Below are 288,358 nucleotides of genomic sequence, written 5' to 3'. Positions count from 1 at the left end.
AGGGGGTTGGACTAAATGACCTTCAAGGTGCCTTCCAACCAGTCTGATTCTATGCTCTTGCATGAATAAAGCCTCTGAACTCTAGAAATTGTAATTGATCATTTCAATCTCACTCACCCAAGCTGCAAGCTCTCCTAACAGGTATTGCCCTTACTGTGAAGTAATTTTTGGAAAGCCATAACAGTTTGTATGACAGTGCTTTATAAAGTACAACTGGGGCCTTAGATTGGTTTCATGTTGATGCCAGTGGCATGCCGATGGAGGCAGATGTATGAACATCCCAAGTGAAAAACCATGGTGAATTGTAACGGCCAGTTTTTATTTTGAAAAATTCAGACACTATTTCACAGTGTTTCCTGCCTTTCACTTGGCACACTTGTTGTAGCCATTTCATTAGGCTCACCCAGTTTCTTTGTCTTTTATCACACTCAAGGGAAAACAGAGGTTTATGTAACTCCAGACCTGCCAATCTGGAAAAATGCCCAGTGGTATTTCTTTCCTAGTAGCTAAAGTTTCCAACAAAGAAAAAAGGGAACTCAAGGTTGTAAAAAGGTAGGATTTCACTTCAGAATCCAGTTCCTAAATCTGCAGGAGAATAAGGTTTCTTTTGTAGTTTTATATTCCATCCTTTATTATATATGTGCTGCCGAAGCGAGCACTTCCATCCTTTATTATAGATTATCTTTCACATTTTTGGATTAGATCTTATACAATGAGACCTGCAGCAAGATTTAACAACATGGGAGTCCTTCTGTTCACTTTGCCATCCATTAATGGCAAAGTGAACATATACAGGCAGAAAATTGGGGTATAGATTTTTAAATCCTTATATACATTTTGGTCAACATAACCAATAAGATGATTTTTTCTTCTATTATAACTGCCTCTCAGATAGTTAACCTAAGAGAGGAAGAGGAGGTTGTAGCAACAATAATTTTGACCAAAGACATTTGTATCAATCGATGTTTAGGGATCTATCCATCTGTTTGGTTCACCTTTTCAGTTGTATAGTGTGTTTTTACTTAAGTTTTAAACTGCTGTAGATTAACCCAAAAATCATTAAACTCATTTCCTTGTTGTTGTTTTCAAAAAAAAACTTTATCCGATGAGGATATCAATTTTCTCCTGCTGACAACACAATCAGCTACTTGCTTGTCCAGCATGACTTGTAAATGAAATATTATTCTTTTCCTGTTTGCTTTTTCTTTCACACTTCAGATTCCTCTCAAAGGTCAAAACAGCGATTTCTACTTCGTTGTTCTCTGTTCAGCTTCTACAAAAGCTTCTCTCAAGATCCATGGAATGGGGAATATAAATCAAATTATGTTTCTCCACTTATAGCTAGATTACATAATTTATTTGAAATGTCACCAACATTTGCCAATTGTTTTAACTATCATTTCACTTTACAGTGGTACCTCGGGTTACAGACGCTTCAGGTTACAGACTCCGCTAACCCAGAAATAGTACCTCGGGTTAAGAACTTTGCTTCAGGATGAGAACAGAAATCACAAGGCAGCAGCGCGGCGGCAGCAGGAGGCCCCATTAGCTAAAGTCGTGCTTCAGGTTAAGGACAGTTTCAGGTTAAGAACGGACCTCCGGAATGAATTAAGTTCTTAACCCGAGGTACCCCTGTATTTGGAATCCGTATCAATTTGATAAAGAGAAGAAACTGGGGTGTGGGGTCCTTTGGAACTTATTCATGTATTAAACCTAGAAAAGTTTGTCCTTGATGCCAATGTGCTCAAGTAGCCTTTTGTTGGCAGTGTTGACTGGGGAGGAAGGAGAGAGAGATATCAAAGTTTTCTTTGCTGATTTCCTAACCAAGGCTTTGGGTGCACATCAACACTGGCATATGGATGAAGATCTGCAAGTCATTCTCCTTCATGTACATGGTTCCTTTGCAACAAACGGGTATGACAGGTAGCTACACGTTTTGAGGACAGGATCACACTTCAAAACGACCTTGACAGATTAGAGAACTGGGCAAAAACAAACAAGATGAATTTTAACAGGGAGAAATGTAAAGTATTACACTTGGGCAAAAAAAATGAGAGGCACAAATACAAGATGGGTGACACCTGGCTTGAGAGCAGTACATGTGAAAAGGATCTAGGAGTCTTGGTTGACCACAAACTTGACATGAGCCAACAGTGTGACGCGGCAGCTAAAAAAGCCAATGCAATTCTGGGCTGCATCAATAGGAGTATAGCATCTAGATCAAGGGAAGTAATAGTGCCACTGTATTCTGCTCTGGTCAGACCACACCTGGAGTACTGTGTCCAGTTCTGGGCACCACAATTCAAGAAGGACACTGACAAACTGGAACGTGTCCAGAGGAGGGCAACCAAAATGGTCAAAGGCCTGGAAACGATGCCTTATGAGGAACGGCTAAGGGAGCTGGGCATGTTTAGCCTGGAGAAGAGGAGGTTAAGGGGTGATATGATAGCCATGTTCAAATATATAAAAGGATGTCACATAGAGGAGGGAGAAAGGTTGTTTTCTGCTGCTCCAGAGAAGCGGACACGTAGCAATGGATCCAAACTACAAGAAAGAAGATTCCACCTAAACATTAGGAAGAACTTCCTGACAGTAAGAGCTGTTTGACAGTGGAATTTGCTGCCAAGGAGTGTGGTGGAGTCTCCTACTTTGGAGGTCTTTAAGCAGAGGCTTGACAACCATATGTCAGGAGTGCTCTGATGGTGTTTCCTGCTTGGCAGGGGGTTGGACTCGATGGCCCTTGTGGTCTCTTCCAACTCTATGATTCTATGATTCTATGATTCTACACACCAAGGGGCTTACAATCTAAAGACAGCAGAAGACATGGCCAGGTGTAGTAGACAGGGGAAGTGTAAGTGTTTACTATTTAAATTACACATACTTTAACTTAGCTACAATGGGAGGAACTCAACACAGCTTTGCGCAGATCACTCCAACAGCACAAGCATGATAGAACCAACTGCCCTCTCCCCCCACATCCATTATTCTCCTTACCCCCCTACCCTGAACCAATTAGGTGGGTGCAAGGGGGCACATGGGGTGGGGAGAGGGGAAAGATGATGGGAGAGAGACCCATTGCATTAACAGGAGTCCCTCTGTGGGATTCTGCTGGCAGGACCTGAATAAGATACAGTGGTACCTCCGGTTATGAACTCAATTGGTTCTGGGGGTCCATTCTTAACTGGAAACTGCTCATAACATGAGGCGTGCTTTCGTTAATGGTGCCTCCCGCTGCTGCCATGCTGCCGGAGCTCGACTTCCGCTCACATCCGAGGGCAAAGTTAGCGGAGTGCATAACCCAAAGCATTCATAAGGGGGTGGTATGTAACACAAGGTGCCACTGTATAGGGTGCCTGGGGGCATCAGGGGAGACACTCTGCATGTTGTCACCTTTCCTTGTACATTTCCTGCATATAGTCTGTACATGCACTCATTGTACTTCTAATCCCTTGCTGGATTGTTTTTACAGAGTTTTGTGGAATTTCTGGCAGTTTAAGAGTTAACGTTTATATACAGCAACTTAACTGACTTGTTTTTACGAAAGAGTTTTACTTATTTTATTAAGAAATTATCAGAGCAATCTTGTACATGACTAGTCAAAAGTAAACCCATCAAGTTAAATGAGCCTACTCCTCAGTAAGCCAGTATACAATTACAAAATTTAATCTTCTACACTAAAAGTGCCGTTCTTTGGCTTCCGGTTCCGGTTCCAGTTCCCCTTAATGGAGGCAGCTCCCACGACAGCAGGAGATCATTGGCAAAGGAAAAACAAGGTTGATTGAGGGTAATTATCCTTGCAAGACGGCTTCACTCACAGATCTTCTCGGTACCTTGCTCTTGCTCCAGCATGGAATGTGGGAGGCAGGGAGGGACTGAGTGCAAAAGCACTTTGCCTTCTGAAAAGCCTCCGGTGTCACCATTAAGCAGCAGAGGTTCTCCTGTTATTTAGAGCTTAATTTGCCTGAAGTACAGGCGTGTGCTAGAAGATATGAGATCATAAACTGCGGAACTGAACCAGCTGCAAGGTTGTTAAGGTTTGAACTTGAGAGAAGACTTCATTCGGTGCAAAAGACTGTGTGGGGGAGGGGTGCCTATCGTTTTTTAAAGTTTTCTTCTCTACATTTATGATTTGGCAACCCTCCTTTGAATGTTAGTTTAAATCATATATGTACAAGTGAGAATGGATGAAACTGGATTATAGATATGGAATATAATATACGGAACTGTGTGTGTATAAATACCATTCTATTGTCAAAATATTTTTTTGTTTCTAGGATATCATGCATGAGATAATTTCTCTTTCACACAAACATACCCACAGAGATGTACAGAAATCACAGGTCTTTAATAATCCTTGTATCATATGAGTTTTAAGGCATCAAATAAATATCCTGGAACTCTCCAGAGACCATTACCCATTTTGCTCCTTAATGCTCATCAAAACCAGTGACTTTACATTTCGTAGTACAGGTAGACTTTTAAAGACATTTATGCATCCTTTATAATATTGTCTGCTTCCACTTTGGTCCTTAATGAAATAAAAGTTCAATTCACATTATACCCACAGAATACAGAAAGAGAAAACACTGTCCCCCTGACTTAACGTCTGAAGGATCTTGAAGAACTGAAGTTGCACACATATTGCAATTGTACAGGTTTAGATAATCAGCCTCTTATTTCCCTTCCTATAATGCTATATACCCAGGTTTCTGACAAGCCTGGAACAATTATACTACACTGGGCAACATGATGGAAGGTTTGGATTGTTTGAGTACAGAGATGACATAGCTACTGGGCTCAGGGCCATGCTGGTGGTCCCACCTGCAGGTGTCCATCATTGGCACAGGGTCTACATCAAGAATGCCTCTGCTCCTTATGCATAGCCTCCTTCAAGAAAGGCAATCCATGCAAACTGGATGGTGGAGTCTGGCGGTGGAGTCAGAAGCATGCCTAATGCTGAAGGGGGCAGGCTCTACACAGTCCTAATTCTGGTACTCAGGTGAAGGATGCTATTGTCACTTAAGAAATCTCAACTATGGCTTGATTGTGTCAGTGTCCATGTGAGTTTGAACACCCTGAAGATTTGATGGAGGCTGATAACCTTACTTGTTCAGGTTTAGTGATAATTTTCTTACTACAAAATCCTTGGGAACATCAAAAGACAGACAAAATGTAACCAGTATCAGCCCAATTTTCAGAGTGGGCATTTGTGCAACAGGTTAAAAGATTAATTTCAGGATTCAGAAATATGTAGCTACACATCCAAGAAATGGGAGATAATTGCCTTAAAAAAATATTTTAGAAATGTCTCGGTTCTTTTGTTTTTCTTAATACAGAGATTTGTGGTAATTTTACAATTCTTTGGTGAGGCATAAATCAGTAACACAACCATAATCACCAGAACTTATTGCCTTGGCTGTCCAGCACTTATGTAAAGCATACCTCTATTGCCAGACAGACGAACTCAGGACCCTGGAATTACTACATGTAAATATTTGAAAACAATACTATTGGTTAAAATATCACAACTAAAAAAATCTAAAGGCAGGGGCTGTTATTTGATGTCTAGTTTCCAAGCCCTTCAATTATTATCTGAACATATAAAATGATTTCTCCAAGCATTTTTTCTCTAAAAAGAAAAGGGCGATTCTTGAGATTCTAAGAGCAGCATTTAGGTCTACACAAAATTTTCTGAGCGGCTAAAATGTTGCCATCTTGACTCAATTTGTGCAAACCTGCTCTGGGTTAAAGGGGGTGAAGAGATAACATACTATCAGTAGAATTCTAAATACAAACAGTATACCTGCTATATCTTTTCTTCATGGCTGGTATGGATTAGGTCTGTTGCTGCACTGCTTTCCTAACACAACAATCAGTTGAAGCCTTGAGTAACTTCTACAGTGAGTGCTGAGCCTCATATACAAAAAAGCATCTCATATATACTTAAGACTCACAGCTGAAAGTTAAGGTCAGGTTACTGTAGCCAAGAGGCCCAAACTGGTAAAACTGATTATAACTGCATACAGCAACATGGGTTCAGACTGTACTTGTGTGACATCAACATTATTTCATACATTCATTACTAAAAAGGCATTTTAAAGCACTATTTTTTACATATACAGTATCTAGAAAGAAGCCAAGTAGTTATGATTCCATTGTTTGCATCTTCCTGAAGTTTTCCACTGTGTCAGATTTCCAATAGGTTTCTTTCATCTAAACAGAACAGAACACATATAACTATATATAGAAGTACCAAACGATCTAAGATGGGGTTATGTTATTAATTATTATATTATTCTGTATTTTGTGCTGTTATCTTGTATTTTTATCACTCTGAAATCTACAGGTGAAGGACAGCATAAAAATTTAAATACTGGTTAATGCCCATCACTTTTTAAATCTGTAGTATCACCAGCCACGGTTATGCAGTCATGGTATTCCTGCCCAGAATTTTGGTGTGATACACTAAGATGAGTGGTCTATCACCATCTATGCCCCTTGTTCCTGCAGTCTTAAGCAAGCGCCAGAGCCAGAAGCATTATCAGAACTTTGGTTGGCCACAATGCATGTCAGTTTGATAGGTCTGAAGCTGTGTAGGCCTCCAGTAAGAGGACAATTCACCAGCCCCACAGCAGCAGTGCTCTTGCACAGCCCCCATTCATTTCGATGCAAAGTTTCTTTGGTAGCTACCTGAGCCTCATGGTGACTTCTCTTAAAACTTCCTGTTTCTAGGACATACCATAAACAAACTTTTGCAATAAGATAGTATCAATCCTTCCCCTTCCCTTCTTTGAAAGCATTTTCTACTCATTTCAGTGAAGGTGGGTGAAGCTGTACATTTGGGAATTGCAAGGCGGCCCTGAAACAAGACAGCAGTACTTATTACTCAATTTCGTGATAGCCCCCAAAGCTTTCAAGTGGACTTTGAACTTACCGCCCTTCCACAAGGAACTTAAACCTTTCTTTGCCTGGTACTATTTTCCACACCATTGCTGTCTTCGGTTTTCCTGTACAGAAGAAGTGACATTAACGTAAGCCTGTAAACATTGTGAATCATTGTTTTACCTATGTTTGGAGCTGCCCTTTTCTCTGGATAGACTTTTCTGTTGTCACCTTTCATGTGGGTAACCTTCGCTAACAACCAGAGAAGAGCACGCCGCCCCAGAAGAACACCATAACAAGGGGAGGACCAACCTGCTTCCACCCATCGGCCAGTGAATGTACAGCTCCCATGTTTGTTTTCCTCTTCCCCTCTCTATTTGTTCATTAGTTTTTTGAAACACATCTATTAGGGAGCATGAGCTTGCAGTCAGTTCCTTTTTTTAATATTATTTTTTATTGATTTTTACAAATAATTTCCAAAAATCATATAACATATTTTCTTATCTTATACAATATTTTGGACTTCCATCAACTGCATCTGAAAATTTTTCAATCTTTATCACTTAATCTACATTTCTTAATTTCTCTATTACTTTTAATTATCCTTAACTAATAGCTCTCTTCATAATCTTCTCTGCAATATTTTGCATAATCCTCCTTACAAAACTTCTTGCAGTCCTACAAGCGTAATCTGTTTGTTACAATTGCTTTTCAAATAATTCAAATATTTACTCCAGTCCTCTGAGAATCTCTGGTCCCGAAGGTTTCAGATCCTTCCTGTCATCTTATCTAATTCTGCAGAGCTTGCAGTTAATTCTATATACCAATTGTGCTGTATGAAGAAGTTCTTGTCAGGAAAAAGAGACTAGCTTAGTAGCATGTAGGGAACCTCTGGCCTTCCAGATGTTGCCAAGCTACAACTTCTATCATCCTTGGCCATTGGCTATGCTTGCTAGGACTTATGGGAGTTATAGTACCATCTAGGAGAAAACACACCCAATGTAGTTATCTTCCCCTGGTATCCACAACTAAAATTATCAGCTAGGAAGTGATGGGATGCTGTACTGGTGACTCTGGGAGGCCACTAGATGGACAAATAATCTGAGCAGATATAAGTCACCTTCCTATGTTCTGTCTCCACTGTTGAAGGCACTCTGCCTTTGAACATTGGTTGTTGAGAATTACAGGTGGGGAGAATTCTGCTGCACTTAAGTTCTGCTTTGTGGGCTTCCCATGGGCATCTAGAGACAACTATGAGAGCAGAGTGCTGAACTAAATAGACCTTTGGCATGATCCAGGACAGCCTTTCTTATGTACAGACTTTTTGCCTGGGAATTTGAGAGCGACTGTCATGGTGGGGTGGGAGTGAGGGACTAAATCATTTGGAATTCCTACATTTAATTACAAACTGGCATCAATTAAGAACAGAACTTTTATCTTCTTGAAAATGCCACTATTAATAGGTGCAATCCAACACTTACCGAGCTCAATAGCCAAGGCTGCTTAAATTTTCATCACACACTATTTAAGCATTCATATAAAAACGCAGAATAAAATCGCTACTTACAGGGTCTCCGTCTGTTCAAATTCTTTTTCAACTTCTTCTGTGAGACAAAGAAAATCCAGTGATTATTTCACATATCCATCGTTGCATTAACAGGAGCATAAGAACAGGTGTGCCATGTTAAATCAGCAGGCCAGTGCATTAAGGTCTAAGTGGTTCTCACTGGCACAATGTAAACACACTGGGAGTCACAGCCACAGCTGAGGCAGAGCAAAACTTACTGATCATTCAGCAATTACCGAATGCTAATTATTTTGTCCACTTTGGAAAATGCCCAAATATGCACAAGGTGAATCTTACAAATAGAGGAAGATAATATTTGCCTACATAATGCCGTGACTTATCTAAAGTGGGAAAATACATCCTCTAATAGGGGTCCCCACCTTAATAAAATATTGAGAGGGCAGGTAAGCCCTGCTCCACATAATCGATCACATGATATGGCACTCACACACCATTTGAATGGCAATGCCCATCAACTGGGAGGGAGGACAAGCGAAAGGACCTTGGCCCCTAGGAGTTGGCTCCTATGTCCTCTAAACACTAGAAAATACCATCTAATTTGATTTATGTCATTTCTTTCTCTAGGGCAAGCTTGGCTAACCTGCGGCCCCTTTTCAGATCATCTTACATTGCAGATTACTGGTTAATCCAGCCTTTCCCAATGTGGTGTCTTCCAGAGGTTTTATACTACAAGTCCCATTATCTCCAGTCAGCATGGCCTATCATCAGTGATGATGGAAGCTGTGGTCCAGTAACATCTGTTTGGCACCACGTTGGGGTATACTGGGTTTTACTGAAGAATTATAGCGAACCCTAGAAATCCAATTTGTGTAGTGTAGGCGTGTGTGGCAAAAGTGTGCTCCTCCTATATCTTACCAACTTGAAATTCTTTCTTTTTGGTGCACGCTTCATAGGCAAAAATAACAGCAACAAAAAGGACAACTTCAGCGGCTATTGCAAGAAATGGCTTGAGGGGTGTCATATAGGTGAGAACTTTGAGAGACACTTCGCCTTTTCTTGCACCTAGAGGAAACACGGCTTCACACGAGTAAACCCTAGTATCTTCCTCAGAGAGACCCATGATCTTCAGCTTTGTCATGTTGGCATGTTCTTGGGTAATGATGTACTTTTCTGGCATCAGAGTAGTATTAATAGCCACCTGGTGCAAAAACAAGTTCACAAGCTTTAGTAGGGTGACACAAAATGGACTCATGTTAGCATTGGAAGCTCAGAATGTAGGAATTCAAATATGGGGATGGAATACTCCTAACAGGGAAACTAAATATGCAATGGAAAAGCAGAAAGGGAAAAGGAAATGCTGCAATTCACAAGTACTTGATTGACAGCCTAGTTTGGGCCAGGGGTTTGAATGCAAGCTTATGTTTTCCTTGGGCAAATGTTCTTCTACCCAGGACACAGTCTACTACTTAGTCCACAAACTTAAACTTTGGGGACTAGAGTCTAGTAAAGGTGGTAGGCAGTGCTTTTTTTCTGGAGGTACTCAAGGGTTTGCAGTACCAACACCATTTTTCCCTCTAGAAGAAAAGCACTAGTGGTAGGAATCTGTTAAGGTACCTCAATAAACCTACAATGCCCAAAGTTCTTTAGGGCAGGGTTCTCAGAAACTTCCTATCCCCAGGACAGAGCACTGAAATATAGGGCAGCCCACCAGTCACAAATTGGCAGCATAAACAGTTTCCCATTACCAGCATCACATGATTTCTATTCACCAATCAAAGGATCACAGCAATCTTAATAGATGGAACCCAATGACATTATCCTGAACCAATCAAAATCTTTTCGCTCTTCAGATCATGCAATATCATGTGAGTACATATAATCATTTTTCAGTGTATTTCTTTACTGAGACTTTGACTCATTTCCCTATTCATTAAATGTCTCCCAATATCCTCTTTCATCTGTCTACAAAACAATTCAAGATTAATCACAATTGCCATGCCTAGTCAGCCCTCTTTTCATGCATACATTGGCCACGATAGATTTTATTCTTTTCAGTGCTCTGTACAGTAAAAGGTAAGCAGCCATAGGCATTTTCAGTTAAGCTAGGTCATAGGCTCAAAAGAAAATGGAATCCTCAAAATAATATGGCTTTATGAAAGTATTTTCTGCATCATGAGTATCCCTGTGTCCAACGTTTATCCCATTTCTAGACTGCATTTGAAGAGAGCTTTCTATAAAAGTACTGAATGACGTATGTGTGTGTCCTTTATCAAGCAGAACTTCACCTGTTCGCTTCCATTCTTTGTATACCAAACCCAGGAAGATGGGTTATATTGGTGGGTTTCACTGCCAACCAAACACGCCAGGACCACAAAATCACCTACGTAACTGATTATGCGCTCAGATTTTCCATGCGGTTCAGGCACTAAGGAAAAAAACAAAACACACTTGTGATACTTCAGGCAGCATTTTTGTAAAGACCACTTGTGAAAGGATGCATCCAAGGATCTACAACACATATAACTCCATACCCTCCAACATTTCTCTGATGAAAATAGGGATGTCCTAAGATAAAGCGGGACATTCTGGGATCAAATCAGAAACTGGGATGGCTTCTGTAAATCCAGAACTGTCCCTGGAAAATAGGGACACTTGGAGGATCTGCTACTTCCTTATCTTTGCTATTGTTACAGAAGGGGCATCTGCCAATCCTAGACCATGCTAATTTCTCCCAGGTGGATGTATGAACCAGAGCAAGGAAAAGATAACCGGCCTCAAAAGAGCCAAATACAAGCAATCCATTCAATGTCCTTCCTGCATTTCCTTTCTTCGTGTAAATAGGGGGTTCAGCCAACTGAGAAGCAGAGCGCTGTTAAAACATCTTGCTTTAATCTCTCCGATAAATTTGAGCTCAGCATATAAAACACGAAACCAAATGTATCTGATTAGCATCGCTGCTTCTCAGTCTAATTAATGTTCGTCAGCAGAGCGTGATCTCTTTTGTCATGCTGCTCTGTTTTAATGAAAGTTTTCCTTCTTAGATAGCACACACTGTTTTGCTGCTCAGAATAAGCGATGACGACTGGGTCTGCGGAGGCGTCAGGCAAAAGGGGGCGGGGTGGGGAGGAGAGTGAACATGACATGGACACAGCCATCCCATTGTGTTTTGAAATGGTGCCTTACTGGGGCAGCACAAAGCTTTCAACAGCCATATGCATTACTTCAACTATGAGGCTCACAATTAACTTTTCTTCTGTCTCTGCCTCCTCTGCTCCCATTCCATGTTTTAAAACAGCCTCTACATTCCCGATATGTTCAAGGTTGTTGTTTTTTAAAGAAGTTTGCCTCCACTGATTTTAAAATAAGAAATGAAATACACAGAGCATGTATCCTCCACATTTTAAACTCACTAAAATCAAAGCACCGTCTTGACTACAGAATACATACATTCCAAGAGTTTAAAGCCAAAATCTGGGACGCCATCTTCCCAGATGCCATCTTCCCATTTTTTTATCATGACAGCATGGCAGCCATTTTGGTTGTCATAATTTCACACCACAATTCCCCGCCCCCAAAGTGCTATTTTTCAATTACAGTGCCACCAAATGCATGTTTTTTGACCCCACGCAAGATCACGCCCCCCCCCCAAGCACTTTTGTGCTGCAAAATTGGACAAGATCCCAGCAACCAAAATGGCTGCCGGTCTGTGGCAATAAAAAGCAAGATGTCCCAGTTTATCTGGAACACTTGTAGCCCATGCAGAATACGGTACCATTTATATCTGTTGCCCAGATTCAACACACATTTGAGAACAAGTACAGTTTTATTGCAAAAAAGGGTGATATATTTTTAAAAGTAAAATTAATTAAGCTCAACATCTGCAACCATGTACATGTCTGGCTGGCTGCCACATGACTATAAAATGATTTTATCTTGGTTTTTTAAAGGAAGCTTGTTTGCCATTCTCTGGGCAATCATTTGGAAGGGAAAAGCAGGCTGTGGAGTCCTCAACTTTGGCCCTGAGCTCCAATGTATTTTGCAAGTTAGCTGAAGCTAAATGGGATACCAATGGAAACCATATAAAAAGCCAGTTTCAATTCACTTGATAATAAAAGACTCACCAGCAGAATCCTATACATATCTACTCAGAAGACACATTGAATACAATGGAACCTACCTCCCAATGAGGCATGTCTAAAATTACAGCCTAAGGCTGCAGTTGACTACAGTAGACCTCTGAGGAAGCATGCATAGGATAGGGAAATGCATTTCATCCTCATGATACAAACAAAGCTTCCACAATAAGAATGATGAACAAAGATTGGGCTTTCTACTCTCTCCCCTGATCACTTTTCTCATTGCAGAGCCTCTGAAGTGTAGGTGGGTTCCCATGCAGCAAGATACAGTGATAACAGCAAGAACCTTTGTTGAGCTAACAGAACTGGACAATAGGGGCAAAGCAACTCCTTATATACATTTCTAGAGGCCTGGGCCACTCCCACTCTCTCCGTGATTGGCTGTCTAAACTCCCAAGCTGCGAATCGTAACTCAGAGTTTAAGGGTCGATGGCCCAAATCCTGAATTGTTCTGTGATTGGATATCATGTATCAAATCAGAACACAGGGGCTCAGAATTCTTAGTCCAGACTCAAGCTCAGGCACACACAGACTAATGAATACAGAACAGTCTCCATGACTCACAGGTAGTCAAAATGGTGCCCTTCAGAGTTTTTGGACTATAACTCCTTCAACCAAAGCTAGTGTGGCCAGGAATTATGAAAACTGTAGTCCAGCAGATCTGGAGCACACCATGATAGCTACCCCAGTTCCACATGAAGTGGCCATATCTGCCAGCACCATGTAAACTGGTTTCTTCTCGGAATGACCAGAGACTTTGCTACATTCGTCACAATATGTTTTGAATGCATTATAAACATCCACACCAATTGGTGCCAGAGAGCAAAAAGGAGTTTATATGGATTGTTACATAGGCTCCCCCCCCCTTTTGTTGTAACAATTTAACTTCTGGCTTATTTATCGCTTTTGAACCTGTGTCTAGATCCACCCCAACAAATGAAGGGTGCATTATTGGATATTATCTAGTTCAGAAATTGCCTTGGTGCTACAGCAGCATTGGAAAAAATATTTCAAAAAACAGTATTACTGAAACCCAATGAATGGGTGTCCTTTGGTCACAAGTTAAATGCAAAACTTGACTCTGCAATAATGAAATTTTAATCCTGTGAAACAGCTGCTTTTTAAGATGGTTTGGCTGCTGCTTTCCCACAAGTATACATGCAACTAGCAAATTTAAAGTTAATTTATTAAGAGTCCAAGTGAAAGTGCTTCAAAACATACTTGCTCTCAACTCTGAAATAGTTATGGCATATACAAAGGCAGTACATCATTAATATTTAAATGGCATCCATCACTGTGTCCCATCCATTCTATATTTAGCCCCATCTTAATAATTCAGCAACCTGCATCTTCAGTAAAATATCATCTTACATCAAGGTACCTTTCTTACAATGCCATTTCAGTAAAAAGGGAAAGCATCAGTAAAAACTGTTGCAAATCCTGGGCAGGTTTGAAGGAGAGGGCAGGGGGAAGCAAAGTGAAAAACAAAAACAAAACAAAAATTCAGGACATTAGATAGAACTCCAACTCCAAGAACAAATATATAAATTTAAAAACACAAAGCTATGTCCAACCCCCCACCCAAAAAAAATAAACCCACACAAACCACATAATAAAAAAGTTGAAAATATTACATTCAGTACTGCACTCACGTATGCATCTTAAAGATAAAATGATAACGTTTTAAAATGCTGCTTGCTCCAAGTGGTATGCTTTCTTAGAGAACTTGCTATTCTTGTTATTGTTGGATTGCATATTTTAATTACATGTGTTCATAGTTTAGTGTTTTTGAGTCACTGGTTTTTATACTTGTAAACTGCTGCAAAAGTATAAGTATGTCAGTGGTGTCAAGACCCAATGTCACATAATGGGTAATGCAGATGGGGCCAGTCACTGTCTCTCAGCCTAATCTATTTCCCAGGTTTGCAAGGAAATTACAGAAAGAATAAATGCCCAGTGCAGTGCACAATAAATGAAGCCCATTTCTGTTTTCCTTTACAATAGTTCTGCATGCGGATAGTTTCTGGTGCAACTTTTTCTGCATGTAAGACTCATGCTGTTCTCATTTCAACTAGTTTACATCACTATAATCTGCTTTCACCTTGGGAGAGAGGGCCTAAGTATTGCATACATTTAATTCCCCGTGAAAACAAACAAATATTTTTGGTTTGGGGGCAAAAAAATGTGGCTAACCCTGAATATAAGTACAATGGTACCTCAGCTTACAAACACCTCAGGTTACAAACTCCGCTAACCTGGAAGTAGTATCTCGGGTTACAAACTTTGCCTCAGGATGAGAACGGAAATCGCGTAGCGGCGGCAGAAGCTCCCATTAGCGAAAGCGCGCCTCAGGTTAAGAATGGTTTCGGGTTAAGCATGAGATCTCTCTACTGCTAACTCTATATCAGCAAAGCATCATAAACAGGGATGGGTGAAACCCAACAAGTATTTTGGAGAGAAGAAAACACTGAACTCCCTCCCCCAATTTGACTTCATGGGATTTTATTGCTATTAGCACAAATGCTCATTGAAAGTGATAGCTGGGCAATAAAAGCCTGTGGTTATGAATAAATCACTATGAATAAATAGGATCACAAAAGAAGCAACCATTTCATGATCTTACCTTGCAAATGAAATGTAGAATTAACTTCTTCAGGTTTGGTTTTATAAACACAAGTATAGCTTCCAAGTTGGTCTCTTGTTGTGACATTTACCCTTAACAGAAGAAGCATTATATAATTGATGTTATATGACTATTTTTTAAAATAAAAATAAAAAGGAGTGATAAGAAGCTGGAACTAACTTCACAAAGCAAAAACTGGAAGTAGAATTAGAGAGTGAAGGCAAAATTGCTAAAACAAGGATATTCCAGATTCATGGAAGACTGCAAACTGTAGCACATGCAACAGATCAATTGATGGGCAGTGCATCTTGTGTGAACAAACCACCACAGATAAAATACTACAGGTGGAACTTACAGTGAATATTTACCCATTAGGTGAAACTTAGTTACCCATTATGTGGCCACCAACAAAAACGACATGTGTTGAGATCTCCACCTCTCAAATTTAAAATCACGGATGGGTTCTGAAGATGTTAAAGGTAAAGGTAAAGGGACCCCTGACCATTAGGTCCAGTTGTGACCAACTCTGGGGTTGCGGCGCTCATCTCGCTTTATTGGCCGAGGGAGCCGGCATACAGCTTCCGGGTCATGTGGCCAGCATGACTAAGCTGCTTCTGGCAAACCAGAGCAGCGCACGGAAACGCCGTTTACCTTCCCGCTGGAGCGGTACCTATTTATCTACTTGCACTTTGATGTGCTTTTGAACTGCTAGGTTGGCAGGAGCAGGGACCAAGCAACGGGAGCTCACCCCATCGTGGGGATTCGAACCGCTGACCTTCTGATCAGCAAGTCCTAGGCTCTGTGGTTTAACCCACAGCGCCACCCGCGTCCCTTCCGACGTTGTTACTAGACCACAAATCTCTTCATCCCCAACGACTGGCCATGCCAAATCAGTGATAGGAGTTGAATGCCAACATGACCTGGTAGATCACATGCCTCCCACCTGGGGCACATCTGTCTTTATGACACCATGTAAATGCCACTACACATCGTGAATGGAAAGGAAAAACTTGACACAAGGATGCCCTTTGCAGTAGCCGTCCTGTGGCTGTCATAGTTAAGCTCTCCTCTTCACTGCAATGCAATGTTTTATATCAGAATCATTTTTCATACCCTGCAAAAGATCATCAACTGGGTGGGTGGGGGGAAGCAATGCCAATACACCTATCTGCATCAAACCTTCCTTCCTTGCAAACGCTGTAATACACAAGGCAAATCAGAAAGGCCACTCACTCATGTCGACTGCACCAGCTGTTCTTGCTTTCATTCTTGAAGATTCTGTCATTTTTTATTGTTTCGTTCTCCTTCTTCCAAACAACCTCAATTTCTTCCACATCCATAGAAGGCTTAAGAACCAAACTACACAACAGTTCAAGCTCAACTGGACTCTGTAAAATGATGGCTTTAAGCACTGAATCTTTGGGGGAATCTATGGGAAATAAAAAGAAAATTATGTGCTTAATAGAAAGTACTTTAATATGAAATTACGTAACAATTTTTTAAAAACAACAGACTATTGGTTGCACATACACTAGATTAAATCCAGATTAATTTTGCAATGAGGACATTAGAAAAGCCCTACCATTCTGCAATTCTACCAAACACACTTAAAACTGTCATTTCCATCAATTTCAGGGACTTGCTTAGAAGTAAATACTCCCAGTGCATTGATAAGTCAAGCATTTGCATCAGCAAGTGTCACAGGTGAGTGCTAGTCAGTAACCACAGTCCAAATTTGAAGTTAACTCTTTATTGGCAAAAACACGATCTTAATGAGCAAAGCAGCTTATTCCTGGTGGTCTTACTCCATGAAAATCAGTTGCTGCGACTGAAAGTCCCCACCCTCTTCACTGCCATCTAAGTCCCCTCCTCCCCAGGATTTTCCCCAAGCAATCTGAGACTGTGCCTTTGTGCAGCCAACCTCTCCTCTGTCCTGTTCATACCTTTCTGGTTCTGGGAAACAAGAGGGGAGGGGAGCTTGTCAGAGCAGGAGGGAGAGACAACCATGCCTCTTTGCCAGCCTGACTCATCTCTGACTCTTGGCCTCCCTCCTCCCACTCTCCTGCTTCAGCTTCTGCCTCTGATTCTGAACTTCTCTCTGCTACAGACTCTCCCAGCTCACTAAGCCCTGTTAAGTCTTCAGCTTCCAACACTTCCTCTTCCCAGTCTTCTCCCTCTAACCACTCATTGTTGTCCCACCACTACTCCCTGGGCTCTAAGCCTTCTTCCCTTGGTTCACCTGCTGGTTCCTCCCACCATTCCTCAGCATCCAACCAGTCCATGACAACTAAGACAGAGAAGCCTTTTGGTGTGAAGTCCACAAAGCAGTATGCCTCTAAATATCAGTCTGGTTGGCCACTGTGAGAACAGGATTCTGGACTAGATGGGCCTTTGGCCTGATCCATCAGGCTCTTATGTTCTTAGTGAATCACAGTTCCACTGGGTTAAGTTCAACTAATTTTCCTCCATATAAATTCTGTGAAATACCTCTAATAACTCAGTATTTATTTTATGTGAAGCAATTTATCCCTGACTGTTCAGCCTAAAAAAAGGTTACTCAAGCAGCTTAAATATCATTGGTAAGAGGGCCCATGCCCAGCATGACCAAAAAGGAGCACTAAAATAACTCTGTCTCTTTTTCCGACAGAAAGGGAGACACTTGACAAACTGGTTTAAGAATGTATCCCTATGGAGCAACTCAGAAAAGGGTAGCAGCAAAACTATAGGGTTTGGTCTGATATAAAAATGAAATACTCTGTGGGTAACCTCAGACACACATGGTTCACTGTAGCTTCCTGCACAGCTGCCTATAAGCTGTACTTTGTATTATGGACTTAAATAGTCAGACATACTTTTTGACGTAAGTTTATTTAATGGCAAAAATTCAAATAATAATATTTATTAGCTGTGTAACCCACACACGCTGCCAAAAGAGCCCATGAAGTCCATAAAGCATCATCATGAAGACTGTCCATCTCAGCCCAGCCTTAAATGCAAGCAGTTTCCACCCACCTGCCTCAATTTGTTCTCTAGCTTTTAGCTACTCTAGAAAATTTGGATCCGATGTTTTGAAATTTATCTCCATGGCCGTGACAGCTGGAATCTTACTTGTGGTTCCCTGCCCCCACTCCCACGCAAAAGAAACCAAATTAGCATGACTTCTCTACTACCAATCAATGTTCAAGATCAAGAGGAGAAAACATACCCTTCATGGTTAAATTATACTTCTTGAAAGGCAGGATCGGCGCTTGTGTAACGGAACGTGGAGCTGCCAAAAAGAAAAGTTGAGACTAGGTTTATTTTCATATCGAGCAGAACAAGATTCAGCAGAAGATTAATTTGCTCTTTTAACATTCTTTAATGGAATCAAAAATATAAGGACCACAGGAGCAGAAGTACATTTCATAAAGAACATTGGGCTGCCACTAAAAACAGCATTGTGCTCAGAGCATCTCCTTATCCTCCTAGTTCATTTTCTGATACCCTTATGCTCTATATATTTTCCTCCACACATTGGCTATTGACCATGACTGTGCTGGCTGCAGATATAATCCAAAACATCTGGAGGATGCCAGGTTGGGGCAAGCTGAGTTATGCAGAGTTGGAGTAACACCAAGAAGACTCAGTGGAAGGTAGATCTTTTATGCCACTCTGTGATGCTTAGACGAAGGCTAGGAGAGAAATGCACTTTGTAATGAACATAGGAAGCTGCCTTATTCTGAGCAGACCACTGGTCCCAATTGGTCTACTCTGCCTGCAGCTCTCCAGGGTCTCAGTTAGAGGCCTTTGCAATCAGCAGCTCCTGTAAACTGGAGTTGCTGTGCCTTGAAATTGACTCTTAAGAAGTCTTCATCTGAAGTGAACAGTGCCCTAAGGGCACATTTTTAATCACAAAATCCTTTACAAGCTGTCACTGCAGATTTGACTTCCCTTCTACAAACCATGGGCCACACTAAACTACCAACTATCAGCCAAACTCAATGTAAAGTCACATGCATTACAGTAAGGTGAAATGCATTACCACATTTAACAGGCAATTAAAAAAACAAAAACAAAATGCAAACGTAAGTAGTTGCCATGAGGAAGAGGAAAAGCAGTATAGAAACTATGGCAAGACAAAGGGGGAGATCTTAATGCAGACATGCACACAGACATAAACACACAATGCTCGGGGGGGGGGGGGACCCCTCTCTCCAGCACTTATTCCCAGTGTAGCCCAAGGATTGTTCCTCCCAATGCAAATAGCATGGGGGGACGACTCTTGGATATCAACAAAGGGTTAAATGCCCCCTGCCTGCCTGCCATTGTCTTGACCCTTGCAGAAGAATGGGCACATTAAGTGCAGGAACACTTTTAAAGTAATGTTTTCCTTGGCCCTGTATAGCTGTGATCATGGTCTGAGATATTTAGGAAGAATACATTCCAGAGACCAAGCCTAGGTTGCTGAAAATCAAAACCACCCTAATATTCTTTCAAAACGTTTTGGAGTATGAAAAAGTCTTCCGACACTACAGGGGTCTGGCTCCTTTTCATTCTTATATAATATGCGAGTTGCTGGGGAGGGGTGTGTGGGTGTTAAAAGCTCCTCCCTTCCTGTGGATGAGAGAAAATGTTTTGGAGCAAGGGCTGTGTTTTATTTTAAGGAGTTGTTTCAAAGACTGCTGCTTGTTGGGACTCCCTGGCTGATGGTTCTGAAGGGGAAGATTGCTGAATGGAGCTTCAGAGCATCAAAAGAAGAGCCCTGCTGGGTCAGAGCAAGGGACCACTTCAGCCCAGCATCCTGTTTCCACCATTGGCCAATCAGATGCTTCCCAGAAGCCCACAAAACAGTGCAAGAAGGCAGCAGCCCACCAAACACCCACTACAGGAAACCTGTATAGGAAGTTGAGAAATAAACAGCGGAACTTCCCTAAATGTAACGGTAGGCTAGGTGACACAATGAGCACAAATCAGATCGTCTAGCATTTCCTGGGCTGGGCCCTTTGGCCTGATAAGCAACTGAAACAGCTTGATATCTGACATGCAACCGAATGGCAGCGGCTAGTGTCCATTGGGACTGGGAGGGTTGGAGCCCAACATCAGGTAGATCAGCAACAGGTGGAGCCAACTAGTTCTAGTTGTGCTCCTATCCTCCTGACTCAGCCGCGTTCAACAAACAGCAATGCTGATATTAAAATGAGAGACAGTTCCACCCTCTGGAATGCTTGTAAGTAAGGCAGGCAGGCATGGGCTCAGGTAGGAGTAGCCTCCAGTTCAATCAGACCAGTTTTGGTTGTTTTTTTTTAAATACACTGTTTCCTGTACTGCCAAGACTTAAGCTGCACATACTGTATACTCAGTGATTTTTTCTTCTTATTCTGGGGGTTCTCAACAGTACAGACATACCTTGGGTTGAAGTTGCTTCAGGTTGAGCACTTTCGGGTTGCACTCTGTGGCGACCCGGAAGTAACGGAACGGGTTACTTCCGGGTTTTGCCGCTTGCGCATGCGCAGATGGTCAAAATGACGTCATGTGCATGCACTGAAGCAGTGAATCGTGACCCACGCACATGCAGACATGGGTTGCGTTTGCTTCAGGATGCGAACGGGGCTCCGGAACGGATCCCGTTCGTATCCAGAGGTACACTGTACACAGTACTGACACCTTTTTTTTCTAAAAGAAAAGCACTGCGTGTATTTACAGCACATTTCTTCCCCCAAAGAATCCTGGAAACTGTAGTTTACCCCTTTGCAGAGCCATCATTCTCAGCACCCTTAAACTACACTTCCTGGAATATTATTTTTTTTTGGGGGGGGGGGGACATCATGTACTTTAAGTGTATGGTACATATCGCAGATCTGCATCATATATCCAAGCACAACCAACACGTGTATAAAGCACATGAGTCCCCTCAAGAATTGTGGAAACTGTAGTTTGTTAAGAACACTGGGATTGGCAGACCCTAAATTGCAGTCTCCACGACTTTTTGGGGGAAGTCATGTGCTTTATATGTGTGGTGCCCATAGGTGTCTGAGACTGCTGAAACTGCCCCCCCCCCCCCCGATGCCACCTGGGTTCTCTAGTAGGGGGTAAGAGGTGCAAAAGCTGGGGTCTGATTCATGTCCATGCCAGCAAGAATCCAGGTAATAAATCTAGTTTTTCTGCATTTATTAAGAGAGGAGGAGGAGAGGGTGGGAATGTGCCTAGCCCCAGCTTAAAGGATGTGTGAATTGCAGCCTTGAGAATTTTGCTACGTGCCTCTTTTTAAGTTACAAGGGGCTGCAACCCTTGTTGTTTCTGTTTTGCCTACACAATCTTATCAGTGGAGCTACCAAGTACACTTGCCCGGGCTGAAGAATGCAACTCAATCAATACATGACAAGGTACAGGCTTCTCCTGGAATGAGTGACAAGAAGACTCCTACAGGGCAAAAGTAAGACACAAGGTGTTCCTCAGCTTTATCTTCCTCCTCTCAATAACTGGAATATTTTAGAGTGTGAACTCCCTCAGCACAAGATTAATCTTGTGCTGTCATCACTATTGGTAGAAACAGCAGACATGAGAAAATAGTCCTACTGGAAAATAATGATAGGTTGTTACCTGAAGTGGAAGTTCCCTGAGAGAAAATTCCATTGCTGGAAGTTGTTTCCTGGTTGGGATTTTGTGCTGTCGAAGTATCAGCTACATACAATAAAAAATAAGTTAAAAAAAATTATTCTTTTTATGATACAGTTTCGAGATTCTTGGTTTTAACTTATTTATTTAAAAAAATGTTTCTGGATCCTGAGAATGGAGCGGACCCTTCATCGAAACACAGTGAGCAAACGTCCGAATTCTTTGACAAGTTATGAACAGGGCACCTGCCTTTATTCCGTGTACAGGGAAAAGCAAACCAGACTGGAAATGAAAGCTTACAGAGACAGGAGAGCATCCTCCATCTCACCTGTGGGCAGCAGGCTAGCTTAGGGACACAGGGTAGGCCATGTGGACCACACAGGTCAGCCTTCCCACACCCTTGCCCTCCATCATCTCCTCCATGCAACAAAGCCTCATGGAAAATGCAACTTAAGTCATTCCAAAAGAAGATATTGGAGTACTCCAAATCATTTGCCCATGAATGTGGACAGAAAATAGGAGTTACAGTTGGAGGGCAACACCTGGAGAGCTGCATTGATCATTGCAATACATCTATTATTATTATTATTATTATTATTATTATTATTATTATTATTATTATTATGTCACAGAAGATGATTATATAATCTAAGAAGGGGAATGGCTGTGACTGTCATGAAATAACAGTTCCACTACACTACTGGCCACACTCTGTCTAATGGTAGGGCAGGGGCTCTGGTAAAGAATATTGGATATAATATTTTTTTTGATGAGTGTGGCGCTGTGGTCTAAACCACTGAGCCTTGGACTTGCCGATCAGAAGGTCGGCAGTTCGAATCCCCACGACGGGGTGAGCTCCCGTTGTTCGGTCCCAGCTCCTGCCAACCTAGCATGCTTTCAAATAAAAGGGCACATTCTACTCATGTAAAAACATGCTGATTCCTGGACTGCCGGCGGGCCAGATTTAGAAGGCAATTGGGCCGGATCTGGCCCCCAGGCCTTAGTTTGCCTACCCATGGGCTAGTTGACGGGGAAGAAGGTAAGACAAGGTGCACAGGGCTTAGTCCTCCAAAACCTAACAGGTGATCCACACTCCCTGCCCTGTTCTACCTCTCTTCATACTCCTCTTCCATCTCATTTCGGGTCATTTTCTGACATGCCGTTAAAATATATTTCGTACAAGACAGGTCTGGGGAAAATGTATGAGTATAATGAAAAGGGTAAATGTGTGTTGTTTCCGTTTCCTCATTGGTTGCTAAATGACTAACAAACCATTGTACTGTGGTACCTCTGGTTAAGAACTTAATTCGTTCTGGAGCTCTGTTCTTAACCTGAAACTGTTCTTAACCTGAGGTACCACTTTAGGTAATGGGGCCTCCTGCTGTCGCTGCGCCACCACTGCACAATTTCTGTTCTCACCCTGAAGCAAAGTTCTTAACCTGAGGTAGTACTTCCGGGTTAGCAGAGTCTGTAACCTGAAGCGTCTGTAACCCAAGGTACCACTGTACTGGTTTTTGCAAGGGGGAATCTGTGTGCTAACAGGGTTTAGACATCAACCTTGCAAAGTCACACAGTAGATGAAACAATTCACCTCTTGCCATTTGGATGTAGGCTCTTCTCCATTTAATGTCTCCTGCCTGTGTTGTTGTCCTAAGCAACCCACAAAGAACAGTTTGTGCCCACGCCAGACCAATGAGATCATTTCAGTTATGTCCCCCAAGTGGAAGGAAGACAGTGTCTTATCTGAGATCATCATCACCAATAATGCCTTTGTCAATAATGGACTGAGAAATTAATCAGCCTGGTGCTCTTTGCTGCAATGATTCATGTCTGCTTGCTTCTAAGGAAACAGGCTGACTCTGCTAGCTGTAGATCAACTGGGGACTGGATTCTTTTTTCAGAGGAAGCTCCCTTAAAATGAGTCTATTCTTTTTTTAAAAAAGTAATTTGCTTTTGTGACAAGAACAAAATAATGTATAACATCCAGAACATGAGGGTAACACATAGTTCAGAGCATTGGCTGCATCTGTTTTACTGTAAAGCATTTGTTGTTCTTATGACCAGAATTCTCCTTTTGGGTTGACAGTGTCATCTTGTACAGTCAATCCACAGGAAGCCATGCGTTGCTGGTGGTTGCCAGTTCTGTTCCTTCCACACTATGTATTTTATTAAAAAATGCCTTGTCACTTGAAACTTCCCTTTTGCCTTTTAAAAATCACCCCTGTTTTTCACCTTGTGTCTCACTTTCCCCCCATCAATGCAATTCTCCAAGCTGGTGCCATTCGGATAGCAAGTTGTCTCAAATCTTTCCACCTTCTAGGTACTGTCAAGCCTGCTACTAATATAAAACTATTGCTCTATCTAGTTCAGTATTGTCTCTACAAAGACTGGTCGCATCTCTCCAGGGGTTCAGGCAGTGCTTTTTTTTCTTAAAAAAATGTTTAGGGGTACTCTCATTTTCCTACTCATATTGAAATACTGCCCCTCAATGAGGCCAAACTTAGATTCACAAAATGTTTAGGGGTATGCGTACCCCTGTGGCCCCCCAGAAAAATGCACTGGTTTCAGGCAAGGATATTCCCAGGTATACCACAGATATGTACTACATATCTCTGTATATGTATGCTGTAGATCAGGGGTAGGCAACCTAAGGCCCAGGGGCCAGATGTGGCCCAATTGCCTTCTAAATCTGGCCTGCGGACGGTCCAGGAATCAGCGTGTTTTTACATGAGTAGAATGTGTCCTTTTATTTAAAATGCATCAAAATATAGTCCGGTCCCCCACACGGCTGAAAAAGGTTGCTGAACCCTGCTATAGATCAAACCTATCTTAACTAGTCCTCATGTCCCCTTTTCTTCATAACCACATCCCCTTTCTTGATGATAGTACATTATGAAGGGAAATGGTTGAGGGGTGTATGTGTGCCACAGTTGCACACATCTGCACACAGTCACCCACTGTGTTCCATTAAAAGTATACCTAAAATAATGAAGTTCTATAAGCTATGGAACTACTTCAGTTGAAAATATACAAGGCCTCAAGTCTGACTTTATTCTCTGCAACAGTACTGTAGTAATATTTGCGGGAACAGAGTGCCTTGCAGAACAGTGTCTGAAGTTGCAATTCTAGACCCTTGCCTGGGAGTAAGCCATATGTAGGTTTGCACTGCGCAAGACAGTTAGGATTGGTGCAACATAAAGCAGAGATGAAGAGTGAAGAACCTGAACATAGGAGCCACCTCTAGGGGCTGTGAGGGCCTCCCCCAAAGTTGATGAGCATTGCCATACAATGGTGTGCATGCACCACATTATGCAGGCATACCCTCCAACGTTTCTCGGATGAAAATAGGAACGTCCCATTCCATAATGATCATTTTACTATTTATACCCCATGCATCTTACTGGGTTGCCCTAGGCACTCTAAACTTCCCTATACAGGGTTGCCTTCAGATGCCTCAGGGGTTGGCTAACTCCATACCCTCCATACCCTCAGCATTTCTCCAATGTAAATAGGGACATCCTAAGAAAAAGTGGGTCATTCCAGGATCAAATCAGAAACCAGGACATCTTCTCTAAATCAGGGATGTCCCTGGAAAATAGGGACACTTGGAGAGTGGGGCTTACCTGGGCCTCCAAATATTTTATTCAAGTTGGCATCCCTGAACCTGAGTTGTATATTCTCTCTTTTTAGTCCTACTTTCCATATCACTGCTGCTTTGCAGTCATCCCCACAAGAGCCATGTGAGAGAAATCCATTAATCATCCCAGAGCTATATACAGCATTTTAAACGCCTGAGCCTAAAATTTAACTGCTGCTGCTCTCCCCCATTCTTGATTCTGACCTCCTCCTTTGAGGATATGCTTCAAGTTCAAATGGTTCCAGGTTTAATTCCACAGTATTATCTCTAGGTAGGCCCAGGAGAGATCCATGTCTACAACCCTGGTGACATGGATTGCCATCCAGTTTGCACAATACTGGGCCAGATGGATGGAGGTCAATGGTCTGACTGAGTACTGTATACAGCATCTTCCTATATTGCCCATCTTCTGATTGACCTCATCAAGCAGAGAAGTTACTCCAAGAAGGCACTAAGCACATAAATTTCAGGCAATCTTTCTGTAGGGTGGCATCACTTTGCCCAAAACAGCTCTGTTCTAGAACTCCAGCAGAAAGTCTCCCTGAAGTTCACACTGTGGAAGAGGTACTTGCCTGCTCCACCACTGCAGGATATTGGACAGAAATGAATTATTCACTGAGTCAATTTAATATTGGTCAAGCTGATAAGCAGACTGGCAAAATCCAGAAAAGGCCAAGTGAGGCCCACCATTTCCATGAGGGATGATGCTCCATCTAAGCAAGTTCTGGTCAATCTTTGACCCTCCAGATGTTACTGAGCTACAACTTCCATCATTCCTGGACACTGGTTATGTTTGCTGAGTCTGGAAGAGTTGCAGTTCATCCAAAACTAGAAGGCCAAAGGTTCACCACACCTGATTGCCTGGTGTGCTGCTGTTGCTCACTGAGAGGGAGAGGTGGTGTGGATGTCAACATGGTGCAAACCTACTGGCAGAGCCAATCCAACATTTCTGCCAGTGCATGTGCACTGTGCCAATCTCCTTCCACCTCACCTCCTCTACTTTCCAGTAAGCAACTGTAACCCACTTGCTAGGAAGCCTAGTGGCTTCGCCCCACCTGGTGACCTATTTCTGCATCTGCAAAACTCCAAAACATCAAACCTGGAATTTCCACACAGCCATTGTGACTCATAACCAACAAGAGACCACTCATTCATTAGTCTCCTTTTTAAAGTTACTCTGCATACTAACTGAGAAATCTTTCTCCACACATGGACAATTTAGGTAGCCAAAACTGCAACATCCATGTACAAACGGATCAGCAGGCTTGGTTTGAAGGGGGCACAGGAGTGAGGAGAACTCTAAGGAGAGGAATCCAAACAGTCCACTAAGGATTGAGGATACAAAATGCTGACTGCCTTTCGCAGGAGCAGAAAACAAGAGAAGATGAAATGGAAGTATCCTCAAGGATGTTGCTGGCTTGTTGGCTGGAACCCTGAACAGGCACATTCCACACGACACCATTTTGTTTCAGGACCCTGTCTAAGTTAGCAGCCATCCCCATTGTGTGGCAGTGAATTCCATACATTAAATTATACTCCATGGCGTGAAGTAATTTGTCTCTCCTAAATTGGAAGCCAAGTGGTTTTACTTGATGACTCCAAGTACACTATGCTTAAAAATCATTTTCTCATAGTGAAGGGCCATTCCTGCTCCCCATTTAAAATTGTCCCTTTGTTTCTCTGTTTAAGATAAAACGTAGATCGCGGATGAGCTTCTGAACAGCTTTGATACTACAAAGTACAAAGGTACTTGCTTAATTTTGGGCTAGATTTAACAGCAACTACTCAGTGCTGTTGGAGGGGAAACTCAACTCTGCGGCGATCAAGAATTCTGAAGCTGAAACCAGGTCCATTCAGGGTGGGCAACACAGCTTCAAAAAGTAACAAATGTCAGATAAAACTACTCAGTATCTTTCTAACCCTTCTGATCCCAGCAGTACTGTGATACAACCTGTTGGCCTCTTCAGCAGTAAATAGATCAGAGGCACGTGTGATCCCACCCCATCTCAGAAATCCTGAAGAGAGGATTGGTTGGATCCAGACTAAGTGAGTGACACTTAGTTGCCACTGAAATCAACTTAAGGCTGCATTCAAACATTCCCTCTCCCTCGAAGAATTATGAGCACTGTAGTTTTTTAAAGGGTTGTTAACATATCTCTTAGGGGTGATCTACACTACCCAGAATTCTTTGAGCAAAACAAACTGCTTTGAATGCTTTAATGTGCATGGATTGTACACAGCCAGAGTCTCAATGATTGTAACAGGACTTTGGTGTAACGTGTGTGAGTCTGGACTCTGGAGGATCCAGCCCTACGCCTAGCAATTCAAAATCTGGTTGTTTTCTAGTTGGAAACTGCTGTCTGTTGTACAGGAGATTATACTACAATTTTTAAGAAAAGGAACATGGGGTAAGGATATTTTTCAATAATGACTTTATAAACACCATGAATTCTAATGGAATTCAGTCTATGAAAGAGGTCCGCTGGTTTATTTCATATCCTCACTGTGTAATTTGGTAAAACACTCTCTCAAACTTTCAAACAGGAAGCACAGACACCATTTCCTCTGCATTTACTGTGGCGCAAACTGCAGGGAGGGGAGAATCGTCAGATATCGTGCCAAACAGGGTTTTAATGCAGTGTGCACAAAACAGGACTTCAAAGTGCTAAAATAGTTTGAAATGTGTAGTGAAGTTGGGGACCTGGAGACGGAGACTAGAGTCCTACCTGCACATTTAAAACAGAGTTGTTAAGGGGAGCCTATTCCACTCACAGATCTTCAATTCTCAGAGTTCTCTGGGAAGAGGGGCCAACTTTTAAACCACCCTGAGAACTGCAGCTCTGCAAGGGGAATAAGGGTCTCCTAGCGGTGCTGTGGGTTAAACCACAAAGCCTAGGACTTGTCGATCAGAAGGTCGGCGGTTCGAATCCCCATGATGGGGTGAGCTCCTGTTGCTCAGTCCCTGTTCCTGCCCACCTAGCAGTTCGAAAGCACAGCAAAGTGCAAGTAGATAAATAGGTTCCACTCTGGCGGGAAGGTAAACGGCGTTTCAGTGCACTGCTCTGGTTTGCCAGAAGCGGTTTCGTCATGCTGGCCACGACCCGGAAGCTGTACGCCGGCTCCCTCAGCCAATAAAGCGAGATGAGCGCCGCAACCCCAGAGTCGGTCACGACTGGACCTAATGGTCAGGGGTCCCTTTACCTTTTAACAACTCACAGCACCCCTAACCTCCCAGGATTCTTTGGGGGAAAGCCATGGCTGTTTATAGTAGTACGATACTGCTTTAATTGTATGGTGCAGATGGGCTCCTAGGGCAATTTCAGCGGGCTCTAGGAACCCTCTTCTGTTGTGAGTCTTGCACTAATCTGTGAGTTTGTTGGGTCTTGGGTGAGAGCCAGCATTGATGACAGTGAGAGACAGGATGCTGAGAGCTGTTTGTGGGGTGGGGGGGAGGGGGCAGTTTGAGATGGAAGTTCCATCTCTGTGTATTCACATTCCTGGCTTTATTGCACATTTTTGTATGTTTCAATTGACTGCAGACTGCTTAGGGACAGTTTAATATCTGAAGCGGTATAGGAATGGTCTAAATAAATAAATATTTGAGGCAACAAGTGGGGGGGGAGTGCCCTTGCACTCATGTCCTGCTGGGGGGGGGCGCTTCCTACAGGCATCTGGTTGGCTACTGCGAGAACAGGATTGGCCTGATCCAGCAAGGCTCTTCTTATGTCCTTGTGTCTTTACAACTGTGTGTGTGCGCACATGGTGGTGGTTATAGTGGAGCAGAGAGCAATGGCATGCAAGTAGGACATCATTCACAGAGCAGCAAACAGACACAAAACAAAGCACAGGGATCATTCACAGCTGAAACAATGGGCCATCACCCTGGCATTATTAAGTTAATTCTACGAGTAATGTTGCTCCAACAACACGGATCTCCAGTCCTAGGGACTATTGTCTGCCTCCACTTTACCACCTGATGGAATCTTAACTTCTCTCTCCCCTGCTTATTTCCCCCCTCCTCCTTTTATTAAACTAGGAAGGCAATGGCTTTTACAAAACAGGACATGAAGGATTCTACAACCAGGGGAATGCAGTTTGGAAACGCCTTAGACGCGTGTCTTTTTAATCTTAATAGTCATAAGGTAGGAATTAACCTTTCAGGGGGCGGGGGAGCCTGGTTAGAATGCCGCAAAGTGAAGATTCGGGCAGAACATCCCTTTACCAAAGCAACCCCCTCCTGCCAAATAAACTCGGGCTGGGGTAAATAAATAAAGAGAACGTTTAAAATTAAAATTCCTTGAACCATCTAAACCCCCCCCCTCGGTTTGGAGTAAATAATAGTCGTCGTTTTATTTATTTTTTTGCCTTGAAGCAAACCTTCTCAAGGTGACTGCTCACCTTGGGATGAGAAACGCAGCAACGACCATCCTTTTTTCTGGACGTTTGCCTAGGTCGCCAGCCGCCCGGAGAAAACACCGCAGAAATTCATAGCGATTATTAATATCCTTACCTGCGGGAGTGCTGCTGCTGCTGCTGCTCCCGACGTCCAAGACACCCCAAACAACCAGCAGGAGAAGGAGGCGAACGGAGTGCAACGCCACGGAGGCGCTCATGCTTGCTTGCAGCCGGCGGAAGCTTCTGCAATAGCACTGCAGTGAGGTCTGGCCGCTTGCTCCGTTGCGCCCCGCCCGGCCGCTCCAGCAAGCAGCGCCTCGTTCTTTGAGAAGGGTGTTGCCCTGGAGCTGTACTAATAACGGGAGACTGACGTCAAGAGGAGCAACCAACCAGCGAATCGTCGGGCAGGTGCGAAAGGGAAAGTGTGGCCATCGCGCAGCTGTTTAGAACCGCCGAATCTTTCTATGAATGAATGAATGACTAGGGAGTGGTTAGCCTCCCTATGTTCCAATCCTATGCATCCTTACTCAAAAGTAAGCACAACAGCACAACAACAATTCCAGGTGCATTTAAAAAAAAAAATCTAGGTTCACTAAGACAGATCTGGCTGCCACTAGGATACCTGTCTTTATTATTATTATTATTAGTATTATTATTATTATTATTAAGCTGCTCTTTTAGCATTTGGCTTACTCAAAAGTCTTAATTTGAATGTGATGGTAGAAGACTGGATTGGCAATGTTGCCACTGCATTGCGTTTTTTTGCAGCCATTTTGAAAGGACCTTGGTTAAAAAAAAATCAGTTTCTTTTAATAAACCAAACCAAAATCACTTAAATCTGTTCAAAAAGGCTACCAGCAACTTCTTTCTGCTTTCTCTTTACAGTCATAAAGTTGGAAGGAACTTCTATGTCTAGGCTGACTTTTGTTTGTTTCTAGGTTCAGGTGGCGCTGTGGGTAAAACCTCAGTGCCTAGGACTTGCCGATCGTATGGTTGGCGGTTCGAATCCCCATGGTGGGGTGAGTTCCCGCCGTTCGGTCCCAGCTCCTGCCCACCTAGCAGTTCGAAAGCACCCCTAAGTGCAAGTAGATAAATAGGGACCGCTTTATAGCGAGAAGGTAACGACGTTTCCATGCACTGCGCTGGTGCTGGCTCGCCAGAGCAGCTTCGTCACGCTGGCCACGTGACCCGGAAGTGTCTGCGGACAGTGCTGCCTCCCGGCATCTTAAGCGAGATGAGCACGCAACCCCAGAGTCAAAACACGATTGGCCCGTACGGGCAGGGGTACCTTTACCTTTACCTTTAGGTTCAGGTATCTGAAGAAGTCTGCATGCAACACAAAAGCTTATACCCAGAACAAACTTAGTTGGTCTCTAAGGTGCTACTGGACATTTTTTTTTAATTTACTTTGTTTGCTTGTTACTCTCTGAGTTTCATTTAGGCAGGAGAGGGGAAGTGACTAATAAATAGAAGAAATAAATAATAACCTGCATCTGCATTGCAAGGTACAATCAGTGTAGAATTCCTGACCAATGGCCAACCAGCCACTACTTAAATAAATCCAGTGAAGGTTTTGTTATAGGACTGGGGGGCTGGTTAAGCAACCTTTATCCATGACTTGGCTGTATTGCCATAGAAACAACTAACCAGTGATGCATTTAGTTGGAGATGGCCGGCATTGCCACCTTCCAGCCTGGCTGGAGGCCACATCATCTGAGGTGTAGGAGAACGATAGACCAGGGACTATTTTTTGGCTAGTCCCATTGAAAGCTGGGAAGACACAATGGCTTGACTTCTCGCTCTTTGCTGAACTTGCCAAGAACTCCAATGGGGGAGGCAAGATCTGATTCTCTGGTGCTCAGCTTGAATATATGTGTAAATAAAACCATATTTAATAAAGACACCGTAGCCATAGTGACTTTCATTCCAAGGAAATGAAAACAAAGGTAAAAGTTGGTACCCCTGAAGTCTCTCACCACTCAGAGAAGTGTGTGTATCAATACTTTTGCATGTATGGTTGAGGCACCACAGAACTAACCTCATAAGGTTATGAAGAAGAGCCCCTCTGGATTAAACAAACAGAAATATTTTTCCCGGAATGCTCAGCCATTATATAAGCAGGGACTGAAACAGGACAGCAACAGAAACACACACACCCCTCGACTCCACCAGCACTGTTTGTTTCCCATCAACAGGTATTTAGTGGCTCAGCAGTCTTTGGAGATAGCCATCCTGGCCATTGATTGACCAAGTCCCTTTGTCTTTGAATTAGCCTAATCCCCTGCTGATGCCTATTACATCTCCTGAAAGTGGAATTCCAGGCATTTATGTGGCTTGTGTGAAGATGTACTTCCTTTTGTCCTAAACCACCCATCAAGTGTAGAGGAAGAGGGAGATAAATATTTTTCTAAACCTCCATCACAGAACCTCTTACAGCACAATTCTATACAGTAGTACCTCAGGTTACAGATGCTTCAGGTTGCAGACACTTCAGGTTACAGACTCCGCTAACCCAGAAATAGTACCTCAGGTTAAGAACTTTGCTTCAGGATGAGAACAGAAATCATGCGGCAGCAGCGGAAGGCCCCATTAGCTAAAGTGGTGCTTCAGGTTAAGAACAGTTTCAGGTTAAGAACGGACCTCCAGAACGAATTAAGTTCTTAACCCGAGGTACCACTGTATATGTTTACCCAGAAGTAAGGCCCACTGAAGTCAATTCCCATGAAAATGGGCAATTTTACCCTGTTCCATTTCTACTCCAAACACTGGTGTCCCAAAATGCCTTCACCTTTCCCTGCTTTGTGATCAAGTCTCTTATCTTGACCCACACTTTGATAATTTTGCTTGCTCTTTCCTGCATCTTTTGCAGCTCTAAAATATTCTTTTTTTTGGGGGGGGGGGATGCACAACTTATTCCCAAAGTCACTCCATCATATATTTCTATAAAGGCATTGCAGTATTATTCCCTGTTATAATTTCAGCCTTATATTTTATAATTTTTTCCTACCACTAAAGTTTTCATTGAGCTGTCCACCATTTTAAAGACTTGATTTGATTAGTTAATTAGTTAGTTATGAATGACATTTTGTATGCTGCTCCATAAAATGAGGCAGTGGTCTTCAGTTGGTGCATCGGGACTGCTATTGGTCTGCACCCTAATCTAAAGTGGGTCATAATAGCAGCACTCCACCCTATGCTTTTTAAAAAAGAAAAGAAATGGGCTCTCAAATGTGTGCTCCGGTTAAACATGGGTCTCAGGTCTGAAAAGATTGAAGAGTACTGATGTAAAGTACTCTGCGCAGCTAATTCCAGGGACTCAGCAGGACTAACCTTTGATGCTTGCTGTAAATGTCAGAGCTCAGCCGTAAGCATGCTAATATTAATAAAATAAAATAAGAATACCTCAGACCATGCGCAGAGTGATTTTACCCTTCCTAATGAGATACTCTTGTCTCACTCAGTTCATCTAGATCAGGCATCCCCAAACTAGGCCCTCCAGATGTTTTGGGACTACAGTTCCCATCATCCCTGACCACTGGTACTGTTAGCAGAATCAGAAGCAGAGCTAGCCCTTTAATGGGAAGGAGGTGGTTGAGGATTCACTGGGTGATTTACAGGGTTTCTGTCTCCCAGTTGTTTCAAAGCAGCAGCAACAAAATAGCTTTTCTTGCTAAAATTAGGCTGCTGAACAGGCTTAGCAGGAGTGGACTTTACATGAAGGCTTTGTGAACTCAGGGTACAGAACTGATAGCCTCTTCCCAGGCTCAGGGACATTCTGTTTAATTTCCAGCTCTGGTTATAGAGTTGGAAGGGAACTTAAGGGTCATCTAGCCAAACCCCCTGCAATGCAGAAGTCATGATGATGATGATGATGATGATGATGATAATAATAATAATTTATACCCCGCCCACCTGACTGGGCTTCCCCAGCCACTCTGGGCGGCTTCCAACAAAATATTAAAATACAGTAATCAGCAACTAATCACAGCAACTAATGGAGGTTCTAGTGCTAAATGTGTGTTCTCTTCAGCTGTCTTGTCTTTCTTTAGCTGTGAAGCCAATCACACCAAATGATACTGAGGTCTGCCCAGCCCTGCTCAACCTGGACCCGGCTGGAAGTGGGCAATTTGGCCTGAGCCTGGAACTCAGCAAGGAATGAGTACAACCTGCCTCTCTCTGCCTCCTGCCATATGCACAGCCGAGGATGCACAGCTCAGTTTCATGTGGTGTAGAGCAGTGTTTCCCAAACTTTTTTGGGCAAAGGCACACTTGTTTGATGAAAAAAATCTCGAGGCACACCACCATTACAGCCCCGTGACGTCAGCGCGCAGCGTCACGCCGGGAGGGACGCACGAAAGTGTAACTTTCAATTTTTTCCCCTCCCCCTTGCCGGGGAACCTCCAAGCTTTGGGGGTGGGGGGGGAGGAGGCAGCAAAGCGAGGGACTGAGGGACTCCTCCAACGACAAGGGTTGGGGAAGAAGAGAAAGGGCTATTCCGCTCCAGTCACGGGAGGGGATATGTACTGGCCCAACTGGTGTGCGGTCTTCGGAAAGCGGGGTGCGGGAAGGAAGCCTAGGCTCGGGGTCCACCGACCTCGGCGGAGAAAGGCAACAACCGGAGCCGATGATGAGCCGGCGCGTGCGTGCAGCGGCTGGCCTCGAGCTCGGGAAGCTGCGCGCGGCGATGTTGATGCGGGGCGTGCGAGAGCTTGGGGGCGGGGCGGGAGAGAGAGAGAAAGAGTTGGCAGCACCAGGCGCTGTTACTTATTGCACTGTGGACGCTGCCAGCAACTGCGGTGGTTGTGCGGCGGCCGCCGCCGCAGAACATCCTCGTCAGTCAGCTGAGCTGCCTGGTGGCGTAGGGAGCCGAGGGGCGGGGCTTCCTTTCTGAAAGACCTGAGGGTGGGGGTCCTCCGGCGCCTTCGGCGAAACGGCGCCGGCCCAGAGCGCTTCTAGGAGGCTGCCTTTGTGCGCGACGTAAAGCCCTCTTTCCCTCCCTCCAGCCCCGTGTCACATGTGGAAAAGGGGGCTGGATCCAGTGACGCAACTCGGAAAACTGTTAGGGAAGCCAGAGCAGGAAAGTGAGTGGGAGGCGGCGGCGCCGCTTTAACCCACGTTTCCTTTTTGAAAGAGAAACCAGTGTTTCCCAACCTTTTTTGGACTCGCCCGCCTCCCTCCAGGCAACATCTCGCGGCACACCAGGCAACATCTCGCGGCACATCAGTGTGCCGCGGAACACCGGTTGGGAAACACTGGTGTAGAGGTTAGAGTGTCGGACTAGGACCTGGGAGACCAGGGTTCAAATCCCACTCATCCATGAGGCCCACCTTGGACTAGTCACTATCTTTCAGTCTGAGCTACCCTTGCAGGTTTCTTGTGTGGATAAAATGGAGAAGGGAGAAGATTGTGTATCACCTTCGGAAAGGTGGTTGTAAGTGTAATAAGTATGCAAGCAAACATTCACAGTAAAGTCTGGCAAGTACAGTGGTACCTCGGGTTACATACGCTTCAGGTTACATACACTTCAGGTTACAGACTCCGCTAACCCAGAAATAGTGCTTCAGGTTAAGAACTTTGCTTCAGGATGAGAACAGAAATCGTGCTCTGGCAGCGCAGTGGCAGCAGGAGGCCCCATTAGCTAAAGTGGTGCTTCAGGTTAAGAACAGTTTCAGGTTAAGAACGGACCTCCGGGACTTCCGGGTTAGCGCGAACGGCTAATGGCAGATTCCCTCCAAGCTCCGGAGGGAATCGGCTCCATAGGAACAGGGTCTTTCCGCTGCAGCGACGTGGGGACCCTTAAAAATCACAGGCAGAGGAGCCTGTGAACCTGGTGACTCGGCGGGCACCATTTGCGCCCCCCCGACCCGTGAAAGAGCCCTTTTAAAGGCTCCGGAACGGGGGACGGGGTGAGCGGCGCGGTGCTGTGAGTCGACTGCTTCTCCTGTGGAGTGAAGCCGCGGTGCCATGGCCGGAGAGCGCTGACTTCTTCTTTTGATCAATCGGACTTTAGAATAACAACCCGTGAGTAGCATGGAAATTTGGGCTCTAAAGGAAAAAAATTGTTTGAATCAGGAACGAGCGGGGAAGGGTGTAAAAAGGAAGTCCCCCCCCCCCTCACTGTAGACAATTTAAAGCAAAGGACCTGCTAGCTATGGTCGAAATTTTCCTGTTTGTATTTGTAAAAGACTTTAATTTCACGGCTTGATATTACAAGAATTCTTACTGGAGGATAAAAGTTAAATTGGAAAGCTGAAATTATACCCCCCGGGGCCCGGGAACGTCCCGTGAGAGAGCCTGCTGAGGAAATATTGAAGAGCTTGACAGCTGTCAAGTTAGCTGTCAAGTCGGAAAAAGAGAACTTTGTTTCTGTGGTTTCTGCCAGTTATATTTGTTACAATTTGTTGAAAATAAGGAAGGGCTGATACAAAATAACTGGATTTTTGGTCTCTAGCCAAAAAGAACATTAACGAACTAAAATCCCCCTGGAGGGACTCAGTGACATTACAGGAATGGCTGGAGGAGGGAAAATCCAGGCTGAACTGGACAGAGCATTTGTTCTCTTGGGAAAGTTACAAGGCCAATTTGATGTTTTGGCTACAATTGTTTCAACTCGGCGCTCAACAGCAAATAATTTTCCGGAATCGGATAAGGACTTGAAACAAGGAGCCTATTCAATTGGGCAAATAGAAGAACTTGAGAGCTTTGAAAATAAGGAGAGGGAGACATTTGTCGCCCCTGAAGAAAAGGAAGGAGGAGCTGGAATTTTTCAGATGATAAAGGAGAGTTCTACCTTGAGGCCTGACATGATGGCAAAAAAGGAAAATAAAAATTTGATGTGGAAAGCTTGGCCTGAATTGGAGATCGAGAAATGGAGAGATCTTCCTTTGTGGAGATCAGAAGACCTAAGGATTACAAATGCGATTAAGGTGGAGGTTAGAGCTTTGGGGACTTTTGGATTTGAAAGGAGCAAGAAACAAGAAATGGAACACCCCATACGCTTTATTTTTAAGTATGGAGGCCTAGCTGGAAAAAACATGGACTATGTTGGGCCAGAACCTCTTCAAGATTTGGTGGTTAATATCAAGGACTATCAAAAAGACCGGCAGAAAGGAACTGAGAGACAATTAAGTGCCTCGGACGTGAGATCTCCAGGCTGATAATAGATTAAGACTGATGGATACTATTGGGGGCTGAAACCAAGAAAGGGGGGTGGAATTTGGGAATCCAAAGGGTTCATAATTACAATATATTTCATTTTGATTTTGTCTGTTATTGGTACGTAAATTGGGAAATTCGTGGAAGGGAATTTTGGTCGACCTTAGAAAAAAAAATGCTTCAAGAATAAGAACCGATGTATAAGATTGATGTTTAAGTTTGGATAATGTAAAGTTGGGTTTTTGTTGTTGTTGTTTTTTATAAAAAAGGAACTATACTAAATGAAAATAAGGTTATCAAAAAACAAATTTAGAAGTTTAAAAGTTAAATGGTTTTCAGCAGTAATGTTTAAGTTAAAAGAAAAGAAAGGGCAAAAACTAAATGAAATTAAGGGAGAGGACTTGCTGAATAAATAACTGGAAATTGGAATACAGAAAGGGGAGGTAGGAGGAGGTCAGCGAACTAAGGTATAAGAAAATAAGGGATTGAAATTATACTTGTTTTTTGTCTGTGTTTTGTTTGTTTGTATATATAAAAATCTCAATAAATATCTATTAAAAAAAAAAGAACGGACCTCCGGAATGAATTAAGTACTTAACCCGAGGTACCACTGTACAGTGGACACTCAGGTTGAGAACGTGATCCATGCGGGATACAAGTTCATAACGCACAGCATTCACAACCCGCGTCTGCGCATGCTCAGGTTGTGCTTCGGTGCATGCACAAAGCACAATTTAGTGCTTCTGCGCATGCATGACCACCAAAACCCGGAAGTAACCCGTTCCAGTACCTCCGGGTTTCAGCAGTCCGTAACCCAAAAAAACCCAACCTGAAGCGGCTGTAACCCGAGGTATGACTGTATTCTGAGCACTAAATACATTGTCACATAAAAACAGAATAATGTTTCCATCCATTCTTTTTGACCCCTTACTATACCCGTGCATACTCTCCACAGTGATGGACTTTAGCGTTAAAGTTTTGCCTTTGCAATCAATGGGTCATGAGTTTGCACAAAAATACCTCCAGCAAGTGCTTAAGGTTCTTTCAGACCATTTTTGTTTTGAAATTCCAAGGCAACGTGGAACCATTCAGACTTTTATTTATAAGCATAATCCATTAAACCCCACATTTTGGCATTCAGTGGTGTCAGCCTCTTGTGGCATCGAATATACAAGGAGAGAAGCAGTGACTAAAGAACAAAGCAAACCTAAAAGGAAAGGATTATATAGAAAAGAGAAGCAATTAAAAACATCTAAACCAGGGATTAAAAATGGCTGAGGACCAAATTCAAAGGCCCATTAAAGGTCCTGGAAGCCTTCCCATGCAGTCCTAGGGGTATAAAACATCGACAAGCCTTTTAAAGGAAGTTGAATTGCAATCCCTATAAACAGTGCTATTTCTCAGCTGGAGGATGTCAGAGTGCAGTTCCAGCACCTCTCAGGTGTGCACCATTGTAGGCCACCACTCTTCTTGCCCGCTTCCTGCCTTTATAAAATAATTGTCCAGTAGTACCTGGTCTCTAAGGTGCTACTGGACATTTACCGTATATATATATATATATATATATATATATATATATATGTGTGTGTGTGTGTGTGTATGTATATGTATATGTATATGTATATGTATATGTATATGTATATGTATATGTATATGTATATGTATATGTATATGTATATGTATATGTATATGTATATGTATATGTATATGTATATATATGTATATATCGACTGCGTCAGACCAACACAGCTACCCACCTGAATCTGGCCAGCATGTGTGAGTCCGAACTTCCTTTAGACTCTACAGTGGTGCCCCGCAAGACGAATGCCTCGCAAGACGGAAAACTCGCTAGACGAAAGAGTTTTCCGTTTTGGAGGTGCTTCGCAAAACAAATTTCCTATGGGCTTGCTTCGCAAGATGACAATGCCTTGCGAGTTCCTGCGGGTTCCCCCCCCCTTTTTCTAAGCCGCTAAGCTGCTTATCAGCTGATCCGATCAGCAGATAAGCCGTTAATAGCGCTAATAGCGCTAATCCGCTAATCCGTCAATGGGCTTGCTTTGCAAGACGAAAAAACCGCTAGACGAAGAGAATCACAGAACGGATTCTTTTCGTCTTGCGAGGCACCACTGTACCTAGCTCCTAGCTAGCTGCTCCTAGCCATGAATGGTCAAGCTATGTGGCACAACCAATTTGTATTTCCTTTTCAATTTGTCTCCCATGTAGCAGCTTTAAGCTTCCCAGTGGTTTTAAGCTTTCCAGCCAGGCCTCTACCATTGCACACGCGTGAGAGCCCTTCTGAGCTTCCCTAGCCATCCACTTGAATCTAAGAGAATATGGGAGGTGGGGGCACTTTTATTTGACCTGTGCCAGAAGCAGGGGCAACCCCCAAACCAGCTAGAGAGACAGTGTTATAAGAATGAGCAGGGTTTTTTTTACTTATATCAACAGCTTGCCATAGTTTTTAGCACCTCTATGGTCAGTGAACTTGACTATTGTCAAACCAGCATCTGTTCAGGGCTGCCCCGAGTCGCCTGATGATTTACTGTAATAACTTCACGGTGAGTTCCTGCACCTACTTTTCTTGGAGGGGGGGGGAGCGCTGCCTATAAACAAATATATGCTAAGTAGTCAAGGAAGGCAGACAGGATTGATGCAATTTACCGGTAATCACGATCGTCATTTAATTCCATCCCATACAATGAGATTTACTCTGTTCCTAGACGTCCTCAGTTTAATCTTGAGGGCATCTTCAGGATGTGTGGTGAAGCTTGGGCCTCACGCAGGATTTAGGGCCGATGCAGCTGATGTTCTGTCCCATTCAGCAAGTGTTCAAGCCAAGGATGATGGGAGTTGTAGCCCACTAAAATTGGAGCAGTTTGGTTACCAAAGATTTAGGGTCAAGGTCAGTCCATAATGAATGCATACGAAAAACAAAAAAACAAAAAATGTATTTGAATGGATAAAAGTTGCATCTTCTTCAACTTACCTATGATGACAATATCCGCCCTCCCTTCCCCACAGGTGGGCGGGGTTTGTGGCACAGAGCGGGGCTCACCTTTGACCCGCCCTCAGCCAGGGAGGACAATGGATGGACGGACGGGGGTGGGCCTAAGGCCAAAAGAAAAGAGGCTGATTCTGTTGTCCAAGCCTCTTTTGCTGTTCTTCCTTCCAGGATCACCCACCCTCCCTCAAATTAATAATTTCTTGCCTCCATAATTTCATCCTAGGTCAGCGGTCTTCAAGTTATTGATTCTTTCCTTACAGGCTAATATTTTGTGTTCCAGGTCAGCGGGCGCTGCTGCGGTTGTAAGATGGTTGCTGTATTCAGAACCGGGAAGGAATTTTCCCTGCATTTGCAGGTTTTGCCTTCACCGTAGCATTTCGTCAGAAATTTGATGAAAGCAAATACATTATTGTCCTGAAGTTGTCTTGTTTAAGCCACCTAGTGGTAAAAAGGCAGAACAATTATTTAGCCACTCACCTACGAGGAAAGGTTGCTGTGTTTGGGACTTGAGCCATGATAGAAGTTTATAAATTCCTGCATGAATAGAGAAAAGTCTCTAGAACTCACAGGAATCCAATGAAGCTGAATGTTGGAAGATTCAGGACAGATAAAAAAAGAAAATACAGTGGTACCTCGGGTTAAGTACTTAATCAGTTCCGGAGGTCCGTTCTTAACCTGAAACTGTTCTTAACCTGAAGCACCACTTTAGCTAATGGGGCCTCCTGCTGCTGCCATGCCGGCAGAGCACAATTTGTGTTCTCATCCTGAAGCAAAGTTCTTAACCCGAGGTAATATTTCTGGGTTAGCGCAGTCTGTAACTTGAAGCGTATGTAACCTGAAGCGTATGTAACCCGAGGTGCCACTGTACTTCACACAGCACTTTGTGAAACCACAGAACTCACTCCCATGCGAGGCAGTGATAGCTACCAACTTTGGTGGCATTAAAAGAGAATTAGACAAATTCATGGATGATAAGTATGGCTATCTTCATGGTCAGGTACAGAGTGCTTCTGAATAGCAGCTGCTGGAAATTGCAGGAAAAGGGTTTGCTGAGCTTGCCTGCTAGGATGATATGGATATTCAATCCAGACCGACTGAAGCTGATTTGGAATTTATCTGAAATCCCTAGGGTAGGAGTGGGCCACATCATCCACCCTTCCAAGGGCTGGCATGGTCAGTGTATATGCAAACAAACACACTGCATACACATCCCTCATCCACAGGTATACAAACACAACCCATTTTCTCTCTCTCTGTCCCTTCTTCCTCTCACACTCAGGTTAGCCACTCCTGCCTCAGGGCACTATCAAAGTGAAGTCCCATTATCTCCACAGAAGAGTTAAGTACTGCTTACATTTATCTTGCTGAAATGAATGAGACTTAAGGGAAGGAGGAAAGATGCCTTGAGAGCCTTATCTTCCACTAAATGGTGGGATATAAATTAAGTAGGTAAATTAGTAACTAAGAGACCAGGATGATGGCCTAATGAGGCTTTGGCTTGATCCAGCAGGACTCTTCTTAAATTAAAAGTTCAGAATTCACTTTGGGTAGATTGAACCCCTGGAATATCAATTTATACCCACATTGAACAAAACTGGGGATCAGCAGACCCAGGTTGTGGAAGATGAGCGTTACCCTGGGTAAACCCCTTTCATGATCACACACGGGCAGAATTTATTGCCTGACTCCTCAGTCATGTCCACACGCTCCTCCTCACCAGTTGTGGCTTCATCCCAGGAGCTGCATTTTGTTAATGGTACTGAGAGTTCTTAGGATGATATGAAAGAAAGTACTGAAGACCAGTACTTTTTTTCTGGGGATACACAGGGGTACGCATACCCCTAAACGTTTTGTGAAGCTTAGTACTTTTGTCCATTTACTGTATTTATTTTTCCTGATTTGAACTATAAAATGGTGATTTTCTTGAGTCAAAATGAGAGTACAATGGTACCTTCGTTGTCAAACCTAATCCATTCTGGGAGTCCGTTCGACTCCTGGAACCATTCAAAAACCAAGGTGTAGCTTCTAGTTGGCTGCAGGAGCTTCCTGCACTTGACTAGAAGCTGTGTCGGATGTTCAACTTCTGAAAAGCGTTTGCAATTTATTTCTGGGTTTGCGGCATTCGGGAGCCAATCTGTTCAGGAGGCAAGCGGTTCAAGAACCAAGGTACCACTGTACCCCTAAACACACTCTCTCTCTATATATAAGCACTGCTGGAGACTCCCCATGCCTAAGTGAGTCCTCTGAATCAGAGTCCTCCTTGGGGTAACACTGGGACATGTTACTTAACTTCATTTATTTATTATTCATAACAATAATTTCATAAATTACCAAAGTGGTTTACGACAATTATATGAAGCTGACTGGGGAACCTTGTGCCAGTCACTGCCTAACCTACCTAACAAGGTTATTGTAGGGATAACATAGGGAGGAAAACCCCAAGGATTGTGGTCCTTGAAGGAAAAGGTAGGATATAAATTTAATAATAAATAAATAGTACAATAAAAACCACACAAAAATTAAAAAAAACAGTACACCGGCTGACTACTAGAGAAAATGGTGTGTGTGTTTTTAACCGTTTAAGCATCTAATAGTTTATTGCTAAACAAGTCAATAACAAACAAAAGTCTCTACTAAGAATAGAAATGTTTCTTGATTGTTTGCATAAGCCTGTTGGCAAAGAAGAGTTTTCAGCAAACGTTTGAAAGTTAGGAGAGAGGGTTCATTTCACAGGACTGGGGTGATAAAAACTAAAGGCTTGGTTCCATGTCAATGTCAAATGAACCTCAGAAACTTTGAAACACCAGTAATATTGGTGTTGTGGGGATGAAGGAATCACACACACAAACACAAAGGTTCCACCCATCATGGTGAGGCTGAACCCTCGAGTGAGGAACTAGGACAGGGGTGCCCAAACTTTTTTCAAAGAGGGCCAGATTTGCTGAAGTGAACATGTGTGAGGGCCGACCAAAATTGTTTAGCTATTCTTAGGATTGAGGTTGTGAGGGTTGTTGTTTTTTTACAATTTTGTCCCTGCCACGGGGGCTGGATTGAATTGACCAGCGGGCCAGATTAGGCCCCCGAAATGGACTTTGGACATGCCTGAACTAGGGCGAGGCCAGCAGGTTCAGAGGATCCTCTTTGTTGTGAGAGTTTTTGTGGTGACCTGTGAGTTTGTTTGGGCCCTGCCTGGGTGGAGTCCTGGGTGAGAACAAGGAGGCTTTCATACAGCAGCCCATAAACAACTGACTTTTATGGCAATGTTGACGATTCCAGTAGCTCGGGAAAGTTTTCGATATCTGGGGGTACAAATTACCCATAATTTGAACAGATTGTATCAGTCTAACTTAAAGATATTTTATACATCAAGCAGTATAGAAAAGTTATTTGGCTAGAAACATATTTTTTCGAAGGAGAAGTCTGAACAATGGTTTTTCTCTCCCTCTCTAGCAGCTTTACATATTAGCTCCAGGAGGGCTTCCAACTCTTTAATTAGCTGCAAGAATCCTTTCAGGGGACTCCTCCCATCTTGCTGCTGCCTTTCCCTAAATATTCCTTTGATCAATGCTTGACCTGAAGAAGTCTTGGCTCCTGCACAACAGTAGCACATCTTAAGAAAAAGAAGAAGAAACCAGAACAATCTTTCTTCAGCAGAGAGTACCCTCTGGCAAAGTAAATGCCGATTAGAGAGCAGACAACAGACCTTGTGTGGCTGGCAGCCTCCACACCCTATAATGAGCCATTTGGTGATAAGAGAGACTAGGGAAGTTTGGCTTTGGGTCAGACTGGAGTCAGGCGGCCAAATGCACTATTTCCTTGAACAATGTGTGGATGGCAATGATTAGACAGGCTCCTTAATTTTACTGTTTTCAATACCTGCTAAAAACTCTTCTGGTGTTTTGTTTTGTTTTAATTTATTCATGTATATTCATGTACTGTATATTCGTTTTTTAAAACCGTTTATTTTCATCTGCCTTTGGATCATTTTATTAGGCCTTATTAGTGTTTTTGGAGTCTGTAGATTTCATAGTACTTATGAATATTTTCCGTAATTTTATGTAAACGGCCCAGAGAGTTATTTTTATGGTTATTAAGCAGTATCTAGAGCATAGGAAGATACTGAATCAGACCATGGGTCCATTTAGTTCAGTCCTGCCACAGCTTTTCAGGGTCTCCAGCCCAACCTGGAGAATGAACCTGAGACCTTCACTATGCAAGGCAAGGCTGGAAAAAGAAACTGGAAGGGAGAGGAGGTGTGATGGACTCCCTACAAGGCTGGCTCAAAACATTTTGGCACCTGAGCCAGTGTGGTGTAGTGGTTAAGAGTGGTGGACTCGTAATCTGGTGAACCAGGTTCGATTCCCCACTCCTCCACATGCAGCTGCTGGGTGACCTTGAGCTAGTCACACTTCTTTGAAGTCTTTCAGCCCCACTCACCTCACAGAGTGTTTGTTGTGGGGGAGGAAGGGAAAGGAGAATGTTAGCCGCTTTGAGACTCCTTCGGGTGGTGATAAAGCAGGATATCAAATCCAAACTCTTCTCTTCTTCTTCTTCTTCTTCAACACAAAATGGTGGCCTCCTCCCCACCAGGGAAGAAGGGATGAATGAAGATCTACATCAGTAACAAGGGGGAAAATACAAGATCTACACTGTGAATTTCTTCATCATTTGCTTTGTTACCGTTAGACCCCCACCTTTCTTCCGCCATGAAACCCCAAATGGGATTCACCCATCCAGACCCTAGACCCAAACCTGCTTCACTTCAGCAAGTATATTTTTAATATATAACAAAAGTAATAAACAAGTGAGCTCTTATGAGGAAGAAGGGTTAGTCAGAGTGTTGCCTCTGCCTCCCAGGCACTACGAAATTGACAGGCTATTAACTAGGGTATTCAATAAATAATGATTTGCACTTTGCACTTGCCCTTCATCTTGAAACTCTTGCGTTAGTTTGACAGCCCAGGAACCTCTTTGCAAGAAGTGAGTATTGCTAAAAGCTCTCTTCTCCCTACTGCTGGTTGAATCTCTGCATATTTTCATTGGCTACTACATCACGAAAATCCCACCACCCCCAGCCTTCTGCCATGCACCCACCTTCTCAATCAAGCTTTCCTCTTTGTGTGGTTTATAGGCTGCATGCCCCATTAGCCCAAGGATGCTGCAGGCTCTTATAAGCTGTGTTAATGGGGAAGGAAATGTCTATGGTGGGGGGGGGGTTGTTATTCAAATAGCATTGCAAGTTTATGGTGAAGTGAAGTGATGGCATAGTCTGAGTTTATTTGATTGGATGTTATCCATTTGATCAGGTGTTTTATTATTATTTAATAAATTATTACTTGTGGTTTTTTGGGGGTACTAGTACAGCTAACCAGTACAGATGGCTGATGAGTTCATGACGTACAAAACAATAGCGTGTTTGGTACCGTAAAAAGAAAACAACAACAACAACAACAAGCTATGTATATGCCTGTTCAATCAGGCCGTGTGTTTTAAGACAACTTATCCAAATAAATGACTTTATCTGCTTCCTGTAGCCAAACCAAAATAAAAAAAAATGAGTCTCAGCTATGCACAGAATTTCCCCAATAAAGGCATAATGCGATATTTATTACTGCAATGCTTAATGGAATTGGGTAATCCATCAGTAGGCAGATTAAAACCAAGATCAGTTGCTTGACTATACATTTGAACTGGGTTCCCTTACTAACAAATGGGAGTTAAATATATTGCATAAGCTGAATTTAACCCCTTAAGGGAGGGGGATGGAAGGAAATAATGTAGTTTAGGAGAGATGTTCAAAGTGAGTTGAAGACATATATTGCCACTACCCCAATCACTAATTATGTTTTATCGTTTATTGGAAGTATTTTTGAAAAATCATGCCTTCCCATTTTTACAACAAATCCCATCAGCCCAAGCCACCATGGCTATATCGGATGTGTCTGATGGGAATTGCAGTCCAAAAGATCTGGAGGACACAGTGTTTGGGAAGACTGGTATACGGAATATAAGTTGTGAATAAAAAATATATATTCAAGTAACTATGGGCCCCTTCAGATGAGCGGCATGCGTGAATGACACAAGCACACCACTCAACATGCGCACACGGTTTTGTGCATGTCACCATGGAATATTGAGGGGGCTCAATCCCCTCTTTGAAAATTTCAGGGGGTCCTCTACCCCCCTAGATGGCACTCCCAATATGGGTCTAGGTTATGGGAAAATATGTGGGCATGGAACAAGGGGGGAGGGTCTGTTGTGCATGGCAGGCAGAAATCAACAGATCAGGTTGTTTTTTTAATGATCCTATATCAGCATTGTAGATTTCCGACCAAAATATAGTCTGCTAGAGTCACAATGATTCTATGCATTCTTATTATTTAATATACTGCTTAGATCCCAAATAGAATTCTTAGTAGTTTACACAGAGTATAAAAGCCAGTTACAGAAACATTAAAATGCAAACATCCATTTTTAAAATAGACAATAAAGCAATCTCATTATAACAACACAATGGCAGAAACAGGAAGCTCAGGTCAAAGAGATCAAGGGGATGGCTGTATAAGCAGGCTCATCTTCAAAAGGTTCATTTAAAAGGTTGCATGACCTGGAAAGGCCTTTCCCCCTTCACCTAAAATGACTAGCACATGAGTGAATCACCACATGGTGGCAGTGAAGGGGTATCCTCTACTCAGGTTTGGGGGAAGTCCAGGTTACATGAAGCTGGCTGCAAGCCATGCAGCGCCTTCTCTGCTCCAGCAGAAAGATGTTATGACCAGGCAGGGTGAATTAAGGGAACAGAATTGCCTTAAAGACAACCCAGATTCCAGGTTCCTTTCACTTCCCCTTAGATTCGGACCTTTACTGCAGGAGTGCTGAAGACTGGAAACTGCCTGAATGGTCCGGCTAGCTCAGAATTGTCTGTCCTGTGTGGCAGTAGCTGCTTATCTTCAGAAAAAGGTCTCTGTGTGGAGATGCCAGGGATCAAAGTTGAGACCTTCTGCATGCAAGGCAGATGCTCTACCTCTGAGCTGGGGTCTGCCTGTACAGAATTGGGGAGTTGGAACATAAGAATAATCTCATCCAACCTCCTGCAGTGCAGGAATCTTTTGCCCAATGTGGGGCTCAAACCCCTGACCCTGAGACTAAGAGTCTCATAATCTACCAGCTGAGCTGTGTTGGACCCCAATTCCTCTCTGACCCAGCCAACATGGCTAATGGTGGGGATTGCAGTCAGACAACAGATGAACACAGGTCCCTCACTCATTCTCTATCCCATTCATGCTATTCATGCAGTTAACAATTGTGTGAAGGGCTTTCCCCCCCAAAGTAAATTGCAAGCATAGGGGTCCTGATCCGGACTGGGGCTCTAGCATGCAGGCAGTTGGAAAGGGGCTTTCACCCTTTGCTCCCCACTGTGGTCATGCTCCAGAACACCCCCTGGCATCCCTGCTACAGTATCTGCATGGTGTATGTGTGTGCATGTGGGGGCGAATCTCTACTGCAGGGGTCAGCAAACTTTTTCAGCAGGGGGCCACTGTCCCTCAGATCTTGTGGGGAGCCGGACTATATTTTTTGGGTGGGGGAAAATGAACGTATTCCTATGCCCCACAAATAACCCAGAGATGCATTTTAAATAAAAGGACACATTCTACGCATGTAAAAACACGCTGATTCCCAGACCATCCGTGGGCCGGATTTAGAAGGCGATTGGGCCGGATCCAGCCCCCGGGCCTTAGTTTGCCTACCCATGCTCTACTCCCCTCCATACCAGAGTACTGATCTTGAGCAAGCCAGTGGCTAATTGCACAAATAGGTTTTTCATCTAGTTCAGCCTCTAGTCTACATATGAACAAAAATGAGTTGGGGTGGAGGAAGAACCACATGTTTGAATGCTTTCCTTTCGCCTGCAGGTAGAAAGCTAACTCATTAGGGAATGAACTCTTCTGGAAAGTTTCTCCCTTGGGCCTTTGGTCAGCCACTGTGCGAACCCAGCCTTTGATCTGGTCCAGCAAGGTTCTTCTTATACTTTGTTTTACACACACACACACACACACACACACACACACACACACACTCAGTTTATGGGAATTTTAAGTAAATTTATATGCTTTTTTGCCTTGGGGATTAATGCATTTCCTCTTTTTCAGTGAGTCATAAATGGCCTGGAGCTGGCCCTCAACCAAATCAGCAGAATTATTCTCTGTTGTTTCAGCAGGCTTTGGGTCAGGCCATGGCAGAAATCACAGTCCCTGCTGACATCCACAATGAATAGGTCATACAGAGACTGTAAACAAAATGATCAATAGTCATTAGCACAAAATTAGTTTCACTTTCTTTCCCTGTTGCTCTTGCCTGGGTATGTGCCAACCAATGTCCCAGGTTACTATTCTTGACAGATAATTGCTTAGTCTAGAGAGCCCTGCCAATCTTTCACTTTCCCAGCGCCTCTCTACATGGACAGTTGCTTCCAAACTGCATATCAAAGTGCCTTTTGGAGAACGTTTGCTACACATAGCGAAAGGCAGGTGTGGGAAACCTTTGGCCTGCTAGATCTTGCCAGCATCCCTGGGCATTGGCTATGCTTTTTGGAGATGGTGTAAGCTGTGGTTCAGCTACAATTGGAAGCCCAAAGTTTCCCCACACCTGACTCAAGGGATTTAATCATTTGTAGGGAGGTGGTTCAGGATTGTGCCCCTGGCCCCAAAGACAACTTCCACACATGTCCATCAGAAATTCAGAACAGAGCCTGTACCTGTACAAATGTATGTGCACATTTATACATTTTTAATTTGTGCATATTTATACCCCTTTTTTTAGTCTAATCCTACCTTGAACGGCTCAATTAACAGAACAAATTTTAAAGCCTGGGATTCCTGAAAAATAATAATTAAGGAAGCAAAACAAATTCCACATAGCAGTGCAGCAAGGGGTAAAAGTGTGTACAAATTGTAGACTTAATAGGCCCGTTAAAATGAACACAATGAAGGCAGGACCAGTAGGTGTGATCACATTACCCCACCTGCATTGCATATACCCAGTTCACATCCATAACATACATTTAAAGCACCATGAAACAACTTTAAACAGTCATGGCTTCCCCCCCAGTAATCATGGGAATGCTAGTTTATTAAGAGTGCTGAGAATGGGTTGGAAACTCTTATTACCCTCACAGAGCTACAGTTCTCAGAGTTCTTGGGAGGAGGGATGGATTGTGAAATCACTCTGAGAATTAGAAGCCTAGTTTCAGGGTGCATGGCATGATCACACACTCTCTATTTCGAAACTTCTCATACATTTTACTTAGAGTAATTTAGAATTAATAAGCTTTAATAGGCTTTGTTGAGGGCTTTCACTTTCTTAGGTAATATACCCTAGAGCATGATCGGATACAGCTATTAACAACATAGTAATACCTAGGGATGTACGAGCATTAATTATATCATTAGTAAGTAATTGTAGAATGTTTTATACTTAACGCAGAGATCTTGGGAGTTTCATGCTCTAAAAGTTAAACAGCGCCAAGGCAAATGAATTGCATTAAACATCTTGGGGGCAGCTAAAATTTCTGCCCTCTTGGTTTCAGGGGGACCTAAATTCTACTCACTTACAGTGCAAGCCTATGCCTGCCTACTCAGAAGCCCCACTGATTTGAATGGCACTTACTCCCAGACTGCTACAGGATTGCATTCTGAGTCTGGATTCAACCATTTGCTTATGAGGTTGCTGTCTGATTCCTCTCCCTATTCCCACCCCATAGCAATAACCAGGGTTGCAATCCTGCGCACGGTTAAGATGCTGTTGGAATCCTGTTCAATATGTAACTTAGCATACTGTGTGATACACTTGGGTTGGGGGCAAGGGGAGTTTTTCACCCTGAGGGATGCATTCCCTTCTGGGCAACTTTCCTGGACCACATGCCTGGATGTGGCAGGATGCACAATGCAGGCAGCAGCAGCAGTGGCAGAGCGGGAAGTAATGGCAACGGCGGCAGCCTTAGGTATGGCGGCACTGGTGGTGGCAGAAGCAGTGGTGATGGTGAAACAGGATGCACTGGCCCTGGGAACCATGAATATAAATTTTACTTTGCACAACAGGCTATTTTGCATAATAGGCAAAGAATCCTGAAGGGCCTGGGTCTGAGGTTCCCCTTTAGATTTGTTGTGTACATCAGTTTATTTTATTGTTTGGCTTTCAAATTTCAGATCTTGCTGGAAACTTGCATACAGTTTTCAGTACCGTTAAGTGGGTGTGAGGCCAAATGGAAACTTTCTTTCTTTCCCTATGCAACAGAAGCTATAAAAATGAACGACAGAGCCTTACATATTTGCCTAGAAAGGTCAGGCTCTTAAAGTGGCAACATGCGTCAACTAACGCTGGAAAGTATGTGGTTTGGAAAGCCTTGTCATCCTGCCAGCAGCATTGCTTTTCTGATTCAGTCTGAGTGAAAAGAGGAGTTGCGCTTTCCCTTTTACTTTTACAATTCAGAGTTTTGTACCTTTCAAAAGAGCCATGGTTATACAAGGAAAGGTGTGTGTGTGTTCACTTATAATGAGCTGTAATACAACTGCTGAGCAATATTTGGCTATGACTCATATGAAGCTGCCACAGATGAAAGCCATTAGTTTAATCTTTTCTCCCAGCTCTGTTGTGGAGTTCAAAACAAAATGGGTGACAACCAGGAATTGAATCTGGGACCATATGTGTGTGTTACCACTAGCCAAGGAGTGGGCAATCTTTTTCAGTTGAGGGGGGAAGCCTGCATTCCCTCAGGGTGGGGGTGTCAAGTATAATTGTTTAATTCACACTGAAATGGAGTATTTTTGAAAGGGTTTAACTGGAAGATTCAAGTGATGCTAAAGAAGAGCAAGAAGGGTTTTCTAAGTTCCTAGATGGGTTGATAATGCACTGTTATTGTTCTCTATTCTAACACATGAGTATTTAACCTTAAATCACATGGGAGGGTGTTGAATTGCAAATCACCATCTTGGGGAGTTGGTTTTTGGTCTTATGTTCCCAGCCAGCATGGAAGTAAGATCTGATAATAAAGCTCTTCAAGGAGCTGCATAGCCTTAGGTGGGATGCAGGCTAATGCAGGCTGGTATGGGAGCATGGGCATAGCCAGGGAGGCAGGGAGGGGCAGCTGCCCCTTAAATAAATAAAAAATCAATAAACATACATAGCAAACTGAGGTTCTGCCCCTCCCAACAAAAGGCTTGCCCCCCCCATCAAAAATCCTGGCTATGCTCATGAAAGCTGGGGGGAAATCAGGGTCCAGCTCATTGTCTGGATCCAGTTCCCCACTTCTTCCTCAGGGATAATCTGTCAGAGGTTGCAGACCTGCTTTAGGTAGGCCTGAAGTACCAGGGTGGGTGAAGTCCAGGGTCAGGTCAATACATTTTGGCACCTCAGAGTGACCTCAAATTATGCTCCCTCCCCACCAGGGAAGAAAGGGTGATGGAAGATTTACACCAGAACCAAGGGGCAAAGGAAAATCACTGGTGGGATCTGTTGCCCCAGTGAATCCTGCTGCCTGAGGCAGTCACCTCAACTTGTTTCATGGGTGGGCCGGCCCTGGTGAGGTCAGAGCCTAAAATGGATGGGACTAGCCTCTTCTCTCTCTCTCTTTCTCCCACTGTTATTTTCTGTTTCTTCCTCTCCTTGCTATCTACAGGGCATGAGGACTGGGGTCACAGGAAATTAGACGAAGGGCCACATGTTTTTCTTACGATGCAAGGGGGCAAACAACTAAATATTACTCTTTACTATTAAGTTACTACTAGCTGCTACAAGAAAAGTGAGGCAATGGGGCACTTAAGGCAATTTTTTTGATCTTTCTGCTTAATAGTCTTACAGGGGAACTTTCTTGGGATGCTTATTATGTCATTTGCTTCAAAATGTGGTGACCCAGTGCTGACGCATTTTGGGGCCTTTCTGCTCATTATGCTGAGCGGAGCCCCGCACTTCTGCCCCCAAGTCCAGCTCTGATGGCACCACTGAAATAGCAGAAGATGTGAAGAGACAATAGCTGTCTTACATCATTTCCCAAGTGGTTTTGCTGCCACTCGAGGGAACTGGGGAGGGATAATGGTTACGCACAATGCATTTCCATCCCTTTCTCACATTTCGCAAGCAAAAGACTGAGTCAAAATTAATGTTTTGTCATGGCTCATCTTTTGTTATCATTCTAATCTGTGTGTTTATCTGTCATTTCTCATTTGCACTCGCTATTGTTTCAAAGTAAAGACACTAGCTGTTTCGTGTTGAGATCACTTTGTGCCTATTTGGATGATTACCTTTTTCTGCCTGTTTCTTTGGGGAGGGTTGTGTCAAAATCTTCACAAGAGGAATTCCAAAGGGGAAGAAATCGGATGCAGGTAGTGTGAATGAAAACAGAACATAATCAAGCAGTCCAGGGGAAAATGTCACACTATGGTCCCGCCAGACTTTTTGCAGGTGTATTCTGAACTCCCCTCTCACCAAACACCACCACCAATTTTTAAAATTTTCAATGGTCAGCTGGCAATGGATTTTCAGTTGACATTTTGCCCATTATTGCTGCAGCAGGATGTCATTGATGCAGTAATAATAATGCATTAGTGCTGGATTGATACTGGGATGTGCACAAATCATTCCACCTTATTAGTTGTTCTGCAATGCTTCTCCAGTGCTATTGTATTCTTGTTGTACGCAAGGGGCACTTTTGCACTTCAGTGCAACAAAAATGGGACTCTCTGCCTGCCTGCCCCCCCCTCTCTCTCTATATATATATATTTCAGCAGGGGATTACAGGGACTGGTTGGAAATGTATTTTTACGTTGTGAACCACCCTGTGATCTTTGAATTAAGGGTGGTATACAAATTTAATTAATAAATAAAACAAATGCAGTGGTATGCCTACTCCAAAACTCTTTCAGGCAAGTATTGAAAGCAGGATTGGATACCTTGGATACCATCGTGATCACAAATTATCATGACCAAATGAGAAGGAGTTGGGCAGGCCCAGGAGGGAATTCACTGTGTTGCAGTTGCCCTTCATTAATTGTTGTCATCTTTTTCTCATCACACTGAGGTTTGGGCCCAAACATATTTCCTTTCTGATGCTTGTGAAAGAGGCAGTCATTTCTATTTTAGAAAGCAGCACTTTGCTAAATTTGGACAGCAAACCAACTCACCACCAGTTTCATTTCTATGCACCAGCCTACTTCTGTGGCCCAGCGAAAGGTTGCTCTGTCATTTATGGGCGATGTTTAATTTTGAAAATGAGAAAGGCTCGGTCCTCAAATCTGCATCGAAAAGCTTGCCCTTTGCATTAATCCCACATTGTGAGACTGTACTGGGGAAATGGGAAAGCACAATCAGTACATAATCAGCAGTGCTTCCTGTTTAATATTATTTTCCTGGAGCAAGTGGTTATCACTGCTGGATCAGTCCCAAAGCCCATATGATACAGGGATGGAAAAATTGTGGCCTTCCAAAAGCTGTGGGACTCTCAGTTCCCATTAACCCTAGTCTGTACAGCCTGAAGCATGGAATGACGTTTCTAGCCCAACAATATCTGAAGTGCCACAAGTTCCTTCTCCTTGATCTAATCCAACACGTTTTCTCCAGCTGTGGCTGTCCAGCTGTCCCAGAGGCATCTGGGAAGCTTACAACATGGTGCAGAATGGAAAGGAGCTTTCATTCCATGTCTTTCCCCAGCATTTGGCAATCAGAGGTGTTCTGGAAATGGATTGGAACACTAGAGCAGTTAGAGGATGGGTGGGTCCCAGGGCCACATTCCCCAGAAGAGCAATCTTCCGGGGGCCACATATCAGGGGTGGGTGAGGCCAGACTCACACACTGCTCTCTCCTAGTTATTGTTCCCCCACCCTGTTTTTGTTTGTTTGTTTTTGAAATGTACGACCTCATCCCCTCAAACATTTCTCCAATGAAAATAGGGACATCTCATTCCATAAGGATAATTTTACTATTTATACCCCACACATCTTACTGGGTTGCCCTAGCCACACTGGGCAGCTTCCAGCATATATAAAAACATAATAGGGAAACTTTTAATGTCTGATGTTTTATTATTATTATTATTATTATTATTATTATTATTATTATTATCATCATCATTAATTCTTTTGGGAGCCTCCCAGAGTGGCTGGGGAAACCCAGTCAGATGGACGGGGTATAAATATGGAGTATAAATAACAAATTATTATTATTATTAAAATTAAAAAACTTCCCTATACAGGATTGCCTTCGGATGGCTCAGGGGTTGCATAACTCCATACCCTCCAACATTTATCCAATGAAAATAGGGACATCCTAAGGGAAAGCAGGACATTTCGGCATTAAATCAGAAACTAGGACAGCTTCTCTAAATCAAGGACATCCCTGGAAAATAGGGACACTTGGAGGGTCTGCAGACCTCCACAACAAAGTTCCTCAAAGTGGCTTGCACATATAAAAAGCAACAGCCAACCAACCATTAAAACACCAACGATCAACCTTAAAAAGCCACAATCAACACATTAAGCAGCAACGGACTCAACAGCTGGTTTAAAAAGGAATGTTTTCAGTTGGCAGTGGAACACAGTTCAAGAGGAAGATAATGGTAACCTCTTTTGACAGGGTGTTTTGCAGTCAGGGAGCCACCACAGAGTAAGCCGTCATAGAATCATAGAGTTGGAAGAGACCACAAGGGCCATCGAGTCCAACCCCCTGCGGTGCATAGCCTGCAACCTTGCCTCAGAAGGCAACACCACATACAAAAGAAACACAACAGCTGATCTGAAAGGCTGGACAGATTCGCATACGAGGATACAGTCCTTCAAGTAGGTATGTAAGTTTTCTACTGGTTTTCCCTCTACCTCTGTTCAGGAAATAAAGAACCAGTTGGCTGGAGGCACTATGCAATACCTTGGAGCCTTGGCATTCTTCTCTTTCATGCTCTGTTCCATAAAATATAAACCTGTGGTCCCATATTTCTGCTCCACATCAAAGGATTGCTGGTAGAGGAAGTGGGGTGACCAAAATGGCTCCCTGACCTGTGCAGACCACTCTAGCCCTCTCAGAATTCTATGATTTGTACTATATATGTTGATCCAGATTTATTTCAGCCTGTACAGCTGCCTGGCCTGGCCTGGCCAATGGCATTATATCACCTTAGCTTTCCTAACTGCTGAGCCTTCATGAGGCATGGCACCTTGTTATATCAGTCTTTCCTATTATTTGTTTTTCATCTCTCCAATGCACACAACTCTTTCTAAAAATGCCATTCTGTGCCCTGACGAAAGCCGCCGCTTCAATAAAATAGAACATTGTCACACTCCACAGCGGTACGATAAACACAGACCCTGTCCTCTTTTATTCTCATCTTTCAAAAAGGCAACTCTATATGTGTTATCAGGCCACAGTTTAATATTTCAAGGGATGACAGACTAATTCTTTAATCTCCTTTGACAATTTTAGTTTTGTTCCACCGAGTGTCAAGAGCAGCGGAAAACAACAGCCATGTATTGAACGGAGATGTAAAACAATCACACCATGGGTAATGGGAACATTGGAGTTCTTCTTGGAGCCAAGTAACACCTGCATCTAAAATTCTGCTCACCAACCATTTTTAAGCTTCACTAAAAATTGCTGAAGTGGTTCCATTGTCAGCAGTTTGCCTAAAATTTTTATGCATGCAATTTGTCATCAGTTTGTTTCCCTCTTAGATTTGGCAATGATTGTTAAAATATTCTTTTCCAGCAGTAAATGATCATTTGAAATGCACTCAGTTTTGTTTTGTTTTTTAAAAAGCTCTCTGGCAACTTGCAGAATGAATATGGAGTGGTGTTGGAGCTGTTATAAACTAGGACAGGTGGCATTCCAGGCGCCGTTTATAAAACAAATGTTGCATTCAGTGTCGCAAAGTTAAGCTGCCCTTGTTATCCATTTCACTCCTCGCTTGACACAGAAGAGCTGTCAAGCTTTTCAAGGAGAGGAGGGTGGCTCCTTGCATCTGGGAATGGGCAAACAATATGGCTAAACTTCATCATTTTATTGTTTGTTAAACTTTTAAATTGCCATTCACCTCAAAGGATTCTAGGGCAGTATACCAGGGGTCAGCAAAGTTTTTGTGGCTTGGGCTGGTTTACGGTCTCTCAGATGCCACAGTGGGCCACAAACGCTATTTCCAGCACTCCTTCCAGCCCGGAAGAGGCGTGTGCAGCTTCCCATTGGCTGCAGGAGTTTCCTGCAGCCAATGGGAAGCCGGCCAGCATTGCTGAATGCAGTCCCCAGAGCTGACTGAGCAGGCAGCGGGCGTCCATGGGCCGGTTAAACGACCCTCATGGGCTTCTTGTGGCCCATGGGCCTTAGGTTGCTGACCCCTACAGTATACAAACTAACACACAATTAAAATGATATAAGTACATTAAAGGGATGTGGGTGGCGCTGTGGGTTAAACCACAGAGCTTAGGACTTGCCGATCAGAAGGTTGGTGGTTCGAATCCCCACGACGGGGTGAGCTCCCATTGCTCGGTCCCAGTTCCTGCCAACCTAGTAGTTCGAAAGCACGTCAAAGTGCAAGTAGATAAATAGGTACCGCTCCGGTGGGAAGGTAAACAGCATTTCCATGCGCTGCTCTGGTTCACCAGAAGAGGCTTAGTCATACTGGCCACATGACCCGGAAGCTGTACACCAGTTCCCTCGGCCAGTAAAGCGAGATGAGCGCCGCAACCCCAGAGTCGGTCACGACTGGACCTAATTAATGGTCAGGGGCCCCTTTACCTTTACCTAAGTACATTAAAATGCAATGCTCTACAAAACATTAGCAAGATCGACAAGATAGTGGCAATAAGACATTTAAAACTCGGCTCCCCCACAAACACCTGGATAAAATGATGCATTTGGAAAAGGGAGACCACCACCAGCAGCAGCAGCAGCCAGCAAGGAGTAGTAGGGTTATAATGCTTACCTGGTTTTCCGATGCAGAGGTCACTGCTGGCAACAAAAGAGATGGAGGTCAGTATGATGCAGGTGCAGGACCAGAGTCACAACCTCATTGAGAATATTGAAGCTTCCACAAACATTTGGGAATTTCTAGCAGGCTGTCCTTGGGCCTCATACCAGACACAATTCTTCAACTCTGGAAATCCCTTATTTATTTATCAGACATGTTCTCTTTTAGCATCTATTGAAGAACTTCATTTCCCAAGAAGTAGAATTTTTTTATTTCTAGCTGTATCTGCATTGGACTTCAAATGGGTTTTATATACGTTGTATTGTAGATGTGTTTATTGTTAAATTGTTTAGGGATGTTTTCTGAGAAGTGTTGACTAAATTAAATTCTGGCTCCTAGGTGGATTCTTTTCCTGGAGAGCAATATGGAACTTAAACAGCACACACGCAGTCCTTCAATTTGTGTTGGTGTTGCACTGAATACCTGGATAGACAAATCTAGACCACCCAAGTTGTTCACACAGGTGTTGGTATTGCACAGGTTAGCACTCTCATTCACAATTAAGTTGTGAATTTTGTTGTGATCTGACATCAACAGCAGCTACACCAGGTGGGAGGACAGGTTGACTGAGAAAAGACCCAGAACAGGTAACAACCTGAAGACATCTGACACATCTTCTCACCCTGCTCAGCTGTCTCCCTCTAGTCTAGACAGCATCTGACCATTGTACTGTTGTTTCTCACTAGAATTTTAGAAGCAAATTAGCACCCAAATTTATCCCCTAATTTTCATCACTTTTCAGGTACCTTCATTCTAGACTGTAGCAAGTAGCCAACTTTGGTACAGGTAAAAAAATAAGGCAAGTTGAGGATATTCTTTATTACCTCTGAGCCATAAACCAATCATTCCCACCCCAGCTCTGTTTAAGCTCCTGTCCTTTCTTGTTTCACAAATATAGAATGGTCTGTTCTTGTTCTGCCTCTCCTTTGTACAGTATTTTACAAGCAAGTTGATTTGTGGAAGGCAAAAAGTGGATGAAAACTGCTCCACAAAGTACATAACTAAAAATTACTGTTCCAGAAGGACTCGTACAGTTTGAGCACAATCTGGACTACTCATAATTAACTCTTACTCTTTTTTGGTGGGGAAACAAACCAAGAGTGTTGTCATAAATGCCAACAAACTCATCTAAATTCATGAACAGTCTATCCTAAGACTTATTTATGAGTGTCCTGGTTGTCTTTAGGTTGGCTTAATTTGTGGTAGGAATGTTACAAGCCATACAGTAGGGAATTAGATCAGCATAGCAAGTGAGGAAATCTTATGATCAAAACATGCAGGTGACTTGAAGCCCTTGATTCAGTGGAAGGAATGGTGGCATTGCTCATGGAAGAAATGAGAGAGAAGGGGATTCTCAGAAGTGCTTGACTTTTATGGAAGCTCAGTGCATTTTCAGAAATACAATTTCCACGTCAGGCTTCAGTAAACTTAGTCACTTTTGAGAATGCATTTGCTCATTTCTTTACTGCATGCAGCACTGGTGCCTGGTGCTAATCAGGACTGGTAGGGTGGAAGGCAGGGAGATCAAGAGAAGCTGGTGCCAGAGCCAAAGACGGGCAGAACCATGTAAATGCACACAAAAGGTCTTTATTATGAGAAATTCATGCTTAGATACTGATGAATTTTCCTCAGATTGCTGCAGAAGGTGGAATACTGGATTTAAGATTGGACAAAAGAGAAAATGAAAGAATAAGAATGGACATTTTTGTCCATCGCTAGTTAGGACTGGGGATAAGGAGTTTGAACAAAGCATAGCAACTGTTAGTGATGTTCAATGAATGCCAGTGAGTTTAACAGCTTCACAGAATCTTTTTTATTGTCTAAAAACTCTTGCAACAAAGCCACCCTTTAAGATTTCCCCTGCCTTCCTTCCAGTCCTTCTGTGTTTCACTTTCCATGTCCTAGGCATTCTTTCTGCCTTCTCAGTAATCTCTCCTCAGGATCACATTTCACGGCAGCTTTGATAGCTTGTAAAAAGGACTAGATGTGTTCAGGCAGAGTTGGCCATGATAGCAATATGAAACCCACATAGACGGGGCAGTATACCTCTGGATATCAGATTTGGGAGATAAAGGGGGCAGCCTAGAGAAAGGCTATATAGAACCCTTTTTATGAACTCCCTCAAAGTCAAATGCTCCACCTGCTGCTGGAAACTTTTAAAATATTTTTTATTAATATTTTATTGTTGCAGGAAACATATGGATCATTGGTCCGAACCATTGTTATTGTTATTATGTTTCTTGCTCTGCCATTTCATTGGCCCAAATGATTATTTTGATGGGATTTTCTTTTTTTCAAAATAAACCCAGAGGCTAACAATGTGAAAACAATACAGCGACAAATGCTAAATACAAATTTACAAAATATAATGATGCGCTGGCAAATGATGTTGTGCTACTGGTAATATTAACCAGATAGGGCTGCAGGCTGTCTGTACACACTTCCCATGGAACAAACCAAATAGGACTAACTTCTAAGTAAGTACGAATGCCAGCATGTGAAGGTTTGGATCCAGAAATCTGATGGTATTCAACTTAGTATTACTCAGAGCAGGCCTATTGAAATTAATGGACCTAACTTAGCCATTTTCATTAATTTCAGTGGCTCTACTGTGAGTAAAACCTGTTGTTGTTGTTGTTGTTGTTGTTGTTGCTGTTTAGTCATTTAGTTGTATCAGACTCTTCGTGACCCCATGGACCAGAGGACACCAGGCACTCCTGTCTTCGAGTAAAACTTAGCCAAACACTACTAAGGGCATCAGTCCATGCTGCTGGAGAGAATTAGGATCCAGCATCCGCTGCCAGTGGAGGAGCTACCATGGGGGGAAGGCTCCAAAATGGGGTGTTTTTTGCAGGGTGGGGCAGGAACAGAGCTGAGTCAGCCAAGGAGCTGCTGGATCTTGATCTCTTTGTTGGGAAAAATTCTGTCCTGGCCAGCAGAATGAACGGGACTCTCATATTGCCACTGATGTTCCATTCCTTGCTTGCTGTGTAATGAGCTGTGGGCAGACAATGATTCTTTTCAAGAAATGTAATCCAGGTACCTCTCCTCTTTCTCTCCCCCCCCCCCCGTGTTCCCTCCCCGCTCCCGTTAGGTTTTTAAATGATTCTTGTATTGTTCAAAGAAGAGAAAAGAAAATACCAGTGAATGAATGAATGAATAACAGCATGGCACTGATATCCCATTGATTTCAATGGAAACTAAATGCAGCTAAGGCTGGAATCGTAAACCCTTTATTTGTGAGTAAGCCCCACTGAACTTAACTGGGACTTGTTTCTGAGTGCATAGGATTGCATTGCTAGTCTGAATGCAACTCTAGGTGTTTTGACACAGTATAAAGTTTAGTTTTCTGAAATTTTGCTTCATTTTTGTTTGGGGTATGTGTGTGTATGTTTTCAGACCATTTCAGGCCCTCCCATCAGATGTCAAAGAGATAAACAACTACCTGACATTTAGAAGATGTCTGAAGGCAGCGCTGTTCAGGGAAGTTTTTAATGTGTGACATTTTAATGTATTTTTAATCTTTGTTGGAAGCCGCCCAGATTGGTTGGGGAGACCCAGCCAGATGGGCGGGGTACAAATAATAAATTATTATTATTATTATTATTATTATTATTATTATTATTATTATTATTATTATTATTATTATATTTGAATCAATGTAATCTGAAGCACATGAATTTGCTCCAACGTTTGTTGTGAATTTGTAGACAATAGGAATACAGAGTCATTTGTGATTGCTTATAGGTGTTCTCCACATGTATCAACCCTTCCGCAGTCTTGGCACGGCATCGCCTTTTGCAAACAGAAGGTCCCAAGTTCCATTCCTGGTGTCTCCAGGCAGTGATGGGAATATATCCTGTCTAAAATCCCAGAAAGTCTCTGCCAGTTAGCGTAGGTAATAGTGAGCCAGATGGGCCTCAGATCTGACTGAGTGCAAGGTAACTTTCTGTGTTCCTATATACAATCAAAAAAATTATAAACATAGATACCTTGCATGAAATTAACAAAGTGCTTGTTAATAACTTTATCTCCTAGCTACTGTCAGGGCAGCATTTCTCAATTTCCTAAATTCATAAATCGTAAGTATTTTATTTTTCCCTGTTTAAAGATTCATGTCAGCATTCCATACTGTGCCAAATCAAAGAGGTTTTGAAAATTGAGATAATTACTTAGGAGGATGGAAAATTAATTTCAGATCAAAATAGAGTTTATAAGACTCGACTGTATTTGTTGATGCATAGCAAAATTCACCAAGGCCTAATGACTGAGATAAATCTTGTTATGTAACATTTTATCATTGCTGTGCACACCACAACCTACCCTGTTACCAACTGCTATAACAAAAATGGCTTAACAATGACAATTGACGTATTAATCATTGATTGAAAGGAGCTGCAGATTTAGAAAGAGAAGCTTGATGAGGCAATAAAGTTTCCAATAGCACATTTCTCTCTAGTTATTTAGCTGTCCATGCACAGTTATGGCAGTGAAAGGTATTTATGGCATGGAATTGCACTGATGCAGTTTCAGATAACAAGGGAGAGGTCAATCTATAAGAGGGCATGGTGGGGGAAGGCTAAATCTGTGTTCTTCAACCTTAGTTCACCAGACATTCTTGAACTACGACTTTCATAATTCCTGGTCATTGTCTATACAGTCATACCTTGGCTGCTGAACGCTTTGGTACTCAGACATTTTGGCTCCCAAACACCGCAAAGACAGAAGTGAGTGTGACCGTTCTTTGGAACCTGAACATCCAACAGGGTTTCCATAGCTTCTAATTGGCTTCAGGAGTTTCCTGCAGCCAATCAGAAGCTGCGCTTCGGTTTCTGAACATTTTGGAAGTCTAACGGACTTCTGGAACGTATTCCTTTCGACTTCCAAGGTACGACTGTACTGGATATGGATGATGGGAGTTGTAGTCCAACAACATCTGGTAACTCAAGCTGAGGTCCTGCTTGCAAGCTTCCCATAGGGATCTGGCTGGCCACTGTGAGAACAGGACACTGGATCCATGTTGATTATTGAGTATTTAATTTCTAAACTGCTTAATATATTAAAAGTATCTCATATGCTCTTAAACCTTATGCTGATGATCATAGTCTTGATCACCTTATGACAAAATGGAACTACTGATGGTTAGTTCTTTATCTGACTTTGGAAGTAGCATTCAACCTTTTCTGGGTTGGATTGTGCTTTCACTCAGAAGCTCAGGTTCACAGTTGGGGGGGGGCGCTGTCAGGTTCCCCCCTCCAGTTTGGGGTGTTCAAGTGGCATTGGTCCCAAAGTGCCTTCTACCTATAACTTTGGCCACTGTTATCCATGTGATCTCATGTTCTCGAAAACTGGGCTACTGCCCTACATTATATGTACATGGGACTAATTCTGAAGACTACTCAGAAACTTTTGTTGGTCCAGAATATTCCAGGGGTAAGCCTACCATTAGATAGAGGTTAGCAGCCACCCCAGGCAACTGAACTTAGGGTCATGAAAGAGCAGTTGACTGTAATTATTTCTGAATTACTCCTACCAGACAAGAGGAGAGGTGCTTGAGGGATTTTCTGCCTCAGGTGCTAAAATAATTTGGCTAGCCTTGGGTACTATATGTACCTTAGCTTAGTGGCCAGGACAGAAGAGCATCATTTGCTGCTCTGCCTCAGGTGGCACAAATTAATGGGCCAGCTCTTTGCTAGACTCTTGACCAGGACCATCTGGATGGAGTACATTATGCCAGTACTTTATTTTAATTTTTAGCAATCAGTTTGTTGTTAGTTTTATTGGGTTCTTCTGACAAAGTTATCCTGTTCACACAAGGATTTCTACTTATACAATGGAGTTTCATTTCCCAATTACTCCCCCTGAATCTGATTTGAAGTGTGGGAGAACCCCAAAACAGTGCACAGTGGGTGAAGAGTAAGTTATGTTGCTCAATTGGAATTCTTTGCACAAACAGGGTGACTCTGTCAGATATAATCCTTTGTTTTAGCCATTAGCCACAATAACAGAAAGTACAGGTTACCATAGCTGCCAATCATTCACTTAAATGAGAAAATATTAAAACTCTAGGGCAGAAGTTATGTCTTGCTGGTTAAAAAATTTAGCACAAAAATTGCTAAAATCTTCTGTTTTTTTAAAGCCACTTTATGGGTTCCATTGATGCTACCTTAAAAGAATCTGGTTCTGGGAACAATGATCCATAGTCTTCAATATATCTCAGTGGTATTATTCTCTCTCTTGCAGTCTGCAAGTGCAGGAAACTACAGAAATATTGAGGAAGATTCTGAACTTGATTATTACCACAGTTACAGAAGCAAGACTTATGCCCACAGAGAGAAGCGGGGGTGGGGGTGGGCACTGAGAACAAAGAAAAATGAGAATTACTTTGGATTTTCTAAAGGCCATTAATTTTACTAGCTACTGTTGCACAGGGGCAAGGAAGCAGAGAGATCTGACCACCCGCAGGCTGGCTAAAGAGTGCAGCTGATATCTTCTGTGGTTTCATTTCGAAAGAGCCAACTTGGTTCCCTGCAGAGCCTGTGGATTTGAATTCCCACCATCCCTGACCGTTGTCCAAAATATCAAAATGAAATATTGTAAATGAAGGTGAAATACAAAATACACATTTAAGGCAGCATGACTGACAGCAAAACAAAGCATTCCCTTAAACGTAAAAGACTTTGTAGATTAGTATGTCAAATGCAAAAATGCAAAAAAAAAAAAAAAAAACCAACCCTCCAAAAACACCATAATTAGCAGCTAAATAAAATAACTGAAACCAAAGAAGAAGAGTTTGGATTTGATATCCCGCTTTATCACTACCCGAAGGAGTCTCAAAGCAGCTAACATTCTCCTTTCCCTTCTTCCCCCACAACAAACACTCTGTGAGGTGAGTGGGGCTGAGTGACTTCAGATAAGTGTGACTGGCCCAAGGTCACCCAGCAGCTGCATGTGGGGGAGCGGAGACGCGAACCCGGTAATAATAATAATAATAATAATAATAATAATAATAATAATAATAATAATTTATTATTTGTACCCCGCCCATCTGGCTGGGTTTCCCCAGCCACTCTGGGCAGCTTCATTAGAAACCAAAAATACAGTCTTCTGAATGTCAGGTAGTTATTTATCGCTTTGACATCTGATGGGAGGGTGTTCCACAGGGCGGGCGCCACTATCAAGAAGGCCCTCTGCCTGGTTCCCTGTAGCTTTGCTTCTCGCAATGAGGGAACCACCAGAAGGCCCTCGGCGCTGGACCTCAGCATCCGGGCAGAATGATGGGGGTGGAGACGCTCCTTCAGGTATACTGGGCCGAGGCCATTTAGGGCTTTAAAGGTCAACACCAGCACTTTGAATTGTGCTCGGAAACGTACTGGGAGCCAATGTAGGTCTTTCAAGACCAGAGTTATGTGGTCTCGGTGGCCGCCCCCAGTCACCAGTCTAGCTGCCGCATTCTGGATTAGTTGTAGTTTCCGAGTCACCTTCAAAGGTAGCCCCATATAGAGCGCATTGCAGTAGTCCAAGCTAGAGATAACTAGAGCATGCACCACTCTGGCGAGACAGTCCGCGGGCAGGTAGGGTCTCAGCCTGCGTACCAGGTGGAGTTGGTAGACAACTGCCCTGGATACAGAATTGACCTGCGCCTCCATGGACAGCTGTGAGTCCAAAATGACTCCCAGGCTGTGCACCTGGTCCTTCAGGGGCACAGTTACCCTATTCAGGACCAGGGAGTCCTCCACACCAGCCAGCCCCCTGTCCCCCAAAAACAGTACTTCTGTCTTGTCAGGATTCAACTTCAATCCATTAGCCGCCATCCATCCTCCAACTGACTCACACAGGACCTTCACCGCCTTCACTGGTTCTGATTTGAAAGAGAGGTAGAGCTGGGTATCATCTGCATATTGATGGACACCCAGTCCAAACCCCCTGATGATCTCTCCCAGCGGCTTCATATAGATGTTAAAAAGCATGGGGGAGAGGACGGAACCCTGAGGCACCCCACAAGTGAGGTCCCAGGGGTCTGAACACTTATCCCCCACCACCACTTTCTGAACACGGCCCAGGAGGAAGGAGCGAAACCACTGTATAACAGTGCCCCCAGCTCCCAGCCCCTCTAGACGGTCCAGAAGGATGTTATGGTTGATTGTATCAAAGACCGCTGAGAGATCCAGCAGAACCAGGAAACAACTCTCACCTTTGTCCCTAGCTCGCCGGAGATCATCAACCAGCATGACCAAGGCAGTTTCAGTCCCATGGTGAGGCCTGAATTCCGATTGGAAGGGATCCAAATGGTCCACATCCTCCAGGCGTGCCTGGAGTTGTTCAGCAACCACCCGCTCAATCACCTTGCCCAAGAATGGAAGATTTGAGACTGGGCGATAGTTGGCCATACTGGCCGGGTCTAAAGATGGTTTTTTAAGAAGCGGTTTAATGACCTCCTCTTTCAGCGGATCTGGGAATGTTCCCTCACAGAGGGAAGCATTCACCACCCCGCAGAACCCATCGCCCAGCCCTTCCCGGCTTGCTTTTATTAGCCAGGATGGGCAAGGATCAAGGAGACAGGTGGTTGGTTTCACGCATCCAAGCAGCCTGTCCACATCCTCGGGGGTAACGGATTGAAATTGATTCCATGCAACTTGACCAGACAGAGCTCTAGCACTCTCCCGCCCCAGGTTCACCAGATTACGAGTCTACTGCTCTTAACCACTACACCACACTGGATGCATCCATCCCGCCCCCCCCCCAGTAACATCTAAAAAATAATAATACATTCTTAGCAACATTCCACTTGCAACCACACTCTCAAGCATCCCCACTAATGGAACAAAATCCAGCTAATCCTCAGTCAAAATAATAAAATAAATCTCCAGCAGGGTTAAGCATAATTTACAACATATTGCCAGGCGACTGAATGGAAGTCAGCAAAGAGCTTTTGGGGGGAAATGGCGGGGTTTTGAGTATGAGCACATTTTACAAGCATATTCCAAACCAGGCTACTAAGGCACATTTGATGACATCACTCATCTAATTTCTGACTGTGGGAGAAAGAACAGAGGAGTTAAAGAGTTGACAAGGCAATGGTAACAAGGGGCTCAGAAGACAGAAGAGAAGAGCAGATATATCTGGAAAGGGTCGAGAGTTCTCTTGATTCATGTTGACTTGCTGTGACAATGTTTGAAAATCTCTGGCTTAGACCAAATGCTACAACAAGCATCTTGACACACTCAGCAGCCACAAGTCCATTAGTCAGACTCAGAACCAAGGCTAAGTGAATATCTTTTTTAAAACACACACACACACACACACCCTTTCTTGGACACCACAGAAGTAAAGTCAACATCTGAAGAAAATGGAACCTGGTTGTAAAGCTGACTGATGAAAATTCTGAAAAGTTTTGGCTTATGAAACTATTGTGTTTGATTGTGTTCTGATTGCCTTGAAGACGGAGAGCAGAAATAAATCATTTGTTGTGTTCATGTATTATGACTGCGAAAGATTACTGGAACCTCTCACTTCAATACAAGCAAAAAACAAAATAAAACACACAAAAATCCAGTGATAATAAGAGTGTTGCGGTTTTTCCAAGTTTGGAAATGCTTGGTTTAATTTTCTCCTTTAGAAAACAAGAAGAAGCAGTACATAAAGAGTCCATTCTGGGCAACCTTCTGGTGGCCAGATTCCTTTTGGTGGATGGGAACAGAGGCAAAGCAGACCAAACAACATGTTTTTGTTTTTTTTAACCTTTGCACAATAAACTGGTTTCAACAATCCAGGCATTGTCAGGGTTCAAGGACTCATTCTAGTCAGGCAAAAATACCTACTTAAGGAAGCAGGGAGAAAGAGGGGCAAGGCATAGGGAGAGGGTGCTTATGATCAACTGGTGGAAAGAATAAACACAGAATCCAGCAACACTTGACTTGAGTTATTTGCTGTCTAATGGTTTGTTGTCAAAGCCCGCAGGTCACTAGGCCTGTGATCGAATTCTGTAAAGCCCACCTAAACAAATGTCAAGCAGTGGTCTTAATTCTTTTCTTAAATTTGCAGTTCCAAGTGCTTATTAAAAACAATGCCTTTGCTCCCCCATGCTTGACATTAACTATACATGATTAATACAGACTAGCCTAATGGAAAAGCACTAAAGCAATTGTGCTCAATGATGAATAAACCATAGGCGCTGATTAGAAGAGAGAGTATGGTGTAAAAATCTACGTATATTCTTTTGAATTCTTAAACAAATCTCCTTCCACTAGATTCATGCCCATTTATTTGCTATGAATTATTCACTGGCCTCTTGGGCAGATGGGTATTAATTGGTTTTCCAGGTGCAGGGCTGGGTTTAAGGAACCTATTTGAATTTTACTGTGTAGTATGTGACTATTTATACACTAGATTGCTGAAAGCCACTAATATGGATCTCAGGCACAAGCCACCAAAAGTTAGTCTCATGCCACCTCCATTTATTCCATTGGGAAATAAGGCTGGTTTGGTACATCGCTGAAGTTACAGTTCTGTATCCAACTTTGCTTGGAGAAAGTTTTTCTGAATTCAGCAATGACTCACTTCTGTGTAGACATGTATAGGAGCGTGCCGTAATTTTCATTTATAGTCAGTGAACATCTCCCATGCAACCAGTGCAGAAGGGTGTTGTGGGTGAAGAAAAAACCCCTGGAATATGGCTCCCAACAACTGCATTGGAAAGTGTTCCTGCACCACCTCACATTCTACAGTATACAATCAGTGCTTTCAGCCGTAACAACAGCTTGGGAAACAGATTTTAATTTATTTGTTTAACTTTTCTTACAGATACAGGTAGGTAGCCATGTTGGTCTGCCATAGTCAAAACAAAATAAAAAAATTCCTTCCAGTAGCACCGTAGAGACCAACTAAGTTTGTTACTGGTTTGAGCTTTCGTGTGCATGTGTGTTCAGGTATCTGAAGGAGTGTGCATGCACACGAAAGCTCATACCGATAACGAACTTAGTTGGTCTCTAAGGTGCTACTGGAAGGATTTTTTATTATTATAGTTGTTGTTGTTGTTGTTGTTGTTATCTTACAGGGTGCGCATGCCACTTGTCATCTTGATTTGTCCCAGGCACAGATTTGTTTTACGATGGGCCTGTGTCCCAAGTGCCTAGTAACAACCCTGTTGCAAGGTGTTTAGTTTTGGTCTAGGTTGCATCTAGTTTTATTGAGAAAATGAAGGGAGAGATAAAATTATAATACAATCCCAGAATTGAAATGGACCAAAAATGGTCCAACCCTAGGAATGTGGGAAAACCGCAGTGAGATGAAATTTACAATCTGATAAGTCTATGAAGGATGACGAATACATAACTTAATCCTTGCTGTGACAGCATCTTAAAAAGCAGAAACATCACCTTGCCAACAAAGGTCCGTATAGTTAAAGCTATGGTTTTCCCAGTAGTGATGTATGGAAGTGAAAGCTCGACCATAAAGAAAGCTGATCGCTGAAGAATTGATGCTTTTGAATTATGGTGCTGGAGGAGACTTTTGAGAGTCCCATGGACTGCAAGAAGATCAAAGCTATCCATTCTTAAGGAAATCAGCCCTGAGAGCTCACTGGAAGGACAGATCCTGAAGCTGAGGCTCCAATGCTTCGGCCACCTCATGAGAAGAGAAGACTCCCTGGAAAAGACCCTGATGTTGGGAAAGATGGAGGGCACAAGGAGAAGGGGATGACAGAGGACGAGATGGTTGGACAGTGTTCTTGAAGCTACTAACATGAGTTTGACCAAACTGCGGGAGGCAGTGGAAGACGGGAGTGCCTGGCCTGCTCCGGTCCAGGGGGTCACAAAGAGTCGGACATGACTAAACGACTAAACAACAACAACGTGACTTTTGTCCAGGTGACATGTTTAATTATTGGTAATGAGATGGGACTTCAAAGTAGTTTGTTTTTGAAGTACCAGTGGTTGGCTACAAATGTCAAGTGAGTTTACTCAGAAAAACAAACCTCCATGGCATTTTCTTCTAGACAAATATGTTTTGGATCAAGCTGCCAGCTTTTCCTGTTGCTTTGATCTAATCTGGACACTTTTCAGGAAAGTCTTTCATTAATTGTTTTCTCTCGTTGTAAGAAGAGCCCTGCTGGATCAGGCCAGAGGCCTATCTAGTCCAGCATCCTGTTATCAAGTGTGGTGGCTCTCAGAAGGGGCAGCACTCTTCTTTGGCTAGAAATGAGAAGACTGATGCTTAGCTTTACATACAAACAAGTTATAACAGACAATGGAAGGGTTGTTAGTTCCATGAAAACAAGATTGTTAGTAACAAAGTACTTTGCAAACATCAAATAGCTCTCAGACAATAGAAGGCTCATAGTGAAGGAGACACAGTAATGTATTGCATTATTGTGAAGTTTAAGAAATCCCTTTAATCCATTGTTTTCAGAATTAAGGAGTGCCATAAACGTAAATTCCCAGCAACATTCTTTAACCTTGCTTGCCACTGGGAATTTTTCAAACCTCTGAATTGCATGGCCTGATCTTATCCTTTATCAGGAAAAGTAGAAAAGTGGATGGGAGCAGGAGAAGACTTGGGGCACGACACTGGGCCAGTCCAACATTGCAAATCAACTTGTCCAAGACAAGTTTCATTGTGGAAAGAAAGCATCGAAGGGAATGTGGGGGATATGCAAAGGGCTGTAGCTCTGGGGCAGAGCACCTGATTTTCATGCAAAAGGTCCTTGGTTCAGTTTCTTGCATCTCCAAATAGGACTGGGAGAGACCCCTGTCTGAAACTCCAGAAAGCTATTGCCAGTGAGTGTAGAGTTGGAAGGACTAGGGTCACGTAGTCCAGCCCCCTGCAATGCACTTCCCTGATACTGAGTCAGATCATTGGCCCATGCAGGTCATGTATACAAGCTAACAGCTTTCTAGAGTTTCAGACAAAGGCCTCTTCCCAGTCCTAGCTAGCAGGGATTGAACCTGGGACCTTCTGCCTACAAACAGAAGCTCTACCCCAGAGAAACATTCCTTTCAATTGACTAATGTTCTGAGTCAGCATCCCATGTTCCTATGTTCTGGTGCGAATGATTATATACTATCCATAGGAACAGGACTCAGCTCTTAACACATTGATATGAGGATAGATCCTACAAATTCAATAGCAGATAAACATATCTACAGACCAGAAAGAGAAGAGCAGGCTTGCTAGCCTTCTTCACTAGGTGGGGCTGCCATATGATATTTCTAGAACCCTCTTGCCAAAGTCAAGCGTTTAGGCTAGGCTTCCTCAACCTCAGCCCTCCAGATGTTTTGAGACTACAATTCCCATCATCCCTGACCACTGGTCCTGCTAGCTAGGGATCATGGGAGTTGTAGGCCAAAAACATCTGGAGGGCCAAGGTTGAGGAAGCCTGGTTTAGGCATATATTGGTGCTTATGAATTTTTTAGCATTGAAAGCATGCAAATTAAACAAGAACTTTTATTTTCTTGGTTCAGACACATTTCCCTTCTTACCATGACAATCTTCCTTAAACAATCATTTCCTTAAGTTGTCCTTTACCCTATATTAAAATTCACAGATGAGTAATTGTAGATAAAGGAGGTGTAGTTGGGGTTTTTTTGCAGGAACCCTTAAGCATGATAAAGGTCATGTTAATATTGAAACATTCACTCTGAACCACGAGGAATTCTGGATGTGTCTAATCTGAGTGAGGTTTAGAGCCCTGTTCTGGAGATGAACTATCGTGAGATATTTGGGAACTACTTGCCACTATATATACCGTATGTTACAAATTGCATATGTATCTATCATTTTTTAAAAACAGAAGAGTATATAATGTTACTTCAATGGAAACAAGATTTATACTGTTACTTCAATGGAAACAAGGTGTATGTGTTACTTATATGGAAACAGGAAGATTTAATAACAAAACAAAATGCAGAGCTAGCGTTGCCTGCCAACCCAGATCTCCCTGCCCTTTCTTTATGTCAGTCTCCCTTGCTCAATGTTACTTTCCTCCTGTCCCAGCACTTTCAGGCGTTGGACGACTAGGAAATTAACTTAACAATACTTTCACTGAGCCCTCAGCTGGGGTCAAAGTAATCTGGTCTGCAGCCAAGGATGGAGAACGCCAAGGGAGCTGTTCACATATGCAGTTCTGCAGTCATAAAAATGTGTCTGTGAACATAAGAACTTCTTTGCTGTACCAAACCAAGATCCATCTTAGTTCAGTATTTTACTATGAGCCATGGCTAGCAGATGCCTATGGAAGCCTTAAGCAAAGGATGACTGTGGTGGCTTTCCTTCATTGCCTGTTCCTAGTATTCAAGAGTGTACAAGTGGGACCTGCAACAAAATGTTGCAGCATGGATTGCTCCAGTTCAGGGTGCAGCCAGCCAGCCATGCCTTCTTCCAGGAAGCTCTGTTATATTTCTCCTTCCATCTGAGTTTTCTGCAGAATTTCGAGAGACATGTACAGACTTCTCACTCTGCAGATGGGGCAGGGAACCTGCAAGGGACTGCATGCTATTAGAGATCTGAAAATTTTAGGCAATATATCTAGCCCAGCTGACAAATGTGCATGGAAACTTTTTGCCTGGGGCAATGCAAGACCTAGAGCAGTGAGCTGACTTGCAGGATCTATTTTGTTTTTCTTTGTGTGCAGACATTTTATTGCTGTCATTGTTAAACAACCGGGAGTAAGAAATTCTTGACGACCTACTGGAAATCATAACAGCAGATCTGCATGCACACCATGCCCTGAAAGCACACAGCTTTCCCCAAAGAATCATGGGAGATAATCCCTCACAGAGCTACAATTCCCAGAACCTTCGCACGCTTACAGGAGGGAAGCCATGTGTTTTAAATGTCCTTGACATGAGTGGCATGGTTCCAACACCTTCTGCCCACCCCTGGCTTAGAGGAAACCTTCTGGCCAAAGACAATGATACTATGTTTCATCACCAACAATTTGTTGCCCTTTCATGACCCCCAAAATCAGCTGCCTGAGGCAGCCCGCTGACTTGCCTAATGATAGAACCAGGCACACCCCTTGTTCCTGGGGAACATAGGAAGCTGTCTTATATTGAGCCAGAGACACTGGTCCATCTAGGTCTGTATTGTCTACATGGCTGACTCCAGAGTTGGCTCTCCAGAGTTTCAGACAGAAACCTCTCCCAGTCCCACCTGGAGATGCCAGGGATTGAACCAAGAACCTTCTGCATGCAAAACAGATGCTCTACCACTGATCTACCTGCCTTCAACTAAACTACAGTGCCCCAGTTGTATTCTAGCCACTGGCTCGCCCTTTGAGAGCCAGTGTGGTGTAGTGGTTAAGAGCGGTAGTCACGTAATCTGGGTAACCGGGTTCGCGTCTCCGCTCCTCCACATGCAGCTGCTGGGTGACCTTGGGCCAGTCACACTTCTGTGAAGTCTCTCAGCCCCACTCACCCCACAGAGTGTTTGTTGTGGGGGAGGAAGGGAAAGGAGATTGTTAGCCACTTTGAGACTCCTGAAGGGGAGTGAAAGGCGGGGTATCAAATCCAAACTCTTCTTCTTCTTCTTGTTAGCCTACAGTTTCATTTTCTCTCCTAGCCAGTGGTGCATTTGCTGCTTAATCTGCCTCTTTTCCCCACAGAGGCTGAAGGCATTTTGACACATTGCATTGAAAAGTGCTATGTGCATTTCCTGTGTTTGCAAATCAACTATACACCCTTCATTTAAAAATGACCTCTTCCTGTTTTTTGTTGAGCTTTAATCTCTCTCTCTCTCTCTCTCTCTCTCTCTCTCTCCCTCTCTCTCTCTCTCTCTCTCTCTCTCTCTCTCTCTCACACACACACACAAACTTGCACACTAATAGTTTGCCTCCTCACACATTGCATATTTTTGTTAAAGGGGCACACCAAATACATTTCAGGTATACATCTAACCACAGCCGTATTGGGGTATTTGGCCTGACCATGCAAGGGCAAAAAAAGTGGTCAAAGTGGTTTTGCCTGGCAAGCGGCAGTGAGAATACAAGGTAACCATCTGAATTTCCCACAATGCCCTGGAGTGTTAGGGACATTGCGGGGAATTAAACTGGTAGCTCACAGGCCCAAAGGCATCAGTGCTGGTGGGCCATGGCAGCTGTCTAAGGGTGCTGGGTGCTGATGTTCAGCCTTTGCAAATGGGACATAACGGGTAACAGCAGTACAGACAGATCTTCTGCCATAGCTTAAAGCTCGAACAAGTAGATACATTCAGCTGCTGGTAAGAGGCCACAGAAATCTACATGCAGGTGATAAAGAAAAATCCTGGGGTGTGGATTTACTCCACTGCCCAGCTTGTCAGGGTGTCACTCCCTGCAGGTCTCTCCAGTCAACAAAAGAAGGAGTCTCAAAGCCAAGTTAAAGCAAACAGCGGTCAATAGACCTGATCTTTATTTGTTGCAATAAGGTTCAAACACACAAAGAGTAGGAATCCCAAGCATGGGATTGCGTGAACTTTTAAGACCTCTCCCCATTTCCCATAATACATTTTTCAACAGCATCATCAATACATTACAAATATGTCACCAAATAAGAATGTTTGGCATGTAGAAACATGAGCCCCTCACCCACCTGTCAATAACCCCAGTTCCCAACACCTTTTAACTACCCTCTTCCCCTAAGAACAATAAAACTATTTATACATCCACCTAGCTGCAAGGCTTTCGTGTGCTTCTCCTTTGAAAGTATCAGGATTCAATCCACCATCTGATGGATTTCTGTCTGGGATACGTGAGGCCCTTGATTGCCTCCTGCCTCCTATTGCGTGGTTAAGTTCACACCTTGTAAAGGGGCAAGGAGTATATAACCTTACACTTAAGGGATTAGGGAGGTGGGGATGGGGGAGCCCTGGATTCCCCTCTTCCAGAGGAGTCATTAGGCATTGGAACCAAGGAAATCAGTCAAACTGTTGAATTTTGGCAATTATTAGATTCTATACAGTGGTACGTCTGGTTGCGAACGGGATCCGTTCCGGAGGCTCTTTTGCTACATGAAAAGAGTGCAACCCGCAGCGATGCATCTGCGCACGTGCAGGTTGCGATTCGCCGCTTCTGCGCATGCGGTGACGTCATTTTGAGCTTCTGCGCATGCGCGAGCAGCAAAACCCAGAAGTAACCCTTTCTGGTACTTCTGAGTTGCCGTGGGACATAACCTGAAAGAACATAACATGAAGCAAATGTAACATGAGGTATGACCATAGGCGCCGACTCCATGGGGCCTGAGGGGGCCCGAGCCCCCTCAAAAATTCGTTTGGGGGGGCTCTGCCCCCCCCAATAATCTCGGGCGCCCCTCCAGCAGAGCGCCACCGCCGCCCCTCCCCCAGCCCAAAATGCACAGGGTCGGGCTGCATGCCTCCTGCCCTCCCTCCCGAGCAAAAGCTCCACCCAATTTCCTTTGGAGCTGATTAATAGGCGCAGCACGCTCTCCCCTATTCGCTCACGAGGCGGCGGCGCCACTTTATCTGCATATTCATGAGCTTATTTATTATTCATGAGCTTTCCCGGGCCCCCCCAATATTTTTTATAAGGCCGCGCCCCTGGGTATGACTGTATTGGATAGTCAGAGGAAACAGTATGATACATGGTATCTGCTTATTGCTACCATTTTATAGACTACTTTTCTGAGCCTCTTTGCTGTTGGGTATGTATGGTGCTTGTGTCAACGGTCATTGTCCTGGCCTTAGTTAGAGGCTGTGATGGGGACTTGGGATTTTTGGGGGAGTTGTTTAACTGCCCCCCCCATTCCTGGTTTTAACACAGGTGTGAACCAAATCCTGGTGAGCTATAAAGGTCTCTTTAGTGTCATATGCAAAATTCTTGCAAGGCCCTGGATGTTGCGGGGTTCCTGGGTCTATGGATTTTGCAAGGCTGACATAAAGAAAGTCATGCTGGATTGGGTAAATTGCCCATCTAGTTCAGCATCCTGTTCTCAGAGTGGCCAACCAGGTGCCTGTGGGAAACTCTCTTCTCCTGGGATTTCCAGCATCTAATATTCAGAAGACTGTGGAGGTAGATCATAGAAGTCATGGGCAGCCTTATTCTCCATGAATGGGTCGTGTCCTTTAAAGCCATCCACATTGGAATGCATGTGACTTCCACTGCTGGTAAAAGGCCTACCACATGGACTCTGCTATGTATAAATGCATTCGCTATGTGGGGTGACCCATTCATACGCCTGAACTTGATGGAGCGCACACCAAGGAGTTAGGCGGAGCCCCATCATGGCAGTCGCATCTGGCTTGGCCCCAAGGCTGTGCTTAAGTTATGAGCACGAAAAGCCAGGAGAAGTGATTTCAAGGTCCACTTCATATAGGATTCAGGGCAGGCATAAAAGCCCTTGCTTAAACTTCCAAAGTGTGACCATTAACATGTCTGTCTGTGTTATATCTCACCTTTTCACTGCTTTTCTCTCCCTCTGACTTTTTCTCCTCACAACAACTCTGTGAGGTAGTCTGGGATGAGAAGGGGTGCTTAACCCGTGGCTACCCAGGGAGCTTCAGGGCCAAGTGAGAATTTATTTATCACAGTGGTGCATCACCTTTAGAATTGTAGAGTCCTAAGAGACCTTGGGGGTCGTCTAGTCCAAACCCTTGAAATGCAGGTAACTTTTGCTCAAGGTGGGCCTGGAGATTAAGAGCCTCATGCTTTACGAACTGAGCTGTCCTCACAACAACCCTGTGAGGTAGGTAAAGCTGAACAATGAGACCACCCAGGAAGCTTCATAGCTGAGTGGGGATTTAAACTCTGATCTCTCAGGTCAGGCATCAAGCCAGCACAAGGATACCTTACACGGGCATATGTAGGGATGCCAACTAGAAAAAAATATTGGGGGGCTCAGGTAAGCCCCGCCCCGATTACATGATGCAGCACGTGCACAATGTCCATCAACTGGGGGAGGCAGGCCCCTCAAATCTTTTATTGGAGGACCTCAGCCCCTGGGAGTTGGGCTTCCAGACGATGCCACACTCCAACCCCCAAGAGCCCCGGCCAACACGCCCAATGGTCAGGGACGACGTGCGTTGCAGGCCAGCAGCCCCTGAAGGGCCACAGGTCCGTCCCCTTCCGCCCTAGGCTTGGCCGAGCCGAGGCCTAACCTAACCCAGTATCCTAAAAGAGCAGCGCAGGAGCTGGTGGGACTCGCGCGCAAAGGAGCCTTTTTTGCCCCGTGCCCAGCACGAGCCGCCGCCTCCTCCTCTTCCTCTGGCCGCTCCCCGAGGGAGCCACCTCTCCCGGGAAGAGCCGCCTGGCAGGAGAGCGCGGCGGCCGCTTGCCTGGAGACCTCTCCGCCTCCTCCTCCTGCTGCTCCTCCGCCTCCACCGACTCCGGCGTCGGCGAGCAACAGTACGTGTGGCGGGCGGAGTGTCTGGGCTGGGAGCGGCGGCGGCGGCGGCGGCGGCGAGGGGAGGGGTTTGCGGCTTGGCGTCGCTGCAGAAGTGTCGGCCTCTCGGGGAGCCGCCACTGTGCGCGCGCGGGTGGATGCCGACGGGGGAAGAGCCTCGCTCGCCCGCCTGCCGCTTCCAGCTGCCGCCGTCGCCGCCGAGGCTTCTTGGGGGCTGCTCTCCTTTCGCCTCCTCCTTCTCCTCCTCCTCCTCCTCCTCTCCTCCTTGTCAACATCTCTCCCGCCCCGCGGTGGCGGAGGGGAGCCGGGATGTGAAGCCTCCGGTTCCGATTCGGTGGGCTCTGCCTCGATCACCCGGGTGCTGCTGCTGCTGCCGCCTGTCTGCCTTCCCCCCGTGGCTGCCCGAGCGCCAGGATCCCTCTCGACCCCCTGACTCTCGGATCTATTGTCGAAGCCGGGAGGAGGAGAAGGAAGAGGAGGAGGAGGAGGAGGAGGACATCGCTCTGCACATCTGGGCGAGCGCATCTGGGCATGCAACATCGACCTTTCCTCCGGGGTGGGGAGCAAACAAGGAGGAGGAAGACCTTTCCCCCCTCGCCTTCTGGCTATTTTTCTTTCCCCGCTAACCCCCCATCCTTCCTCGGAGGTTTCCATCTTTTAACTGCCTCTTAACACTGGCAGAGAAGGAAGGAAGGAAGCCAACGAGCGAGCGAGGGAGGTGGTGGCGGTGGTGGTGGAGGAGGTGGCGGCGGCGGGGTTGGAAATCCGAAGGCTGCTCTTTTTTTTTCTTTTTTAATTTTTTTCCTCCCCCAGGGATTTAGTTCATGGGGATGTGTTCAAGGCAAGAGAGGATTCAGAAGGATATTGACATTGTGATCCAAAAGTGCAAGGCGGAAAAGGACTGCCTGTTTGCAGGTGAGTTTGCCAGACGCTGCTTTTGGTTCTTCCTCGATGCCCCCCACTCCCGCGCCCATGAAATGCTTTCGGGCGTGTGGGGGGGTTTTTTTTGGGGGGGGGGGTTCTTTTGGTGTCGCCTCCCCCTCCAAATGGCATCACGATTCTCTGTTGACAGTTCTCTGTGAGAACAACGCTGATATTTTCCCCCCTGAAAGCTTGCAAGGATCTTTCCCTCCTTCCCCCCACCCCGGTACATACAGACACGCACACACAACACTAACGCTCTGTGGGGCACCTAAGTGATGTGGGAGTTGAACCTCAAGCGCTGGATGCTTTCCTCAGTTAGGATGCCTTTTGATCTATTTGGTCAGATCTGCCATCTGGTTGATTTCTCAAGAGTCTCCCCCTGTTTTGTTTTTTGGTGTGCGTGATCAGCGGAGCTAAACAAAAACAAATATATAAACCAACTGAAAATTGTGCCCATATTTTGTGTGCATGGGGAGCAGGCTGATGGTGGCATAGAAGAAGGCTTCTTCCAGGGTGGAACTTGAGAGATTATTATCTACAGATGTCCAGAGCTGGGCTGTCTTCCTTTTTGTGATCTTTCCCTCTCCACCCCATCTCTCCCTCCTCAATATTTGGCTTGTTGCTTTCCTCTATGATCATTACTTGCAATGTTTAATATGCGTTTAGCAGTCTGGCTTGTTGCTGCCTGTTGCCTTTACTGACAATGGAAATTCTTTCCGTTGCCATAGTACCGAGGCAGCACTTGTTGCAGGGAGGGGAGGGGGGTTCCTGCTGTAACATTATTTCTCTCTCCACACCCCCCCCCACTTCAGACTTAATCCCTGTGCCCATATTGGTGGACGGCTGGGGGTGGGCTGAACAAGAGAGGCAAGTTCACATACCAGGCGTCATGCACAAAACGAACAATAAGCGTCCAGCGACAACACAGCTCTTTTGTGTTTCAGATTTCAGATACGCAGATTCCACTTTTACCTTCACCTACGTCGGAGGATCCAAAAGGTATGAGTAAGTTGAAGCCACTTAATTTCCTTTGACTCTCTATTGATTCCAAGCCAGCTTGTATTCAGTAAGTTAAGAATTCTCCCCCTCCTTTTTTCCCCTTTGAAGATAGTGTTGATGCCTTGAGGCTTCCTTTGGAAGAAATATTGGTCTGGAAACAGGTGTTCTGTGGGGCGATGATTCGTCATCAGAGGCTCATTGATCAAGGGCTCTACTCTTCCTTGTTTTGCCTTTCCTTGCTCTTGCTCTGAATATATGCAGGGTTATTTTCGACAGGTGTAGAGGGAGGTGGCTCACCAGAACAGAAAGTAAGTGTTTTGAGAGGCGTGGGTGTAGAAGAGAGCACAGTCAGGAATGAGTAATGTTTGTAGCACAATGCCCATGGAAATTCAGATCCCATGTCAAAACCATCAGCAAAAGTAAAAGGAAGTAATGACAGCAGCGAAGGCAAGGCTGCAATATGTTAACACTGTTTGCAATTTTCTGTGTTAATGCTGCAGATAATTGAAATAAGGGGGGGAAATATTCAATAAAGTTTATGGTGCATATAACCATCACTTCTTTAACAGCTGAGCAATGAACCAATTAACTGTGACACACTTTGAAGTTATTCACTGTTGGTGGACATTGTTTTGGTTACAGTAATCTTCACTTCATTGAATAAATCTCACCCTGTGTTTCATTTTTTTTTAATATAAAAAACCCCTGCAACAGCCATGTAATTTTTTTATTGCATAATGTGCTGTATTAATGGGCAAAGAGGCTTGGCTGCAAGGCAGAAGGACTTTCAAAGGAAAAGCTGTTGCCCATTGTCTAGATTAAGTTGCTTTTTGTGGTGTTATGTTGAGAGACTGACTAGGTTAACATTATCCCTCAAATGTCAGGAGCGAGTGGTCGGTTTTGAAATGGAAGCCAATCTTGGTGATAGTTCCAGCAGTTCCTACCTGGTTTGTGTGTTTGTGTTTGTAAAATATTTTAATGTGATCTCTGTAGAAGGAGAATGCATTGAATTTTTATGAGAACAAGATGCCAAAAGACTTTTTTTCCAATTAGAATTGTCTCCCATACACCTGCTTTTCTATCCATGGGGCTAATTTGGGCAGTATATCTTTCTGTCTGCAGGTGGAAAAACAGTTGGGTCAATTTTGACTGGAAAAAGTGGCCCAAGGGGGGGAAAAGGTTAAGGGCGACCAAGGGTCTGGACACCAAGCCTTATGAGGAACAGTTGTGGGAGTTGGGTATGTTTAGTCTAGATAAGAGGAGACTAAGAGGAGATAGGATAGCCATCTTCAACTGTCTAAAGGGCTGTCACATGCAAGATGGAGCAAGCATGTTTTCTCCTGCTCCGGAAGGTAGGACTCAGTGGCTTCAAGTGTCAAGAAAGGAGATCCAGACTAAACATCAGGAAGAACTGTATAATGGTAAAAGCTGGTCTCTCCTTCCTTGGAGGTTTTTAAGCAGAGGTTGGATGGCCATCAATTATGGATGCTTTAGCTGAAATTCCCACATTGCATGAGGTTGGACTAGATGACCCTTAGGATCCTTTCCAACTCTTCAATTCTATGATTTTATGATTCAAAGCAACACCTCCAACACGCGCTCACACACATCATATTTAAAGTCCCTGCCAGGTTTGATTTCAGTTTTTTAATCAAAATGTTGAATCCATATTTCCCAGCATCTTATCTACTTCAGCACTCTGGCCTGCATTCTTCAGATTAAACTGTATTTGCCCATCGCTATATCACTCCAGTCCAATCCATAGCCCTATCATATGCAGAGCTAGGCACACCTAGATAAGTGGTCCTAGGCTGATGGACCCAACTGTTCATAAGATGAGGCTGCTGGTGAGAACTTCCGGCACAAGGTTCCTATGAGCTACTCTTTAGGGTTGCACCTTGGTCATTTCTGTCTGCCTTGTGGGGCAAGAGTTTAGCTTGTTGTTAAATGCTAAGGGCACCTTCCCTTCTGAATCTGCAGCCTAGATGTGCTTAAATAGTGGTTCGGTGGAATTGTTTCAGATTTAAAATGATTGGCAGCTTGATCCTAAGTACATGAGCACTGTAATCAGTCTATGTAGCCATTCTTGTAGGTGTTGCAGCAACAGCCCAACTTGTGTTGTGACAGCTATTGTGTGGCACCTTGTGTGACACAAGCTGGTCAGAGTTGGATTGTTCCAATATGTTTGTTTCCTCAACATCATTGGTGCACATATGTGCTAGCGAGAGGAGCTGGTGGTCCAGTTCACAGGTCCAAGGATGACACATCAGAGGTCAAAAACAAAACCTTTCTGAATTGTTTCTATGCAATGCAAAGACTGCCTCATCTAACTAAGGCTTGCTGTTGCCCCGGTAAGAAAGCAGCATCTGCGATCATCTTCCAGCACTGGACAAGGGGACGTGTTGACTTCTTTTTCAAACTCTGGTTCTGCGCTTTCTGCTTTGACTGGCAGTGGGCTCTCCAGGGTCTCGGTCCAAGGTCTTCCTGATCACCTGCTACCTGATTCTTTTAACCCAGGGCTGGCCAACGTGATGGATGTATGGTGTGTGTTGCCTTTTTGATGGTGCTTTCCTGAAGTTCTGGGACTCTAGTTCTCAATGGGAGCTCAATGGGAGGGATAATGGGAGCTGTTGTTGGACTACACCTGTGAGGCTCCAAATTGTTTTAACAAGAAATGCCAAGACTTGAACTGGAGGTTTTCTGATTGCAAAATGTGTGCTGTATCCCTGAGCTGTGATCCCTCTTCTAGTGGCTAATAGCCATTGCTAGGCTTGCCTTCCATCAGTGTGTCAGATTCCTTTCAAAGCTGCCTAAGCCAACAGCAATCACCATGTCTTTGGGTGGTGAGTTATGTAGTGTGTGAATATTTCCTATTGTTTGTCCCAAATTTCCCATTGTGCAACTTCATTGGATGCCCCTGGATTTTAGCACTGTGAACAGGGATGCTTGAGGAATTCCTTCTTTGTGAATTCCAGTATCAGTTGACCTGATCTACAATTCCAGGGTGAATGTGCCGATCAGAATGCACTTTTCCGGTGACATTTGCAATTCTCCATTTTTTGTGTGATGCCAAAATGCATATAATATGTTACTTTTGAGATAAGATATGTTCAGAAAAGCAAACTCAGAATGTGCGTTCAGAAGTACATGTTTTGTGAGAAAACGCGTTCACACACAATTTTTAATACTTTTTTTTTTAAAAAAAGGGCATAGGTTAAATAAGCTATCAGAGTGAGAAAAACCTTTCCCACTTTTTAGACACATAATTTTATAATACTCTGTGATGTTCACTCATAGTGCTCTTTCACAACTAAATGCCCCAGAATGCAATAGATTTTCTTTATAGGAGTAGGGCATTTATTTGGAAATAGCCCCATAAATTCCAATAGCAATACAGTGGTACCTCGGGTTACAGATGCTTCAGGTTACAGACGCTTCAGTTTACAGGCTCCGCTAACCCAGAAATAGTACCTCAGGTTAAGAACTTTGCTTCAGGATGAGAACAGAAATCACGCAGCAGCAGTGTGGCGGCAGTGGGAGGCCCCATTAGCTAAAGGGGTGCTTCAGGTTAAGAACAGTTTCAGGTTAAGAATGGACCTTTGGAATGAATTAAGTTCTTAACCTGAGGTACCACTGTACTTTCCTTCCTAGTAAATACGTTCAGTATCGGGAGTAATATGTTGAAGATGCTATGAGTACATTAATGAGAATAACTTTCTATTACCCCAATTTAGCTATGGGAATAAGTTTAAATGCCAGTTACTTTTGCTATATGTTTGTGACAAACACGGTTTTATATTTCCAGCGCAGGACAAATAGATGTGATTTCAGTCACAGGTGAGGTTTTTGAATGGGTGAAGTCTGCTATGAGAGGGGTTCAGAAATTGTGGTCTGTGGAGCTACATGGTGGTCTACGGGAGCTACATTTAGGTGGTCTGTGGCGTGTCAGTGAATTTGCAGTTGAAGACAAGAGGCGGCAGATCCATCACATTAAATGTTGCTATTGATTTTTAATTGGGTTCCTTTTTTGCGCTTCTTCGTTTCTTCTATTACATTTTATTGTATTACCATTCAAATCCTATGGAATTGAAAATGTAGTACAATAAAATGCAGTCTGTCTGGAGTAAAGGAAGCAATAAAAGTACAATTTAAAATCATACAGCATCTAGCACAGTGCATTACAGTTGCTACCAAAGCTAGAAAAATTATTATGGTCCACCAGCGATTTTCAAGGGGTCCATGGTTGGTGGGGAGTTTGGCAACCGCTGTCCTATGAAATGCAAACTGTTGTCTTAGGCTACAATTCAAAACAGAGTTACAGTGTAATCCTAAACATATTTACTCAGTAGTAGGCCTTCCTTCCATGCAAACGTGCATATGATTTCAGACTGAAGTGCGTGTAAGAGTGAAATCTTTTTTTTTAAGCATGTTTACTCAAAAGTAAGGCCAACTGTGTCCAATATGACACACCCGCTGGCGTGTTAGGATTGCAGCTTTAGGCTGGAAACTTATTTGGAAGTATTGTAAACCCCTATGTAATCAACGGGACTTACTTTTGAGTGCAAAGGATCGATTCACACATCTGTTGAAATCCCTGAACTTAAGGTGTTTGTCTTGGACTGTGTACTGATGGGTGCGTGTGTATCTACAATAAAGTTTAAAATGTCTATCTAGTGGGAAAAGCACTAGACTTGAGAGTGTTTTCAGATTTCACAAGATACTGGAATTCACATTAGGGTGTTTAACCTCACAGCTTTAGGTCCTTTAGCTTCAAGCAAGAAACAAATCCAAACAGCATTTACAAGTACAATTAAATTTCATAACCAAGGAAGTTAATGCATTTGCTTTCTCATCAGCAATTTTAGAGATGCTATGTACGGATGATCAATAGCTCAAGGCTTGGACTCAATGACCTTTTCGGTGCTGTGTGATTTATCGTGAAAACTCTTGCAACATTTTTAGTACTCAGATGGGTGCTGGTGATTTGGTTTGCTGATTATTATTATTCTTAGATACATGAAATTGGCTCCTAATGATTGTCCTCATAAGCCAAAATCTCATTCCTTGAACCTGCAATGGGTAATGAGCCTTGTGCATCAAATCACAGTGGAATGATGATATTGCTAAACACTCTATTGACTGTTCAAATAACTTCACATTATTATCTTTGTTATCTTTACAGCACTGTTGTGAGATAGGTCAGTTTCAGCTGTCCTGGGACCCTCATTCTCATGTGGGTTAGCTGCTATGCATGCCATCCATGTATTGGCATTCATAGACCTGTCTTGCATCACTGCATGTTCTGCACATACTTGGACATCATTGTGGGACTGGATAGACACATTCTAGGAAATGGGTACTGAACGCCCATGATACCAAACTCCTGAACCAGGAAATTGTTTTCCCAATTATTTGTGATCGGATTCCGAGTCTGGGAATGACTGGCTTGTGTAACACCACGTAATGAATTCTTGACTGAGTTGAGAGTTGAACAGGGAGTTTTCTCACTTACGTTCTTCGCCACCATACTATACCAGCTTCCCAGAATTATTATTGTTTTTCTGCATGGGCAGTCCTCAAGCGTGGGAGATCATAATGTGTGAACTGGGCTACAGCAGTTAAATGCTAGGAGCAATTTCCATGATTGTAGCAGCTGGATGTGGTGTCATTAGAATCACAGCCATGCTGTTGACTGCCTCTGCAGATCAGGACTGTTTGGATGAAAAGAGAAAAGGTGTGTGTGTGTGTGTGTGTGTGTGAGAGAGAGAGAGAGAGAGAGAGAGAGAGAAATCTGAGGTCAGTTAACAAATTTGGAGACACATTAACACCCTTCCTCTTCACACTTCTGGCTTTTTCTAACCCTCTCTGCACCAGGACAAATCCTCATTTCACAGAGGCCAGGGAAGGGATTACCTTTAAATGGCAACACCTCCTTTTAGTGGGCAGAGAGAAAAGGGAAATGAAAGAATAGGCAACAGAGATTAAAATAAAGACTGCAGCCAGTTTGAGCCAGTTTTGCTGTACCAAGAGATGATTGTATAGCTTTGCTTCTGCTGCCAATGGCATATGATCTCCAGGGACTCAGCTACATTGGCAAAGAGAAAGCGCTTTATAGACATTGTATATGCATTATAACACTGTGACACCAGAAGGTGCTGTAGAGTTCTGTTTTTGCCAACCCAATTTCTCATAAAAAGTTTACAATGCCTTTAACTGAAATGCTTCTTTGATGTGTTGAGATCCAACCCAGGAGATGGACAGGGCTTGCATTATCAGTCTAATAGCAAAAGCTTTACTAGTTGGTGAGATAAATGGGCAAAGCAATCCTGACCCCTGCAGAAGTCCACCTGAGGAGGGTTAGGATGGGGTGGAACTGCTGTTTCATTGAATGTTCTATCCACTGTAGCTAGGCTCCCAGCAACCCCAAATAAATCTGCAGAAATCTAGATGTCCCACTAAGAGTATAGCTCATTTCAGGGGCATGGCAGGGTATGGATCAAGAAGCAGCAGCTACTTATCCCCTGACTCCTGTGTTAAAAATTGAATCCTTCTGCACTGGTCTTTGCATCTGTCTTGTCTATAGCTCAGGATAGCTCAGTCAGTATGGCATGAGACTCTTAATATCAGGCTTGTGGGTTCGAGCCCCATGCTGAACCAAAAAAATTCTGAATTGCAGGGGGGTTGGATTAGATGACCCTTGTGGTCCCTTGATTCCATGATTCTTATGACACGTGGGACTAGTGGGGAGGAGTCACTCTGCCGTAAGTTGGGGCGAGCAAACAGCTGCATCCATTTGTAAATTGGAGTGTAATTTAAGGATAAAAAATTTGAAGCCTCCAGAAATCTGCTCACTTTTAAAGCTCTTGAAAAGAAGTGTCCGCCTATAATATGCATTCAGCAGGTCTTCCAGCAGCAGAGGCATGGGATTGGTGGAGGTAATGGGGCTTCTTGTGTCCCACTCTGTGCAGCTGCCCTAGGATTTATGGTGCTATTACCACTGCCAACAGCATGCCAGGTGGGTAGGAAACCAGGTGAGCAGGTGAGGGGATTGGAGAGGAAGGGTTTGTGTGTTCAGAACACTGAAATGACTTTGTTCCTGCATCTACTTGTAAGAAAGAGTTCATCCAACTTTTTTTTTTTTTTTTCTTTCCATAGGATCGTAGAATTTGTGGGCTTCTGCAAGACAGTTTATTGTGGAGTTGGAACTAATTGTGCATGCAGGCTTCTCACAGTGTCCACACAATGCCCCATATTAGTTTTGCATTTAAACTGGATCTGGTGTTTCCCAGGAAAATCCAGTGTTAGCTCAGAATTCAGTAATGGCCACCTTGGAAACAGCGTTACCGGTATATTTTATCAGAGCAACTTGCAAAGGCCGAAGCTGAAACATTTTGCTGTCAGAATTTAGCAATTCTGTTTTGTCAGTCAGTGTAAAAATATATATGGTTTTAGTGATTAACTGCACCCTACCAGAATCCAAAAGATACTTGCCTGATGCCTTCATATGTGTCCCTCTGTCTGGTAAATCTTGATTAAAAGAGTGCTGGAAATTGTAGCTCTGCAAGGCATAAACTAGAGTTCCCAGGATACTTTGGGGAAAGTAATGTGCTTTCAATGTGCTTTGTGGAAGCACCCTTTTAGAGTCGGAAGGGATGTTGGTGGTCAGTGCAGGATCGACAATGAAGGGTGCAACTAAGCACTTCTGACAGATGGTTGTGCAGCCGTTGCTTAGAGACCTCCAGCAAAGGGGCAGCCTGCGTCTCCACAGGCAGTATGTTCCACTGTCAAACAGATCTTCCCCTAAAAAAAAGTTTATCCCAACCTGCCTCCCTGCAATTTCCACCCGTTGGCTTAGTTCTGCCCTGTGGAGTGACAGAGAGAACAAGACTCTTTTGTGTGAAGGTCTTTTCACTGCTAAGTTTAGATGCGATTGAAGGCCCTCAAATGCTAAACTGCCAGGAGTTCACATTCTTAAGTTTTCCTTTCACCTGCCTGAGTTAAGCATTTGAAAGTCGATTATAATTCTTGATGCCTGATGCTGAAGAGAGGGGAATTCAAACCGGCTGACTTATGACATTTTTATTAGGATGGATAATGTTGACTCTGTAAAGACCTGCATCCCTTGTGGCCGAGGCAAAGAGAGGTTAGCATTTCTTCCGTGACTGTGTGGCATGTTTCTGCCTGTGAAGGGAATGAAGAGCACTTCCGTCTCAACTGGCTTCACTCAAGTGCATGCAGGATGGGATTCTCAGACTGGCTTCCTTCATGATAGGGGAAAAAATATTTTCTCGTTTACTCTACTGTGCCCAGAAGGGAGATTCACAGCTGAAACTGTACGACCAAAAGGTAAAATTGGCCAAGGCTGATGGGCACAGGTTGACTTTGCATTTTCAGGGATGTTAAATTCAAACAGGCTGCAATAAGTGGAGAATTTGCCTTTTCCACAAAAGTGAGAACCAGTCTGCATATTTTCATAGTCCTGGTTTGTTGGGGTTCCCCTTCCCTTATTTTTATGGAAAGAATTGCCCATTTTATCTTTCTGTTTCATTCCTTGCTGTTAATGTTGCTTTGCCCAATATTAACGATGCGTGTCAGATTCTGTGCTTAAAATTGCAGCCTCATGACTACGATCGCATTCCAGCCTGCACATCGGTGGTAGGTGTGCATGTTCTGAATACTGAAGGTCTCAGGTTCAATGTGTGGATCAGGGAAGAGATCACAGGAAAGATCCTTTGCCTGAGACCCTGGAGAGCCACTGCCAGTTAAAATAGACAATACTGGATCTTCCGGTTGAGTCACGGACCCGACGCAAGCGGGACTTTCTCAGGAGAGAGAAAGTCTGGGTTCTCGAGGGTAAACGGGGGTGCTACAGGGCACGGTAGCCCCCCAAAACCTCTCTGGAGGGAAACCAGAGGGTCAGGAGCCCAGCGGAGCCATCTGCTGATCGCCCGGCCGTCAGGTAACTCCGTAACAGGAGCGAAGAGAACGGCGGGTGGAGAAAGCAGGCACCGGGGAAGCCATTGTCTCACCCTCAAGAACGCAGCCCCAGACTTGCAGGGCGAGTGATCGATTCTCAAAAACAAAGAATCTAAGCCAAATTTGGATTTTGGAATATAATTGGAGCATACAAAAGGAAGGCTTTGGGAAAAGAAGGTGGAAAAAGAGGCCAGTTCTTATCTGAAATCGGAGAACGACGCAAGACTACGAGTGGAGCGCGGAGAGGAGGTTGGTAACGTAGCAAGCGGCTAGAACTTCTCCCTCTTAAAAAACTTGCTAAAAGTGATATAAACTGTTGCAAAAAGTAACAAAGAGTTGCACAAGAAGGGAATAACTAAAGGAGGGAGCAGAGGGTAACTATTTTATGACTTTAAAAGGCTCTCGATATAACGAAGGGTCTGAAGGAAGTAAAAAGAAAGGATACTTCTCGGTACTTTCACTTTCAAAAAAACTGCGCAACAAAGTAGAACTTTTGTGCCTCCATTTTAACAGAAAGATAGAGTTACCCAGCTATAAGGAAATTCCGGAAAGTTAAAACTAGGCAGCATAAATTACTGTCTCACTATTTTTTACCCCTGCTTTCAAACAAATTTAACTGTTTAAACACAACGGGAAAGGACTGTGTTTGAATGAAGGCTTTACCTTCGTAATTGGTTCCTTTTTATGTGTATCTGTGGAATGAAATGAGAAAGAGCTGCCTAACAGGCTGTATGAAGGACACTATTTTTATTTGGAGTTAAGTGAACCAGGATTTGAACTAACAAACTACTCCCTGTTACAGATAGGTAGCCGTGTTGGTCTGCCATAGTCAAAATAAAAAAATTCCTTCCAGTAGCACCTTAAAGACCAACTAAGTTAGTTCTTGGTATGAGCTTTCGTGTGCATGCACACTTCTTCAGATACACAGTGTGTATTTAAACTACTCCCTGTTATTTTTACTCGTCATTTTTATTTTTAATTTGATAGGGGAACAGTCTGGACTATTAAAAATCATTTTGCTCTCTTCTCCCCTCTATTTGTTTTGTACAGCTGAACTTAAATTTGATATTTTTAAATATGGAGCCCTTGGTATCTTTTGGATTTATTTTTTAATAGATTCTTCTGGACATCTCCTCTTATTTCCTCTCTTTGGATATATTGGGTACTTTTGGATCCCCTTATCAATACCTTCAGTAATTTTGGGCATTTAATTGGATTATTTTTATTGGATTACAATATACAACTATTGGACTTTATTGGATACAACTAATATACAGATATTGGATTACAATAATTTGGGCAACACTATAATTGGGAGATTTATTTGTTCATAATAAACCGACATGGATTTAGCCTAAGTAGTGGCAAGAAGAAGGAAGAAAGGAAGAAAAGCTTTGGTGTGGGATTGGCCTCTTCAAAGTTGAAATTTATAGGTTAATAGGTGTTCCGCCATACAAGTAGAAATTATATCGGAAAAAAATTATTTAGAAAAGAATTGTTTATATAAGTTAATTGACATAAAAAATTAAGTGTATGAGAATTCAGGAGGGGGATATTTTTTATGTCTTTCTCTATCATTTATATCATTTGTGGAAAAATGTTTTAATGATTGCATATTTGGATTGAACATTTTATTATTATTGACTGCATATTAGGCGCTTGGATTTTGATTATAATGTCTCATACACAAAAGAAAGGGGGTGATGGGGGAACACCGGCAGAGAGGAGAGGTTCAAAACAAGAATTGGATCTCAAAGGGGAGATTATGAAAATGTTTGCAGAGGTTAACTCCAACATCAAGCAGAGCGAAAAGAATATAGAAGCGAAATTGGAACAAATGGATAAGAGAATGGGTCAAATGGACAAAAAAATTGACGCTACAGTTAATGAGCTGAAAGGGCAACTGAAGGACGTGAGCAAGAGGACACAGAACTTGGAAGAAGGAATGAAAAAGACAAAAGTGGAAATGAGGGAGATGAAGAAGGAAGAAGAGAGAATATGGGCGGGAATGTCAGAAATTAATAAAACTCAAGAGGAGGTCTGGGACACGATTTCTATGAATGAACTCAGGCAGAGAGAAGTGAATTTAAGATTGAGACTTGTCCCAGAGCTGCAAGGAGAAAATATTAAAGAGAAATTAATAAAAGAAATTGCACAATGGATGGAGATGGATATAGAAGAGGTGACAAAATCTGTGCAAAGTGCATTTCGATTGAAGACAAGATCAGCTAAGGCAAGAAAGTTTCCAGGAGACTGCCTGATTACCTTTAAGGATAGGGAGATGAGAAACCAGATTCTCCAAAAGAATAGAGAGAAGAGACTGAATATTGAAGGAAATTATATAATTATTTTTAAAGACATGCCAATCAGGCTTCTCAAACGGAGAGACCCATATAAACCAACAGTACAGATCCTAAAAAAGAATAACATAGAATTCAGATGGGAATACCCGGAAGGGATCTCCTTTGTCTACAAAAGTAAAAGACATAGACTCACGAGCATGGAAGAATTAGGGAAATTTTTGAGAAAATATAAAGAGCTACGAAGTGAGGACGAAGAAGCAAGAGGAGCGGAACCAGGAATGGAGGCTGCAGGAGGAGTGGATCCGGAGGAGATAGAAAAAGAAAAAAGGAAAGAAGAAGAAGAAGAAGAAGAAGAAGAAGAAGAAGAAGAAGAAGAAGGATTATAAAATTTATAACAAAGAATTCAAAATGGCTAAAATGGAGCTGAATTTATGGACTTGGAACATCAATGGGATTAACGATAAAAAAAACGAAATAAAATTGAACAACATTTAAAAAAGAAAAATTTGGATAAGATTGACAGAGAAACTGAGGGAAGTCAAAAATTGAAGAATGAGTGTTAAATTATCTGCTGACTGTATAAAATTGTTTGGAAAATGAATAAAAATTATTTAAAAAACAAAAAAAAACAAAATAGACAGTACTGGCATAGATGTACAAATCAACCTCACCGGCTATAAGGCAGCTTCTCTGGAGTCTATGAAAGTTTTCCATTCCCCACAGGAAGCCTCCCTGCACATTTGGAGAATGGCTTTGCTGTATTAGACCTTCAAGCTTATCCAATACAGTGGTACCTCATGTTACAGATGCTTCAGGTTACAGACACTTCAGGTTACAGACTCCGCTAACCCAGAAATAGTACCTCGGGTTAAGAACTTTGCTTCAGGATGAGAACAGAAATCATGCAGTGGCATGCAGTTAGCTAAAGTGGTGCTTCAGGTTAAGAACAGTTTCAGGTTAAGAACAGACCTCCAGAACGAATTAAATTCTTAACCCGAGGTACCATTGTAAAGCCTGTTGTTTCCAACATTGACCAGCCAGATGCCTAGGGAATCTCATAAGCAGGACATGAAAGGGAGAACAGTTCCCTGGTAACTAGAAATGGGCAAATCTGTCAAGTTTGGTTTCTCCCCATTTCTCATTTTTCCAATCTTAAGTTCAGTTCTCTAAATTTTCAAATTGGTTTGCATTTTTTTTAAATGTCCTCATTAAAATTCTTTTGCATTTTAGTGCAAATTTCTCCTAATGCTCACATTTTTGTATGCGTTTTCCTCTAATACACACTTTTTTCAAATATAATGCGTTTATGTAAGTTATTTATGTGCATGTATGTGCGCACCTTTCTAATAGATGCATTTTTTTGCGCACATTACTTGGCTGGAGAACTGCACTGCGGAATTTGGAGAAGTGCAAATTTCCAAAGATGGCTGTGTTTTGGTTCTCGTATTGTTTCCAAAAGTGTGAATTAAGTAAGTTCGCCTTTAAATGTGAACTGAGTTAAATTTCTCCCAAATCCATCCTAGAAACTAATGCTTGCTGGCACATTGCCTCTCAGTAGGGAGTGGCTAACTGATGTTGTTCAGTTGGTGCCAAAGGGCAGGTTCCTGGAAGTTAGGTTCGCTATATGCTGGTAGGATGAAAGACCTAGGAAAACAGGAAATGGAATGTAGGAAGTTGCCCTTATATTGGAGGCAGACCCATGGTCAGTATTGTCTACACAAGGGGCAGCCAAAGTGGTTTCCTCCAGATGGTGTTGGAGTAAGACTCTTGTTATCTCTTGCCATTGGCCATGCTGGCTGGTGTAAATGGGAGCTGGAGTTCAGCAGCACCACATTGACTCTGTCTGGTCTACACTGTCTGGCAGTGGTTCTTCAAGATTCAGATGGGGTCTTCTCTCCTGGTGCTACCTGAAGATGCTGGGGATCAAACCTGGAACCTTGTGCATGAAAACTACATGCTCTTATCACCAAGTTATAGTCCTTCCCCCATGTTTGGCACAGGGTCACCTGGTGAACGTAATAGCTGAATGGGTATTAGAAGGTCTCATCCATCTTAATTTGGTGCTATAACCATTGAACCACATCCATTCCCTTTGGCATAATCACTGTGGCCATGCAGAGTCATGGATTCCCTAGCAATTAATTGCTCAGGGCCTGATCTCAAAAATAGCAATGCAATGAAATTATTCGGGCAGGTAAGGAAAAGGCTTTATTCACCCTAGTTTCTGCACAGGATCTAAGACTGTAGTTTTGCTGTCATTTCAGTTCTGGCTTCCCATAGAGCCCAGCATGCGATTTTGGTGGTTGGATCAATAAGAACATCTTTACTCATAAACGGTATTGAGCTGCAATATTGTGGAAATTACGTGACAATCAGATTTAGACTGGACATAAATATGGGCAAAGCAGGGCTGGCATTTGAAGGAGTTTGTCATCCCCCCCAGCTCCCACTTCAAATAAAGTTAAAGGAAGAAAAAAGAAAATCTCCTGTGGAGCTCAAGTCTGTGAATTGCATGGATTATCATAAATAATCCTTTCCCTGTGAGGCTTGAGTAATCATTTTTTGGCTGTCTGACTGGCCAGGCACTGCTTCATTTTTCGAAAAACGATCTGTGTTCACATTTCTGAATTATTGGAGCTGTTTGACAGGCCTGAAGTGTTTGCTGGTTTAGGAAGACTGTAATTAGGAATTTATTAGTCGAGAACATCTTTGTGGGATAATCTGGGCACTAAATATGGAACAGGACTATATAGCAATTTTGATAATTTTTAAACTGCCATTTTTGGAAAGCTCTCAGACAAGTTGAGAGATCTCTCCCCCCACCCCCTCACCCCATATTGCATGATGCTCAGTCAGGTGCCGTGACAGGGCAAGATTTACTTTCCATTTAAACAGCGGCAGCTTGGCTATTTATTTATTTATTTATTTCCACAGGAACGAAAAAAATGACATTTAGAATTGCAACGCGTATTTCTGTTGTTCTACTTTCTGTTGCCCTGCTTTTTGTGGGATGCTGGCCGTTCCAGAATCCAGCGGACTTTAAGGAGTGCTGATCTGGCACCTTTGCAAAGGATGGCATATTGTGCCCTGGAGTCTGCAGATATTTGTAACTCAGTTTACGTAAAATGAAGGCTTAGTACTTCTTTCTTTCTTTCTTTCTTTCTTTCTTTCTTTCTTTCTTTCTTTCTTTCTTTCTTTCTTTCTCTCTCTCCCTCTCTCTGTCTGCTTTAAACAGGGCTTTCCTGTTAACAAATTGATTTCTAATGGCCTCTCTGGAGCTGATTCCTGCATGATCAGGGTTTCTAAATCACGTGGGGAGACGTCACATGACTCCCTTCACCCTTAAACCTGATGTAGGGCTCTGCATGGAATAACACTGATGTGCCAAGGGCAAGGCTTGGCCGCAGACTCCCCACACCCTTCCTCAGCTGTGAAAGCAGGGGCTGGTGGGAGCTGTGGTCTGCCCCATCTGGAGGGCACCAGGTTGATGAAGGCTGCTTTAAAGGTAAAATAAGTACAGTGGTACCTCAGTTTACAAACACTTCTGGTTACAAACACTGCGGGTTACAGACTCCGCTAACCCGGAAGTAGTACCTTGGGTTAAAAACTTTACCTCAGGATGAGAATAGAAATTGCGCACCGGCGACATGCATAACTGTCAACGTTTCCCTTTTTTAAAGGAAATTCCCTTATTCTGAATAGGATTCCTCGCAAGAAAAGGGAAACGTTGACAGCTATGATGACATGGCAGCAGCAGGAGGCCCCATTAGCTAAAGTGGTACCTCAGGTTAGGAACAGTTTCAGGTTACGAACGGACCTTTGGAACAAATTAAGTTAATAACCAGAGGTACCACTGTAGTTTCTTAGAAATGGACCACGAATTTCAGGAGTGGTGCAATGTGTTTCCCTTAGGCAGTCCTACTTAGTAACCAGCTGTTATTAAGATGGGAAGGCTGTAACTTACTAGTAGAGCATTTGTTTGTATGCAGGAGGTCCCAGCTTAGTTTCTGGCATCTCCTTGAAGGGTTTGGAAAAAAATCCAGCCTAAAATCCCAGAGAGCATTACACTACTGGACTAGATGGACCAGTGGTCTGACTCAGTACAATACAACTTCCCTAAGTTCTTATCTTCCTGTATTCCTTGTGCACTTGCTTACATGTCCATATCATGCATGTCCAAATGAGGCAGATAACACCTTTCTCCTTAACTCATTAAAAAAATCCTGGCTTTTATATCTATATACTAAAAAGCATATCTCATACATACACCCACACCCACACCCACACCCACACACACACACACACACACACACAGCCTTCTAAAGAAAGAGGCATTCAAGTGTGAAGTTCCCCAGAACAGCAAACTTGTTTGAACTGGAAGTTGCTGGTCTAGTCAATTTCACTATTCCATTTACCTGCATAGAGCCAAGAGAAGTGATGGTCCTAAAAGAATTAGGATGATGGAGATCACTACCATTTCCTCCTGCTAGGAGACTTCATCTCTCAAACGTTGTTCTTTGCATATATTATTTTTTGCTGGGCTACTGTTGCACTAGAAGAAAGCTACTCTTATTGCTTTGTGTAAATACCAGTTCTGTACCCAGCCAAAATGTGAGGCAGAAAGCTTATAAGGTGGCAGAGACCATGAAATTCCATCTTATTCTTCTACCCCCAGTTTTATGTTTCTTGAATGTTCCTGGACTATCGTTCACAATTCTCTTCCACCCAGTCAGTAAAAATGGCAAGATTAATGTGGTTAAGCATGGATGTTTCCACTCCAAGGTTTAGGTTGGAAGATTTTCGGTGCCATGGACATGCGCAGACGCGATTTCCGGTGTCTGGGCATGTGCAGAAGCAATTTCCGGAGCCGCGGAAGAGAGTCCCTGTGCCGTGCTGCACCAGTTTAGCACAGTGCACGGGGACTTGCTGAGTGGGCGGCTCGGTTTGGGGGCAGCTCATGGGCCGGTTAAGCAACCCTCATGGGCTGCTTCTGGCTCAAGGGTTGCCAACCTCTGGATTAGAACCTGTGGCCTGCCAGAGGATTTGAGACTTCTGCTGCCATCAGCACCAGCCAGCATGGCTAATAGAGATGATGGGCCCCATGATCCACCTTCTGGTTTAGGTGGTGGTGTGTTTGCAAGGCCTACTTCTTTCCCTTAAAAGAAAATGGTGTCAGGGTTCTGTTACATGCATTAGCATCTAACGTGTAGCTAGCTGCTTAACACAGCTAGGCTCATTTACATTGTCAAGGAACTGGCTTTTGCCGGAAAATATATTTTTCTTAGTTATTGGTAAAGGCCCACTATTCCCCACCCCCTTAAATAAAGATAAGCAGATGCTGTTTGTTCTCTGTTACTACTGCTAGGAAACTAATGTTATTGTTACAGTTACCCTTCTGAAAAGTAAAACCATCCTTCAGAAACAGATAACAGAGACTGAAAAACAGCTAAGGTCAGTCAATTGCAGTGGGTTGACATAGAAGGCAGATAAGAGACAGGGACAGTGCTCATGGTACAGGCGCCTTGATATATCTACTGGTTAAAAATAAATAAATCTGTGTCTGTATAACTGCACGGGTAAAAATAACAAAGGGAAAAAGGGGAGATGCTGGTAATTTCAGTTTGTGTGTCATACAACTAATAGTTTTAGCCTGATGAAGACCAACATCTTGGGTCAGGCGTCACCAGTACTCCAAACATCAGAATTGGTGACCGCACACTTGAGATAGCAAACAATCTTGTCTACCTGGGTTCTACAATAACCACCAACTTCTCCATCAATGCTGATTTGGGAAAGCATATTGGCAAGGCAGCTACAGCAATGGCTCACTTCTCCAAATGGGTATGAGAGAATGAGATTCTAACAACCAATATGAATTTGAAGGCCTACAAGGCTTGTGTGTTGGGCCTCCTGCTTTATGGTAGTGAGTCATGGGCAACTTACACCTACCAAGAGCAATGCCTCAACACCTTCCACAAAGATGGGCTCTCCCAAGCATTCCCAGCATGTTCACACTCCTGTCTCAGTGACAATTACACTGCCATGGCCATGTCCACAGAATGGAAGATGGCAGGATCCCCAAGGAGCTATGGGGAGCTGGCTTCAGGCATTAGGCTTGGTGGCAGACCAATTCTGCATTACGAAGATGTCTGCAAATGTTCCATGAAGGTTGGCAACATTAACTTCACTGTGTGGGAATCCCTTGCAGACGACTGCAGTGCCTGGAGCTTGTGTATCCACAGCAGTGACCAAAGGAGGAATGATTTCTGGGAGGAGCACAGAAAGGAAGAAATGCTATGGTACACTTGCATCAGCACAAGTGGATACATTCATTTGCCCCATCTTCAGCAAATTAAGTCTCTCCCGTATTAGTCTCTATAGCCATAGCAGGCGCTGTGGCTCTCCAACAGTTTGACTTAGCCCCTGAGGGTATACTCTTCCATTGTCTCTCGAGACAAACAGATGCCAACCAACCAACCAACCAACCAGCTGGAATTCTGTATATGGTAAATTGAGCAGAATCATCTTATGCTGTCCCTCAGATGGTATCTAGTACATGGGTAGACAAACTAAGGCCCGGGGGCCGGATCCAGCCCAATCGCCTTCTAAATCCAGCCCACAGACAGTCCAGGAATCAGCGTGTTTTTACATGAGTAGAATGTGTCCTTTTATTTAAAATGCATTTCTGTGTTATTTGTGGGGCATAGGAATTTGTTCATTCCTCCCCCCCCAATATAGTCCAGCTCCCCACAAGGTCTGAGGGACAGTGGATTGGCCCCCTGCTGAAAAAGTTTGCTGACCCCTGATCTAGAAGGAAAGTGGCACTAGGTTATACTGAGTAGTGACAAATGGGCTGTTGCCAGTCCTACTCATGCCTTGCCAGGATCGGACCTTTGTGCAACACACCTGGGATGCAAAGGGGAAAGGGCAGAAGTGCTAGCACATGAACACCAAAGATGGACTTGGTTATGGGATGGTCCAAGCAACAGGGAAGGTACCTGCTTGCTTTATGCTGTGCACCTCAGTCTCGCCACAGTGGCTCCTAGAATCAGGCTTTGAGCCAGAACTTTTCAGACTCCTAAACTCCTAGACTTAATTTTTTTTGTCAGCAAAATTCTCTCTTAGCTCTGCACAGCAGCTTTTGACCATGATGTGCTCTTCTCTCTACATGAGAGGAATGATAATAGCAATGGGAGTTCCAGGCGTGCAGGGAAAGCTGACTGCCAGGATGGAATTGAGCTTAGCAGTTCTTGCATCTGCGAGGAGCATTTTGGCTTAAGTGTCATGCCCTGAGGAGATGGCAAATAGTATAAATCTGCAGGCAAATATATCACGATAAGCTTTTATTAATTTTTAAATTAAAAACACAATGCAAGACATGCTTTGGGATATAGAGCACAACTGAAAATATTTGTAGAATATGTTGGAATGCTGAAGCCCTAAAAGGCTAATCACTCTCCCTTCTCAAATTTTGGAGCCACCCACGGTTAGGCACCTTTAAATGCACTATACATTTAAAGCATCATCATACTACTTTAAACAGTCATGGCTTCCCCCAAAGAATTCTAGGAAGTGTAGTTTGTTAAGCATTCTTAGAAGGCCTCTATTCCCTCACAGACTGGTTTCACAACCAGTCCTTCTTCCCAGGGAACTCCTGAGAACTGCAGCCCACCCCAACAACAATTAACACATAATAATTAATAGTTAAAAAGTGAGAATGAGAGGCTCAGAGAGATGCCAAAAAAATATTTTGGGACAGTAGCCCAATCTGCATTATACATTTAAATAGGTATCATAACAGTCATGGCTGTCCTGGGAGAGTTCTGGGAGGTGTTGAATGTGAAGGGTGCTGAGAGTTAGGAGACACTTATTCCCCTCCCAGAGTTCCTTGGGAAGAGGGATTGATTGTTAGATCACTCTGGGAATTGTAGTTCTGGGAGGGGAATAGGGGTATCCTAACAACTCTTTAACCCCCCCCCCATCTAACTACAGTTCCCAGGATTCTTTGAGGCAAGCCATGGTGGCTTAAAGTAGTATGATACAGCTTTACAGTGGTACCTCGGGTTACAGATGCTTCAGGTTACAGATGCTTCAGGTTACAGACTCCACTAACCCAGAAATAGTACCTCGGGTTAAGAACTTCGCTTCAGGTTGAGAACAGAAATTGTGTTCCGGCGGCGTAGTGGCAGCAGGAGGTTAAGAACGGACCTCCAGAATGAATTACCGTATTTTTTGCACCATAACACTCACTTTTTTCCTCCTAAAAAGTAAGGGGAAATGTCTGTGCGTGTTATGGAGGGAATGCCTACGGGTGGCATGCCTACGGATTTTCCTCCTCTAAAAACTACGTGCGTGTTATGGTCTGGTGCGTGTTACAGAGCGAAAAATACGGTAAGTTCTTAACCCGAGGTAAATGAATAGTGCCGATGGGGCCTTTTTACTACATTTGCTGTGGCTCTTTTGCTGTACTATGTTTAGTGCCTAGCCAGTTTGTGAACCTATGTCTGTCTGTGGCTGCCCTCTGCAATTTGGCACTTGCTCCGAATAATGGAAATGTTGGTGTGGATGTTAACACTAAAAACAGTTTGATCTGAAAATGGAAGGCAGGGCAGAAGATGGGTGTGAGAGGCTAGGTGTTTGTGATAATGTGGGGGCAGTCTAGATCAGGGATGAGGAACCTGTGGCTTTCCAGATGCTGTTGTACTGCAACTCCCATCAGCCTCAGTGAGTATTGACAATACACAGGGATGATGGGATCTGGAGTCCAGCCATATCTGGATGACCACAGGTTCTCCCAGCCCTGCTGTGTGTGCCTTCCATCTATAGTTAAGAGATTGGACAATGTTATGTATACACTCAGTCTATATCAGAACCTTGGACAGATCCTTGACATCGGTAGTTCTGTTCATGTTTTATAGTTGGAGAAGATCTCCCTTCCCAACAACCTAAGGATAAGTGGATTCTCGTTTGCTAATTTCCTCTCCTCTAATGGGATACTGACAGGATTTCTGAGGACCATCCATTACAACAGCTTAATTGAATTTACCATGTGATCGTACATGCAGCAGATCAAGTACACTGGAACAGAGAAACCTGTCATCTGCGCCATGGTTACCATGGTAAATCAAATCTTTTCAGGGGCCTCATTAGTCAGGAGAGCTGATATACTGTATTATAGAGAGAACCAAAAGGCTTTTTGTCCTATTCTACAGGAGTGTATAACAAATTTATATGTAGCGCAGTTTCCCCCCATCCCCTCCAACTTGTGCTATAGCTGGAAAAAACAAAGCCTTCTTTTCCAACGTTGTCCTTGGCTTTTTAGGCTGCAGTTGTTTAAAGTGATTGACTCCCTCTAAAATCCCCCCAGAGCTAATGCAGCCATCCTCCCAGGATCAGTGAGCTGTGTTCCTAGGAGGAAGAAAATTGGGAATAGCTGGAGGTAGTATCTGCACTTGATGCAGACACGTTGAAAAAGATGTGACTGAGCAATGCTGCTTCCATCATTGGCTGAGTGAGTTCCTGCTGCTCAGCCCCACTCCCTTGCCTCAGATGTCCTCAGTGGGAACTGACAGCAAGAGGAGATTTACTCCAACATGCCTGGGTGAGTTCCAACTGTTCTGCCCCACAGCAATGTATTCAGTGCCCTTGGGGGGATTGCATCTTTCTGCATGATGTCTGAAGGGAAATCCCAAAGGGCTACCATTCAGGGATGAGGACAGAAAATACTGCCTAAGCAATCCTGGCACCAGAGGGACACCCTGGTATTTCTGTTCCTGATACTGCATTTGAATATAATTGCATTTCCCAGATCTAAGCCACTTTGAGAGCCTCTTGGGGCCATAAAGTGGGATATAGTGCCAATAAAACTGTGTTCCAGAGTGTGATACAAAGAATGACCTTAGTATCTCCCTCTCTGAGACATGTTTGTATTGCCCATAAATGAGCCAGCTCATATATCCCCTTTGCACCAGGTTCTTGTGACATGGGATGGTGTGACTCACTTAAATGCCCTCTATTATCAGTTCCATGTTTTGTGCTAAATATTTTTCAGATTGATCCCTTTCCCTGTCAGTTATTACATCATTACAGGTTCTTGAGTATGCTTATTCTATATAATTTCCATATTCATAGCTGGAGCTCCAGACACATAGGGTTAATTGGATCTTCCACAACCAACAATATATTTAGTACGGACCCAGTTCTCACGCTTGGTGCTATGGGCACAAGACACAAGAAACCTCAGGTGCAGCCCCAAGGAGAACAGAAGTGTCCATTTTAGGTCATCCACAATTTAGCCATATGTCCAAATGCTAAAATGTGATTAATTTTATCTATTGCTTCTGAAAGAAGCCAGCTTTTAAACCTATGGTGCGAAGTTGATTTGTTTCAATAAGCAGTCATCAAAATTAACCACAGTTTGTTATGACTGTGGTTAAAAAGGAAGCAAAAGCTTCCCAACTCTGGTTAGGCCAGAGGAGGAGAAAGGAACACGGTAGCTCAAGGATTAATTAGGCTTCTTCTTGTACTGCTAAACTCTGGTTTAGCAGTACAACTGAACCAACCCACTGGATGTTATATTGTCATTGATGGTTTGTAAGCCTCTTCAAGAATCTGTTGTTGGAGTTGCAGTCTGTTTTTAATGGTGTTACAGTATTCTTGAGAAGATGCAGGTTCACAGATTGGAAGTTCCCCTTGATCCAGCATCGTTTGATGCTGGTTCAATCCCTGGCAAGACCAGGAGAGAATCCTGTCTGAAATTCCGGAGAGCCTCTGCTAGTCAGTGTAGGCGGCACTGAGATAGATGAACCAATGGTCTGGCTCATTAAAAGCAAACTTCCTGTGACAACTTGCTCTAGCTTAGGGTGGAAGGAGCATCTTCTTGGCTGATTATCCTCTTCTGGCTCCTGCTGCTGCTGCAGTTACTTTTCTCATTCCAAATCCTGGTCAAGTACTTAGAGCACTGATGTATTAGAAATGTAATGGAGAGAGAGACGAATGCTAATTACAAAAAACCAAGTTAGTCAACTGTCACTGTGATAAACTATTGTAATCAACTGTTATTTATAGCTCACAGTGTAATGCAAATATAAACGTATGTGAATGATATTCAAGAGATTGAACATCTCCGCTTGGCTCTCATCCTGGAAACTTAAAGAAATATCCGTAACAGTTGCAAGACTTGTTTTTTAAAAATGAGATTAAACAAATAAAACACACAGGCAACTATAAACGAGAAAAGTTTGTGTTGGTTATGGTTTTGTATGCTGTTATAAAAGTGATTTAAGCAAACAAGGGGGTAGGGAAGTAAACCAGAGGGAAAACTCAATTATTTTTTTTAAAAAAAAGATAGAGTGAAGGGCAGGAGTGGTAGAGTATCTCCTTTGCACACAGAGGTTCCCTCGTTCAATCCCAGCACCTCCAGGTATGGATGGGAGACAGCTCTGTCTAAAATCTTGGAGTGCCACTGCCATTCAGCAGGAAAATACTGAGCTGCATTGACCAAGGAGTTATCATTCTTACCATTGCTATCAGATGGCACCATGATGCAGTTTAAAAGATAACACTGCATAAAAGAGCATTGTGGGCATTCTGGAACAACTTGGCTATAGTCAATTAACCAGCACTGAAGCACTATATATTTGGAACTAACCATAGCTTCAGATAAGTGGATACTCAGTGGAAAACAGGGTAATAGTTTGGTCCCAGGCCATGGTCTAAAAGTACACAATGCAGCAATATAGCTGAAGCTAAGCAGGATTGGGTTTCTTCAGTGGCTGGATGGGAGGTGGGGAATGCCTTGCACACTTCCTTGCATATCTGGAGGAAACACAGGATATCAATGTTATAATTGGGGGTGCCATTCAGTTCAGGAAGCCTTAGTTGAACCAAATTAACTGTAATTGATTAAATCTGTATGCATTGGCCCAGTAATTCTGAACAACTGGGTTTAAAAAAAAAAATCATACTGAGACGGTGCATGTATATGTCACATCAGGTGGCATCTTGGAAGAGGAATCTCATCATTCCATCTTTTAAGGAGGTGCTTTTCATCTGGTTTTTAAGATTTTAAAAATCACATCATTTTTTTTTTTTTTTTGGGGGGGGGGTTAGATATGTCTGTATGACAACAAAGGACATTTTTGCTGCCGGAAACAAAGGATAAAATGAGGCATTCCCCTGAACCTCTATTCCATGCTTAAAAGCTGACCAGACTGGAAGTTTTATCTTGCTTGAACATCCTACATGGCAGCTGAGGGCAGCAGGACAGGACACACACATAGAGCTCTGTTCATTCACTGCCCTTCAGTATCTGCTGCCCGAGGCTACTGCTTCATTCTGCCTAATGACAGGGCCAGCTTTGACTTTTGAGCTTGTAATTAATTAAACTAACAGTTTAGCCCTAGTAATAATGTAATTGAGAAATAGCTTGGTGGCAGAACATGTGTGTGTCCTGCTTTCTTAAGGTAAGTTTCCAGTTACTTCTGGTTAAAGGATATGAATAAACAGAGCTGGAGAAACAACCCCCCCCCCCCCGCCTGAGGCCCTGAAACATCACTTCCAGTCAGAGCAGAAACTCCTGGGCTGGATGGACAGAATAATCTGACTCAGTTTAAGGGCAGCTTCATATGTTTGCTTATAATGTGTAAAGTGGCTCTCGGGGAATAGTTCTGAAGGCATTTTTAGCATAGCTATGGGGGAACATATTAAGTTGAGTGGATATCTGTTTTCAAGGACTTTCAAAGAATGTGTGGCCTGGAAACAAAAGAGCTTAACGGTCTTCTTCAAAGTTGCATGAATGGGAGGTAAACTTTATGTGTGATAAACTAAGAAACGTTGGGGGCGAAGCTTGCACAATCTGTATTTAACTGATTCAAAAACAGGAAAGAAAAAGGAGAGGGGTGCTGAAATCGCCAGTCATTTAGTTGAACCACTGTACAGTGGTACCTTGGGTTACATATGCTTCAGGTTACATACGCTTCAGATTACAGACTCTGCTAACCCAGAAATAGTACCTCAGGTTAAGAACTTTGCTTCAGGATGAGAACAGAAATCGTGCGGCGGCGGCGCAGCAGCAGAGGGAGGCCCCATTAGTTAAAGTGGTGCTTCAGGTTAAGAACAGTTTCAGGTTAAGAACGGACCTCCAGAACGAATTAAGTACTTAACCCGAGGTACCACTGTATTCCCTTCAGCAATGAGAATTAAGAGAGAGCAAGAGCTCTAGAGTATCTTTGGATAAGATATTTTAGTGGTGTTAATGTATGACATTCCTCAGAGTGCTGTGCAAATGTTGACCAGAAGGTACATAATGCATAAATAAATAAATAAATAAATACATCTCAGCAGTGCTTGGCTGCAAGCCATTGTATTTTAATACTTTGAGGTGAAGGGTGAGGCCGTTTCTGTCCCCCTAAAACCTTTGTGGAAGGCATGGGGCCTGTTGCTGGGGCAGGTGAAAATTGCCCCAAATCAAGTGGCAGCACCTTCTGATTTTGGATGACGCACCACCACCTTGTCCAGTGTTGCTCAGAAGGTCCCTGCAGCCCACCAGAGAAGCTTTTTGGGCAGGGGGGGAAGCACAGTTCTGAAGGGGATAGGACCCTTCTGTGAACTTACTTCTGTTTGTAAGATACAAGGCAATGCTTTGCAGCTCTGCACTTACCTCCAAGTAAACGTCTCTAGAACGGAAGGGTTGGTTGCAAGGAAGAAGCAAAAGGGAAAGGAAAACATTTGAGGATGGATTGGGCAGCTTGATGGGAACGATAGCATGTAGAAATGGACACCTGTGATGGCTTGGGAATGGCTTTTTTTTGAGGGGGGAGTAGATTTTGAGGAGAACTTTAAAGGAGATGGAGGGTGGACAGGCCTGGACCTCCCATTAGGTGCTTTGAGGTGGTCACCACTTGCAGGTAATTTGGGCTGTCACAAAAAGACTGAAAATTGATAGTTATTTATTATTGCTATCAGAGCTTTTTTTAGCCGAAGCTCAGTTCTGGCACCTCTCAGGTGGGAGCCATTGCCATTCCAAGAGAACAAGGGAGAAGTTAACAGTGAGCTCCAGTACCTATTTTTGTAGAAAATTTGCACTGATTATAATTTATATTTTGTTGTTGGTAGTGGGGAAGGCAGTTCTGGGATTTTCTGCATCAAGTGCCAAAATAACTTGGCAGACCTTGGGCATTAAACACCTTGAGGGTTTTTGGTTTTGAGGGGAGGGGCGCACATTGGTTACTCAGACTAAAGTGACAACATTTCTTTGTCCAGCCCTGAGAAAGGAGATTTCCATTCACACCCTGCACTGACAGCCTTCACCCGGAGGAAATACTTATTTTATGTCACCAGCAGTTTGTTATTATGATGTAGACTTTGAAATGAGAATTAATCTGGCAAAAGCAAAAACGAAAAAAAACCCCAACAAATGTTTCTGGCCTTGCTTATACTAAATGAATCCCTGCAAAGAGCCTAACGATTGTGTTATTTCAGCAAGACTGACCTAATTATTTGCCTCTGAATGATGATGATGTTTTCTCTGCAATTTTCTTTGGACTGCATTAAAAGCACAAAGGAACTTATAGTGCTTCATTCAAGGAATTACGTGTGCTGAAGTCTGATGACACATGGCAAGAAGCTATACTTGATAAAATTAACACACGGCATCCAAGGATGGAGCCTACCATATAAATGGCCTCATCTGGTAGTACTAGTTAGTGAATTGGAGTCACTCCAAAGTAAAATGAAGACCATAAAATTATATGCCAGAGATATTGGCTGCAGTGCATAGCTCTGAAACGCCATATATGTGTTGGCACATCCCCTTATGCTGAAGTGTGCAGATGTATTTGATTGCATTGCTAGATGAGAACTTATTCTTATTCTTATTAGTAGCAGTAGTAGCAGTGCAACTGTGATTTCACTAATTTCCCACTGAATTCCATGAAAGCAATACATGCTTTGTATTCTCTGTATCATGTCTAGCTTGTAATTAAGGTAAAGGGACCCCTGACCATTAGCTCCAGTCGCGGACAACTCTGGGGTTGCACGCTCATCTTGCTCTATAGGCCGAGGGAGCCGGCGTTTGTCTGCAGACAGCTTCCAGGTCATGTGGCCAGCATGACTAAGCCTCTTCTGGTGAACCAGAGCAGCACACGGAAATGCCGTTTACCTTCCCGCCGGAGCAGTACCTATTTATCTACTTGTACTTTGACGTGCTTTCGAATTGCTAGGTGGGCAGGAGCTAGGACCAAACAACGGAAGTTCACCCAGAAATGGGGATTCGAACCATCAACCTTATGATTGGCAAGCTTACACCACAATGCCACCCGCGTCCCATAGCTTGTAATTGGCTTGCCATTAAAGTAAACATCAGGATTTCTTTTTATTTTAATAGGGTTGGCCTGAACTGATTGGTTCCAATCATCTGGGGCAGGGCCCACCTGTGGCCCTCCCAGATATTGTTGGACCACAACACTTGACCATGCCAAGTGCCAAGTTTGCAGGCACCATTGATTAGCAGTGCTTGCAAATGCCCTTTAGGCCGAGCCAGGTTTTATCTACCCCCACACCTGATGTCGTATATGATATTTAGTGCAGGACAGATGGGCATGGCTTGGCCAAAATGGCCTCACAGGCCAAATGGGAACCTGGTGAGCTTAATGAGGCCCATGGACTAGACATTTGCGCCTCCAGCTTTTGGACTGCAAGTCCCATCATCCCTGACCACTGGTTCTGCTAGCTGGGAATGATGGGAGTGGAGACCCAAGTTTGGGAAACCGTGGACTAGAGGTTCCCCACCCCTGGCCTAAAGGATAGAGAGAAAAGTTATTCTGAATCTAAAGGACAGAGAGAGAGAAGTTATTCTGGGTCATTGACTTTTCTGCTCATGGTAGAATATCTGATTTCCTGCTCTGTTTCTCTTCTCTGCTCCTTCTTTCTGTCTACTCTCTTTAATGACAAGGGTTCCTCTCAGCCATCCATGTTAAGTAAAGCTACACTGCTAATTGACATTGCCTTTGTGTCACATTAGAAGAATGAGTTGCAAACCAGACAATAAGCCTAATTGAGGGGGGGAAGCATTTATTTGGTCCAAATTCTAATTTCTGCAAAATGGATGCAAATCCAGAGAATCATCATTGGTATGTGGAGTGGAGCAGTAGATTTATTTCACTACAGTTGAATAGTATGCTTGACCCTGAGTGTTCTAGTGTTTTGAAATGCAGGTAATTTTTCATGCTGGGGCAGTTATGATGTGCCCTGTTCTCTTTTATAACTGCTGCCTTTTGAGACATGTTCTCATTTTTGAGTACTTTCTTAGATGGTGGGAGACCTGCAATTTAAGGGAGAAAAGGCTTCCTTTCATGTATTCTTATCAAGTTCTTGCAATTTCAGAGGACAGAGATAGCTAGAAGGCTGCTTGTTGAAAGTCACATTTTTCTTTCAATACTTTTTCAACCTTCATGTCGGAGAAACAGGATGTCACAGAATTAATTTCTAAGGAGGGTAATTTGTTAAATCTTTAAGCAAAGCCAAATCTGTCAGTTCCATTGAATGCATACTTAATATTGAACGAAGTACCTAAAAATAGCTTCAAAATAATTTCTAGGTGAAACAGTAGCTGGAAGTTAAGTTAGTGGGGGGGAACAGTACATGCAAAATATGTCAGTTGAATTTTAAAAGAGACTAATATAAAATAACATAAGATGATTTTCATAATATTTGATATTATTGGGTAATAATAATAATAATAATAATATTGGATAGTATTTCATAAAGATATAAAGATCCATATTTATACTGAATGACAGAATTCTTTAAGCAATGGAGTGCAGTGTCCAGGAGAAGTAATCACTGAAATAATGAGGCCTGTTAATCTTGGGTAAAGATGGTGGGTTGTGAGGGTCTGTTCTAAAATAAAGAGTGTTCATATAAGGTGTTGTATCCAAGAACATGAAACACCCAATTCTTCAGAAATTGCCGCACTCAAAAACTCTGTTACTGTATATAGTGGTGCCTCGCAAGACGAAATTAATTCGTTCCGCAAGTTTTTTCTTCTTGCGAGTTTTTCGTCTTGCGAAGCACGGTTTCCCATAGGAATGCATTGAAAATCAATCAATGCATTCCTATGGAGACCATCCAGGGACAGAGGGGAAGCGCCGTGCGCCTTCCCCTCTGTCCCCGGACCTGTTTAAAGCAAGGGGCAACGGGGAGAAGATCGCTTCTCCCCGTTGCCTGCCCCGCAATCTCCGGGGACAGAGGGGAAGGCGTGCGCGCCTTCCCCTCTGTCCCCGGACCTGCTTTAAAGCAAGGGAAGGGGCAGCGGGGAGAATCGCTTCTCCCCGTTGCCGCCCCTTGGTTCAAAAGGGGTCCGGGGACAGAGGGGAAGGCGCCAGGGAAAGTAGCCTAGTTAATGATGCTCAGTTCTACTGCGAGAGCTGGAAGAAAGGGTTAAATGACTAGCAGTATAATGAAGCCTGCAGGCTTCTCCTGTATGTTCATCCTTGTTTGTTTGTTTGTTTGTTTGAACATTTATAAGCCACCTACTCAAATACAATGATATATGCAGGTACAATAAAACATAAGATACTGGGAAATCTCTTTCCTTTGTTCTACCTTTTTTTGGTTCTTAAAACCCAAGATTTGTATTTCTCTTTAGTTTTTAATTCCTATGTGAATTAGCCATGAATCTCACAGGCTGATGGTAAATTACTGCTGCGATTATCGGCGGTACAAAAGGTTATATCCCCATTGCTGTGGGGATTGTTGATTTATACATGAGCATGCCAGGCATGAGGCCTTGCGGGGAAGGTGGATTTTTTCCTATTCCCTTCCCTTCTGGCTGTGATTTCATCACAGTAATTTCAAAACAGGCAGGGAGCAAACAGTAAACAGCAATGAATTACAATACGATGGAATACTAATTTTTAGCATTCATATGGTGTCTGCAAGCGCTCAAAGTGTTTTACATACACTACCAAACTGTAACCAGCGGAAGCTGGTTCATTAGGACAACCAGGAGATACCCTTACCAAGTGAAATGCCATGCATTTTTTAAAGTCCCCCCCCCCCCCAAATCTCAAAATTCTTTCACAGTCTCAGCCCCCAAGTACTGCTATGGTCAGAGAGTCCCACTCTTCTGTCTCCAAGCAGAAAAACAAAATACCAATAAATTTGTATCTTACTGGAGCTTCTCCACCATCCTCCAGTTTGTGAGGTTTTCCCTCACCTCATGTTGCCATGATATCCACAGGATATAATATTAGCAGGTTTGATGCTGCGGTAGATCCACTATCCAGTACCTCTGTTCTGAGCATGCTCAGAGCTCTTTCCCTGAAGGCCTTGCAACAATCTTGTGAGGTATTATTATTATTATCGTTTCCATTTTGTAGGGAACTGAGGCTGAGAGATAGTTGCTTGACTAAGACCGCCTAGAGTGAGTTCACAGCAGAGAAGAAATTCAAGCTACTCTTCTCCTGATTTGCAGTAGTGCATTTTAGTTGCTATGCTACATAGCATACAGTGGTACCTCAGCTTAAGAACTTAATTCATTCTGGAGGTCCGTTCTTAACCTGAAACTGTTCTTAACCTGAGGTACCACTTTAGCTAATGGGGCCTCCCGCTGCCCCGCGCCACCACAGCACAATTTCTGTTCTCATCCTGAAGCAAAGTTCTTAACCCGAGGTACTATTTCCGGGTTAGCGGAGTCTATAACCTGAAGCGTCTGTAACCTGCAGCATCTGAGACCCGAGGTCCCACTGTATATTTTTACAAATATGCATTATCTGTGTACAGTGGTACCTCGGGTTAAGTACTTAATCCATTCCGGAGGTCCGTTCTTAACCTGAAACTGTTCTTAACCTGAAGCACCACTTTAGCTAATGGGGCCTCCTGCTGCTGCCACGCCACCGGAGCACGATTTCTGTTCTCATCCTGAAGCAAAGTTCTTAACCCGAGGTAATATTTCTGGCTTAGCGGAGTCAGTAACCTGAAGCGTGTGTAACCTGAAGCGTATGTAACCTGAGGTACCACTGTAATTTGTAATTCTGTATATTTTAAAATATCTGCTGGTATACCACTGAAATTGCACCGTCTGTATCTGGAAGCATTTGACAACAGTGAAATAAGCTTAACCCTAACCTTCTGAGGTTTTTAAAAAGGAAGTTCTAAAGCACCCAGTTAATGAAGAAAATATAAGCCCCTGTAATGAGGGAAGAAAACTTTCAAGAAACTGTTGCATAGGGTTCAGCACAGCAGTAGCCTGGGGAAGTGTGAGGACTTGGTGGCATAAAACCCATTGCCTTGTTGGTTACTAAAGCAGTCCTGCGAATGAGGGCTTTCAGCCACATAGATTAACTGCAACTGTTGTAATCCTTGCAAGGTCTGTCAGCATTATTATGTCCATGTTGGTGATCTGGTGCGGAAGTTGTAAGAAGATGGTGAGAATTTCAACCAAGGACGTGCAAGTTCACAATTTCAAGATCTTAGCTGCAGCTCTAACCTGCCTGATGTTGATAGCTGCAAGGGAGCCAGGAGTAGGATGCAGTGCAAACTTTTGCCTTCCAACTTCCCCCAGTGGAGAGGAATTTCCCCCTGAAGCAGAGGCCTGACTTCTATCCGACTGGGTGGAAAGTTATTGCCAGTGGTTCTCCTAACACCTGAATGGAGGCATTTGGGGGGTGGGGTACCAGTAGCAGGAATCAAAAAGCCCTGTGGTCTGGTTATCAGTCCCTCTCAGCAGTATCAGTCCTAGAGCTAGTGTGGCAAAACTGCAGAGAGAGGGTGGGGAAAATGTCCTAAAAGTTATCAGTGGACTGTGGTTGGAGCAGAAGGACTTGGTAATGGAATTTGCAAGGCTTCAGTCTTGTCAAATGCATTGGATTTGGCCATTTGATCTCAATTGCTGAGGGTTTTCCCAAAGGAGGCTGGGGGTGTCCTTCCTTGTGACTCATCTGCCCCTCTCAATTTCTGCCTTCCAGTTCCATAAGCTGCAGGTCCCAGGAGCGCAGTGTGTTATATATACTCCTGACAATGGCCAAATGCATTTAATCGAGCCCAAGGTGGCTGAGGACAGAGAATGGATGCTTCTTACTGCTGATCCTCAAGGGTTTTTTGAGCATTCCTATCAAACACTTGAAAATCCACAGAGGGATTTTGGAGTGTTCTCAAAAAGCAAGTTAGCTGTTCCGTCCCCTTCCCAGCCAGTCACTTTCCCCGGTCCAACACCTGCCCTTACCTTGAATTGCTATGAAGTCATCTGACCCAGAAGGGACGCGGGTGGCACTGTGGGTTAAACCACAGAGCCTAGGACTTGCCGATCAGAAGGTTGGCGGTTCAAATCCCCACAACGGGGTGAGCTCCCGTTGCTCAGTCCCTAGCAGTTCGAAAGCACGTCAAAGTGCAAGTAGATAAATAGGTACCACTCCAGCGGGAAGGTAAATGGCGTTTCCGTGCGCTGCTCTGGTTCGCCAGAAGCGGCTTAGTCATGCTGGCCCCATGACCCGGAAGCTGTACGCCGACTCCCTTGGCCAATAAAGTGAGATGAGCGCCACAACCCCGGAACCAGCCACGGCTGGACCTAATGGTCAGGGGTCCCTTTACCTTTACGTTACATCTGACCCAAGAAATCCTGCACCTCAAATCCTGGAGCTAAGACTGTGAGAGAACAAGCCCGGCTCCTTCTTGTGCTTGCATATGGCAGGAAACAGTTGGTAGTGGTCGGACGTCTTTCTGGGAAGATTGTACACCACTCCCAGTTTTCCCATTGGGGAAGCATCTGAGAAACTTTCACAAAACTCATGCTGGAATATAGTTGTAACATCACTGCCCTAGATGTAGGCTACATACTAAACTCTTCCAAATGTAAACAAGTATGCAATTTCCCTTCAGAAACTTGATTTGATTAATTGGATTACATCACTATAAATCACAGAAGAAGTTCGCCTTATCCTCTGTGAACATTTGGAAGTGGAGCAATCAATTGCTATGCGCCAAAATGGCTATGCTCTTCGTCCACAACCAAAGGCACTAATGGTGCCGAATGGCAGTTGCTGGAAGCCATAGGAGGGGAGAGGGCTCTTATGCTCAGGTCCTGCTTGTGGGTTTCTCACCGGCATCTGGTTGGCCATTGTGAGAACAGGATGCTGGTCTAGATCCAGCAGACTCTTCTTATGTTCTTAACTTCCTCATTTTGACTGCAGGAGGAACAAGTGCCCTGTTCTCTTACTCTCTAAAGGCATTTTCATTTAGGCCAAAACAATTACTTCATGGGCATTCTCTTGATGTAGATATAGATAGATCTAGATCTAGATCTAGATATAGATGATATAGATATAGATGATATAGACATAGACATAGACATAGACATAGACATAGACATAGACATACACATTTTAATTAGTTTTTTTAACATATCATTTCCAACAATCATATAAGATAAATTCTTATCTTATACAATATTTTAGACTTCCGTCAACACCTCTGATAATTTTCTGCTCTTTTTCACTTATTCTGCATTTCATAATTTCTCTATTACTCTTAATTATCATAAACTAATAATTCTCATCGTCTTTCTTGCAATATTTCAAATACTCCTCCTTACAGAACTTCTTCCAGTCCTACTAGCATAATCTGTTCATTAAAATTGCTTTTCAAATAGTTCATATATTTACTCCAGTCTTCTAAGAATCTCTGGTCCCGCAGGTTTCGAATCCACTGCATGGGCATTCTCAACTATTGTGTTTTTTACCTCTGTAAAATTGTTTCCTTTGGTTTAAGGAGGATCCAGCCATCTTTTCACAATTTAGGTTTTCGCTTGCTGGGTTGTCCAGCATTCAAAGCACTAGTTGCTGTTTCTGGGGTAACATGCCTCTGTATACTGGGCAGAGTGATCCTAAATGGAGCCTGGGGAGGACTGGAGCAAGGGAGAGGCTTCCACATCTAAAGCTATTCCTTCTATTGCAGCTCAGGATGGGGGGGGGGCATTTGCATCTCTTCAACTTGCTGAGAACTGAGAATTTTCCTCTTTAATAGAGAGGATTCCATTTGCAAGGCATATTTAATTTTCCATTGCAGCATTTGGTTCAGATGTGTGAGAGAATCTGAACAGGAGGAAAATACTAACTGATCTGTTTGCAGCATTTCTAATTTCCTTATTAGATTAATTGATTTCACAGAGTTCTAGAGTTACAATGCAATTGACAGTGATCAGGCATTGCTGTAGCAACGGAGCATTCCAAATAGCAAACAATGAGCTTATTACAGCAGGTAGCGATTACAATGTGCTTGTGATTAATTACTCAGGGCACAATTCAGCCAAAGGTAAGCACTTTTAAGTCCTGGTGGTATCAATGGGTGATTTAAGTACATGCTTAACAGTGCAATCCTACGTCTGTTTGCTAAGAAGGAAATCCCACTGTGTTCAGCAAGGCTTAAGCCTGTACACACTTACCTGGAAGGAAATTCCATTGAATGCCCTGGAACTTATAGTTAGGGTTGCTGTCATCTGAACCACAGAGCCTAGGCCTTGCCGATCAGAAGGTTGGTGGTTCGAATCCCTGCAACGGGGTGAGCTCCCGTTGCTCGGTCCCGGCTCTTGCCCACCTAGCAGTTTGAAAGCACATCAAGTTCAAGTAGATAAATACTGCTCTGGTGGGAAGGTAAACAGCGTTTCTGTGCACTGCTTTGGTTCACCAGAAGCGGCTTAGTCATGCTGGCCATGTGACCCGGAAGCTTCATGCCGGCTCCCTTGGCCAATAAAGCGAGATGAGCTCTGTAACCCCAGAGTCATCCGCGACTGGACCTAACGGTTAGGTGTCCCTTTACCTTTATAAATGTTTTGAAATCAGTGAGACTCAAAAGGGCTGAAAGTGGTTTGACTCTTGCACATGGAGGTCTAGAAAAGTGCATGGCATTTTGAAATGCTCATGTTAATGCAAGGACTTTTTGCCCTTCTGTTTTCATGGCACATAACTTACTGTTAACATAACACAGTGGGGGGGGGAGCTCATGATGACCTGCTTATTGAGCAGTCATCCTAATTTGTTTGCACAAAGCTTACATGGTGTGTCTAGGGTAGGGGTGGGGTATTAACCAAAATTTTGTTAATGGAATGGTTATATGACAGTGAGCATTCATACCACATTCATATTGATTTGCTTGTGATATGTTTACACATCTTCCTGCTAGATTCGTTCCAGGGCAACAGAGTTGTTTAGTCCTTAGAGTTGTAGAGTTTGAAGGTACCATGAGGGTAATCTAATCCAGCCCCCTGCAATGCAGGAATCTTTTCCCCCAACGTGGGGTTCAAACCCACGACCCTGGAATTAAGAACCTTAAGCTCTACGGACTGAGCTATGCACTATCCACTGTAACTGAACAAACTTAATGTTCTGCAGTATAGTGACAGACTGGGAGTGACTTAAGTGGCTATCACCACATTTGATGGAAGTGCATTCCACAGGTTAATTAAAGTATGTCTTCTTCTGGGCTGTTTGTCTTCAGTGATGGGAACCCTGTCCAGAATGTTTGGTACCTTAGGGGATCTCCTTTCCCCCCACCCCTCACACAAATGTGTCATATGTTGCTGCTTTTGGCAATGGGAACTAAGGGCACCAAGGTACCAGCTCTAGACAGGAGTAAAGGCAAAGGGACCCCTTACCGTTAGGTCTAGTCGCATACGACTCTGGGGTTGCGGCGCTCATCTCGCTTTACTGGCTGAGGGAGCCGGCGTACAGCTTCCGGGTCATGTGGCCAGCATGACTAAGCTGCTAACCAGAGCAGCACACGGAAACGCCGTTTACCTTCCCACTGGAGTGGTACCTATTTATCTTACTTGCACTTTGTGCTTTCGAACTGCTAGGTTGGCAGGAGCAGGGACTGAGCAATGGGAGCTCACCCCGTCGTGGGGATTCAAACCGCCAACCTTCTGATCGGCAAACCCTAGGCTCTGTGGTTTAACCCACAGCACCACCCGTATGGAGTACAATGCAGGAGTACCCCTTCTTTTTACCACAGTCATAATTATGTTTTCACCAGCACTGATTAGTTCAGTTCATAGATTGTTAAATAACACTGGTGGAACAATCTGTACTCAGCTGAGCCTGCATTAATTAAAGAGATTCAAACATGATTATTTTTTGCATGACCTTTTGCTCACACAACTTTGGGATTCTCCTTCAAGCAGCATCGTTTAGGATTAGCTTTGGGGGCACCGAGTTTTGTGTTTCTCAATATAATAAGTTCTAGCCGGCGTGAAGCTATTTCTGCTGGAGTGGCTAATGATAGCACAGATTATGATTTGAGAGACAGTATTTGATGGATAGAAATAATCACTGGTGTCTCTTGGGAGAGAGCTCAGAGTTGCCTTTATTTTGCCCTTTTGAAGTTAATAAAGTAGGAAGAAATAGCAAATCAGAAATAGCTTCTGTCATTTCCATGCATCTTAATCTGATCAGAACCATCAAAAATTTCCTGCCTTGTCTGAAAATATTTATACAAATATGCTACGCTATTATTACGGTAAGTGTGAATTTCCCCACAATTGGTTTCAGTCTGTCATTGCCCAAGAGCAGGATGGGGAAACTCCTCTCCCCGAGACTGAGGGCCACATTCATTTCTGGGAAAGCTTCTGAGGGCCACATGGCAGTGGTGGATAGGAACAGATGCAAAAGTGAGAGGAGCAACAGAACTAAATTCTACCTTTGCACAGTAGGTTGGTTTCTGTGCACACTCAGATACCCCTCTTTATCCTCTGCTCAGACAAGCAGAAGACATGATCAGAGCTGAAGGATATGTTTCAGCCAGGCAGAACACTTTGGGGTGTCCAGCAGGGCCAGTGAGGGGTGGACTGGGGAGAGTTCTTTGAACCAGTTTCATGAGTCCTGTGGAGATGTCTTGGCAGGAGTGGGACAAGATTGGGGAGGAGGAGTGGATGTCAGTGATGATGAGTCCTGTCAAGGCCTCAGGAGCTGGGCATTTTCCTGACTGAACCTGAGCCTGCAAGGAAACCAAGAGAGGTAGCAATTTGTTTACTGCTGCCCACAAACTTTCACCTTTGTAGAATGTTATACCAGTGTTCAAAGTCTCTAGAACCTGAGACCCAGCTGCTGATTGTGGCCCTCCAGATCTTTCCCTCATGACTTCTCAGGTTGGTTCCCAGGCCATATTACCTCGCTCCAAGCCACACATTTCACTGGCTCCACTTGACTGTTTCAAACTGGTTGAGATGTTGTTTGTTTAATTGTGATCATGCCTCTTGCTTGCCTAGATGAAGGACGGAGAGGTGTGTGCACACAGAAACCTTTTGTGTGGCTGGAATGTGCCCAAAAGCCAAGTGCTGCATGTGGTTCTCTGCCCACTTTTGCCTCTGCACCCATCTTCGGCATGAGGCCACTGGATGGTTACCCATGAGGGAATATGGCCCTTAGGCCAAAATTTTTTCTTAACCCTGATCTAGAGACAACAGACCTTTCCTTTCCACTGGCAGTGTACCACTTGGCAGTGGGTCACTTTACAGTAGAAATAACATGGAATTGTGATAGGAATCGTTCATGGGATGGGGAGGGGGGGTGCATGGCTTTGGCAGTCAGCCTGTCGCCTGTGACTTTTAATTTGCAGCAGTTGCAAACGGGATGTTCATTTTATTGGAGCTGCATCATAGAGCATCTTTGGAACATCTGGCATCATGCATCACAGTTTGGTGGCAGCTGGGTAAATCAAATGTCATGCATTGCTGCAGAAATGTAATGCAGGAACATTGTTCATATTTAATTTTAACTTTGCTATGTGGCATCCTCAAGGGACTCTATTCTCACTAGCTACCATCTAGGGCAGCACTTCTCAGCTTTCATTTCAGCTTGGGGGGGGGACTTTAAAAGTTACTAGTCCATAGCTAATGATTTTGATAACCTGTGTTGGGGTCCCATCCAATCCCCACCCAGCTGCCAGCAGGACTTAGCAGCTGTGGTAGAAAGTTGGGGACAGGTTTGGATTTGTTGCCTTCACTTTGGGATCCCATGGATCCTCAACTGACTCAGCCCTTCCCTTCCTCTCAAACTCCCATTTCAGGACCTTCCGTTGAACACTGCCAGTGGGGATCCTGGCAACAGCACTCTTGACCACTGTGGGCATCGGCCAGCAGGAGGCAGGGGCGTAGCTAGCTGCATGGGTGCCTGGTGCGGGGGCCACTCATGTTATCTGATGTCCTGCAGCCAGGGGCAAGGCGATCTGCCCATGGGGCAGGGCAAGCCCCTCCTCCTCCTCAGCTGTAGGACGGCTGAGGGAGAGGCAGTAGGCAGACGCAAGTCCCATGCTGCCGTTTGAGGCAGCGCGGAACCTGCAGGCACCTAAGCCACCACATCACTCCTAAAACGTTTCATGAGCCCATTTTTAAAATAAAAAACCCCTCATTTTGTCACCCCCCCCCCAGTGATGACACCTGGGGTGCACCGCACCCCTGCACCCCCTTCCTTCGCCACTGGCAAGAGGCCAGCATGAATCCAACCTGCCCACTCAGCGCAGAACAAGGGGGGCTTGGATTGCACTGCCAAACATTTATGGCCCCAAAGTGACAAAACACACAGCTACTGTAAAGCTTTCCTGCTTGCCATATGTAGACAAGTGGCCTCACCCTTTCATTCCCTTATAAGCATATTATAAAGCCAAATTAGGCAACAGTAAATTGCACCCAGTTACAATAAGTACATCCAAACTGCACGTCAGATAAAATGAGTGGCTACAAAAGTTTTGAAAAAGCATAGTTCCTAATGGGTTCATGCCGTTTTAATTTGGCTTAAAAGCCAGTCATATTATGAGTTGTCACTGGCCCCTCACTCTCCCCCATGTCTTCTGCACCTAACAAATTGCTGCAGATCTTCTTGGTGGTATTGTACCCCCAGAGAGGTTTCATCTTCTGAGAACCCTTGACTCTTCCTCCTCCCCACCTTCCTCAGCACCGGGAAGGGAAGAGCTATGAGATAGATCCAAACCACATCTAGCCTTCTCACAAAGCTCTACAGGAAATGAAACAAGAACCACCAACCCATGTCTTCTGCATACACTTGAGAATCATTGGCAAAATAAGCCTGTGCCTTGTTTCACTTCCAGTTTTGGCAGCAGTCTATTGGCATCCGTCTGTCTCAGGAGACAGTGGAGGAATGTGCCTTTGTGGATGATTTCAAACCATTGGAGAATTAAAGCACCTGCTGTGGCTGTAGAGACCCAATACAGGAGAAACATGCTTTGTTGCAGCTGGGGCAGATGCAGGCCTCTGGCTGTGTTGCTGCAGATGCACCATGGCATTTCCTCTCTCTCTGTGCTCCTCCCAATGGCTATTCCTCCTCTGGTCACTGCTATAGCTTCATGACCTGACTGCCTGTCTTCAGACATTGCGGTCATCTGCAAGGGAGTCCCATACAGCTGGGTGGATGTTGCCAGACTTCATTTGCAGACATCTTGGTAATGCAGAGTTAGTCTGCCCATGAGCCTGGTGCATGCAGCCAGCATCCTGTGTAGAGCATCTTCCTGCCATCTTCCATTCTGTGAACATGACCAAGCCAGCATAGACGTTGCTGAGACAGGAGTGAGAACTTGCTGGGGATGTGGGCTTGGGAGAGCACATCTTTGTTTGAGATTCTGTCCTGCCATTAGATGCCCAAAATTCTACTGATGCAGTGCGTGTAGAAGGCATTGAGGATTTCCCAGCTACTTGGAAGACCCCGAAAAACCCAAATAAACCGTAAAAGCATACAAAAGGGTTGGCATCTCCCTTGCATCTTGCGGGAGGCAGTGGAAGACAGGAATACCTGGCATGCTCTGGTCCATGGGGTCACGAATAGTCGGACATAACTAAACAACTAAACAACAATAATACTTGCTTATGCCTTCAGTCCTGGGTTCTATTTCCAGTGTGGTCAAGCACATTGAAATATTTTGTGTTTCTATTCCTAGTTTCACCCTTTAAACAAATCCTTTAAACAAATTCTTCCTAGCCTTGTGTATTTGGAGACTGGAGTATATATAACAATCCCATAAAATTCACCTGAATCAGCTGCAGCACAACATCCTTTATAAGCAATTCCCATTCTGAGGTGATTTCCCAGGCAATCGTTCATAAATTGTTACAGAGAAGTAAGCATATGAGATGGAGATTATCTTTCACAGATGGACGGCTGCATTAACTGAGTGGTGTAATTCAATCAGGAATTTATGAATCCCACAAACCGTATGATAGGAATGCAGTCGTTTACATTTAAGATCTCTGAATCATTTTGAGGATGTTTATTTCTGGCGTACCATAAAATGACATTGTGTTGTATCGGCGTGGACATCTGGGGCTCTCTACAGTGAACAGCACCATTGGGTCAGTTCTGCTGCAGATCCTTAAAGTCAATTTGATTATGCAAATGTTGCCATAATTTCCCTTACTCTCTGGTGTATGTCTCAACCAAGGGTACTTTGTTGTCATATTTCATTATGTGGCATAAAACACTCAAGGGTTTGCAGAAACATTGCAGGAAATGCTGGATATCACTGCCGTCGTTGCCATTCTTGAGAATTTTTTTTTGGGGGGGGGGGTGGAAATGATGCTCCACACTCTATGTATTACTTTGGATGCCCTTCAGGGGCTAAAAATAGACCAAAAATCAGATTGGGGCCACCAGTGTTACGTGCAGCAGCCAGCAGTTCCCAGCTGGAGCTGCTTGAACAGGGCCAGTGCTAAATCATGATTCCAGGTGTCCCTTCAGAATGAAATGCCACCTCTCCAACACCTCAGTCTGAAAGACTGTCTCCTCCTCAAGAATCAGAAGGCATTGTTTAGCAGGAAAGGCACACTGTGTAGAGCTTTGTTCTGCAGTGCCTACAGAAATTAGCTCCTGACCATAGAACGAAATAAAAGGCACAGCTCTAGGGCTTACAATTTGAGAGACTAGCATAGGGATGGGAAATGTTTTGCATCCTGAGGGCCATGTTCCCTTCTGGACAGCCTTCCAGGGGCCACATGCCATTGGGGAGCAGAGGCAAAAGTAGGTAGAACAACAAATACATATATTACCTTTGTATGAGCCCAGTATACCTGAAGGAGTGTCTCTACCCCCATCGTTCAGCCCGGACACTGAAGTCCAGCTCCGAGGACCTTCTGGCGGTTCCCTCACTGGGTGTTTGATATGAATCAACATCAGTGTTAGAAACAGTTATGAAAGCTAGGAGCTAAGTGGCACCTTAAACCTAGGTTATGGCTGCAACAACGGTATGTTTAGGCGCACATTTTTATAACAAGAATATAAAGCTGAAAATGAATGAACTGAAACTAAAATATTATGTTCATTTTTCACATGGTCTAGTCCTTCCCCTGCCCACCCCCCTAATATTCTGAAGAGGGTCTCTTCTCCAGTCTTCAGAGAATACCTGGAAGTGAGGAGGCAGAAAAAGGTCCTCTTTTCCTTCAACTCTGTAGTTTTAATCTGAAATCTTAGGCACAGTACTGCGCCCAGAACTCAGGAACGGCTCGCACTATTGCCATTCCGTATTGCAAAACGCGCCTAGAACAATGGGAGTTTTGAACACTGATCAATGTGCCTTTTCCTAAAGGAGCATTGGAGTGTCCTTCCTCATGACTGACCCTATGCCATCTGATTCCTACCTTCCATAAGGTGTAGGTCCCAGCAGTGCTGTGAAATGTATTCCTGACACATTTTATTGAGCCAAAGATGCCTAAGGACATAGGATGTGTACTCATCCTCAAATTAAATTGTTTTTGGAGGGTTTGTATCGAACACTTGAAAATCCTCAATGGGATTGTTGAGTGTTTAATATGAAGACTTGGAAAGTAATTTAGTTGTTGCTCCTCTGTCCCAGGCAGTCTCCCTTTCTCTAGTCCAACTCCTGACCCTATCTTGAATTGCTATGAAGTCGTCTGTCCCCAGAAATCTTCCATCCCAAACTCGGGAGCCCAGGCTGCCAGAGAACAAAGCCAATGCTTTCCTGTGGTTGCATATGGCAGGAGATGCTTGGACAGCTTTCTTCCACACCATTCCTGATTTTTCATTGGGAAGCACTTAATACGCCTCTCAGGAACCCATGCTTCCCTGGATTTTAGTTTGAATATCACTGTCCTAGACGTAGCCTACATACTAGACTCTTCCCAATGTCAAAAAATGTACATTAATTTCCCTTTGACAAACCTGATTTGATTAATTGGATTACATTGGTATAAATCACAGAAGAAGTTGGCTCCAACTTCCTCATTTTGTTCTGCTGCAACTCCTGTAGTCAGTTGCAAATTCTAAGCAGAACAGCCGATTAAATCTTGGCAGAACCTCAAGGCACTTCCATTTCAGGTAAACAAATTAAATCAGAATTAATTGAGAGCTCGACTTGCTCATTCTAGCTTGGTCCCATTGTTGGCTTATTAAGCACTAAGTCTATTGTCACTTCCGTTGTTGGCAGCTAGTGACAAACGTCTATATGTGTGCGTAAAGATAAAGGGGGGAATTTAGTAAATGTGACTTTTAAACGTAACTATTCTTCAATCAGTGGAAACTAGTAGAAGCCAAGGAAGAGGTAAGATATGGATCAGCTTCTCTTGCACTGCCTGCTGATTAGTTGAATTTCTTGGCTAAGGTTTAAAGAAAGTCTAGAGATCCAGTAGATGAGATGTCAATGGTTATGTCTACTTCTAAGCCTGTGAAAATGTCCTTGGTTTATAACAAATTGAATGTTATTGGGGGAGTTAATCTTTAGCCATGAGTTAGGCCAGGTTGGGGAACCAATAGCCCTCCAGAGGTTGCTGACTGACAACTCCCATTGCCCCTGCCCATTGGCCATGCTTCCTAAGGCTGATGGAAATAGTCATTCAGCAATATCTGGAGGACCCAAAGTTCCTGCACCTGTGTTAGGCCATTCATATATATGGCTGTGTCAAAACAACACAGTGTATGGGAGTTTACATGGGAATTAAGGAAGCAGGGAGCTAAAAGGTGGACAGGTGGTGGTTTTACTCTGTTGGACTCTGGACTCACTTTATATGAGTGATGCAAGAGTGAGAAAGTGACTTGTATGGCAGTGGGTTGTACTAAATCTCTGCCTGCCCTCAGCAAAATCATTGCACTGTCCTTTTCATAAAGAAAACTCTTGACAAGAAATCTGTGCTAGCCAATCTGGAGAAGTGAACTAATACCACTCCTTCATTTTTCAGTTTATTAAAGACTTTTGAGTAAGAACTAGTGTCTTTCCCACCTATCCTTTAGTCAGCCCCTGTAATTTTGCCTCTTCCTTGTGACTTTGAGGTGCGACTTTTGTGCTGTTTGTTTTATTTTCATGGATTTAAATCCATCAGTGAAGATGCCCCAAGCACATAGTTTTGTCATGGAGATCATTGTAGTCATGCTTGAATTAAACCACTTCATTTTGCTTGCCCATCTTTAACAGCCACCTGTTCCGAAATTTCATGTGGCTGTAACTCTGAAGCTGAACTGCAAAATGAAGCAGGTTTTCATTTGAAAATAGTAGCGCAAGCGATGCTGCTGGAACATTGGGAAATTAGTTCAGCACAGAGTGCTCGACATTTTGTTTGACAGAGGATTTAGCTTATCTATGACTATGATCTCTACATACTATGAATATTAAAACAATCCTTTGCGGTTCATTGTGGCACAGATAGAAAAGCCTATGTGTTTGTGGGGATCTTGCATTAAGTATTACTCGAATCAAATTTCCTTCCTGCTGAAAAGTGGTTGCAATTGTGCAGAATATACCTACTGTATGTATGTGTGCAGTATGTATAGCCTTATGTATATGTACAGCCTTAAAGGAAAGAGAAACATGTGTTGCTCACTGCTCAGTATGTTGATTAGCATGTGTAATTTAAGGGCTAATTCTACTTAAGAATTAGCCAACTTCAGCTAACCAAGGTGGTGGAAGTGGTGGAAGCATTGCTTAGCAACCTGTCAGAGTGGCATGATCTTTGCTGAGGTAGGACAAGCTCTGATTGGCTGTGTAGTTCTGTGAGAGTATTTCCCTGTATGTTTAGTTGTATACCTTACCCTGCTATGTACAAAAGTCTGCTCTAAAAGCCGAAACCTCTGATTCTTTCTTCTCAAATTCTCCTTATTGCGTGTTGAGTCCCACAGTGCCACCCACCAAAAAATTCACACTTCACACGTGATTTTTTGTTTAAGGTTTTTGGCATAATTTTGGCCACAGCTTTATTCAAATACAAAAAATGTGAGTGGTTGCTTAGGCATTGGTTCCGACTATCTGTCCTTGCCCTCAAGGACAGAGCTGGCCCTTCCGGACACCAACGGAAGCCAGCGTGGGAAACAAGTATTGGGTGAGAAAATGAAGCTGGGTAACAGTTCCTCTCTTCTCACCCTCATGTTCCGGTGGGGCTTGCACGGCCCAGGTCCGACTCCAGGGACAAGGACGAAAAGAATGGCAAGCCCCTGGATTCCTTTAACGGAATTCCCTTCGCATCATTTGGAGGGATAGGCACTTACCCCTCCAAGCACCAATTTAACCAATGCCTAACCGCCAACCTTACAAGTTGTGACGATTTGCTACGCAGTAGGCAAAAACCAAATGGCACCAGCCAATCAGCCAGATGGCAAAATTCCTACCAGGCCCCCGCTCCAAGGCGGACGACCCCATGACAGGCATAGCAAGGTCAATCGAGCAAAACAAAAAACCACCCTATAAAAGGGAGGGAGGGCGGGTGCAGTGGCGTAGCGTGGGTTGTCAGCACCCGGGGCAAAGCAAGTAATTTGCGCCCCCTCTGCCCTAGGGGCAGAGAGCTGCGAGTGCGAGCGCCCCCCCAGATGTTGCGCCCGGTGCGGCCGGCCCCCCCTGCACCCCCCACGCTACGCCACTGGGCGGGTGATCCGGTGCAAAACGGCCAAGAGAACGTCCAACGTCTGGCCCCTGTATTTAAAGACTCTGACCCCTCCTCCGAATTGGCAACAATCAAAACTCCCCAGCAACCCAATTTTAACCACTTAAAGGCTTGGGTTCCTCCAAATTTGCCTAGTCACTGCAGGGTGGCCTGTTTTTCCCAACCGCAACACGTGCTCTCTGTTATGGAGAACACGCTTTGCAGTAGCGTAGCGTGGGGGGGGGGAGCGAAGAGGGTACAGGGGTGGCTGCCTTGGGCACAAAAATTGGGCAAAATTTCAACACCCAGCGCTTCCTCAATACAGCTGTATATTTTTGTTGCTGAGCTCTGTTGAAAATGGCTTCTCCATGCCAACCAGGAAGTGATCTCTCCAAACCTCTCTGTGGCTCCAATCTGCAGGGTGACCCTAATGCCATTTTGCATATGAATGTGCATGGATACTCTGTCCTTTCCCCTCCCTCCCACCCCACTCCGCATGGTCCTGGGCACTGGCAACCCACACTATGCCACTGCCTTTCTGTGTTTTGTTCAGTTTCGTCAGTAAAGTGGTAATCCTTGCACTGATGGAATGAATTACTTGGATACCACCCCAACTCTAGATATTCCAATTTATAAATGAGAAACAGCAATAACATGCACCACAGGATTAAGCAAACAGCATTGTTTAACTGTGAGCCATTGAATTTCCTGGATTATTGTTTTCTTTTTAAAGTGTTCAGTGTAAAGTGATTTCCAGTTCTTGAAGGGAGTCTGGGTGGCCTACTTTAAGGAAGCACAACTCTTGTGAAAGAAATAATGTTTTTCCCAATATTCATGCATTATTATTTTTAAAAAAGCATTTAAATCATTTACATACCACTCTTCATGCAGTTTGGATTCCAGAGTGGTGTGCAACAAGGCACACATACACACATACACACACATTAAAATAACAAAAATAAGGAAAAGACCAACATCAAAACCATTACACAGACTACAGTAAATAAAAATGTTTAGTTTGGTGCTGAAAGAATTTCAGTGTGGGTGAGTCTCTTTACAGTGGCCATTCCAAAACTGAAGCTCCACCACTGAAATAAGTCCTATCCCTTTTAATTGAATGATGCACTTCTTGCAGAGGAGGCAATTAGAGAAGGACTTTGATAGAAGATCTCAAGACACAAGCAACAATAGACTGTTGCTAGGAAGATGTGAGCCCATCTCCCAGCTCTGGAAGTCTATACATTGTCCCTAATGAATGTGGTGTGGTTCATCAGTGTGCAGGTGACATGGATACTTACTGTATGACAACTGTGAGATCACTGGTGAGGGGAAGGTGAAGTTTACCACTGCCATGTTTGCACCTTTTGAGTCTCAAAACACTTGATGCCACAGTAATGGAAGCTCTGCAGAAGTGACCTGTGAACAAGAATTGGGAGACAATGTTCGTTCAGGGTTCAAAATGAGCAAAAGCATACTGTTCCACCCTGCTTTCAGCCTTGTTTCTAAAAAATAATTATTGAATCAGTACCATAAAATCCCACTGTGATTTAAAATAAGTTAAGTATCCCAAGTACCTCTACATGAACGTTCCATCCAGACAAGGATTTCTGCTTGCAAAATGGAATTTCATCCCCCCTCTACTTGCCCTGCACACCACCTAAATCTGTTCTATGTGTTCTCTCAATCCTCTGGAGCAGCTTTGGAGGGTGCACATGGGGAGAGAAGAGGGAAGAAAGTTCCATTGCTCAAGTGAAAATAAATCCTTGCACTGATGGGACACGTTAGTTGAACTCTCTCCTTAATCGCTCAGTTCTTTGCAAAATATAAACACATCATATCTCTCTTTCTCTCCCCTTCTCTCTTTCTCCTATCTCCCCAACCCAGTTCTGTCTGCTGTAATTTGAGTTTGGCAATATGTCTTGTTTAACCTGAGATAAATCTTGACATCCCATCCACAAATATATTAGAAGTGATCTAGATTTAAGAGCTAGAAAATGCCTTAAGTGGGAGACTGGCTAACTATAAGAATTCATTAAAAACAACAACAGGCCAACTCATATAGAATAAATGATTGCAGTTTCCAGACAGCAGCTAGAAAGAACCCCAGCCTTTTCCAGCTTGGTCAGTTCATCCATAGATGAATTTAAGGATGTGCAAATGAATACCCCTCATGCATTGGCTGGGGAAGTAAGAAGCCTCCTGCTGGCTACACCCCCTGGACACTGATGCAGTTTTCCATTTTGAAGAACCACCATATATATGCACATCTGTATAGCTTCTTCACATTGCTGCTGGATGCCCAGCCACCAGCATGTGTGGGCCATGGTCAGCAGGCATGATTTGCCCCTGCACTGCCATGAACCTGTGAACCTGTAGAGAAGTGTGTGCCTTTGTCTGCCCTTGTTATTAGATACCAGTTTGAATATAGAAACTTTTCGTTTCCTCTCATTGATTGTTCTGTTTTTATTCTGAAAGATTCTTAACTGCCTCTCCAACCCAGAGGTCTTGTTTCACTAATAGAAGGAAGTTTTCAGCAGGTCAGCTTCCTTCAGTAGTGGGAGGTTGGCTATTTGGGACTTGCCTTTTACAAGCAGCCCAGAGACAGCTCGGCCGTGATGTGTTGCCACCATGAAGGTCTGCCTGGTTGGTCCCTATGGCCATGTAGCCTTTTCCAGCCTGTGCTGTGATGCTCACCTTGGTGTCAAACTCTTCCATACATTGTGCTGGCTTGGAGTACAGCCTTATCTCAGTGGTAGGACACCTGCTTTGCACGCAGAAGGTCCTAGGTTCATACTCCAGCATCTCCAAGTAGGACTGGGACTGTCCCCTCTTCTCTTAACTACAGTCTGTTTTAACTGTGTCAATATAATATCTTAAAAACTCCATTATGGGGACTCCATTATGGAGAGTGTGCAAGGGTAGGATATATTATTATAATACTAGATTGCAAGTTATGCAAAACAAGAGCTGATGTTGAGTTTAATTTTGCTGATAGAATCCATGTGTAAATACTCTGTATATGCCAAAATGTCTGGTTAGTATGAAATGGTCATGGGTGTAATTTTGAGGGCTGTGTGCTCAACAGCATAGCACCAGGGAAGGACTTATCCATAGGGAAGAACTATTATTCTCCAGGGAGGCTAAGGTTCTCAATCAGTGCTCTCCCATTTTCTGACCGAAGTGGTTCCAATTGTGACCACATGGAGATCTCTGGATGCAGCTGATATCTCCATCTGGCTGGCCCCTCCAGCTTTCTTAAGCAGAAGAGCAGAAGAGCTTATTTATTGCATGTATATCTCATCCTTTTCTTCACTCCCCTCATCAGTTAATTGACCCTGTGAGGTAGGATAAGAGGCTGTGACTGGCCCAAGGTCACCCATTGAGCTTCATGGCTTAGTAGAGATCTCCAACGTCCTAATCTGATACTCTAACTGCTACACCACACTGACACCCTACAGTACTTCTGCTATGGGGCAGCAATATAAATTAAGTAGATAAATAAATATGACGAAAGCAAAATGTCACTTAGAAAAGGATCTGATTTTTTTTTCTTGAAGCTTGGCTTTGTTTATACCAGATTGTTTTCTTTGATGTTTTAATGTGTTGTAAACCATTCTGAGATTTTTTCCCTTTAAAATATAAAGCGGTATAGAAATGAAATTAATAATAATTATAATTATTGTAAAGAAAAGGCGCCTAGACATTCTGTTGTGGCAACCGTAACCTAGGTTTAAGGTGCCATTTGGCGATTTGCTTTTATAAATGAGTTTCCAACACTGCTCTCAATGGCTACTATGCTGTGCCTTCACAATTGGAGGAGGTTGCTGGAAACCACAGGAGGGGAGAGAGCTCTTCTGCTCAGGTCCTTCTTGTGGGTTTCCCACAGGCACCCGGTTAGCCACTGTGGAAAAAAGATGCTGCAGTTGATAGGCCATTGGCCTGATTCAGCAGGGACTCACTATGTTCTTAAGGACTGTTGCTCAGTGGTTGAGTAATTGCTTTGCATGCAGAATGTCCTAGGCTCCTGCTGGCATCTCCAGGTGGGACCACCCAATGTAGACAATACTGAACTAAAGACGAATGGTTTGGCTTGGTCGTGTGCATTCCCGGCGTGCCAGATTGCATCCTCAATCTTTTTTCTTTCTCTGTCTCTTCTGCCAGTTCCATCTTCTGGTATTTGAGTGCCAGGGAGTCGCATTCCAGAGAGTCACATTCCAAACTTGGCAGCTTCATCTGAATATCCTGTGGTTTATCAGGATCCCCCACCCACTGCTATGAAATGCTCCAGAACGGTTGTCACAGCTGACTCAAATACATGTTTTCCCCGCAAAGCTTCCCAAATAGCTCCAAAGCAGCTGGTGTCTTTTAGAATAAAAAGGGAGCGCAACATTGCAAGTGAGGATATGTGGCTGCACACTTTATTCAATAGGGTTTTTCTGTATTTTGAATATAGCTAAAGGCTTTCGCAGGCTGAAGTGCTTTCCCAAGAGCGAAAGTATTAGTCTTATTAGTTAAGATGGGGTACTGATGGAGGGCTAGTAGGCTGGATTCAGGTTGCCAAGTAGTTTGGGGCGAGTTGCAAGAATTGTCCTGTCTGTTTCCTGTGATTTTCTGGTTTCTCTAGTGACTCCAAGAACTTTAAGAATTTCCTTTTGTGCCTTTGATTCAGTTTTGGCCTGGTGTCCCAATCAAGGGAAATAATAGTCCCACTCTATTCTGCCTTGGCCAGACCACATCTGGGACTTGGCTACATTCGTAAGCACTTTATGTGTGTTATAACACTGTGACACCAGATGGTGTTGTGGAGTCCCGTCTTTCACCAATGGGATTTCTCTGTATGAAGTTTACAATGCGTCTAACTGAATTGCTCCTTTGATCTGTCTAGATCCAGTTCTAGAGTACTGTGTCCAGTTTGGGGCACCTCAATTCAGGAAGCATATAGACAACTTGAAATGTGTGCAGAGGAGGGGAACCAAGATGATTGAGGGTCTGGAAAGCAGGCCTTATGAGGGAGTGTTGAAAGAGCTGGATATGTTTAGCCTGGAAAAGAGGAGAGTGAGAGGAGATGATTGTTGTTGTTGTTTAGTCGTTTAGTTGTGTCTGACTCTTCGTGACCCCATGGACCAGAGCACGCCAGGCACTCCTGTCTTCCACTGCCTCCCGCAGTTTGGTCAAACTCACGCTGGTAGCTTCGAGAACACTATCCAACCCTCCCGTCCTCTGTCATCCCCTTCTCCTTGTGCCCTCCATCTTCCCCAACATCTGGGTCTTTTCCAGGGAGTCTTCTCTTCTCATGAGGTGGCCAAAGTATTGGAGTCGATAGCCACCTTCAAATATCTAAAGGGCTGCCACATGGAGGATGGAGCAAGTTTGTCTTCTTTCGCTCTGGATGGTAGAACCAAAACCACTGGATTCAAGTTACAAGAATGGAGATTCCAACTAGACATCAGGAAGAACTTTCTGACAGTTCAGAGCTGTTTGACAGTGGAACAGACTCTCCCAAGGTGGTGGACTCTCCTTCCTTGGAGGTTTTTAAGCGGAGGTTGGATGGCCATCTGTCGTGGATACTTTAGCTGAGATTCCTGCAGAGCAGAGGATTGGACTAGATTACCCTCAGGGTCCCTTCCAACTCTACAATTCTATGATTGATCTCCAGTGGCCTGATATCATGTGTGGGTGATTTTGCTGGGTGGCAGGGGACTTTGAGCATATATAATCACACGTTCTTCCACACCAGTTGTGAAGAACCTGTGAACCTCCAGGTGTTGTTGGACTCCGACTCCCATCAGTCCCCAGCCAACCAGCATGGCCATTGCTCAGGGCAGATGGGAGCTGGAGTCTGGCAGCACCTGGAGGGCTGCAGGTTCCCCACCTCTGAAAAAGTACCCTAGAATAAGTAGTAAAAGATCCAATACATTTTGATCAGCAGTCAATAAATATAAATACAGTAGGCCAGGGATAGTCAACATGGTGTTCTCCAGAAGTTGTTGGACTATAACTCCCATCAGCCCCAGTCAGCATGATCCATGGGTAAGGATGATAGGAGCTGTAGTCCAATAAGATCTGGAAGGCATTACACTGGCTACTTCTGTATTAAAACAACTGAAGACCACAGAAAAACAACACACACACACACACATCACACAAGCAAAGGCACAACAACCATGAAAATTAATCAAACTACCGTAGATTAAATATTATCAACTGCACTAAAGGACGAGTCTGGTCAGTGCCTGGATGGGTGACTGCCTGGGAACTGACAAGTATGCTGCCTTGCATTCTGTGATGGAAGAAACGTTGGCTGTAAATGTAATAAAACAAATGTTTAGTATTATGGAGTAGGGTTGAGGGGATTTCTCCATATCCACCATTGCTACATTGTGCTTAATTGTATGATTCACACACACACACCCCCACCGTCCATCCTTGATTTACCTATTTGCTGTGAGCGCACATCAGATATCAGCTCTAAAGCTGTGAATGATTAATAGCAATACTTATTAGAGACTACTGGGAAGAGCTCTTTAAAAGTGCCATATTTATTTACTGCAGCAATTGAAAGTTATGTGTTCTCAGCACAAGCTTTGGAAAGGCACACCTGAGTACTGCCTCTTCCTCACCATCTCTCTGCCTTCAAGTTGCCTTCAAGTTGTTTGCTGCAGCCCAGGGGTTGGGTGGAAAACTAAAGCAGCACTGATTCTGGCTGTGAGCCTAACCATGTCTGCTCAGAAGTAAGCCCCACTGAATTAAATGAGGCTTACTTGCTGGTAAAGGGGATTAGGTTTGCAGCCCTAGTCAGGACAAACAGAGAGTTGGGAAAGTTCTGGAGATGGATGTGTGGGGTGTTTTTCTTCCCATGCGTGCTCTTTGCTGTTTTTTGAATTCTGAAACTACTTATGCAGAGATATTTTCTTTTTCTGTTTTGGCAGACTTTTCAAGAAATTATTTTGCTGTCAGATATCAGGCTGGTTGCAGCTAAAGCATGAACAGGGTTGTGGCGGGAGCCTGCTTCCCTGGCTTTCTTCATTTTATTTCTCTTTGCATGGTCAGCGCCAAATATATTGCAGCCTGCTTTTCTTCCCAGAAGCTAAAGGCTGCTGGGTACATTTTTTTGAAGTGGAAACTTGCAGATGAAATACATGCCCCTATAGCCCAATTTGTGCAGCTCACGCTCCCTCATCTTGAGGAAGCTGCAATACAAGGCTAGGCAGGGTCTGGTGCCAGGATATACCCCAGAGAAAGTCAGACACATCTGAGCAATGACAGGCAGCTGCAAAGTGATATTATGGAATACTTGTTATTGCATAGAATTTTTTTTACAAGCACTGGGGAATGGGGGAATTCAGACCCACTGACCCCAACTATGACACTGGAGGGGGTAATTTGGATCTTCACGAATGGATCAAGGGGGAAATCAAAGGTGTCTTTGAAAACACAACTAAGGATTAAATAAAATTTCCCCTGCCTGTTATGGCCCTATTGGAGTTAGTGGGGCTTTTGAGTAGCAGGATTCTGTCATGATAAGCTATTTCTCCTTCCCTGTTCCTCTTCATTAAGCAATCCATTGAAATGAAATTATCATATTGCAACAACTTTCTTAAGTTTTAACAATCTTAAATTATCGAACTGCCACATGATAAAATTATGAGGCATTCAGTTGTAGTTTCCAAAGATGAAAGTACTTATAAGTGTAACGGACCTACTGGGAAAATGCATATACAGTATGAATGTACAGGGTGAAGTGGTTTCACTTCCATATATTCTGTAATGTCAAAAGGCTTTTTGAAAAACAAATCGATCTTATCTTTGGGTTTCAAACCGAATTACTGTTCTTACTGTTCTCATTCAACAAACCTGTGCAGAATTTATTATTGAAGCAAGGGCAGCAAATCAGTCCTGGGCAGCAGACACCATAAGTACACCTCTGATGGTGTTCGATGTTGGGCGAGCACACTTGTCCAGCAGTTCTTCCTTCCCTCCTTCCAGTTCCCCTTCTCCTGAAGCCTTCTCCATAGGTTAGGTAGGGGAGACTTTCCGAACATGGAAGGCTCTGCGTTATGGGGCTGCAGCATGAGGAGGGAGTCACCCCAAATTGGGAAGCTTGCATGAGCGGTGCAAGAATCCTCCACCACATTTGGGATGATTTCCCCCTCTTACTCCAGACCCATAAATGCAATATTCAATAGATTCCCCTGCTTTCCCACACCCTCTGAAGTGGCTTAAAGAAGTGAGGAGTGTAGGAGACTGCAGGAAGAGGAGTGGCAGGGGAAGATCTGTTGGATGAGCTCCCTCCCACTCATACACTTCAACCCAGTATAAATAAGGAAATAGACAGAATCTCTCCTTTTAGAGAACAGGGACAGAGCAAAAGTGATTTATATAAGGTTACCTTAGCAGCCCATTGTCTTCATAGGAATGTCAACCCTCTTATTTCAGCTCCTAATAAATTTGATTAGAAAGGTTCATGATCATACTCATTCACTTGGATACATTTTGGGGGGGGCGGGGGGTGGGAAACAGCTTTTGTTTACATTTGTTGAATATTGGTTTGGTTTCCCTGCAGTGTTAAAGATCAGAGACTGAAATCTACACCATAGATTGCTGCAGGTTTTCTAGGTTAGAACACACATGCTCTGGGATCCAATAAACTGCAGCTAGATCCATTTGTTTGTAAGCTCATTGGAATAAAGGTCACAAATTTCTATAAAATGACCAAGGATGTGCCACTGAGCCTGAGTGACAACCAGGATATGAGAAGGAAAATTTAAAAAGTAATATGAGACAGGAAAATAAATCCGAGTTAAACTGACCAGAGCACTATGCACACAGTGCGTTGAGAAGAGACACTGCATAGAAATCTCTAGGAACCGGAGAGCCCAGCCTGCTACCGAACCTGATTTGACCTTGAACTCTACAGTGTGAGATTGTACAGCAGCTGTGACTTCTGCCCCTTGTGACTCCTTCTACTCCTTTGCCACTTGTTGCAGCAAACAGAGTTTTTAATATCGACCTGCACCACTTGGGAAGAGAGCAGAAAGTAGTTGATCTGCTGGGAGCAGGAAATCTCTGAAGGCTTTGCTGGGGCTCCACATGCTCTTTTGATACATTACACTGTTTGAGGTGTGGTGAACTACCAATTTCCACCAAAAGGTCACCTGCTGTGGATCTGTGACCGTACCTCTTGCTTGACTGGTTGGAGGACAGACAAATGTGTCCATTGGGTACGTGCAGAAACCTCTAGCTGTTTTGTGCCTCAAATACACCCTACTCTACAAAGGGGAAAAAATCACTTCCCTTGCTCTGCTCATTCCCCACCTCCTCTGGTTCCATCCTCCTGAAGGTTGTCCATGAGGGAACATGTTCCTCAGGCGGGGGGGGGGGGAAGGTTTCCTACCCTTGTGTTAAGGGACGCGGGTGGCGCTGTGGTCTGAACCACTGAGCCTCTTGGGCTTGCCGATCAGAAGGTCGGCAGTTCGAATCCCTGCGATGGGGTGAGCTGCCGTTGCTCAGTCCCAGCTCCTGTCAACCTAGCAGTTTGAAAGTATGCCAAAAGAAAGTGCAAGTAGATAAATAGGTACCGCTCTGGCAGGAAGGTAAATGACATTTCTGTGTGCTGCTCTGGTTTCAGTGTTCTGTTGCACCAGAAGCAGCATAGTCATGCTGTCCACATGACCTGGAAAAACTGTCTGCAGACAAACGCCAGCTCCCTTGGCCTGTAAAGCGAGATAAGTGTCGCAACCCCAGAGTCGTCTGCAACTGGACTTAACTGTCAGGGGTCCTTTAGCTTTTTTTTTTTTACCCTTGTGTTAGAGCAAATAGCATTGCTTATACCAGTGTGGGTGCATTTGCTTTCTGACAGATGGCCACCACATTATTTTAGGTGCCTTGAAATTTCATGCTTCATTTTCTCAAACACATTTAGATTCTGAAATATGAGAGGCAGACTTTGCTGCACACCGGGGCCTGCATTTGAAAGCAGCTTATCGCTCTGACTTTTCCAGATGAGGGGGAAAGAAACACGAAAATGTATTTTGGTGCTAAAGACTCTTCCAAGGCCTCATTGCCAGGCCCAATAAAGTCTGGGTATCAGCATGATATATTTTCCACACTGAAATAAGTGTAGGCGAGTGTGTGTATGTGCATGCACATTACAGTTGTGCCAAGATCAAAGATAATCTGAAGCCTTTTATTTGTATACTTCGGCACTTGAAAATACGTTTGTTTCTGCTTCTCACATGACAGAAAGAATGGTAGTTTCCTGAAATCCCCCCCTCCACCGATGCCACAGGAAAATGTGGGCTGCCATCAGGAGTGGGTGAATAAAAAATTCTAAGAGTGCATAACTACTCCCTCTGAAGTGCTTGAGCTGCTAAAGTCAGAAATAGTATGACATGTCACCCAGTCTTTGAGTGGTGAGAGACTGCAGGGTTTCTAGGCAGGAATTTGCACTTTCTATATGTTCTGTTGTCCTTTATTAAGGGAAACGTGATATAACAGGGTAGCTTCCCATTCAGTCTGATACATGACTACCTGGTCTTCTCTGATGCTGGTTGATTCCATAACAGAAGAACAGCAGGCACTCTGACTAATGCAGCTTCCCTTCAGATGAGATGGTGGGAGGAACTGAAGTGGGGTTGGTTTTTTTCTCCCCAGCCTTGAAAAATAAAGTACCAAATTGAGTGGGTGATGGCAGCTCTAATTGTCCTTTACTGCAGCTTATAGCACCTTGCTCCTAGGATAATATGTGTGCCTTGCATCACAACAGTTTCTAACGTGCTAACATACCTTCTGGTATAGATTTAGGCAGTGCATGTTCCCTTTTCCCTGTCTATGTTGGAGCCGGGTCAATGATAACACGTTCCTTTGTTTGGAAAGAGAAATGGGAAGGAAAATGTAGCAATGAATGGGGAGAAATAAACTCTCTGCTAATGAGCCTAGCTCAATATAACCCAAGCAATAATTTTAAATAAAATCCATTAGGATTTAGATATCATTGGGCGAGATGATCAACTTTCAATGCAACTTACAGATAATGATATGGAGCTTCCTGTTAGCTTCTGCCATATTATGCTCTGTAAGCCTGAGCATGTTGCACTTCAGTGGCAGAACTGCTTCAGGGTTTGAACTCCAATTTACTTCATTTTTTTTGTAGTTAGTGATGCAAACTTACTATTTGTTGTTTAGTCATGTCCGACTCTTCATGACCCCATGGACCAGAGCATGCCAGGCACTCCTGTCTTCCACTGCCTTCCGCAGTTTGGTCAAACTCATGTTAGTAGCTTCAAGAACACTGTCCAGCCATCTCGTCCTCTGTCGTCCCCTTCTCCTTATGCTCTCAATCTTTCCCAACATCACGGTCTTTTCCAGGGATTCTTCTCTTCTCATGAGGTAGCCAAAGTATTGGAGCCTCAGCTTCAGGATCTGTCCTTCCAGTGAGCACTCAGGGCTGATTTCTTTCAGAATGGATAGGTTTGATCTTCTTGCAGTCCATGGGACTCTCAAGAGTATCCCCCAGCACCATAATTCAAAAGCATCAATTCTTCGGCGATCAGCCTTCTTTATAGTCCAGCTCTCACTTCCATATATCGCTACTGGGAAAACCATAGTTTTAACTATACGGACCTTTGTTGGCAAGGTGATGTCTCTGCTTTTTAAGATGCTGTCTAGGTTTGTCATTGCTTTTCTCCCAAAAATCAGTCGTCTTTTAATTTCATGACTGCTGTCACCACCTGCAGTGATCATGAAGCCCAAGAAAGTAAAATCTCTCACTGCCTCCATTTCTTCCCCTTCTATTTGCCAGGAGGTGATGGGACCAGTGGCCATGATCTTTGTTTTTTTGATGTTGAGCTTCACACCATATTTTGCGCTCTCCTCTTTCACCCTCATTAAGAGGTTCTTTAATTCCTCCTCACTGTACCACCAGTTATTGCTCACGAGGAACAACCCCTAGTGTTTACTTTATCTAGAACAGAGAGTGGTGATGCTGATTGTGGCATTTTTATGTGCTAGTTTTGCACGTAGGAAGAGTATTCAGACAGACAAACCCTGCATGTATTTTTGGTACGGATCCAGGAGGACTGATCCATGTGATCAAGCCTGGAGCTCAGGTTACCTATTGTGCAAACTTAGTGGAAAGTGATTTCAAGCAGCCCCATCTTGTTTTCCAAATAAATATCCTGTTTGTGCTTGGCTGTGATCCCTCAGGGCACTGAGCCAGACCCGGAGTCGTCCAGTAACGTGTAGCTGGTCAAGAGTACAAGTTCCTGCTAATAGAAGCAGTGTTAGTCTCAGGCTCTGCAGGATCTAGGAAATCTCTCCCAGGGGAGGCAGCTGTCGATCTGATAAGAGCCCAAAGCCTAATTGAGCCCTTGTATTCCCCAGCAGAGAGCGATGAGTGCCAAAGCTCCATCACTCCCATAGAATTTTAAAATGGCAGAGTTCTGGTTTCAAGGCTTATACGGTGGCACTATTGATTAGCTTTGGACTGTGTGGACTTCTCTATTGGGTGCACTGCTTCTGATGCCGAATGGCACTGTGCAGACTCCAAAAGGTCCAATCTATCCCAAACTCGAGAGGATATAGGACCACCTAGGCAGATAGTCCAAACCAGTCTAAGGTCAGACTTGCACTAGAATGAGGTGGAAATGAGGGGTGTTTTGTAGCACCTTGGATTACAGGTCAGGGCAGGGGTGGAGGAAGAGAGAAGAGAAGAGAAGAAGAGAAGAGTTTGGATTTGATATCCCGCTTTATCACCACCCAAAGGAGTCTCAAAGCGGCTAACATTCTCCTTTCCCTTCCTCCCCCACAACAAACACTCTGTGAGGTGAGTGGGGCTGAGAGACTTCAGAGAAGTGTGACTAGCCCAAGGTCACCCAGCAGCTGCATGTGGAGGAGCGGAGACGTGAACCCGGTTCCCCAGATTATGAGACTACCTCTTAACCACTACACCACACTGGCTCTCATAAGAAGAAGAGGGGGGGGCGGTCCACCCCAGGTGTCACCACTGGGTTGTTGTTTTTTACAAAATGCCGGGCAGCACTCACCACAGGGCCTGCAGCGCACCCAAGCCATGTGTCTCTCCTGGGAGTGATGCGGTGGCTTGGGTGCATGCAGGCTCCACACTGCCCCAAACGGTCCACTCACCACCTCCCCCTCAGCTGTAGGGCAGCTGAGTGGGTGGAGGCAGGCAGTCTCCTCAGAGGCCCAGCGGAGCGTCCTGCCCTGGCTGGCCCCACCCCTGGGTGCAGGGCACACACGCCGCCCCAGGCGCCCAATTGGCTTGCTCCACTGCTGGGTGAGGGATACCACTTTTGAATGTTTACCCCATGCAAAAACGAAGTCTCTGCAAAAACGTCTACTGGTATTTCAGGGAGAAAGAGGCATTTTTTACCTAACACTCTAGTTTTCTATTTGCAGGACAGTCACTTGCAGTTTGAAATGATGTCGTCTCTTCTCATACTGTTGTGTGTTTAGACCCAGCCAAGGTTTCAGGGAAGCAGGGGGTGTGGTGGTGGTGGTGGTGGGGTTATAATGCTAGTGAAGAATGTGGAAATGGAAGTAGAAATAAAGAGATATGGAAGGGACCTGAAGCAACGTCTTATAATACCACTCCTGTAGGCTTGCAATGGCTTCTGTGACCCTGCACAGAGAAACCGTGGCATTGTGAGGTATCTGAAGAAGTGTGCATGCACACGAAAGCTTATACCCAGAACAAACTTAGTTGGTCTCTAAGGTGCTACTGCAATTTTTAAAAAAATTTCAATTTTTTTTTGGCATTGTGAGGGTTATACTTTCCCAAACTGCAGGTATTCCTCACCTGCAGAGAACAGTTGGCAGCAGAAGAATCCAAAGTCCACATCATGTGAGAATAAAGGCTGACTGCACAATTTGCTTCAGTCAACAAAAGCACTTCAGCTTCTCTTCCTCATCCTCAGATGGGCTGCTGGTTGGGCATGTGAGTCATCCGTGAAATATTTTTTTCGACGGCAGCAGATAGGCAGGAAGTTTTGAGTGACCTCTCCTGAACTGCGTTTGAGATTGCGAAACCCGTCCTTATTCAAACAGCTTGATGCTGCAGCTCAGTCCTTGCGTGGAGGCAAGACAGAACTATAAAAACCAGTGGGAGAATTTGCTCTGGAGGAACTGCTGCAGTCTCGAAAGACACAAAAATGTAAAGAAGTAATAATATATAAAAAAGCAGTGGTTTGATGTATGTGTGAACTGAAAAATAATAATTTTGAGCTGGAATATTGTAGCCAGAGGATGAAACAGAAGAGCTTAAGATTGGAACAGAACAGCTTCTTGTGATTTAGGCAACATCTCCCCAAGTGATTAATGACTCGGAGGGGAAAGGTTGTAGCTCAGTGGAGGAGCATCTGCAATGCATGCAGAAGTTCTCTGGTTCACCCTGTGGCATTTCCAAGTAGGGGTGGGAAGGGCTCCTTGCCTGAAACCCCAAAGAGGTGCTGCCAGCCAGTGTAGACAGTACTGAGCTAGATGGACAAATGACCTGACTGAGTTTAAGGTAGTTTCTTATACAGTGGTACCTTGGGTTACAGACGCTTCAGGTTACAGAGGCTTCAGGTTACAGACTCCACTAACCCAGAAATAGTACCTCGGGTTAAGAACTTTGCTTCAGGATGAGAACAGAAATCGCACAACGGCAGCGTGGCAGCAGTGGGAGGCCACATTAGCTAAAGTGGTACCTCAGGTTAAGAACAGTTTCAGGTTAAGAACGGACCTCCAGAACGAATTACCGTATTTTTTGCTCTATAAGACACACCAGACCACAAGACGCACCTAGTTTTTGGAGGAGGAAAACAAGGAAAAAAATATTCTGAATCTCAGAAGCCAGAACAGCAAGAGGGATTGCTGCGCAGTGAAAGCAGCAATCCCTCTTGTTGTTCTGGCTCCTGGGATAGCTGCACAGCCTGCATTTGCTCCATAAGATGCACACACATCTCCCCTTACTTTTTAGGAGGGAAAAAGCGAGTCTTATAGAGCAAAAAATATGGTACGTTCTTAACCCGAGGTACCACTGTATTCACAAATCATTTCCACAACTGAACCACCACCTTCACTACCACTGTGATCATGGCAGCCACTTCAAAGTGAACATGTGTTCTGATGGTGAGTGAAGTTCATTTTTATTTTAACTAATGGTCAGGCTCACACAGCCAAAAGGTGTTACTGTTGGGATGTTTTGATTTACCCTGCATTGGTCAGGGATGATGGGAGTTGGAGTCTGGCAACACCTGGAGGTACACAGATTTCCTATCCCTGCTCTACAATACATTTTGATCAGCAATCAAAAAATGCCAGGGATAGTCAACATGGTATCTCCAGAACTTGTTAGACAACAACTCCCATCACCCCCAGTCAGTATGATCCTTAGGTAAGGATAATGGGAGCTGTAGTCCCATAAGATCTGGAAGGAACTACATTGGCTAGTTTAATTCTTTGATGTTTTTATAATGTTGCACTATTTTAGTGTTGTTAGCCGCCCTGAGCCCGGCTTCGGCTGGGGAGGGCGGGATATAAATAAAATTTATTGTTATTATTATTATTATTATTATTATTATTATTATTATTACTCCTGTAATAAACCAGCAACTTGAAAGATTGTAGACAATACTGGACTAAATTGACTAAGTGACCTGGTGGGAAGCCGCTTCCTATGTTCTTAGGTGGGATGTGTGTATCAAATGTGTCAGGGTTTGCTCCTGGGAAGAAGGTCCCTGCCCACATGTCCAGAATGTTCAGGATGAGCATGTCCATGAAAAGGCTCGAGATGAGTTTTGCGGATGGGCCAGCGTTCAGAATTCATCAGTTGCATGTTGCACTTGGCTACTGGCCATTTGCAGCCAAGTGAAGGTGCCTGGATGGTGCCTGACATTTCCACCATCTGGAGGTGCAGGCCTAGGGATCCTTGAATCTTGCCTGTTTTCACACACTAACAACACATCCTGTAGAAGTCTATCCGTTATATTTTATCGGCACAAGCAGAACAAATTTCAGGAATCAAAAAGTTGTATTGAAAAATTCAACTTTCAAGCCATCTGGCAACTAGACATTCCATTTTGGCAACTGTAACCTTGGTTTAAGGAGCTGTTTGGCCACCTTGCTTATATATTTGAGTTTCTAACACTGAGTTGGGTGGAATGGGATGTTTTCCACCTGTGGTCTGAAGTCGTACAGTGAGCAACAGAAATATCTGACGAAGCTGCTTACTGTGTTAATCTAAGGACTCTGTAGTGGCTCACAGTTAGGCACAAGTGCTGGTGCATTAATGAAAACTATTCCTAATATAGCACTTGTAACAATTCATATATTCTGTGATTACCTGAACACAGCTGCGAATGTTTCCTATCCCCCTCTCCGCCCTGCAGCAGTGCAAATAACAAAATTGTACAGGATGACAACCAGGGCTTGTAACTTACTTATTACTATGCCAGATTATTTTATTTGCAGAGGTCAAGGGCATTTCTTACAGGAAGCTAACTCACCTTTCTACAGCAACTTAGAAGCTTTGTACGGTGATTAATATGCTCAGGATCACTTTCAGGTGTAACTGAGCTCTTGGAGCTCTCTAGTGTATTTTGCTTTATATGCTGCATGATTTAAGGGCGAAGCAATTTAGGCAAATCGTCATCCTGGCACCCCGACTCCCAATGTCATCTCTGTGAAAAGGTTGCTCATAAATCCCCAAAGATGATTGGTTCTCACTTTAAGTTCTCGGCAGCTGGCTATAAAGATGGCTGCTCACCTGATCCTTGTTAATGTCATTGCTTGAATATTCAGTCATCTCCATGCATTATTCATAAGCAGGGCTGTGTGTGCATCGTGATACTACAGGAGCACAGGGAACTGGCAGAATGGAGTATCTTGCACACTCTTCAGCTTCCCAAGAATCTATGGGTATCTTTTCTTTAAAATAAATAGAAACAAAACAAAATGGAACAGTAAGGTTTCTAGTCCTTATTTTAATTTCAGGTCATCTTCTTTTGGGTCCTGTTTGTTGTTCGGGATCATGGTGGTCTTTGTGGTTCTAGCATTCCCCTCGGTTGCTGCCATTTTGGCTTTCTCGTCAATCCTGTTTCGGGTTGGTTTCTAATCCTGAAAGGGATGCTTTGAGATTTTAGAAGTGAGAGGGATGGCTGGATAAGATTTCTAGTTGTTGAGGGTGCTACTTCAGCACCCTTCAGTGCTCCAGTACTAGTAGAATGGGGAAAAAAATTGTGCAATATAGTAAAAGTTAGCAGAACAGGCATAATAAAATATATCAATATTGAATGATAAGTGTTCGAAGGGAGATCAAAGATCATCTGGTCTGGTGCCTTGCCAATGCAGGGAATTCATCGCTACAGCATTACTGATAAATGATCATCTGACCTCTGCTTAAAAACCTCTGGTGAAGAGGAGCCCAATACCTTCCGCAGTAGGCTGTTCCATTGTCAAACAGCTTCAACCATGAAGATATTGCAAATGTTTAATAGACATCCCTTTTTCTATAAGTTAAATCTGCTGGTTTGGGTTTTGCCCTCTGGAACAAGAGAAAACAAATGTGTTCCATCATCTTCTACAGAACAGCCCCTCAGGTATTTGAAGATGGTTCCTATATTGTTTCTTGGCCATCTTTTCTCCAGGTTAAACGTAACCACTCTCCCTAAACTGTTCTTCATAGGATGAAAGCTGCAAGCCTAACCATGTCTATTCAGAAGAAAGTTCCACTGAATTCAGTGGTGCTTAATCCAAGATACCTGGTGTTAGGATTGCAGCCTTAGACCACATCCACACCATATACTTGAAGCACTATGATGCTACTTTAAACAGGCTCACAGTGATCAACTTCCACCCAGAAACCTATGTCCCCACTGTGGAAGAATGTGTGGATCCAGAATTGGCTTCCACAGTCACTTATGGACTCACTGTTAAGACCATGTTCGTGGAAGACAATCTTACTTGGCTACGAGTTATCGCCAAAGAAGGAGGCCCCTATTCCCCTCACAGAGCTACAATCTCCAGAGTTTCAATCCCTCTTCCCAGGGAAGTCTGGGAATTGTAGTTTTGTGAGGAGAATAGGAGTCTCCTAACAACTGAACCCTTACAGACCCCTTTTTCAGCCATTTGCATCATACAATCTATAATATTATTTAAGTCTCCTAGATCATATTTGCTAGAGCGTAGAACTATCACAGTTTATGTTGACCTTAAGAGGCAGTGAGACTATGTGGACTGGTGTATATGATTTGGTAAACCTGTTGTCCACACATCCTCCCATAAATGTCTTTTTAAATGCCTCTTTAACCAGGTCTCTCTCTCTCTCTGTGTCCATATATCTAAAAATGTCATTTGAAGCCTTTGCAGAAGCTAGAATGATTTTGAGGCTTTCGCAGAAGAAGAAGAAAAAGATGTGTGTTTTTCATGTTAATTTTCCTGGTGCAAATAAAGGACACTGTTTAACTGTTCCTTTCTGCCCTGGGCACTAATTCTGGACACTTCAGTCCCATTTCTCCCAAGCTTAATGATACTATTGGATGATGAGAGGTGAGTGACCTTTCCAAATGAAAGAGCTATAATCGCAGTCCCCGTTCTGGTCTTCATTTGCAGCCCTGCCAAGCAGGATGAGTAATAGAGCCCTGTGGCATCCCAGTTGCCGGCTGTACAGGAAAATATACTTATCCATTGATCCAGACTCCCTGAAGGTGTCTGAGTGCAGATAAATGCAAAGGCAAGTGGGGAGTTTAACTTCAATATGCACAGATTTATATGTACACATCTTAAAATGAAAAGTTGCTTTCAACTGAGTGTTCTGTTTCCAGCAAGCTTTCATGCCTCTGCCGTAACCGTAAGCCAGCTGTGAACCTCAGACCACATTTCTCACTCCTTCAGATTGCCCCAACCCAAACCTTTTTGTGCCACCAATAAGGCAGGTGGCGTGACAAAAAGGTGGAGACCTTGCACTCCTGTCAGCTTGGAAAGTTCATTATGGAGGAAGCTTGAGCTTTCAGGGCAGTGTGTGTGGACAGGTCCAAATAGGGGTGACCATAACATAGTGAGGAAAGATCCACACTATTGACTCCACCTCTGTTAAGCATGCATGTTGCCCTATAATGTGGGGCATAGTAGGGTTCCAATATAGGAACATAGAAAGCTGCCTTATCATGAAGTGCACCCCACTCCTTGCCTTCATGTGCCCGTGAATTCATGAAAAGCAACTTGTGAAGGGGGCTAATATATTTCCCTGTATCTAGAGATCTGTGCTACACTGAGGACCCTTTCTCTGTTAGAATTGAGGTGGACTCTACCAGCAATGGACACTCAACCTATGGCTGCACAGGCGGGTTTTCAGTTGTGGATTCCCATGCAATTGGGGATGCCAAGTGGTAAATGTGGTGTAGTGGTTAGAGTGTTGGACTGGGACCTTGGAGACCAGGGTTCAAATCGCCTCTCAGCCATGAAGCTCATTGAGTGTCCTTGGGCCAGTCACTCACTCTCAGCCTAACCTACCTCACAGGATTGTTGTGAGGATAAAATGGGGAGGAGGACAATGATGTGGATGCTACCTTGATCTCCTTCAAGGAGGAAGAGAATAGAAATGTAATAAACAAATCCATCTCCATTGTAACCCTGCCCTTTCATGACCTCATGCTCCCTGGCTCATGAACATCTGCATCCTGAATCCACAGTGTCAAGCTCCATGTTATCCAGAATCCTATGGAATCTTTCCTCTGCACTGAAATGGACCACAAATCTCAGTGGAGAAAAGATTCATTTGTGGAGTGTCATATAATGAGCTCCCAATTTACACATGAACAGGGGTTTTAAATGTTTGTGTGCTTATGAACCAAAGTAGAAGACACAATCTCAAAGGCGTTGGGATCGAAGAGGCAGGAACCAGTGCTGTTCAGTGGGCCTAGCTGCATAAAAGATAGGAGTAGAGTGACCACTTATGAATTGCCACTGAGAGGAAATTCTTCACTGGGCTGTAGCTCTGTGGCAGAGCAGCTGCTTGGCATGAAGGAGGTTCCAGGTTCAATCCCCAGCATCTCCAGATAGGGCTGTGAGAGACTCCTGCCTGAAACATGGGAGAGCATGTACCAGGCAATATTGCAATCCTGAGCTGAGTTGGACCAATGTTCTGACTCTCAGTTTAAGGCAGCTTTCTATGTTCCTACAAAAGAGGACTGAGATATGCATGAAAATTGTGTGTGATAGTTTTGAAATAATTACAATAATTTAAGTAGTAATACAGTGCACCTCACCTCAGTGGGGAAGATTTTGACAAGGTTACCCATGTGGCTGCACAATCTGCTGTCCAGCTGCTGACTACAGATTAACATCTTCAGGGCCCCTGCTGCTCTCCGTCTGGCTCTTCATCTTTAAACAGGACTTGGACAGGATAGCCCTTCAAACAGAGATCTGTCCTCTGCAAAGTAGGACACGTGGCCTCCCTTGATGGGTCAGAGAGTGCAAGAACAGTAATTCCTATTCATTTCATCCTTTTTTCTTTCATTTTGAACTTGCAAGTAGTCACAGTATTTTCCACGGAAAGTGTGCAAAATGGCTGTGGGTTTCTCTCCCCCATTTCTCCTTCTCGTCTCTCATTGCTTATTGGAGCAAAGGCATTGAGCTCACAAAACATTTCCTAAGGCAGCATGTACCTGAGGAAGTGGAGGGATTTGTTGTGGTTTTGTCTTCTTGCTTGCTTACTTCCTTCAACTTTTGTTTTTTAACCAAAACTGTTCAGCACAGCTAAAATAGAGCAGCTGTAGAAGAATTAAAGCTTGCTTTTAGGTGAAAAAACACACACCGCACAAACCCCAAATAATTGCTTGACAAGAGAGAATTGGGTTGCCGAATTGAGTGCTCTGTCTCAAGAGTTTCAGTTTGTTACCCTACCCACTCACTTCTCTGTGTCTTCTCAGAAATTATTTCCACATTTGTTTGTTCATTTGTTATTTACAATATTCTGATACAACTTCTATTTTTTAAATACACATATCTGACACCAGGAGGGACAGGCCTCCATAGAAACATATAATTAGATAAATAATAAACATAAAACTAGATAAATAAATAACTAATACAAATAATACTATCCTTACTGACTATCCCTGCACAGGTTTGACAAGTTCTGTTCACAGTACAGGAGTTCAAGTTCTCCTCACAGTATCGGAGAAGTATTACAATCAATCATATCTTGCTTCATATTCCCAAAGGCCTTGAATAATTCCCATTCTTGCTCAAATTGATTAATTATCTGCTTCCTTCATTCTACTCATAAAACCCAAGTTACGTTACTGAACCTTGAAAAGTCCCAAAGTTTAATCAACCAGTCTCTTAGACGAGGAATTTCTTTAATTTCCACCACTGTTTTGCATATATCATTATAGCTGCTAGGAGAGCTACCAATTTTCTACGATAATAGAACAGTTGACTGGAATTCGACATAAAATAACCTAACAGAAGGCCTGGTAGACCAGGATTCAGGTCCCCATTCAGCCACAGAGCTCTCTGGGTGACCTTAGGCCAGTCAGTGCCTCTCAGCCTAACTTATCTTAGAGCATGGATAGGCAAACTACAGCCTGGGGGCCGAATCCGGCCCAATCGCCTTCTAAATCCGGCCTGCTGACGGTCCAGGAAGCAGTGTGTTTTTACACGAGTAGAATGTCCTTTTATTTAAAATGCATCTCTGGGTTATTTGTAGGGCATAGGAATTTGTTCATTTTAATTTTTGTTCAAAATATAGTCTGGCCCCCCACAAGGTCTGAGGGACAGAGGACCAGCCCCCTGTTGAAAAAGTTTGCTGACCCTTGCCTTAGAGGGTTGTTGTGAAAATGGGGAGAGGGAAGAACCACGTATACCACATTGAGCTCCTTGGAATACAGAATATGGAAAGACAGAATATAGATAGATATAGATATACATTTTTATTAAAAAAAAATAAAAATAAATTTAAAAATCCCACAAACCTACAATGCTAGAAGCAGTCGAAACGAATATAAAAACAGAGCAGACAATAAGGACAGCACTCACTGAAAAGCAAAAAGGGGTTATATCTCTGCCATTTCCCCCCATTTTCTTCCTTTAAAGGATTCCTGATTCTTTAATAGGTGCATGATGAGCAGAAGCTTAGCTAATGAAGCTTTCCCCAGTATGCAAATGCAGCAATTAGAAGAACGAGGAGAGCATTTGCAGTAGTGCTGTGCCAAAATCTGGTCCTCCAGTTTCTTGAAAGTTTCCGTTTTCTGTGACAGACTTCCATTCCCCCCCCTTGCTTCATTCACAGGACACATTTCATTGCAGGGTCACCATGGCGTGTGCTTGCATGTGTTTTTCGGTGCAGTAAACATTTCCCCAGTTCTCTGCTGCCTCCACAGCTGCTCAGGCTTCCTGATCTGAAAAAGTCCCCTTGAAGGAGTTATCTCAACTTTTTTCACAATGCACTTTAGTTGAAGTCCAGATTCAACTTATTGTGCTGGAAGCCGGTGTAACGAATCCTACTAGCACATTGGGACTTTGCCCCCTTCTCCCCCGGTGTGTGCCCAGTGTTCTCACCCAAATCTACTTGGGAGGGTCAGGAGAACACCCAGAACAGGACTCAAGGGGAGGAGAGGAGAGGAGAGGAGAGGAGAGAGAGAGTTCTTGTTTGGCAAGCAAAAAAACGCTTGTGCTGTAGCAGGGGGTGGGGCATAGCTGTCAACCTTCCTTTTTTTGGTGGGAAATTCCCTTATTCCAGTGCTGCTTCCCGCTGCTATCCCGGATTGTTAGATATCCCATAGACTGTCTCCGGGACAGGTGAGGCTGCTACTGATCCCTTATTTTCAAATCTGAAAGTTGACAGCTATGGGGTGGGGTGGGGAGAGGAAATAGACCTCGATTGCTAAATGGGATGCAGCAAGTCTGGCATTAATATAAGCAACAAAGATATACAGTGGTACCTCGGGTTAAGAACTTAATCCGTTCTGTAGGTCCGTTCTTAACCTGAAACTGTTCTTAACCTGAAGCACCACTTTAGCTAATGGGGCCTCCCGCTGCCACTGCAGGATTTCTGTTGTCATCCTAAAGCAAAGTTCTTAACCCGAGGTACTATTTCTGGGTTAGCGGAGTCTGTAACCTGAAGCGTCTGTAACCCAAGGTACCACTGTATATGCAAGTTGCTTTAAAAAAATGAGAAGTTTGTAAAGGACTGTTTCAGCCTTTGGGTGCATAATCTACCAAGAATGGCCCTTTCACAACCTCATCTATTTGACTACGGCCTGTATGGAAAAGAGTGCCTGGTGGATTACACCCTTCAGCTGCTTCTGCCAGTTCAGATACTTACGATGCTCTTGAACTCTTGCGCCCTGTCAGTATTCTGCATACCAGTGTATATAGAAAGGGTATACTTTGAATTTTCATTTCCCTACATGTATTTCTAAAACATGACACCTTGAGGATAGCCAATGTCTATGCCGTTCCTCATTCTCTAGCAGTTCTTCCCATCATAGAATCGTAAGAATTAGTGATGGGAATCATATGGGTTCATGACCTCGCCAGTGCGGAACTGTTCCATTAATTATACTTTACAGCATTTTCCATTCCACATTTTAATGTTATTGAATGATGCGGCTTCCTTCTCTTCTCTTGGGAAGACTATTTTATGTTTTTGCGATCACTTTAATCAGCCCCATTACACTTGTCTTTTAATTTCTCCTTTGGGGAATCCAGTAAATATGCTAAACCTCTCCTGGTTTCCATACCAGATTTGGCAGACTTGTTCAGTACCGAGGGCCATGTCAGACAGAAATGGATCATAAACCAGAGGGCTGCAACTAAATTAGCATGTTTTACATTGTAAGATGCCAAATGTATGTGACACATACACTCAGAATTATTATTATTATTATTATTATTATTATTATTATTATTATTATTATTATACCACCCTATACCCCCAGGTCTCAGGGCGGTTCACAGAATAAAATTAGAATACAAATCCACAAAATACATAATCAAAATGAAAGCAACAAGAACCCAATAACGCGCCCGCCCCCCCCCCCATTTCAAAAGGCCATAGGGTGTCAATCAAATCAACCAAAGGCCTGCTTAAAAAGGATCGTTTTTGCCTTGGGGAGAGCATTCCACAGATGGGGAGCCACTGCAGAAAAGGCCTGTTCTCATGTGGCCACCCTCCAAAACACTCATGGAGGAGGCACACAAAGAATGATGATCTCCCTTCAGAAGGTGATCTCCCTCTGTTCCCTCTATTTCTGTCTATTTTGGTCTGTTAGGGCCTTTACGTATGAAAGAGCATAAGGGCCCCGCTGGATCAGGCCAGTGGCCTGATAGTATCCTCTAGTATTCTGTTCTCACAGTGGCTAAACAGATGCCTGTGGGAAACTCAGGAGCAGGACCAGAGGACAACAGCACTCTCTTCCCTGCAATTCCCAGAAACTGCTACCGTGGTACCTCGGGTTACATACACTTCAGTTTAAATACGCTTCAGGTTACAGACTCCGCTAACCCAGAAATAGTACCTCGGGTTAAGAACTTTACTTCAGGATGAGAACAGAAATCTTGCAGCAGCGGCGCAGTGGCATCAGGAGGCCCCATTAGCTAAAGTGGTCCTTCAGGTTAAGAACAGTTTCAGGTTAAGAATGGACCTCCGGGACGAATTAAGTACCACTGTATTCAGTCATACTTCCGGGCCCAAGTGCTGGTTTTCACCTATAAAGCCTTAAATGGCTCAGGACTGCAATACCTCATGGATGACCTGGGTTTAATCCTGAGCAGCTCCAAGTAGAGCCGGGTATGTCAACAGCCTGAAACCTTGGAGAGCTGCTGCCGGTTGGTGTAGGCATTACAGAGTCAATGTAAGATAGCTTCCTATTTCCCTACTAGTCATGTATCGTCATGAATGATAAACCAAGCTTCATGTCAGAAACAGCTGACAGACAACAATTGCCAACAGGGTTTTATGCGGAATTCAATTTATTCTATTTATTTATTTATTTATTGCTTAAGTTTAGTTTATATTTGATCTACAGACCTTAAACACCAGCTGCAGTGTGAAGTTATCAAGGCAACCACAGCCGAGGAGAAAAATATTCACAATATACGTGCACACAAAATGTGTCTTTTAAATCAAGGGTGTAATAAAACCTGCGAACAATCAGAGATAGTTAAAAATACAAACAATAATTGTGTGGTCTGGCATTAATGGTTATGGAGCTTGGCTATGTTTTCCATTATAAAAACCCAACAGATTTTTATGTTGTATTAGATATTATGCTTTATTTATTTGAAAGAAAGCAGCTCGATATAAATACATTTAAAAAGCGAATTGAATTTTCAATCATTACACACAAGCTAATATTGAGACGTTATGGTTGTATTTTTGTGTTAATCATTATTGTCGAGACCTTGTTTTTAGGCAGCATATGAATATGTTAAAAGATAAGTAAATAACTTAACATTAAACTGCTAGGCAAAATACCATATTCTGGATAGGACATAGATGCAGATTCATGAGATCTTCTTTATTTGTTTAATACATAATTTCTATTTTAAAACTACAGAAAATTAGACCCAAAAAAAAAAATACTCCAGCAAAAGCCTTCAGCATGAAACAGAAGGTTTAAAAATCATGTGGACATTAAACAACTTTTGTTGACTGCTGCAAATATGTGAGTGCAGGGGGTCAGGTGACTATTTCAAATAAAGGGCACCATAATGGAGAAGTCCCCACCCCAGTCACCACCTGCTTCACCTCAGATGGTCATCCGTAGGAGGGTCTCCATTACCTAAATGTATGGGCGGGTTGGTGTGGTATTTCAGTTGCTACCTCTTCTTCCATTTAAGAGATTTCTCATAGAACCATAGAATTGTAATTGGAGTGTTGGAAGGAACTCAACTCATCTAGTCCAACTCCCTACAATACAAGAATCTTGCTCACTGCCATCCCAGGGTGGGCTTGAACCACCAACCTTCTGGTTAACAGCCAGGTGCAGTGACCCATTGTGCCACACAGGTGTTCCTTCAGGTACCCAGTGCCCAAGTCATATAGGGCCATACTTCAGTAGTATGCTTTGCATGAAGAAGATCCAATTTTCACACTCCAGCATCTCTAGGTTAGGAAACACTCTTTTCTGAAACACTAACTAGCCACTGCTAGTCACTGTTGACCCAGAATGTATTACCCCCAACTCCACCTCAGATATTGTTGGATTCCAACTTCCATCAGGCCCAACCAGAATGGCTGACGGTCAGAGATGTCAGGCAAGAAGCAGAGACCACAAGTATCGAAACAATGATTCTTCAACATCAATTCGTTGGACTGGTTATGTTGTTTGGATGCCTGATGATCGTCTTCTAAAGCAACTACTCTATTTCGAACTTAAAAATGGAAAGTGTAATGCTGGTGGTCAACAAAAGAGATTTAAAGACTCTCTCACCAACAATTGGGAAACACTGGCTTGCGATCACTTCAATTGGAGAACAACCTTTACCAAAGGTATCATGAACGTTTGAACTTAGGACGAAAGCGGGAAACACGCTAAGAGGAAAGTGTGTTTGGCAAACTCACCATGATCAACTCCCGCCTGGAAACCTATATCCCCACTGTGGAAGGATGTATGGATCCTCCACAGCCACCGACGGACACACCGTTAAGGCCATGTTCATGGAAGACAATCTTACTCTGCTACGAGTGATCGCCGAAGAAGAATACTATATAGACCTAACAATCAGATTTGATTTCTGTGTATGTCTTGCATGCCCTAATTACAAATAATTCGTCTTCTGGATTTGTTTCTACATGTATTCATTAGCTCTACCACCACCATCACTGTTGTTATCCATTTAATACTCCTTGGGATACACTGAGGTTATTGCTTCCTGAATTCTCTCCAATTGGTTTGACGTATTTATGGCACTGGGACTCCTGGCATCTATTGCAGACGTTTTAAGCTGTATTTTGCCTTCATCCTACAGACTTGGACTGTCTCCGAAATTTATACTTGTGGCCAACAATATAATGCAGACTTTCAGTTTAACTACTGCTGTTGGGTGCTTTATTGTGGCATAAAAAGTAACAGGGTCCTGCTTCATTAAAAAAGGAAAACCAATGCAAAATGGGGTTTTGTGCTCCAACCCAAATATCTCACTTTCTCTCTCCTTCTCTGGAACTAAAAGGATGGCAAAACTTAAAATGATGCCCTTGGGTGCTCATGTTAAAAACCAGGAGCCCAGATAGGAACATATTATTGGATACTTTCTCATTATATATGCATATGCATATACTCACAATCAATTTCAATAGATTTTTTTACAAACACCCATTTTGATTGCTTCTATTCCATCTTTCAGATCGGTCAAATTCTCTAAGCTGACTACAGATTAAGATAATTGATGTTTGTCAGCCTTCTCATGGTCCTGATTGAACTGCTCTCCTATTTCTAGTGTTACTAACTATCTGCAACTGCCGGGAACTGGTGTAGTGTTCACCACAGGCTGGTCTTTATATAGTTTCAGATAAAAGATTTTTTTGTAGGGAGATACTGACTTCCTCAGATATTTATGGCTTCTTTTATTTCCAAGCGGGACTATCAGGGATGCAGGTGGCACTGTGGGTGAAACCACAGAGCCTAGGACTTGCCAATCAGAAGGTCGGCGGTTCGAATCCCTGCAATGGGGTGAGCTCCCTTTGCTCGGTCCCTGCTCCTGCCAACCTAGCTGTTCGAAAGCACGTCAAAGTGTACGTAGATAAATAGGTACCGCTCTGGCGGGAAGGTAAACGGCGTTTCCGTGCGCTGCTCTGGTTTGCCAGAAGCAGCTTAGTCATGCTGGCCACATGACCCGGAAGCTGTATGCCGGCTCCCTCGGCCAATAAAGCGAGATGAGCGCTGCAACCCCAGAGTCGGTCACGACTGGACCTAATGGTTAGGGGTCCCTTTACCTTTACCTTTCTGACTTCCTCAGATATTTATGGCTTCTTTTATTTCCAAGCGGGACTATCAGTGGTCTGTGCTTAAAGAAAAATAAAATAAAAGAACAAATTCATGTATGTACACCTGGATTCTGTAAGCTTCTGTATGCAAAGGTGCTTAATTTGCTTATTTTGCATAATTTATTTGGCTTCTGTCATGGTGAGAAAGGAGTGTGGTATTATGCAGAGCAGTGAAGCCTGACCCTGTGACCACAGGACTTTCTACTTCCCATATGGTTTCTGTTCTGCTTTCCCCATTCACATTAACCCTGTTCATTATTACCTTTGTGCATTTATCCCTCTGAACCTGTGATACTGGACCGGTCTCTTCACTAACCTAACTTCTTTTCTTTTCTTTTCTTTTCTTTTCTTTTCTTTTCTTTTCTTTTCTTTTCTTTCCTTTCCTTTCCTTTCCTTTCCTTTCCTTTCCTTTCCTTTCCTTTCCTTTCCTTTCCTTTCCTTTCCTTTCCTTTTCTTTTCTTTTCTTTTCTTTTCTTTCTTCCCTCCCTAGGGTAGTAGTCCTTAAATAGTGATTATGCAATGAATGGGATGACATTGCAATACTGTGTAGTCCAATGAGATTTAACTGCAGCGGGGATGGGGAAATCGTCTCCTCATCCAACCCTGCCCCTTGTGCAGTAAAGAGGTTTGAGGGGAAAAGTCTCCCATTGGCTTCAGTGGATGGGCGGTGTATATGAGAGTGGGACAAAGAGACAGTGAATGAACTGGTGCATGCATGAATGAACAGGTGTGTGTTATGTATGGGAATGAATGAAAATAGGGACACCCAGCTATACGCTCCCGTATTTCTCTGATGCAAATAGGGACGTCCTAAGGAAAAGCGGAACTGTCCCTGGAAAATCTGATGCCTGGAGGGTCTGTGGGTGTTATGTGTGGACGTGATTGAATAGGTATGTTTGGATATGAGGAAGGGAGAGTTTTGTGCAGCCCCACTGGTCTGATTCCTTGATATAGTGGTACCTCTTGGTTGCGAACGGGATCCATTCCAGAGGCCCATTCGCAACATGAAAAGAACGCAACCTGCAGCGGCACGTCTGCACATGTGCAGGTTGCAATTCGTCACTTCTGCGCATGCGCGTGATGTCATTTTGTGCTTCTGAATATTCACAAGCGGTAAAACCCGGAAGTAACCCTTTCCAGTACTTCCGGGTCGCCTTGGGACGTAACCTGAAAGAATGTAACACGAAGCGGATGTAACATGAGGTATGACTGTATATATATTGATCATCCACACATTGGTATGTGAATGATAAAAACCTATATTTGTAGGTTAATTGCTACCAGGTTTCTTCTTTTTTTTTACTTTTAAGTTGACATTCTTAATATGCCAAACAGCATACGCAGTGTCAACATTCTGTGCTTAGGTGGTGCAGCTGCAGAATGTACATATTATCCTGCCATAGACTGACCTTCTTCTGCATTGCTGTCCGGCTGTTGTCGTTTATCTTTTCAATAGTGCCTGTAACATACGCCAGGTACTTGCAAATCCTCTTTTTACTGCTGCCACTGTTGCTGTTGGCTTTTGTGGCTGCAATCCTGCACCCTTTGTGAGTGGATTGCAGGGAGCTCAGCAACTCCCAGGGAGAGCAAAAGCAACACTCATCTCCAAGCTGCTGCAGCTCTGGTCATAACACAGCGTTTGGTAGTCAACACTATTCTTGAGCCGGCCGAGTGGGGGAGGATCACAGATTTTGTTGTTGTGTGAGTAACGCTGAGTCTCCCTAAGGTCTCCCTAAGTGAAAATAAACATGAAAGAGAGTGAAATTATATAGAAGGTAGTGGTTATCAGAATGGTGATAAAGGAACCGAGCGACTCATAACAGTAAATGTTCACTGGCTATTGGCACTGTGTTAGGAACTTTGGAGACTAGGACTAGGGGGAAAAAGTGCTATGCATTGAGAGACATCCAAAATTGGGTTGGGGCAAAAAAGGTCTCGCTAGATGGCCTGAGCTGATTGACAGTGTTGAGCAGATTACCTGTAAAAGGTGGTGGTTTTTAAGCAGAGGCTAGATAGCCACTTATATGGCAAAGCATGTTCTCCTTCATAGAGAGCATGTGTTGCGGTGGGGGCCACCAGGACACTCCAAAGTTGGGGGCGGGCTAATTGATCGTTGGCCACTGATGCGATTGGGCTTCCCTTGTTGTTGGGATGAAGTTAATGTTGCCATTTGTTGATTGACAGCCAGAAATGCTAAAACTCCTTGCACGAGGCTAGGGCTTCCTCTTTTCGCCCGTGCATCGGATTGCCCATCCCACCCCCCTATATTTAGGGTTGTTCGCTTTGACCTTGCTATGCCTGTCATGGGGTCGTCTGCTCTTGGGGCAGGGGCCCAGTAGAAATTTTGTCCATCTGGCTGATTGGCTGGGGCCATTTGGTTTTTGCCTACTGCATAGCAAATCGTCACAACTTGTAAGGTTGCGGTTAGCATTGGTTTATGGTTTGGTTGGTTGAGGGACATGGATTGGCTGTGCCTGCCCCTCTAATGCTGCTGCTGCAAGGGATTCCATTAAAGGAATCAGGGGCTAACTATTGCTTGTCCACCCTGTCAAGGGGGCTCGGGCCATTGCAAGAGCTCCAGGTTGCATTTGGGGAGGGCTGAGGGCAGGTTTCCTGCTCTGTCACTACCCCCAAGTGTATTCCCCTTTTCTGACTTTCGCAGGCATGCGGAATGTCAGTCTGTCCCCCATGGGGGGGGGCGGGAAGATAGTCGCAACCAATGCTTAAGTAACCACTCACATTTTTGTATTTTAATAAAGTTGTAGCCAAAATTATGCCAAAAACCTTAAACAAAAATTTCTGTGTGATGTGTGAGTTATTGGGGTGGCCCTGGGGACCTCGACACGCAAGGGGTTTGTCTAGCTGAATTTTCAGGTTGCTTCCAACTTTATGTTTCTAGATCTTGATTCCCCCCTAGCAGTTGTTCATCCTTCCTTTGAGAGAGGCCAGAATTTTAGAGAAGCCTTCACCACTGTTGAGAAGTAAGGAAAACTTTTTACCAGATTGGTTTGACTAGCGAATATGACCTTCCAAGGTGCTCTCATCCTAATGCCCTAAACAAGTGGCTGTTAGCAGTGAGGCTATAAACAGCATCTTAGAAGTGGAATTGCTGTGAGCTTCTTTTGTAGTGGAAACTTTGCAAAGCAGAGGTGGCTGTGCAGCAGAAGCTTGCCACCGGTCCATTTGCATGGCAAGTTAATTCAAGCATCAATTTACAAGTGATACTTGCCATTTAGTTCACTTGTGGTTGAGTCACATGGACAAGCTAACTGTGAGAATTATTCTTAGTGAAAAATGCAAATGTTCAGTAACTTTGACTCAGCATCTGTGTTCCACCAAGAGGCACTGTAGCAAAGGAGGGGGTCGAAAAATTTTCAACGCACGACTGGCTTCTTGCTCATGTATCATGTATCTGTGGTTTGGCTTGCCAGCCCAAAGAATGACAAATTTGCTTATGGGCAGTCTAGGTATTACAGAGCATATATCGCTGCACCCCTTGTCCAGGTTCTCATAAGGCAGCTTCTCAGCACCTTGTAGGCAGTAGCTGTGACATCACACTTGAGAGACCTTGAGCCACTGGAAAGTTTTTGTCTATGCAGTGACTATGGGATAAGCTAGAGGCTATATATAAATCACACTGCTCATCATGCAAGATTCCACTTCAGGATATCTGCAACACATCATTAATTTACTGATTTCCAGTAACAATAAGTGCAAAAATGATCTGGGCCAGAAAAGCACCCCCCCCACCTTTATATTTCACTGAATTATTGCATCTTTCTCCAGAAACAATAGTAGAGTCATCCAGTTCAATATTTTCTATTTTATTTTTCTATTTTCTATTTTAGCTGCTCTGCACTGAGTTGGAATTCTCTTTATAATAATAATAATAATAATAATAATAATAATAATAATAATAATAATAATAATATATTTATACCCTGCTCATCTGGCTGGGCTTCCCCAGCCACTCTGGGCGGCTCCCAACTGAATATTAAAAACATAATACAGCATTAAACATTAAAAACGTCCCTAAACAGGGCTGGCTTCGGATGTCTTCTAAAAGTCAGATAGTTGTTTATTTCCTTGACATCTGATGGGAGGGCTTTCCACAGGGCAGGTGCCACAACCGAGAAGGCCCTCTGCCTGGTTCCCTGTAACCTCACTTCTTGCAGTGAGGGAACCACCAGAAGGCCCTCAGAACTGGATCTTAGTGAATGATGGGGGTGGGGACGCTCCTTCAGGTATACTGAGCCGAGGCCGTTTCGGGCTTTAAAGGTCAGCACCAACACTCTGAATTGTGCTCGAAAACATACTGGGAGTAACACCCATTACTAGAGTAAACCCATCCAACTCCAAGAATTCAAGTTGCTTACAGCAATTGATTTCAGCTGGCATACTCTTTAAGTTTGAATAATACTGGATAGTGCCCAGTATCTCTATCCACCTATTCTGTATCACTCATACAAAAGTATGCTCAAAGGTGAAGGAAAAATTATTTGTCCTAGATCAGTGGTTCTCAAACTTTGTTTCTTTGATGATCCCTATTTTGATCAGAGTTGTGGACTCTCCTTTGGAGGCTTTTAAGCAGAGGGTGGATGGCTATCTGTCATAGATGCTTTAGCTGAGATTCTTGAATTGCAGGGGGTTGGACTAGGTATCCCTTGGTGTCCCTTTCAACTCTACAATTCTATGACTTGCTTTTTCTTGGTGGACCACCACCTTTTCTTATCTCATCACTATCAAATGGAGGAGTGGTGCTTGACATGTCCCTTCTTCACTTCTTCCCCCTCTGCTGGAACCAAATTCCCACTGGTTCCATTCCTTCTATTCTTTGGTGTTTCCATTGTTGACACTTGACTTGCTATGAATTGGCAGATTACTTGGATGGCTTTGAAAGAGGATTAGAGAAATTTATGGAGAACAAGGCTACCAGCAGTGATAGAAATACCCTATCCCCTGTGATGGAAACAGCTTCTGAATACACATGTGTCTAGGTAGAGCTGAGAAATACGTCCAGCTGAAATTATGGAGAGCTTGATGGACCTGTGGTCTGACTTGATATAAGTCATCTTTCTATGTTCATATTATAAGATCCTTAAAATATTGGATCCATTGTTGATTTAGAATAATAAGTGGGGCAAGGGAAGCTTTCCCCCCCTAAGAACTCTTCCTCTTAAAGCAAAACAGATCAAAGCAAGCACCAATCATTTTCACAAGGTGCTGAAACGGCAGAGTCTACTTGGGGGACATTATGACATTTGTTTAATATTTAATGTAAATAATTATTTAAGCTTTTCATAGGCACCAAAACAAGCGGTGCACACAGTCTTCCTACTAAGCAGTAAGAAGACTGAACTAGTGCAAAAATAAGAAATGGTGGCACCCAACAGCTGTACAAGTACCCATGCAGAAAGAGTCAGCAGTTTTAGGCGAGACTGAGCTCATGCCATCAATTTCACAGACTCTTCTGTTTGCATTACCTGGAATAGTTGCTGCAAATTTTAGCAAAGAGGTCATCCATTGATTTAATGTTACCCTCTACATTTTTATAAATCTTCTCCAATGAGAGTGGGCATTTTTCCTGGCACCAGGAACATTTTTTTTTAATTAGTATTTCTAAAATTACTGAATATTCTTAAAGCACCAGTAATGGATCGTTTATTTTATTTAAAGTTCTCTCTCAAGCACCTCTGGGTTCATGTGCTCATCCCCTCCCACTTTTGGCTTGGCTATGTGGAGGAAGATGGGAGATTAGTTTCCACCTTTGATTAGTTTATTGTGTCAACTGAGCCTGGCAATTTCTTTGTTGGAAAGTATGGTTTGTTGGAAACAAGTCAATTTCAAAGCATTGGTTATGGAGCTGGCAAGTCAAAGCAGCCCATAGTTGACATGAACCACAGTTTAAGGTTTAGATGTAATGCTAAACAATGGTTAATTGAAATTAAAAGTTCTTTGCAGCTGCACTAGAAGAAGAAGGGAAGGGGGTGGGGGTTGTAAGCCCACAACTCATTGTGGCTTCTTATCACACTTCAGTGTGATTTATTGTGATGCTTGAATTACAATAATTACAATATTTTTTTCACAATTTGCACCTTTGATTACATTCCATTGGTTTATGCATAGCTTTGTACAAATGTAATTCATGTTGTGTTTTATGCAATTCTGGATTCTGAAGTATGATGAACACAGCTGTGAACATATTCCTTTACATGGTACCCACAGCCTAGTACATCCTTTGTGTCCCATGGTAAAAGCCAGACATACTCTTAATGTATGGGAGGGTAGACAGCGATGCTCAGTCTCCCCCTTTAAAAGTCTGAGGCTAGAGTAATTTTGCCAGGATTCAGATCCAACTTTAGCTACTGTGGCACCAGTTGGTGAGAAAATTTGCACTCGCATGGTCATTGGTTGTAGTATCAGATGCTGCAATGAATGTGGCATTGCAGGTTAATCACCACTTTTAATATTGCCCAGTGCCGTTTAAACACAATACTGACCAGTGGCCAGACTTCAAATAATGGACTGAAAGTGGAGTCCATCATTGTTTTATGGGATGCACCTCTTTTGCTGAATCTATACTGTTCTGTTCTGGCTGGAATGGTTTCACTTGCTTTACTTATCTTTTTTTAAATAACTGTAATTGTTTTCTTTTTATAAATGTGTATTATACTGTTGTGACTGACCATAGGACCGTATGGTGAAGAGCGGGAGATATTGCTAGTGAGGATGGATAATACTGAGTTCAGTAGACCAATAGTCGGACTTAAGGAGATAAGCTGTAGCTCAATGGATCTTCTTTTGCATGCAGAAGGTCTGACTTAAGGAGATAAGCTGTAGCTCAATGGATCTTCTTTTGCATGCAGAAGGTCTGACTTAAGGAGATAAGCTGTAGCTCAATGGATCTTCTTTTGCATGCAGAAGGTCTTAGGGTCATTCCCCAACATTTCCAGATAGGGCTAGGAAGACTCGTCTGAAATCCTAGAGAACTGCTGGCAGTCATTGTAGACCTTTGGTTTTCAGCCAGTGGGTTAGTACTCATCATGGCCATCTCTATGATGAGTCATAGTAGCAAGACTGCCACCCTACAAAGGCAAGTTATGAAAACACAGAGAGATGGGTCCAAAAATGCATGTTTGGATTAAAGGTGGGTCTGAAAAGGCTGAAGATTTTGGTGTAGACAAAAGTGAGCTAGATAGACTGATAATCTGACTCCGTATAGGGTTGCTTTCTGGAGACTAATGCATAAAGAACAAGCCATGGCATGTTCCTTCAGGAAGAAGAGCATGTCGCACAGTTTGCAGGATGATTAATTTCCCCGACTTCCTAAAAAAAGAAAGACCCAAGACAGTAAGTGAATGATAGTTGTCACTGAAGGGACAGGCTATTCCTTCACCAGTTGCACTCATAAGTTTGGGTCCAAAGGCTGCAGTACATGTAACTGCAGACTGCAGGCTATAAGAGAGCAGTCGTGGAAGAATTCATAAATCTTTGCAGGGACTTTGCTCGTAAGTGATTTGTAGGTTGCAGCCCTAATATGTTTTCCTTTAGAAATAAAAATAAAAAAGACAAGAGAGAAGAGACGGTGCAGAAATACTACTCTGAGTTCATGAGCAGTCAATCTCCATTCTTTCTCTTTTCCCGCCTCCCTGAAATGTGGTTTTGGATTAGAGTGGCACAATTTTAGTGGGGGAAGGGGAAGCAGTGCTAGCATTGTGTTTGGTTATTTATTTATTTGTTTGCATGGCATGCTCTGAAAGCTGTCACACTAGTAGTCTTACAGAGCTGTCAGAAATCTATAAATAAACATTGACAGTTCAGTACAATTACCGTATCCCACCCCCACCCCACCCCCAGCTTCTTACAGTCTTCCTTATCTATCTTTCCTTTTTCTTTTCAACAGCATATCCTATTCGGTGCACGTCTCTGAGGATTATCCAGGTAAAGTGCTATTTTCCGTGCCGCTGCTGTTTTTTTTTATATTAAAAAAAGATTCCGCTGAAGGCATTTGAAACACCATTGTTGTGCCCCTGCATCACCTTTGTGCTAATCACATTCCATTAGCCACTTCATTTGCACTGTTATTTCTGTTTTTCTGCCTTCGTTTGTAGGCAGGGTGAGAATGAAGGAATCCAATTTGTGAAAGGCTGTGAGAGAGAGAATGTGTTTAAATGTGTGTGTGTGTGTGTGTGTGTGTGTGAGAGAGAGAGAGAGAGAGAGAGAGAGAGAGAGAGAGAGAGAGATTTTCTCTGCCTACAGCCATCAGTGATGGGGTAATCTACTGCCAATGTAACTAAAGGGCCCATTCTCTGATCTCATTCAGAAGCTAAAGGGAGTTCCTAATCTTCATGTCTCACTTGATAACACACGGACAATGTTTCATAAAGGCTTGAGGGGCTCAGATCTTTTGCACAAATCTTTGCCTCTCTCATGTCGCTATGATTTGTCTGCGACTGGTGAAGTGGTTTGCTAAGGGAAACCATCAAAGGCCACAGTGTGGTGCTAGAGTGGAAGGGAATTTTCCTAGTGGGAGGGGGCAGTTGGTGCGTGGGGCAGGGGTGCATGATGGCTGAGAATATAGTCTCCAGCAGCCCCCGCTCCGGACATTGTCCCTTCCACCCAGTTCCCTCAGCTGCCCCCTGGCTATACAGACCCCCCATTCCCCTAGCGCACACACTCAGGCAGCTCTGGCAGTTGCAGCTCCTTGATCAGCGTTCGCATCTGCCAGCGTGGAGTAAATACGGTACATACCATAAATACTGAGACAAAAGTGCAACACACAGGCAGGAGAGCTGGAGCTGCAGCTACAGTGGAGTTACACTGAGCTGACAGGAGCAGCAGCAATTACACAACTTGCCTCACTGCTTGATGTTCAAATATACGGTACTAAATAAACTGGTGTTTTGAATGTTTAATAAAATATCAAAATTGTTCTGTTTGGTGTTTAAAATATTTATTTCTTAATTTTGGGCTCAAAAAAAGAGTCGTGTTATACACGGAAAAATACGGTGTACATATATATATAAAGAGAGAGAGAGCCTTAACTTTAGTATATTTTTCAGAGCGCATGGGGAAAATCTTTACAGCACACATGCAAGCTAACAATACACATAGTGGAAACTAAAAGTTCCATTACTGAGAATCAATGCAATATAGCACACTGACTCTTTTAGGAGCCCTTTAGGAGTCATTATAGTTTAAAGAGTAGGTTCCAATGAATAACTGCTCGAGCTAATGCCTGGTGACAGACATAGGCACTGTCTCTTATACTAAGAATCTGTCTGGGCTCTGCAAACTAGCAAGAGGTATTCCGAGACCTGAGCCTCCTTTCTCCTCATTGCCAGCAGATAGAGAGCCCCCATCCTTCACTTACTGAACTCAGGAAGGGTGGAATTTTCTCCCCTGAACAGTGTGTTCATGTGCCTTTGCAAAGGCTGTGTGCCAGCATCAAGGTGTGCCCTGGTAGAGACAAGATAAAGTAAATCAAAAATAATGGGTATCTTTGTTTCAGGTTTTATTATATCCTGAAGGGGGCTTAAACCAAATAAATCAAAGAGAAATGGGTTCAGGTGGTGGTGGGGAACCATTTTCTAGTTTCCAGATGAGACTGAAAATCAATGAACAGCTAGAAAAAAAGGTAGTTTAAGGCCTCAAGTAAGTGGGTTATGGATTGCAGCCTAAATCTATACAACTGATTATTGAGTATGCTTTTTCTCATGTATTTATCAGAGGCAAGGAAAGGCTGTTTCCCACAGTTTGGCTTTCTGACTTTGGTATGTCAAAGCTAGTGCTGGGCTGCAATTTCTTCTACAGGGTTTCTAGGGCTCAGGATTTGAATTGCGGGTATCTACTGCTGGGCTGGGGGGCAGGAACCAGAAAGCTTAATGATGTGCCTGTTTTTATCCTAAAATGATGGATGCATGGCACGGAGTGCTTGGGGAGTGTATGTGATCTTTGTACATTAAATCCTTATACACATTAAATTCATTTGTTGTTTTTCTTTTTCCTTTTACAGACAATACCTACGTGTCCAGTTCAGATAATGATGAAGATGTATTAGTTACAACAGAGCCAATTCCAATAATTTTCCATCGAATTTCTACAGGTAATGCTGAGATGACCAAAGTCTGTATTTTGTGATGCATTGAATAAGGCAGACAGAACACAACCTTAGCACCGAAGAGGTGGGAATGCTTGGCTTTGGCAGTGGAAAGCTCCTTCAACCATGGAAGAAGATCTGTTCAACAATCCCCAAGGCTTATCAAAAGGCAAAAGAGAGAGAAAAAAACAGTGTCTTATACCAATGATAATTCAGTTGTTAGTCAGGGCAATCCATTCCTGACTCCCTTCCAGCTGACTGATGCAACTTCTATCAAGGATGACTGATGATACCTAGAACTTGGCCAGGTGTAATTTAACAGAGGTTAAAGATATGCATTCATATAAGAGTAGTAGCCAGTGCCACCCTGCTCTCTGCCCACCGCTGCCGCTTACCAGGACAAGTGCAGTGGCTGGGTGGCAAGGAGGTTGGGACTATGTGGGTACACCAGAGGAAAGTCTACTGTTACACCAACACATGTCTGACCTTGTGCCTTCCTTGCCCTGCTTTCGGGAGGGTAGCTGCATAGCACAATCACACTGCACTGACTGCTCTTGCATAGTAAGAAACATGAAGGTTGCAGCCAGGACATAGATATCAGTAAGTAAGGGGATAGGTGTGATTTCAGAATCAATTGGGAACTCAGCAAAGGCAAGGCCCGAGGACTGATATTTTGGGGACCAAACTTTGGATTTTCTATTTTCTTTGACGTGGCTATATTCTGTGCTCCATCGTGGTTATTATAAGGGTGGGAGGTTTCTTTTATCACATAGGTTGTTTAACCTCTGAGAAGTAAAGTCTGACGTGGCAGTTCTCATACTTGTTGGCTGCGTGGGACTTATAGCGAGTCTTTTGGAACTGGTAAAAGACTGGTGGGTTTCCTTTGGCCCTCAACATTGTAAAGCAATTAATGGCAATTGGGAGCGATGGTAAAATGACTGCAAGGAAGAACAGATAAAAGAGCCCTAAGATCAAGCATGATCTTCGGGCTTTCAGTCAAATGTGAGCTTTGGGGGTCTTGTAGTCCTCATTTCAAAGAAGAGTTGAGCATCGGGAACTCCAGAAACTCCTTCACCTTTGATTAAAATTCAAGATGAATGCCAAGCTTATTCTCTATCATCGAAGTCCTCATCCTGCCCAAACACCCTCTTCTTTGAAAGCCCCACTTGCTCCTGAGCACTGGAGAGGGAAGAAGAGAAAAGACCCATCTCTCAACAACTATTTGCAGTGCCATCACTGACCCAGTCTGTAAGTGGGGCTTTTAAGGGAAAGAAGGAAGAGGTTTGAAGTTCAGTGGCCTTGGTGGGAGAGACTTTCAGCCTTTGTAGGCTTTCTTTGCAAAGTTGGTCTGGATTGCAAGATAAGCTATTCCCCACCTTTTGGAGGGAAGTTCTTGGTTTGTTTTCTAATATGACCTGATGCAAGCCTAGGATAAATCTCATATTTCTAAAGCTATACAAATCAATACCAGCAGATGAAGAAGACTGGGATGCCATGTTTTAGATCATCTGGAATTGACTGTATTCCTGTGAGACACACCAGGAACCAAGTTTCCCCAATATACTTGAGGGTACAAATAAAGCAGAAGAAAAAAGCCTTGAAGATGCCAATAGATGTCAAAATGCTTTCTATAAGTAGCAGGCGGGTGATTATTTGGGAAGTGAAAGGACAAAAGAAGTATAAGAGATTATAAAACATTGGGAAGGATTGTTGAGGAGTAGCTGGTTAGTATTTAACATATAATTATTTACTGGCTATTATTTAGCAGGTTGCTTTAAGATTGAGGGCTTAGAGTGTTGCATAACAACTATAATAATACATATAGGCAGGAATCCTACATTCACTCGCCAAGAGTAAGCCACATTGAACTCCAATCAGACATGTATAGGATTGTGCTATTAGATGGATGGGAAACCAATGGCTCTTCAGAGGCTATTGGACCACAGATCCCATTTCCTTTACTCTTGGCCAGGCTGGTTGGAGCTGATGGGAGTTGGAGTTGGTTCTCTACCGTGTGCTATTTCAACGCCAAAATGTGCTAGGCTAGCTCTGATTGGCCAAGTAAACATAGACCATTTTCTTTACACATAACTTGTTAATTTTGTATTTTCCATCCAGACTTAATGGCCATTTTTACCTCCTTGGTTAATAGTATAAATTATATTTGGAATACATTCACATTAGCTTTTACAGGGATTGTAATTAAAATCAACAACTCAGATGTGATTAGAACATTCATTCTACATTAGTTTCAAAATAGCACGGTAACACTAGCTGGCGGGAAAATAAAATGTGAGATTTACAAGAGTATGAAATATTTACTTGGGGCTGATGCCTCACACTTACCATGGGGATGGCACTGGGAACATCCTCCCTGTGGTTTGTTAATCACACCCTCTTTGTAACATTTTGAGTGCCTTGTCACACAGATCATCACCACCACATTAAGAGGCTCCACGCCCCTGCCAGATGTTTCTGGCAGCCTCAGGCTGGAATTTGAAGATTCTCAGTGGAAGGCGGCAGTACACAGGGAAGGTGCTCTCTAAACACCGATGGGCACTGAAAAGTCAGTGTCTGGAATCTGATTTTTAGCAAAATCCTTGAGGATTCTTCCAGTTATTGTACTAGCCTTGCCATATGCACCAGAACCCTGTGTCTGTGTGTGCAACTACTGCCGCAAGAATGGCATTCACCCAAAAATGGAAAAAAGAAGTCCCAACAAAAGAAGAATGGCCAAAGAAATTAATGGACTATGCAGAAATGGCCAGACTTAACTGAAGAATTAAGAAATCAAGACAACAAACTTTTTATTAAGGAAAGAAAATCGTTTATTGAATATTTACAAACAAATTGTAAACAAATTAAGACATTAGCAGGGTTACTGGAAAAACTTGCAGTTTCTAAAACATATATGAAATAGATGAGGAAAAGAATAAATTTGAGTTAACTGGGATATACAAAATAAGAAGAAGAAAAGAGGGTAAATTCATGCAACCGCTGAAAGAGGGGGAGAGAAGTCAACGTTTGATATGTGAGAACTGTTTAATTTTTGTTGTTGTTGAAATGTAAATATAAAAAACAGAACCACATGTCTGTTTCCCTGTGCCACTGCTTTCTGCACATCAAATAGAAAAAGGGACAATAACTCAGTGGTAGAGCACATGATACATACACAGGAAGTCCCATGTACATTACCTTCATCTCCAGTTGGTGGAGGTGGGAAAGACTTCTGATAGACACTCTTGAGATCTGCTAAGCCAGAGTGGATAATACAGTCATAGATAGATAGACATACAGGAACAGACAGACAGACTGACCCAGTCTCAGGCAGATTCTTATGGTTTAGTTCTGTCTTGCAGATATTTATATCAAAGTCCAGGGTCACTGAACAGAAAGTTTCCCTTCACACCCTTACCTGCTAACTTTGTCCTCTTTCCCCCTTTTTCTTTTCTTTTTTTAGAATTGCGAAAAACCAGTGATGTCAACTGTTGTTTATCCATAAAATCAAGGTTGCAAAGGGAAAATGGAGAGGTACAGTATTGCTTTGTTAGTGCAGTGCTTGCAAACAGATCTCAGAGTACATTAAGAAAAGTCAGAGAAACCACTTCTGCCAAGTTAGCATGCTCAGAGGAGCCCCAGCTTTTGTCCAAAGGTCTACTCACTCTTTCGTGGAATGTGCACATGGAACTGTCCCTGCCAGTGAAATGAATAGGATGATATTATGTCCATGGAACCTATGTGTACAGGTTATCTGGTGTGAATAAAAAGTCTGAAGACTGGCTGATAGTCCAGTTGTAAATAGAAGTTGATCAATCAAGCAATAAATAAAAGTGATGTGATCTTCCATCACTAGGGATTTTGCAGACACTTGTTATGATCTGGTCTAGAATACAAATTTGTTGACCTAGTAACGCTCAGAAACAGTAATTGCCAAATATTATATCTCTCCCAAGTTCTTTCCAGCTCCAAATGGGAAAACAAGATTTTGAACATGTTCAGAGAGCTGTTTTTTGGTTTTTTGGTTTTTTGTTTACTTGTATTGATTTTAATGCTGGCAACCAACTGATTCTCACACACCATATCAAGTGGGTGGCAGGGAGAAGAGGGATTTTAAGGTTGTGGAAACAGGTTGAAATAAGAAAGCACTACTGAAATAAGAAAGAGAGCCAGTGTGGTGTAGTGGTTAAGAGCGGTAGTCTCGTAATCTGGGTTCACGTCTCCGCTCCTCCACATGCAGCTGCTGGGTGACCTTGGGCCAGTCACACTTCTCTGAAGTCTCTCAGCCCCACTCACCTCACAGAGTGTTTGTTGTGGGGGAGGAAGGGAAAGGAGAATGTTAGCCGCTTTGACACTCCTTAAGGGGAGTGAAAGGCGGGATATCAAATCCAAACTCTTCTTTTTCTTCTACTGGGCCTATGGGAAGAAAGAACAAAAGTTCTCTCACCAAGCTTTCGGAACCTTCATCTTCCGAATATATAACTGCATAAAGAGACTCTGTCTGCTGTTTCCCTCGCTTGGTCAGTGATCTTACTCAATATAAAGCAGTTCCTTATGTTCCTAGAAGTGTCTCAACTTGTTGCATGGCAGAGACTACCTTGAAGCCAAGCAGCCTGGAAAATGATTTTTTAAAAACATAGTTTAGCTGAGGGGGTGCAATCTATTAGGTGCCTCTCTTTAATAAAATTCAGTGCTGCTGTGAAATTCTCATTTCAGTGGGAATTGGGCAAGAGTTGTGCCCACTAACATTCACAGCATGCTATTCCATTTTATGATTTGATCATCTGTGATGAAGATGCATTTGAGAAGGCTTATTTGTTACGGCGAACTGTAGATGTTGCAGCATGTTTCCCCCATTCGTTAAGGTTACTTATAGGGAGAAAATAAAATAAATCAGCATATTTTTTTCCAGAAAATTGGGTGATCCTTTAAAAAAAAGTCTTGTTGTTTAATACTTCTTGACAATACAGCTTTCCTGTCTACGTACATGAAGCACATACTGTAAAGCAAGAATTTGAAGATAACTGTAAAAAGATTAGAATCACAAGCTGTGGAAATTGCTGGCAAATGGAATGTGATTTTGAGCAGATCTCTCTTGCTTTCACTCTCTGATAGTTACACAGCTGATTTCCATTCAGTTACAGACCTGTGTACAAGACATGAATGAAGACAGTACAATAGCCTAGATCAAAAATGGTTTTGATCAAAGAGGGAAATGTGGGTAATGGGATTCTAATATATACAGTAATGTAGTCATTATGTAAACTGCAGGGATATGACATTGCTAGTTACCTGCTATGTGTCCTCTGTGTAGCTCAGTGTTTATAGATCCTTGTTTAAATAGCTGTCCTCCTGGTTCTGCAACCTTCTGATTATTCAAATGCTGAAATTTCCTCCAAATAGAGAAATGAACGAAGCGTGCTATTATGTGAAGGGTTCCTCCAGGACAGTCTATTGCATGAAGAGCTGGGAAACTATTTTAAGTTTCTCAGTGTCTGAATTGTACATTTAGACAACAGTTTTGCAAGAATGGAAAAATGCTAAAATGCTTAGGGGCCAGCACCAAGTATTTAGATGCCCAGGATTTATTTATTTTGTGGACCTTGGCTGCATATGTTACAAGTCACTGTTAGTACATAGTAATGACATAAGGCTAATTCACTGGATCAAAAAATAAACTAAAATACTACACACAGTTGTGCATGGAAAGAGGAGAAGAGAGGGAGAGAGAGAGAGAAGGAAAGGAGAGAGAGAGAAAAAAGTAGTATGAATGAATAAAAAAATTCCTTCCAGTAGCACCTTAAAGACCAACTAAGTTAGTTCTTGGTATGAGCTTTCGTGTGCATGCACACTTCTTCAGATACACAAGTGTGCATGTACACGAAAGCTCATACTAAGAACTAACTTAGTTGGTCTTTAAGGTGCTACTGGAAGTAATTTTTTTATTTTGACTATGGCAGACCAACACGGCTACCTATCTGTATCTAGTATGAATGAGTATACTGAGTGTGATTTGGACATGCCTTAGATTGGTCAAACAATTCTTCATTAAACAGGAGCTGACACAGTTACTACAGATAGAAAAGGAGCCCAAAGAGTTGCTTTATACATTTATTTTCATGTAAATTCTCTGATATTTAGAATGTAGCTGCAGTCATTGCACTGAAGTTAATGAGCATTTTACATTGCTTGGGTAGATTCTCTAATATCTGGTATATTCCATTTTACACACAGGAAGCCAGCACCCATTTCCATATACTTTCCAGGCTGTTGTGATCATATAGAGATCTTGTGCATTCAACCTGGGCCATGCACCATTTACAGTCACGCTTGTGTACACAGTCACACTTGTGAACTGTATAAATTGGGATATCTCTTTACTGCTTCAGAGAATCCCCAAGAATGTAGTCACAGCTAATAATAGCCTAGTGCCTAGATCAGTGTGTGATGACATTGTCAGGTAGTTTGGTGTTTCCTTTGGCTAAGCTCCTGCTGACCTCCCTGAGGCTGACCATTTTACATGGGATACCCTGAGGCCTAAGGCGAGCGCGGCAATCACCCAGCTTTGGTAGAGACTTGTTTCTTTTTAGTAACAACACTTCACTTCTGTGTAGCTCTTTCAAGTGTTCAGAGCACGTCACATTCATAGCTGTGATTCTTCAACCACCCTGTAAATTGGCAAAATTATTATTCCTCTCTCACACACATACAGCCTATATTATAGATCAGGAGTGTGCAACCTTTTTTCAGCCCAAAGGTCCAATTAATTCCTAGGCAACTTTCCAGGGACCATATAGCAAGCAGAGTCAGATACAAAAGTGGGTGGAACAATAAATGCAGTGTTACCTTTGTGCCACAGGTCAGCTTCCTCTTCCCCCAACTTCCATCCCATAGCATTATTAAAGGATGTATTCATCATCATCAAACCTTTATTGGCATCTGTCCATTAAACTTTAATTAGCTTAATGTTAAGTAAACGTCCAGTGCGCTTCCAACGCCATAAGTCTTATCTCAGCAGAGAATTTCGTGCAGCGGCTGAAGAAGGCAGGAGAGTCAGCACCTTTCAATGAAGAATCCTGGAGCAAGCACTTTGGAACTCAGGGGGGGAAAAACTTTATTTACAAAAGAAAAACCCTGGCGATAAAGCACACATGCTTTTATCTCCGGCATAAAGAAAACTTTACTCTAAGCTTAACTCATATTAGCAAACATGCCCATGGCCACAAACTGAGTCTGCGAGTCAGGTCGGGGGGGGGGGGGAGAGAAAACACACGGGTGAACTGACTATTTATACAAACTAACTCACATTCCTGGATGCTTAATGACTTCCAGCTGCTCAGTGATTAGAGCGACTTGTTACCTCTTAACCCTTTAGTACCAACAGCATCACTTACAAACATTCAGAATAAATAAGCCAGTGTGATCTCATCGCCATTTCAACAGTACAGTCATTTGCCAAAGGGAAGAAGAGGAGAGCAATCTGTTTCATCTCTGTGGGTCTCTAGCAAGGGCAGGATCCTGTAGGGTACTTCGGTGACAAAAAAATCAAATAGAGGAACATAGCTATGGTCTTGGTGAGCTCCTGGTCTCTCCCCTGTAATAAGAAGTGTATAACCTCCATCTCTGGTTTCCATGTTGGAATACATAGATGGTCTAAAAATTGTTGGTAGAGTTCATCATACATTTTACATTTAAGGGGGATGTGAGCTAGAGTTTCCACATGGGCAGATCCCATCTCCTTCTGCCATACCCGCAAACCTACCCCAAAGGAGGTTAGAAGGATTAGAATTGAACCAAGCTAGTGAAAAAGCCCTTCTTTCTTGTGGGTTAAACAAAAATTGTAAATAATTAAGGTTAAATTCCTGTGCAAGGATGTATTCTAGCCAGGCTAAGAAACCACTCAATAAGGATGTGAAGCAAGGTTAGAGGGAGTCCTGAGGGCCATAGGGGAAGTCTTAGAGGGCTGTGATAGAAGGGCTTACCTAAAGCTTCCTAGTGAATTCATGGCAGAGGTATCATTCAAACCAGGGACTTCCTGGCTCATTGTTCAGAATTAGCTAGTGCTGCACAAGCTTCCAATAGTTGAAGAAGAGGAAGGTAAAAAAGGTTGTATTTCAAGCTTACTCAGTTCATCTGCTTTTCTTTTAAGCAGGAATCAAGGCACAGTAGTGCGGTTGAAGAAGATTCAGAAGGAGATAATGACTCAGAAGAGTTTTACTATGGCGGGCAGGTAAGAGAGAATAATTATCCATCTTGTTAAAAATCAAAAGCAGAAGTTATCTGGAGAGTGTGCAGGTGGGAAATCACCTCTGCAGCTTTTTTTTTCATCTTCCCTTTGAAAAATACATTTAATTTGGTAAACATTTATTATTTAAAAGAAAAACCCACTCCCCTAGTTTTGATGGTAACTTGCTTTGAAATAATTGAGCCATCACTTCCTAAGAGAGATTTTAGTGGCATGGCACCAGTAATAACACAGTACTGGATTTCATTGATTTGAAGCCTAGCTGCAGCATCACAGTGCTCATGTGATGATTGTATATCAGTGATTACCGTATTTTTCGCCCTATAGGACACACGTTTTCCCCTCCAAAAATGAAAGGGAAATGTGTGTGCGTACTATGGGGTGAATGCAGGCTTTCGCTGAAGTGTGGAGAGCGAGAGGGGTCAGTGTGCACCTACCCCTCTTGCTCTCCAGGCTTCAGGAAGCTATCCGCAAACCCAGGAGTTCCCTTGGGCTCCCCAGGCTTGCAGATAGCAGCCTGCATCCCGAAGCCTGGAGCGTGCTGAGCAGCACGCCCCGGGCTTCAGGCAGATATCCACAAGCCTGGGGAGGCCGGTGGGAGTTCCCAAGGCTTGCGGATAGCAGCCTGTTCTGGGGGCTGGGGTTGGGGGAAGCTCGGGCTTCCCCGCCCCAGCCCCACGCCTGGTGGGAAATATTTTTTTTTCTTTATTCCCCCCCCCCAAAAAAGCTAGGTGCGCCCTATGGGCTGGTGCACCCTATAGGGCGAAAAATACGGTGATCCTGTGTAGCTTGCCTATGAAGCTGTAGGACAAGTCCCTTTGCTACATTTGTGAACAAGCCCAGTCCCCCCAGAGCACGTGTACCCATTGCCTCTTCCTGTATGGCCATGGGGGGGGGGGGACGGGACTGGAAGCTTTGACTTTTAGATTAACCACAGTTTAGTGTGTCATCCAAACACTCAGCTGTGGTTACTTTTAACTATGTTTAGTGAAGCAAGCCAACTTCATTAACTATGGTTTGAAGATGGCTTATTTCCACTAAGTATAGTTGTGTTTAACCACAGTTTGCATAGGTTTGTACAGCATGGCAAGCTGCAGTTAATCTTATATGAACACAGAAGCTTCTGATCTGCTTGGCAGTATTATTATTGCAGCCGTGCCAGAGGAGGAGGTGGGAGCAGGTGAGCCTTAAAAAAATACACATGCAAGCGCACACATGTAATGGATTGACAGCAGATAGATAATGGAGGGTTTAGCAAAGTCTATTTACAGAAAATACATTCATGCTTTTGGACTGCTTATTTTTGAAGACATATGCATGCTTACACATGTAATGGATTGAGCACACATACCTAGGAAGGGTTTCACAAAGTCTGTCTTCTGGAAAAGACCAAGTAATTTAGCAAAATCTTAAAATGTGATCTGAAGAGCTGAGTTTCATATATTTATCCTTAACACATTTACCCATCTGCAACCCTAGACTCACTTATCTATGAGCAAGCCCCACTGAATTCATTGTGATATACTTCTGAGTAGATATGCATAGGTTTATAGTGCAGCTTGGAAATAAAACCCCAGTAATTCCAGTGGAATATAGCATTCAAGTAAATGTGTTTAGGAACTTCAGCCTTAACAAAATGGCACTAAAAACCCCCAAGGTGTTATATGGTTCCCACTGAGCTAAAAATGTACCCCAGTATTTTTCAATATTAAAAAGTCAGTTACATAACTTTTTTTTCCCCCAATCCGGAATAGCAGTGTCCATTTTGGAGCTTTTAAATCTGATTCACCTTGAGATTTGCTGATTATTATTATTTTTCCTTTTTAAAGCAGGACTGCATTTTTTCCCCTGCCTTGTTTCTTGCTCTCTCAGTGGAATTGAAAATACTTAGCACAGCCTCTTTCCAAAAGAGGAATGAAAGTGCTGTCCCCATTCTGGTGTCTTTTGTGAGAACAATGAAAGGTTTGATTAGGGCACTTTCTTCAACTCATCTTTTTGGTGCTCAGAAGTTGCTTCTCATGTTTTAGGTCCTTTGTAAGGCACATTTGAAACAAAATGTCAGTGAATCTGTACAATCGTTAATGAAATATTGTTGGAAAGACTGTCCTCTATGAAATCCTCTAAACGCCGGCTGGGAACATTTCAGGCCTTTTTGTGTAACCTTCCTCCTCTGTATTCTGCCTTTGATCCTTTGCCATTTTATTTCCCTTACATAAGAAGGTAAAACTTGCATTGCTGGATCAGAAGAAAGTCCCATCTGATCCAGCGTACTCCCTTCAACAATGACCTACCAGATGCTTGTAGAACAGGAGAAAGGAACCTTAGACCCCCAAAAGCATGTTAGGAGACCTCTATTCTCTTCACAGAGCTACAATTTCCAGAGTTCCCTGTGAAGAGGGATTGACTGTGAAACCACTCTGGGAATTGCAGCCCTTGGAGGGAAATAGGGATCAACTCTCTCAGCATTTTAAACCAAACTGCAGTTCCCAGGATACTTTTCAGGAAACCATGACTGTTCAAATTGTCCTGACATGGCTTTAAATGCCTAGTGCAGATCATAGAATGATAAAGTTTGAAGAGACCCCCCCAAAGCATCTGTGACAGGTGGCAATCCATCTGTCCCATTTAAACAATTCAAACTGTATATCCAGTTGTTGTTGTTGTTGTTGTTTAGTTGTGTCTGACTCTTCGTGACCCCATGGACCAGGCACTCCTGTGTTGTCTTTGTCCATGGAGTTTTCTTGGCAGGGATACTGGAGTGGTTTGCCGGTTCCTGCTCCAGGTGGATCACGTTTGGTCAGAACTCTCCACTATGATCTGTTCATCTTGGGTGACCCTGCATGGCATAGTTCATAGCTTCTCTGAGTTATTCAAGTTCCTTTGCCATGGCAAGGCAGTGATCCATGAAGGGATATCCAGTTACAACTGCAGTATATAATGGAAGGCTTAAGACAGGCACCCCCAAACTCAGCCCTCCAGATGTTTTGGGAATAGAACTCCCATCATCCTTAACTAATGGGACCAGTGGTCAGAGATGATGGGAACTGTAGTCCCAAAACATCTGGAGGGCTGAATTTGGGGATGCCTGGCTTAAGAGGACAGTTTCGTCAGTAGGCAAGACAACTCTTATTGCCTCTCTTAAACAGGACATAGCTGTAACAGGAAATTCCTGGCTCCATCCATATACAACTAAGTTCAGTGATGCTTAGTGACTGCACCCTATAACGACACAGTATGAAATTAGCAAATGATTGGTAGTGGAATTTTGGGCAATAGCTATGCAGATATTTTTTTTTGAGAAAGTGAATTTGTGTTATGAATCATTTTCTCTCTCTGTGTTTATAATATCCTGGAGGAATTCAACCAAGAGAAGTAGCAATAAAGTGGATGCTGGTGTGGACAAACTAGCAATTACATTTGTCCTAAAGGAAAACAAAATGAGTACAAGAGGCATAGTTTGTTGGCACTCAGTACGCAAGACACCTAAATTGTATATTCGAAGGCAAATAGAGTATGAGGCAAGATGAGGGATTAGTACAAACGAGCGTTCAAGAGGGAAAACAGGCAGACAGGTTTCGAAATGGAATTTTAAAAGGCAAAGCCAGAAAGATGAAACAGAGTCGAAAGAAGATGGTAGGTGAAGGAAGGAAGGGAGGAAGAATGAAGGATGTCAAGCAATGGAAGCCTAAGATAACAAGTAATGAACATCATTAGGGAAAAGGATACTATGAAATTGCACAAGTTCTCAGTTTTTACTTCAGAACAAACTGGTGGGATTCCTGAATCTCTCATCTCCTTGTAAGGGGGAGTTCTGGGAGCATTTACTTGCCCAGATCTTGCCGGGGGGGGGAGGGGAAGGGCGGGCGGAGATCTGAGAGAAACAACTGCTCAGTGGCAGAATCAGCTTCCTTGGTCTCAACCCTTAATGCAGAAAGTAGGCAGGGCATATATTCAACTCCAGCTTCTGGGGTGTAGACCACTGTGAGGCATGGATCAGACCATGTTGTAGCCAGAAGGGAACTTCCAATATTCCTTGTTACCATCATAAAGAAGCTACAGGTGTAGATGCTGAGAGCATTGAAACTATGGATTTCTTGGAGGATAGTATCCCTGTTGCTGTGTGACTGTATTTTTCTCACCCACAAAGAAAAAGGTCCCTCTGCAGTATTTTCTCTAAACATTATCCGTTATTTTTTGTCTGGTGGCTCCCTCCTGCCCAGTGTCCCACAACAAAGCTAGGTCTTGTGGAGGGTCCAAGATGGCGGCCAGTCTGCCCTGAGAAAACTACTGGAGAAATTCACTGAAATAGTCTTCCAGATTTCTCTGTGCACAAACTGGGTGAAATATTTCAACAGGCCTTTTACGCACAGCTCCAGTTTTTAGTAGTCTGAACCAAACAGAAGTGACACGAAGAGCTGTGAGTGATGGGGAGATTATAAGACAGTGGCGGCGAAGAAGAAAACTCTGCTTTGATCTTTGATAAAAGGGTTTCTTTACTCCTGCCAGTCACCTGTGCAGAATTCTTCAGGAGAGAAAAAAATGCTTTCCTTCTCTAGAACAACAGTCAAAAATCTATATCATGTCTCGGTTTAACGGCTCATCTCTTCTAAACACAATCCATTCAGACACAGGAAAGTGATACCTTTTATCTTCACAGGCATTTTACTTTTCACTGTGAAAGTTTGTGTTTGCTCTTTTCTCTAAATAGCATGTATGGTTAGTTTTTGGCTGTGCTGCTCCTAGAATCTGTTCATTGACAGACAAAACAACAATCCTATATTTAAATTTGACACTCGCCAGCTATTTGAATGTGTTTCTCCTTAGAATGAGTGACACTATACGTATTTTACTTATAACATGTGCTACTGTTGAATTGGATTCTGTTTCTACTCACTAAAAGTGTTATGTCAGAAATAGTTTTGTTTTATTTAAGACTTTTATATATCACTTAATTATTCACATTTCTAAGGAATGTAGAGAAAACAATCCACAGAACAAGAGGTAATAAAACAATAAAAAATGATCACAAAACCCAAATGCTACCTTAAAACGCTGCCTTAGTTTTAAGAGTCTTAGTCATACACCTGAAGCAAAGAGGGTACCTGGGTGGAAATTATGCAGGCCTGGCGCCACTACATTGAACACACAGCTCCTCATAGTTAAAAGCCATGTATCTCAGTCATGGGGGACCATCAACAGAGACTCCCCCGAAGATCTCGGTGATGAGACTGGGATATAAGGGATCAGGTGATCCTTGAGATAACCTGGACTCATGTTGTTATGGGCCTTGTAAACTGATTCAAGAACCGTGAACCTTTTGAAACGTGATACACAGGCATCCAGACTGTACATCATCTGATTCTCTTACCCCATCCCACTAGACGTTTGGATGTATCTATATGCAGATAAATGTTTCTTTAAATGAAGATACCAAACCTCTTCCCCTTCTCCCAGAAACATACCTAGAGAAAGAAAAGATTTGCCTTTAAAAGTTCCCAGACAGATGGATAACACAAGCAGAGACTGATGCACAGGCCGTCTTGACAGACAAATCCCTGTGCACACAAACACACAAAGACAGATCTGAAACACATACCAATGTAGGTGATGGAATGATACACACAGAGACATCTGCTGTTTGGGCAAATGCATCTTGCTCAGGTCCATTCCCATGAACAAAACTCTTTCATTTCTCAAGATACTTCGCTGTACTCTTCAGAGTGCAGGTAAGGGATCACATTTTTAAAGGCTTTCCCCAAGAAAAGAATTTCCTGGTGCCCTCCGGGTATCCCATCAGTCCTAGCTATTTCCTGATTTCAGCAGTATCCCAGACAGAAGCTCGGATTCCTGTCTTACATAAGTGTTGCTAGTATGCATCTCTAATAATCCTGTTTAACAGGTGTGTTCCTAGCCAGCATCCCAACAATCATTGGTTGAGTTTAACTAGTCTGGCTTTTTGACTTGTTAGCTGCCTCGGAAGTACATTTTTAAACAAACAAACAAATAATATATTAGCATTAAGCTTTAGGCCTAGTCATGTTAAGCAGCTGCTGAATGTGACTTCTCTGAATATCAAGTCATTAGCCCCTTAGCAGGAAGACTGAATGTCATATTCACTATTCTGATTAAGGTCTGAGACTCCCTGACATCATCACAGGCAAAATTGCACATTAGCGTTTGACTTTCTACAAGATACAAGACCACCCTGTTCTCTCCTATTTACACTATATTAATGTAAATCTATTTTGTATTGACTTCATTGGAGTCTTAGCTTTATGGGCTGTTAGAGTCATTGAAAATTCCCGTGGGTCTGGTTGATGAGTTAGGGATAATGGACATTTTCAAGTCATTACTTGGATGACTAATATTTTCTACTATCTGCCGCACCAGGTTCATAGCAACCATAGCTTTTTACATTCCAGTTCAGAAGACGGCAGATTGTCTATAATTCTGTTGTAAGTTTATTGTGAACCCATTTCTTCTTTTTGTCTCTCTCCCACTCTCTTCTTACCATCCCACCACCAGTTCTGTGGCTGCCATTCCTCAAGGCTTTCAATGGCAATGTAGTTATTAAAAAAAAATCAACAAGATGAGTGGCTGCTTCCCATGCTGAGATTTCCCTTTCTCGGGTGATGCTGTTATAACCACATAATTTGCCACTGTCCTGTGTCTTCTAAAAGTGTTGAGTGGAGCAATGGAAGAGGCTGCTCTCCTAATGCAAACATCTACTCCAGGCATCCCCAAACTCGGCCCTCCAGATGTTTTGGGACTAGAGCTCCCATCATCCCTAGCTAACAGGACCAGTGGTCAGGGATGATGGGAACTGTAGTCCCAAAACATTGGGAGGGCCAAGTTTGGGGCTGCCTGATCTACTTCCATTGTGGGGGGAAACAATCTTTAGATTCTTGCTGTGGCATTTTGAAATAGAACACGGTATCGTTGGTCCAGGAAGACTAGGGGCTAACTCTGCATGACATTAATGAAGTTTTATTAGGGTAAGTCCTAAGTGCACCCAAAAAACAACAACAAATAAATGTACATATACCTACCCAGTACAAAGTTCAGTGCACCTAGGTTAGGAATGGGTGGGTTTCTTTTTGGTCAATGTCACTTTCATACATCACTTTCATACTCAGGTGTCAGTTCCATCCCATTTTTGCATTAATTTGTGACACCCTCCCCCCCCCCAGATTTTCTCTGTTTTTGTTCAAAACAGGTAATTTAAAGCACATTTTGATACTTTTTTTTAGTTGTGTCACAACATTGGAGAAGTGCAAGATTCAATAGATAGTTCTGTTGCAATCCGCACATTCTTCCAGGAGGTGCATAGCAGGTCAGTTCATATTAGAATTCACAAAGATTCAATTCTTAACTTCCCTAAATCAAAGAAAACCTCTCCTGAAGCAGGATAGTTTAAATCAGATTTTGTTTGAAGGAATGCAGCCTCTTTCTTGCCATTTTAGCTCCACAGTAATGTGCCTTAACATTATTATATGAGCCCTATTTCAATTTAAACAGGCCAAATAATGTTTGCATCACTTTCCTTCCTTTTCATTTTTACCCAAAAGACCCAAAACCCTTTCATTTACATTTCCAAGAAAAAATAGACTATTTAATGAAGGATAATTAATTTTTAAGGGCTCCAGATGAGGTGAAAATACTGCTGAGGGGGACTGAATTTTTTGCTGGTACTGTGTGGGATTGTGGTACAGAGGGAATGCAAAATAATCCAATAAATGAAATTCCCTCTGCAGAACCTCTTTCTCTCTCTGTGTGTGTTTGACTTTGGAGATCACACAGCAAAGAGATTCCTTTAATCAGAGTTTTCTGTCATTGGGCGATCATTGACAGAAGGTATTGCATTTATTTAATCTCCCAAAGACCAGGAATCTCTTATGACCCTATTTTTTTTGGTGGTGGTGTTACCAGCCTGGGGTCTGTGGTAGAGTATGCTTTGTGTGCAAAAGGTTCATTCTTTGGTATCGCCTGGTCAGGCTGAGAAAAGATCCTGCCTGAAGCCCCAAAGCGCTGTTGCCAGTCGGTAGCAACAGTACTGAGGAAGACAGGCCAGTGGTCCATTTGGTATAAGGCAATTGCCTACTGCCACAGAGGAAGCCGGTCAGTAAGTCACACAATTTATCCTGGAGTTAACTCCTCATTAGCGAAACATGACCATCACAGACTTGGCTGAGTTTCAGGCCTAATGAGCACAGCCGCTCTTGCCCTGTAGGTCTTGCTCCATTAAATAGTTGCTGAGACTAAAAGCCCCACTGCCTCACAGCTGTCTCCTCCTCCCTAGGGCTTCTTGCAAGCAATCGGAGTCTGTGCCTGTGTGCAGTCAATCTCTCCTCCACTCTTTTCATGCCTCTTCTGGTTCTGGGAGACAAGGGGAGAGGAAAGCTTGTTGCAGCAGGAGGGGGAGACACCCATGCCTCTCAACCAGCCTGACTCATCTCTGCCTCTTAACCTCCTCCTTCCACTTGTCTGCTTCAGCTTCTTCCTCTGATTCTTGACTTCTCTGTCAAAGATTTTCCCAACTCACTGAGCCCTTTTACCCCTTCAGCTTCTGACACCTCCTCTTCCCAGTCTTCTCCTCCTCCTCTCTGTGACCACCCATCACTGTCCCACCACCAGTTCCCAGACTCTGAGCCTTCTTCCCTTGGTGGTTCCCCAGCTGGTTCCTCCCACTATTCCTCTGTATTTGTATAAGGCCACCCAACATTATTGTTCTCTGTATAATGTAACTGCAGGATAGCTGTAAATGCCAGTTGCTTGGGGAAATCAACAGGCAAGGCCTGTTGAATTTATTTCAGAATTTACAAGCTACTGTACATTCAGTGAATACCCGAACAGTGTATACAGTGGTACCTCTGGTTAAGTACTTAATTCGTTCCGGAGGTCTGTCCTTAACCTGAAGCACCACTTTAGCTAATGGGGCCTCCTGCTGCTGCTGCGCCGCCGGAACACGATTTCTGTTCTCATCCTGAAGCAAAGTTCTTAACCCGAGGTAATATTTCTGGGTTAGCGGAGTCTGTAACCTGAAGCGTATGTAACCTGAAGTGTATGTAACCAGAGGTACCACTGTACAATCAACCCTTTTGCCATGCTCTTGTTGTGGGCATCCTAAACACACTTGCCTAGTTTTGCAGGAAAAAAAGCAGACATTTGGTCTCATCCACTGAGAATTCTTTTTTAATGCTCTTATAGTTTTTTGCACTTCCCTGTGTTTCTGCCACAAGGTGACCTCAACTTTGGGCCAGTCGCTGAAGACGGGTTGTGGGGGGAGTTACTAAGAAAGAAAACCTCTCAGCAAAACATATTTTTCCCTTTTCTCTGCAGGTTAGTTATGATGGAGAACTTCACAAGCACCCACAGTTGGAAGCGGACTTGGCAGCAGTGAGAGAGATCTATGGGCCAAATGCAGTTTCTCTCAGGTATCTATATATTTCTTTGTGAAGGTGAATTAAGGATGTCTTTGTAGCTAAGAAGAAGATGGCAAATTAATATAGCTTAGCACTGAGGGCAAGCTGTATATCTGGTATCTAAAACTGAGTAAATAAAGGCTTCTACAGGGAATCTCGGTTTCAGAACAAGCAGGTGCATGCCCTGTCATTTCCTGCATATACAAAGGAAAAATAAATTGAATAGTGTTTTGTTTTTTCCAGGTATCTGGATTTCTCCCCCTTTGGTTGTATTGGATTTACTGAAATTTAAGATACTGTTCTTGGCTTCACTGCTAAATGTCTTTGGCCATTTGAAGACTTCTGAACATACAGTGAAACCTTTGGGTGATTTAATAAGCAGTTTTTGGCAGTTCAGAGCTGCATCCTAAGCACACTTGCTAAACTTCTTTGAATATACTGGGACTTCACTTCCAAGCAAATATTCATTGGATTGTGATGCATCATAGCTAGCCAAGTTCACCCATAACACTCAGCCAAACCATGGATTAGCACAAACAAACAGAACAGAGGAGATGGTGTCTGCTTTGTTCCTCCTCTGGTCCTGTTGCTACAATGCCTCCGTGAACTGAGCCACAGTTTGGCTTAAGCATTAATGTCCGAACATAAGTTTGTGGCTTATCTCCCCCAGACAAACCACAAGTGGTAAGCCATAGTACAAACCTGGGCTACAGCTCAAGGTTTCTTTGGAGCAAGATAAACCACAAGCCTGGGTTTGGATGGCAAACTCTGACTTAGTTCATAGCACCCACACATTTGGTTATTCATGCTAAACCATCGTTTGGCTGAGCATTATGTCTGAACTTGGTCAGGCTGCTAATTCATAAACTCTATGGTACCTGTATATCCAACATAATTTTACTGAAAGAGATTAGTCAAATGTCTAGTTAACTTGAAGAACACCTAAAAGAACAGTCTGCTTCTGTCATTGTGTTTAATTTGCCATTTCATCTTCATGGATACAGTTCCTAGAGTACTTTACAAGTGACCATTCCTCACCACCGTTTCAGCCTGTCTCTATTTTAGCATAGAATAAAATATAAAAAGTTGTCAGAATTTGAACATGAGCTGTGCATATGTTGCTCTCTCCATTTAGTGAAGCCAAATTAATATTCCTTAGAATTCATTTGTTTCATTCTGCTGAGTGGCATATGAATTGAATTTGTGAATGTATGTTGCAGTTCCTTAGACAATACGACTAAAGGAAAATCTTACTTTCATTACGTGCCATTTTGAATTAAGTGGAAATTCATTAAGTACAGAGCGTGTTGGAAATTAAAGGCCAGACATGGAATGAAGAAGATAATCATTTAATTGCAAGGCTGATAACAGCTATAGTTGGGGAAGTTATGCATACCTTCATAATAAGCTCCCTCAGGCTCCACAGGCTATGAAAGTAAATGTTAACTTCTTATAAAAACGTCAGCGTGCTCAATTTCTTCAGTACCTGCTTCATTATAATTTGTGTGATCTTCTGAGGCCCAATTCATTTAATAACTGGCTGCTTCTGGCTTGCAAAAGGAAAGGAAAAAACCAAACAACCCCAAAACATTTTACATTTCTTCTCTGTGCCACTGTTGAAAGTGCTTACAAGTTCCTTGGTGGTCAAAACATGCTCCTCTGAATTTTCATTCTTTGCATTGTTGCTTATTCTTTGGCCTGCAAGTCCATCTGGCACCTAGGGAATATCTGCAGTTTCCACCAGAATCACCTTGTGATCTTTCCTGCCCCACAGCCAACCAGCAACTTCACCACATTTTCCAACCTGCGACATTTTCTTTAGCTGTGTGACCATTACATGACTTGTCATACAGGGATCATTAGTGTCATGTAAGGCTTAGAGGGTACATCAATCAGGAAGCTAGACAAGAACTTTATTGCCTCTCTTCAACAGTACCAGCAGTAACAGGAATCCCCTGAGTTCCGTCAACATGCAACTCAATCCAGTGCCATCTAGTGGCTAAACCATATAATGACATTATCCACACAGTTGGCCTAAGACATCTTGTGCCTAGAATAGAAAATCCAAATAGCAAATCTCCAGTGTAGCCTCCCCATACTTGACTGGACAGATGCCATGATATTACTGCACTGAATGATCCACAGTATGTGCATTGAACTTAGCAGTGTTACAATATTAGGAGGAATAATGTATATGACTGGTACCTTGATATACTAACAATTGATGAGTTTTTAGACATAGCCAGTATCTCTCGCCATCCAACAGACTATTATTGGGGCTTAATTGCTTTATCTGGGATTTTAACTTCTTATTGCTCCTGTTGATTCTGTTGTGATTTTACATGATCTTTGTACTCCCACCCCGGGATCATGCTGTGATGGGGGTGGCTTAAAAATACTGGGTAGAGATCAGCACCAGACTATTACAACTGTTCCATCTGGGCATGCAATGCAGCTTGCCAGATGGAAATATCCTCACTCTCCTCCCAATTGCGTGCTGTTCTGAGTGTTTTCCTCACCTCCGCAGAGCCAGTTTCGGGGGGTATACATGAGAGGAGAGGAGGATAAGCCCCATTATGCAAGTGAGAGTCCTTGTACAGGGCTTCTGTTGATCACGTGCATTGGGTGAATCCCACCCCATTGTAAACAAACAAAAGAAATTGAACATGCCCCAGCCATGTACTTAATGAGAACCTGAGTAAAGAAACTGTGTCCTGTATATTTATTCAGAACCTAAGCAAACACGGAAGACCCATAAAAATGTATTCTTAATCTCTTGGCTTTACTTGATAGGTTGTAGGTGTTGTTAAACCAATTTTTAACTGTGTGGCCCTATCTCTCAACACTCAATGTGTAAAGTGTAGCATGGAAGCATAACTGGCACATGCAATCTTGTTGAAGTGCTAGAAGCTAGTGCATATATTAAGCATTGGCGAATTCTGCGCTTACTGCTTGTAGCAGGAAGGCCAGGCAGTCAATGACCTTGATAGCTTTAGGAGGAGGACTTTAAAGTTCAGGTTTTCTTCCCTCCATATGCATATTGATCAAAATATTTAATATAGATGGGTTGCTCTTCTTCTAAAATACTATTCCAATTTTCTTCTTGAATTTGTGTGTGTGTGTGTGTGTTGGTTTATTTATATGCCACAACAGCTACCAGACTTTTGGAAGACATCTGAAGGCAGCCCTGTTTAGGGAAGCTTTTAATGTTTGATGTATTACAGTATTTTAATATTTTTTTGGAAGCTGCACAGAGTGGCCAGATGCGCGGGGTATAAATAATGAATTATTATTATTATTATTATTATTATTATTATTATTATTATTATTATTATTCCAGATGTACCCAAAGTGATGAATGACATATTAATACAGGAGAAAGAGACAAGGAAAGCACAGTCAATGCAATCAGTCAATCAAAACAAAATAAAACAGCAAAATCGTCAAATATTCGCCAGTCACACTGGATGTGCATTATTGAATTTCATTCACGCTCATTTTTACAGTCACTGTTGGAATAACATCTTCTCTGTATAGCTTACTCAACAAGAGAACAGTCAATTGATTTTGCCCTAATATTTCAAGTGACTGCTTTTATTGTATGTTTGTTTTATCATAAATATTTAAGATTTAAGTACATTGTTAAACAGCTCAGGACTGCAATACCTCAAGGACTGCCATTCCCCATATAAACCAACCCAGACACTGCATTAATCAACTTTGGCCCATCTTTGTGTACCTCCTCCATGTGAGGTCTAGAGGATGGCAACACGAGAATGGGCCTTTTCTACAGTGGCTCCCCATTTGCGGAATGCTCTTCCCAGGGAGGTTTGTCCGGTGCCTTCATTGTATAGTTTTAAGTGCCGGGCGAAAATGTTTCCTCTTCAACCATGCCTTTGACTGATTAATATTCTGTATCCATTTGACTACAGTGGTACCTCAGGTTAAGTACTTTATTCATTCCGGAGGTCTGTACTTAACCTGAAACTGTTCTTAACCTGAAGCACCACTTTAGCTAATGGGGCCTCCTGCTGCTGCCGCGCTGTTGGAGCCCGATTTCTGTTCTCATCCTGAAGCAAAGTTCTTAACCTGAAGCACTATTTCTGGGTTAGCGGAGTCTTTAACCTGAAGCGTATGTGTCCTAAAGCATATGTAACCTTAGGTACCACTGTATTTATTTGTGCTTTTATCTTGTATTTTTATCTGCTGAAACTGCCCTGAGATCTCTTGATGAAGGGTAGTATATAAATCAATCAGTCAGTCAATCAATCAATCAATCAATCAATCAATCAATCAAATCTTATCCACTGAAATCAGTGGATTCTTCCTGAAATGTACCTTGGTGTGTATGCAGTTCTCCCCACCCCCTTTTCTTAATATTTTTTTTTTGCATGATTGATTTGCTTTACATATACTATTTTAGTCATCCTTACAACAGCCATCCGATGTAGTCTAGTATTATGAAGTGATTGCACTGTGCCTGACTCGGCTTTCCCTTACCGTGTAGAACAATGGTTTTGTTTCCACGAACAGACAAAACAAGTTGAGGTGTATAAAGAACAGAATGACACATTGTGTATCATCCTGAACCATCCTTTCACAAGAGGGGTCCATTTTGTGTGACTTTTTCCAAAAGTTAATGGTTTCAAAATAAAAAGTCAATAATATGTGGCAGTGCTGCTTCATAACTCAATCTTTGGGGCTGCGGCATTGCACTAGCTGTGTCTGAGAATGGAAATTATTTTGGCTGTTTTGGATTGCACATTCTTTTCTTCCATTTCATTTTTGTGGCTTAGCACGAAACAACGTTTTCACTGTTAAAACCACATCTCCAAACGTGAGCTAAAATGCCACTCATTTCCCAAAGGCTTCCTGTTGGAGGTTATCCTGCCACAATCTCCTCCAACTTCTTTATGCCGAAGACACAAGAAGCTATTGTCTACCAGATCAGACTATACATATGTCCATCCAGCTCACTACTGCAATGTCTGCTGCGGCTGTTAGTATCTCTCTGGGGTCTGAGGCAAGATATATATCTCTTCATTTGCTACCTGAGCTTTTTATCCAGAGATACTGGAGACGGTACATAATATCTGCTGTGTGCAAATTATCAGCTCTGCTACTGAGGTATGGTCTCAGCAAAAGCCACCCAGAGGTAACATTGGAACCATTTTGGCACGGGTGCAACAGAACCTTTTCAATACTGCAAGAAATCCCATTTTTATGCTGGAGGAAACCGGGTTATATATACGGTTGACTGTCTTCTAGTTTTATATTCTTCAGTCTGCTGATAGGATATCTCTTTTGGATGGTCACGAGTATCAAAGTTAGCTGTAACATGCTGTTCTTTCCTTTCAGGGAATATGGAGCCATTGATGATGTAGACATTGATCTGCATATTGATGTTAGCTTTCTTGATGTAAGTAATTGAACCATATGGTAATATAGCAACCATTAATACATAACTGCCTTTGTTTTTCATCAAGATGTGTAGTCAGCCACACACTGGCACATCGCTTTTTTTTTTTACCACCAGAAGCTTCCGTTGCATGAGTCTGTTTTCAGTGGAAACATTGTTGTGATAGGTTCCATGCAACTTTTAAATATTTGGTGTAGTTGTATACATTTATGTCATGATGACTTAAAATGATACTGCTTTCTCCATTAATATCAAAAGTTCACAGCAGGGGACAAGGGACCTGGTGTCACAGTCCTCTGCCATAGTTCTTCATGTTAAGCTTTGGTTTGCCGTGTTTGCAAGAAAGTGTGTAAAGTTTAGGAAAGACAGGAAAGACATCCCATGGGCCCTATTGCATATCCTCCGGCCATTTACTCCATGGACGGATGGTTTTTGGTCCAAAAGTGCCTTTTTGAATGGCATGTGTCATCCACAGAAGTGGCCTACTGCACACTAGGGTAGAGCATGCCAATTTAGGAGGTAAAACTTAATATTTGCAAATTCCTTCAGTGGAGGGTTCTTAAAAATATGTTTTTGGGTGTGAGGAATTCAAATCTGCTATTATTTTTGTGTGAGCTTGGTAGGTCTACATTTGATTAAGAAGCTCATAAACTGCTTTCAGAAAACCAAAGAATTTAATTTTATATTCTGAAAATTAATAATAATAATAATAATAATAATAATAATAATAATAATAATATACAACTACAAGTACTTGGCAATCATTTTTAGTGATTTCTATGCAATTTTACACACATTTTCCTTACCAAGCAAAACTAAATTATATTAATTTAACCAAAATATCTTTTGAATTCCCAAATCATGTTAAAACTTTTCAGCACCCCTCATTTTGGGAATTTGAAAGTTGAAAAATTCAACATGCCTTATCACTAGTGTTGCATGAGAAAATGTGTGTGTGTTTTCTATTTTGTACACAAAGGAGCACGAGAATTGTGACAGGACCTATCTTTTGTAAAACTGTGTGAACTCTTACCAAACAGTGCTAGTGTCTGTTTTCCTTCCACGCCCAGAGGGAACGGATTTTCAATGACAGGGAGGAGTTGTGTTCATCTCCATCTTGGATTAGTATCTGAACTGAAGAAGAATTTGGTGGCATGCGTGTGGCAATGCTTGGCTCTTATAGGAAGGTGATGAGTTGCCAAGATTTGTTATCCAAGCCAAGAAATGCAAAGTTCAGGCCAAAATCTCTATGAAAGAAAGCACTATTTTGTTTTAAATGTAGTGGAATAAAATTTATCATTTCTTCATTGAAAACCATTTTTGACCTTTTCCATGACTGCAAAACCCCAAAGGTTTGCTCATTCGACTTTTAATATCTGTGATGTTTAGTTCATTCCAAAATTTATCGGTATAGAGATAATAACTGTGACCAATAAATCAGGAATTGGATTCTAATCATCTTTTTATGTAACTTTGACTATGTTCAGAATTAACATTTTTGATGTGGCTTGTAGATGGCAATCTCTCATGATTCAAATGGTTTGTAAGATCTTTGTCCATTATCATATTTAACAGCTGTACTATATGGGAATGTATGTTCTTTCAATAGTTCTCACGCTTGAAGAAGAACTTTTATTTTAAATGTAGATATTTCATGGAGGAAATTCAGGGCAATTTGTGGGAACAAAACAGCCCACTTTGTTATAACTCACACCTTGCTAAGTAAAAGCTGTTAACCATAGGCTATAGTTTAATGAATCCATCCTAGTTCTGACTCTGAAACTGGAATATATATTTGAAGTATATATATATATATACAGAAGTAATGGGATGAATTTATTTGGACAAAGGCAACCATCCTATACTCACAAGGAGTAAGCCACTGTGGGGGTAAGTGGGACTGACTTCAAGTAAATCTGTATAGAATCAGGTTGCATGTGACTGAAGATGGAAACCATAGTGTGTAGATGCCTGCATAGCCCATCCCTCGCCCCCCATTCTGGGGGAATAAAACAAGAAGACTAACTTTTGTACAGCTTCATTTCTGCAAACCTATGGGATAAAATGATGCCCATGGCATAGATTTGTATAGTACCATGAGAAGGGGAAAGTTCCACATTCTTTTCATTTGTGAATCCCATTTCTGTCAAAATCCAGTTCATGCTTTATTACTGACCTCTTTCCAGTTACTAATATCAAGTAGAAGCTGATAGAACTCATGCCTTGGCAAATCAATCTAGACAGCAACTTAGGCCAGCACATTCATTTCCTTTGCCAGCCCTGGAAGCGAGAATGGCGGAATTTGAACCTGATGATAATGGCTAATGGCTTCTGTTGTGCTCTTGATTCAGGAAGAGATTGCAGTGGCATGGGACGTGATCCGCACAGAGCCTATAATTGTGCGGTTGCACTGTTCACTCACGCAATATCTAAATGGCCCCGGTAAGTCGCCTTTGTTGTTCCTTTTTCCTATGCGATGCCTTTGTAGGGAGTCCTGCATATGGCGCCCATGATGATTTTTCTCCACCAAGCAATTACGAGACTTGATTGTAGTGCATAATTATATTCTCAAGAAGAGAGTATTGGCTTCTGAAGGGCTGTTTAATTTTAGCAGACGGAGACATAGCAATAATCAATGGGTGGATTAACTACAGAAATTCAATTATTAAATCTGTGTGGGCGATTATCAGTCAGAATGGATTGCTAATGAAGTAGAGTGATGGACTCCCAATCAGGTCAGGATTCCGGATCCTTGTTAAGATTTAACTTTGCAACTTCCTACTCTCAGCAAACCCACAACCCTTTTGCATTTGTTTACCTCCTGAAGAACCCTGGTGCCTTGCAGAGAATTCTGGGACACAAATCTGCGGCAGCTTTCCATTCACACAGGGCTGCAGTGAGGACAAACCCACCCACCCTTTCCATGGCTACATATTGCACTGGAAGATCAGTATAGGCTGGCAATCTGTCTTTCCCCCCACTGTGGTGATCTCATTGAGGAAGCTCTGATAACCTTCCAGCAAACTCGAGGGTTTTGAGGAAAATGGTTTGAAAGTCAGAAGATATTATGAAGAATGCATGCCTACTGCTGAAAACTTCAGCCAGTTTCTTCCTTTCCTTTTCTGTGTATTACGTAATGCTCCAAAGGCTGTGATGCTACATCACTGGGCGTCAAGTTTCCCCTTTCCTAGAAAAAGAGGTGTCAGAATGCACCATGAAACCACCTTTATTCTCTTATAATGGTAATGGTGCCCACCTGAGAAGTGCCAGAACTGAGTTCTGGTGAGTTCTGGCTGAAAAGGAAAGCCCTGAGACACATAGAAGACCCATTGAGTGAGAAAAATCCAGGTCCCTACAAGCAATAACATGTATCGCTAAGATTTCACTGTAAGTCTTAAACCAAGCTGTGTTATGATTTTTCTATGCATAGAAAATTCATTATAGCAACAGTCATAGGGGACCAGCCTTTACTCAGTTTTTAAAAACTTTGAAATGAACTTCTGATAAGCTCTTATGTCACCAGCACAATTATTTGATAAGCTGTTCATTCACCTGCACAATTAATTTCATCACTTGACAAAACTATTCTTTCTTTATGAGTATTTCTTTTTGCACTCTCTTGTCTAAGCATCACCATTGGCGCTAATTCAAAGCAATTGTTAGAGGTAGCATCCTTTTGAAAATTAAGCAAGAAGTGTTTGGGGTTTTTTAATCAAGTGGTAGATGAACACTTATTATCTTTGTACTAACAACCGTCTTTCAATAGTTGTTTACTTTTTCACATTTGTGAAAGAATTTAGCCATCTCCTTGTTATAGCAATCTGTGCCCTGTTTATATTTTTGAGTTGACCCGTGAGGTCATTTCCCCCAAGCCGTATCTGTGACACCATCTGGGGTTGGGGTTGAATCCTGCATTGGCTGTGCACTCCTGTCGCCAGTCCAAAACAGCCAAAGGAAAAGGATTTCAACACCTACCCACTCATCACTTGTATCAGTGGGTGCATTCAGACGTGAGGAATATTGTGTTGGTTTTCCTGCTAATAATGCTGGCACTTCTGTCCTGTTCTCTGATGTTCCCGTCACACTGCAGTATCGGTTGTCTTATGAAACTTTTAGACCAATATACTGCTATGCCACACTAAATTTCATTTGCACCAGGGAACCATTGGACAATGTCACTACTCCCCACCCTTTCTGCATCGTCTGCTGATATATTGCCCCAAATTCTGTCATTTTACTCCTGCAGTTTTCTAGATTAATGCGCTATATTCTGGAAGTGGCTGTCACACTCTCTGAAAGGTCAAATACAATCCTGGAATTAACAGGGAAATGTAATAAACTGCTGTGTGAATGCAGCCAGTTTTTATCCACACCAAGTGCCTTGCTTTGTAAATTATACATTACCTTTCCATACTTTTGTCTCCCTTTCTGTTCTCTCTGCTCCCATCCCTCTTGTGTCTCACCAGTACTTACATTAAAAGCCTTCAGGTGATGTTTCTCCTGGAAGCAGGAGAGGTTCTCTCTCCACAGCCAAGTAGTGACTCAAATAATATTGCACGTGTCCAAAGACAGACCTGTCCATAGTCTCATGAAAATCATATGCAGCTAAGCACTCCAGTAGATGGGTGTTGTAACTTGCAGGCTACACCGCTCTTGGCTTTATATCCTTGTTTAACTTCTTGCCTGAGCTAGTTTTCTGTTCTGCAGACTGCAAATGCTTGCTCTTTATTTCGTTGAGCCTAACAATGGTACTGCCCTTCTGTGGATTTTGGATCACATCCAGCAGTGAAGCAGGCACAGTCAGTGGCAGGGCAGCCAGATCAACACCTGCCTTTCTTGCCCTTGCAAGAAATTAATGTGGCAATAATCTGTAACCTTTCACAAGCTGAAAGCCATGGTCGCAAGCCTTGATGGCGCAGCTGAGTGCAAAAAGCACTTGAACCCTATGGAATAAAAATGCCAGGCTAATGCATGTGTAGAGGTTGGGAATGTGATTTAACATACAAGTATAATAAAGCTGCTCCTGTTGTAGCTAATGCCAGTTTCCTAAAAGCGGATGAGTCCTGCTCCACATTACATAAGGTACAAATGTCCCCCCTCTTTCCTCAGCTGGTTTCTTAAGAAGTAATAACCTATTTAGGATTTTTCCTCTGCTCCTCTTTGAGCTTTTTTGAAAATCCAGGGATTCTGACAACACTAGTGCTGGACTGCCACGGCCTCCTCTTTTCTGCAATTCATCTGGTTTTGTTTTGCTTTGCTTTGCTTTGCTTTTCAGAAAGCCTTATCATCCATCATCCTTGCCTTTTCTCTAAGGGTACTTTTCACCCATCTTGGAATTTTTTCCGAAGTTGTTGACCCATTGGGAGAGTTTAGGGTATGAACTTCCCTATTTCAGAACTGACAGGCAAATTATAATCTAGGCCCATGTCTCTCTGAAGTTTTGGGCTCTGGTCACAATTTGGTGGGCTTAAGTACCAGAGCCCTTCCCAACACCACAGAAATCCCTTTCCCTCTTAAACTAGCCTGGTGAAGAGAGTGGCCCTGGGAAGGGCAGCTGATGCTTTGTGGGCATGAAGACCTGGGGAAACAAGGAAAACATCTTGTTATGTCCAGGTTGGTGTTTCTGCAGCATCCAAATGCCTGGCTAAAACCACCACAGCAGTCTTTCTGGTTGACTCCAGTACTGGAAATCTGAGTGGGGGAACGTGCTGGGGGGTTGGAGCTGTGTTGTGTTCTTGAGAATGTGACATAACCTGAAGCATTGCATGGGCCCAAGATTAAGGTAAAGGTAAAGGGACCCCTGACCATTAGGTCCAGTCGTGACTGACTCTGGGGTTGCGGCACTCATCTCGCTTTATTGGCTGAGGGAGCTGGCGTACAGCTTCCAGGTCATGTGGCCAGCATGACTAAGCCACTTCTGGCGAACCAGAGCAGTGCACGGAAACACCGGAGCGGTACCTATTTATCTACTCACACTTTGACGTGCTTTCGAAGTGCTAGGTTGGCAGGAGCAGGGACCGAGCAACGGGAGCTCACCCCGTCGCAGGGATTCGAACTGCCGACCTTCTGATCGGCAAGTCCTAGGCTCTGTGGTTTAGACCACAGCGCCAGCCGCGTCCCATGGGCCCAAGATTGAAACAAGCTAATTCAGAACCTATCTCAACAGAGTCCAAATCCCCTTGCTTTTAGCAATGCCATTCCAAATTGAATCCAGCTCCCTGGTGCTGTCTGGCATGGCCTCTGCTAGGCATCATAACCTCTATCAACACAGAACCTGTGGGGAAGGTCCTTTCCATTGATATGCAGGAAACTCACAATGTTCCACGAGTCTCAGGGTTCCAAAACCTTTTCTCTGTTCAACTCTTCTACAGTCTTGGGAATTTAGCTTGTACACAATTTTCATCAGACGTAATGGGGACAGGGCTCTAATACTCCACTATAGTAATGGTAGGCTTTGGAATATGTGAGCTTTTCTCAGTTTTTCAATGATATCTTCTGTCCTACAGTGCCCACCGTTGATGTATTTCAGATCTCTACTAAGGAAAGATTTGGACTGGGGCATCAGCTGAAGAAGTGAGTTCTGCTAAAACTAAATCCCATATTGTGTGTGTTTTTGTTGCAACGTATTGTGTCTGGCTGTTTTTGGACTGATGCAGTCTGAATTAATAACAGTATTGGCATGAGGACCTGTTTTCCAAGGATCCAAAGAAAGACAGATCTAGGTGTATCATGTCATACCTTTATTGATGTAGTCCAGGCTTCTTCAATCTGGCTCATTCCAGACATTGTTGTTGCCCCCAGCTAGCATGATCAATGGTCAGGGATGATGGAAATTGTAGTCCAACAGTATCTGGAACACAACCAGTTGAGGAAAGCAGAGAGTAGATATTCCTTCACACATTGCAGCAGGGGTGGCTAACAAGTAACGCTTCCAGATGTTGTTGGATTCCACCTCCCACCAGCATATTCAGTAGTCAGGGAGGATGGGAGTTGTGGTCCAACCACAGCTGGAGTGTCACAGGTTCCCCATCCCTGCATTACAGGGTTGTCATTGGTTGTACAGCAGTAGCCAATCCCAGCTGGAGAAGCTGGTTGGAAGCCACACCCTGCCTTAAGGCTGATACAACTAAAACACTTTTTATAGCTTCATCACTTCTCTCAATGGCATGTTTAAGGATGGCTATCTCTATATATGTCTTGTATGTAAGAAACATCCAGTGAGCCAAATTAGAAAGAGCAAATCTTCAGGATAAAAAAAATCTTCAGATACACATGTGTATCTGAAGAAGTGTGCATGCACACGAAAGCTCATACCAAGAACTAACTTAGTTGGTCTTTAAGGTGCTACTGGAAGGATTTTTTTTATTTTGACTATGGCAGACCAACACAGCTACCTATCTGTAACTCAAATCTTCAGGGTGAGATTGGAGGAAGGGGACCCTTTTGAGTCTTACGTACATGTCCAGATGCACATCAAAGATTTGTCTCTGTGTTTTCAACTTTCAGAATCATGCAAACGTTTGTTACGCAACAATGGAAAAATGGCAAAGAGAAATCAAACAGTACGCACAACAAAAAAATGTCAGAGAAGAAGGTGAAATCTCCTCTGCACATCTTTTCTACACTGCGCAGGTAGGCACAAGTGATCATGGAGCAGCACGGTGCTATCCTACTAGAAGATAGAATAATGTCTTTCAGGTTCCTTAAGAGAGAGGTTCACTCAGATCGTTGCAAACATACTTTCCATGTATGAGGGGACCACAATGTCATACCAGTGAGACCCCCTCCCCTAATTCTTGATGTGTGCATCTGACTAAGCCCCTACTAGCTGTGCGTTTGGCAGCAATGCAATTTGGGCAAGGCCATTTTCACATATTGATGTTCCTGTGAAGGGGTCCCCCATCCCATGCAAGGGAGAATCCTGGGCTAATCAGGATTCCTACTAGATTTCATGCTCTACTGAGCAGGAGTGCTCTACTGAGCCATTGCAGTGCTACTGATTTGCAGGAGGTGGGGCAAATCACATAAACTGAGTTCAGAAGGTTGTGGTTTTCTCAGACTTTTCACACAATAAGTTCTTTAGGTCCCCATTGCACAATCTCTTTCATCCCACTTCTTGTAAGGGCTTCAGCTGTGCCTTGTTGAGTTCTATTAACAGCAACCATAGAGGCGGTGAATACTGCAGAGTGCAAAAGTGCTAAATATGATTTTCAGCTCCTGCTGCTAAGTGCCTACCATAAGGAGTGCTGCAGATCAGCTTGACCAGCTCTGGGGGGAAATTCACACAGGCGTGATATAATAATTAAGGTTTTACACTCCAGCTTTTACACACACACACACACACACACACACACACACACACACACAATAATTGCTATAATTGTTCTCTGTTTTATACACATTATATATATATATATATATATATATATGCAGGTTTTGGTGTCCTCGGGTGTCTTCCCGTGTAAAAGTTGGGGTGTCTAGGCGACGTTTCGACGAGGTCTCACTCGTCATCTTCAGGCTGGTGCTTTCGGCTTCTTGTTACTGGAACAGAGCGGGATCTCAGTGTCGCCTAGACACCCCAACTTTTACACGGGAAGACACCCGAGGACACCAAAACCTGCATTCCTGTACCCGTGAAAATCTACGAAAACAAATATATATATATATATATATATAAAGTATAAGTATAAAAGAGAACAATTATAACAACAAAAATAGAAATAGAAAAACAAAACCTTAAAATAGGCATGTAGAATGAGTAGTTTCACATGAGTTAAAATAACAAAAGTCCAAGTAAAGACTTTCAACGTTATCAGATCATCAAGTATAGTTTCAGATTTGCCAGACTTGTGACGCGGGTTGTCTTGAATATGATGGTTCCACAGTATATGTCATAAAGAAATGCCAAAACATATAAGAAAATGTCTGGAGGTACCCGTCCTTATTGCAATTTCAAATTATATGTCATCTTCTCCATTAGATTATTTGCATTATTGTGTTAAGTGCCTTGTTCACTGTCTTATGGGTAATTTGAATGACTCAGATCTTAACACGTTTTCTGCTGGTGGAATCATCCCTTGAGCAGAGTTTGATTGCTCCTACCAGCAGGAGAGATAACATACATCAATTCCATCTTTCTCCACAGTACTTTCTATACCCCCTGCAAATCTCTTTCTGATGGCTTCCAAAGATTCTCCAGAGCAGGAACAGTTCAGCTGGCTTAAGGGACTAAGGGGGATTCAAAGAAATTGCCATCCCAAATTTTGCTGGTGGAATCCACTGTTAGGTCTCAATTCCATCACCCATGCATGGAAAGAACCCTTCTGTACATGGGTACCTAGTTGAAAGCGATGCCATTATTTCTTTAGCATACCTTAGAAAGGATGGGAGGGAGATTGGCCAACCTGTTGGCCAACCTGTTGCTCTCCAGTTGTTTTCAACTACAAGTCCCATCAGCCCCTGCCAGGTTGGCCAAGGCTGGGCTAAATTATTCAATATATTAACTAGTTAGATTCAAAGGTTGGCATTAATTGATTAAATATTTTTTGGTGTCTGTGATTAATCAAGCAACGTAGTTTCTTTCAAAGATACTGTTTTTAATTTTGGTAGATATATACAAAAAGCTGCAGAAGGCAATTGTCTCTGAACGCTCTCAAGCACATGATGATGGCCAACCATTCTCTATAGTTTATTTGTCCTTAGTACAGTATCTAATTATGAGAAACATTGGCTAGTTTACTCAGCGTAGAGTCATTGAAATTAATGAGTCTAACTTATTCAAGCTCATTAATTTCAGAGGTTTTACTCTGAGTAAAACTTAGCTGAATACCATGCGTACTATCTCCCTCTGATTTCAATAATTTCATTTGGTTAACCTGTAAACCAGTGGTGGCCAAACTCGGCCCTCCAGTTGTTTTGGGACTACAGTTCCCATCATCCCTGACCACTGGTTCTGTTAGCTAGGGATGATGGAATTTGTAGTCTCAAAACATCTGGAGGGCCGAGTTTGGACACTACTGCTGTAAACCAACCTTTTATGAATTTGTCAGTATTTTCTTAAAGCTATGTAAGCTACTAGTCCTTACCACATTCTGTGAAACTGAATTTCACAAGTTAGTCAGTCGTTGTCTGAAGAAGTGTTGGGGTTGTGCCGCTCCTGAAGCTTCATTTAAGAGCAGATGTTATCCAGTAATAGTCTTAATTGCTCATGCTGTGAAGTAAACTTGGATGTATACACTCTACTATTCAATTGTGGCCTTCCCCTGTTTGGAGCTTGGCTTGACGGTTTGTTGACAGGCATTCACAAGAAGGACCTGGGGAAAGAATAAGAGGGTTCACTTCCAGGTCAAGACAACAACTGAGACCTGAACAAAAGCAAGATGTTGTTGGTATTTCTCATAGCAAGCTGTGCTCCAGTTAATTTCTCTCTCTGCCTGTTTTCAAGGTCGCCGAGTTATCCTCCACCAGGCTGTGGGAAAAACAAATCAAAACTGAAACCCGAACAAGATGGCATCTCAAAAACCCACAAGTTGTTGAGAAGGACTTGTTCTAGCACAGTTAAGGCTGAGGATGCGTGTGTCACCAAGTCCCACCGAACCTTTGGCCGCTCCTTGTCTAGCGATCCCAGGGCTGAACACACCATGACCATTAAATCGCACAAACTCTTGAACCACTCGTGCTCGGCAGCCATCAAGCAGGATGAGTGCGGCACTTTGAAGCCCCACAAGTTGCTCAGTAGACCATGCTCTGGGGATACTCGATGTGAGCACAACAGTACTTTGAAGCCCCACAAACTTTTGAGCAGGTCTTACTCCAGTAACCTTAGGATGGATGAATTAGACGGGCTGAAGAACCACAAGTTGCTCAGCAAGACTTATTCTGGTGTCCCCAAGTCTTCTAAAATGGATCTTTTCAAAGAACCCACCATAGCAGAGGGCAGGAGGCTCTCTCTTACCTCAGGGCTTATTGGTATCTTAACACCATCTTCATCATCCCCATCACAATCTGCTGTGCGTAACCAGTTTTGTTCTGTGGGTTTTCTTTTTTTCTTCTCCACATATTTCTGGGTGTTGGGGGGAGTTAAACATACAATACATGCAGAAGTGGAAACAGAGTTTTGGTAAACTGCATGAAATTGTACCTTTGTTCATAGACGTGTTGTCACACAGTCCATTTTTAACCATTTTCTACTTAAGTCCAGTTGAATATATGTTATTGATTGCAGCCTTAGAAAACATTTCAGCTTCCACTCACACTGGTGAACCTTTCTGATTTGATCTGTCCCCTTGGGACTTACTATTAACAAATGTATTGCATGATATTTTGCCATGTTAACATTTCTGTGACTAAAATAATGGGCCTTGTGATCTTGCATCAGAAGGCAACCATTAACTATGGTACTATGTGCCAATCCTGCTGCAAAATCATGTCTGAATGGTATATCCATATCAAGAAGATAAGAAGATATATTCTGGGAATATCTCCCAAGGAAGTATTGAATCATGTCTAAAAAAATACTACAAAATATTATGAGGAATCTCTAGGTATAATGATGGCATGGTCTGTTTGTCAACAAGGAGTAGGAAAATGACCATGGAAGTAATTTTGCCATGACTTTATTATTTTGAGTGCTGGTACAGATATTTAAAATCTTATTCATGCAGACAGCTGTTATTTGCTCTGGGAAAATAATGTGAAGAGAATGAAAGGTGTGAGATTCTCTCTGCCTCTCCATATTGGTATTCCTGCTGTTGCAAATTCATGGATAAAGTACAGTAATTAATTTTTATAATACGACTTTTGATGATAGTTTAGCCTTTGGAGAAAGGACTTGTTGCACAATACAGCAGTCACAACCCAATAAAGTGGGTGCCTCCAGAGGGGTAAATTTGTGCTCCAGGCTCCACAATGGCTGTGTTAAGAGATCATGAGGAAAAAATGATTTATATGTGATGGGAATGAGCTTATGTAAGCCTCCATTTCCCCCTCCATCTTCAGCACGGTTGGAAGGAGGAGACTGGAAGCTTTCACCTCTGGCTTTGATCAACAGCACTAGCATAGCATCTGAAACTGAAACTGTGCTTACTATAAGTATAGCTGCACATCCCATGATTAAAAGTTAGATTGTTTCAAAGATTAACCGTAGTTTCTTGGATTCAGGTGACATGCCAATCTGTGGTTAATCAAAACTGAAAAAGCTTCTGAGCTCTTCCTGGTGTTCTTGCCAGAGATAGAAATTGGGGGGTGGGGGTTAGCCCCAGAGGAAGCTAGGCTCAGTCATGCCATGATAAGCAATGTGGGCACACTGCCATGAAGCTTCCATGGGTTGACCTGGGCTGCTCATGATCTCTTTCTGCCTAACCTCCCTGATATGGTGATTGTAATCATAAAATTGGTGGGTGTCAGGAATCAGGCACATACGCTATCCTGAGATCTTCAGAGGAATATTGGGATAGAAGTCAAAGCTTTTATATTCCCCATTGTGGGCTCTTTGGAAGAAGGGAAGGGAGACTCATTATCATCACATTTAACTGTGGTTTAGCGGATGTCTGATCAAGGCTACTGGTTCATCTCACCCAGTATGGCTTCACTCAGGAGGTAGCATCACTCCCAAGATCTCAGGCAAAACTCTTACCCAGTCCTGTCCTCTTAGCCAGAGTTTGATGATGATTAAATCGGGAACCTTTTGCTTTCACACCATGTGCAGTTCAGCAGCAGATGTTCGTACAACACCCTTTCTGATCTCTGTAGCCAGTATGAAAAGTGGCATGCGAAGCCCAGCTCCGATCAACATTGGCCTCACTCAGGATCTGGTTATGGATGCGTAGACGTGCGGTGTTAAAAGGACAGATGTTTGCTTTTCTCTTTAAAGAATGGTGTGCAGTTTCCTTTGGTAGAACATAGAACGGCATTTAGGTACAGGTGCACAACTTTCAGAAAGGAGGGCCAAACAAGATGCAGTGCCATGCACACAGCTGGCAAATTGCATGAATGGCTTATTTGAACTGCTTTCAATTCAGGCTATGACTCAGGCATGTGGTTAAGGTGGGCAGTTCTCCAGGCCACCTACCCTGCTTTGTCCCCTCCTTGAATATTTTTGCCCAGCTAGAATACGTCTTGGAGTTCCAATAATGCTTCTTGTTTGCCTCAATGGAGGATACAGATGGGTGTGTGTACAGATACTAGCCTATTCCATGAAAGTACAATTCCCGTTGGTTGCACCACCCACTTTTGCCATTAACTCAACCCATTACTGGCATATGGTCCCCAAAGGGTTCTTGGAATGAAAAGTGTTCCCCATCCCTACTTTAATCCTTTGCCTTCCCTCCCAGTCCTGACCTCACCTGCTATTTACTTTTGAAAAGACATTCGTGCAGTTTGCTAATTGTGCAAATGGTTTGGCCCCTGTTTTCTTTGTTTGGCCCCAATTTTTGTTGCTGCTACTGCTGCTGTTAAACATGCTCAAGTGAAAACCATTGGAATAAGACATGGATTTCCCTTGAGTGCATTCCAGGTGCAAATATCAACAATTTCATGCTTTATATAATAAAGACCAATGCATCTCCTGTTTCTGAAACTAATGCTTCAGTATACCAGACTTGCTCTAATGCTGCTGCTACTTTTCTCTCTTCTAAAACAGCCAAATTACGGTGCAAAATCCATTCCAATAAGAGACCATGGCTTCCTCGTACAGGTAGGACAGAATGCCTCCTCTGTTTCGGAAAGCTGGAGGACGTGGAGCTGCTTGTTAATTATTTTAAGCAGATTGTATTGTTCTCTTTTTCGTTGTCCTCAGACGATTGAGTTTGCGGAACAGCGGATTCCAGTGCTCAACGAATACTGCGTGGTCTGCGACGAGCCACATGTGTTTCAAAATGGGCCCATGCTGAGGGTATGTTCTTGCTCTTTGAACTAAAACAGCCTCCCCAACTTGCTACCTTCCAGATGTTGTGGACCACAACTCCCACCAGCCACAGCCATTTTCTGTAGCCCAAAACATCCGAAGGTCACCAGGTTGGGGGAAGCTGAATGCAACCATGTGGTGTGTTTTTGTGCGTGTCTGCATGTTCCTTAGTACTTTGGAGTAAACAGCTGGTAAAGCACATAGGGGCATTTGTACCTTGCGTTCAGTGAGTGTACAATCTGTGCATCTACTTGCTCAATTACTTGAACTGTATGCTCATGCAGTTCATTTATTTATATTTATTTATTTAAAATGGACCCCCCCCCAATAGAATACCAAGGCAGTGTACAACAAATTGTGTGTTGGCTCCCTGTGCCAACTGGAAAAGCCTCTAAACCTCTGTAAACCCTTGAAAAATCCTTTAAAAAACCAGGAGCACTTTCCAAACTCCATCAGACTCCACCACAACTGATCCCTCCAAACCTCCTTGCTCAAACTCAAGCTCTACACAGGCCTCAGCAGTCAGTGCAAGAGCTCCTGGGATTGCAGTTGCGAAGGCTCCCAGGATTGCTAGGCACTGTTTTTGTGCCTTTTTGCCATTTCTGGGCCCTTTTAGGGACACTTTTGCCATTTTTAAAGTTGCTTCTAAGTTTGGTGCAATGCGCTCATGTGTGATCGTGTGTCAGTTGGATGCGCATGTATGGAAGCAAATAAATCATTCACTTCTTTCACTTCAGATTTCAGAGATGAAATGAAAGAAATGTGCTAATGGGACGGTGTGATGTCCTTCATCCAGCAGTGCAGCCAGAACTCTTCAGGGGCCTTTGGTCTTGGCACTCGGCTGGTTCTTTTTGAAACGTGACTGGGAGCCAGGATTGTGGCCTAGGGCGGTTGTAGTCCATCCATAAAATGCTCCTGTCATAAAAAATTGGTTTGCTGATACCCTCCAGTGTTGTCCCCTGTCATTGTGCAGATAGATGCTCTTAAAACAAAACAGCTAGAAGGTCAAATGTTACCCATTTGCCTCTGGAACTAACATATACTATTTTATTTTCTATTAGAGCATTTACATGTACACCCATCTTCTAGTGTAAATACATCACGTCGGTGGGCTTACAGCATATAGGCCACGGTGACGTTGTGGTTAAGAGTCAGACTAGGCTCAAATCCTCACCCATCCATGAAGCTAACTGGGCCAGTGAGAGTCCTTCAGACTAATCTACCACACAGGGTTGTTACTGTGAGGATGAAACGTGGATGGGGAGAGCGATACAGGCCACCTTGAGCTTCTTACAAGAAAGGAGGGGATAGAAATGTAATAAATAAACATAAGCATAAAATCACAAAAAACTCATAAAAACTGCACCAAAGGGTAGAGTCAACATATGCTTAATTCATAAAAAAACAGCTTGGATTTTTTTTAAGGTATTCAACAAGCAGTGAAAAACAGTGAGGGAGTGGAGCCTACGGTGTTTCACAAGGCAAAGTGTTCCCTAATCTGGGTGCAGCCAGCAAAAAGGAACCCTCTCTTTTCCTACCCAGCCAGACACAGAAAAACAACAACAGCTGAGATTGTTAGGCAAAGTTAACTCAAAGACAGAAGTGAGGGGGGAGAGAGAAAGATATTTGAGTGGAAAGGAGGCAGACATAAGCAGCCAAGTGGGCTTGCACATACTGACCATCACTGCCCAGAGAAAGTGGTGGCTACATCCAGGTTTGGGCAGTGGGAAAAGGCCTCTGTGCCAGTGCCATGTGGCACAGGAACTGAGCCATCTGGTAGCCACCCCTGCACAGATCTGACTGCAAATCAGCAGTGGTGGAAAGGAACATTACTGCACACAGTCTGTTTTGGCTCTTGGGACACCCCTTTCCTTTCCAGCTTGTGTCTGGCTAAAAAGCATCCTCTGGAAGGCAGGATGTGTGTGTGTGTGTTCTTTTCAGGTTTCCACCAGGCACCTGGTTGGCCACTGTGAGAACAGGATGCCAGACTATGTGGGCCGTTGGCCTGATCCAACAGGCTCTTCTTGTGTGTTTGTTTTGTGACTGTTGTGTGAATGGAATGTAACCTTAAGCGCCGCCGCATCTATTGCTCTGCCTACTCTTGCGTTTGGCTCTGGTATGTGGCCCCCAGAAGGTTTTCCATAATGGAATGTGGCCCTCAGACTGAAAAAGGTTCCCCACCCTTCAGCTAGCTACCCTAGAGAGCCAGAGTGGTGTAGTGGTTAAGAATGGTGGACTTGTAATCTGGTGAACCAGGTTTGATTCCCTGCTCCTCCACATGCAGCTGCTGGGTGACCTTGGGCTAGTCACACTTCTCTGAAGTCTCTCAGCCTCACTCACCTCACAGGGTGTTTGTTGTGCAGGAGGAAGGGAAATGAGATTGTTAGCTGCTTTGAGACTCCTTAGGGTAGTGATAAAGCGGGATATCAAATCCAAACTCTTCTTCTTCTACACACTAAGCCTGCACGAACTTTGCTGGTTTTCACAGCTGGCAACCTTTCCTTGGTCCTTGACCACCAAAATCTGCTGGAGGCGGGTTGCTGACAACATTGACCCATGTCTCCTCCCGGGTTTCCATCCCCCTTTGCACTCAGGACAGCCAGAGTAACTTCAGGCTGTGCGCTAAAGAACTTGCATGGGCAGCAAGTTGAAGGGAGGCAGAACTTTCCGCCGAAAAAGAGCAGCTGGCAGACTGACACTGAGCATTATATCCAGGGTGGATTTCTTACCATGCCCCCACCCACTCAGCACTGCACCCCACACCACCACAAACACCCTCCATCTCTATTCAAGTAGAGCTGCCGGGATATTTTCATTTCATTTTCTGCCCGTTAGGCATGGCTCTTTGAGGGGGAACCTCAGGGAGTCAGGATTTCTCATTCAGCTGCTTAGCACATAGCAGAGAGAGTGCTGGCCTCGGCTGCCTTCTCCCTTTAGATAAACAGCTTCAAAGGAATCCCAGAATAACAATGAAGGAGATTAAGAATTGATGAGGTGACAATCCACAGCTGGACCTAAGCAAGCATGCAAGCGAGCTAGCAAACAAATGCTATTGGGGAGGAAATTGGCTCCCTGCTTTTCTTTAAAAAACAACAACCACGCAGACTTGTGGCAGATTTCAGCTTGGCCAAGCCATTTATTTATTGTTATTTTTTTCTTTCTAAAAAAGGCAAAGGACAAAGGCATCTGATTTGACCTTTAAAAGAGACAAAATGCTAATTGTGGCAATAGAAGTTGATGGGGTTTCCTTTGGAATTGGGAATGCACCAAACCTTGGACTATTCTTTTCATAGAGGGCCCAGCTAGGGAAGCCCATCCAGCCACACAGATGTCAACGTGTTTTAGTACTTTTTACTGTTAATTATAAGTAAATGACCCCAGGATTCTTTGAGGGGGTTATGCTTTAAAAGTTCTTATATATATATTGTGTATGCAGCCATAGTTAGCCCTCCATTCTCCCATCAAGTGTTAACTTCATAGCTGATAAGAGTATTGGCTTAGGGAGAGCTTACTCTCTTGGGGCAAGATTAGAGGCAGGAAGAGGTGCAACTAGGATGGGACCTGGTTCTCCAGCATTATCCTGTTTACATTAGCCCATCTTTGTGTATGCTGCAACAAGGTAGCCCACATCCTGCAGCAAGCTAAATTCAATTTGTATAAATTAGGGATTCCTTCCCCACCTTCCACTTTGACTTTTGAGAGTTATTCTCCGTTTTCAAGACATTAGATGCTGGCATTCAGGAAATGAAATCTATGATCTGATGCTTGCAGAATGCACGCTGCCCTAAATTTATCCTTGGAGGCAGGACATGCAATTTCTTATTGTACCAACTTGATTTTCTGTTCAAAAGCAGATAGCATATTTCCCCCATATCTCTTGGGTTTTCAGTAGAGTTAAGCACGCGGCACTCTCTGTTAGATTGCAGCTTTGGATTGTAAGATCCTGAGGGCAGACACCTTGTTTTGCTTCTGCTACACTGTGAAACGATGTGCATACTGATGACACTAGATAAAAGTCTGAATCATCCACATATTAACATCCCGGTGGCCTTTAAAATGTGTTTGTGGGTTACAATGGCTTTGTTTTGGTTTTGGTTTATTACACATTTTGTGTTTTTGTTTTCCATTTTTATGTTGTGAACCGCCCTGTGATCTTTGGGTGAAGGGCAGAATACAAATTTAATAATAATAGTAATATATATATAAATAACAAACAAGAAGCATGCATGGAATGCAACCTTGATATTCTAGGCCAGGCATAGGCAAACTCAGCCCTCCAGATGTTTTGGGACTACAACTCCCATCATCCCTGACCACTGGTCCTGTTAGCTAAGGATGATGGGAGTTGTAGTCCCAAAACATCTGGAGGGCCGAGTTTGCCTATGCCTGTTCTAGGCATGTCTGGCTCAAGATATATTGGCACCTGAGGTGAACCCCAAAATGGTGTGTGTCTCCGCTCTTCCCCCACCCACTGCCAGAGAACAAGGGGAGGGAAGATCTAAATTAGGAACAAGGGAGAAATAAAGTTCTACACCGAGAACAAGGGTGGGAGTAGACTAGCAGTGCCTCCTATTCTCCAAGAGAAAAGAGGAGGCATGGGGGTGGGGTACTGAAGAGGTGCCAGATCCAGCTTCCATGCAGCATGCCACAGCTTTAGCTGCCACTGTGACAGTGGTGGCTGCAGTGAGTGATGCATTCCTTGGAGGCTGGATCTGCTGCCCCTGTAGTTCCTGCCGCCTGAGGCAGACACCCCACCTTGCCTCATGGATGGGCTGGCCCTGGTTCTAGGGAACAGTTCTCTTAACACTGCAACCATTTGAAGCTTCCACACATGGTTCAGATCCTCAGACCCTTTAGCCCAGAATAAGCTGTACTGACAGAATCCATAGGAGTATTATTGTTGTTGTTGTTTAGCCATTTACAGTGGTACCTCGCAAGACGAATGCCTCGCAAGACAAAAAACTCGCTAGACGAAAGGTTTTTCCGTTTGCGATTTGCCTCGCGAGACGAATTTCCCTATGGGCTTGCTTCGCAAGACGAAAACGTCTTGCGACTTTGTTAAACCGTTAAAACCGTGCTTCGCAAGACGAAAAATTCGCTAGACGGCAAAACTTGCGGAACGAATTAATTTCGTCTTGCGAGGCACCACTGTAGTCATGTCTGACTCTTCGTGACCCCATGGACCAGAGCACGCCAGGCACTCCTGTCTTCCACTGCTTCCCACAGTTTGGTCAAACTCATGTTAGTAGCTTCGAGAACACTGTCCAACCATCCCGTCCTCTGTCATCCCCTTCTCCTTGTGCCCTCAATCTTTCCCAACATCAGGGTCTTTTCCAGGGAGTCTTCTCTTCTCATGAGGTGGCCAAAGTATTGAAGTATAGCTCAATGTTGCCTACACTGACTACCAACAGTTCTCTGGGGTTTGGGGTGTGGAATATTTTCAGCAGCCCCATGACAGGGATGGCCACAGATTGAACGTGGGACCTTTTGCATGCAAGGCATGCTCTGTCACTGAGCAAAGGTCCTTCTCCTGTATGTTATCATCTGCTCCTTGAGATACTCTAAAGAAAAATGCTGATAACTAAAGATGCTATTTAAGAAAAGGAGGTCATCGTGATGGTTAGTGTCGTGACACAGTGAATCTGCCCTCTCAGACTCCTTAAATTATGCATGTTCTGTTTGCTAAAGTTCTTCTGCATGATTTCTGAATAATTTACCTAGCAAAAAAGGCATATTTGGAATAGTTCAAAACAGCACCAGCAACAACCTATGTCTCAGGCATTAGCATGAATGGTATACCAGATAAGCTGATGGAACTTTTCAGTAAGCGGGGGGTGGGATGCGGGGGTAACAGGACGGGGACCCACAGGAATATGCCTCAATGCTTTCTCAATCAACTTGCAAACTCTCCTCTAGGGTGCCACCTTGTGTTGAAATCTCAGACTATCCCCCCCCCCACCTTCCCATTAATGTCAAAGAAGCAGGAAGATTGGCAATGAAGCTCATAGGAACTTGGTTCAAAAGAAGATCTCTATCACGTCTCCTCTTAATCTTTGCTTTTCCAAGCTAAACACCCCCAACTCCTTCGACCATTGTGCATAGGAATCTCGATCACCTTGATCACCTTCCTCTGATCACAATCCAGTTTCTTGAAATATGGTGCTACTTACACACAAGTAAGCTGCCTTGAACTCATTTAGGCTTACTTCTAGGGAAACATTTATAGGGGAAATGTGTAAAATTGGAGGGGGAGGAGTTCTGAAGAATAAGCATACTATATTATTAAATGATGCACTCTCATAATTGACATCTCACAGAGAAGATGTGTTGTTGTCATTTTTAAAGTATTTTAAAATAGTTTTATTTAAAATAATTGGATTTGTTTTTTAAAGAAATCTTCAGAGCAATCAGCAACTCCTTTTGAGTTGATCTTTTTTAAAAATAGAATCATCTGACCTTTTAATTAAATAATATTAGAAATGAACGAAATGTGTCAAAATATGCATTGGAGAGGAGAGTCAATGTAGTTTGACAGCCGTGTATTTGAACTATAAACTTGCATAGGAATCAGCTCAGTTGCCTCCTCAGCAAGTCACTCTCTTTTAGCTTCTGCCTTTAGCTTTAGGACCATGACACAGATGTTACAAGTTCAATCCCTGACATCTGCAGGTAAGACAATGAGAGATCCCTGTCAGAAACCCAGGAAACCCACTGCCAGTCTGTGTAGAGTGACAATACTGAGGTAAAAAGATGGACCTGTGGTCTGACTTGGTATAAGGTAACTTCCTATGTTCCCTTTGGAATCTGTAATATGGACAGATGGATACTAACCTACATTACAGGGTTGTTTTGTGTTTTATTAAGATCACTGGTTTGAAGCCCTTCAAATGCTATCTATCTATCTATCTATCTATCTATCTATCTATCTATCTATCTATCTATCATCTATCTATCTATCAATCATCTATCTATCTATCTATCTATCTATCTATCTATCTATCTATCATCTATCTATCTATCATCTATCTATCTATCTATCTATCTATCTATCTATCTATCTATCTATCTATTCTTAACAAGCCCTTGAGAATCTCAAGGGGTTATAGCTGGCAGAACTACACATCAGCTTAACTGCAAAATGCTGACCTTTCTGCGATGACATTTCATTGTTGCCCATTGTGAATGATAGACTGTTTAGCTGCTGGTGATCACTGTTTTCCGTTGTTGGCACAAGCTAGATGTTCCACTGCTTTACCATTGCCACATAAGGTCCTGTCTGGATTGCCCTTAAATAAAAAAATGAATGGGTCTGGGTCTAGATCAGCACAACTCTCCTGCAATCCCAATTGCTCTGTGGCCACTAATGCAAGAAAAGTTGAAGGAAGGTCACAGTGGAGTTTTAAACTTGCTTTTATCTGTCACAAAAAACACACTTTAAGCACCATGCTACATGTTACAGTATACACACTTTTAAAAGTGGCTACTTTTATTATGAAGGAATAGCAGCCCTGAAGTCCCTATCCACAATATATTTTAAATCTGGATCAGGACTCCACACTTATTTCCTACCAATCCTCCCCATGTTTCACATTTGCCCTTAAAAGGTTTTTTTTATATATTTCCAGGGCAAATAGCACCAAGTGGAGAGAGATGTGGGTTGGTTTGTTTTTTTTGACAGGAAACGGGTCTGGGTCCCTGATCCAGATCAGGCATATGAACTTGATTTGAGATCCCAACTACTTCAAAATTGCTGTTTGCCAGCAAAATGCCATCCTCTGCAATTCAGTCTAATTATTGAAATGGTCTACCTCTAATGCAGCGGTTCTCAACCTGTGGGTCCCCAGATGTTGTTGGACTACAACTCCCATCATCCCTAGCTAGCAAGGCCAGAGCTCAGGGATGATGGGAGTTGTAGTCCAACAATATCTGGGGACCCACAGGTTGAGAACCGCTGCTCTAGTGGGACTTTTCCCTTCCCCACTGGACCTCTGCTCCCCCCCCTTGCCTTATTTCCCAAATTATTTCTCTTTCAATTGTGGGAAAACATACTATCCAGCATATTTGAAATCCAGTGTCTAGAAAGTGTAGTCATTTCAGTCTATGTCTTCTTCCTCAGTCTCCCTCAAAAGGTGGTGGACTCTCTTGCATTTGAGGATTTTAAGTGGAGGTTGGATGACCACCTGCCATGGATGCTTTTGTTGAGATTCTTGCATTGTAGGAGACTGGGCTAGATGACCCTCACAGCCCCTTCCAACTTCTATCATTCTTCACTGCTGGCTGGCTTGTGCAAACTTGGCACAGCCTCTCTTGGGATGAGATGCAGGATGTCACCAGAAAGCACAGGAAGGCGAATGTGCGGGGCAGAGAAGAGCACTGAGGGCTGAGAGACAAGGCTTCTCTTCTGCCCTGCTTTTATTCCTCACATTTCAGAAAGAATCTCACTTTTGCAAAGTTACATCTATGCAGCATTTTTCTCTTCTGCTGGGAGAGTTTTCCCCCTCCTCCCCCATCCGATGCTTTGAAGGCAAAAGGGAAAGGCAAATCCAATGTCAAAACATTTTATCTGAATTTGTAGCCTCCAGCTCTTATGCACTTGGGCTGTTTTATGGCACTTCTGGCATAATGATGGGGATGCACTATCAGAATCTGGAAGATTCAAATGTAATTTTCATGCTGTCGTGCAGTAGTGGAAAACTTCAGGGTCGAGGGCCAAATGCAGCTCTCTGGGGCTCCCTTTATGGCCCCCAGAAACCTCCCTAGACCACAACCCTTAGTGGCTGCCCTGCTTTGCACTCCAAATATTTTGGCTTGGCTGGAATGTGTCTTTGAACCCTGATAATACCTCTTGCTTGCTTGGATGGGGGATAGAGAATGGTGTTTGGAGTGTGTGTAGAAACTAGATTCTCTCTTTTTTTAAATAATATTTTATTAGGCTTTGACAGTAGAAAAGTTTAGAAAACACAAAAGGCAAAAGCAAAACAAATACAAAATACAAAAACACAAAAATACAAAAATACAAACATTAAACACAAAAAGAAGAAAAAACACATATAGAAGAAAAACAAAAATTCTCTCTTTCTTAATCTCTCCACTTTAAATTGACTTATTTTCCTGACTTCCTCGCGTCTCCCATTATTGTATCCCTTTTAAATTTAGTTCAGCAAATTCCTGATCTATTAGTTTATCTATTATTAGTCCCCTTCTACTTTTTACCTTGTTGCTAGAGCCCCTTCAATTCATTTCAATGTCATCAACATTCAAAAATTTTACAATGTTTCTGCAAATAAATTTTAAATTTCCTCCAATCTTCTTCCACCGACTCTTCTCCCTGGTCTCGGATTCTGCCAGTCATTTCCGCCATCTCCATATAGTCTATTAGTTGCATCTGCCATTCTTCCAAGGTGGTAGAAACTAGATTCTCAAGCACTTTTTCGAAACTGTGGTGTCATGTTGAGACAGGGTTGGACTAGGACCTGGGAGATCAGGGTTCAGATTGCCTCTCAGCCATACCCTTGGGCCAGTCCCTCCCTGCCCCTCAACTTTGCCTACTTCTCAGGGTTGCTGCATGGACAACATGGAGAAAGGGTATGCCACCTCCTAGCTTATTGCAGGAAGAGTGGGATATAAATGTAATAAATAAATAAAGACAACAAACTACTTCCCCCTCACCCAAAGACAATGAAGCTGAATTTTCATCATTAAGAAAATGAGCGGTTCCGTATATATAAAACATTTCTACACATAAAAGAAAAATAAATGCAAGGAAATTTGAAGAAACATCTTAGTTCTATAGCACAGAGGGCAAACTAAGCTGGGGGGACAATCCTCCTCTTCTTAACTTTGGGCAGTAAGTTGAATATAGTTTCCTCTATTAGTCTCATGAAGAAAATGTCCTCATAGCCAAGGAACGGAATGGGGATTGCCTTCAAGGCTGATACCCACTGCAAAAAACTTTTTTAAAGTAGAACTCGGGAAACTGTTAATGCTTCCTTTTTCTTTCTTAATGACAGCTGCTATGAGATTACCGTTCCTTTCGCTACACTATTTTTAGATCAATAGTATACTTTGGAGTGCCAGTTATGTCCTAGCCTTATTAGTGTCCTTGTAATCATTCCTTGTCTGAGCTTCATAAAAGCTTTGAGAAATTAACCGGATAAATTGGATCACTTCCTCCGATAGGATTGGAACTTTGTGTGTCTGTGTTTAATGGAAAGAGAACTGGAAGGCTATAAATTAGCACAAACAGCATGCCTTTGTGGCTGGGATATCTTGCCCTCCTGCTGTCCAGCATATCATTGAACGAATGTCACATCACTGCCAATGTTTCACATGTGAAAACAGAGACACGCTTGGAGCACCTGTTCATAACAAGGATCATTGCCTTGTTATGAAACTCACCCCCTTCCAGAAATACAGATTATTGAAAGCTTAGCCTCATGTCTGCTGCATTCGTTTGCTGTGCAACCGCCAGCCCTGCATGGATTGAAAAAGCAAAGCCAGTGTGTGCTATTTTGATTCAAGGTACATTAGAAAAACCAGCAATTCAAAACAGAACTCAGAAGCTTCAGTGTGTGCAATGTAAGAGCCATAATTTGCATATTGTAGCCAGGTATTTAGCCATTCATCCAGACTAACACGGCTACCCATCTCAATGGAATTACATATAAGCCAGTGGTCACTCTGTATGGTTTCCATGAGACCAGTGGAGGACAGGAATTCTGTCTCTTAGTTCTGCCCTTTTCTGCCAATCCACTTGGTAGGAAACTCCTGCCCCATTAGCCTGTTACCATGCTAGTTTTTAAAAAATGGCAGACTAGTAATTTTTGTGGGCTTATTTATGAGGCTTCTTTAGTGTTCATGTACATCAGGGCAGCCAATGTGGTGCTCCCCAGATGTTGGTGAACTACAGCTCCCATCATGCCTGCCCATGGACTGTGATGGCTGAGACTTGATGGGAGTTGTAGTCCACCAACAGCAGGAGGCTGCCATGTTGGCTACTTTGGATGTTCATGTATTAACGTTGATGGACAGTAAGGATAAGACCAGCTGTGGCCTACCAAAAGGCTGATGTTCTAGAGATGTTGGGAGAGGGAGCTGAAGTCTGAAGAATGGGACAGCTCTAATGAAAAAATTGAGAAGGCGATTTCCTCAGGTCCCAGAAAGAATGGACACTTGAACAGTTCGATTATGACTCAGGGGTGTCCCAACTTTTTTCAAAGAGGGCCAGATTTGATGAAGTGAACGTGCGTGAGGGCCAACTGAAGTTGAGCTTTCTTTAAGATTGAGCTTTTTAAAAGGATTTTACCCCAGGAAATAAACTACCACAGGAGCCAGATTAAACCAACCAGCGGGCTGGATTAGGCCCCCAAAATGGACTTTGGACATGCCTGGATTATGTGATATTCAATACAGTGGTACCTCGGGTTAAGTACTTAATTCGTTACGGAGGTCCGTTCTTAACCTGAAACTGTTCTTAACCTGAAGCACCAATTTAGCTAATGTGGCCTCCTGCGCCGCCGGAGCACGATTTCTGTTCTCATCCTGAAGCAAAGTTCTTAACCCAAGGTACTATTTCTGGGTTAGCGGAGTCTGTAACCTGAAGTGTATGTAACCTGAGGTACTACTGTGCTTTCTTGCACAATCTAAGTACTTTACTCTCCCCATCCCACCTTATAGTATTATGTGGCCAGTGGGATAATTAAGTCATTACACACACACACACACACACACACACACACACACACAAACAAAAGAAACTGATGGTTGAGTTGTTTACTGGGCTTCATTGTACTGAATGTGCCTCTCTTTCAAACCCACTGTGTTTCTGGCCACAATTCAAAGAACCGGTTTTGACTTGTGGCCTCCCAGATATTGTTGAACTCCAACTTCTATCAGCCCCAGCCCCCAAATGCCTGAGACCAAGCATACCTGGAAGATTTCCTCCTTCCCAAGCAAACCTTCCCATTTACTGAGGTCATCACTGAGGTGGCTCACCTTCAGAGCTTAAGTGCATAAGTATCAGGGAGAAGACCTTCTTTGCAGTGGCGCCCCAGTCATGGGACACTATTGAAAGACAGTTGTTTTGTGTCTGCTCCTCTATCTTTTAGGCACCAAGTTAAAGCAAAGTTATCCTTTTGAGCTTTTGGGAAGTAATAGCTAGACTTTTCCCCTGTCTCGCTGCCTGATTATTTCTGCTGGTTTTGTTACTGTCATGTGGCGTGTGCGTGTTTAGATTGATTACCCAACACAATGTAGCTTTTATCTGGCATTGTATTTTGGATTGCATTGCATGTTCGTGATGAATGGCTGAGACTGTGAGAAAACCACCTAGAAGCATTCACGGTGAAATGCAGGATAGAAAAAGCAAAGTAGTTGGCCTCATTCACTGTGGTTGAGGGAAGAGAAAAGTTTCACATTGACCTGTTTGGGTTCAGATCATCCATTGCATTCCTGAAATGGAGCTGATTGTACTTGTGAGCTGCCCATGTGTTCATAAAATGGTATACACAAAAAATGATTTATACGTAACATTAAACATACATATAAAATTGGTACATATTACTTGGGAGAGAGCACTTTAGCCTCATAGATCTAAACCAGCCACCCCCCAACCTGGTGTTTTGGACAGCAATCCCTTCATCCCTGACCACTAGGCATGCTGGCTGGGGCTTATGGGAGTTGTAGTCTAGCGGGTGGCACTGTGGGTTAAACCACAGAGCCTAGGGCTTGCCAATCAGAAGGTCAGCGGTTTGAATCCCTGCTACGGGGTGAGCTCCCATTGCTTGGTCCCTGCTCCTGCCAACCTAACAGTTCAAAAGCACGTCAAAGTGCAAGTAGATAAATAGGTACCCCTCCAGTGGGAAGGTAAACGGCGTTTCCATGCGCTGCTCTGGTTCGCCAGAAGCGGCTTAGTCATGCTGGCCACATGACCCGGAAGCTGTACGCCGGCTCCCTCAGCCAGTAAAGCGAGATGAGCGCCGCAACCCCAGAGTCATCTGCGACTGGACCTAACAGATCAGGGGTCCCTTTACTTTAGTTTAGCAATACCTGGAGTGTACATCCAAGCAGTACTGTAAGAACTTCAATAAATAAACAGCTCAGGGTCACGTAAAACAAGATTTTCAAGAATATTTTCAGACAAAAGCAGCAAATAAATAAGTTTTGAGGGCCCCATTTTAAAAGCTGACCTTCAGCAGCCTAGCAGAATTATTGCAGGAAAAGCATTCCATAACAATGAGGCCATTATCAAGAAGGCCCTGGCTGATCTTACTGCTGGCATTGGGGAAATTCAGGGTGATTGCAAAGAATAACCCCCCTTGCAATCTCCCTGCATTGCACGGTTTGCCTCTTTTAGCTCCTACATATTGACTGTTGAGACCAGGGACAGAGAACCCAAATGGATCCCAGAGTGTGTTTAAAATAATAAATTGTGTACTGCCTCCATCAGTGCAACACCAGTGGGCCATTTCCAACCTGCCAAATGCCACTCTTTAACCTGCCTATATATGAAACTGCTGTGTACCAAATCAGCCCATCTAGCCCAGGTCTATTTACATTGAATGTCTAGGGTCTAATGCAGTATGTTAGCTGTCACCAGCTGCTTCCTGACCTTTTAACTGGAAATGCCTGGGATCGATACTGGTATCTTGTGTTCAAAGCAGATGCAAATTTGGGCTCCTGCATCTTGAATTCAGTATGGCCACTTACACATCACCCAAAAGCGAATTACCAAAAAACAGAGCAAAAGTTGACAATTTTAAAAACTTAAAATATGTGTATGCTTTCTATGGATTTATGTTATTTGTTAGTACAAATTTAACTTACAACAATAGTAACAGGTTGCGTTCTGGACGATTGTAACAATCCCATTTGTCAAGAATGTGATCTGTCATTACTGTCATTATGAGTTGTATTTGAATCAACAGATAGAAAAAAAAATCCCATGCAGATGCTTAGTTTATAGATCCAATTAATTTGAAAATAAATACTAGAATTTAAATAACGTGATCTGTTGCTATTGTTAATAGCTGCATTTGAATCAGCTAATACAGTGGTGCCTCGCAAGACGAAATTAATTCGTTCCGCGAGTTTTTTCGTCTAGCGAATTTTTCGTCTTGCGAAGCACGGTGTCGGAAAAGTTTTGGAAAAGCTTCAAAAATCGCCAAAAACCTCAAAAAAGGCTACCACACCGCGTTCTATGAGTTGCTCCTCGAAGTCAAGTCGCAACTGTATTAAGGGTGTTAAGAAAAAGGAAACAAACTTGCAAAAAACGCAAGACGTTTCGTCTTGCGAAGCAAGCCCATAGGGAAATTCGTCTTGCGAAGCAGCTCAAAAACCGCAAAACCCTTTCGTCTAGCGAGTTTTTCGTCTTGCGAGGCATTCGTCTTGCGGGGCACCACTGTAAAAGAAATAAAACATCCAGATGCTAATTTATATTTATAGATGCAAATCTGGAATTAATTGCTAGAATTTAAAGAGAGATGCAATCTTACGCCACAACCAGGTAACCTGTCTGCCTGCTCAGTCTGCTTCCCAGCCTGCACCCCTGCTCAGCCTGCTGTTAACTGTGGATGGACAGCCCTTCAAGAAGGGGCTTCTCCCCAAAAGAGGATCATCCTCTTTAAAGCCAGACATGTGGCCACTTTGTGAGTTGTGTAAAAGAGATTTTTAGCAGGCATAGCTTTCCTTAGCTGCATCTCTCTTAGCCATGGCCTTTCCCTTAAATGTTGGGCTAATCCTATCACCATTCTGTCTCCGAGGGTTGTTAGCCATCCATGTTTAGGGGACAATTCCTCAAGGCCCGGGCAGGCCCACCCATGAGGCAAGGCGAGAAAAACACCTCGGGCAGCAGGATTCACAGGGTCGGCAGATCTGTCCATCAAGGAGCACGTTGCCTGCTGCTGCTACTGCTGCAATGGCACTCATTGGAAGCCGGGTCTGCCATCTCCTTAGCATCCCCTGTCATAGTTTTGCTCCATAATGATCTAGAGCAAGACACTGAGCAGTGAGGGAGGAAGGGGGTGGGGGGGCTGTGGATCGCCCTGGGTGTCATCATTGAGGGGGGTGACAAAATGACCAAACTATGAGTTTTTAAGAATACTACTAATAATAAATTGGGCTAACAAAACATGGCTGGTACTGGGCGCCACACTGTGGGGGCCAGCACATACCATGGGGCCTGCAGCGTGCCAGAGCCATGCATCTCTCTTGGGAGTGATGTGGTGGCTTGGGTGCCGGCAGGCTCTGCGCTGCCTAAAATGGCAGCGTGGACTTGCGTCTGCCCTCTGCCTCTCCCTCTGCCACCCTACAGCTGAAGGGGAGGCAGCAGAGAGGCTCCACACAGCGCATCCTGCCCCCATGGGTGGCTCGCCCCGCCCCTGGTTGCAGGACACGTACACAGCACCCGGCACCCGAGTGGCTAGCTACGCCGCTGACACTTAACACTTAAACATATTTAGTTCCCACACAGGAACTAAGTAGAGAGAACCAAGAAGGAAAGAGAGACAGTAAGTAGAAACTCAGGCTTCTCCTGGCCTGTTCTTATAGTCCAGGGCATGACCTTGAGAGAAAGATAACAGGACCAGTTTGAACCAGCTTAACTCAGCTTCTCTGAAGGAATAACCCAAACATCAGGAACCTTCAGCTTGTTTCCAGGCAGAATGGAAACTTACTTGGCAGGTAGAAACTTCTAGCTTGCACCAGCTTGTATCACACAGAGAAGTTTCCAGAAGCTTCTTAAACCAAACAGGAAAGATTTCTACACATTAAACCAATATTTTCTGTACCCCAAAAATGCAAACCTGACATCCCCAACTTGATGCCACCTCTACAGGTGATCAAGAGGCACTGCTTGTCTCCTTCCCCCTTGTTCCCAACATAGATCTTCACTCACCCTTTCTTCCCTGGTGGAAGCACCGTTTTGTCGGTGGGCTATTGCTCCCATCATCCCTTCACACGGAGCATGACATTGCAGCTTGCCTCAGGTGCCAAAATATCTTGGCCCAGCCCTGCCCAGGGTGATAATTTCAGAACTGGACGCACTGAAGCACATGGGCCAAATGCAGAGTAACTGATTGTATGCCCGAGGCTCCTAAATAAAGTGTGTGCACGTAGCACCGCTGGAGGTAATAAACACACTTCTTCTTCTGTTACTAGAGTGCCATGCTACAGTGAATTGGATAGTGTTCAGCTTCATCTGCTGCCTAATTCAATGTAGCACGGCAGATGAGATAAATCAAATGACTGATGCCGTATAGGACTTGAAAGATGATGGCTTTTCTAAAGCAATCTCTGTGAAAATATTTCAGTGTTGTAGTCATCGTGCAGTCATTGAGGTAAAGAGAGGAAGGGATAGGTTCCTGCAAACAAAATGGTTTAGATGCTCTCAAAATGCAAGGGGAATCTTGGTGTGAACATCTGTGCAGCCAGGGATGCAGTTTTTAAAATTTATTTTTCTTAGAGCAAATCCCTTCTATAGTTTTGTATTTATTTCTTCCAACACTTGGCACACATTCTTGTTTGGTTTTCATTTCTGCCGAGAGTGACCCTTAGAGCAGAGTAAGACAGATTCTTCAGTTATCCTGATGGCAGCCAAAGGCATAAATGCCTTGGCAGGATAAGCCATGGAGTGTTTTCCATCTCCAGAGCATAAAGAGTTTTACAAGTAGCTGAGAAGTTGAACAGGAAACTTGGAAGTGCCTCTGCTTTAATCAAGGTTCTGCCAATGAAGGAAACCAGCAGAAATAATTATCTATATTTCCAGGAAGGCTCAGAAAATGCAGCCTGTGGTGAAATGGGATTCCGAACGGGCAGGCATTACTTTTTATGGAATGGCATGGGAAGCGAAACTAGAATGAAGGACTAAAGCACAAGTTCTTTGTTAGGGCAGATCCACACCACACATAAGCCCATTCAACACACATTTAAAGCACATGCCTTCTCACAAAGCATACCGGGAACTGTAGTTTGTCAAGCATGCTGGGAATAGTAGCTCTGATGTGGCTCTGCTCTTAGTGATTTTCTTAGGGTTGGTGCATAAATGCTTTTGGACAAAAAAGTGTCAGTTACAGTTAACCTACTGCAGTCTCTGGCATTCATTAAACACTGTGTCCTTACTATGGGCATCAGCTAGGAGCTACAGTACATTTCCCAAGGCTCAGAGGCCTAGGACACTGCTGCAATGACGTTTATTCTATGGTTCTGTGCTGATTGGTGGGAGAATGTGGAAGGAAAGTTGTTGGCCTCTGTGTGGAGTGAGAGCCCATGATAATAGTGGTCATAAGGCCCCTCTAGGTGAGAGCCAGGCTGACAGTGTCTGCAGTCTCCCAGGTGAGAGAGGCGGAGTTTGAACCTTGGATCTGAATTATTGGAAATAGCATCATCTGCAGCCTTATGGATGTTTCGTATAACTACTTTTTTATTTTTGTGTTAGGCATTAGTCTCTCTCCTGTTTAGTTTTGAGCTGTTAAATTAGATTGAGTTATTTGCATTGCTTCATACAAACTTGTATGGATTGACAGGGTTGTATTTCTGTATTTGATATTACTGTTCTTTATAATTGTCAATTGTTTGTCGTATATATTTCTTGAATTGTTAAACCTAATGGTTCACCTGGTGTGTTGTGAGCTTCTTGGGGCAAAATTCTGTAGGAAAGTGCCATACAAATGAACACAATGATTGTGGTGATAATGATAATTCTTTTTTTCCACAGACTATAGAGACAAACTTTTGTTGTTGCTGCTGCTGCTGCTGTTGTTGTTGTTTTATAGCCTGCCTTTTAACCCAACAAAGTCATATACATGTATGTACTCCATGAAGCCCTTGCAGTATACAAGCCTTCATAAGGCTGGGCATTTTCCTAAATTTTCATGAGCGCAACTCATGCAGATTCTCTCTCTCTTTTTCCACCCCGATCTTAGCCTACCGTGTGTGAACGGGAGCTGTGTGTATTTGCTTTCCAAACTCTCGGTGTGATGAATGAAGCAGCAGATGAAATCGCAACAGGGGCTCAGGTAAAGTGAAACAAATACACGATCATGAATGATGTTTGCATTGCCAGCTCAATTATTATTAAGCATCTTCCCATCTTCCCATGTCATTTTGCTACATTTTATTTTCCCCCTGTTGCATCCAAAGCACTGAGGACTAATGGTGCTATGATTTTACTGAGCAGCTGGTATTTTCAGAAGTGCTCGAATTTCACCCTACAGCAAATGAAAAGTTGAGTTAAAAGTTCAAGCTTTCATTTTATTCTTTTGAAACTCTTCCTGTACTTGAAGTATAAGAAATCTCACATTAAACGCAGTGTTATTTAGAGCGGAGCCAAAATATCACAGATGACGTTTTCCTGAGAAAACGGCTGGGACTTTTCTTTTTCTCAACCCTTCAGGGAAAATATCACTTTATCCAAAACCCTCCAGGGAATGAAGAGTATCTTCCAAGCTGGTTCTCCTAACCCCCAACGCCCACCCCAATTAATCTTCACAACAGCCCTAAGAGAGTGGTCAGGCAGAGAAGTTACCCAATTAACTTCATGGCTGAGTAGAGAGATGAAGGAATTTTGATTCCAAAGTCTTCACAGTGACATGCCCAATTTTTGCACAGATTTTTGTGGAATGGGAACCATTGCCTATAGGCTCCCCTTGGAGCACTTTGGGTACAGCAGGGGTTGCCAGCCTTTTGGGAATCAGGGGCAACACACATACAGCCCAACTTGTGCCCACAGACCCTGTGTTAGAGTGAAAGAAGCCCAGAGTACTGGTTGCTGGATAGCTCAGTCAGTAAAGCATGAGACTCTTAATATCAGGGTTGTGGGTTCAAGCCCCATGTTGGGCAAAATATTCCTGCATTACAGGACTAGATGGACCAAATGAGCCTTGTGGTCCCCTCCAACTCTGCAGTTCTGTGATTCTATGGTGACGTAGTATTAAAGACCAAGAATTCCTGCCAGAGTGATAGCCCTTTCCTAGAAGATGGGAAGCCTACAGTATTACTCTTTTCCAAATTCCCAGATCTAATCAAAGCCATTGCCTCTGACTCTATAAAGAAAGCGCATTGTCAAGACAAGGAAGAGCAGGGGTCGTTTTCCTTATTTTAGCCTTTTATTATATATTTTAAAAACTATTGTATGTTAATAAAACAGGATGGAACTTTGGATATGCAGAATACATTAAAAATAAATTTAAGGAACCACAGAAAGAGGGGGAAGGAAGTCAAGTTTTGCAATGTTAAAATTATTGTAAAATTAGTGAAATGTATAAACTGAAAAGCATAAATAATTTTTTTTAAAAAAAACAACAACTACAAAACAAAACAGGACAGCACAAAACGTCAAAAGTAAGAATGGATCAAATTTCCCTTCTCCCAGCATTTTAATACTAAAGCAAGTACACAAGCGGATAAACAGAGCCCTGGCACAGATGAGTCTTGCTTCCCCAATCTCAAAGCTTAAACCATTCTCTCTCTCTTCCTGTGCTAAGACCTTGGTTACTTGGTTACTATCTCAGTCTCGAATTCAAACATGCTAGCAAGGATAGCTGAGCTGTTAGTTTCCACAGCAGACACCCAGATAAACACAGAGACTTAGCAGTCTCCAAAATGTCTCCCTGAGATTCACTCTGTCCACTTGTTCATAAATGTGCACCAAGATGTTCTTTTCTCTGGCTCTCTTTGGAGACTTTGATTCTCTGTTAAATGGCTAAAGAAGAGGTGAGCAGTCAACTGGGCCATTGGGTCTGTCACAATAGTGGTCACCACGTTAGATAACAATGTAAGAAGACCCCTAAATCGGACCAAAGACCCATCCAGTCTGGCATTGTTCTCGTGGTGGCGAACCAAATGCTAACGAGAAGACTACAAGCAGGACCTGAGTACAACAGTGCTCTCCCCACTTGTGATTTCCAACAGCTTGTAAACTAGTTTTAGAATTTCAGTGGGTCAAGTTACCTTAAAGTACCATCTATCTACATTTGCCTGGAGCAGGCATGGGAAACATCGGGTCCTCCAGATGTTGCTGAACTGCAACTCACATCAGCCCCAGGAAGCATGACCAATGGCCAGGGATAATGTGAACTGGAATTCACCACCATCTGGAGGGCCAAAGGACATTAGGTACCCAGTGGTTCTTTGACTAAGCTGGTATTTGAATCCATATTTATTGGCAATTCATTCATTTGGTCTTCCTTCTGGGCAGCACTGGTGTGCTGGTTCACTGGCAACTAGACGGTGACAATCGTTCCAAGTGTGCAAAGGAGGATGATGAATGCAGCCTTGATCTGCCTTCTCCTCCTGGTGTTTTTCCTTTTTTGTTTCACTTATTGGAAGGATCATTATTTTTTTATTTCCCTCCAGAGATCTGAGCATAAAGGTTTTAGAACTGGCATGAGTCAGAGTCTGTCTGGGGTTGTGGGTGGAACCAGAGGGAACTGTTAATCAAAATCCATCTTCTTTTTTAAATGGGTTCAGTGAGTGAACTATTTTAAATCTAAGATAGAAAGACAGAGGGAGGGACTCTGAACAAAATCATCCATTTCTTTCCGTGCCATTTCAGAATAATAATATATGTGCAACTTAGAATTTCAGGGTATTTGGCAGGTGATTTTTCTACCTTACAATTAGTTGAAATCAATCTTAACATCACATGGTCAAATCATTTATTTATTTTAAAGTCCTCCTTTCTTTCTTCAGAAATGGTCTCCTTTTAGAGTGCCATTATTTTTGCGAACTAATTTATCCAAGTAAGTTTACAGCTACATTTTGAGGAATCATTCTTTCCTTGTGTTATGAAAGATAAGATTCTCAGCTCAGGACTTTATCACTAGTTGAGAGTGATATTTTGGAAGTAAGCAAGTGAATGCCCTGCACAGACAGCTGTATAAATGCAGAGGGCTTTGTTCATGTGATCAGGAACTGTGCCACCAACTATGTTTCTGGTCCTGTTGAATGAGACCTCTGTGATGGCACCATCCAGTCACTAAGTGAATGAGTGTATCAGGAAGTGTGAACTTGCTGCTCTATGCTTATTGGTTGAGTAAGTGATCTGATCCCTGAATGGGGTTTCTACCTGAGGAACATGGTGAGGAGCCAGCCCAAAACTAGCAGCTTTATATAATTGGGTGAAACCCAATTGGCCCCTTATGTCACTGGCCTACTGAGTTGATAGCTGCAGTATTACTTCCTAGCCATCTGCAGTGGTGGCTGTGCATCATGACATAGCCTCCCCTCAGTCACATCATCTACCGTATTTTTCGCTCTATAGGACACACTTTTTCCCTTCTAAAAAGTAAGGGGAAATGTGTGTGCGTCTTATGGAGCGAATGCAGGCTGCGCGGATAAGCCCAAAGCCAGAACAGGGAGACGGAGTGCTGCACAGCCCTCCGTCTCACTGTTCTAGCTTGGGGATGGCTGCGCAAAGCCTCCACAGGGCAGCGGGGTGAAGGCACCCTGCTGCCCTGCGGAGGCTTCAAAGGCTGTCCCCGAAGCCAGAACAGCAAGAGGCTATCCCAGAAGCCAGATCCCTCTTGCTGTTCTGGCTTCTGGGGTTCAGAATTTTTTTTGTTCTTGTTTCCTCCTCCCCAAACTAGGTGCGTCTTATTGTCCAGTGCATCCTATAGAGCAAAAAATAGCATATAGAGCGAAAAATACGGTATTTCCCATGCCGCAGCCCTACTATCCTAAAGTGTTTTTGCCTTGCTGGAATGTATCCTTGAACTCAGATAATGCTGCTTGCTTACTTCATTGGAAGAAAGAGAGGGGTGTGTGAGGCTGTGTGTAAAGCTAGTCTGTTGTATATATTTACATTCTTTGCTCTGCTCCCGTTCGCCTCTGGTCATGCTCACCAGTGGAGTGTGGGCTCCTGAAGTTGCCCAATAGAGAATGTATCCCTCAGGCTGAAAAACGATGAATCAGCCATGGGGAAAAGGGTCAAAGATATTATTTCTCGCAAAAAGAGAGAAAGAGAGGCTGTGCATGTTTCCATTTTTATCTCCAGGTTGTAGACTTGTTGGTCTCCATGTGCCGCTCTGCATTGGAATCACCCAGGAAAGTTGTCATTTTTGAGCCATATCCTTCTGTAGTTGATCCTAATGACTCTCAGATGCTGGCCTTTAATCCCAGGGTAAGTAATTTCTACATTTTATGGTTTTTGAGTCTAATATGTTTTGAATGTGAATCCTTCTTCAGAGGCACGATGCAATATTCAGAAAAGGTATAGCTTTGTGCAAAAGGATGGATGGATCACATTTGGGAAACAGCCCCTTCTGAATGCTTAAAACAGTGCTGTAGAGCAGTTAGAGAGGGCTGGGGAACCTGTGGTCATCCAGATAATGTTGGATTGCAATTTCCGCCAACTCTTTTCCCTCCATAATATTTTATTAAAGCTTTTACATAATACAATAAGAAACTAAGCTAAATAAAAACAGAGGGGGAAAAAAGAACACACAGAGTCCTCTCTCAAAAATAGCTCTTAAACCTTGCTACCTGAAGAAAGTGGTGGACGCTTCTTTCTTCTCCTGGCCTCTCACCCTGGGAGATCTTCACTTCCCAGCCATCACTCAGGATTCCTCCACCAACCAACCATCGCCCTCATGTGTGTGTAATCTCTGGACCCCAACAATGGCCCAGGGCAGAGGACACCAAAGAAGACAAAACAAAAGATTTATTTAAAAAGACATTCTACTGGTCTGATGCACAGCTACTCAACAAGGCAGCTTACAAGCAGTGAAAATCACAACAGAACAATATAACAATATCAGTGCTATAAAAACCACAACATAAGAATCGCAAACTAAAAACAGAATAGAAGGAGCAAATCAGTTATCACACAGTTTTCAACTTAAGTTTTCAATTCTGACAATTTAAAAGCCTCCCAAAATAAAGAAGTCTTCTCAAGCAAAGATCGGCCCATCCAAACCTCATTTGCAAATAGGCAGATGTTTATTATAGAAGATTATCTGTAATGCATGGGATCTATGTACTATTGTACAATGATTCCTGCTCTTTGTGAGTACACTGTTAGGGTTTTTTTAATGCTTTGCATTTAATCCATTCATAATCTATTGTGTTTAATCTATTCATTTGTTTCACCGTAGAAGAAGAATTATGACCGAGTCATGAAAGCACTGGATAGTATTACTTCAATAAGAGAAATGACGCAGGTAAGCATAAAACTCATTTTGTTCCTTAACTGTTGGTATGTTACATCTGTTTATGAGTTTGCAATGTTATTTGCGCAGTTGTTTTACTAGAGCTGTACAAGAAAAGCCTATCAAAGTAATAGACTTTGAAAGTCCAGCAAGCTACAACATAAAATCAATGAACCAGAAGGCAGGCGCATAAAGCTCAAATGGAAATGAAGAAGTATTTATTTTCAGCAGAGGCTGCTTAGGAGCAGTAGATTGTTCCCACCATCAATGGAATGGAGCAGTGATCAGTGGCTGCTCAGTATATTTGTATATATTTATTTGAATGCAATATGACAGCCAAGCCAAAGCCTTCTAAAGGGCCAGAGGTGAGGGGAGGCATTGGATTGGTTCATAGTTAGCTTAATTCTCATTGATGCCAATGGATGTGCTCTGAGCATGGCTCCTCTCTGGATCCAACTCTATTGATTTTGTGATGATCTGCTGTGATGATGGCTTTACAACTAAAAGTGTAAAAGGGGGTTGTAGTGTGAACTTCTCAATACTCCGTAGAAGCTAGTTTCTGTTATATCCTTTCAAGTTGTGCTGTAAACCTGACAAAGTGAATGCCTTGCCATACACTTCATTAATCCATGAGTCCATAAGAATTGTACGTTAGGAGAGTACACAAGATTGCTCTGGACAGTTCGGTTCAGGTGTGATGCATGATTTGTCATTATTTGCATGAGCAGCAGTAAATCTCAAGGTCACATGCTCTCTCCTCCCATCTCCTCCATCCACATAGCTGTGAAGGGAAGACTGAAGGTATCCTCTTCCAGTTTTAAACTAATCAGGACTTCTTGTGAACATCCAAAGTCAAGTGCAGGGGAAGCTCAGAAAGACTCTGTTATCTCTGAACTGGTGGGAACTCTTATTTGTTACGAAGCTGGGATCATAAACCAGGGTTGGATCCTGACTTCTCCAAGCAAACAAAACTAACCAGAGTTCTCACTAATTTATCTGTAAGACACACACTGGCCAACCTAAACAGGATGTAAAGGCATCTCACCTTCTCACAGTCACACTGGAAGGGAGTGAGGAGCAGCACTTGAATTTGAGACCAAGTTTATCATTACATCCAAAAAGAGTAAGTGTAGACATAATCTAGTTGCATAGGCAACATTTCAGCTAGAATTCTCCTGTAATAATTCTAGTATTTGATTCTTCCCGTGGTTCTCTTTAAACAATTGTGCATTCTTTCCTGAGCATGCTATCTTTACCGCTGTTTTGCAAGGATCCACTCATGTATTTTTGTGAAGGGTTATGAGTCAGTATGAAACATAAACAAGTGAGCTGACCTTTACAAAACGGGGATAAAGATAGTTTGTCATATGAGGATATCATTGTGAATGGATCTCTAGGGAGACTGGCCTGTTGTCTGAGTCTTACAAGCATCTTTAATGCTTTGAAAGTGAAGCCACTATTAACTGGTCCTTTTGGTGCACATGAATTCTGGTTTCAGTGATGAGTCTTGGTGAGCTGCAAGTCAACTTGTCTTAGAATACAAGAAGAATGGTTTCCACACCAAAAAAGATAACTCTGTCTACACTTGGCACTGAATTGCTTCCTCTATTAGCAAGCTCAGGTGTTGAGCGCCAACAGAAATGCAGCCAAAGCAAGTCCATGGGGGGAACAGAGGCTAACAATGCTTTAATCAGAAAAATGTCAAGACTTGCAGAAGTACCAAACAAAAAATCCCTTAAGGTGCATGCAGCCCCCTCTGAAAAATACCCAGCCCAATGAGAACTGAGCATGCTCAGCTGCAGCAGACTATTGAGTGAAAGTTGGAAAAGGAAACTGGTGAACTAGGGCTGGCTAACTGGAACCCTGAACAGATTCCCATTAGGAGGTAAGGATAATGGCAAGATTTTGTTGGGCGATTCCATTTGTTGTGCATATTGGTGAAACATCCTGCACCCTTTCCAGTGGGGAGAGTTACCAGAATCCACCCTAGCTTCTGTCATCTAGCTTTCAGAATGTTTCCTTGGCTATCTGTAACACTGTTATTATTTCCTAGGCACCTTATTTAGAAATAAAGAAGCAGATGGACAAACAAGACCCACTTGCTCATCCTCTTCTGCAATGGTAAAGATCTCACTTAGATGGCATGCTAAGTGTTTGATGACATGATTCATTCTTAGCAGATCCCATTTGTCATTAATGTAGGGCACAATCCATCACCTCCTGTGAGAGAAGATCTTGCCATGTTCAACACAGGCCTTGTTGCAGTGCAGTTTGCCTGACTATTTGGTGTAATGGGAAGTCCATTCATACTTATTTATCCTGCACATACAGCAGCTCCACTTCATTCGTTGAATTTTTAAGGTTGCTTTTTAAAGACGGATCTGGGCCATAGAATGGGCATATGGCAAGTAGGCGCAGGCTTCCCATTACTCGAAAGGAGTGCAGTTGTTGGGAAAGTTAAAAGCAACCCTATGGGGATGAATCATGCCATTCATTTGTGAATGCCAATTGGAAAAAAATATTGAAAATGAGCCCCAGAAAAATGGGTTGACTATCCAAAATCATTTCACACCTGTAAATTCTCACTTGTTGCATACACAAGGAGCCCATGAAGTTAAATGCATTTGATACATTAAGACGCTGATTTAACGAATGCATGGTAAATCCCCATTTCTGCTTGGCAGAATGATACAAATGGCCAAGCTATCTTGGGGTGAGGGAGCCAGACTTTGGGGGCTTTCCATCATCTGTGTGGGCTTAAATAAAATGGAATGAAGGTACCTGCCAGTATTTTTATAGGAAAACCAACCTGATAGTTGGTACCTGTCTTGTTTCATATACAGTGGTACCTCGGGTTACATACACTTCAGGTTACATATGCTTCAGGTTACAGACTCCACTAACCCAGAAATAGTGCTTCAGGTTAAGAACTTTGCTTCAGGATGAGAACAGAAATCGGGCTCCAGCAGCACGGCAGCCGCTGGAGGCGCCATTAGCTAAAGTGGTGCTTCAGGTTAAGAACAGTTTCAGGTTAAGTACGGACCTCTGGAATGAATTAAGTACTTAACCCGAGGTACAACTGTACAGGGACCTTAAGGGCCACCTCTTCCCATATCTGCCTCCCTGTGCCCTAAGCGTTGAGATAGACGCCCTTCACTATGCCCTGACTAATGTGAAGGCTCAGCTAATGGAAAGAAGAGAAACGACCCTCTTTGTATCAGTGCAGAGGAACTCTCTGCCCCTCACTTGACAATACCCTCATCTATCAGTGTTTTACTGTTTAGGCAAGCTTTTCCAAAAACAAAAACAAATCTTTATATATGATTTTAGTTGTTGCTAGTGATACTTTAGTACTACAACAGTGGGATATCTTTTATATATATAATTTATTGTTATTTTCAGGGTTATTTCAAGTAACAGATCACATATTGTGAAGCTACCTGTGAACAGGGTAAGTGTTATGTTGGATCTTCTATAATATAAAATTAAAACACTTTGCGGGGGGGGCATATTTGTGAATCGATTGCATAAAGATGTAATGACAGAAATGGCCTTATCATACAGGGAAATGGCTTTCCTTAACAGGCAGCAAATTGTTATTTTTATTATATATTTTCTTACATTTTATTGCCGGGGAGGGGAAGAGGTGCTTGTGGGATTGTCTTCTTCAGGGGCCAAATAAAGTGACCAGTCTTAGATACTAGGCTGGGGGTTGGAGGAGGGAAAGAGAATCATAGAATTGTAGAATTGGAAGGGACCACTTGCGTCATCTAGTCCAAACCCCTGCAGTGCAGGAATCTTTTGGCCCAATGTGGGACTCAAACTCATGAACCTGAGATTAAGAGTCTCGTGCTTGACTGACTGAGTTGCTGCTCCACCTCAGGCAACCAAATGTCTTGGGCAGGCAATGAATGCTGGCTATGAGACTGCTTTTTAACATTCAGCAGCCCATCACCCAGTACAATATATATTGAATGCTTCTGAATCCATTGCATCTGGCTATTGTTTTGGTCTTGTTGCATATTCAACAAGTCCTACTGATTTCAAAGGAATGTCCATGTGCGTGCAGTCACAGCTGTTCAGACTAACCTCTGGCCTGTTTGCTAGATGTTCATCCTACTGCTGCTATCAGGGAGCTGACAAGGAGAACAGGGCATTTACTTCCAGTAAACGTGCAAACGATTGTGCTGGAATTGGACTGAGGAGCTTCATAGGAAAATAACTAACTAATTAAGCAATTAAAAGACAGTCATTAAAATATTTAAAAGTCAAAATCCGAAGACCATTTAGCACCTGTTCAGTTCCAGCCACTACAAGTCAATTCTTGAAAGATTGGCAAAATTGGAACATCAGGAAATGTCCAAGCGAGTGAGTTCGAGAATTATAGTTTCCTCCCTGCCTGCTCTCATTATAGGCATGAGTTATATTGCAAAATAATGTTAGACCCTTCCAAGAGCCTTTAAAATGAATGCATTTGACTGTGTTTACAGCTGCAATCCTATACACCCTTACCTAGAAATAAGTCTCAGTGGCCTTAACAGAACTCATTTTTTAGGAGATGTGTGTAGGACTGTTCTGATAAGTCCCATTTATTTCAGCAAGACTTAGCCATGCTTCACTTTTTCTGGGCTGCACTCCTGATAAATAAATCTCAAATAGGCAGTCAGTTGACTTCAGAGGATAGAACAAAATGTAATAGATGAAATGTTCACTTAGGCATGTAGGCTCCAATTTATTTTGATGGGTAATAACTGCATTAAAGCCATCTCTGTGCAGCCCACTGTTAATTAAATGTCTCGGAACAAGCCGTGTTAACTTAGATCATCTTATGGATTATTGGCTCTGTCTTTCAATATAAAGTATTCCATCCACCATCTGATAACACGGGGTGGTGACATGATAGGTTGGATATAGAAATGACAATGGATTTTGGAAAGTGGGGAGAAGGGTTTGAAGTACAAACTTCTCCCACCAAAGTTTGGAAATCTGAGTTCCATTGTGAACAGAGCCCAAACTCCCACCAAGCCAGCCAGCCACTGCTGCTACTTTCCACTGTCTCCCTGTGCCAACTTATTCTTCTAGGTGGTGGGGAAACCAGATTTCTCAAGATACCATACATACATTGTAGGACTCATCTTTAAAGCCTAAGTTCTAGTAGGTTCGTGAGCATCATTTTCTAGTGGAATTTGTTGGACAGAGATCTGGAAGACCCACTCCTTCCGTACAGACCCTGGTATTGAGATCAGGAGAAAGGAATGCTCTTGGTAGTTTCACTGCTCTCAGAATTTGGGGTGTGTTGTGTTTTTGAATTGCTCTTACCTGCCCTTGGACTTCAGGGCAAAGAGTGGCTAAGAAATCATCATCATCACTATCTTTTTTTAATTAATATTTTTATTGATTTTTACAAATAATTTCCAAAAATCATATAACATACTTTCTTATCTTATACAATGTTTGGGACTTCCATCAACTGCATCTGAAGATTTTTCCAGTCTTTATTTTCGGTATTACATTTAATACTCCTTCACTAATAATTCTTATCATAGTTTTCTCTGCGATATTTCGCATAGTCCTCCTTACAAAACTTCTTGCAATCCTACTAGCATAATCTGTTGATTACAATTGCTTTTCAAATAGTTCATACATTTGCTCCAGTCCTCTGAGAATCTCTGATCCCGCAGGTTTCAAATCCTTCCTGTCATCTTATCCAATTCTGCATAGTCCATTCATTACGTCTGCCATTCTTCTTTCGTCAGTAGTTCTTCTTGTTTCCATTTCTGTGCCAAAGAAATCATCATCACTATCACTTCCCTATATCTCCATGCCAAATCCATTAAATTAAGGGTCATGAGAAATGGCAGGTCTTGTGCAATTCAGCAGGCAACAATGAAGTCTCCGTGGTGACATTCCTGAGCATGCTCAGGATGATCCAGGCTAGAAGGAAGAGGTCTGCAAGGTGTCTGCTATATTAAGTGAACCTTCTTTCCCCCACTATGTGGCAGTGTAAGGTTGCTTTGAAAGGACTGAGAGAAGTCATTGGCATATGCTCCCCAAAATCTGGTTTTTAAAAAGCTTTCTCAGAAGAAACCAGAACAACTTAGAAAGACCCAGGCTTTTCTTCTGAGATGTTTTGCAGAAAACTCAGAAAAGCGTAAAGCGAGTAGGACAAAGTTCACCCATCTTTAGCTGCATGCCTTGTCACAGTATAAACGATGTCATGGAGAATAGGAAAACACAAGAGGTATTTTCCTTTTTTCCTTGTTAGATTTTTTAAAATCTCCAAACTCAAGTTTTTTTGATAAGCTGAAAATAAAATGTTAGACGTAGGAGCTATGTGATTGTTATATCTAACGGGGTATTTTTCGGAGATTAGACTGTGGGTTATGGGAGTCAGGCAAGGTGAACCCTGAACAGTTTTCCTGGCTGAACTCCCATCTCATACTCCCATTGAATCAACTGCTGTTGGCTTTTCTTCAACAAAAAATACAGATATATGGTTCCAAGCATATTTTTCCTCAGGAATAAATAGCAATCAAGGGCAGGGTGGGCAAGTAAACAGTGCAAAGGAGAAGGAGTTAAGGGCCACAGAACTAATTGCATATCAGGGATGAGATGTTGCTTTGATCTTTTAGCTCTTGTTTGCAGATCCCTCATTTTAAGCCTAGTTTGACCCTTAAAAATATGTTTACACTAGAGAATTCATGAGAATTAGAATATGTCACTAACCTCCCTTTGCTGGTTTGTCCCTATTCTTTTTCAGCAATTGAAGTTTATGCACACCCCACATCAGTTTCTTCTGCTCAGCAGTCCACCAGCCAAAGAATCCAATTTCAGAGCTGCTAAAAATCTCTATGGAAGTACCTTTGCATTTCAGTGAGTATCCAAAACTGCAAATTTAAAAAAAAATCACCAGTATGAAATATTCTGAAAGGCATAATTTTCTTCTTCCAGCACATGGTTTTTAGAGCAAATGGCTAGTTTTATTATTTATTGATTTTTTAAAAATTTCATCTGAAGATCACAGGGCTGTTTGCATCATAAAAAATACAAATTGAGAACACAAAATGCATAATAAAAACAAAAACTAAACACATTGTTTTTCATTTTGGTTTCTCCATGACAGTACTAATTTCCTCTCTCTGTGTTTCCCCCCCCCCTCTGAAAGTGGGTCACACATTGAAAACTGGCACTCTATCCTGAGGAATGGCTTAGTAGTTGCTTCCAATACAAGACTGCAGGTAAAAGTAAACCTGAAAAGGAAAATATATGGGTTGTTTCTTAAAGGCAGCTTTGGGTGCGAGACATTGAAGTTACAAGCTTATAAACAGCATTCCTTATCTGGAAGAAAGTCTCAATAAACTCAGGGATCTTTATTTCTGAGTAGACTTGTATAGGATTGAATTGCAACACAAAGTAGATTCCAGACAGACAAAACTGTACTACTTCACATAATGCAGCAGGGGGGAAGCTGCAACCTCCCAGTTGTTTTGGGGCTACAACTACTACCCTTGACCTTTGGCTCTTCTGGCTGAAGTTGGTGGGTTCTGGCATCCAAAAACTTCAAAGGGGCCACAGGTTTCCCACCCATAATGCATTGCTTGATGTGTAGAATTTGCTGTGGCAGATGTAGCAATGGCCACCAACTTTGATAGCTTTGAACAGCCTAAGCAATAAGGATAAGGGTATCAAAGGAACATACCATAGATCAAGTCAAAAGATTATTCCAGCTAGCTTAGCAAGGCCTGCACTGAGTAAAAGAGGCTGTGCAAGATTTCAGACAGGGTTCCCTCCCAGCCCTACCTGGAAACGGCAGGGTTTGAACATGGGACCTTTTGCATTCAAAGCGGATGCTTAACCACTGAGCTACAGGTCCTTTGGGTACAGCTCTCTATAGTGTTAGCCATTATAGTGTAGCACCCTGCTTGTGGTTAACGCTTAGCTGGAATGAAATATTCAACGCAGCAATAGAGAATTTAAAATAATTATTTATTTGTCAGACAAATAAATGAGAGGCACAGTGGTATATGGTTACCAAGCTCTGGCCTGGCCTCCTGCCATTATGGCCAGCACTTATATTCCCTTAATCCAGCCCCCTTTGCTCCTCCTGTGGCTGCCTCTGTCCAATCAGCCTGGTTGAATTTCCTATTGGCTGATTGCTAGAACCAATCACAAAAAGATACACCCATATCCTCCTGTCCTTATATGGAACACAAAGAGCTATATATTGTTACATCTATAAATGACAAATAAGTAGTAATATATCTTACATGTGTCTCAACAAGGAATCTTAATTACCAGCTCACCTCTTGCCCTCCTTGCCCTATTGCCTTCTAAAACAAATGGTTAATCTTAAATTTTTATCTTAAACATATGTCAATGATCTTGAGTTTCACATCAACATTGAAAGATCTCCTTCATTTGAAGGTTTCCAAACAAATGTCTGACAGCCATATATCAGGACTGCCCGGACGGCGTCTTCCTGTCTGGCAGGGGGCTGGGCTGGTGGCTGACTTAATTCCAGGATAAATACTCTTACAACTATATGAAATAAGAATCTAGCATTTGTTAAATCCTTTGCATAATTACATTTAAGCCAATATATTTAATACACAACACAAGTAGCCTCTTAAAAGGAATAAGGCCTTTGTAAAAAAGGAACTCAGTTTAAAACAGTTTCAGAAGAAACCTCTTTAGTTTACATCCCCCCCTTCAGCCAGCTGCTTCAGCCAGCTGCTTTTCCCATTATCTCTTCCCAACATTTATTGTCCTTAAACTCTCTCAGTTTAAGAAAGAAACAGCTTTAAAAGACTTCCCAAAATTTCTGCCAGCTAGATGCTTCTCCATTTGGCCTTTAACCTTGGAAAGAAGATCTGGCTCATTTTACTGGGAGGCACATTGGCATTATTTTACTATTTACTCATTCCTAATTATATTTATCTCTGCCTTTGTTATCTTCTGTAACATGTAGGGTCAGTGTCCTCGTTCTTAGCCTGTAATTTCAGCTTTTACGACTTTGAGAATTGTTTTCTGCTATCAATCAAGGGGGCCCCTTGTCTAGGAGGAAAACATTGCCAAGGTTCTCTATAAACAGCTGGCCTTCTTGCCTGGCATGAAACTTTTGAAAATCTTTAAGCTCTCTCTTTAATATACAAGTCCTGATCAAACATTAATAAAATGCAGGCTTATGCCTGATGCCTCAATAGCTAACAGCAGTTCAAAGACTGTATACCACTGAATACTAAATAAATTGAGAGTTTGAGATGAGACTAAAACAATTCAAATGTTGTATGCTCTTATTCTGCAGCAGGTCTAAGAACTGTACCGATTTAAGAATGAGCTAAAAGGTCCTTGTTTTGTTGCAGCTCCATGGTGCAATGTTTGGAAGTGGAATCTACCTTAGTCCATTGTCAAGCATATCTTTTGGTTACTCAGGTGATGTTTTTAAATCTCTCTATGTGCAGAGGGGAGTGGGATATGGCAGAGGGAATGTATTTTTAAAACAGAACCAAATGCCTGCTGAATTAGCCTGTGGCAACTTTCCTCCTCGTTCTATATATGGCTCAAGGCTGTGCCTGTTGCAGAGATTAAAAGATGGAGGAGGGAGGAGGAGCAGGAGTGGAAGTCAGATAGTCAATATCTCACAGGAAGACTTTGTGGAGGCTGGAGGTTGCTGCAGTTTTCTGGCCCAACAGAGGGAATTGAATCCAACTAAATTATTGCATGTGTGGAACAACTTTCACAAGCCCAGTGGTATTAACCCTGCTTTCCTTTACCGGCACACACCCCGCACTGCCCCCATATCTGCTCATGCAGATTTGAGGGACCTGCAGGGGGAGCAGATGGTTGCAAAGTTACATTGCACTCAGTAAAGTTGTTCTGCCTGCACAACAGTTTAGTTGGCTACAGCTCAGGGCATATATGGTCTGTATTTCACAATGCACACTGGGTTGCAGACATATGGATTCACAAAGGGCCATCCTTGCTAGGATACACACCTGGTATGTTTACAAGGAAATGCAGCATTCTGGCAGCAGCCTCACAGTGTGGTCTCCCCGGGGACATAGGCAGGAGACAACTAACACACCCAGCTTACATAGGCAACAATTTCATCATGGCTCCAAGCACCAAATCAGTCCATTCACTGGTCCATGCTTGGAGGTGTGTCAAGCTCCATCTCATGTCACAAGAACAGGCGTAGATGTGACCAAGCCACCAGTTCCCCCAGTTGGCTCTCCTCCCATGTACCCTCCAGCCAGTTGGCTGCGAAGAATTGGTTGAATAATGAGCCCTTTGCCTGGTGGAATGCTCTGTCACATGAGACCAGGGCCCTGCAGGATTTAACTTCCTTCTGCAGGGCCTGCAAGGCAGAGCTATTCCGCCTGGTTTTCAGTTTGAACTTAGCCTGATCTTTTATTCCCCTTACTTCCCTCCCCCTCCCCTTTTTATGAAGTTTACCCGCTCTGGGATCCCACAGCTAATTCTCCCCTGGTCTGCTCACTGGCCCAAATAGGACTAATTTAGCCACCTAGCCCTGGTGATCATCTAATGTTTATTGGATGGATTTCCCCCCTAAATTGGTTTTTGAATTCTGAATTTATTGTTATTCACGTTTTATACTGTATGCTGCTTTTTGACAGCTATGGCCATATCTCTGTGCATGAAACGCAACTCTCTTAGACTCCTTTCTGATAAAATATAGTTTTGAAATCCCTGAAATAAAAACCATGCAGAGCAGTCCAAACCCCCAATCTGCCATCTGAGGGGTTATGTGGGTTTGGCTGTCCCTCCACCCAGCACTGCCTGGCCCTGCTGGTGGGGGGAGCTGTACTGCTGAAGAGTGCTTCAATGCACCTGCACCAAAGGTGGGCAGGCAGGCATTACTACGTATGGCAACACTGCTGGTGATGGTCAGTGGAAAGCCCTGAAGCAGGAATGAGACAAGGACTGAGCCAGCACAGGTTGCAGAGGAGATTGTACCATCTCGGCTGGCAGCATAGAAAGCGCTCAATTTACCAGGATTGTCAGCTGCTGGAAAAAAGAATCAGCTGTAACATCCGTGTCTGCATGCACTCTCCATTTATATGAAGTGGAACATCTGACATTTTACGCACCAGTATGTCTGATGTAAATCTAATGTCTTTAGGGATGAACAAGAAGCAGCAGAAGGTGTCAGCGAAGGATGAGCCTGCTTCAGGCAGTAAAAACAGCAATGTGTTACAGGTAAAGAAATATATGAAGCATTTCTAAAAGACATTTTAGTTTTATGTCCTTGCTAGGTCAGGGCAGGTACTGGAGATGAGGCTTATTTAGCCCCAGAGCATTCATGTGCACATGAGATAGTGGTGATGGAGGAATCCATAAGGGCATTGCATTGACAACTGAGAACTCTACAAGAACTGTTTTCTGTGTCAAATAGTAAGTTGTTGGACTGTCGTTCCTCTGTTGCAGGGATGGGGAACCTGCGACCCTTCAGAAGTTCCTGGACTCCAGCTCCCAGCATTCCCAGCCACCATGGCCAAATATTAGGCATGATGGGAGTTGTAGTCCATCCAGTCAGATGAGTGGTATATTATTATTATTGTTGTTGTTGTTGTTGTTGTTGTTGTTATTGTTATTATTATGACAACAGGTTCCCCATCCCAATATTGTTTCCCAGTGCTCTATGTTGGCACTAACAGACATAACAGGTATATATACAACTCCACAGAATGGGCTAATAAGAGTTCAAATATCTCATGCTTCATTGGTAATCAAAAAAGATTTACACTGTCACATATATTATCCTAATTTGGATTCTTTCGTTCATCTGTCAGCAAATATTTGTCTCTTGTAAGGAAATCTTTCTGCTCTCCTACTGCTAGGAGAAATTTGATCTGTTATTAAACCAAGGATTGAACTGATAGCTATGAGCAATATTACAGAGAATGTTTATAGATTTGCCAGAACAGTAATGCTATCAGTACTTCTAGCAAGAATATGTCAACCGGACCTATTAATAACTCCTTCATTGGCCAACATTGGGTTGTTGGTTTTTTTAAAAGCACTGTACCACTGGAACAGAGGAAGCATTCTTAAAACCAAATCAGTCCATTAGTTTAGTTTAGTACAGTCTACATTGACTGACAGCGATTGTGTAGGGATCCAGGCATCAGCCATTCCCTGAGGTACCTGGGGATGCCAATGGGGATTGTACCTGGGGCATTCTACATGAAAAGCAGTTGTTCTACTACTGAGCTGCAGCCCTTCCTCAAATTGCTTTCTTTTTAGAGCACAATGTCATATTTAGTAACTATTTAGTCTGTGATCCGTATTTAGTATAATTTTGTCTTCCAATGTTTGCCTTCCCTTACAGTCGCAGAAAAAAGGACAGCAGTCTCAGTTTTTGCAAAGCCGGAACTTAAAATGTATAGCCTTATGTGAAGGTAAGCAAGAAGAACAATAAAGACAAGACGGGTCTTCTTCCCGCAGTCAGAATGAAGCAACTACACCTCAGACCTAACTTGGTTGCATAGTGACATCATTTCCTCTTCACAGGAAGCCTGGGAATTGTGAAGGGGTGGTAGGGGTCTCTAAACAGAGAACTCTCTACAGCTGGTTTGAATTCTGCAGGTGCTTAGAATGGATTTATTCTATCTTTTTTGGTTCCATTGTTCTCTTGTGCCTACCCCCAGTTCCTTGGTCTCCAAGGCAACAATAGTTTCTTCTGAATCACCTTGATTGAAGGCTGTGGTGCAAAAAGTTACTTCAATTGGTCCATCACCCTCATACCTGGCTACCCATGGATTTAAAGGAAGCCAAATCAATGATTAAGCAGAGGCGTCTGGATATAGTTTTCAAGGGATCTTGTTATCCAAAGTCACTGCAGATACCATGCCATACTTGGGGTGGTCATCTATTCCTAAACATAGGAAGACTTTATCTCAGGAAAAGTTTAATGATCTCCCCTCTAATTTCTTAGATGGCAGATATAATAAAATCTCAGATGCTGCCCCCTGTAATAATGCTGAGGTGGATTCTTTTCTTGTATGTCCTTTTCTGTTATAACTTTCATCAAGGGGCTAGGAAAGATCTGATATATTCACACAGTCCATCTCCGATCACTCCTCTGACTCTCTTCTGATCACTTTGCTTCAAGGCTCTATCTAATAAGTCAATCACAGAGCAAGTGACAAAGTTTTTGAATACTGTTAGACCTTCTCATGACTGCCTGACATATGCACACTGTCTAGCATTTTAAATCAGTGTTTTTCGCTGTATTTACATTTTTATTAAGAGACGCGGGTGGTGCTGTGGTCTGTTACTTAGGAGAGAGCACTTTAGCCTCATAGATCTAAACCAGCCACCCCCAACCTGGTGTTTTGGGCAGCAACTCCTTCATCCCTGACCACTGGGCATGCTGGCTGGGTCTTATGGGAGTTGTAGTCTAGCAGGTGCCACTGTGGTCTAAACCACAGAGCCTAGGGCTTGCCGGTCAGAAGGTCAGCGGTTCGAATCCCCATGACGGGATGAGTTCCTGTTGCTTGGTCCCAGCTCCTGCCAACCTAGCAGTTTGAAAGCATGTCAAAGTGCAAGTAGTTAAATAGGTACCGCTCCGGCGGGAAGGTCAATGGCATTTCCATGTGCTGCTCTGGTTTTGCCAGAAGCGGCTTAGTCATGCTGGCCACATGACCCGGAAAAACTGTCTGCGGACAAACGCCGGTTCCCGCGGCCTGAAAGCAAGATGAGCATCGAAACCCCAGAGTCGTTCGCGACTGGACTTAACTTCCAGGGGTCCTTTACCTTCACCTTTACTTTTACATTTTTATTAATGTCATCATTTGTGCTTGCCAGATGTTTTAAAACGCTTTAATGGTCTGTTGACCGCTAATAAGGAAACTCAGCAGGCATTTTGTCAATATTTTTTTCTCTTCTTTATAGTGATAACTTCACCTGATCTGCACAAACATGGGGAAATATGGGTAGTTCCCAACACTGATCATGTGTGCACGAGATTCTTCTTTGTGTAAGTACAGAGGACTTTCAATTGTATGTTTAAAAAAAGTTTACTGCTTTGTAACTTTCATAACTTGCTATTCTTTTTCTTTTTAAATAAACAGCTTGCTAAAATAAGAGAGGATGCAACCTGCCTGTTTTCCCAGTCAAACAAACTGCTTTGGGCTTTACTTAAACCCTTCGAGCAGGCCTAAGCCTTTAGTGCTTTTCTTTTCTCTTTTTTCTCTTCTTTTTAAAAACATAAATATATTTTTATTCACCTCCAACTTTCCTCCCTCCAGGACAGATCAATCTAATCAAGTTTGCCAAAGTCCAATCTGTGATTTTAGTAGCTGCCATTATTCAGGGTTATCAGTAAAGTCTTTTATAAAAGGAAGCCATATTTCCAACAAAATCATCTAGACCATTTGTAGTATTGAATGTGTGTAATCTCTTTGTTAATTTTTCTCATATGTCAATAGACCATAAATTCTGTTTCCAACAAGAGATACACAGATGTTCCCATCTTTTCCAATTCTGTACCACTAGTAGGCATTCCGCTACTAAGAGAAAAGTAATTATTTCTTTATTGCAAAGGTTAGATTGCCCTTCTTTAAAAATAGTTAACACATTCTAAACTTGGGGTACATTACACATGTTGACCCATAATATAGCTCATTTCTGCAAATACCCTCTGCCCAAAGGGCTTTATATGTTCACACATCCACCACATGTGAAATGTTGTACCTATACTATTGCAGAATCTCCAGTAGTTTTACTAATCTAGCTACACTGCAATGGCATCAAATGCCATCAGTGTAGTAATTTAAAGGTATTTTCTCAGATCCAAGTTGATTCTGATTTTAGTGGTTTTTTACCCCGCAAATTATTCCAAGCTACCTCCACAATCTCTATCCCTAGATCAGATTCGCATTGCTGTTTCACAGAGCTACAGTCTCTTAGGATAGTGGTTTTCAAACTATTCTGGGGACAAGGGACTGATGATACATCTCCTTGCCAAGGGTGCAAGGGACTGGCGCGGTGGGGGGAGCCTAGGTACAACTCTGCTTCCACCACCACCCAGCTAACACAAGACGTTTGTCACAAATTCTTTATTGAGTTGATCATGGGAGACACGACCAAATGATAGCTTGCCCACCATTTATATAACATCTCCAAATGCATATTAAACATTTGGATAAAATACTTTTTAAAAAAATGTGTGTTCTGTTAGCCTGTGCTGTAGTTCCTCCTTGCTTCTCCACTTCCCAGCCTCACTACAGTGGTACCTTGGTTCTCAAACAGAATCCATTCCAGAAGTCCGTTCAACTTCTGAAAACATTTGGAAACCAAGGTGCAGCTTCCGATTGGCTGCAGGAGCTTCTTGCACTCAATCGGAAGCTGTGGAAGCAGAGTCGGACGTTCATGTTCCAAAGAACGTTCGCAAGCTGGAACACACACTTCCGGGTTTGCGGCATTCAGGAACCAAAACGTTCGAGTCACAAGGCATTCAGGATCCAAGGTGTGACCGTACTGTAAACTTCCAGAAACCAGAAACATGGCACAACTCCTTCTCAATGCAAACCATATACAGCAGGAGTAGCCAATGTAGTTCCCTCCAAATACTTCTGGACTCGAACTCGCCTCATTCCTGGCCATACTGGTTGGGGCTGATGTGAGCAGAAGTCCAACAGCATCTAGAGCATGGGTAGGCAAACTAAGGCCGGGGACCAATTGCCTTCCAAATCTGGCCTGCAGATGGTCCGGGAGTCAGCGTGTTTTTACATGAGTAGAATGTGTCCTTTTATTTAAAATGCATCTCTGGGTCATTTGTGGGGCATAGGAATCCGTTCATTTTTTTTCCTCCTTCAAAATATAGTCTGGCCCCCCACAAGGTCTGAGGGACAATGGACCGGCCCCCTGCTGAAAAAGTTTGCTGACCCCTGATCTAGAGGGCCTCACTCTAGCGACTCCCCTTATTCAGGTGGAGGATCACACTGTTTCTTGTACTGTGGAAAATTTCGAAATATCTTTTTTAAAAATTAATTTTGTGCACTTTTCTTTCTTTCTTTCTTTTTTAGCTATGAAGATGGCCAAGTAGGGGATACAAGTATAAACACTCAAGAGCCAAGCATTCATAAAGAAATACTCCGGGTCATTGGTAATCAAACTGCTACTGGTTAAAAGGACCACTCTTAACTCCTTGATGTGATTTGGAAGCCTTCCTCAGTCTCAAAGCTGGATTTTGAACTGAAGAAGAAATTTTGGGGTGGGCGGGGAAAACAACCCTAATTTATTGTTATTCTGAACAAGTTAACCCTTTGAATACTTTTTCTTACTTAGCATTTCTTATCACACCGGGGAGAGGGGAAAATTAACAAACCTGAAAGGGATTTAAGCAAACAACTGTAGGGACACAGAGTCTGTTGGTACAAGACAGCTGATAGTCAAACAGACGCTTCGGTTGTTCACAATAAACAGAATTTGAAAAGGAGTTTTGTGCTGATATTTTTATATTAAAGACTTGAATTGGATCATTTTAGTACTGTATTACCTGTATTTTAAATTTACAATGACTGGAACAGAAAGTCTTTTTATAAAACAAATAAACAAAAGTGGAAGCCTACGTAGTACAGGATATTTTGCAATAAGTAGAATATTCACATTTTAATACACCATAGAAACTGGTTACCTGGAATGTAAAAAAAAAAAAAAGTGGGAAAATTAGCTGTAATATATTCATTCTGCTATATACAAATCATGTACACGACCCACAATGTTACAGGAAAGGGACTTTTCTGTCGTGCTGACATATATGCCAACCTGAAAATGATTATTTTGCCGATGATCAGTGTAAGGGTATGTGCTTGGTTCTGCGCGCTTCTCATTCCTTTAGGTGCAGCTTTTGGAGAAAAAGTTCCCAGTGGATTCAGCCCGAGCATCCTTCTTTCATTCATGTGAAGATGGTCGACTAAGTCCTTCATGGATTTTAAAGGGCGGAAAAATCATGCAATCATCACAGTGGATCAATATGTAAGGGGCTGCCGAGTACCTGAACTGTCAGTGCTGCCCCTGTGAAATCTTCCAACAGGTGAAGCCCTGAGTCTTTATTGCTTGGAACGTCCAGCTGCCTTCTTAGGTTTCTTATTGAATTGTGTGGCAGTAGCCCTGTTCTTCAAAGCAGGAATATGCATAAGTGTTCTACAGAAGCCTCTGTGTGTTTCCATTCGTCTGATACTGGTACTTTTTTCATTTATTTTGTGAAATGGAAATGTACTTTTGAATCTACCATGTTCTTTTAATCCATGCATTCACAGAGAGAGAGAGTCACATATATCGGACTTGTGGAGCTGCTTCAAGTGCAGTGTGTAATTTAGGGTGCAGAAGTGAGTTTCATGCTCACAGGTCTTCCTACAGTGTGCACAGCTTTTTAATGGGAGCTGGGGACCACACAAGTACACTGCTTTCATCCACTGCCTTTTTTTGTGGCAGGCAGATGATTCAAATGGCTGCTAGTTACATAGGCATTGATTCACAATGAAAAACCTATTTGCAATGTAGGAGGATGCATGGGTCCAAGGCTTGCATCTGTCTTCAGTGCATACGTTACCGAAACCAATGGGCAATGCAAGAACTGGCACGTTTTGATTTTTTTTTTTTTTGCCAGATTAAAAGTGGAGGTTCTTTCCTCCAATAACGTGAAAACAAGATCACAGCCAGGCATAGGGACCAATCCTACATTACGCTGAGCATCTACTGTCCATCAGTTTCAGGACTATTATTATGCCTTTTGTTGCTGACAGTAAGGCAGTCGCCACTGCAAAGAATAATAATTTTCTCACTTATACAAAATTTCAGCCTGCTGGAAACAAAGCACTGAAACGCAAGATTTCCAAAACCAGAATTCAGCAGAAACAGCTAATAGTAAAACTGATGTTCCCTAATAGTTTGAGTACCTAATAAGGGAGACATTGCATACCTAATGGAATGCATTTCAGCTGATCAACCCAATGATAATTGGCTAGGAGGCTTAGCCTGGGGCATTCCCACATGAGAAATCTTTCAAATTATCATTTTCTATTCTAGGCATAATTTAACGTACCAGATTTGTCATGCAAATTTCCTGGATGCCAAACTAAGCTTTTAGTAAAATGAATGGGTAAAATGGCCTTTGCAAAAGGTAAAATCCTAAGTATTCTGTATTTTATTGTAAACGGGGGTGGGGGAACGGGACCTCTAGGTGACATCCCCCTGCACAATGAGATTTGCCCTTCCTGTGTGCTGCAGGATCTCTTCTGGAGGGTTGGGGTAGCCTCCACAGATTTGTGTGATGGGGGGGGGGGCTTCAGGGAGGAGAAGAGGAAATGGAAGTTTACTTGCATTGTGATGGGTTATCACTCTTGGTGAATGTTGAAATGTGCCAGTAATTCCAAAGCTTTTATGAGACCCATTGAAAATTGCTGACCTTTTAAATATATTTGAATTCCAGAAGAACACATTTCCTGCGGGCCTCTAACTAAGAATTGTCAGTATGCAACAACATTCACTTATTTTTTAACACTTGCTATAGCATATACACATGCAGACATAGTCTGAAACAATGACATTTTTAGAGTAAATCTAAGACACCATTATTTCCCAGGTTAATGGGCTCAGCTGTATTGCCCAAATCCTTGCTTCTTGCTACCAACAAATCCAGCTCTTTCTCATCTGCTTCCTCAATTTCATCATTCATGGCTGGGGAATCTGTGAACCTCTTGATGTTGTTGGACTCCAATTCCCATTAGCCACAGCCAGCATGACCAGTGGCCAGGGATGATGAGCGTTATAGTCTAACATCCATCTGGTAGGCCATAGATTCCCCATTCCTGGCATAATTCCTCTGACAGAATGCCACCAGCTCTATAGCAGAGATGGTGCCACAAATTTTCTGGAGAACTTCAAACTCCTCTTTGTTGAGCAGCAACCAGGCTGGGGGAATAAATTTTTATATATTGCTGAATTCCCCAGTTTTTGTTCACTCATTGGTTTGCTACTATGGCTACAAGAAGGTCACACATGGATCTCATACTTAAATTGGCCTTCGTCAGCTTCAACGCCACCTGCAAATCAGTCTCGCTTGAGTCAGAAATAGATTGCGGTGCCGCACTTTGTATCTTGATGCCACTACAGTGGAATCTTGAAATTAAGAATCGGCTGAATATGTTTATGGCAGGGGGAAGGAGTAAACAGTGGTATTCTGCAAGTTCAGCAATTCTTTCCTGAGCCACCCTTTGCTGCTTTCGTACTCCTTGTAGCCAGCTCTATGAAGCTTCACCATCTCACCAGCAGTCCCTAAAACAAAATTCCATGGCTCACTCATTCTCTCCTGCATATATACACAGTAAATGAGGATCAAACATTGGCGGGATGCCCCCTATGCATTCATCACTGCAGTGAGTGTTCTCTCATGTGGCTGTAGCATCTGTAAATGGTGTAACCATATCCCCAAGGCCGATCTTGTAGGGGTTCTTGATGCAATGGGAAGGACTGACTGAGTGAAATGGCTAGATCTGTGCAAATTGGCCCTGACCATGTGATGGCATCATGCACATCATGGCGCTGTGGGATTGTTTTGCAAGGAATCTCCTTTCCCCCACTATGGTGTGTGAGGCTGATCTATCAGCAGTGTCCTAAGTGTGATTTTTATACTGCTTGGTTAATTTCTTTGGAATTCAGTTCTCTGGCATGCTGTTGTATTTCATTGTTAAAATAAGACCTCGGCATACAACTTGTCCATTAGGATCTCATCAAGTCCTTTCTTCTGCACACATTTCATACCATCAGATGGCTCTGAATACCAGCTGCTGGGGAACAGCAGCTGGAGAGGGCCATTGGCCTCATGCCCTATTTGTCGGTTATTTCTGAGAAGCATCTAATTGGCCACTTCGGGAAGCAGGATCTGGGACAAAATGGACAATTAGTCTGAATCAGCAGAGCCATTCTTCTGTTCTTACAACAAGGAGCACTGACATGCTATTGTATCCCTCAGCACTGGTGCCCCAGTTTCCAGTTTTGTGCAACATGCCCAATTATACCAGCAAAAAAAATGGCGCAGTTACACACAGCACTGCTAATAGCTCCTAAGCAAAAGCAGGGGGATTTTTAAAGAAAAGTAATGCTGAGAATTGCAGCATGAGCTAAGCAGGACTGCTACCATTCCTCAGGCTGCAGTGCCTTTTGTTGCTGAATGTCAGGCAGAATTTCAAGATGCACAATATCTTTGTAGTAGGGGACCCAATACCTGTTGAATTTCTGCCTGCTATTCAGCTGCCAAGGCAGCTGAGTCCTTTAGGAAATAGGGAACCTGTTCACATGCCCAAAATGCTTGGAATATGTCCTTGTTAACTGTCCATTTTGGAATTGGCCATGCTTGTGGAAAATTCAGTGATGGGGTAAAACACGAGCCAAAAATAGAGCAGTCAACTTTTCTGTGTGGACAGGGCCCTGTGCACTGAACATCTGGTTGCCAAGTAGAATGTTTCTCCTGTAGGATTTATGCTTGCTAGACTGTTTTTAAAATGTGTCTGGGAGCAATTTCAATGTCCATTACATCAGAGAAATCCCTTCTAGATTCTGCCACTGCCTTCTGATTCTCTCATTGGGAACCCACCCATTGACAGTGAGCCATTTCAAATGCATTCACTGACATGGTACAGTCCTCTCATGAGACTCTACCACTCCAGAATGTGCGAGGGAAAATGCTTTCCTTGTCTGTGGGGAAAGTAAACATCAAAGAGATGTCCAGGCCAGCTCCCCCCATCCCAAGCTACTTTAAAATGAGATAATCCCATCTGAGGTTTTACACCTTGGTTCAAAGTAGTCACCTGTCTTGTTGAAAGTCTCCATTACAAACACTACCTCAAGATAAAAGGAGTACAGCCTGATACTTGGGCTAAAATCCTGCACCTAGTTATTGCAACTGACAGGATACAGGGGGTGTCAGGATTGCACCCCAAATCTAACATAAGGTGTTCTGTTTGGATGTGGAATTAGAACTTGGATACTTTTGTTTAGTCTAGTTTAGTCCAGTTTTTTGGAACTGATCTAGAAATGGTGGGGTGGTGATCTTCATTAATACCTGGAACCTAAAAGAGCAGGGAGTGGGACCATTTATATATGCTAGCTAATGCAGAGCTAACAAGTACTGATTCTTTTCTCATTCTGTTCTACTGCTATGTCTTTAGCAATGGCTTGATGTGCAGTAAATGGTGATGAGCATACACCTCCATGCCCTGAAAGCATCCTCTTCTCATTCCTATGTATCAAACTGCTGTTGAAAGCACAGTGATGGGGTTATTCTGCACTTAATCAGAATAGCTTATGTGGTGTTTAGCTCTTGTTCCTCATTGACAAGCTGTATCCTAATTTTCTGTTCCCCATCCTTTTACAAATCTGCTCCTTTTACAATGCTAAGAAGGTGTGTTGTCACTCCCAAGAAAGTAGGGAAAATCAAGAGGTGCTATGGAGGTGAAATACATCTTATAAGGAGCCAGTGACACCCCAAGATATGTTGTTGACACATCCTCTTTTTCATGGGTAGAGTCATCATAGCAATCCATAGTTAAAAGTAGAAGTCGGCAAAAGTGTCCTCTTTTTTGCTTTTCAAAATATGGCAGTCCTATAGCCCTTTGCACAGAGCAATCCACCATGATGTCTGAATTGTATCCGCCTACTTTGGGAGATTTATTCTATCCTAGGAATAGAATAGAATCTCCGTGCATCATCCTAAACACATCTGTCCTAATATCAGGACCATTTACAAATTGACTTTTTTGGTGGGTTTCACATGGATATTGCAGATGTTCAATCTAAGATTGCACATCTGGGCTGTACCAAACAGCTCTGAGACCTAAAGTGGTCAGATACAACTCTTCTTATCTATTGGACCACCCTATTGGGAGGCCAGGTTGTCAATGAATAGCTTCAAAGCAGTGGTGAGATGGCATGATTTGTGGAATGGAAAAGTGGAGATTGGCTGAACTTTCTGCTGGAAACTGCATCCTCTCCTAAGTGCTTCCTGGATGCTTATTTGCTGCTTTGTGGGGGGAGGGGTGTGTGACAAATTTTAGGAAGAAAATTGTGGATGATAGAGAGCTGAATACTTCACTGCCACTTCACCACATCTCCAATGTGAACCCTTGCCACTGCTGCTTTGCAACTGTTTGGTGACAACCTAACTACTAAAACCCATGTTTGTGGCCGATTGTCTAGTTTTGCTCAATCTTAAAAGATTCCCAGTGATGTATTGGCACCAGATCACAAAACCCATTAAACTGAAAAGCAGGCTTGTAAAAACTCATAAATGTTCTGCTCAAGTCAGTGTAGGGAGTTTCTTCAGTGACCTGATCCTGCTCTCAGGATCAATGGGAAGAGGACACTTCATGCCTACAGATTGTTACTGTCATACCCATGGCAACTCAGATGGAGATTAGCTCTAGTTATGCATTCCTTTGGTCTTCAAAGTTGACCTTCTCATTAAAGTGAAGGGGGGTTGTGCATGCAAGAATTCCACTTGCACATCACACTGGACACACAGAGAGTTATGGACTGGGGTTAGCTCAATGCTCAGAGTGCCAGACCTTGCCAGAGTTCCTGAGTTCCTGGGAACACGGCAGCTGCCTTATCCTAAATCAGCTCAACATTGTCTACACCAGTGTTTCCCAAACTACAATTCCCATCATTCCTGACTACTGGTCTTGCTAGCTCAGGGTGATGGGAGTTGTAGTCCAAAACCAGCTGGAGACCCAAGTTTGGGAAGCCCTGGTCTTCAGTGACTGGCAGTGGTTCTCCAAGATTTCACAGAGGGGGCATTCCCAGCCCTACCTATGGATGCCAGGGATTGAACTTGAGACCTTCTGCATGCAAAGAAAATACTCTGCCCCTGAGTTATAACGCTTCCCCTCCATTGTTCCTTTTATTGTTTGTGCCAAAGACAGGGAACAGCTTTTCCAGTCAACATGGTGAAAGAAGACCTAGCTGGCAGAATATGTCGGGTCTGATCCACTACAGGTGCAACTGTCTTCGTTAATTTTACCTCCTTGACTAGGGACTATTTGACTAATTTTACCTACTTGACTAGGGAGACTGACTACAAAGGAGGACTTCAATAGCAGTGCGGAAGGGGAGATTTTTGGCAGGCGCTATTTTGTCATCCAGGTGTGGCAACAGCTACTTGAACTTCTCCCATCCAATCATTAAAGGTATAGGAATTGGTGGCTTCCATTGCTGCTGTAAAAGGAGGAAGCAAAGCTTTTATATTTTTAAGAATTAAGGGCACTGGCTTCTGGTTTGCTCTTAGGAGTTCAACATATGAAGGACCGTATTTTTTGCTCTATAACACGCACCTGGCCATAACATGCACATAGTTTTTAGAGGAGGAAAACAAGAGAAAAAAATCTGAATGAAACAGTGGATGTATCATTTTTGTGCTTCATGCTGTGGCCACAGACATGTGATTTGACAGTGGGTTTGGGGTAGCCCAAAGCAAAAATCCTGAGAATCCATGTGGATCTGTGCTTTGTAACCACGTTTTTGCACCATTGTGGCCCCAGGCAACAGTGGGTGCGTGATTTTTTTGGTGCAGGCTGTAGCCATGGACATGCTATGTGATCTGATGGTGAATTTGGGATGACCCAATGCAAAGATCCTGAGGATCCATGTGGATCCGTGCTTTGTAAATACGTTTTAAGTGGGGAGGGAAGGAAAAACACAGAAGGGACAAAGAGCACGAGAGGGGTGTGCAGCTGGCTAACAATGCAGGAGAGGGGTTTAACGGGAGGGAGGAAAGGAAGGCAAAAGTTTTCCCCAAGCCAGCCCTCTCTCTCTCTCTCCCACCTGCATGTTTTCCGGCTACCTGCGAGTCCCTAGTATGCTGGACGCAGCAGCAGCAGCAGCACGGAGAGGAGGAGGTGGTGGCTGTCGGCTGCGCTCCTAGCCGATGGAACCTGAGCCGGTGCGCGCAGTGTGACTAGGAAGGAATTAGAAGGAAGGACGCGATCCTTTCCTTTCCCCTCTGCTTGCCAGGAGGGCAGGGGATTTCCCTGCTCTTTGTTGCGTTTGAGCAAACACAGCAACTGAAAACAGAAGAGGGTGGGCAGGAAGACCCTGAGGCAGAATGCAGGAAAGCAGTTGCCTCTCTTCTGAAGCCTTCCCTCCTCCTCGACGCACAATCTAATTTTTGCCCCTGCACTAAGACCAGTCTTCTCCAGGGACCACACATTGGCTCAATAACACACACAGACATTTCCCCTTACTTTTTAGGAGAAAAAATGTGAGTGTTATAGAGAGAAAAATACGGTACTTTCCGTATAGCTATACATAACCTAGTTTCATAGGTTCTTCTCTGAATCTGGGAATGGTAGTTGGAGCTGGCAAGAGGGAGCGATCCCTAATATCAAGCTACAATTCCCAGAATTCTTTGGAAGAGAATTCCATTGCAGTTCAAGTGGTCTGAGACTGAGCTAAGTCTGCAGTCCGTTTGGCTTCTGTTTATCATTTGTGCTGTGGGATGTGCTTAATGATGGCTGGTTTGCTGATGGGACCCAAGCAATTTTTTATTTAAGCCTAGTTATTGAGTACTAAATGGGTCGCTAGCCAGTTGCTTCCTGCTCCATTTGAAGGCTGCTCAGACTTAAGGCAGCCCAGATGTACATTACAATTTGTCCAATTCTGCACTGGGGTTTTGTAGTTCAGTGGGGTAGATGTTAGCCTTTTGTAGACAAATACATTTCACGTAGCTGTCAGAAAGGAACAGCAACAACAACACAAACCCTAGAATGTGAAACACTGTTAAATACCCAGGTGACATCAAACATCTACTGCCAGCAGTTCCGATAAAATGGAGTCTTTACACACCATCATTGCAGCATGTTGTGCTCTTTAAAATAACGTTTAAAAATAAAATTTAAAAGATACAATTACCCAATTCATAACAGTATACAGTATTTGCATTTTAAAGAAAATTCAGCCACTCCCATGATTTATGCATTCATAGGCCTCTGTTTCTCAACAACCTGTTTTCCAACAAACATCCTGAATTTTGTGCACAAAACCTTCTCGCAGTCTGCTAATTTTTAGCCTATGGTGCCTTCAGATTATTACAGATATTGAACAATTTGTACATACTGTAAATAACTGCCAAAGGATCACTAAGGCCAAATATTTTCTCCAGTCACTTTTTACCGCACTTGCTTTCTTATTGCTATTTAAGCTCTTTTATTCAGCTTTGTAACAGTTATAACATTGTAGCCAATGCAAATGTTTACTTTCAATAAATCCTGAATTTGTTCAATGTGTGCCTAGTATCTGAGTCTTGCTTGGGAAACACTGCAAAATGCTTCAGAAGCATGAGGCCTGGCCTTATGTGCTTTTTGGTGAGTAAGGCAGGAAATCAAACAGACCTTCAGCCAGGCTCCCAGGAATCTTCCCTATGTCAGTGAGTCCACATTCAGATGACTAAACTGTCCCAGGTTTCCTTGGTCATCTGAAATTTTACAACCCCTCATGAGACGATTTGTGGTAAAAAAAACCATGTGGAATATGTGCTAAAATTGTTTCTTTTATTTATTACATATAATGTATGTAGTGTTTGGTTTTTTAAAAACCCAAGACAAAACCCAAAACCATTTAGTAAAATAATAAAATTATCAATAAAAACAGACTTTCCAAGTGCCCCTGTTTTCCAGGGATGACCTTGATTTAGTAGCTGTCCTGGTTTCTGATTTGATCCCAGAATGTCCCACTTTCCCTTAGGATATCTTTATTTTCATTGGAGAAATGTTGGAGGGTATTATCCGACCCCCAATGAAATTATCCTACCCCCAAGGAAACTAAACCAAAGAGAGTGAGCCTAGCCCAAGGCTATTCAGAAGGAGAGGGATGATTTGAACTCACAGCTTTCTAAATAGATTTCATCCAGTGGTTTCATACAGCACATGATGGTCCAATGTGGTGCAGCATCGCAAATGTGAAGAGATTGCCACACAATGGGTGTTGGCTTGCACTCAAGAATGGAAAGCAACCTCTCTGAAAGTCCCAAGCAACTCTTGGAATGCACCTGCGTTTTGTCAGCACAAATGCACAGCTTCACAGTGGCACATCTGTCCACACATTTAATCGCAGGAGATTTCATCCTTGTTCAGCAAACTGCAGTTCATCAAAAGGCAATAGGAAACCTGAATGGCTATTTGGAAAGCGGTGTTTTACATCATAGTTTGACTTGACCACCTACAAGAATTAGTGGAAATGGGACCACTAGCAGAGTCTGAAGCAACAACAGCCTGAGCCTCAAGGGATCACATCTGGAAAAATCCACTAACTCTTGACTTAAGCCCCATTTTAATGAAAGTCAAGAGTTATCATCAGCGGAAGATGTTTAATATCCACTAGAATGCTGTTTTCCAGGCTTCCGGTAGTGGTTTCAGACTTTCCTTTTCTAAATTAGGCTTGCAGGCAAGAGTATACATCCGTCCATCACCACTAAGTAACCATGACCAGCTCCAGGAGATGTGGATTAGTGGATGATGAGCTTTGTGATGGGCTGGAGACTCAGTCGCTTCCTCCTCTGTACAAGCCAGCCTTCAAAAGGTTCTCCCATGCAACCTTTCATGTTCTTGCTTTCAGGGAAGAACAAATTCCAAAATTAGGCTATGATCCCGGATCTCCTACATGGTGTTAAGATGCCTTCCTTTTCGCTATTGTGCCAGCTCTGAATCTCAGCTGGAGGAATGATGTCTGTGAGTCTCACTGCACCTCTGGTAATTATCTAAGAGATATTGGCAGAGTTTTATAGCACAAAATATCGACAAAGGTTTTGCAGAGCTTGGTTTGGATGCTACAGGAAGCCCTCCTCATCTGGCTGTAGATTTGTGGGGACTTAGCTGTAACCTAACTAGTTTGGTCAAGAAAATAAGCAAGCAATTGTATAATAGTTTTGTTTTGTGTCCTGGCCTGCTGTCACAATTTTTGTTCATAAAGCCTACATTTTAAAGGCAAGGATTGGGCTTTGTTGCTATTTCTTCTTTGCCTTTGGTGCATATGTGCAGAATGCACAGTGAGTCACATCCATTCAATAGGTTTACTTTGAGTAGAACTTACTTGGGTGCAACCCACCCTCAGTAAAGTGCCCCAGACAGTCTAAAGATCTCTATATATGCAACACTAAATGTTGTTATTGTTCCTTAAACGAAGTGCTGCTTGAAAAGATGAAATAATGTATTAGAGGGCATGAATCAATGGTCTCTCTCCTCTGTACATCCTCAGCTGCATTCCTCTGGCACTTCCCCCCATTTCCCTTATAGGTAATTGTGTTGTATTCCTGTTCTGTGATCAGTTTTTAAGTATAAAAGCATCTTGTTATGATGGGCTTCCAATTCTCCAGTCAAAAGGCCTTGACTGATATTGCCGTAAGAGAAAAGAAAATCTTATCAGAAATGGACTACAACTTTAATGCCATGCAGGTACATTAATTTCAATGGCTTTACTCTAAGTAGAACTTAAAGGTAAAGATACCCCTGACCATTAGGTCCAGTCATGGATGACTCTGGGGTTGCGGCGCTCATCTCGCTCTATAGGCCGAGGGAGCCGGTGTTTGTCCACAGACAGCTTCCGGGTCATGTGGCCAGCATGACCAAGCCACTTCTGGCGAACCAGAGCAGCACACAGAAACGCCATTTACCTTCCCACCTATTTATCTACTTGCACTTGATGTGCTTTTGAACTGCTAGGTGGGCAGGAACAGGGACTGAGCAACGGAAGCTCACCCCATCTCAGGGATTCGACCCACTGACCTTCTGATCGGCAAGCCCTAGCCTCTGTGGTTTAGACCACAGCGCCACCCGCATCCCTAAGTAAAACGTGGTTGGAGACAGTCCATTGATTCTTCTTTCCCCTTCCCCCCCAACAATTGTGACTGGAGTTCCTTAGCCTACTGCTTTCTCCCCTTATTTCTTCCCTCCCAGCTTGGTTGCTCATTCTGTTGCTCACTAGGTGTAAGGGGAAGCTTCCTTCCTTCCTTCCTTCCTTCCTTCCTTCCTTCCTTCCTTCCTTCCTTCCTTCCTTCCTTCCTTCCTTCCTGTGTTTTATCAGTGCATGCATGGGGAATCACTCAGCAACGTAGATTTGGGTGGGGAGCAGGGGAGTTGCAGATGAACCCAAGCTTGGTGCTGCATATTGTACATTCTGCAATTAATTTTATAATCATTTTCTAGCGAAACTGGCCTTCCCAAGGAGTAGAACCCAAGGCACAGGAAATCCACAGAGCAATAGAGAAATTGAAGAACAGAACCCTGTTAAATGTTGGTTTCTCCTTCGTTGGCAGGGGGTAGGCTTTGTTAGAAATGCAGGTTCTTTCCTGGGTTTTGATGGACTGTGCTCTGACAGACAAAACACAGGTGCAATTCACAGCGAAAAGCATAGCTTTAACACCCGCTGACATACCAATGACGTTTATAAGCGTATTGGTCTACATTTTCAGGGAATTTAAGCACTGGGGAGTGCTGGGGGGGGTGAATAGAAGGAAAGAACTGCTTTCCACATTGCAGGAGGTCGTAATGAGGAGCACACATGCGACATATTCAGACAAATCCTGCTTGTCACCATGTCCTCTTGGCCTCTCAGAGTAGCCCCCAAATCTCTATACACAAGCCAGCCACACATAAAACTGCCTTGTGTATAACCATGTCGGGTCTTGCCCATCACATCTGTGTTTCCTCTAATTCCTTTTCCCCCCAGGTTTCATTAAGTGGGAAAAACACACACACATCAGCGTGCTAATAAAAGTGCTCTGCATTTAAACTGATCATTAATCTTCCAGAATGTGCAACCAGGGTAATAAAATATAGGATTTGGTTTAGATGGCCTTAGAGGCTGCACATGTCGGCCAACGGGTGGGGGGAGGTTGGGACGGGGAGAGAGGGACTCTGTCCTCTGCCCAGCCTACCAAGCAGCATACCCAATACATCTTGCCAGATGTCTAAATGTGAGGCAGATGAACACATTTGCACAGGGCTCTGTGTACATATAAAGACACCAATTATGTTTTGAAACAACATCAACGCCAAATTGCATAAAAACTGAATGGTGTGTTTGATATCTCTTCCTGGAGATGCTTGGGACTGAACTCTACCATTGAGCTACAGCCTGCTCATTGCTCTTTATTGACCACACAGTGTCTGCCTGTTCTTTAAGCATTTAATAAACGATGCCTGTTGCTGATGATAGAGATTGATTAATCCCCCTGCCACACACCTAAGCAGAATCTAATTTAATTTACTTAAAATGTTGCATTCAGAATGAGCATCAGTCTCAATGGTACGGTTATTATTTCTCATATTTCTATCCTACCCAGCCCCCTTCACTTCCTCCCAGGAGCTCAAGGTGGCTATCTGTGAAGGCTATCTAATTCTAGCCTTCCTACAACACTGTTTCATAGGAATGGTAACCTGACCCAAAGCCTCTCACTAAGCACAGAAAAGAGCACTAAACCTCCACTAGATTCTGCCATGTTTCCAGAAGCGTTTTTGCGTCGTGTCAAAGATCACATCAAACACAAACATTTATCAGGTGAACAGACATTGGGAAAATGGAACAAAGTGCATCAGTGCATAGGAGAGGGAATTTTGGTAGGTACAGCTTGTCAGGTAGAGATGACAGAATCTGCACCTGCCAAAATTCCTTCATCTATGCAAGTATTATAGGTACAAATGCACTGCCCTTGTTTCCATCGGCTCACATTAGCAATGATCAGTGCTTCGCCCCCCGCCCCCCTGGAAAACTATGCAAAGTAAGGGGGAAATTGTCTGGGGCAGTTTTTATAGTTCATATTTTACACTTGGGTGATAAACAGTGTTAGTATTTTTTATTTTGTTTAAAAAGGAGAAAGGAAAGAGAGACACTTTTATCATAAGGGTGATATAAATTGGATTTTTTTCAGTGGATTTTAAAAAGAAACAAATACAATTTGGAATGTTTCAACACAGACCAGATGATTGCAGAAGTTCTGGAATTATTATAGCAATTCCAAAAGAACTGCTATAACAAGTTACAGCATGTCAGGTAACACCTTTATACAGTGGTTGTATAAAGGGTACTCTCATTTTGACTCAAGAAAAGCACCATTTTATAGTTCAAATCGGGAAAAATAAATACTGCCCCTCAATGAGGCCAAACTTTCATCAGTAAAACACCACACATCCACATTCCACACTACTTCACACATTAAACGCTCGCTTCTGACTGAGACTCAGGAAACACTGTGACAGGAAATAAGGCCTCCATCAGGGATAGCAACAGAACTGATGATTCACCGTGCTAGAGAAGAAACCTTTAATATATATATATATATATATATGTGTGTTTTTTCTGCCTAGATTCACTAAATGTTTATGAGTACCCCTGTGTCCCCCCCCCCGAAAAAAAGCACTGGCAATGATCCTGGCATCAATGACTCACATCTCAATATTCCATGATAAACTCCCCGTCCAGAAAGTATTTATTTATACAGCACCTAGCTCCCTGTCAGTGCTATGGCAACCAAGCCCCACTCCTGGTACGATTTGGCAAGTACACTTGGGGAAATTACTATAAGGCTGAGGCCTTAGCTCCTCATCTGTAAAATAATTTGTAAAATGGGGATATTAGTCAATTGCTTCATCCCTGGGCTGTTACAGGTGAACATAATGAAAATGACCATCAAGCACTTCAAAATGTAACAGTGCCATAAAAACAGTAGTTGTATAATGTGGAGCAAACACAAAGTTTGAATACTAGTAGAGTAAAGGTAAAGGTAAAGGGACCCCTGACCATTAGGTCCAGTTGTGACCGACTCTGGGGTTGCGCCGCTCATCTCGCTTTATTGGCCGAGGGAGCCGGCGTACAGCTTCCACGTCATGTGGCCAGCATGACTAAACCTCTTCTGGTGAACCAGAGCAGAGCATGGAAACGCCGTTTACCTTCCCGCCAGAGCAGTACCTATTTATCTACTTGCACTTTGACGTGCTTTCGAACTGCTAGGTTGGCAGGAGCAGGGACCAAGCAACGGGAGCTCACCCCGTTGCAGGGATTTGAACTGCCGACCTTCTGATCAGCTAGTCCTAGGCTGTGTGGTTTAACCCACAGCACCACCCGCATTTCAGCACTAGTAGAGTAGTGTGTTTATACAAAACCCTGTCTGGGAGATACTAGCTTTGATTCGATGCTTATCTCGAATATCACTTGGTATAGCTAGTATTTCCTCCATGCTGCCTTTTTGTATCTCCTTTCTCATATATTGAGGCATTGCAAACCTATACACTGAAATAGCACAGTCTGGTCAAACCACACGAGACTTGGTCTGTTTTTGTACGTTTCCTCTTTACCGAGCTGTTTGTTCCTCCACTCCATGAAGAATGTATTTCCTTTTCTCCTTCCAAACTCCTTGTTTATTACTTAATTTATTTGCTTTGGTTGGGGAGGGTGGGAGGAGTATATTACATTTTCAGCTGTTTGCCTCTGTAAACTAATTTCCAAAGACTGGGAAACAAGGCCTCCTATGAGCAATGTCTAGCCGTCTCCAGTGATCCCTGTGCCTTCTGCTTCAGTCTTTCCCAGCATCTCAGCACTTTCAGCATTTCCTGGGAATGTCAGATAATAGGTAGTAAATGAAAATAGCAGAAATAGAGAATGCCTAATATGTGGCAAGAATCATCGCCTTTTCAATGCAATATTGTTCTCATAGTCAGTCTTCCTGTACTTGGCAATTGCTCAACACTTCCTCCTTAGCTTGGTTTTGCAATCCAACTATATTTCCCAAATCTGCTGCAAGCCAGTTTTGTTGTTATTATCCAATAGGATTGCTATTGTGCACTCCAAACTTCCATGTGGCAGGAAGTTCCAGGGGCAGCATTGCTACTGGTTTCTTTGGAATGTGAGGCCACTGGAGAGTTAACAATGCATTTGTAGTCTCTATTGCAGATATTAATACTACACAGTTTGAAGTGACTGGAAGCATAAGAACTGACGCCTTTTGGAAATAAAGCATTGTCCAAACCCATAAAAATATTATTCAAAGTTTTACTGGCATAACTATTCAAAACAAAAGAGAAACATCAAAATATACATCCAAAAATCTTAGAAAATATGAAATAATCCAAACAGACCTATAAGCCAGGCACCAGCAAACTTTTTCAGTAGGGGGCCAGTCCACTGTCCCTCAGACCTTGTGGGGGGGCGGACCATTTTTTTTTTTGGGGGGGAGGGAATGAATGGATTCCTATGTCCCACAAATAACCCAGAGATGCATTTTAAATAAAAACACACATTCTACTCATGTAAAAACACCAGGCAGGCCCCATAAAGAACCCAGAGATGCATTTTAAATAAAAGGGCACATTCTACTCATGTAAAAACATGCTGATTCCTGGACCGTCCGCGGGCCGGATTGAGAAGACGATTGGGCCGGATCTGGCCCCCGGACCTTAGGCTGCCTACCCCTGTCCTAGAGGAACAAGAGTTGCAGGCTAGTAATGGAAGCAAGCTGAAAAGCCAGAGAAGCAGAGCACAATGCCAGATATCTTTTTGAAGGCTGCAACTATGGCATACATAAGACCCTTCTGGGGTGTTGATGCTGTAAGCCCCTCCATCGCCGGCTCAGGTGTAAATAAACCATATATCACAAACACACCACATTCTCCGCTGTGCCTCATTTCCAAAAGAAAACTTGAGCCCTGGGTGAGTGCAAAGAACCCCTGGAATCTCACATTGCTTGGAGACTGGGGTGGTGTCTACAACAATATGAACTGGGAAGCAGGGGTAGAAATGTACTTTTAAGCTGCACCACTGTCAGCTGCTCTTGATCTTGGCCGAAGAGTCACAAGAACATTTCAGTGTTTTATAAGGAATCATGCTGCTCAAGTAGAGTCCCCCCCCTTTTTTTTCTTTTAAAGAGTCTGCTTAAACCTCTCCTGGCCTGTCACTCTGTCCTCAGCTTCAGTGTCTATAATCACATTTCAACATAATATTTATGGGGTTTCTTGCCTAGGCCATTAATAGCTTCTTGAAGATCTCTTCTTTCTAACAGTGCTATAAATAGTTCTTCCAGGGCTGGTCTTACCATTGCTGGCGACCTTCAGTAAAGGATAACATTAGAATCTTAAGGGAAAGAGTGACTTACCAGAGACAGTTACACAGAAAGAAACCAAGAACTATACTATGAGAGCACCGCAAGGACTGGGTGACATACAAAAGCATAATCAACTGTGAACTGCATGGTGCACTGCAGAAGTGACCCTCTAGATGACTCCAACTCCCATCAGTCCCAACCAGCATGACCAATGGTTGATGGGAGTTGTAGTCCCAAGAAAGCACTTTTTCGGGGCCGCAATCTTGCGTGGGTCCCGTGACTTGTGTGGGAGTGTGGCAGTTGGTGTCCTGGTTTTTCATCACGTTGTGTTGGAGGGCATGAAGTTTCTGACCCAGCTTTCATGGCTGTCAATAGATCAGCCTGTCCTCTGGCAGCTGAGTGCTGCATAGGGAAGGAGACTTCTGCATACGTGGGCCATGAAAATATACATCATGATATGCCCCTGGTCATTATCTGGGCTTCTATAGATGCCCCCTTCGATTCTGTAGTGGAAGTGGGGATTGCAATTGGCTTCATTGTTACTTATTATTGTTCTGAAACTCTTATAGAGAATAAGGTAAGAATAAGATCCCTCCAGACTGGTAATTTAATGTAGATGTATTCTGCAACAGGGATGTGGGTGGTGTTGCGGGTTAAACCACAGAGCCTAGGGCTTGCTGATCAGCAGGTTGGTGGTTCGAATCCCCGCAACAGGGTGAGCTACCATTGCTTGGTCCCAGCTCCTGCCAACCTAGCACTTCGAAAGCACATCAAAGTGCAAGTAGATAAATAGGTACCACTCCGGCGGGAAGGTAAACGGCATTTCCGTGCGCTGCTCTGTTTCGCCAGATGTAGGGATGATCGCGGAGTGGGGAGTGGGGTCCGGAGGGAGCACACTCCCCACCAGCAGGCAGCCACAGTCTGCCTGCACGCATGACCTTGGGGTGCGGGACACACACACCCCAGACAAGCCACAGCTGTCTGGACATCATTCCCTCTGTCTAACCTTTTGTGGTCTCGGTAGTCTGTCTGTAACCTTTGTCTCTGAGACCTTTTGTCTCCTTCGTCATACACTGTGCAAGGGGAAAATGACGTGGTGGAAACAGGTGCCAAAATAACTTTGTACCACCCCACGATCTTGGGACCGGAAGATGTGTAAAGGTCACAGGCCAAAATGTATCTGCTTGGGTTCGCATAAAAGGAGGCTCCACAGGGCTGGCCGGCAGCTTGCATGCAGCCCACCTGTGCGCAGCTCACCTGCTTTATCGACTCCTGCCTCATGCCCTTCACGTCAGCCAGAAGCAGCTTAGTAATGCTGGCCACATGACCCGGAAGCTGTATGCCGGCTCCCTCGGTCACGACTGGACCTAATAATGGTCAGGGGTCCCTTTACCTTTACCTTATTTTGCCACAAATACCTAACGCAATAATAGTGCACTAGTGGCAGATTTTTTCCCCTGCTTTAGTTCTGTGATATTTCCCCAATGCCACCACATAATTGTTTTCCAGGAGACGCTGTAGAGCAACAAAACAGGAGAAAAATAAATCAGAACATGGGTTTATAAAAAGCTACAGGATTTCTGATAGGGCTGGTGCAATATCCCGTCACACACACTCTTGTCTCCGTGCCTGAGTACAACAACTCCAGGACATGGGCAGAATGCAGCAGAGTAGCAAATGCTTGAAGTCCAGCTCTCCAGCAGAGTTCAAAGGAAAACACAAACACACAGGCAGTAGAATTCTTCAGTAATAGCTTACTGAGGTTCAAAAGCACATAGGATCGTACTGGATCAGCAGCAAGGTTCAAAACTGCAGCTCATAAGAGCACATCCAGTTACAGAAGCAAAAAAACAGCCAGGATAGACAGACAAAAAACAGAAAGAGAACATAGAACTGAGCTCAGTGGCAAGTAATATATATTACCCACCTTGAGTATCACAGATAAACAATAGCTGCGAGCATGTTTTTGAGAAAGCTCAAGAAAGTTCTGTACCCATAAAACTCACAATCCTTGACAATTTCAGCAGGATGTTACAGGTTAGGCACTGATGGGAAGTGTAGCAGTGTGGAGACCTCAAGACATCTGTGACAATAAAACAGTATTGAAAGCACGAATGCGTGTGACTGCCCCCATGGCATCAAGAGCACAATTCATCCTGAATGTGCAAGAAAAGGAGAACTTGAGAGGCCCTTAAAATAAATTATATGAAATTAAATGCCCATTCCTATTTGGGGTCAGGTGTCAAACTGCGCAGTTACAGGTGAGAAAGAGCTCTTTTGGATACCCACTCCAAGTAAATTAGTGGTGCAATGCACATGTCTACTCTGAATCCCACTAGGTTAAATGGGTCTTACTTCCAGGTGAGCACATATAGGATTGCAACCGAAGGATGTTATATATGATCAGTTCATAAGTCAAATGCTGATGGGTTGCATACCCTCTATGAGCCTCAGGGGTCGGCAAACATTTTCAGCAGGGGGCTGGTCCACTGACGCTCAGACCTTGTGGGGGGCTGGACTATATTTTGAAGAAAAAAATGAACACATTCCTATGCCCCAGAAATAACCCAGAGATGCATTTTAAGTAAAAGAACACATTCAACTCATGTAAAAACACGCTGATTCCTGGACCGGCCGTGGGCTGGATTTAGAAGGCGATTGGGCTGGATCCGGCCCCCGGGCCTTAGTTTGCCTACCCATGCTCTAATTTGTACAAGTAATAGATTGGTTGGCTGGTTTTTTAAGCCAAACACCACCAGCATGACTGAGGGCTGAAGACTGAAGAAGAAAAGATAAGATACTGAGCCAATCTAAGCTCTGGGAATTGGCAATTTCTAGTTCAAGTTAAGCTGGAGCAGATGACCTATATATCACATGCAGCCAAACAGATTTTGATATACAAATAGATTTGTTGTGGCACGTTTTTTAAGGATAATATCGCTTTGAAGGCAAGGCAGCTGTGCGGCAAGATAGGGAGAGTGTTCATATTTTGTTTATGAAGTGCCAAATCCTATCAAGATTTCCTTGAATTTTTCATGCTTGTTATTGCAGGGACACAGCCTTCAGCTTCCCCTTACCGGAGCCCTCATGAATGGGATTTGAATCGAAAGCAACAGCCGCCGTAAACAACGATGTTCTCTATTAATTGCAGAATCGGCTTCGCTTTTGATTTGCTTAATGGGAGGGAGGCCTTCTAGGTGTAGCGGCTGGAAAACTACAGGGAGACTTCCATTCGGCAGCTGTCTCCCTCCTGACATCACCTCTCAGTGGCTAAACTTGCAGATGTTGCCTTGAATGAGTCTGTCTGGCCAGGTGAAAAAGAGGGAAGGCACAAACACACACACACACACACACACACACACACACACACACACACACACACACACGGCACCTTTAATAGTGGTGCAGGAGAGAGGATTTCATCTGGCGTAGCTTGTCATGCGACTATTAAAGATGCAGGAACTCCATCTTCTTTCTCATCTGTCCACCTCTGGATGCATAAAGGGGCCTACCAGATGTTTGATGCAACTTTCCCATTTTTCACCCCCATGAAGACAGCGCAAACAGGAGCCTTATCACGCCCCTAATACATGATGGGTGGGCTTCACTGGGATTGGTGAAAAGCACTGCAGGCTGGCCTTGATCTCTCCTTTTTCCTTGCTTTTATAATTCCTGATGTCGTTTAATTAAACATCTGAAGGCGGCTTCCTCTTCAACTCCAAATGCCACTACTCATGGAACTTTGGAGTGTCAGGCATAGCCCTATTGGCTTTAGCCCAAACGTAGCAGAGTTTTCCTGCACAGCGAAGAAGCTAGTTGCGGCGGTAATGACTAGTCAGCTAGACTCAGAATAACTATTTACAGGATTTATTAAAAGGAAAAATAAAACCAGCAGAGTTTCTGCATACAAATAAAAGCAAAATAAATCCTTCCTTTCTCTCTCTCAAAACCATACACAGCACTTCTAACTCCTAACACACCTCACACCAAACTGAGCTAACAATCCCTTGATAACAGAGTTGAGTGCTGGTCGTTAACCAATCAGAGTGAGTAGTTTCTAGGTCAAGCAGACCTGGGCTTTCTGCCAAGAGTAAATTGACACCAGCTTGAGTTAATTGGTGAAGCTAGAATCTGCAAGTTTCCCACGAGAACCAATTAACAGAAACTGAACACCCCCTCACAGATTCTGCTGAACAATTAACATCAAATACACCTATGTAGGAGATCATTTTTCCAGCAAACCTAAACCCTTGCACATTCGCTTGTTCTTTATCTTTGCCAATGGTTTAGTTAATACATCTGCTACATTTTCTTCACTTGATACATAAGTACAGGTGATTACATTGTCTTGTACACAGCAACGTACATTTTGGTATTTTACAGAGATATGTTTGGAACGCGATTTGAAACCCTCTGTTTTACTTAAGGTTATACAAGCTTGATTATCAATGTAAACTTGTACTGGTTCTCCACAATTTACATTTAAATCTGCTAACAAATGCTTGAAATAAATCACCTCGTTGCACAATTCACTCAATGCGGCGTACTCTGATTCCGTTGATGACACACTTACAACGTCTTGCTTGCGTGACCGCCAGCTGATTAAAGCTCCACCGACCATTATAACTAGTCCTGTGACAGATTTTCTATCTGGCAAATTTCCCCAGTCACTATCACAGTAGCAACTCAACATTTCATCCTCAGAAGAATTTAATTGTAACATATAGCCAATTGTCTGTTTGAGATACCTCAGAACTTGTTTTACCCCTTTCCAGGCATTTAGTGTGGGTTTTGAGACCAATCTACTTAATATGCCTACTGCGTAGCTAATATCAGGTCTGGACCACTGTGCTAGATACAACAAACTTCCAATTACAGAGTGATATACATCAGGATGTTCAAATTCAGGACCCTCATCTATATGAAGTGTTTTTATGAAACCTGGATCCATAGGCACCGCTGCCCCTTTGCAATCCTGCATCCTGTATGTAGTCAGTAGTTGTTTAACTTTGTTCTGCTGACTAATTAGACAGCTGCCATCTTGGGCCCAGCACACTTCCAACCCTAGATATGTCCTAACCGGGCCTAAGTCTTTCACTTTGAACTTACTGGACAATTGCTTGGCAAACCTTTTAGTTTGTTTATCTGTTTTACAGGCATACAATACATCATCTACATAAATCAGACAAAACTCTTGATCACTGCCTGTACCACGTACATAAACACAATTGTCAGCTGTACTCTGCTTGAAACCAAACGACACTAAGGCCTCATGGAAACATTTGTTCCAAGATCTTGCAGCCTGTTTGAGACCATATAGAGCTTTGTTTAATTTCAACACTCTATTGGAACCTGTCTCATAACCAGGCGGTTCAGCTAGATACAGGTCTTCTGATATTGGTGCATGTAAATATGCAGTCTGAATGTCAAAATGGTTCAACAGGAGTTTTCTCTTTGCTCCAAGCGTTAGAATCAGCCTTACACTGTCCCCCTTAGCAGTAGGGGAAAAAATTTCATCATAATCTTTTCCAGGCCTCTGAGAGTATCCTTGAGCCACTAAACGAGCTTTGTATTTGTACTCTCCTGTCACCAGAGGTTTAAGTTTGTACACCCACCTGCAGCCTACAATCTTTGCCCCCTCAGGCGCTGCTACTGGTGTAAAAACCTTGTGCTCATTCAGAGAGGACATCTCTTCCTCCATTGCCTGTTTCCAGAGCTCTGCCTCCTCTTTTGGTAACTTTAACACCTCCTGAAAACTCTTGGGTTCTGCACTTACACTAAACACATTTGCAGTATCTGGAGAAAAACGCACCGGAGGCACTCCTTTGTTTTGTCTTTTAGACCTTCTAGGAGAAAATTTTTCTTCTGACCCACTTTCCTCCTCAGAACTACGACCTCTCTTTTGTTGCTTAGCAACTGGTCTCTGGCTAATCCCACTTTCTTGAGAGCTCTTATCTGAACTTTCCTCCCGCTCAGACTCTGATCCTCTGTGTCTACCTTCAGAGTCATGAAGCTCCTGGGAAGGTTCAAACCAAACCTCAGTATTGGCATGTAGTCTCTCCCAGCCACTATGTTCACAAAAACTGGCATTCCTGGAGATCACAATGCCATTTGTCCCTTCAGCAAAGCGGAAACCTTTTCCCAGCTCCTGGTAACCCACAAACACTAACTGTTTGGTCTTAGGATCTCCCTTCTTCCTCATTTGTTTTGGAATTAATACCCAGGCTTTTGATCCAAACACATGCAAGTGGTCAATTTTAGGTTTTTTCTGAAACAATTTAAAGTACGGGGTTGTACCTATTGTTTGATGAAAGAGCCTATTTTGGAGATAACACGCGGTGAGCATGCTCTCCCCCCAATAAGACATGGGCAAATCAGCATCATCAAGCATGGCAAACATCATATCTTGTAAAGATCTGTTTTTTCGCTCTGCAACGCCATTCTTCTCTGGGGAAAAAACGTTCGTTTTCCTATGCCCAATGCCACGCTTTTGTAACCAATCTTTAAAGGCATTTGACATAAATTCGCCACCTCTGTCCGTCTGTATCCTTTTGAGTTTAATGGACAGAAATCTTTCCACAGATGCCACCCAGCCTTTAAACTTAGTGAACACGTCACCCTTATTTTTCATGGGATAAACCCAAGAGTAACGCGTGGCGTCATCCACAATTGTTAGTGAAAAGCGCGATCCACCCCTGCTTACAGCAAATGGACCAATTACGTCCATGTGAACCAGCTGTAGCGGTGACTCACTAACTCTGTCACTTCTGGGGTAAGAGACTCTGTGGGTTTTAACCTTTTTACAAACATTACAATCAAGGTACTTGTTACAACTCTTTAAATTACCCCCATCAGCCAATTCAGACATTTTTAGTACACTTTTCCAGCAAGCATGCCCCATTTTCCTATGCAATAAGTGCACACAGTTGTCATGTATAGCTTTGTTATTCACTGCAGGCTGAGATTTGCTGACTACTGCTGCAACTTGAGATCCTGCTTTAAGCCAAAACAAGCCTCCCTCTGACTTAGCAGTGCCTAAAATCTCTCCAGCCTTCTTAATAATGCAACTGTCTCCTTCAAAATACACTTTAAACCCAGCTTTTAGCAAACAATCTACAGACATCAGATTGCTCCTTAATGATGGCACACAAAGTACATTTTGCAGGCATTCACGAAGACAAGGAACAAAAACTGCACCCCCCGAAATCACTTCGGAAGTACTTCCGTCTGCTAGAGCCACCTGGCTGCGCTGTGCTGAGTTCTTGGAAACAAACAATTCATCTGAATTTACGATGTGGCGAGACGCTCCCGAATCGACCACCCAGACAGCTTGTTTCTCATCAGCAATCTTGACCTTGGCGGTCACCAGCTGAGCCGACTGTTTTTGTTTGAAGAATTTCTTTTTACGCTGCTGCTGCTGCTGATCTTGTCTCTGCTCCTGCACCGGCAACTGAGACTTGACCAACTCCGGACATTGTCGTTTTAGATGCGCTGAAGACCCACATCGGAAACAACGCCTAACAGCAAACGCTGACTCCTCACCAGTACGCTGCTTTTGCTTCACCTCTGGCACGGCATGAGAACTCCTTCCAAACCGTCCACCTGTAGAAGCCTCTGCAGCCAACAACCTTTCTTGCCTCTTCTGCCATTCTTCAATCAAACGCCCAGTAACGTAACTGACTGATAAATCACGCTCCTGTATGCCTTCTAGAGACAAAACTAAATTATCCCAGCTTTCCGGGAGAGAACTCAAAATAATAGCCACCTTCTCCTGCTGGTCTACCGCACAGTCTCTTTCCTGTAGCGCAGCAAACTTTAACTGTAAACTGTGTAGGTGTTCCTGCATTGTAACCCCAGGCTGTAACATTGCCTTGTACAATGCCTTGCGAATGAACAGCTTGGAAACCGCTGTCTCACGCACATGGAGTTCTTTAAGTGCTTGCCACACACCTCTAGCTGTCTTGATTCCCCTCACATACGGCAACTGGGAATCTTCCAGCCCCAAGACAATTGTGGCCCTTGCTCTTTGGTCTTTATCGAGGTCTTCATCATCAGGCTTCGTAGGAAACTTACTCACCACTTGCCAGAGACGATCCCTCTGCAGCACTGCCTGCATGCGTTCCGACCACAGCAAGTAATTGGAGTCATTCAGACGCTCAAAAGCCATCTGAACTGGTTGTGAGGCCATCTTGAGAGCGATGTCCCTGGAACCCGGAACCAGCTACTCACGACCACCGAGAGAGAAAACAGGAACCACAGCACCCAGCACTCACACGCTGCAGCTGTTGTCCTTGTGTCCACTGCGTCACCAGCTCACCACAGTCAGGAACCAGCCAGTGTCCATCTGCTGCACCAACAGGAACAACAACTTCTGGAACTACTGGAACCAACACCGTTGATGCTGACACCACCACAACTCAGGCTGGCAGCACAATGCCCATAACCTCATGGAACTTTGGAGTGTCAGGCATAGCCCTATTGGCTTTAGCCCAAACGTAGCAGAGTTTTCCTGCACAGCGAAGAAGCTAGTTGCGGCGGTAATGACTAGTCAGCTAGACTCAGAATAACTATTTACAGGATTTATTAAAAGGAAAAATAAAACCAGCAGAGTTTCTGCATACAAATAAAAGCAAAATAAATCCTTCCTTTCTCTTTCTCAAAACCATACACAGCACTTCTAACTCCTAACACACCTCACACCAAACTGAGCTAACAATCCCTTGATAACAGAGTTGAGTGCTGGTCGTTAACCAATCAGAGTGAGTAGTTTCTAGGTCAAGCAGACCTGGGCTTTCTGCCAAGAGTAAATTGACACCAGCTTGAGTTAATTGGTGAAGCTAGAATCTGCAAGTTTCCCACGAGAACCAATTAACAGAAACTGAACAACTACGTCCTTGGGATCCTAATCAAGGAAGATCTCTAGCACAGCAACCTTGTGTTAACCTTTAAAAAAAATTCCATGGCCTAAACCTCTCCCTGAACAGATGGTGGTCTTTCCCTTCATTCCAGGTTTCTAAGCAGAGGCTAAATGGCCACCTATACAAGTCCTGTAGTACTGGGTGTCCCATATTGGCAAGGGGCTTGACTAGATGGCCTTTGAGGTGCCTGCTGCATCATGGATTATTGCTATGAAAGCTGTTGCTGGCTTCCTTCTGTCTTATGAGACAATGGAGGAGTGCAGCTTTGGGGGTGAGGCCAAGCTGTTGGAAGGTTGCAGCGCAGTTGTCCCTATTATTTTCCAGGGATAGTTCCAGATTTACAGAGGCTGTCCCAGTTTCTGATTTGATACTGGAATATCTTGCTTTTCTTTAGGATGTCCCTACAGTGGTACCTCGGCTTAAGAACTTAATTCGTTCTGGAGGTCCGCTCTTAACCTGAAACTGTTCTTAACCTGAAGCACCACTTTGGCTAATGGGGCCTCCTGCCACCGCCATGCGATTTCTGTTCTCATCCTGAAGCAAAGTTCTTAACCCGAGGTACTATTTCTGGGTTAGTGGAGTCTGTAACCTGAGTCTGTAACCCGAGGTACCACTGTAACCTGATGAGACAGGGGCCAGAGAGGCCTGGGCAGGGGAAACATCTGGGGGGCATTACAGCATCTGGAGTGCCCTAAGTTCTGCATCCCTGATCTAAATGCTTGTGGGATGTATAAATCAACCCAGTCACTTGTTGAATCCTTATTCTCATTTTAGACACATAGCAATGCAACTAAAAACTGTGCAGTGATTGGGTGCAGGCGGCCAGGGATGGGAAACCACAGCACCTTAAATTTCTGATGAACAAATCTGTAAGGTATTGTTGCATTCATCAAGTTGTCCACAAGAGGTCAGTGTAGTCCATGCTTTGTCCTTAAAAAAGAAAAGCATATATGAAGCTTTACCTCATGGGTAGGCAAACTAAGGCCCGGGGGCCAGATCCGGCCCAATCGCTTTCTAAATCCAGCCCGTGGACGGTCCGGGAATCAGTGTGTTTTTACATGAGCAGAATGTGTCCTTTTATTTGAAATGCATCTCTGGATTATTTGTGGGGCATAGGAATTCATTCTTTCCCCCCTTCAAAATATAGTCTGGCCCCCAACAAGGTCTGATGGACAGTGGACCGGGCAACTGCTGAAAAAGTTTGCTGACCCCTGCTCTACCTTATCTTGGTAGCTCTTTAAACTGCACGAAAAGTAGCTTTGCAAAAAGACAAGAGTGGAACCATTGTAGATAAAGAAACAAGCCCAGGAACAGATACCAAGGAACAAACCAAAGGAAAAGTGGGATATATTTTGTAAAGGAAGTAAAGGATATATTTAGTAAAAAGTGGGATATATTTAGTAAAGGAATGCATGCAACAAATATGGAATAATCTGGTGTGATGCTCATAGCTTTTCTGCATCAAAGATTGTGAGGGTCTTGGAGATAAATTCCTGTGAGGAAAAGTTGAAGGAGCTGGGTTTGTTTACTCTGGATAAGGGACAATTAAGAGGTGATATGATAGCAATCTTCAAATATTTGAAGGGCTATTACATGGCTGATAGATTCAATTTGTTTTCAGTAACCTCAGAAGATAGGACCTGAGAGAATGGATTAAAATTGCCAAAGGGGGGGGGGATTTCGACTAACAATAGGAAGAATTTCCTAATGCTACAAACAGCTCAACAATGCAGGTGTGGAAGGTAGAATGCTCTCCTTTGTGAGAGATTTTCAAGCAAAGCCTCCAAACAGTGGATTTCCTGCATTGGCAGGAGGTTGGATTAGATGCCCTCTGAGGTCCCTTCCAACACTATGATCAAATCGCACTTCAAGTGCATAAAAAATTACATTCTTTAACAGATATGGGAACTAAAAGGCCAAGAAAAATCACTAACAAAATGGGAAGTGTAACCATCATCACAGAGGAATAAAGTAAGTTGCAATCCTAAACCCACTTGCGTGTTCAGACCTTTAAACCTTCCCCTTAAATAAATTCAGACAAGACTCAAAATTTTGTTTTTGGCAGAATTTAGGCCACAACTTTATTGATTACAGCAAGTGAGTGGTTGCATAGGCTCTGGTTCGACTAGCTCCCTGCACCGTTGCAGGTAGCGCTGACCCAGGGCACCTAGGGTGAACACCCGGATAGGCGGAAAGCCAGGAACAGGCTATGTCCACCACCCAGATGTCCCCTTGGACTCAGGCACGGGCACAACCCCCTCACTGGGTTGGCCAAACCATTGAGTCCCTGGATTCCTTTAACAGAATACCCTTCACACAGGGATGGCAAGAGTGTTTCCCCATCCCTATCACCTGAACCAGCACCTATCCGCAACCTTACAAGTTGTGAAGATTTGCTACGTGGCAGGTGAAACCCAAACGGCAACAGCCAATCAGACAAGTGGTGGAAATTCCTGCTGTGCCCCTGTCCCAACCAGACAACACATGACGGCATAGCAAGGTCAAGCGCATGGCCCTAAATATAGGGAGAGGTGGGCGGGTGTTCCGATGCACACACCAAAAGAGGAAGCTCTGGGTCACTTGCATAGGTATATATAGGTCCCTTGATCTGTTTAGCTTGCGTCCCATTAGTCTGATTAAACCCTGCATCAAGGGACCTACCAATTGGGTGTTGTGGCTATCCAAACATACCCACCCACAACACAGGGTTTGGTTGCCAGGTCTCACTGCAACACATGCCCTCTTTAAGGGAGGACCTGATTTACCAAGGAGTCAACACTGTTGAACTAAGTGAGACTTACTTATTCAGAGGCAAGCAGAGAATTACACTGAAAGTATACCTACCCAGTCTGTGCAGTAAGCACAACAACAAGGTTTTATTGTTTGGACACAGATGCAAAGACTGGAGGCAATGAAAGTGGTGAGAATGAGCAATATTCCTCAGATGCCTACATTGGAGGTCCCCTGAAACAACGCCTGATCCACTACTAAAGAACTGGCCAGGGATGATGGAAGTTGTAGTCTAACAGCACTAGTTTCCTCTGCCTCTGCTTTTAAGACCTATGGGAATGAGAATGGAATGAACAAAATCCATTGAAATAAAATTCACATGGGCATGGATTCTTAGCGACTCGGTTTGTCATGTGAAATATGGAATCTGTTACACGGGTGTCACACAGTTAAAAGCATTTTTAGTTGATGACTTGTTGGATTAATTGATCACAAATCAATAAATGTGCACATTACCCAGGCCTCACTCTCCTGCCACTTGACAACAAAAGCCTTTAAGGTGGCTTGCCCAAAATATAATAAATCATTACTACCACCGCCACAACTAACATTAATGTCAATAAAATCTAGTAAGCATATTAGGGTTGGGCCCAAATCCATCCTTCAGTTTCTTAAAAGTGTTCTTCCCTTGTGAAACTGGCTTCCGTTGTTCTGCCTCCTTCTCAAAGCAATTGAAGGCTTCCTTAGAATCAATGGGCATGTGGTTTGGAGCTCACTTTATCATTGCCGGGGTGGAGGATGGAGGCGGGAAGAGGGCAAGGAAAGGGTATGTCCCTGGCCAGCCCAGTAAACATTTTTTCCAGCACTCTGCAACTTCCCTGGCTTCCTTATCTGAAAAGACCCCATGGGTGGGCTTGTCCTCGTCATGTCTTACCCTGGGAAGTGGAGACACCTGGGAAAGCTAAGGAGAAGAGACCACTGGTGAAATGATTTGTAGAATGAAAGACAGGACACTCACAAACACCCCTTGGCTACATCAAAAATAACTTAAGAATAAGGAAAGTCCTGCAACTGCCCTGTGGGAATTTAACCATCATTTTCTCTCAATTTTGGCAATTCCTGGATGTAATTTATTTTCTCCATAATGGAGATGGTAAAAGGAACAACAATACACACTGAACTTTTTGTCGCAGCATTAACATTAGCAGGAGGCAGTTTTAGGCTTTAATCCTAACACCACCTACTTAGGAGAAAGCCCCACTGAAGTCAATGCAACTTATTCTGAGTAGAAATGGTTAGGATTGGGCTGTGAGTTCCAAGCTCAAAAGCCTGGGGAAATGAAACTTGTTCTCTTATCTCTCCCACAGAGCCAAAAGTGCTATTCTGACATACCTCCTTCAGAGGGAAGTCCTACAAATAAAACTCTACTCCTGAAAAAGATTTCAGTCTCATTCTCCCTAGTTTTGCCCCAGGAGCAGATAGCAGCCAAAGAAATATCTACCAATCTCACTTTATGGGGGCAGCATATGCTCCAAGATTTCTCTGATGGAAATAGGGACCTCCTATTTCATTGATGATGTTGTTGTTGCTGCTGTTTTTTATATCCCACTCATCTGACTGGGTTATCCCAGCCCCTCTGAGTGGCTTTCAAAAACATAATTAAACATTAAACATTAAAAAGACCTTCCCTATACAGGGCTGCCATCGGACGGCTCAGGGGTCAGAAAACTCTCTAACTACCCTCCAATGAAAGGTTGTATAGTTACTTATTTCCTTGCCTCAGGGGTCACATAATTCCATACCCTCCAACATTTCTCTAATGAAAATACAGTGGCACCTCAGGTTACAGATGCTTCAGGTTACAGACTCCACTAACCCAGAAATAGTACCTCGGGTTAAGAACTTTGCTTCAGGATGAGAACATAAATCGCGTGGCGGCAGCTGGGGGCCCCATTAGCTAAAGTGGTACCTCAGGTTAAGAACAGTTTCAGGTTAAGAACGGACCTCTGGAATGAATTAAATTCTTCACCCGAGGTACCACTGTAGGGACATCCTAAAGAAAAGCAGGATATTCCAGGATCAAATCAGAAACTGGGACAGCATATGTAAATCTGGAACTATCCCTGGAAAATAGGGACACTTGGAGGGTCTGGGGCAGGGAAACATATGTGAGCAGACTCTTCTTTAATGTTCATTTCCCTTCTCCATTTCCCACTTCACTAGCTCCCCTTAACTAAAATATGCTTTTTAAAAAAGCTATCAGCTTCACACCAAATCAACCTAGCCCACCTTGATTAATTGACTAAAACTTCTACTGATTAAAATGCTAGACTGAAAGCCTTTATTCACTTAATTGGGAGTCATCCCTATTGAATTCAGTGGGATTTACTCCTGAGTATACATGCGTAGGATCGAGCTGCAAAACAATGAAAGTGTGTAGCTTTAATAAATACGATCAAAAGGAATAGAGTTGTAAAATTATGTTAAGATACCTTGGGCTCATAAATGAAGGAAAGAAAGAATTCCTACTGCATTGTCTATTTCTCTCAGGAATTATGAGTTTTGATTGTTTTGTCCTCCCTCTCTCTCTCTCTCCCCCCCCCCCCCCGCCGCCACCACCTTTTCTCTTGTATTTATCTAGGTGTCCAAGATGAAGAGAGCAAAAATACTTGACAAGAATAGTGGGTGATGAAGTTGAATAGAACTGCTTAGTGATTGACCATGGCAGTGGTCAAAATTCAGAGTGCCAAATCAGCTAACTGTGGCGGGGATTAGCACCCTGCAAAACCGTTGATTGATGAGCACCCTCCTATTCTTCGTATCCAACACAACATGACACTTTCTCCAGCCGGCGAATTTGAAACATGAGATTGTTGAATGATCTTGACTTGAAGGGGAAGGTGCTCTTCTAAGGAAAAGGGAAAATTAGAAACAAAAAGGCTTGATGATAAGCACCATGATTAGAGGGTCATGAGAATGATAGCACCCAATGAAAGGTTAGCCCTTAGTTTCCTTTTCTATACAGCCATCACAGGCCATCAGTACAACGTTATGCTGTGGCTGTGCATCTTTCTCTCTCTGTGTCTCTGTCTGTTCCAAGGGGAATGTATCACTCCAGCAATTTCTTTCTTTCTTTCTTTCTTTCTTTCTTTCTTTCTTTCTTTCTTTCTTTCTTTCTTTCTTTCTTTCTTTCCCAATCAAACATACGGCACAATCAAAGCATGCCCCATTGAGTAAGGAATGGGTGGATCTGTCAATTTCAGTTTCTCTCGGTTTCTAATTTTTCCCACTCTTAAGTTTAGGTCTCTGCATTTCCTCATTAGTTTGTGATTAAAAAACAGAAACAGAACCCCCCCCCATGAAAATTCATCAATGTTTAGTGCCCATTTCTCCTGGTTTATGCAATATTTGCCTGCAGTTTTGCCTAATATCTTTATATATGTCATTATTGATCCAGAGTAGATTCCAATGTACAGTTAGCAGAGTAACAACTTATACGTGTTGCAGGATTTCCCCCCCCCCCAAAAAAAATAGACCAGAGGCATTTCATCCAGCAGAGCTTTACTGCTACTGAAGGCAAATGAGCATAATGGTCACAAAACCAATATATTCAGGATCGGCACTGTCCATAAGAAATCCAGTTGCAGCAGACTTAACTTAAACTTACAATAACTCCCCCCAATATAGTCTGCCCTCCCCACAAGGTCTGAGGGACAGTGGACATGCCCCCTGCTGAAAAAGTTTGCTGACCCCTGGACTAAACCTTAACACTACATACAGAACACCACACCAGAAGGAAAGAGAGGCAGAAAGAGAGAGCCAGGCTCCTTCTGGCCTATTATTATAGTCAGCATGAGCTTGACAGAAAGAGATAAGAGAACCATTTTAAACCAGCTGTACTCAGCTTCTCTGAAGGAATAACCCAAACATCATGAAGTTTCTTTCACACAGAGAAGCTTCCAGAACCCTCTTGAATTAATTAGAATAGGAAAGACCAATCACGTTGGCGAAAGACGGGACTCCACAGCTTCATCTGATGTCACAGTGTTATAACGCATATAAAACACTTTTTCTTTACTAATGTATCTGAGTCCCAGTTGTGCTGCTGCAGATGTACCGTGACGTTTCTTCTCTCTGTGCTCCTCCCAGTGGTCATTCCTCCTCTGGCCACTGCTATGGATGCATGACCTAACTATCTGTCTCCAGGCACTACAGTCAGTTCAGATTCCCACACAGCAGATTAGGTAGGGTCACCTTTTAATGTGAACTGAACTGAACTGAACTGAACTTTCCCCCCATCCCTACTTTCAAGAAACTGAAGAGCAGATGTTGGCATAGCATTCGACCATGTAACTTGTTCCACATGCATGGTCATTTTTGACTCTAGATTCAAAACTAACCATAGCTAAAAAGGAAATAAAACAGGTGTAACTTCTATGTGTTTGGGAGGGCTTGCCTAAACAAAAATGTTTAAGTAGGCATCACAAAGGGCAGAGTGACAGTACCTGCCTGGTATAATTAGGCAAGGGGTTTCAAAGTAAAGGTTCTTTTTTTCTTGCCTTATTTTAATGGAAAGAGAACTAAAAGCCATACCGCCAAGAAATCTTGCTTTGTAGATCAGTGCGATAAGAAATAACAGGGACCATTTCCCGTTGGATAGCTAGAAATCTCTTCAAAATTGTTCACTTTTATATCGTTCCTTCATGCTGAGGTCACTTCAAGAAAAATCAGTGATTTATCTGTGGATCAGACATAGAATATTTTTGAGCACTGCCCTGAACTGAAGTCCAAAAGATAATTGTTTTTTATTAGCAGAAGTAACATTAGTGATATTTTGTTAATTAGCATCCAACTTTTCTGGCAAAATTGCTTTGGGCCTGATGTTAGAGACAACTGCCTTTTGTATGCCCTCCCCCTCCCCCCCCTTACTAGACTACCACCTACAAAACGCTCTTAAACTAGACATAGAAAATAATAATAAAGGATTCCAGATGTTGGAGAAACAGCTTGGCTTGACTGAGAGGCACTATGAAGGTGGAAAGTACCATTTCGTTTCCTGGAGCTTTTGCACAAAAGATGCAAGAAGGCGCATGCCTGGAAGCGAAACCTGTCCAACCCGTTATACACAAAGTAGTAAGCCCCATACGTTTGAACAACTCTATTGGTAAGCGACCGCAATGAGGAAAGAGGAGGGTGAAGTGACAGTTTGAGGCATGGTTAAACTGAAAGGATTCTGGAATTCTGAACTGTGAGTTGGAGTCAGCCCAAGACTGCACTCCTAATAACATTGACTCAGATACTATACATTTAAAGCAGTACAGGCATCCCCCCGTGTGCATTCTAATTGTGTGCAACTGCATATATGTGCAGGAATATTTTTTTTCCAGATTTTACAAACAATTATCAAGCATAAAAAGAGAATTCCCGAGAATCTCCTGCACTTCCCTCCTCCCCTTTGTGGGTCCTTGTACTGATCTTTTCCCTCCGGCATCTTATATAATTTACCTTAAAAACCATTGTAAACAATTAAAATTATGAGTAGGGTTGCAATAACACTTGTAGTTTAATGTTGAGATTTGGGTATAACGGAGACTTAAAATATTTGGATTATCATAAATTTTCCCCATTCCTTTTTAAAGTTGTGGTCTTTCAGGAAATAAATAAAGAGAATAGTATACCAGGAAATGGCAGGAGAGAGCTGGAAAGCCCTCATGCCTCCAGAGGAGATCTTCCCCAGAGCCTGAAGAGGACGTCAGCGAGGGCGGAAGAAGCTCCAAAGAGACCAGAGACACAGTGGGACTTTGTTTAGGCTGCTCAGCCTCTCCGCCTAACAGCTGACATGTGGGGTAGCTCAGCAGCTGCTGCTGCTTTCCTGTGCATCGTCCAGCTGGCCCCAGAGATTCAACTCTAGATATTTTGGTCTGGACTGAAGAGAGAGTATGAGAGAGAGCAGGGGGCATGTAGAGGCTTTTTAAAGGGTGTTCCCCACTTTATGCAATTTCATTTTGGGGGGGGGTCCCGAGAACAAAACCCTTGCATAAGTGCAAGGAGGGGCACCCGTATCATACCACTTTAAACTGTACTGGCTTCCCCCAAAGAATCCTGGGAAGTTCAATCTGCAAAGGATGCTGAGAGTGGTCAGGAAGCCCTCATTCCCCCTCACAGAGCTACAGTTCTCAAAGTGGTTTAACAACCAATCTCTCTTCCCAGGAAATTGAATAGGGGCATCCTAACAATTCTCAGCACTCTTTACCAACTACAGCTCCCAGGATTTTGGAGGGGAATCCACAAGCTTTTAAAGTGTTTTGATGCAGCATTAAATGTATCATCCCAGTCTCAGGAAAGTGAGGTTAGGACAGCAGCCCAAGTAACTTGCTCCTAAGTGAGCAGAAATCAATGGGAAAAGTTAGACATGACTTAACAAGCCCCACTGATTTCAGCTGGAAATAAGTGCAACTAATTTAGCCTCCATATTATGTGATTTTATTTGTTTGCACCGTCTATTTGAATACCACTTATCCCCAGAACTGTCCCTAAGTGGCTTACCAAACAAACAAATGGTTGTATCCAACTGAGCAGTATCTTAGGGAAGACCCACTGAAATCACAGCACATACGCCCCCAAAAGCATAATGGCACACTTTGAAAGGAGTCCAGGAAATGCCTCAGCAGCCTGGCCACAAAGTCCCTGTAAGGTGGATGAAGGCTCAGAGGCACATATGGTCTTCAAAATGCAAATGATATAAGTTTCTCTGCTTTTACTTGCCGCACTTTATCCCATTGCATTATACTGTTTCTAAACCCATAGCAGAGACTATTTATAAACCATCACCACCAGGGTCTTGCAGGTGCCCCGGACACTTGGAAACATATGGACCACTGATGCTCTCAAACATATGTGGATTAACCGCTTTGATACCAAAGATCTCCTTTTCTGTCCCAGCTGGAGTTCTGTGCTCCCTTGCTAATCTGGGCATAGTGTCCCATTCTACGATGCTGTAACCAAGCCGTTTAGAACAATCTCTTCCATAAAAGCAAGGTAGAAACAGGGAAAGGGGAACTTGTAACCCTCAAGATGTTGCCAGACTACAATGGCAAGAAAAGCTGATGAACTCTGCAGAATTGACTAAACTAACAGATAACAGGGAACCAGGCAGAGGGTCTTCTCAGTAGTGGCACCCACCCTGTGGAACGCCCTCCCACCAGATGTCAAAGAGAATAACAACTACCAGACTTTTAGAAGACATCTGAAGGCAGCCCTGTTTAGGGAAGCTTTTAATGTTTGATGCATTACTGTATTTTAATATTTTGTTGGAAGCCACCCAGAGTGGCTGGGGAAACCCAGTAAGATGAGCGGGGTATAAATAATAAATTATCATTATTATTAAAAACTATGAGAGAAGGACAAAAAGGACTTCAAAAGAGTCTGGGAACATTTGCAGAAACAACAGAATGGACTGGATTCACTGGCAGGATTTGAATAAAAGTTCACAATTTCATTTGACTAACAGATATTTTAGAGAACTGATAAGGGATTTTATTTTTGTGTAGGAAAAGCAGGATACAATAAATAAAACTAAATAACTCAGCAGAGGGGGAGTTGAAGGATGTCTAGAGGAGAGGAGGGAGAATAATTGTAAATAACATGATTAATGAGATTTGCATCATTATTTGTTATAAATTTCAATAAATATTTTTTTTAAAAAAAGATGTTGCCACACTACAATTTACATAATTCTTTTCATTTTAATGCAAACCTAAATTCTCATTTCCTAAGACAATACACAAAGCAAAATACAGCTACCCATTGAAATATCCCAGTCTCTGGATTTGGCAATGCACTTCTCCAAACTCCCAAAATGTGTACAAAAACTGAGTCTGGAAGCCACCAAGTTGGCTGGCTACCCCCATGGGTTGATGATGCATTTTGCACTGATTGGCTCAGGTGTCATTACGAAAGCAGGGCTCACAATTTACAAGTCTTTGTCATAGCCATATGTTCAAAACAGTGCTAACCACATGGCTTGGAGACCACCCTAGTGAGAAAACGAAAGATTAGAGTGAAATGCCATTGCAGTCCCCATTGGAGCTTCCAGTTTAAAACTGAGCTGGTTCTTTATCACGACTTTCAATGCAAAGTGTATATCATTTTCAGATATTTCACATGTGTTGATTATTCCTGGGAAGGCTTCCAAACATTTAGAAGTTCATTTTGGATAATCATCAAAAGCCCGGCGCATGGGAAATTTGTAGTCTGGAAATCATAGTGAAACTCTCACAAGCTTTCAATTTTCTTCCCTTCAATACTTCTTAGTTTTGCTTGTTTCTCTTCTATCTTACACAACAAGCAACGCAGTGACTTAAAAGTATACATCTGCTACCAGACCTGACCACAGGGAGCCGTTAAGCAGATCCCAGTCCCAGCCTCCTGCTCCACAGCAGGTTTACATCTGCTCTGTACATGTTTTGTTTGCATGAATATTAGATACAAAAGGAATGCAGGAGTTTTAATCAGATGACCAGCCTTGTTGCCTGGACATATGGTGGAAAGGAAAGTACCATGTCCAGTCTCCCTAACTGCCATCTCCACATGCTCCTTGGGCTTATGTATATATAAATTGTATGCACGTAGATTCTAAAATGGGAAGCTCACATTAATGCAGGAACACAGTGGATGCAATCCTGCTCCTGTCTAGAGCTGTATACACACCATACATTTAAAGCACACTTAAAGCACATCCCACTCACAAAAGAATCCTGAGAACTGCAGTCTTCTCCTCCAGAGCTACAATTCCCAGCACCCTTAACAAACTACAGTTCCTCCCCCCCCCCAATTGATGGGCATTGTGTGTGTGCACCACGTCATGTGATCAGTTGTGGGTAACAGGAGAGGATATACAGTATTGATTAATCCTTAACTTGCACTAGCAAGTTTCCTTATACATCAGAGTGTTTTCCCCCTTTTACATAGCAGGAAGCTGGTTGCAGACTCATGTGAGTCTCTTAAGATAATAAGCAATTCAATCAGGCTTGCCCAGATTGAGATATATTCTATTGTTCCTGGTCAGACACCTTTGATCCCTCCTAAAAGAATAAAGACACAACAGTCTTATTCATAAGTAACAAAAAGTAAAACTTCACGATTTGGCAGAGCACAGTGTGATCCCTGAAGGCAGGCTTTAGACTTAAAGTTACAAATATGTACAAACAGGTTTGCCCCATATGGGAGATAACCAAGGGACTGCTGGTTGACAGTGCAGCAGTGCAGTCCAGGTGAAGCAGGAAGCAGGCAGGTCAAAAAAGAAGGGAGGTGGCTATGTGACTTGGTGTTTTACCAGGTCTGGAAAGGTCACGCCCACCTACTAGTCACATGCAAAGGAAAGGATGCTCCAGGCCAGGTGTAACAGGAAGTGCAACTAGCAGGACCAACATTCCCCTGCATGTCTACTCTAGGCAAACAGGAAGTTTTGTACTTGACTGCTCCAGAGGATTACATCCCATATCAATTATGCAGGGAGGCTTACCTGGCCCCTCCCCCAATATTTTATCCAAGTTGGCACCCCTGTGTTGATACGATCACTTGAAAGCTGGTTGGCAACCTGAAATATACTCAGAGTCGAGAGTGGATTTCATGCTCTTTATTCAGCTCATAGTGGTGAGGAGGAATGAAAGTTCCCCCAAAATATCTGCTTTATATATATTATTTACACAATGGGCTGCACGTGATTGGCTAATTCTGGAATTCTCCTGTAGGCCAATCAGGTTGTGGATTCACTTCCACCTGGAGCTGGATTGGGTGGCTCCTGCGGACCAATCAGACTGCTGCATTTTGGATCCTATTCAACTCAGTACATAACACCACCAATGTTCCAGTAGAACCATTTCCCCCTGTCTGGAAAACATGCTTGAATCCAAATTCTCGTTTTGCATTTTAGGTGATTTGGAGATCGTAAAGGTTGAGCACAGTCAGCTCCTGCATCCTTCCCAGTCCCCCAACCTCCCAGCCTCTCCCTAGGATGCCTGCCAATTGAATTGCAAATCTGGCAGGCCATGCTCAACTTCTTTTGAAGCCAGGCCACCCACTTCACCACCAACACTTTGCCTTGGAAATAACACCCATTAGGGAAGAGGAAGACCTCCTTGCCAAGAGGAGAGAGGAAACACACCTTGACTGCCAAGCAGCAATCTGCAAAAAGTGGGGGAGTATTTGGATCCAGGAGGAGGAAATCCCATGGTCCTTGAGGGATTATTTTTTTTCCAAAACCAGTAAAAATAAAGCACTTCAGCTCAGCCTCTGTGACCTGAAATCAGGGCTGTGGGTTTCAATTAGCACGTATGTGCAACTCCAATAAAGATCAAGTCTGCACTGCAAATTTTAAATATTTTCATGGATGTTCAAACTGCCCCCAGTCAAAAAAACCTGGAAAACCGTCATTCTTTGGAGGGTTGGGCATATCTAACACAGAATTCTTGACATGTATAGAACTGCATTCCCACCAGTGTCAGCTCCAGGTTTGGAGTGTAGGTGGGGGCTTGGCAAAAGACTTTCCTGGGTGGCCTCATCTTCTTGATGCTGTTGTTGACTTGCCCATCCTTGTAAACCAAAAATGACATCATCAGCTAGGGCAGGGGTGGGAAACCTCAGGCCTGGCAAAACAGGAATTGTTGGTTTGACTGCAATAATGTCCCTCAATCCCAATATAAAGGAACAGGGTAAGGCCAAGCAGAAGCTGCTTTTGTTTCCCCGCTGTCCTGTTACTGCTCACTTACTTAGAGAGGGCAGGTGAACAGGAAGCAATATGATGGTGCTCAAAGTTGCCTGCTTGGTTGCAAATGGTGCAGGCTGGCTCGCCCAGTTCATGTTCGTATCACCTGAGAGATAAAGTATGTTTGTTGCTTTTTTGGACACTTTCTTCCTATGTCAGAAGTGGTCCACTGAGTGGAGCAGAACCACTTGTTAGCGCTGCAGTTGGCAAGGTGCAAACACACCAGCAGGATACCAGATTAGCTCCTTTGTATCTTTTGCACTGCAATGACCTCCATGCTCTCTTAACCCTCTTCCTCTGCCTTCTAGTACTTAACGTTGACTCACCTGTTGGAAAGCTGCTCCAGCAGTTCCACCCCATGTAGAGAGCCATTTCTACTTCCTGTACTGCCTTTCATGTGCTGGACTATGGAACTGGAAGCTCAGGCTAAGGAGAAGTGTCCTCAGATGATGCCTCGATTCTTCCCCTCCATGGCATGTTCTCATTATCTGTAGAATTTTGTTAATTTATGAATTGCCTTTCACATAAGTCCCAAGGCAATTTACAACCGTGCAATAAATATGACAAAAAATATGTTTGAAAAAGATAAGCTCCCCCGCCTCTCAAGATAGATACTTCCGCTGGTGGAAAGATTGAAAGGGAAGCACATACCCTTTCTCCAGCTAGCAGTGCAACACTAAGCCAATGCCAGCTATACTGGTGCTTCCGTCTATTAATCAGGCTGCCCTCTGAGTGATTTCTACAGGAAAACGACCAAACTTCGCAACAGGCAATCAGAGGAAGGCGTCTCTCCTTTTGAGCACGCTGCAATCCGGAGAATGAAATATTTCCTCTTTAAAAAGTAACTCTCAATCACACACACACAAACTGAAAACGGTTTTTTTAAAAAAACAAAACCCATCATTCAAAAATGTAGAGCTGCAGACGTTCTCATTATAGTGGTGTAGGTGTAGAAATTAAGAACATCATACTATGTGTCCACCACCTTCTCAAGTCCTGACCTAGCAGGCTTGATTTAAAAGAAAATTTACCAAAATGTAAAAGGTTACGATGAATTCTTAAAAACAGGTGAATAAAATCAGCAAGAGCTTAAAAGAAATAAAACAAATGTAACTCCTATGTGTCTGCATAGGCTTGCCTAAAACAAAAACAAATATTTTAAACAGGTAATGGAAAGAGAGGGGCCTGTCTGATGTCAATACGTAGGGAGTTCCAAAGGGCAGCTGCTGACACACTATATGAACCACCACACACAGAAGTCTTGTTCTTTGTTGCTCTAGATGTCGGGAGGAAATGGCAAGGAATCAAATTCTGGCTCACTATTAGAAGTTGCTTGACCGTGGAAAAGACAGTGTCACGGGACATGGTGGACTCTCCTTTGCAGAGAGAAAGAGGGCCTTCTTGGTAGTGGCACCTGCCCTGAGGAACACCCTCCCATCAGATGTCAAGGAAATAAACAGCTATCTGACTTTTGGAAGACATCTGAAGGCAGCCCTGTTTATGGAAGTTTTTTATGTTTGATGTTTTATTTTATTTTTAATATTATTAAATATTAAAAACATTATTTTTAATATTAATATTTTGTTGGAAGCCACCCAGGGTGGCTGGGGAAATCCAGCCAGCTGGATGGGGTATAAATAATTTATTATTATTATTATTATTATTATTATTATTATTATTATTATTATTGCAGCTATTTCATGTATCCTCCACTGTGGAGCCTGTACTGTGGCCTAGGGTTGGGCTAGATTACTGCTAAGGTTCATCCAAGCTCTACAATTCTGTGATCCTAAGGTAACATTCCATGGGAATGTGCCCAAAACTTGCAGAAGTGGACAGTGGTGGCAATGGGGGACAGAATGAAAATAAATAAAAGAGGGTGGGAGGAAGAAAAGGCAAAATGCTCCTTATTTCTGCTAGGTCCATTACTAAATACTCACTTTGCCATTAGAAATTGCTTTTATATTTTACTGATGTATAACAGTAACATTGTCTTGCACTCCCTCACTCAGCTTTTACTGCAGTGGTTTTTAGGTTGGGGTTTTTAAAAGTTTATTGGGTACATTTCCTAGGCAGCAAAGAATCACCAGTGTGAGAATAACCCCGGGTAGCTGTTCAGCTAAGGTGTTCAGCGAAATATTAACTTTCTCAGGATTTCATGGGCCTACATTTTAAGGTCCCTAAGTAATAGTGAGGCATCACAGCTAAAAGGCTTCGTGAAGCCGCGGAAGTGAAAACTCAGGTTAATCAATTCTCATCAATTCTCAGTCTGAAATACAATGCTCACACTACAGGCTGCCTCCTCTCTTCTTCCCTTCTGTACTTCAAACAAACAGACCTCCTAGGAAAAGCTCAGGCCAGAAGCCATTTCAGTAACCTGTCTGCAGATGTGCTGCATCCTGTTCTCATTGGGATGCTCACCAGCTAAGGAGAAAGCAGGGAGCTCAGTGGTAGAACCTGCGTAGAAACATACAGACACTGGCATAGCTAGTGGGTGCGGGAGGGACAGATTGCCCTTGGTGGCCCTTGGTGGCACCCGAGCCATCGTGTCCCAAGCTGCCCGATCTCCAGGAGGGACACAGTCACTCTGGCACATGGTCTACCCCCACAGGGTCCCCTGCCCCCCTGGCACAGCACACTCTCCCTTGGCATCAGCAGGGCTTGCTATGCCAGCATACAGAAGGTCCCAGATTTTATCCATCTTGATAGTGAGTCCTGGAAGACCTGCTTCCTGCCTTGCAGGCCTTTCCCCACCTTGCCTGGGTAGGCAAGTTGACTGACTCCAGCTACAAAAGCTGAGGCTTCGTGGACAGATTCGTGGGCTGGGGTGTCATTTTTTTGTATCTTTATTTTAGATCTTCTTTCAACTGGTGTGGAAATTGTTCAGTGTGGCTGTGTATTTTTTGATGTTTCGTTTATTGTTTACGACTACAGTGGTACCTTGGGTTAAGTACTTAATTCGTTCCGGAGGTCTGTACTTAACCTGAAACTGTTCTTAACCTGAAGCACTACTTTAGCTAATGGTGCCTCCCACTGCGCCACCGGAGCACGATTTCTGTTCTCATCCTGAAGCAAAGTTCTTAACCCGAGGTACTATCTCTGGGTTAGTGGAGTCTGTAACCTGAAGTGTATGTAACCTGAAGCGTATGTAACCCAAGGTACCACTGTACTTTTTTTACGGTTGCAACCAGTGCCATTTTTCTAGATAAGGTGGTGCCAGAACTCACCACAAACACCTCCCACCTTGAGCCTGGTTTTCGCTTTGGAGAGGTGGTCTAGAAATCAGTCAGTTGCCTGATAATCCTGACATCTCATATGGAACCTGGGAGAGATGCTGCCAGCCAGTGTAGACATGCTGAGCTAGATGGGCCAATCAATGTCTATCAGTATAAGGCAGCTCCTTTATGGGAGGGTAGAACCCATGTTTAGCTCCAGCATCTCCAGGTAAGATCAGTGCTTGATTAAACCCTGTGGAGGCTCCTAGGCAGTCGAAATCTCAGGGGGATAACACTGAACTAACAAAGCTTGATTGCAATTTTCTTTAAAGATCAAAGCAATATTTTGATCCATTGTTGCAGAGCCCCTAAAAGGTGTGGGTCTCATAGACAGGTGCCTGCTCTGCCTATCTAGTAATTTGGCACTTGGTAAGACTGGCGGCTCGAATCCCCGCGACGGGGTGAGCTCCCATTGCTCGGTCCCTGCTCCTGCCAAACTAGCAGTTGGAAAGTGTGTCAAAATGCAAGTAAATAAATAGGTACCGCTCCGGCAGGAAGGTAAATGGCGTTTCCGTGCGCTGCTCTGGTTCGTCAGAAGCGGCTTAGTCATGCTGGCCACATGACCCAGAAGCTGGTTCCCTTGGCCTGTAGAGCGAGATGAGCGCCACAACTCCAGAGTTGTCCACGACTGGACCTAAAGGTCAGCGGTACCTTTACCTTAGATTTGGAAAGAGTCCTGACCGAAATCTTGGTGTAATAAACCGAGCAGGGGTGGTTTAATCCCTGTTTGGGGGCCTGGCTCCAAGAACCCCAACAAACCCCGTCTCTTGGAGACCCCACCCATTTTAGTGTGTGTGGGGGGGGGAGAGAAATAGACTGATGGGTTGAGCAGCAAAACCCACCTAATTCTGCTGCATGCACAGCCACACTTTATGAGCACGTTTCTTTGCCTAACAGCAGAAGCGAACAGTCCATTTGCCTCTCAGTCCGCTAAGGGACAGCATCGCTCCGCTCTTAATCGCCTGCTTTTTCTGAGTCACCATTCGGGTTCCCTTGAAATACGCGCTCTGGTCGCTAAACCGCGCTGTTGCACAGGTTTTCCCAGCCGCGCAGATCCAGCCTTGCGTACGATAATAGCTCGGAAACTCGGTATGTAGCAACCCAGAGCGCGCACCCGCCGCCCATCCCTACCCCGGAACGTCGCTCCTTTTTTTTTCCAGTGGAGAAGCACATTTAAACACCTGTCCCATAAAGCGGCTCTTTCAATATGAACGATGGGGCTATTATGGGAGGAAGCGGGCCTCCTCCCACCCACATCCTATGGATTTTACAACTTGGATCCACAGGTCTGGAGGTTGCATGCATCTCCCCCCCACCGAGAGAGAGAGAGAGAGAGAGAGAGAGAGAGAGAGAGAGAGAGAGAGAGAGAGAGAGATTTGGGGAAATAAAACCGTCGCCAACAGCGCGCAACAATGGCCACATTAATCTTGCGCAATTAGCGTTATAACCCTTGGCAGCTCTACAGACTCGAAAGACAAAGCTTTATGCAAATAGACCTTCCTGTCTCCCATCCCCCCCTTTCTTCTTCTGTGAGTGGATCTCTTCGCACCCCCGAACTCCCCCCCTCCGCACAACCCCCCCAATCATCTCCCTCCCTCCCCTGTGTCTCTCTGGCGCTGCTTTTTCCCCCAGACTGTTTTAATGATACGGTACATTGACTAACTTAAAATTAATTATAAGGTTCTTGACCAAGAGAGAGAGAGAGAGAGAGAGAGAGAGAGGAGGAGGAGGAAGAGGAAGGGAGTGGGAGAATCAAAGGGAGACAGGGTTGATGTGGGGTGGGGAGAGGGGAGGCTGCGCTATTCAGAGGGTTTGGTATTCAGAGAATGAGCCACCTGCGCTTGGCAGCGCTGCCCAGAGAAAAACAGACAGTATTGTGCGCACCTCGGGAGGGATGGAGGGCACTTGAGGGATGGATGGAGCCCGGCTCAGTTTGGCTGCAGATGTTGCGGATGCAGCGGGGAAGGAAGGATGGATGTCCAGGAGGGCTTGCAGAGAGAAGCGGTTCTCCGCGGGGTGCGCACCGGTGCTTCTTTCTACAGGCCACCGGGATGAAAATATTTCTTGAGCGCCAGAGAGGAAGTTGCGGTTTAGATCTGTATCCAAACTGCCCAGGAGCTGTGGCGCAAAGGGACTGAGGGGAGGGGGCTTCTCTGCAAAAGTTTTTGGCTTTGCTGGGAACCGGTCCTGGCCCAGGTGCCCCGTTGGCTCGTCGCTCCCTAGCGCGGCTAAGGAAAGGCTAGCACGACCAGGTCAAAGTCCTTGCGCCGTTTGTCTCTCGCGACTCCATTGCAAGGAGGGGGGGGGCACACAGTGAGATTCAATGGAGTGACCGGATTTTTAAAAATGTGTGTGAGAGAAGTGGAGGTGGGACGAAAGCAGGGGCATTTTGTGATGGGGGTGGGCAGAGTTATAATTCTGCTTCTGCACGGAAAGTGGGACGCAGTGCCTTGCCTTTCTTCATAGAAGGTTCCTCAGAAATGAGGGGTTGAAAGCGATGTGCCGGGACCGGGGTTGGGGCTGAGAGTTAAAACTGGGCAGGGGAAAATAATCTCTGAATTTCCCCGCTCTTCCTTCCGGTCGATACTCCGGTATTCTCTCTCCCCCGTCCCCAAATGGTTCTGCTTTCAATTGGCTTCTGAAAGTGGCGGGTTTCACCGCGCAATCGGTAAGTATAAATGAATCGGATTTTGCCACCACCAAGAAAGAGAGAAAGAGAGAAAGAGAGAAAGAGAGAAAGAGAGAAAGAGAGAAAGAGAGAAAGAAAGAAAGAAAGAAAGAAAGAAAGAAAGAAAGAAAGAAAGAAAGAAAGAAAGAAAGAAAGAAAGAAAGACGAAGTGGACGAGTTTGCCTTCCAGCAGCAATTGAAACTGCACCTGTCCGCTCCGGATTGAGTTGCCCGTCTCCTCCCTTTGGCGCTGGAGGGGAGAGTTTGGGTGATTTGGCGCAGGGCCTTGATTTATCCCCTTTCTATCAGTGATTAATGCGGCTTAATTAGCTAATCTCCAAACCATTATTTACAGCTGGTGCGGACAAAGGGAAAACCCGATGAACCAGCACTTAAGTCGCTTTGAAATTATGGAGTTGGAGGAGGGAAACGGGCGTTGGGACGGGAGCCACAGAAGGGAAGGGCTCCTGATTTTGAACAATTTGGGGAAGGGGCATCCTCTGAACTCCCTGACCAAAGTGGTCGTGCGCTTCCGAAAGGCGTCTTGCTGCCTTTTTTAAAAAAAGGAAGCAGCAAAATTGAAACGACCGTTCATGTGTCCGGCTTGCAGCTCGGGGCACCCCTTACCTACGAGTAAGTCCTACTGAAATAAATATGGCTTCCTTACTCTGAATGAGAAAACATGTAGAGAGACAACGGGCTCCATAATCGGAGCCATAAACAGTGTGCAAAGGTACTTTTGGATCAGTGTGCGAGGCGCGCATTCCTAGCTTACAGGTGTTTGACGCACACCAGAGGTATATAATTAGGCTCGTATAGGAGTGTGTGTCCCATCCATGTAGGTTCGGTAGAAATGGGAAATATCCTTCCCTGGGAAATGCAAACAATTTCTAATGTATTGTAGTATGCATCTGTGTGTTTCCAATTTTAAAATCGCCTGCCACTGGCAGAGTTCCTCTTGCCAGACTTTCTTCATGCGCTATCAACTATTTAAGATTTGTAACTCAGAATTGCAAAAAAGAGAGGGGCTCCCTTAAATTGCGCTCGCTTGTTTTTGGGATTTGTTTTTTGTTGTTTTTTACTCTCCCTCCCGTACGTCCCCTTTTGTCTTTTTGTCTCTCTCTTCCTTCCCAGGCTTTGTAAAATCGCCACCTCGGTTTCAGATAAGAATCCCCGGTATCAGATCAAATCGAAACGACCCAAGACGTAGCAGTGATGCGGAGAGTTGAGTCCTTCTCTCCTCGTTCGTTCCGTAGTCCGGCGCTTCTCCGTTAATCGGGAGCTCTCCTGCCTCAAATGCTCAGTTGCTTCTTCCGCCGCCAGATCTGCAGAGGATGCGGACGCTGGCAGGGGAATGTGGTCGACGGCGACGAAGTTATTTACAAGCAGAAGGAAGGAGTCCGCAATTCTCCGAATTCTTATTCTGGGATGCCATCCCGAACAATGCGCCACCTCTGTGATTTTTGTCTCCGTTGACTTCTAGTGACGAGAAAGGCACAGCCTGGTCTGTTCCCCCTCTCTTCTCCTCCCCGCCTCCCAGTATTTATTATTGTCATTATTAGGATTATCATTAGGATTGGTGGGTTTTTTTTGTTTTAATTTGGTTTTTGAAAGCCTCTGGGGCTTCTCTATTATTATTATTTAGGAGGGGGAAAATAATCTGAGCATATATATATATATATATATATATGCAGGTTTTGGTGTCTTCGGGTGTCTTCCCGTGTAAGAGTTGGGGTGTCTAGGCGACGTTTCGACGAGGTCTCACTCGTCATCTTCAGGCTGGTGCTTTCCGCTTCTTGTTACTGAAGATGACGAGTGAGACCTCGTCGAAACGTCGCCTAGACACCCCAACTCTTACACGGGAAGACACCCGAAGACACCAAAACCTGCATTCCTGTACCCGTGAAAATCTACGAAAGCATATATATATATATATATATATATATATATATATATATATATATATATATATATATATATATGGCGAACTGGAAATTTCAGAAGAAATTTCTCGTTGTTCATTAAAAAAAATGTAAATTATTTTTAAGGGCCTTGAACTGGCGAGGACACGTTAGAATCAAACGCAAACTTTTTTCTTTTTCTTTTTAAAGAAAAGTAGAAGGATTCAAGAGTCGACGTGTTATCTGGACCAACCCAAAGCCAATGGAGATTCTTGGAATAGGAAAGATAAGAACGGGGGAAGGGAAGATATAGCCAAATCTTGCTCAATCACGATTCCCCCCAAATGCTAAAAATAGGAAAATAAAATCTGGAAAGAATGGAGAACAGATTCCCCACCGACCCAAAACCATAACTCTCTTCCTCCTGTTCATCTTTCCTGGAAAACTCCCCGCCACACACACGAACGCGCGCACACACACTCCGAAAGTAAATTAATGACGAAGGCTTAATGGAAAATAGTGGATACTAAATAGAAAGGCATATACAGTATTGCTTCAGCTTTAAAGGAGATGTCCTCTCCCAAAACCCAGCCCAAGTATTCGAGGCAGGGTATGGGTCTGCTTCGCCCCTGGCTGATTCAGAAATGTTTTAAACGTTCCGTAGTATTGATTTGTTTAGGGGGGGGTATCAATAGGTCGCTTTTCTTAAGTAGAACTTTCTCAAATGGACAGCGGCAGTTATTATGATCGTCGTCATCGTTATTTTCAACAACAGGGAAATGGTTCTTTTTCAACTTCTTTCTCTCCCCCCGCGCCCCCCCGTCTTATATTAAATTATGGGAAGTGAGAGTGCAGGAGCGGGTGAGGGGCGGTGGGGCATCTGTTTAATTCGGAGCAACCCCGATCCGATTGTTTTGAGAGATGAATGGGGTGGGGGAGTCGTTTCCATGTTTGACGATTATTAATCCCTCCCTCCACTTTCAATTCTGATGGAGGGGGGGCAGGAGAAAAAGAAGAAGAAATGGATTAGAAATGGTATCAAGAGGGATTATTCGTTTATATCAGCCAGATGGAGCCATACGGGACGATTGGAAAGCAACAAAGGGGAGAGGATTTTTATTATTCTTTTTTGTAATGGTTTGGAGGAATTATATTTTTTTTTGGGGGGGGGAGATTTACAAACAAGCAAGCCACTGAGTTGTTGCAGAGATGGCGAAAGGGGAGTGAGATGCCTCTGGTTCCTTTAACTCTGTCGCTTCTCTTTAACTGGATATAACTGTTTACAGAGAGAGAGAAAGAGAGAGAGATGGCGCAATTCTGGATTTAAAGCGGGGTAAGCGGCAGAGGATCTCTCCTCCCAAGCACGCATCTCTCTTTGCTTGGGTTGGCACAAGCTACTTCTATTCTATCTCCCCATCACCCACTTCCCATCATTATTTTAAATTAAATACAACCCCTGGAAAATGTTTCGAGTATCATCTACTTAGGACGAATACAAGTTGGGGGGGGGGAGCGGAGAAGGGATGAGGAAGAGGGGAAATCCATTCAACCATCAGTGACCTCAGAATGCACCTGCTGATTGGATACAAAGAACTGGGGGTGTGTGAGAGGAATTAAGAGGGAGACCCCCCCCCATCTCCAGCCCTCCCCTCCATGCGGGCTTATACGATTACAAGGGGTGGGGGATGATAGTTAACCAAAGCCAACCCAAAACGTCCTTCAAAGCTGATATCTATCTATCTATCTATCTATCATCTATCTATCATCTATCTATCTATCTATCTATCTATCTATCTATCTATCTATCATCTATCTATCTATCTATCTATCTATCTATCTATCTCTAACTATCATCTCTATCTAAAACTGAGAACTAGAGGAATATTTTTTTTTAAAGAGAGAGAGGGAAAGAGAAGCCTTCAATTAAATAACAAATCTTCTAAATCCGAATAAATTATTGTTGTTGTTCTTGAGGGTCACGGGTAGGGTTTTTTGTTTTTGTCCCCCCCCCCCTGCTCATTCACTCCAAAACCACCCAATTGAAATAAGCCGCACCACCCTACAAAACAAAACTCTTCGGCGCTCGCAACAAAAATGCACTAAAGGGATGTGATCTTTCGGGCTTAAAATGCTTTATTGATTGAAATAATGGAAGCATTATTTGGATTTGTTCTGACACCGACGCTGATTTAAAGATTTCTCCTCTTATCGATCGTTGCCCCGGCGCAAAAAAACCCGCTGTCCGATCTGAGCAGGAATCCATCTATCTATTCCCTCTCTCCTCTCTGCTCATATGCAGAATAAAAATAATAATAATGCGCTTATTTATTTGTTTTTATGTCGCGTAGTCCCACCCCCTCTTTCTACTCTTTCAGTGGTAAATCATCCCAATTAATCCCTTCGCCGCTCCCCTCGCCGTAGAGCCTCTTATCTTCGGTGCATCTGCTTTCAGTTTGCACGTTCAGTGAACTGCGGCGGACAATAGTTGCAGGGAGGGCGGGGGAGGAAGGGGGAAAAAATCCCTCCACATAGAGGGAGGAGAGATGGCAACTCCCCAGCTGTGTTCCATTTCGGCCGCTCCGGGCCGCGAAGGAAAAGGAAGACGCCCCCTCCGCCCAAAGATCCCCTCCTGCTCCTGGCCTGCGCCGGGAAGCCACCCCCAGGCTGCGGAGGAACCTCTCTAGTGGGGCGGAATCGGTGGAGGCGGTGCGTCCGCAGGAAGAGAGGCTCAGGCCAGTGGAAGTCTGCCCAAGGTGGGCTTCAGACCCAGGAAAGGATGCGAATGGTACCCAAATGGGAAGAGAGAGCGCGAAGCTGGTGGGGAGCGAAGGGGTTAAGTGGGCAAGGAGAGAGAGGGAGAGGGAGGGAGGGGAGAAAAGTAATCGAACAAATAGGGTGTCAGTATATCTGCCCCCCCCCCCAGATCCGACGTTGTGACTCTGCACTATCCAATTCTTGCACATTTATTCCCCTTAAGCCTGCCATATCCTGCGGGCTTTAGCCAACTAAATTTTACTCAGAGTAGAACGCACTGGATTTAATGGACCCAGTTTCACCATGTCCATTAATTTCAGTGAGTGTATTCTGAGTATGGCTAACATGGAATGCATCGTAGCCAAAACATCTTTCTTTCTTTCTTTCTTTCTTTCTTTCTTTCTTTCTTTCTTTCTTTCTTTCTTTCTTTCTTTCTTTCTTTCTTTCTTTCTTTCTTTCTTTCTTTCTTTCTTTCTTTCTTTCTTTCTTTCTCTCTCTTTCTTTCTTTCTTTCTTTCTTTCTTTCTTTCTTTCTTTCTTTCTTTCCGCAGCCTCCGGCCAGAAGAACTGTTTTGACTACTTTCTCTAAATAAATACTCGAAAACAAACAGCCCACCAGCTTTTGGTTGGTCCCCCCCTCCCAACTATGCCTGCTCTCCCATAGGTTTCTCCGGAGGGAATTCCCATTGGACGAGAGGGAGGCATTGGAAACCCATCGAACGTGGCTGTTCTCCTCCTTATTCTCCCCCTCCCGGTCGCTTCGGAAGGTGCCAATTGCGCGGTACCCTAGAAAAGGCAGAGGACCACGGCATTCCCTGTTTGCGGGCGTTCCCTGAAACATAGACAGATGGAGGGGTGGAGTGTGTGTGTGTGTGTGTGTGTGTGTGTGTGTGTGTGTGTGATGTGAGGGAAGAGGGAATCCGATTGTCTGTTTCCACACACACAAACACACCCCTCCCCAGCGCAGCAGATCTCGTTTTGGCCTGGAAAAGGCGGTCTAACTCCACTCAAGTCCGCTTGGGAAAGTAAAAGCTTATAGGGCGGGGTGGGGGGAGGAGGAGGAGAGAGATGCATGTGGCTTTAATAGCAGTGAAAGTATTACAGAGGGATCAGATTAAGCGAGAGAGGGGGCTTTTGAACATCTGTCTAATGCAGCCAATAGAGATGACATTAGTGATATTGGAGGGAGAGAGGGAGAGGGAGAGGGAGCAACAAACAGATCGAGCCGGGATTATGAGAAACCCTCCCAATCCGATTACTCCCTGCCCCTCTTCTTTCCCTCTCTCTTTCTCTCCCCCCCCCCCTCTCTGCCAGCCGGATCCTGAGCCCAGGGAAGACTAGATTGGATAATAACGTGCTGTTAGCACCCTGCGGTTGGGTTGAGGCTCTGCAAGCCCAGAGGCTGGAGGAGAGAGAGAATAACTCACAAATGATGCTGCAGCGGTAGAGACAGAGGAGCCCGGTCTTATCCTGCCCAGGAACCCTCTTGCCTGCAGCGGAGCGCGGAGGGTCAGGCTACAAGTCGCCCCGAGCTAAAGAATATTAAGAAGAAAATTCTCGCTAGAGTAGAGGGCTCCAGCGTTCTCTTCCAGGCAGGGGTGTTGTAGCTTTGCCCTGCTGACTATTCTTTCTAAGGCAACCTTTCTATGGACTCTGACTCCCATCAGCCTTTACTGTCACA

At 43.3% G+C, this 288,358-nt stretch overlaps 2 protein-coding genes across 10 annotated transcripts; one reads left to right on the top strand and one right to left on the bottom strand.

Moving 5' to 3' along the window:
• Positions 1-4,326: 4,326 nt before the first annotated feature.
• On the bottom strand, positions 4,327-30,119 carry EMB (embigin). 3 transcript variants are annotated; one of them, XM_083466195.1, is made up of 10 exons: positions 29,911-30,119; positions 21,749-21,829; positions 18,375-18,437; positions 16,403-16,598; positions 15,170-15,261; positions 10,696-10,835; positions 9,326-9,608; positions 8,450-8,486; positions 6,935-7,007; positions 4,327-6,213 (listed from the first exon to the last, which is right to left on the bottom strand). In XM_083466195.1, the coding sequence occupies exons 1-9, from the start codon at positions 30,011-30,013 to the stop codon at positions 6,953-6,955; spliced, it is 1,050 nt and encodes a 349-aa protein (XP_083322321.1). In that variant the 5' UTR covers positions 30,014-30,119; the 3' UTR covers positions 4,327-6,213; positions 6,935-6,952. The 3 variants fall into 3 exon arrangements, with proteins under 3 accessions (XP_083322321.1, XP_083322322.1, XP_083322323.1); XM_083466196.1 differs by having other exon boundaries at positions 8,450-8,483; positions 29,911-30,115; XM_083466197.1 differs by lacking the exon at positions 21,749-21,829 and having other exon boundaries at positions 29,911-30,115.
• A 46,071-nt stretch (positions 30,120-76,190) lies between these two features.
• On the top strand, positions 76,191-237,063 carry PARP8 (poly(ADP-ribose) polymerase family member 8). Of its 7 annotated transcripts, none has more exons than XM_083465825.1 (27): positions 76,191-76,287; positions 77,099-77,200; positions 78,154-78,214; positions 158,236-158,273; positions 160,348-160,437; positions 163,892-163,962; positions 168,578-168,658; positions 178,013-178,107; positions 183,454-183,514; positions 185,866-185,956; positions 190,021-190,087; positions 191,021-191,146; positions 193,959-194,544; positions 197,154-197,207; positions 197,310-197,405; positions 215,336-215,428; positions 219,406-219,531; positions 220,505-220,570; positions 222,612-222,679; positions 223,961-224,009; positions 227,319-227,431; positions 227,724-227,796; positions 229,921-229,990; positions 231,702-231,778; positions 232,911-232,980; positions 234,476-234,560; positions 236,611-237,063. In XM_083465825.1, the coding sequence occupies exons 2-27, from the start codon at positions 77,110-77,112 to the stop codon at positions 236,711-236,713; spliced, it is 2,601 nt and encodes an 866-aa protein (XP_083321951.1). In that variant the 5' UTR covers positions 76,191-76,287; positions 77,099-77,109; the 3' UTR covers positions 236,714-237,063. The 7 variants fall into 7 exon arrangements, with proteins under 7 accessions (XP_083321951.1, XP_083321957.1, XP_083321953.1 ...); XM_083465830.1 differs by lacking the exon at positions 76,191-76,287 and adding an exon at positions 76,378-76,841 and having other exon boundaries at positions 168,581-168,658; positions 193,959-194,523; XM_083465831.1 differs by lacking the exon at positions 76,191-76,287 and having other exon boundaries at positions 76,346-77,200; positions 78,154-78,208; positions 168,581-168,658; positions 193,959-194,523.
• Positions 237,064-288,358: the final 51,295 nt, after the last annotated feature.

This window comes from Podarcis liolepis, assembly GCF_965112155.1.
Source record: "Podarcis liolepis genome assembly, chromosome: 11".
Taxonomy (NCBI): domain Eukaryota; kingdom Metazoa; phylum Chordata; class Lepidosauria; order Squamata; family Lacertidae; genus Podarcis; species Podarcis liolepis.
This window is presented reverse-complemented; position numbering and strand designations above follow the sequence as displayed.

Coding starts and splice junctions, on each gene's coding strand:
- EMB (XM_083466195.1), bottom strand. CDS start 30,013: ATGAGCGCCTCCGTGGCGTTGCACTCCGTTCGCCTCCTTCTCCTGCTG. Junction 21,830..29,910: donor CAGCAGCAGCACTCCCGCAG/GTAAGGATATTA, acceptor TATTGTATGTAG/CTGATACTTCGACAGCACAA. Junction 7,008..8,449: donor TTTGAACAGACGGAGACCCT/GTAAGTAGCGAT, acceptor TCTTCTGTACAG/GAAAACCGAAGACAGCAATG.
- PARP8 (XM_083465825.1), top strand. CDS start 77,110: ATGGGGATGTGTTCAAGGCAAGAGAGGATTCAGAAGGATATTGACATT. Junction 168,659..178,012: donor AGTTTTACTATGGCGGGCAG/GTAAGAGAGAAT, acceptor TTTTCTCTGCAG/GTTAGTTATGATGGAGAACT. Junction 194,545..197,153: donor TGCGTAACCAGTTTTGTTCT/GTGGGTTTTCTT, acceptor CTTCTAAAACAG/CCAAATTACGGTGCAAAATC.